At 45.7% G+C, this 288358-nt stretch overlaps 1 protein-coding gene across 1 annotated transcript; it reads right to left on the reverse strand.

The window, feature by feature from the left end:
- Nucleotides 1-28509: 28509 nt before the first annotated feature.
- Nucleotides 28510-225850, reverse strand: LOC147673689 (intelectin-1-like). Its single transcript, XM_086946404.1, has 7 exons — nt 225825-225850; nt 208940-209067; nt 125540-125787; nt 124212-124370; nt 82174-82294; nt 61170-61273; nt 28510-28933 (listed from the first exon to the last, which is right to left on the reverse strand). The coding sequence occupies exons 2-7, from the start codon at nt 209052-209054 to the stop codon at nt 28781-28783; spliced, it is 900 nt and encodes a 299-aa protein (XP_086802530.1). The 5' UTR covers nt 209055-209067; nt 225825-225850; the 3' UTR covers nt 28510-28780.
- Between the last annotated feature and the right edge of the window lie 62508 nt (nt 225851-288358).

A 288358-nucleotide genomic window follows, 5' to 3' on the forward strand; every position in this document is an offset into this window, starting at 1 on the left:
TTCCAGAAGAGAGGAACCACATTTACTCTGAAAGAAAAAGTTGAAGTATTATAATATTGTACAAAAGAGTAGGGTGGGGTACAATATAAGAGGAGGGATAATATTAGCCTCCGTGTCCTTAATAAAATTCAGATTTTCTGCCCAGCAGGCTGTGAACAATCTAAATTTTATGGCACGACACGGAGGCCATATTATGCAAGTTTAAAGTGCATTAAGAACATTATCAATCACATTATTGATTGGTCTGAAGTAACAAGCTTTAAACATAGTATCATTTGACCAATCTGCAGCTCTAAGGATATCTTGTAATCCTCCACCAAGACAGTAAGCTTTTGATGCAGAAGCACCTCTAATAGAATGGGCACCAAAAATTGAGACATCCACACCACTTTCATACATAACATTTTTTTTTTTTTTTGTAAAATTTTTTATTTTGAGAAAGACAAGAAAACAGGGAAGGCCACCGAGGTGCCGTACATTTCCCCACGCAGGGGGCTGAGTCCGAAGCTATAAAGCGTCAATATCTCAAGACGACATATGCACATCAAAACCAAAATCACGACTTCATAATCATACAGCCGCATAGTAACAGTTCGGTGAGGCTATCAACGGGCTTGAGCGTACTAAAGGCCAAGTAAGAAGCTTCCAGGCCCAATTCGCTATGTCCAAGTCGGCCAAGCCACAGTCCCTACTACATGCACCTCGGTGAACCATGAACCAGGAAAAGTAAACTATCCCCCCCCCCCCCCCCCTCCACCCCACCCTTCCCATGGTGGCGACTTCATTCATACCAACTCACATTCTATCATTCAACTAGACTTGAAACAGGTGTAGTGACCGTAAGGATGCAGGACATACAGCTGAAGGCAAACCCTTGGAGAGGTAGGTAACCAAAGGTCACCACTGATATTGAAAGTTCTTGAAATTGCCTAGTAAGATGTCCGCCATTCTTTCCAAGCTTAGAAGCTTCCACAGTCTCGCGTGCCACAAAGATATTGATGGTGCCTCTTTCTGCTTCCAGGCCGCGGCCAGCGTGGGCTTAGCAGCTCCTAGACAAAGCCACAGTATCTTCTTGTCTGCCCGGGTCTGATGTTCAAGGCCGGGTTCACGCAGGCCTAACAAGATAGAAGCCATGGAGTCCTCAACGGGATATCGGAGAATCTCCCTAATGTGTGAGAGGATTTCCTCCCAGTACGGCCGGATCGCTGGGCAGTCCCTCCAGATGTGGCGGAAGTCCCCGAGGGACCCACAGCCCCTCCAACATTTATCGGAGGTGGCCGGATAGATGCGGCGGAGCCTGGTCGGGCATAAATACCATTGCATAAGAGTCTTGAGATGGGCTTCCCGTAGATGTAGCGAATGGTTAAACGATGTCAGATCTCGCCACAGCGCCGACCACTCGGTATCAGAGATTTCTCTCCCTAGCATCTCCTCCCATTGCTCCATGTAGCGAGGCCGAGGCGACACTACCGATTTAAGCAGGAGCTGGTACAAGAAGGAGATGGCCCCCTTCATATCAGATGTCCGCAGAAGGAAGGCTTCGAATGGCGACGGAGGTCTCGTAGCTGCCTCTAGTACCCCCGGCGACGTGGCCCAATGAAGTAGTTGTGCGTGGCGATATCGGTCGGACAAGGGGACCCCGTAGTCCCTCACGCAATTAGCGAATGTGAGGGGATCTTGCCCGTGGAACAAATGAGTCAAGGCCCTGCAGCCTCCCTCCCTCCAGGCGTCAAAGGCCCCCTCTTGGCACGCCGGTGGGAAGGCCGGATTGAAGTGCAAGGGCGTGAACGGCGATGGGAATGTAGTCCAACGATCGTCCATGGCCAGGGTGTCCCACACCTTCAGAGTGGTACTCGTGGGGGTACTGATATAAGCGTTCAGAGGGCGGTCCTTCTTTGGTTTCCACGCCAAGTCCCAAACCGATCTGCCAGCCACGCTCCGGTCCATGTGCAGCCAATGTTTTTCTGACATTTGCTGCGACCACTCCACCAGGATTCTTAATTGCGCTGCTTTATAATAGAGCTGTAAGTCAGGAAGTCCCACTCCGCCCTCGGATTTTGGCCGACGCAGTACCGTAAAGGAGAATCGCGCCCGACCCCCCCTTGCCATACAAAGCGCAGTATCTGGGTCCTGAGACGCCGAAAATAATCGCTGTCCAAAGGAATGGGCAGGGCTTGAAATAAGTACAGGAATTTAGGGAGGAGGACCATTTTAACGGCATGGATTCTACCCAGCCAGGATAAAAATTTAGGTTTCCATCTGTCCAATTCCGCTCGGGTCTTTGCTAACACGGGCGGGAAGTTGGCTGAGAACAGCTTGCCCACTGTCGGAGTCAAGTGGACCCCCAAGTAGACAATTGAACCGTCGGCCCAGGCCAAAGGTGTCAGGGGCCGCACGCGCTCGATCGCAGCCTGCGAAAGAGTAAGATTTAAGATATATGATTTACTATAGTTAACTTTGAAGCCGGCTACCTCTTCATACTGCAGCAGGAGCTCTCTGATACAGGGCAGCGAGTGTTCCGGATCCGGTAAGGAAAATAGAATATCGTCCGCGAAAAGCGTGATTTTATGTTGCTCTCCTGTAAACGGGAGATCCCTTACTCCTTCATGCTCTCGCACCGCCACCGCTAGGGGCTCTATGCTCAGCGCGAATAGGAGGGGGGAAAGGGGGCATCCCTGCCTAGTGCCTCTGGAATGCGGGAAGAATGCGACATGTGGCCGTTTACCGCCACGCGGGATCTAGGATCGCTAAAGTTAGCCCTTACCATGTTGATAAACGTTTCCGAGAAGCCAAAGGCCGCCATCGTATGAAACAAGAAGTTCCAAACCACACGATCGAAAGCCTTTTCGGCGTCCAGCCCCACCAGAACCGCCGGAATGCGAAACCTGTCTGCTTTTTCAATCAGGTGCACCACCCTGCGTGTGTTATCCTGAGTCTGGCGCCCTTTGATAAATCCCGATTGGTCAGTATGAATAATCGGCGGCATTAAGTCTTGTAGCCTATGCGCCAGAATCGCCGAGTATAGTTTAGCGTCTATGTTAAGGAGCGGTATGGGGCAAAACGAGGCACACCGGGTGGGGTCCTTTCCTGGCTTCGGTAGGACCGTAATCACCGCCTCCGCCAGGGAGCCAGGTGAGGAGCCGGACTCGGCCATACCATTATAGAGGGATACCAAAAAATCACAGAGGTCGGTGGCGTACGTTTTGTAGAAAATGGCGGTGTAACCATCCGGCCCAGGGGCCTTGTGTAACTTAAGACTCTTAATGGTATCAAGCACCTCCTCCCTGGTTATCGGGGCCCCCAACAGCTCATTCCACTCTTTAGACACCTGGGGGATGGGCAGGCGCCGTAAATACTCCCTCTGAACCCCCGCGTCCAACCTGTCCCCCGTGTAGAGATCCGCATAAAAGTGGCCAAAAACGGCCGCTTTTGCTTCGTCCCGATGTTGTAACACCCCCGTCGCATCGCGAATCCCACCGATATATTCTCGTTCCCTCCTGTCTCGCAGCTGGCGCGCCAAGTGTCTGCCCACCTTGTTCCCACAGGAGTAGGATTGTCTTCCCAGCCGCAGCAGGGTGAGTTCGGCCCTGTTATTATAGTGGGCCCTCAATTTCCCCCGGACCGCTGTCAGGGGCCGGAGAGTCACTCTTGACGGGTTGAGCTTGTGAGGCTGTTCGAGTGTCAGCAACTCCGCCTCCAGGTCCTCCCGCTCCTTTCGCCTCAGCCTATTAAGGCGTGCATTGAGGCCCAGGCACGTGCCCCTGATGGACGCCTTAAAGGCGTCCCAAGTGTTGGTGACCGAGGTGTCTGATACGGGATTAAGCACAAAAAATTCCCTGATAGCCTCCCGTAACGCCTTATTAGAGGTATCGTCCCTCACTACCGAGGCCGGGAAGTACCATTTCCGTTGCCCGCCACCAGGTGGCGACCAGCGGAGGCTAAGCACCAGCAAGCTGTGGTCAGAGATCGAGAGCGGAAGAATGGTAGAATCGAGAACATCTCCTCTAAGAGCCTGGCTAAGGAAAATGTGATCCAGTCGGGAGTAAGAGTGGTGTACATGAGAGAAAAATGTGTAATCCCGGGAGGTAGGATGGGAAAAGCGCAAACCATCGACCAGCCCCAGCTCCCCTACCAACTGTTGCGAAGAGGCAGAGAGCATCCCCGTGTCAGCCCTATGGGTCCCAGAGCTATCCACTGTCTTATCCCACACCAAGTTAAAGTCCCCCAAAAGGAATAAATGACCTTCAGCAAAATCGCCCACCTTCTGCAACAAACTTTGTAGGAACTTGTTTTGGCCAGCGTTGGGGAGATACACTACCACAAAGGTACACAGCCGTCCCTGAACATGCCCCTTCAACATCAGCCAGCGGCCTTCCTTATCATTGCGCACGTCAACAGGCTGGAAGTGTAGCGCAGCGCGGAAGAGGAGTGCAACCCCCCTATGTTTCGTGGACGCAGAAGATCTATATATAAGGGGATACCCCCATGCCTAAGGCGCAGCTCGTCCTTGCGTGCTAAATGGGTCTCCTGGAGCCCCACCACATCCAACTGATGATCAGTCACATATTTCCATACTTTCTGTCGTTTCTGCGGCAAATTTAGGCCCTTAACGTTCCAAGTTCCTATACTAACAGGCATAATGGAGTAACAGATCAGGACGCTCTACAGCCACCTCATGACACCCCCATACCGACACGCATTCCACACTCACCCACACCCAATCCGGCCACATAAGCCAAAGAGCACCCGCGTCGCCACCATCGAACCCCCATGCAACCCCCCCCAAAACCCCCGCCCCCCCAAACACTCCCCCCAAACAAAAGGTCAATAGTAAAAAAAACAAGGCACTATAAACCAGCACATTTGACATTCCCTGCAGAGGATGGAACAGAAGAATCCTCCTGGGATGGGGCCGGGAGACCACATCAGGTGCCCCCAGGGACCACGAACTGGGGTGTCTTCTCCAAAAGTACATTCAAACCCACGGTACTCGAAGTCATGCGCCCCTCCGGCGCCTGCCTGCTATCGGCCAAAAGTTAGGCAGCCCCAGAGCTCTGTTGGGAGGACGCCAAAGTCACGAGGCCACAGCGGCCCCCCTCTCCTGGAGGCTAGTCGAGAGGTCAGGCCGTCTGGTATCCAAATCTGGGCCCACCCGTTGCCAAGAGGAGGAGCGCCTGCGCCTCCTGTGCGGAGAGCCATCCGCGACCTGCGAGGAAGGCACATCATTCAAGCCTAGGAGATCCTTCGCCACTTGGAGGGAGCGATTCTGCGCCAATCTATTCTCCCAATGAAATATAATGCGGAACGGATGACCCCAAGAGTAGGAGATGCCACGCTCCCGCAGGAAGGCAGTCACTGGGCGAAACTCCCGTCGTTTCTGGAGGGTCGTTGCCGCTAGGTCCTGGTACAGCTGTGGCCTGTGCTCCCTAAACTGCAGCGAGGTAATGGTTCGGGCCTTCCGCAGAATGCGTTCTTTCAATTGAAAGTCATGGATGCAAACCAAGATGTCCGGTGGTGGCCCCCCTCTCCTCGGCAGCCCAACTCTATGCACCCTGTCCATCCTGATTTCCTGGACGTCGTCGTCGCCTAGCACCTGCAGTAGAAGGGCCTGGACCTAGCCCCGGAGGTCCCCTGCCTCCCCGTCCCATGGTACCGCTCGAATGCGAATATTGTTCCGTCGAGAACGGTTCTCCAAATCTTCGGTATGGGACTGGAGGTCTAGGTTTTGTTCGGTGAGACGGATGATGTCTTGCTGCAGCTGATGCACGTCATTTGCAACACTCAGATCGTGGTCTTCCAAGGTGGCCACCCGCTCCCCGATACCATCCACATCCCTCCGGACCTCTCGGAGGTCTGATGCCAGTTGGGCACGCAATTCCGAAATGTCTTCCTTGATGGAGGCAAAGAGCTCCGTCATGAAGGCCTTAGTCGCAGGGGCCTCATCATCCGACTTCTTAGGCGACGCGCTGGCTCCGGGGGACGCCGGGTGTAGGGTAGTCTTCGACGCCCCATCCTTACCAGCCTTCCCTTTGTTGCGGGACGCATTCGACATTGCGGCACTTCCGGCAGGGCGCAGTGGCCCCCTCGCAGCCAGGGACGACTCCGGTACTCCAACTGTCCTCCACTCCTCCCCGTCACCAGGGCAGGCGCTCCACCCACGCCGCGTTATCCAAGCCAGCGCAGCCGCTCTCTTTGGGTGGACCCAGCTTCCACTCAGGCGTCCTCGGCACCCCGCTCCGCAACACAGCAAGACGAGGCTCAGGTGCAGTGCAGACGTAATGCAGGGCCGGAGATCACTGGCCCACGAAGTGTAAACGACCCCCTTCAGTCGGGGCTGTGCTCTGGTGCGGCCGCAGCAGACAGTAGGCGCCTGGCACTCCAGTCGCGCCTCACTTATGCGGTGCGGCAAGCAGGACCAGCCAGACCTCAGTTCAATGTCCAAGTCTCGGTGGCAACTCTTCAGCAAGGTTCCTCCCCTAACCAAGGCGCCCCGGGGTACCTCGGGCAGAGCCCGGGGAGGCAGAGTAGCGCAACCGGGCCTCACAGTGACCCCCTCCACTGGGCAATAACTTCCACACTATGGGCAGATCCCAGGTCTGCGGGCTCCGCCAGCTTAGGCTCCAGGGATCAGGGCCTTCCCGCCTCAGGCCCACTCCACGACCCCTCCTGCGGGATGTAGCTGTCCAATTCCGGGCCAGCCTGACCCCCAAGGCCAGAGAACCCGAGTCCGGATCGCCAGGGGCTCGAGGGGCCCTCCCAGAGGTCGGCCAGGTCAGCTGTGTCCCCCACCGGTGTCCGCTCCGCTTTGGATTACCTCCCAAGGGCAGAAATAGCCTGGAAAGCCCCGCTCGGCCCGCTCCTCTCGAGCGCGGAGATCGGGCCGGGGGGAGGGGAAGCCGCAAGCCCGCAGCACTCACCGGGCTCCGCCGCCTCGATTCGCAGCACCCCCTGCCGGTCCCGGCCCCCGATGTGACGCTGAGGCGTTGTGCTGCTCCGCCGGCTGGTCGTCCGCTCTACGCCGCCTCTCCGACCAGGGCTACGTCGCTCTGCCGCGGACCGGAAGTCCGGCGTCTCGCCCCACTGCAGGCCGGGGATTGCAGGGCCTCCGCTAGGCTGCAGGCCGCCGCCGCCGCCAACTCCACACTCGAGTCTCCGCGGCACCCACCGAGGCACCAGACCCGGCTTCTCGACTCCAGAAGTGCAGCGGGCCCAGGCAAGGAAAAGCAGGCCGCCAATGGTGCTAAGACAAGGCTAAACTCGGGCACGGCGCCGGAGGGACTCGAGAGAGCGTCCTACTCCGCCGCCATCTTGGCCACGCCCCCCATACATAACATTTTTAACCCATCTGGCTAAAGTTGGAGCAGAGACTACTTTATGAGGGGATCTATAAGAGATTAGTAATTGAGAATCGTTTAATCTTAAAACTTTGGTTCTTTTTTCATATTCTTTTAAACACTTAACTACACAAAGTCTATTATTTCCATTAAAATAGGGGTAAAAAATAGAAGAAGAAAGTGTTTTAGTTCTCTTTTTTAAGAAAAAGCAAACTCCTTCAGGTTGAAAGGCTCTATTTGAGATATCTAAAGCTTTAACGTCTGAGGTTCTTCTAAAAGAAACTAAGCATAGTAGAACAGTAAGTTTAAAAGAAATATGTTTAAGGGAAAGAGAAGAATTATCTCCCCACGAAGATAAGGTTCGGAGAACAAGGGTAACGTCCCACAGAGTAGTATACCTTGGACCAGGTGGGTTTAAAACCCTCATGCTTCTCATTATTTTCTTAGTTAAAAGGTTCTGTCCTATAGAAATTCCATTAATTAAAGAATGACCAGCTGATATTGCAGATCTGTAAACGTTTACGGTTCTATAAGATAGACCGGAGGTGAAAAGATCTGAAAGGTAATTAATAATATTAACTAAATCAGTTGAAATGGGATCAAAACATCGTTGAACGCACCAGCGAACCCATTTAGCCCATGCCAATCTATATGCTTTCCTTGTTCCTGATGCCCAGGATTCAGAAATGAGTCTGAAAGCATTAGACGAAAGCCCAGGGATACACCATTGTCGCTGGAAATCTTCCATGCCGTCAGAGGAAGAAGTCCCTGTTCTACTAGTGAATGGATATGACCCTCTAGATCCAGTAGGATTTCTTTGAAAGAGGGAATCAGGATGGGAAAATCTATGCTCATTTCCAGAATAATGGGAAACCAAGCTTGAGATCTTCAAAGAGGAGTTATTACTTCCATACTCTGTTTGTAACTTCGAGCATGAAGGAGAACTTGAGGAAGCATTGCAAAAGGAGGGAAAGCATAAGGTGCTAGTCCTCTCCAATCTTGAAGGAAGGCATCTACACTCAGGGCTTGAGGATCCGGCCTCCAACTGAAGAAGTTTTTCAGATGGGTATTCATACGGTCCGCAAACAGATCTGTTTTTAAGGGACCCCATATGGACTGAATTGTTAGGAATATTTGTCTGTTCAGTTTCCAATTGCTGGAGTCTCGGAAATTTCTCAAGTGCCAGTCCGCTACTTCATTGTTCAGTCCGGGAATGTGTTCTGTCACAACAGAAATATCTTTGTTCAAGCAAAAGTTCCACAGGCTCTTCGCTATGTCTGTTAAGTCTTTCGAATGAGGACCCCCCAATTTCGAGAAGTATCGAACTGCTGACACATTGTCCATGCGAAGGGTTACGCAACATTTCATTGAATTCTGAGTAAAAGAACAAATTGCAAATGAACCTGCTAGTAGTTCCAAGCAATTGATGTGTAACAACTTCTCTTGAGGAGTCCAACGACCCCCGGTAGTCATGTTTCCACATCTGGCTCCCCATCCTTCCAAACTCGCATCTGACTCTATTATAAGATCTGGTTCTTCCCCAAAAATGACTTTGCCATTCCATGCCTCCAGATTCTTTAACCACCAGATGAGTTCTGTTTTCGATTCTTGATCTAGAGAGATTAGTTGAGAATAGGATTGGTTCAGTCTCAAGTAATGTGTCTTGAGTCTTTGTAGTGCCCGGTAATGAAGCGGGACTGGGAAGATGGCTTGAATTGTTGAAAAAAGAAGGCCTAATAATTTGGCTAGAAATCTCAGGGGAAACTCTTTTAATTTCAGGACTTTTCTGATTTCCTTCCTTACTTTTCTCACTTTGTCGCGTGGTAGGCGAAGTTCTGCCTTTACAGTGTCTACTAGAAAACCCAAGAATTGAGTTTGTTGGGACGGGACTGTGAAAGACTTTTTTAAGTTTATCACAAAGCCTAAGTGTTGTGATAGGTTGATTGTAAGGTTTGTATGAAGAACAACAGTCTTCTTCGACTGACCCATTGTGAGTATGTCGTCGAGATATATTATCAGTCTTACTCCCTTTTCTCTCAGCCACGAGGCAACGGGACGAAGAACCTTGGTGAAACACCATGGGGAGGAAGACAGACCGAAGGGGAGGCTTGAAAATTGATATAAATGGCCTTGCCATGTGAATTGGAGAAACTTTTGGTGGTGTATCCAGATTGGTATTGTTAGATAAGCGTCTTTCAGGTCTAGTCTTGTCAACCAGTCTCCTTTCCTTAAGATGTCTCGTAGGACGTGAATTCCCTCTATTTTGAAATGTTGATAAACTACCCATTGATTTAACTCTTTCAGATTTATGACATGCCTTTGTTCCTTGTTTTTCTTTTCCACAAGCAATATATTGCTCAAGAAACCCGTCTGAGTAGTCTCTATAATTGCACTTTTTAAAAAAAGTTCTTGAACCTCTTGAGACACTAGAGCTTTGTCCTTTCCAGAGAAAACTATTTCTCGTGGGGGTTTGGGTTGATAAGGAGTAGTTATAAAATCTATTTTGTAACCTCTGACAGTATTAAGAACCCAAGGGTCTTTTGTTATTAGATTCCAGTTCCCAGCGAATTGGTGTAGTCTCCCCCCTACTTTTGGAGGGATATCTAAAGGGTCTGACAAAGTTCTTACCTGAAGAAAATGAACGTTGTCTTTGTTCTCCCCTAAAGTTGCATCCGCGTTTCTTTGTCTCTGTGGGTTGAATTGACTGAAGTTTGAGTTATTATTGTATCTTCCTCCTCCACGGGTGATAAAGGGTCTTGTGTTTGAATTTCCACGGCCGGGGAAATGACCCCGCATTCTCCCGGCCCGTGTAAAAACACGTTCTTGAAAGACTTTCTTGATGTCTTTCTGTGATTTTTGAATTGAGCTGAAGGCTCCAACATATCTGGCCATGTCTTTAATGAATTTGTCTCCGAAAAGGAAGCCTTGTGTATTTTCCCCTCCATTACCTTTTGCCAATTCAATTAATTTTGGATCTATTTTAAAGAGGATCCCTTTTTTCCTTTCAATAGACAATGCAGTGTTGGCGTTACCAATTAAACAAATGGCCCTCTGAACCTATTCTCTGAATTCCTTGGGGTCTACTTGGCGATCTTCCAGGTAGGCAGATTCCGCCATTTCAAAAATGTTGGTAATAGGACCCACCGTATCAAGGAGGCGATCTTGGCAAGATCTCAAGCCCTTGTCAATGCCTTTTTTTGGATCTCTAGAGGTCTTTGAAATAAAGGCTACTACTTTTGGTTCAGGGGTTGCCACAATTTTATTTGGCTATGAGGGCATTCGGAGCGTAATCTAGCTCTTACCTCTTGTGGGATCTCCCTTTTAAGCCAGAATGTAAGATAGTCTCCCACATGTTGGGAGGGAGTCCAGTCTGAAGATAATGGATGTTTGATTAACCACATGGCTGCTGGGCGTTTCCCCCCCCTGTGCTGGAAAATGCCATTTTAGTGGCACCATGACGAGCTCAGCTCGTCATCAGCACACGACACCCGTGGGTGATGACGAGCTGAGCTCGTCATCAGCATCGAAAGGGTTAAGAGGGGATCAAACATAGGGTTACCCAAAGGGTCCAAGAGACCCATGTTATTATCTTGAGCCTTTAGTGCTGATTGTGAGCTCCCCGTTCCCCTTTCTTGCGCCTCTTCCTCATCGGTATTGAATTCAGAAGAACAGGAGAGATCTATTTCTGGTTCTGAATTGTCACTGGTGTCAATATCAATCGGGGGCTCTGGGCCTTCTTTTTGCCCAAATGGGGTGTCCGGGACACCATTCATGTCACCACCCCGAGGGTGTGAGGGGAGGGAGGAGGATTTTGATCTTTGAGGGTCTTTTCCTTTACTTCCTCCAAATCTCCGCTTTTTTGGAGCCTTTGTTGCTCCCTCTTGTTGGTTACTAGTGGAAGGGCGTGGGGATGTTAAAGACTCTAGTTTTTTATTGATGGTTTCATCAATGGTTCCAATTACCTTTTCATGGGCTTTATTAATGAGTCTTTCTAGATGTCCCTCGATGTTTGGTAGAGGTTCAGACATCTTGTATCTATTATAGGTTAATTCGTTTTAACTAATTATTTAATTATTTCAAATATTAATTACAAAATTAAATTTAGTAATACTGTTGAGAATTGGATCGAAACGCTGTATTTCCGCCGATGAATTTTACACACTAAGTGTTATAACTGTCATTTGCTCGCAGGGTACGTGTCCCAATTTAATAAAATGTCCATCTAATGTTAACGATTGAGGCATTCCCAATCATCCAAAATGGCCGGCACGCACGTTACGACGTGAGTCGGCCGATGCTAAGGTGCATTCCTTTAATCCGTCCCCCTCGGTTGTTGTTGTCGGAGGGGGCGGTTGAGCACAAATACGGAGTCGAGGTACGGGAAGCGACCAGGGTAGAGAGTAGGATATTATGAGCGGGACTCGCAGCTTCAAGGTAGGAGTGAGTGCGCAAAAGAGTGTGACAAAACGGAGGTAATTTAATCTCGCGCCGCGAGCATTTCAAAAGTAAAGCATACGGGGCAAGTTAATCTCGCGCCGTGAGCATTCAAAGTAAGACATACCTAATTTATACCTAATCCGGCCCGAAATCAGACCGGAGGTGGTAAACGTTGTATTAAGGAGGGCGCTTTTGTTTAATAGATCGATTAGAGTGAAAAGGAATACATTTTCTTAACATTTGTATGAAAAAACATTACTAAGGAGTAGTTATTAAATGAAATAAACGGTTCTTACAATGAAATATAGTCTACGCCCATAAGATATAATATAATAATCATAAATAGATCTTAATAAAGCAAAGATATGCAAGATCAGATAATGGATGTTAGAGAGAGATACTTATTTTTCTGAGCAGCAACAACAAAGAAGGATGAGAGATAGTCTACAAGGAACTTTATACTTCTTTAGAATGTTCATTGAAGTTCCATGTTCTTCAATTGTTGCTACTGAGCTGTAGTAATAAAGGAGATTTGCATAATATGGCCTCCGTGTCGTGCCATAAAATCACTAAGAAACCCACCGTAGGGAGTAAATCGCAAGGTTGTGGGAAAGAAGGTGGCTTAGTGTCCAAATCAATAAAGGACTTTGTGGGGAAGCACTTTAAGAGGGCACTTACACCGGGAAAAGGCCAAGCCCAAGAAAGCAATAAGGAGCCACAAAGTGCAGAGGAGGTCGCAGAGATTGCGTATTCCTACCTTACTCAGAGTAACTTAAGCCTCAGTGACCCTCCTATGCAACCAAGACTTTCATCTTCTCTTCGGATATTTTCCTCGGTAGGGGGTGAGGATAAGGTATCATTAGAGAATGGGTCCAAAGATGTGGGGGCCTACACTAACCTGTCAAACTCTGCCTCAAGAACTACGTTTGACAGAAGTATGGATCATGCAGGAAACCAAAGTCCCAAGCTTATAGACTCATTAAATGAAATACTACGGAATGGTACGCTGGGCTTGGACATCACAACATCATCTTCTGCCTCTATGCTGGACATTATTCTGATGCTACAGAAAATGCTGCAAGGGCTGTTAGAAGTCTCAGTGCTAAATACTACCCTGTTAAAAAAACATGAGATACAATTTAAAAGAATAATAGAAGAATTACAGGGGATAAGGGGGCAGATGCCAACAATGGTTAGACCTGTACAAGATACTACAATAGAAGGCCATGTTGAAAGGAATACAGGAACCACAGTGGAGGGTGGGTCCCAGCATGAGGTATATATCTCCAAATGGCCGATGCTGGTAATGAGGCGGGGAGAGTTCCCTGGCCAAAAAATCAACATCTTAGGTATCCCCATAAAAGGCCATCTTGTATATATGAAGAAGGCCTTTATAAAAGAGAAGGGCAAGGAATTGAAGATTAGAGTACAAACCCAAGATGATGGAATGCTGCAAAATAATAAAAGGGGAAGAAGGCATATAGAGAGGCAACCCGTCTCTGGAGGAGGGGAAGCCATTGTAGAAGGAAAAATAACATCAGTAAACCACACCCGTAAATCTTGCAGGGAGGTAAAGTGTTTAAAAAACAATAGAAAGGAGTCAAGAGAGAAAGAACCATCTAGAAGTTTAGCAGTTGTAGGAAGTAGAGGGAGCATACTACCTAGAAAAAACGAATGGCAGGGAAGAGATGATTGGGACGGAAAAAACCCAGCTAAGAGCAATAAGAACAAATTGTGGACAGCCGCGGCTGGCAGTGGGAGTACCTGCAGGGCGGTGACGTGGGGAGGGGGAGGGGCAGGGGGGGTTTGTAATGTATGGATTACGGAGCTTCCCAGGTAAGTAAACATGTAAATGAATAAAACAAATTTTGTTGAGTGCACTGCATCCCCAAATGTGATGCAGTGCACGCAACAAAATTCATTTTATTTATTTAAATGTTTACTTACCTGTAAAACTCTGTTATCCATACATTACTACCCCCACCTGCCCCTCCCCCTCCCCACGTCACTGCCCTGCAGGTAGTCCCACTGCTGGCCGTGGCTGATTGTGGATATACTTTACACCTATTGTCCAAGAGTCTGGGAGGAAAAAAAAAAGGAAGATAGTACCTCTAAATCGTTCTCAACTCTTATTCTCCTTTGCAAAATGTCCAAGTTTAAAAGAAATTGGTACAAAGGATTTGAGACAGGTAGCGTTTAGTATTAACAACCAAGGTGCAGAATACACAAAGGTCCAACTTTACTGAGGACTTGTTAAGGCTTCTATCCAGAAAGCAGGGAAGGAGATACTAAAAGAGGGTATAAGGACAATTTCTGAAGTAGAAATTGAGGATGGGAAACAGTGAGAAGTAGGGTTCCTGAGATTCCATGCAGGTTTGGGGGAACGACAGGTGAAGCTGGTAGCAGGGGGGCGAGGGGAGAAGGCAAACATTACCATAGCAGTAGAGAATTTGGAGGCCTATAAAAATTGTGGCAGTTGGGGTCTGGATAATAGTACCCTAAGTTTATGCTCATGGGGACTGAATGAGTCAGGGTGTCTCAGTGAAATTGATTAGGACACAGAGTTGCTGCATAGCCTGAGATTATTTTCATGGAATATAAACGGGATGTGAGGTCAAATAAAGGTGGATAGTTTAATCCACGTGGCAAAGTATGTTGATATCATCTGCTTGCAACAGACATGGCTATGCGGTAACACCCCAGTAGTCGAAGGGTTTGTTCAATTTCACAAACCAGCTAGGAAGGTGAAAAAATGTGGATGCCCTTCGGGTGGGATTATGACTTACCTCAACCAGGCTAGTGGAAGAGGTTAAGTTAATTAGCTCACTGTGTAAATGGTTGTTGGTTTGTAAGGCATCTTACCCAGGTATTGAAGGAAATGGTGATCATTTGATTCTTATACATGTATATATCCAATGGGGTTCCCAAAAAGAATATGATACAGAGATGGGGCTCTTCAAAAAGGATATAACTAAACTAAATGAAATGTATTGGAAAGATACAATGGTGATAATGGGTGACTTTAATCATAAATTAAACTATGGAAAATTAGATCACTGGTTTGATGAAATCCTGAGCTCCTATAATATAGGGTCAGGAGAATTTCCCACGTGTTTATCCACTAAGCAGGATGAAGCATTAGGGAAGTTTCTGGGTTCTATGGGATTAATATGCCTTAACGGTAGGATGGACACAGATTAGCCAGCTACACAGACTTTTAGAGTACAATCAACAGTGCCCAATAGATTATATTTTTATTCAGGCCTGGAACTATGGAATGGTAAAGAAGTTCCGGGTAATTAAACGCAGGGACAGTGATCATAACACTCGGTATTGTGAGTATTTAATGGGGCCAATAAGTCCTTGTGAAAGAGTGATTGCCCAAAATATGGAATACCCAAAGCGCTTGACCACAAAATTGACGGAAGAATATGTTGAGAAATTGGTAAGCTTTCAACAAAATGTAAAGATGGATAGCGTAGAAGGCCACCAGGTAACTTGGTACGTGGATAAAATAGCTCAGGCACTGCAATGTCTTAGAGTGCGCCTAAAAGTTAAGAAACAGGTTAAGGTAAAGCCTCAGCATAACATTGGAAGGCCCAGGTGGTTTAACCTAGCATGTCAGAATTTAAAAAAAGCCATTCGGAAAATAGAGCAACAACAGAGGATATGTTACAATTATGGGAATCTAGAGATCCTGCTTAAACCGAAGAAAGAATATAAAACATTAGTGAGGAAGCAAAAAGGGATTTTTAAAGAAAATTTTTGGGCAAACCTACAAGAGACATTAGAAAATAAAAATATAAAAGGATTCTGGAGGTTGATAAAGGCTACTGCAGGGAGGACCTCGGAAAATATGAGTTGTGTTGTGGAAGAAGCGGCATGGGTAAATTATTTAGGTGACTTTTATATAAAGCCAGTAGGATCCCGGTAATAAGTAAGGAAAAAATAAATTGGACAACATGTGTAGAAGTGCTAAAGCCAGCTTTTAAGGTAGAGAAAGTTAAAGAAACAATTAAGAAGCTGAACTTATCGCGTGCAGCAGGCCCCGACAATCTTCCCGCCATTCTAATTAAAACTCATATAGATTGGTGAGCTGGTTTCTTATCTCATATGTTTGTTGCCATCTTATATACAGGTTGTATCCCTAAGTCTTGGAGAGGGGCCATAATTAGACCCTTACATAAAAAGGGAGAAAGGAAGGTTCCAAGGAACTATAGACTAATTAATTTATTAAACATCGGGGAAAAGGTATTCTCAAGAATAATCCTTGGGAGATAAAATGGAGTGGGTAAAGCAGCAGTCGATAGTCCCAATTGAGCAGGGAGGTTTTAAGGACAGACATTTCACCGTTGATCACTGCTTTGTTCTGTGGGCTGTGGCGCGGAAGTTCATGGAGCAGCAGGGCAAGATATACTGCTGCTTTGTGGACTTTCGCGCAGCCTTTGATCTGGTGGATAGGGAGTGTTTGTGGGAGGCCTTGAGAAATTATGAGGTCCCTGCAGATCTTTTGCTGGTAATTCAGGAGTTGCATAGCCAAAATTGGGGCAGGTGATTAAAGATACTACTGGTGGCCTAACACATGCAATAGCTATAAATAACGGATTGAGGCAAAGCTGTGTCCTGGCTCTGCTCCTTTTTGCAATATTCCTTGCACATTTGCCCCTTATTTTGGGGTCTGCCAGAGGCATATGCCCATAGGTAAATGGAATAATATGAAAAAGCAATGGTTCCAGTGGAGTGATGAGACTATTTTCTGGATACAGGAAATGCTTAATAGCAAATATAATCCAAGGGTAATGAGCACTGACAGAAAATAGTCTTACCCTTGGATTATATTTGCTATTAAGCATTTCCTGTATCCAGAAAATAGTCTCATCACTCCACTGGAACCATTGTTTTTTCATATTAATCCTTTACCCTGGTTCCGTAGTGAGTAGGGTCCCCTTGTTTCTTCCTTTCGCACAAAGGTAAATGGAAGGCATTTGTCCTGTTTGTTGTATGCCGACGATTTAGTCATACTGGACCAAACCGAAGTGGGTCTACAAAGGAAGCTGAATAAATTCAGTGAATGTTGTACGGCAAAACGACTTACAGTAAACATGGACAAAACAAAAATATTATGTTTTGGGAAGTTTAATTGGTACCTGGGTCAAACAAAACTAGACACTGTAATCAATATAAATACCTCGGGATATGGTTTACAAATTCTTTGAAGTGGGGTATGCACCTAGAGGCGCAGAAAGTAAAAGCACACATAGCGGTATGTGGGCTGAAAAGATTTAATCATACCTATGGTGATATGTCCCATGAACCTCTATTGACGGCCTATAAAGCAATGATCCCTCCGCAACTCCAATATGGTTCAGAAATCTATGTATTGATGGTAAAATTTCATGTGATAAAGATGAAGGGAAATGCTTAAAATCTTTACTTTCTCTCCCTAGCTCTGAAATGATCCAGGCAATTAGACTGGAACTCGGCCTGGAACATTCAGGTGCAACTAAATTTACTTAGATTTTGGAACCGTTTGGGTCTTGGGGAGGTCACAAAGGTGTCTCAGTGGTGCATGAAAGAGATTCAATCAAGTGAGCGAAAGTGGACTAAAGCCACAAGACGCAATCTTAAGACCATTTGTGATTACCTGAAGGTAGAAATAGATCCCAAGACATTGCAAATCGATGTAACAAAGAGTGCACTTAGAATGCAGGGTAAAGAATTGTCACGAGCAGCCGACAGAAAGTATTTGAGTATGAAAGACTCTGTAAAATTTATGAGAAACAGCTGGGAGAAAGACCTAAGCTATCCCTACTTAGATACATTACCGAATCGTTGGTTAAGAATGGATGTACTAAGGATTAGAATCGGTATCAATCCGCCCGTAATAAATAGTGCAATAAAATCTGGCCTAATTCAACAAGATGGCAAATGCATGTGTAATCTAGGGATGAAATGTAGTATTTTACATATTTTATTGGACTGTCGGAAATTTTTATATTTATGTAAATTAATACTTCGTCCAATTTTTTTAAAGTATGATGTATGGGCGCGTTCACAAGCATGGGAGCTTCTCGCTGATATGAAACATTTAGATATTGCGATAGCCATTGGGAAATGTATGCAGGGTGTCTAGAGGTTCCCTGGTCCAATAGAGGCTTAAGAGAAGCAAGGCGCCTTGTAATTTTAAATGAAATCAGTGCTTTTAAATTTGGTAGGAATTTAGTTTTAAGGTTATTAGTGTTCTTATTGCTTAGGAAAATGACTTTGTAATGTGTAGACTTCTTTTAAATGATAATGTATGTGCTGTGGTTTAAAGACCAGGTGGTTTAAATAAACTTTATTTTTGACTTGATATGCATGCCACAATCCCGACCCCGTAAGTAGCCCTTGGACTGGGCAATCTTGAGGTAATTTTTTTCATAAAGTGCACACAAGGAGTATCCACTATATGTCAATGAAATGAGTTATAGATGTGTTCCATATGTCGGCGGACTACCTAAAACTCCTTCCCATCTTGTGTGAGTTGCCTTGTCAGGCTGGCAAACAGAAGAAAGTGTCCTACACAAACTGCAACGATTCAGAAAAGGGGGTGGTGATGAACAGAGTGTCTGAATTAAGCAGACCACTCTTACCCAGTCCAAAGATCAGGGCTTGATCCATCACCGTTATTTAGCTCACTGCACCATCCCAGCTCAGAACCTGGCTATATGCAAATTAGTCTGTCCCTGGCCCAGTGCATCATGGGAACAGGGCAGACCAAACTACCAAGCCAATTCTTCACCAGAAAGGAGACAAGCTTCCGGGGATCGGTTTCTGGCATTTCAGCCGTCGTCGGCCCGGCATACTTGAATCCTGATGGTGCAGTGAGCAAGGGACTCATGTCTGAGTATACCCTGCCACACCTATAGTGGCCAAAAACGATTCAGAAAAGGGGGTGGTGATGAACAGAGTGTCTGAATTAAGCAGACCACTCTTACCCGATCCAAAGATCAGGGCTTGATCCATCACCGTTATTTAGCTCACTGCACCATCCCAGCTCAGAACCTGGCTATATGCAAATTAGTCTGTCCCTGGCCCTGTGCATCATGGGAACAGGGCAGACCAAACTACCAAGCCAATTCTTCACCAGAAAGGAGACAAGCTTCCGGGGACCGATTTGTGGCATTTCAGCCGTCGTCGGCCCGGCTTGCTTGAATCCTGATGGTGCAGTGAGCAAGGGACTCATGTCTGAGTATACCCTGCCACACCTATAGTGGCCAAAAACGATTCAGAAAATGGGGTGGTGATGAACAGAGTGTCTGAATTAAGCAGACCACTCTTACCCAGTCCAAAGATCAGGGCTTGATCCATCACCATTATTTAGCTCACTGCACCATCCCAGCTCAGAACCTGGCTATATGCAAATTAGTCTGTCCCTGGCCCAGTGCATCATGGGAACAGGGCAGACCAAACTACCAAGCCAATTCTTCACCAGAAAGGAGACAAGCTTCCGGGGACCGGTTTCTGGCATTTCAGCCGTCGTCGGCCCGGCTTGCTTGAATCACCACTCATTTTGTCCACCATAAGCGTGGAAGGGTATACTCAGATGTGAGTCCCTTGCTCATTGCACCATCAGGATTCAAGCAAGCCGGGCCGACGACGGCTGAAATGCCAGAAACCGGTCCCCGGAAGCTTGTTTCCTTCCCAGTATAAGAATTGGCTTGGTAGTTTGGTTTGCCCTGTTCCCATCATGCACTGGGACAGGAACAGACTAATTTGCATGTAGCCAGGTTCTGAGCTGGGATGGTGCAGTGAGCTAAAAAACAGTGATGGATCAAGCCCTGATCTTTGGACTGGGTAAGAGTGGTCTGCTTAATTCAGACACTCTGTTCATCACCACCCCCTTTTCTGAATCTACACAAACTGCAAGGCGGGCACTGGTTCCCACAAAAGTAGGAAGGATATCCCCTTCCCAAATATCACCAATTAAAACACATCCTAATTACCCAAGCAGCGTCCATAGGTTCTCGGGTATCCATTTCCAAACTTTCTCAGTCTACACTGTTATCAGTGGACCACAAACTGTAATTTCATCAGTACCAGTTTGGGCACCAGTCCATTATGTGGGGGCAATAGAAGTACTAATTGGATCCCTCTGGCATCTGGGTATGGAACTAGTACCTGAGTTCCATACTACTCTGGCAGCCTCTCAAAAGACATTCTCTTCATATGATTTCAGGACACCACTTAGGAAGATCCTGCATGGGGAACACCGGTTATTTGCATTCCATATCTACCCAAGTCCACCACTTTCACAAGGTAGTTTCAACACATGTGAATTAATCCTGGGACCAGATCCTGCCCGGACTGCAACTATTTTGTTCTTGATATATGCGAAATAAACAAAACATTCCCTGAAAATTAAAGAAGTAGGAAGGCAGCATTGCTATTTTACCAATGCTCCTCTACCTATAGTGAGAAGGGGAGGTTTGGCCAAATGAACAAGTTTCTTATCTTTGGTAATTCTCCTTCTGGTGGATACTTTAACTGCAGTTTTCTCACCTTAAAATATCCCCAGGTGTCCGACTGGATCCGGAGATTTTTTTTGAATCAGTGCTCCTGCATGCCACTAGTTGGTGTCAGGCGGCTCCTCGCTTACTTCATAATGCCCCAGAAGCTGCACATGAGCACCAATGCTGCGTGCAGATGTTCGTTTCTTGATTATTTCCTTTCCACACCCTCAGATCCTGAACATGAACAGTCGTTGGTAACTTCTAATCACTAAATTAGCACGTTTTTCGATGTGACAAAGAACGACATCACAGAACGGGGAAGTTAGAGGCCAATGAGGAACCTACAGATAGAGTATTTACCATAAAGTGCAGTACCCAAAGTAAGTAACTTGTTCTTCTGATGGATGCTTCTAATCGAAGATTCCCCATCTCAGAATAGATACCCAGCAGTACCTCCTCAAGGTGGAGGGTCTGTGGAGTGGGTACAGAACAGAGTGGTTGAAATGTCCTTCCTGCTTTACCAGGCTGTCAAGGCATCTGTGCTTCCTGCACGTGTGCATGATGCCCACATTGCCACATGGCAAATAGCAAGGAAATGCACCCCTGTGCAAACTCAGTGGTAGTGCATTTGGCACTGGTGAAATGGGTCCTTAACTTTCGGTGGCTGCTTCTTTGTCAGTATGTAGCATATCCCAGTACAGACAACTATCCGCCTCACCAGGGCCCTCTTCAGCACAACCTTCCCTTTCTTTGCTCCCGAGAGCACCACAAAGAGCTGATCATCCACTTGATTCTCCTTAATAAGATCCATGTAAAAACATAAAGCCCTTTTGGATTCCAATCAAAACTCTTTTGATGGGTGAGTGGACACTGGTAGAGTGATGGATTGTCCAATGGGGAAGGGAGTCATGACTTTTGGTAAGAAGACCACCCGGGCCCTCGGCACCACGTTGTCCAGAAAGCACTTGGTGAAGAGCATTTGCACTGACAGCGCCTGCAGTTCATTCATGCAATGAATTAATATAATCACAATGAGTAAAACAGTCTTCTAGGTCAGGAGACACAGTGAGCAGCTATTCAGAAGCTCATAAAAGCCTACACATGAGGAATGTCAAGGCCAAATTAAATTGTGTGCCATCACAAATGGTTTGGGAGGAAATACATGCATCAAACCTTTAATAAAGCCCATCACAGCTGCCGATTTGAACAAGGACAGTTGGTCAGGCAAACGCAGAAGAACCAAACGAGCTATCCAGTAACATTGAGCGGTCCCCAGCTGAAAGGCATTGTCAGAGTAAGTATAAAACAAACAAAAGACTGCCAACAGCTCCGCTTGGTTCGGTCAGTATTTCAGTCACTACACCAGGGTACAAACCTGTCCCAGCATTCAGCTTAGATGGATTTCGTGGAGGGGAGTCTGTCTGTAGGACTGACACCTACATCCAAAATCGAAATAAGTCAACTGCTGCCGCTCATTCTCCATGAATGGAAGTATAAGACATGCATGTTCAGAAGGAGGACTCTGCACTTCTGCTGGTCAGGAGGTTCTTTTGTAGTGGTAGCGTGATCGGAGGACAAATGCACACGGTACCAAGTACCACATTGGCCCTATCCAGAGCCCCAAGATGAATTTGGCATGGTTGTTCTTGATCTTCTTCCCAACTCTGGGCAGGAGAGGTAGTGGCAGGAAGACTTTCAGGAGTCCCTAGTTCAATTAAAGCCAGATGGTGTCTTCTAAATAGTGTTCTAGCAGAAGTTGGCTAACCCTGTGTGTTTTAGACTGTGGCAATCCGATCTAGCCAGACTTCCACCCATTTCTGATCTGACAGACCAGAAATATGCTCTGGGTCTCCAGGTGCCTCCAGTGGTGCTTGTTTCAGTACCACACATAGGAGTGGTATTGTAAATGAGAACCTGTACCAGCCTCCCCTCAATGGATGGCAAGGAGGCTTTCAGAGACAGATGATTGGCCTGTTGCTCCAGTCAGATGACATGGAATCACCCATCTACTGGAGACAAGGTCTCTGATCTCTACCTCCCACAGGTGAGGCCAAGGTCTCTGATCTCTACCTTCCACAGGTGACCTCCCCACCCCCTGACCCATTAGTGATGTGTTTGTCACCACTGAGTTGGGAAGGAGATGGCCTTCTGCAGGACAAGTGCAATCCGTCAGCCCCCACTGCAGATTTTGAGCCATTTGCTCTAAGACCAGGATGGTGTTGGAAAGGTGTCCTCAATACTGGGACCACTTGTATTTGCATGAAGCTAAGGGCCCAAGAAATCTCACAGTTGCCCTCGCCTGGTTCCAGGATCGAGCCAGAAACATTGGGATCATGCCCAAATGTTCTGGACTCGCTTCTGAGGAGAAAAGGCCTTACTTCCACCATGTCCAGAATTTCCCCAATGAATGGAAGCTTGTGTGAGGGAATCCCGTATACATTTGCCTCATTTATTGTGAAAACCTATGAATTCTCAGAAGGATTGATAAGAAGTGAGCTATGGTTCACCTTGCTGGTCGCAGCCTATACAATATGGCTTTCTGGAGTCGGGTGATTGGTGATGGGTGAGAAAATCCAGGTCACGGGCTCTGGTTTATGACATTTATGATGTCACTGTTCACAAGCGGGCAAGAACATGGGTTCTGACCAGGTAGATAGTTATCTTTGATGGCATCATTAAATGGGAGCAAGGGCTCATTTCTCGCTTACCCATGTGGTAGGATTTCTGAGGATTCTCTACGAACCACCATTACAAGCTAGGTTTCTTCTTCCATTAATGGCCAATGTGGCGACTCAAGGTCTATTTCAGTAGAGTTATCGAGCCCACTGAAATTTAGTAAATCAAGGCATAAAACTTCATCAGTGTAATGAGGGGGAGTAAGCCACCCCCCTCCAAATCATCCTCAATATCAGCAAGATAACAGGTCGCACTTTACACAGTACAACTTCATTGTGATCAAACCAATGTCAGTTCATGGGTATCAGCACTAGATCATCTACCAAGGCCAGGGTGGAAGTCTTTTCCAAGGTCGAACTAGACCCAGTAATGGGGACTGGGGTGACAAATGACACCCGGGAGAGACACTGTCTCCTCTTTGCAGTGTAAACAACAGCGAGAGAAACTTGAGATGCATTAGGACTAACTAAGGGATCAGATTCATGGTTTGTGAACTTGATTATGTGCGACTAGCACCTTGACACCCTTCTCCCTTCTCCTTGGAGTCAGAGTGGCAGGATTGGGTAAAGTCCTCTTCACTGTTTTATGCATCCGTTTGGACTTAGACTTAAGGGAGGACTTTGAGCGGGAAGCGGAATGAATTCGGGAATGGTCCCATGATCAGGACAGAGACAGTGCTAACAATTTATTGAGAGCTCTACACCAGACCAGACCTTCTTCTTATGCTCAGTCACTTACAATTTCGCCTCCTTGTTTTGAATCACCTTCTGGTACCTATAGGTGCATTTATCATGCAACTTGGATGTGTGTCCGGAGCCCAGGCTCCTTAAGCGCACCTTGTACAGGTCTCTGACTGACACCTACTTTCTATAGTCACATTACGACTTGAATTCTGTCATTTATGGTGGGGACATTATTCTGTAGAAACTGTGGAAAAGTTTTTGAGTTGTCGGAAAACTATTAAAGTTGGGTATAGAACTCCAAATGTGTATTGGAAGGCGTGAAAAGAAAGGAACTGATGTCAGCATGCAAAGGAGGCAGTTATATGCAGCTCTGCTGTGCCACTTTCAGGGTGTTATGGAGTCAGCTGCACCACAACAACTAGTGACAGCACTGCTACAAACAATCTTTGAATCCAGTCCGCTGTCTGTGGAATAATCTAAGGTGAGGAATCTACCATCAGAAGTACCCTTCAGAAATGATTGATTCACATATGCTAAACATTACGAGGCATATTATCAAGGGCTGGCGATAACATTATCGCCGCTTTAGCGTCCGTTTTCGGGTGAAAAACGGCGATAATATTATCGCTTGATTACCAAGGACACGCTAGCGCGTGTTTCCTTGCCTTAGCGCCCACTGCCAGCATGCCTTGCATCGCATTGTTAATGAGATGCAAAGGAGGCGTGCCTGACAAAACTCCATGGGAAAATATCGCTAACCCAGCTTGACGATATTATCAATGAGGGGTAGCGATATTTGTAATCGCGTGAACTATGCCTTAACGCAGGAATTTAACGTCTGTTAAATTCCTGACTAAGGCATACCTAACATGGGAGGTGGATTGTGGGGCTAAGGCCACAGGGCCTTATCATCAAGTTATCGCCGTTTTCCATGAAACATCGCTGGAAAACCAGTGATGTTCCATGGAAAACCCCGCTATCGCTGGAATATTTATCGCCATAGTGCTAAGCGTTGATAAGATAATACAGCGCTCGCTTGGCGATATATTCCAGCGATAGCCGGCGATAATTTGAAGCGCGCTAAGCGCGCTCAGCAATAATTATCGCTGGGGCTTGATAATATGACCCTAGATGTCCACATTGAAAGTTGTGTAAGACTCCCTATCATGCGGAAGTCTAATTAGCAAATCTTAATGATTTCTATTTGCTATTGCAATTACAGGTTTGAAAATGACACACATCCATTTGTGCCAATGTTCCCACATGGAATATATGGAAATTTGACCAATTAGTGCAGAGAGTAGATAGGGCTCCATATCCATCCATGAGGTCCAAAATATCCCAATATACTGTCAGTTTACATTAAGATTGAATGTGTCATGTCTGCAGCTTTTATTCTTCACTATTTTATCAACAGCCTGACAACACTAGCCTGGAGTTCAACCACTAGAGCAGTGAAAACCGCTACTTTGGTGGGGATCACACTTGAATATTAATTTTTCAACTATCACCCAGTTTTTTCATAGGCTTCAGGTCTGTAGTAAAGTAATTTGTGCAAATTATTATGAAAAATTTAAAATATGTTATGAATTTTGGTAGGGATAAGGCCTAACTGGGTGTGTTTTTTAAATTATTATCTCACGGGAGCTCCACTGGAGTTTTCATGTCTACGATCATTGACGGTGGTCAACAGAATTGAAAATACTCCTGTTCTTTCTCCAGTTTGAGGACTATAATACCTGGCTTACTTCAAGAGATTCATTCAAATGTATCAACATTTATCAACAAGTAATCTTGAATAATGTAATGTAATGTATGTATACTTGTAAAGCGCACTGTTACCTCGTTACGTGGCGTCCTGGCGCTGTATACCGCTGGGGAACCCGTCCTGGCTTTCCCTGTGAGAGGGCACCCCCAAGGTGAAGCCAGGCATCCCCGGCGCTGCTAGGGCCGTTGTGGAGATTAAGCAAGCTATTGCCCAGAGTTGCAGAGTGGGACCCATGGTTAGCGTAGGCACCTAGGCGAGCATTATCGAGTCCGCGGACATTGACCCAAGACCATGCCGCGTTGGAAATTGAACCCTGGTCCCGGGCCGACCTCTGCTTCAGGGTCTGCCGCTTCTAACCTGTGAGCCACACTTCTCAACAATACTGATGCTAACCCTCAACTAGGAACCCTTTCATAATGGGAACTTTCCGAGAGTTCTTTTTCCCCAAATAGTAAAGCAATCGCTCTTTGATTAAGCAGCTGTTTAATGTTACTCTATGCTCTAGCGCTGGTTGCTGGGCACTCCTAGTTATGCCCTACCCATGTAAGCATGAAGTACTGCTAAGTTAGGAGTCTCACAAGATAGATACATATTTTGCAAATTCAATATAATCGTCAATGGTGTTCATTAGGAGGCTCTTGTGTTTGAGTAACAGAGAATGAGCTGATTCTGAAGGTTCCTCTCGAATACCCAATCTAACATTCCACCGGATCGGTCATCCTCCCCTTGTAGTTTCTGCCTGACAGACACAAAAAAGAACTGGTCAAGGCATATGTGCGTTTCACCACGTCTATGCTTGCTGGCAACCACATTGCAATGCGGTCCTTGTATACTTACACTTTCAAGTTCTAATTCAACAATTTTCTTCACTCCTTCCTCAATGTCAGCCTTCAAATTTCCACCCCATATGCGTTTCCAGTACATTCACCTCTCACAACCACTTTCATCGCTTCATATTCAATCAATTTGGCCGATGCACACAGATAACCAACCAATCATGGGGGAAATTCTCCATTCATAACTCTATAGAGGGTTTGTGGTCCTTCCTGGCTGTAAATGTTGAGAAGCACCAACTAATGCGTTTGTCATTATTTGCCAAAATTAACATTTACCATTCTGGAACTACTCAGAAACTTGCTCCTGGAAAAGACCTTTCCAGGGTTGGATTGGAAATGGAGCAGCCTAAACATTCAGGAGAATCCACAAAATGGTTACACGAGGGGAAATAGTAAGTCCCACTAGCATAGAGAAACAATATAAAATATTTTTAACTACAAGCTCACTTTTGTACTGCATTTGCACATGATGAAATGTACACCCGATACATTTTTGTATGTAGAAACAGGAAATAGATGCATATTAGAATACTTAATGAATATGCAGTTATTGCAAATTTCGTGGCGTATTCCTGAAATTCTTTAGAGTAGTAACTGCTCTCAAAAGACATGCGGAATCCTAAGCTGTAAAGTACTAGTTTTTCCCAGTCTAGGTTTTGCGAGTTGCTCCTTTATATGCAGTTTTGCATGACTGGTTCAAAATGTGGACCAAATAGGTTGCTAAATGCTTATTTAAAATTGCAGCACGGAAACCAGATTCAACATGGTTTTGGTTTGAATAAACCTATTTCGGTAATTATTTGTTTTCAGGTAGAACCCACCAGACACCGCAAGTTATTTGGTGGAAAAAGATCTATTGTAAACTTACAGTGGGCTCAGAGCCCGCCCACTGCTTACAGTTGGTTGGCTCAATTGTCACTCCAGTTTGCTTGCTTGCTTATTCAAAGGGTTGCCTTCCTGTTCAGGAGGAAGGCAACAGACATTTAGAATGTTGAATGATGTCACAGAATGTGGGGTGACTCATGTGAGCCAGTTGACTCCTGGCTGAGCTGAAGGAAGCTGCTCCTGGTGGGGTCTTCATACCAACCTTCTTCCTGGCCTATCTACTACCTACTCATCACCTCTGTAACTAATCATCCAATAAACTACATCTTGGAACTACTACCTGTATTCATGTGCAGTTCTTACTTTCAACACCTTCCTGTTCAGGTGTCCCCCGCAAGGCATTCCCCCCCTTACAATCCCTTTGTCCGACTTGTATCCTTCCAATGCTCACATTTAGGGAGCTGCATTTTACTTTTTCATTCAACCCTCCATGGAGTGCGTGTGTTTGCTGACTCTCTCCCCCTTGTGCTGCTTCACTGTGCTGGGTTGTGTCTGAAAAGCAGATTTTAAGGGTTGTTTGTATTTTATCTCCTGCATTCCACATATTGCCGTAAAGCACAAAATTGGACATAGAAAGGTGTTCATGGCTCTGGGGCAAGCGCCATCTTCTGCACTCTCTCAGCTGGTATCCTGGAGGCCAATAAATATGCTTCCTGGGCTTGTGCAAATGGCTGAATCCAGTGGCAAGTAAATTAGGGGCATATTATCAAGAACCTCGTTAAAATTATCGCCGTTCTGGTGGCAGGAAACTGCTGCTAAAACTGCGATAATGGGCTTGCTAATATGCGTTATAGAATTCCAATAGAAGCCCAGGTTAGATGCCCTGCGCATCTAACCTGGGCTTCTATTGGAATTCTATAACGCATATTAGGAAGCCCATTATCGCTGTTTTAGCGGCAGTTTCCTGCCGCCAGAACAGTGATGATTTTAACGAAGTTCTTGCTAATATGCCCCTTAGTCCTTTGAAAGTGATTCCGTTAGCGTTCTGACCCCCCCCCCCATTCTTTTTTTCTATTCCAATTAGAGTTTCCTGAGTGAAACGTTTTTGAGATATCTTAAAAGATATGTGTTTGCTTTTATGTCAGTATTTTGACATGTTTTTTCTTTTCCTTTTTGTAAGTATTGTTGTGCATACAGACATTGTCAAAGCCAACTGCTCGGCTCGGCACTCTAATTATAAAGGCGAAACCTACTGCCATTGCCTTTGCTTGCTAATTATGTTTTGACCTGGCCACTTAACAGTTTTTTTCTTTCTGCCTGACTGAGTGAAAAATTAAAGTGACATTTGAAAATACTAAAACTTTCATACTGTCCCAGCAATTCATATGAAGCCAACTAAATGTAAACATGGGTAAAATGTATTGAGATAATCAATAAGATGAACATCATCAATTTTAATTGATATTTTTATTTTTGTATGATTAAAAAAAATAAAATTGTATTTTTATATTTTGAGAAATATAGTATATGAATCAAGTGTTCAATTTTCTCTAGGTTATTGTATACATCAAAAGTACCTTTGTACCGAACAGGGCTTTTCCCAAATTTTCAGAGTCGTACTACAAAGGAAATTGGTGGAAATTGTTAAGCAAGAGTAAGCAATATTTGGTTCTTGGATCAAGTAAAAATCAATAATGTAGGTTCCTGTTTTCCATTGTGAAGATCATTATTAGCGGTACAAAATCAGCACTGCGGCCTCTGTGATTTGTTTAGATGCACTCCATCCTGAACGAGTTCCATAACCGTCCCAGTCATAAGCGGCAAAGTCTCCACACTGCCTGGGAGCACCTTCAGGGAAGTACCCTCCTCCTCCGATGCAATGCTGAAAGTAAGCAGTGATAGATGATGCATTACAAGCTATGTCTATTGACTGAAAAAACATCAAAGCCTTTGGCCATTCATGGACAGCTTATTCGAACTAGGTGTAAACTAGCGTATTCAAAGTTATCAATGTTAGAAATTAGGTTATTGGTTGACTAGGGTATGAGCCCAAGTAAGGCCGTAACCACAGTCCTAGTCAGGGTAAGTGTAAGACAACCCTAAATTAACCTTTGCTCACTCTCAGGTAGCTTGGCATAGAGCAGTCAGGCTTAACTTTGAGGCAATGTGTAAAGTATTTGTGCGTGCACAAATATAGTGTACGATTGCACTCTCTTAGTAAATATTGTAGGTCTAATTGTAATTTATTTCTTTAATTTATGGGTGCCAGAGGGTATCACCCGCTCATCGTGAGGTGTGGATATGATCAAAACAAAACGTATTGAAACTATTATTTAGTTGAAAGATTTATAATTATTAACGCATCTTAGAGTGCCGGAGGGGTTCGTTTTTTTTCCTGCTGGATTACGCTTTTCTAAGACCAAAGTATTTGTGCAACACTTTAAATAGTAAAACAGTAACAAACACCACACACAAAGATTCCACACCAGTTTAAAAGAAAGAGCTTAATTTAGTAAATAAAACAAGACCAAAATTACAAAAATCCAATAGGTAGAACTTAGGACATGAATTTTTAAATAATTGGTTCTAAAATAGCACTTTGCATCAATAAGCATCTGTTTGGGATATCTGGTCGTGCGGGACCGGGGCAAAGTCATAAGATCAGGCTGACTGGGATGCAGTGTGGGCCAGATTCAGGGACCCACTTAGGTCAGCAGAAAAAAAGTACCTTGAACCTGGTTTCGTCAACGTCACGGAAGATGAAGGGTGCAGCCGAGGCAATGTGTTGGTTACAATCCTACAACAGCAGATGTGTTGGTTCTTTTCACACAAAGTTCGCAATTCATCGGTTCTGAGGGCGATGCTCTAGTCCTGAATGTGATGTGTCGGTTCAGCTCCTGTAGCCGAGAATGCTTCTATACCGAGGGTGATGCACCGGTTCTGAAGGCAATATGCCAGGTTTGCTCTAAGCAATGACGATGATGCACCGATTCGATCCACGCAAAGACGATGTTTCGCCGGTTCTGATACCCCGCAACGTGTGAAGGTGTGCCGGTTCCCATGTGGATGTGTGGGTTGTCTGAAGAAGCACCTTAGGCCTCACTTCTAAGGGCCCAGGACAGGAGTGGCACCACTTGGCAGATCAGACTCACAGGTGGCAGAGTCTAGGTGCACATGCAGGTAAGTTGTAAGTCTTTCATGTCCTTGAGACTTCAAATCAGGAGGCAAGCCAGTAAACCTTTGGAGTCACTTTGGGTTCAAGTGATGCAGGTCCAGTCCTTCTCACCCACACAGGATCTTAGTAGGCAGGAGGGCAGCACAGCAAGGCAGAAGTCCAGCAGAGCAGCAATCCAGCCGAGTGGCAATCCTTTAGCAGCACAACAGTTCTTCTTCCTAGTACAGTCTTCACAAGTGCAGAAATATCCTGATGTCATGGTGTCAGAGGTCCAGCACTTATACCCAGTTGTGCCTTTGAAAAGGGAGAGACTTCAGAGAAAGGTCTTTGAAGTGCACAGAGGTCCTCCCTTCCTGCCCTGGATCCAGACTCACTACAGGGGGGCATGCAGGCCTTTGTATGGGGATAGGCCACAGTCAATTTCAGTGTAAGTGTGAGGCTGTGCCCAGCTCCTCATTCCCATCTCCAAGGAACGCCCATCAGATCACACCTAAGTTCCCTTTGTGTGTGGCTGTCCAGAGAGAATACACAAAGCCCTGCTGTCATCCAACCCAGGCTGAACAGAGACAGACAGCAGGCAGAATATGACCAAAGAAAGAAAAGGCCAACTTCCTAAAAAGTAGCATTTTTAGAATTCCTATTTAAAATCCGGCTTCACCATAGACTGTGATCTTTATTGTGATTCCAGAGACACCAGCCATGGGATCTCATCTCTTCCCAATTTGGAAATCACACTTATAAAATGTAATTAAGTAATCCCAATGTTATCGTTTTGGAGAGATATGCCTTGCAATAGTGAAAAACAAATTTTGTAGTTTCTCACTACCAGGGATGTAAAACATAAAAGTACATGTCCTGCTTTTTAGATACATTGCACCCTGCCCTCTGGGTTATCCATGGTCTACCATAGGGATGACTTGTATGTATTAAAAAGGATGGTTTAGGCTTGGCAAGAGGTTTATCTTGCCAGGTCAAAATGGCAGTGAAATCAGCACAGCTGCAAAGGCAAACCTTGTGCCATGGTTAGAAGGCTACTTAACTTGGTGTCACAATGAGTGCTCAAGCCCACTAGTAGGATTTAATGTAAAGGCCCTGGGCACCTGGAGTGTACTTTACTCTGGAATTAAATATACCAATTGAGTATGTGCAATGATACCATGTTTAGGGAGAGAGCACCTGCACTTTAGCACTGGTTAACAGTGGTAAAGTGCTTCGAGTTCTAAGGACAGCAAAAACGAGGTCAGCAAACCATAGTAGGAGGAAAGCAAAACGATTGGGGTGAGCCTGCAGAGAGGGCTATTTTCCAACATTCATGTTGAACGTTTCGAAAGGCACCTGAAATAAGGTAAATTACTAGTTTTAAACTTGAGAAAGGCATATGTAAACATAAATGGAATCTTACCCAAAATGAGTTGCTGCACCCAGGTATCTTGATGTCAGTCCATTATGCTACCTCTACTAAAATAGTGGTGCCAGCTGTTGCCTAAGTGTCCAAGAGAGATGTCAACATTGTCTCCTCTAGAAAGGATTTGATACCTTACTATTAGTCCATTGTGTTACTCCTTACTAGCTCTGTCCGTCTAGTCTTAATGTGTATCAATGTGCTCCGTAGTAATATACTGTTTTTATTTTAATTTTTTTACATTAAATTTGTACTTTATTACACCTTCAAATTGTGCACACAGCCTTCATCGCCTACAACCCGGAGGCCGGTGGCAGCCGTAGTTCACACCCAGGTCATTAAGTAGAGGTCACACACATAGCCACGACGCCAACCACCCGAAGGCCTGTTGGCGCAACAGTAGGAGAGGAAGAAATGTGAGACAATAACGGGTTATTAAAGCAATTGATGACTGACCACAATATAACAAAACAAAATCTGACCAGCAGCGTTGGTGATGTCACTCCATATCGCAGTTCTGTGTGCACAGGAAATACAGTCTGTATATACATAATAAGCCAACCACCTGATGACCGGAGGATAAAGCCCCCCTGGTAGGGGGAGATGAGAAGGTGTAGTAAACCACTAAAAACCCACCCAAGAACAAGACCCCCACCCTGCAAACTAGCCAGACTACCTATACCCGTGACCACTCGCACACCCCCACCCATTACCACGTCTACGGTCGAATTCAGGACCCATAGCTACTGACTCAAGGGCCCAATGGAACGGAGCAAAGTACTAGAGGGACTATGCGATCCACCACCCAGAACAGCCGTCATAAGTATCCACCCAGCACACTGCACAGACAAGACGTAGGCGGGATCCCCCCACCCACCTTCGGGAAGGGAACATTCAACCATCATTCTCATCAGAGTCAACCATCGATACCCCACCTTCCTGCAGCTCATCCAACACCTCCCCCTCAGAATCCGACTCACTGCCCCCTTACGCGCTCTGGAATTCCTTAAATAACCCCCAGAAGTTCTTTGGGCGACTTTTCGGGGGAAGCAGTTCACTGTACACCTCCGACTGCGTACAACAGTAAAGCAAATCGGCCTCCCAGCGCTTCTTAGTAGGAACTGGCCCCCTCATCCAGCACAACGCAACCAAACGCTTGGCCGCCAGCAACGCTGCGTCAGCAAGCCGCCTCAATGCCACCGGCAGCGGTTTAGAGAAACCCAGCAATGCCAGCGCCGGGCAGGGTAAAACCTCTGCGCCCAGGAAAGAGCTAAGTTCCGCGAAGACCTCTCCCCAAAACTTATGGATGCTAGGACAAGTCCAGGCCATATGGAGAAAATCAGCCACAGGGAAATGGCAGCGCTCACACTCCGCTGAATCCCGCAGCCCATACCTATGTAGCCTATCCGGCGTGTAATATACCCGCTGCAGGTACTTAAAGTGAATTAGGCGGTGCCTACTGTTGAGTGAAATTTTCCGAGTGTTAGCGCAGCAATAACGCCACATCTTGTCTGTGATCGGGGATTGAAGGTCAGTCTGCCAGGCCAAACGGGCCCTGGAGGGGGGGCACCGCCGATGCCCATCACCAAGTTTCTTAAGGGCAGTGATCAACTTACGGGAAGAGGGGGCTCAGGCATTTCCTGCGGTTCCGCCAGCTCCGGGCCCAATGAAACCAGTGCCGCTCTACGAACCCTGTGGTACTGGAAGCTATGTAATAGCGTCGCCCCAGGGCAGGACTGGAGGGCCTGCTGCGACGTCTTCATAGTGCCATTTAGGAAGAGATCTCCCATCTTGTCGATGCCCAACTCCCGCAACGCTTTCAGGACGCCTTTCTCCTTCAGCGGGGCTAACCATGCTGCCCACTCCACTCGCAGTAAGGGCGAGTACAACAGTGCACTCTCGCGAGAGCGAACCATTGCATGCCAAGCGTGACTTGTGGCAGCAATCGAATCCAAGTTACCGACCCTCCGATTGGCTGGATAGCAGATCGTGGCCGGGAAAGGGATGGGTTCCGCAAAGAGGTGTTCCAATTTCACATGCGGGATGCCAGGATCCCCGTGAATCCATGTATGAAGATGTGCCCCCTGTGCTATCCTGTAGTACCGTTCCAGGTCCGGAGCCCCCAGACCACCTTGCTCATAAGGAAGAAGGAGCGTTTGCCATTGAACCCTTGGCTGTTTACCCCCCCATGTGAGTCGGATTAGCGTTTGGGTAAGCTGCCGAAAAAAGGCCTTAGAGAGGACCACATGTATATTTGTGAAGAGAAAGAGGAATCTGGGGAGCACCACCATTTTCATGAGCGCTATCCTACCCATAAGGGACAACGGGAGCCTGCACCACACCTCCACATCATCCACCAGTTTGGAATAGGCAACCCCGTAATTTTCCCTTATCAGGACCTCAGGGTCAGTGTGAACGCGGATCCCTAAATAATGTATGGAGTCCGTGGTCCATTGCAATGGGTACTCCGAGTCGAATGGGAGCGTTACCGGAGTCAAAGGTAGTGCCACCAATTTATTCCAATTGACTCGAAGGCCCGACAAGGCCCCGAACCTCACTACTTCCCGTAATACCGCCGAGAGATTCACTTCCGGGTCCCGGACATACAGCAGAGTGTCATCCGCGTAAGTCGAGATACCAATCTGGTACGATGGGAAGTTGATGCCCTCGAACCTGTGGTATTCTCTTATAGCGCAGGCCAGGGGTTCCGCCACCATGGCGTACAGCAGCGGGGAGAGGGGACAGCCCTGCCGAGTGCCCCTACTGATCTCGATCGGGGCAGTGACCAAATTCCCTATCTTTAGACGCGCAGTGGGTTTGTAGTACAGTGCCCCCAGCATCTGCAGAAATGTTTCTCCGAGCCCATACTTACGAAGGACTCTGAGCATGACAGAGTCAAAGGCGTTCTCCATGTCCAGGAAAATGGCCACAGCCTTATTTTCCTGCCGGACATGCTGAATAGTGCCCAACACCGTGCGGATGTTATAAGTTAGGTTACGCGTCGGGACAAACCCATTTGCTCCGGGGCGACCAAGTCCGGGACCAGCAGAGCCAAGCGTGTCGCCAGCACCTTCGCATATAGTTTCGCGTCAACGTTGATCAACATTAGCGGCCTGTAAGAGCCACATTCGTTGGGGGGTTTGCCCGGCTTCGGGATGGTTATGAGCAGCGCCTCCCTCATAGATTTCGTCATGCTGCCTTGCTGACAGATATCGTCAAAAAGGAGCATCAGGTACGGGACCAGTTTATCCTGAAAGGCCTTGTAAAAAGCCACCGTGAGGCCATCCGACCCAGGAGCGCTACCCGACCTCATGCCCTCAAGCGCCTCCGTTATTTCCTCTTTCTGGATCGGAGCCATTAGGAACTCTCTTTGCCAGTCGGCCAAGAAGGGCATTTGTATGTAACTCAAGTAGTCGTCGAATTCCGCCTCAAGGTTGCTAGATTTCGACGAGTACAGTGCCGTATAATAAGTATGGAATTCCGCCAGGACATCCTTCTCCTCCGTCACCACGCCACCAGTAGCCGTCACCAATTCCTCGATCACTAAAGGCGGTCTGCTGTTGCGCATCAGTTTGGCAAGTAGAGAGCCGGGGCGGTCTCGTTCCCCATACGCACGCGCTGTGGCGTATTTACCCATATGTTTTATTTCCCTGTCCGCTTCCTCATGGAATTCCTCCAACAGGGGTTTAAGTTTGTCCGTGACTTCAGCAGAACCCGTATCTCCGGCCTGCCGTTCCAGATCAGCTAGCTGCGTTTCAAGCAGTTTCAGCCGTTGCCTAATAGCCTTGAGCACCCCCGAGTGTTTAGCCATCGACATCCCTCTGATATATACTTTAAATGCATCCCAGAGCACCTGGACACTATCTACCGACCCCACATTTGTCGAGAAAAACACCTCTATGCCCTCAGCTAATTCCCCTCTGAAGGCGTCATCTAGGAGGGAATATGGGGGGAATCTCCAGGTAAACGGGGGAATCCTCCAAGCCGGGGCAACCAGGAGCAAAAGCAGAGGCGAATGATCAGACAGTGTGCGAGGTAACACAGTGCACCCCTTCACCGAGTCAAGCAAGGACCGGGAAACAAACCAATAATCAATCCTCGTATGGAGGTTATGGTAGGCTGAGTAGTGGGTGAACCCGCCCTGCCCTGAGTGCCTATGGCGCTATACATCCAGCAGGTCAAGCTTCACTAATTCCGTCAACAGGAGCAGTGCCGAGGCAGCCGGGGACCTGGGGGGACCCGCCGACCTGTCTAAGTCTGGGTTCAAAACTAAATTGAAGTCCCCCCCCCCCACATCATCCTAGAGCCCACATACAGCCTACAGCTATCTGCCAGCGAGGCAAAGAAAACAGGAGAATCATAGTTGGGGCCATACACATTCACAAGCAGAAGATCGTGTCCTTTCCCCACACAACGAGCAATAGCATACCGACCCTCCGGATCTACCGCTACCTGCTGAAGCGCCAACTGAGATTTAGGGTTAGCCCAGGTGATCACCCCCCTCGCATGCGTGGTGAACCCTGCAGCGACACGTGTAGTCCCAAGACCCCTCGTCTGTAACATAGGACTGAACAAAGGCAGGTGGGTTTCCTGCAGTAAGGCGATATCAATCTGATGTCTCTGCAAGTAGGCCAGACCCTTCCTGAGTTTGCGAAAGTCATTGAGCCCTCTCACATTCCATGATAGTAATCTCAGAGTGCCTGGGCCGCATTCCGACCCTAGTGATTCAACATTCGCCAGTGTAAGACAGAGAACTGATCAGAGTAGAGCAGAAGGTACAGTGGACACACCTCAGTAGTTGGCTTAAACAGACCCCCCCCAACAGTCCCCGAACTTCCCACAATACATACGCAGCAATAGAAGAACAGTACCAACGTCTACCCACCCACAGCCGACCAACCCCAACCCGGTCAGACAGAGCACGTCTCTACCCGCCCTGAACCCCCCCCACACAACACACTACAAACCCAAAGACCCTCAAGAGAGTCAGGAGCCGAAAGCGTAGAGGCAGAGGTTCCCAGCCAGACAGCAATGCAATTAAGCAAGAACCAGATACTTCAGTGGCCCCCCACCCAACCCCTAAGTGTCATTCGGCACCTCCCCCCAGCCCCAGCAAATGCAGAGTGACAAATAGCAAGCCCCCAGACATAGGGCAGCACCCCCCAAAAACGAGAGTCAAGCAGTCAACCATAGTAAAATCATATCTCTGCCGCAGGACCCAAGCAGCAAGAACCACTCCCCACAAAGTCAAATAAGTAGGTTCATAGGACCTGCCGTTGTAGCGCGACATGCACTGGAGACCTAGGCAAGCCGAGTATAGGGACGTAGGGCGGATCACCCCTGGCCGTCCATAGAGGCAGCTTCCTCCTCATCTTCACGTTGACCCCTTGGGCTGTTGCGTTGTTCCTTGGCCCATTCCTCGAGAGACTTTTTCAGGTCCCCCGGGTCCGTGAAAAAATACGAGTGCCCCTGCTTATTGATCCTGAGTCTCGCCGGGTACAACATGGCGTAGTCCAACCCCAAGTCTCTCATCTGTTTTTTGTATGGGGCAAAGCGCTTTCTTTCCTCCTGCACTCTCGCCGTGAAGTCAGGGTAAAGGGAGATGTTCATGCCCTCAAATTGTAGCTCTCCTTTCTCCCTTGCCAGCCGAAGTGCCAAGTCGCGGTCCCTGTAGTGTAGGAGTTTTGCGATGATCGGCCGCGGTGGAAGGCCAGGTTGCGGCTTCGGTCCCAGAGTGCGATGGGCCCTTTCGACGATAAACATAGGGGAGAAGACGTCCTCCCCTAGCAGCGTGCGGAGTAACTTCTCGACAAACAACTCCATCTTGCCAGTATTGGTGGACTCCGCCACTCCCGTGATGCGGACGTTGGAGCGCCGCGAACATGCTTCTAGGTCCTCCGTCTTGTCTTGTATGACTTGGAGCAGGCGGCTAAACTGCTTTCGATCTTTATCCCATTCCGTCTGGGCCTCCTCCGCCTCCGTCAGCCGTCGCTCCGCCATATCCAGCCGCTCAGCATGTTTGTCCACCCTCTCAGACATGCGGTCCATCCTGAAGGAGAGAGCGTTGCCATACTATCTTGTAAGCCCTTCTCCATAGTGCAGAGCATTTCGCGGATGTCCGCACACAGTGAGCTATCAGGAGTTGCAGGCTGCTTTGAGGTCTCCGGAGGCGCCCCTTCAGCGCCCTTCGGTTTCCGCTGGTCGAACGATAGTTTCGGCTGGTTCCTATCTCCTTTTCCCATAGTGTCGCTTCTGGGTCGAAGGCAAGGCAGCCCAGTCAGTGCCGGCGTGGCGTAATGGGGGCGCCTGGGGAGCGAACTCCGTCGGGCAGGTTGTTGCGTAGTAGAAAATGAAGCCAAAATGGCGGCTGCAGGCAGCCAATTCCGGGCGGGCCCAGTGGTTAACGAAGCCCGCCACCAGGTGCGCACAGCTGTGCGGATCACACTGACGCCAAGGGAATAGTACCAACACACTCCAGCACACTTCCCGGCCACTGTGCCCCGTCTGCCCCCGAGGCGTCCCAGCCGGAGATGTCCTCCGCCAAATGTCTTCGGGAGGATATAGCTCCCGCCGCAGAGGTCCCGGGCCTCGCCGGCGCGCTTCCAAGCCACAGCTGTTGGGCCACAGTTTTCGCACCTCCGTTAGCAGTGCGACCACGTCCACTCTCCAAAGCACTGGCGAAAGTCACTCAGCAGAAACCACAGGATAGTCGCCGATCCGGCAGACCGAGTCCACACCAGCACCTCACGCCGCACGTAGCGTGACGCAGGCGGGGCAGCCCCTCAGGATAGTCGGTGGATTGCGGCCTGGTCCGCCACTCCGACCTATGCCAGCCAGCGGAGCGAAACCATGACCGATTTCGACCGGGGAAGGTGCTCCCACTAGCACCGGGGGCAGTTGAAGCGATACCCACAAATTCCAGGGCCAGCCAGGTGCCAAAAGGATAGTTTTGTCGAATATTAAAGGGGCTCAGGCGAGGAGCTCAGCGCTCACACGTCTTTCATGGACGCCGGCAAGCTCCGCCCCCCCGTTTTTATTTTAATTTAATTGTGTAGCTTGAGTGCAGAGCTGCAATCTAATAAGTACTTGCATACAATCTATGAAAAATAAAAATGACAGGAACATTTTCGCTGTACATGTGAGTGAGATTTAAATAATAGAAAGCAACTTATTAAGCATTTTATTGACGTCAATGATTGTTACAAGACTTTAGCCCAAGAATACGCATGGAAGCACATAAAACTGGCGGTTCAAGTAATGGGAAGATTTTCTATCTCCTTGACAACAACGCCTGAAATTGGTTAAGCCATGTTCAGCCCAAGGCATTGATCATAGCAAGCAGCAAAGACAGCAAGCCCAATCTCCAACCGGGACATCTGCATAACATGTGCTTCAAATTTCTAGCTCCAAGACGGCTTTCATTGTCAAAACAATGACTAGCAAAACCAAACGTTCTCACCTATGCAAGAGCTATTGACTTTGCCAATGTCTCTTAGCCCTTTTATGCAGTAGCATGGCTGCTGTTCAGCATGACTTAAAGTTAATTGTGTGGCGTAGAGGAGAGTGGTGTTGAGTGGCATAGGTTGGAGTGGTGTAGAGTTGAGTGGCATAGAGTAGAGTTGGGTAGAGTGGTGCGGCATGACAAAGAGGAGAAGCTTAGAGCGGCGTGCAGTAGAATAGAGTTTAGTGGTGTAGAGAAGCATGCAGGGGAGTGAAGTTAAGTGGCATGGAGGGCAGTGGATTGGCAAAGAGTGGTGTAGAGGAGAGCGGCATGGTGTAGAGTGTCACAGAATGGTGCAGAGTAGAGTGACGTACTGTGCCGGAGACTAGTATTGTGTTTAGTACAGTGGCACATAGTGGAGGGAAGCAGAATAGAGGGGCGTAGAGTAAAGTGGCATAGAGCAGTGCAGCATACAGTGGAGTGGCATAGATATGCATGGAGTTGAGTGGCATAGAGTGGAGTGAAATAGATTAGAGTGCTGTAGAGTAGTTCTTTTTTGGTTGAACAAAGTTTAAACAAGGAACTGAACTTAAAATCATCGTAAAGGTTTGACACATAAAGTGGATGAATGGATGAGCGGCAAACTGCGGTAAGCTTCATGAATGTGTACTGTAAATGTGTTCTTAGTGTTGCATTTATACATTATAATGGCTTAATCCAACATATTTAGGATGTATATATTTTTTTAGTTGTAATAGTCAGACAAAATATGCAGGCATAGGTAAACAATGTCCAAAAATGTGTTTAAAAAGAAAACGAATGAAAAGCAGCACAAGGACTGCTTTCTGAAGAGTGTACTCCAATTACAGCACAATCAGCAGATGGACACTATTCAAGAGGAAGCAATCTGTGTTTGGTCCAATCGCCACAGAAAGAAAAGGATCTGATGCCTAGCACAGGTTAGCCACGGAGGAGGCGGCAAAGAAGAGTGGCAATGAAGTCAAAGAATGGTAAGCAATAGGTGAGATCCAAGCCCTTTAATGTAAACAATAACATTTGCAAGCAAGAGCGCATGCAGCTGTGCTCTGTTGCAGGAGAGACCTAAAAACAAAAAGCAGACATCCATGGATCCAAAATATTCAAATCTGATTGAATGACAGAGGTTTTTCTCATATTGTCCACTTTGGGTCTGTGAATCCAAAGAGGGGTCTGTGGAACCAAAGCTGATCAGCTGGCAACAATGGGATAAAAATGTCATGGCTGCCGTTCCACGACTCGGAGACTCAGTGTTAGAAATGTGGGTCTCTAGTTGGCAGGCTTGTACCCGGCCCAAGTAGGGACCCTTCAATCTAGTCAGGATAAGGGAATACTTCGAAAGTAACCCCTGCTCATGCCCTTGGTAGCTTGGCATGAGCAGTCAGGCTTATCTCAGAGGCAATGTGTAAAGCATTTGCACATAACACACAGAAATATAGTGAAAACACTACAAAAGAACATCACACCAGTTTTAGAAAAATAAGTAATATTTATCTGTGTAAAACAAGACAAAAAGCTGTCATCTACACAGACGTGGATTCCATAGACAAGCACAGAATGGGTAAGGAGGAAAATGCCCGCTTTTTAAAAAAGCATTTTCAAACACACAATTTAAAAAACCATCTTCACTAACATATGTATTGTTTGGTTGTGAGTTCAGATATCCCAAGTTCCAACTTTCTATCATCTTCCTATGAGAATCAGCACTTGAAAGATGTTTCAAGGCTGACATCATGTTCAATAGTGAAAAACGGAATGCACAGTATTTCACTTTCAGGACATGTAAAAACACACCACTACATGTCCTAGCTTTTGAATACACGGCACCCTGTCCATGCGGCTGCCTTGGGCCTACCTTAGGGGTGATTTATATGTAACAAAAGGGATGGGTTAGGCCTGGCAAGCGGGTGCACTTGCCAGTTTAAAACTGCACAGGCAGACACTGCAGTGGCAGGTCTGAGACACATTTGAAAGGCTGCTTGTGTGGGTGGTGCAATCAGTGCTTCTGGCCCACCAGTATCATTTAATTTACAGGCCCTGGGCACGCACACTGCATTTTATTAGGGACCTACCAGTAAATCAGATATGCCAATTTTGGAGAATCAATCATAACACAATTTACAGTAGGAACACTTGCACTTTAGCACTGAATAGCATTGAAAAAGTGCACTGAGACACTAAACCAGCAAAAATGAAGTTTAGTCTTCCATCAAAAACAGGAGGTTTTGACAGCAGAAAGACAGGGAAACTCTCCAAAAGATGCCAGGTTTAAGACATGTCCTATCCAGCTGAAAAAAGGGAGAACTACCCACTTGCCTGGGAGTTCTCTTCACTAAGGTGTAAGAACCTGGACAGACCATCAGAGCTGGCGTGTTCTGTGCCAGGGCGGTTTTCCACTGTAAAATCCATTCCCTGTAGGGAGATGGATCACCTCAACAGTTTTGGGTTCTCACCCCTATTCTGCATTAATCATCTGAGGGGCATGTGGTCTGTCTAAACTCAGAAGCAAGTCCAAAACAAGTAGGGTCTTAACTTCGTCAGTGCCCAGACCACAGCAAAGCTTCTCACTCAATTGCACTCCACTTCTGTTCCCTGGGGAGTAGTCTCCTACTAAGAAAGACTGCAGGCCTAGGCGCTCTTTGTCCAGTTGTGAGAGCACTGCTTCCACACCATGGTCTGAAGCATCTGTCTGCATTACAAATTATTTGGAGAAGTCGGGTGGCTTGAACACAAGTGTTGTGCACATGGCTGCCTTAAGGTTTCAAAAGCGGTCTGACAGGCATCAGTCCAGATCACTTTCCTTGGCTGCTTCCGGGAAGTTAGCTCAGTCAAGGGAGCAACAATGGTGCCATAGCCTTGACAAATCTATAATAACCAGTGAGACCTAAAAAGGCTCTCACCTCTGTCTGGATCTTGGGGGGCTCCCAATATAGGATGGTGTAAATCTTAGGTTGTAGGTGCACCACCTGGCCGCTTACTACCTGGTGCCCTAAGTACACCACAGACCGCTGTCCTATCTGGCACTTACTGGCCTTGATAGTGAGGCCCGCCTTATGCAGAGCCTTCAACACTTCCCAGAGGTGGTGTAAGTAATCTTTCCAGCTGGAACTGAGCACTGCAAGGTTATCCCGGTAGACAGCACTGATATCCTTCAGTCCAGCCAACACCTGATTGACCAACCTCTGGAAGGTGGCAGGGGCCTTCTTCAACCCAAAAGGCATCACCTGGGACTGGTAGTGCCCTTCTGTTGTTGAGAATGCAGACCTCTCCTTTGCCCCATCAGTCAAGGCAATCTGCCAGGCCCAAGACCTTAAATCCAACGCACTGAGGAATGTGGCAGCTCCCAACTGCTCTATGAGCTCATCAGCGCTGTGGCTGGGGTGTGCGTCAGTCCTGGTGACGGCGTTGAGCCCACTGAAAGTCCTGTCAGTCAATCTGTAAATGTTGTGCTTTACAGGAGGAATGTCACCCCTGTCCACATCATGGGTACACTAGTGGATGACACCTGGGGTCAGGGTTAGCAGCGTGGCAAACTGCTCCAACAGCTGTCAACAGCTACACTGCTGCTCCGGGGTCAGTGTAGGGGAGAGGTTCACACCTTCCACTGACCTGTCTTGCTCCTTGACAGGCAGGAGGACAGGGAGAGGTTATCTCTCCTCTTCCACCCCATCATCTGTTGCCAAGAGCATACTTGCTTCAGACCTCTCAAAGTGAGGTTTGAGGCAGTTCACATGGAGGACCCTCAAAGGATTCCTTGGAGTCTGCAAGTTCACCAGATAGGTGACATCACTCTTGCTCTCCACTACCTCAAAAGGCCCATACCACTTATCCTGAAGAGCACAAGGCTCACACTTTCTAGACAGTTTTTGGAGGAATCTGGCTCTGTATATACTTGTGAAATTAGTAAATAATTATAATCAATCAGGTTCTGTATTCAGATGAAAGGATCAGGATCTGTTTATTAGCCTCATCCACCAACAGCCAAGCAATAACTGACATATCAGAATCACATAGTATTCTAAGAATGGTATGACAAGAGAAATCTACATTCCGTGAGGAATCAAGTACTATTGAGCAAGGCAATACATTACACATCTCCCTCTTATACAATAACAATAAAAACAATGACGGAAATGAGGAAAAAAGGTAAATATGGTAAGGATACACTTTAAAGTGAAAACAAAAGGATCAAACATAATCTTTCATATAAGCAGGTGCCCTTCGTAATCTCTGACTTCTCATGCGAGGAGAAACAGTATTGTTGAGACGGGACAAAGGGAGTCTGGATGAAAGAGAGGATTCACAAGCATTATCAGAACCATCTTGAGAAACATTTCTCGATCTAACCACAACAACTCTACTTTTATTACAGATCCGACCATCTTGTGTCTTTATGGCATTATCAAACACTTTGATAACAGGTCTGACATTTGTATACTTAGACCATGAACGTCTCCCAACAGGTGCCTTTATTTTTACGAAATCACCTACGTTGATTTTCTGAAAACGAACACATTTTTTTTTGTCAAAGTAAGCCTTTCTACATGCTTGCTTCTCTAACTCCCTCTCTCTCCATACACCAATGTGATTGTCAACAAACCCTTTGTTTAGATTCATCCAACCAGGACACAACATTGTGTTGGGTGCTCTTCCTTTGAATAACTCAAAGGGAGATTTTCCAGTGGTAGAGTGAGGGGAGCTCCGGTAGGCCTCAATCCTTTCTCTAAGAGCATCTTTCCAATTTAAACCAGTGACTCTGGCAAGTTGGATACATTCTTTTAGTGTTTTATTAACTCTCTCCACTGCCCCATTAGTTTCTGGGTGATACAAAGAGGACAGCTTGTGTGAAATGCCACATTTAGTGAGCTAGGCATCAAATTGCGCAGAACAAAACTGGGGGCCATTGTCTGACAAAATACTATTTGGAAAACTTTCTCTCATAAATATTTCAGATAAAAACTTAATAATAGACCCTGAAGTTATCTCACTGACAGCACACACTTCAATCCAACGGGAATATAGGTCGACCAAAACTATTAAATAAGGGGTGTCAGAAACACCAGATAGAGGACCCAAGATGTCGATGGCTAATTCATCCCAAGGGTGATTAGGTAAGGCTCTACAAACCATTGGCATCTGTCTAGTTTTCAGAATTTTGTCACTTGCACAACATTCTACACACTCTCTTACCATCCGTTCTGTCTCCAAATCCATGCCAGGCCACCAAAACTGGGAGCGCAACATTTCCTTAGTTTTTACTATACCCTGATGCCCAGAGTGTGCATGTAACAACAATCTTTTCCTTAAAGTATTGGGAGGGATTAGTCTCAAACCTCGTGTCAGAAGATCATCTGTCAATGATAATTCATGTGAAACCAATGACCATGGTTTGTCTAAACGCTTATTATCCCTCATCAAAGATATTACCTTACATAGCTCTTCATCTTTATGTAATTCTTCTTTCCACTCATCTTTCCCAACAACACCCTCAGTGACCTCACAAACATCAAGAAAATCATCCTCCTCTATATTTACCTCATCATTGCACGGATCATTTCCTTTGACAAGCCTTGAAAAACAATCTGCTGCCTTATTTGATACGCCAGGCAAATATTGCACCTCAAAATCAAACTCCTGTAAGGATATTATCCATCTTCTAATGCTAGAAGAAATTTTACAGTCAACTGACCACTCAAACATCACATTTTTAGCGGTGAGCCTCCTCATATTCTTGGTCTTGTCCGCAAAATGTAGAATGAATTTGCCATAAAACTCAACCATTCCAAGAAATGATAACAACTCATCTTTATTTGCCGGCTCAACCATGTTATCGATTGATGTAACCAACTCGGACTTAGGAAAGACACCTTGACTTCTAATACAGTGACCAAGATAGTTCACTTCCTCCAAACCAAACTTGCACTTTTCTTTCTTAAGAGACAACCCAGAATCTGACAACCTCTTCAACACCTCACACACACGTTCATTATGTTCTTGCATGTTGGCACCATAAATTAGTAAATCATCTTGATAGCATTTTACTCCAGAGAGACCTTTTAATATGTGAGTCATAATTCGTTGAAATACAGAGGCTGCTGATATTAATCCGAATGGCATCCTTTTAAATTTAAAGGTTCCCATAGGAGTAATGAAAGCAGTCAGATCTTGGCATGCGGGATCTAACTCCACTTGGTGGTATGCGGAAGCTAGGTCTAAAGTGGTAAAGTACTTCGCTCCCTCTAATGTCCCTATGATCTCATCAATGTTGGGTAACGGAAATCTGTCTACGATTACTTCCTTATTCAATGCCCTCAAATCAATACATAGACGAATTTCGCCAGTAGGCTTCTTAGTAACCCTGGGCGGAGTGGGGCTTCGCGGAGCTACGCGAAGTGGGCGAGAAACTACGCCCACCTCCGCACTCCGCGTAGATCCACTCCGCAAACACCACTGGCCGCCAGCCCCGCCTCCCTCCCGCCCTCCCTAAATACTTTAAATTAAAGGAGTCAAATAATTTAAAATGCACTTACCTTGCCCGCCGCGTCCCCGGGGCTCGCTATCTTCCGTCTTCTTTACTAATGCGCATGCGCGGGCGGCCGCGCATGCGCATTTCTCACGAGAAAATGCACATGCGCGGCCGCCCGCGCATGCGCATTAGTAAAGAAGACGGAAGACGGAAGATAGCGAGCCCCGGGGACGCGGCGGGCAGCGGCGGGCAAGGTAAGTGCATTTTAAATTATTTGATTCTTTTATTTAAAGTATTTAGGGAGGGCGGGAGGGAGGCGGGTGGCGGCCAGCTACGCTCCGTCTGCGGAGCGTGCGTAGTGCCGCCTGGCTACGCCCGCTCCGCAAAATGCGGAGTAGGCGGCACTACGCACACTCCGTGCACGGAGCGTAGCGGGCCGCCCACCCCTACTTCTTAGCAATAACAATTGGAGCTAACCATTCTGTAGCTTCTACTGGTTCTATAGTGTCATTATCAATTAATTTTTCTATCTCTTTCTGCACTTGTTCCTGTTCAGCTAAGGGAATCCTCCTTACTTTTGCTACAATAGGTATCGCATTCTTTTTTAATCTTATGCAGTGTTTATAATCCTTTAAACGTCCTAACTTTTCTTTAAACACATTTGGAAACTTTCCTGAAAACATTTCTGACAAATTCTCTACTTGTTGTATTTGCACCTGAGGTGTGGCATTAGGATCAAGTGTTACTCCTAAATCTCGCTGATCTCTCCAGCTAATCAGGGCATCACCAAAGTTAGTCACATAAATTTTACCTGGAATGATGCGACTACCCAATTCAAGAGTGGCTGTGAAATATCCATATATTTTAATAGGCTTTTCACCATAACCTAAGGGTATTATGTCACTTTTGAAAAGTTTGACATTATCTCCAAAGGTTTTGCGTAATAATCCTTGGTCAATCATGGTGATCTGAGAACATGAATCAAATTTAAACTCAATCATGGCATGATGGACTTTTACCAAATGTGAGGTATGTTCTAAAGGACCACCATTCACTTGGAAAGTCACAGTCTTAACCTGCGGTTGAGACCATTTCTTATATACATTATCTCTCTTACCAGTTCTAGTCCTACAACATTTAGAGAAATGACCTCTTCTACCACAGTTGTTACATATTGACTTCAAAGCTGGGCAATTTGGTGAATTAGCTAAATGCCCATTATTTCCACACCTAAAACATGAAAATTTATTAGAAGGATTAAAGTTAGTATTGGAATTATTCGTTCCATTTTCATTTTTCTCTCCAGATGATTTTTCTTCTTTCTTGACCTGGCACACAACTTCTTCTACTTTAGTTTCCCTTTTTTTTTCCGGTTCATCCATTTTTTGTTTTTCTTCTTTCAACTCATCAACACATTTTGTCATGTGCTCATCCTGTTTCGCTATCACAAGAACTTCATCTAGTTGTGGTTCATCTTTTAGCCAAAGTTCCTTCCGAATACTGTCATGAGCGCACTTCAACACAAATTGATCTCTTATTCTCTCATCTAAAGTCTGTCCAAATTTGCAAGATGAGGCCAACTTCCTTAGTGCAGACACATATTCCTCAACTGATTCATCTTTCTTTTGTCCCCTTAATCCGAAATGATATCTTTCCATTATCGTGCTCAGTCTAGGAAGATAGTGTCGGTCTAATTGTTCAATTACTATTTCGTATTCGTTTAAATTCCTTTGTTCTGCCGCAGTGAGATCAGGTAAATGTTCTAATACGTCTTGGCCTTCTCCTCCTAGACAATGTAAGAGCAATGAATGTTTCCTTTCTGCACTTAAATTTGTGCCGCATACTCTTGCATAATTAGCAAAGATCTTTTTCCATTTCTGCCATTTTACGTTTGGCTCACCTGGGCTTGTTAAGAAGAAAGCAGGTTGTGTTACATTCTGCATTTTTCCTTTTTGTCAAAATAAGCACAAAATTGAACTTTTCTTTTTTTTAAAAAAAAATAATTCTTTCTAATATGTTATTCTAGCAATTCTTAAAAAAAATTGCTACTATCAGTGTTATTTATACAAAAAATTTTTTTTGAAGAGAAGAACTTCCTTTTAACTAAGATTTCCTTTTTTTTTAATGATGTCACAATTCATGGGTCTATTAGAAGTGCTTATAGTATTCTTCTTATAAAGAATCTTCTCCTTGTATAAATTCCCTTGTGCTCCACAATGCTCTCTTTCTTCTTATTGTGAACAACGTTCTTTTTTGGATTCTTTTGCACTTGACAATGCTTACTTTGTACAAATTTTACTGTAATGTTCCTATCTTGGAACGATCAGACGTCACAAAGCACCAGACTCGACAATGCTCATTCGCGCGTTCTGCGCGTTCCAATGCTTTGAAAGAGAGGCTGAGTTATTTTCATAACGAGGCTAAGCTTTCTCTTGTTGACACGCAATGTTCGCGTCATTGAAACATGTATCCATTTTTCTTTACTCTCAGCGCGAGAAAGCGAGCGCGAGAGAAATACGAGCGCGAGAGAAATACGCTGTGTTTTAAATACACAAGCGCGTATAATTAATTAGTTTTCTCGCTTCATTTAATTTAAGTCCCTTCTTTTTTTTTAAACAACCTCCGCTTACTCCTCACCGCATCAGTTTCTCTTCAAGCGATGATCTGCTTATTCCGCCGCTGGGAAGACTACGCTTCCTTAATTGACAGTGCAGCCGCTGGAGAGGTGTCAGGGACGGCCGGGTGTTGAGGAAATGAGGTAGGATCGTTACTATACCAAAGTAAGGTATACTGCGCACAGAGTACAATGGAAACCCAAAGGTAAGCAGAGGTAAAAGTAGATAATACCTTACTCTCTATTTGTGGTAGTGTGGGCGAGCAGTAAGGCAGAGGGTAGTGTTAAGCATGTATTGTGCACACTCAGGCAAGAAATAATTTCATACACTCAAAGACTGAACTCTGACCAATTTATTTTGTATAAAAATATTATTTAGTTTTTATTTTATTTCTAGAACCAAGCCAGGCCTGGTGCAGGTAAGTGAAATAATACCTTGCGGAAACAATACAGTTAAATGCAGTTGTATGTACTTGGTTTGCATACAGGTAGGTCAATTATTCAGGAATTGTTGAAATTACTTTTCAGTTACTTTGTAGTTACTGTATGATTACTTTCTGGATTAGTCTTCACTTTACTTTTTCTTCTCAGTGTGATATGCCTGGATATCACACTGGAACATTTCCTAAATATAAGGTAATTAAATCAGTACACATTTTCTTAAGGTTTCATAAAATTTTCCAACTCCACACTTAGATTCTTTTTTCACAGGAAAGCAGTCAATGCAATCCTATGAAAGGAAATGAAGTTATCTGTTTACAGGGAAGCACTTAGTTTTAGGAGTTGGTCTTCTGGGGTTAGAGGAAGGGTTCCCCCAGGGTCAAGGATGCACTCCAAGAGCACCTTCAGCTGCACTAGGGTGGCCGGGTGCAGAGTGCTGAGGCCCAATGTTATCCAAAGGGGGTCTCCGGTTGGTGGCTGCTCACAAGCAGGCTACAAGGTTGAGGGAGCAAAGCTCCTGGACTTAAGCTCAGGGCAAAAGGGGGTTCAAATTAGCACCCAAGGTGCACCCACAGCGGCCCTACGGTGGCGGGGTGCAGGGTGCTGTTTTGGCGTTGGGTGAGTTATTACTTGCAATGGGGATTCTCTGGTTTGAACAAACACTGCAGGCTCGGATGTGAAGATCTTCTGGAGGCGACCACTGGTTGGAGAGGTAAATTGGGATGTAGTGGGATGCCGGGACACCGTAGGTGGGGCCACCCAAGGCCATGGGGCATCGGGTGCAGAGGTGTCTTTTGATGCCAGATTTTTCTTACCGGCTCTGGTCGCGGTCAGGGGGATCCTCCAGAAATGGGCTGCATGCGTCATCGGGAGACTTGGGGCAGGTCAGTGATCACCAGATCCCAGGTCAGGATCACCGGGGAGACCTCCTAGTGGTGTTGGCCCACTTGGGCCATAAGCGTCGGGTGCAGAGTGGTGCAGACTCGACGATTTGGCAAGAGCCAGAGTCTGTTGGTTAGCAAATCCAGTGCTCACGGGAGACCAAGTCTGGTTGGGGAAGGCAGGGCAGGCCCTCCGGGTTCTGGGTTGCTGCAGGCTGCAGGACACACTTGGATTCTGCTGGAGCAGGTGGAGGTCGGGACAGGCTGGTGGGAGGTAAGGTTTGAGGTTGCCCCTAAATATTAGATTTAGGGGCGTTTCAGGTATGTACAGGTTTGGACCAATTGGTCCCTTCCTTGGGGTGGGTACACCCCGTATTATGCCACCCTCCATTGGGAGGGGGGCATTAGACTCTCTCTGGTTGGCTGTGTCCCCCATCTATAGGATGGCGGGCTGAGAGTTGTTCTTCATCTCACCTCCCCCACTTCAGGGGTGGAGTTGTCAAGGTGGGCACACCTCTCTTCCTGTCTTAGTTTTTCACGTCGATTCTCCTGTCCAAAGTGGGGGTCAGAACCGGTGGGGGCCAGTTGCTGGGAGCAGGAAAAGGCTGAGGTCAGCTCACAAATGTGGCAAGCTTTTGAAGCTTCCCCTTGGTGGACCCTGCCCATCCTAGTGGAGGAGGCTTGGCACGTAAGCCCTGGATGTGCTTTGTTTCAGGACCCCAAGAGCGGGAGGCTCTCGACCCAGGGGCCCAGTGGGGGTGGCAGCTGGCGAGCAGCCAGTCAGCCAGGACACTAGAGTTAGGTGGTTTTTCATGGGGCATCTCTAAGATGCCCTCCAAGTGCCTTTTTTTATTAAATCCCACACTAGTATCAGTGTGGGTTTAATGTGCTGAAAAATTTGATAGCAAACTTCCCAGATTTCAGTAAAGCCATTATGATACTGTGGAGTTTTTTATGACAAACTCCCTCACCATATACTCTTTATGGCTTTACTGCACTTGCAATGCCCAAGAATAGACGTAAATTACAAAAAACAATTTGATGGACAGAATGTAGATCAATGTCTTACATTCACCCCAGTACAATGATCTTGGCCTAAATCCATCGTTTTTTGCACTCCACACCACCCTGGGTCAGATAATGGCTTTATGCAAATCAGCTCTGACCCTGTGCCCCATGGGAACAGTCCAGTCCGAACTACAACAGCCATATCTTTCCCAGACCGGAATCAAGCATCCGAGGACCGGACCGGTTTCGCGGTAACACCTCTCATCAGCCCGGCTAGCTTGACTCCAGTGGTGTGGAGGCTCTGGGACCCACGTCTGAGCTACCCCAGTACACTCAGGGAGGAAATTACAAAAAACAATTTGATGGACAGAATGTGGATCAAAGGTGTTACCTCGAAACCGGTCCGGTCCTCGGATGCTTGATTCCGGTCTGGGAAAGATATGGCTGTGTAGTTCGGACTGGACTGTTCCCATGGGGCACAGGGTCAGAGCTGATTTGCATAAAGCCAGTATCTAACCCAGGGTGGTGTGGAGTGCAAAAAACGATGGATTTAGGCCCAGATCATTGTACTGGGGTGAATGTAAGACATTGATCTACATTCTGTCCATCAAATTGTTTTTTGTAATTTTTTCCCTCAGTGTACTGGGGTAGCCCAGCCGTGGGTCCCAGAGCCTCCACACCACAGGAGTCAAGCTAGCCGGGCTGATGAGAGGTGTTACCTCGAAACTGGTCCGGTCCTCGGATGCTTGATTCCGGTATCGGAAAGATATTGCTGTGTAGTTTGGACTGGACTGTTCCCATGGGGCACAGGGTCAGAGCTGATTTGCATTAAGCCAGTATCTAACCCAGGGTGGTGTGGAGTGCAAAAAACGATGGATTTAGGCCAAGATCATTGTACTGGGGTGAATGTAAGACATTGATCTACATTCTGTCCATCAAATTGTTTTTTGTAATTTTCTCCCTCAGTGTACTGGGGTAGCCCAGCCATGGGTCCCAGAGCCTCCACACCACAGGAGTCAAGCTAGCCGGGCTGATGAGAGGTGTTACCTCGAAACCGGTCCGGTCCTCGGATGCTTGATTCCGGTCTGGGAAAGATATGGCTGTGTAGTTCGGACTGTACTGTTCCCATGGGGCACAGGGTCAGAGCTGATTTGCATAAAGCCAGTTTCTAACCCAGGGTGGTGTGGAGTGCAAAAAACGATGGATTTAGGCCCAGATCATTGTACTGGGGTGAATGTAAGACATTGATCTACATTCTGTCCATCAAATTGTTTTTTGTAATTTTTTCCCTCAGTGTACTGGGGTAGCCCAGCCGTGGGTCCCAGAGCCTCCACACCACAGGAGTCAAGCTAGCCGGGCTGATGAGAGGTGTTACCTCGAAACTGGTCCGGTCCTCGGATGCTTGATTCCGGTCTGGGAAAGATATGGCTGTGTAGTTCGGACTGGACTGTTCCCATGGGGCACAGGGTCAGAGCTGATTTGCATAAAGCCAGTATCTAACCCAGGGTGGTGTGGAGTGCAAAAAACGATGGATTTAGGCCCAGATCATTGTACTGGGGTGAATGTAAGACATTGATCTACATTCTGTCCATCAAATTGTTTTTTGCAAGAATAGACGTAGGCACTGTAGGGGTATGGGGCTCCTGACCATGTACCCTCACAATGATATAGTGCACACTGCTAAAGGGGTGGCTTACCTATACCAGAGGCAGTGGCTGTTGGCATGGCATACAAGAATGTGTGCCCTGTAGACTCTTCTCTTTTCTCTGCACCAAAACACGAAGCCTGCAATGGCAGTGTGCATGTGTTAGGGTACAGGCCCTTTAAAGGTGGCACATATGTGCTGCAGTCCTCAGAGGCCTTCCCTGGACACAGGGCCCTTGGTACCAATGGTACCTTTTACAAGAGACTTACATGTGGCCAGGGAGGTGCCAATTAGGGAGTACAAAGTATAGTTTCAGGGAAAGAACATAGGCCTCGGGCACCTGGTTGGCAGGAACCCAGGGCACACTCAGTCGAAGAGCATCAACATCAAGCAAAAAGTGTGGGGGGGGGGGGGGCAACCACGCAAAAAGGGGCACTTTGCCTAGAGAGTCTTCATTGTCTAAGTGGGAGACCCTGGAAAGTCTATCTGCATTGGCATGGGCAGTCCCAGGTCTATGTTCCACTGTAAAGTCTATTCCCTGTAGGGAGATAGACAACCTCAAATGTTTGGGGTTTTCTCCTTTCATTTGCATTAGCCATTTGAGGGGTCTGTGGTCAGTTTGAACTGTAAAGGGAGTACCAAACAAGTATGGTCTCAACTTTTTCAGGGACCAAACCACAGCAAAGGCCTACCTATCAATCTTACTCCAATGGTGCTCCTTGGGGAGTAACTTACTGCTTATAAAAGCAACAGGCTGCTCTTGGCCATCATAATTGGTCTGATATAGGACCGCCCCTAACCCTAGCTCAGAGGCATCAGTCTGCACAATGAACTGCTTGGTGTAGTCTGGATGTTTGAGAATTGGTGCTGAGCACATTACCTCTTTCAGTGTGTCAAAAGACTATTGGCAGCTAACTGTCCAGTTGACCTTTTTGGGCATTTTCTTGGAGGTGAGTTCTGTGAGGGATGTTATAATGGATCCATACCCCTACACAAACCTCCTATAGTAATCAGTCAAGCCAAGGAATGCCCTGACTTGGGTCTGGGTTATAGGAGCCTCCCAGCCCAGAATAACCTGGGTCTTGGGCTGTAGAGATTGCACTTGGCCTTCACTGGCATAGTGGCCCAAGTATACAACTGTGCCCCTCACTATCTGGCATGTGGATGCCTTTATAGTTAGGCCTGCAGTTCGCAGGGCTTTTAACACCTTCTCCAGGTAGATTGTGTGATCTTGCCAAGTGGAGCTAAAGCAGCAATCTCATCAAGATATACTGCACTAAAGGCCTCCAATTCAGTAAGGACTTGGTTCCCCAACCTTTAGAAGGTGGCAGGGGCATTCTTTAAACTAAAGGGCATAACAGTAAACTGATAATGCCCATCAGGTGTGGAGAATGCTGTTTTTTCTTTGGCTCCTGGGGCCATGCCAATCTGCCAGTACCCTGTAGTTAAGTCAAAGGTACTAAGGAATTTAGATGCACCCAGTTTATTTATCAACTCATCAGCCCTGGGTATGAGGTGGGCATCTGTCTTGGAGACAGAGTTGAGACCTCTGTAGTCCACACAAATCTCAATTTCTCTCTTTCCACCCTGTGGATGTGGTTTGGGGATCAAGACCACTGGGCTGGACCAGGGGGTCTCAGAGGGTTTAATAACCCCTAACTCCAGCATCTTGCTGACCTCAGTTTTGATGCTCTCCTTAACTTGATCAGACCGTCAATAGATTTTGTTTTTGACAGGGACACTGTCACCAGTGTCCACATCACGGGTACACCAGTTTGTCTGGCCAAGGGTCAAGGAGAAGAGCTTAGCATACTGCTGTAAGACTTGCTTACTGTCATCCTGCTGTTGAGTAGTAAGGGTGTCTGAATAGACAACTCCATCCACTAATCCATCTTGGGGGCTGTAAGAGAAGACGTCAGGGAGAGGTTCACTCTCTGTCTCCTGATCCGCACCAGTAACCATCAACATGTTTGTGTCAGACTTGTCATGGAAAAGCTTTTAAGCGGTTCACATGTATCGCCCTTTTGGGTGTCCTGCTTGTGGCCAGGTCCACCAAGAAGGTGACCTCATGTTTCTTCTCTATGATGGGGTAAGGGCCCCTCCATTTGTCCTGGAGGGCCCTTGGGGTCACAGGCTCCAAAACCCACACCTTTTGCACTGGTTACAATTCCACCAGTGCAGCTTTTTGGTCATACCAGTGTTTGTGGAGCTCCTGGCTGGCCTCAAGATTTTTGGAAGCTTTTTCCATGTACTCTGACATTCTGGTCCTTAGGCCTAGTACATAGTCCACAATATCCTGTTTGAGTTCTTGGTGAGGCTTCTCCCAACCCTCTTTAGCAAGACAGAGTGGTCCCCTAACAGAGTGGCCAAACAGAAGTTCAAAGGGGGAAAACCCTAATCCCTTCTGATTCACCTTCCTGTAGGCGAAAAGCAAGCATGGCAAGAGGACATCTCCTTTTGAGTTTTTCAGGGAGCCTCATGATCATGCCCTTCAATGGCTTGTTAAACCTTTCATCAAGACCATTGGTTTGAGGATGATAGGATGTAGTAAACTTGTACTGCACTCCACACTAATTCCACATGTGTTTGAGGTATGCAGACATGAAGTTTGACCCCCTGTCTGGCACCACCTCCTTAGGAAACCATACCCTGGTGAAGACACTAATGAGGGCCTTGGTTACTGTAGGAGCCATAGTAGTCCTAAAGGGAATTGCTTCAGAATACCTGGTGGCATGATACACTACCACCAGTATAAACTGGTTTCCTGAGGCTGTGAGAGGTTCAAGTGGACCCACTATGTCCACACCTACACTATGAGAGGGAACCCCAACTGCTGGTAGTGCAATTAAGGGGGGCTTTGGGAGTCCACCTGTTTTGCCACTGGCTTGACAGGTATTATAAGAGACAGTGGTCCCTACAAAATAGTTTAGAACAGCGGTACACAGTACCACAGTTCTGTGTTCATATTCTCCCAACCCAGTGCGATTCTCCCAATGGAGATGTAATACATTTATTAAATACACAGTAATTGGAAAAAAGCAAAAGCATCTGCGAAATTGCATGGTTAAAAGGTTGGAAGTCAACAGATTTCCAGACCTCAATCATTTATATGCATGGTGACTTTGTCAGTAAATACATAGTCAATCAGTCACAGTAGAAAAAACATCTTATGCTCCACCGAGATTCAAATGAGCCAGTTTAGAGTCAAGATGCAAAAGTCGACAAAGTTTCAATACCCGCTAGAGTTGGTGGATTATCATCAGGACACAAGAGTTTATGTCTGAGTGATAGCCTGTACGAGGAGTAAAAGTGAGACGGAAGGAGAAAGAAGGAAGAAAAAAGAAAACAGGGTTATGGCGGTTCCGAATAGGGCCGTTGGATCAAGCCACCAGTGTGTGGTGCATATATATCTGTGGCATAGGTGAAGTGTCAAAGAACTAGGTGCCAATGTACTCTGGCTTGACAGGTGACACAGGAGCTCACAAACTCCTTTACTTTCTAGGACCACCGGGCCAGTAGAATTGTTTGACAAACCGTTCCCAAGTTTTGCCGAGATGCCCAGCTAGGGGGATGTCATGAGCCAATGTGAGTAAAAACTCTCTGTAAATTTGAGGCACTACCACTCCTAGTCGCTCCAGGGCTGGGATCTCTGGCCTCAGTATACAGGAGCCCTTCCTTCCAATAGACTCTGTGGATCCCACTAACATCTTCTTTTTCCTGTGTAGCAGCTTGGTGCCTCAGGCCTTTAAGAGTTGGACAGGTCTGCTGTCCAAGGCACAGCTCATCCCTAGTGGGCCCCCCTGGGCCTAAGACCTCAACCTGGTAAGGGTCAAGTTCAATGGGGCTGGCAACTCCACTCCCTGAGGAGAGGGATCCTGAATCTTTTGCTGACAAGAACCTGGTTCCCCAGTCTTCTTACCTTTTCTCTTGGAAGGTCGGGCCATTCTTTCAGGCTCCAATACTTATTTTTCACCCTGTTTTCAGCTCTGGGCTCTAGTCTTGACACGCACAATCTCATGGATGTACAGCATTTCTGCATGGGTTTCTAATTCTACCACAGCCCACGCTGAGGTCTCGAGGTCATTTCCAACCAGACAGGCAGCAGTACCTGTTTCGGGCCTGTAAACCCCCCCAGTCTAATGTTACCATAGCCATGGCATGGTTAGTAGTAGCACTGTCAGCGTGGGTGACTAGATATGACTTTCGAATCAAGGGTTGGTCTGGGGAAACCAGTGTGTCTCTAACCATGGTGGCACTAGCACCTGTATCCCTCTGGGCTTCTGTTCTAGTCCCATTTATCCAAGGGTATTGCAAATACTTCTTTGTGTTGGGTGGTCACACAGCTAAAGAGGCAAACTCAACTTCACCCTCATTGACTAAAACTGCTTCAGTGAGAACCTTGATTTGCTCTGGGCACACTGTTGATCCCATGATGAGAGTTTGGATACACCAGTACTCACTGGAGGAGGAATAGGGGGCTTCTTGCTAGGACAAGTAGCATTTTCAGTTAAGAGTCCCAACTTCTTACAGTTGAAACATCAGACCTTCTGGGGATCAAAGTTCTTCCCTTTGTACCTACCATTGGACCGGGAAGAGTTTTGGGACCCACCTTCCTGAGCAGGTTTTAGAGACCTGTTAAAGACTCTTGTATTTTGTCTTTGAGGTTCTCACCCTCTTTCCCCTGGGAAGGGTTTTGTAACCCCTTTCTTTCGTTCCCCCCAGTGGCTGTTTTTGTTACCTTAGTCTTGACCCAGCCTTCTTTCCCAGTTCTTGGGGAGAAAGTAGACCTGAGTCTACCAGATGTTGATGCAACTTCTCATTAGTGCAATTATTCAAAATATGTTCTTTCATAACAAAGATTGTAAAGTCCAGTGCAATCATGCAGATTATTTCCAGTTAACCATCCATCTAATGTCTTAACAGAGTAGTCTACGAAGTCAATCCAGGACTAGTTTTGGGTTTTGCGAGTCTCCCAGAATCTAATTCTATATTCCTCAGTTGTGAGCCCAAAGCTCTCAATAAGAGAGTTCTTCATGGGGTCATAAGACCCAGCATCTGCCCCTGTAAGGGTCAGGAGTCTGTCCCTGCAGTTACCAGTGAACATTACCCAAAGGAATGCCCCCAGTTTGACTTCTTCACTTTCCTCATTTCACAGGCCCTCTCAAAGGCTGTTAACCATTTGGTGATGTCATCACCTTCATCAAATTCGGGGACAATCCCTTTGGGGATTTTAAGGATCATAAGATTGCTTTCTGTCCTTACTATTTAAGTTGCTGCCGTCATTGATGGGTGCTAGGCCCTTCTCTGTTCTCTCTTTTTCTAGGGCCAGGAGTCTGGTCTCTAGGTCTAATCTTTTGGCCAACCTTACTAAAAGTTTGGTCTCCTCATTGAGGTTGACTTCAATGAACTCAGAAGCCCCTGACCCACCTGTGTGGGATCTAGGTGCTGTGAGTTGTATTCTTGGAGTCAGGGGCACAGGGACCCTGTTCTCCCTAGGTAGTGAGGGGCGTTGAAAGTTATCCTCATCCCCTCCATCCTTTTCCCCATCTGAGAGGTGTTCACCTTGCTCAGAGAGGTGGTCCTTAGCATACACTGCCAACACCTCCTGGAGCCTTTGTTTGGAGGGTGGTAATAGCAATGTTTTTAAGTTTACATAGAGACCTTAACTCCCTAAATTCTAAGTGGAGATAAGGTGTGAGGTCGAGCTCCTCAACCATGTTTCCTATGTTATTGGTTATATTTTCACTAATAGCTGGGTTCTTGTTAAGAGGCATTCTAAAAAAGAATCTAAACCCTCTTACCCCTAACTTTGGTGAGTTTTTCTTTTTCTGAAATTCTAAAGGGACTTAATCAAGGCCCTAACAAGACGTTTGGGAACTTGAAAAAAAATTGCCAATCCAAAAAAATCTGAATTCTAAAGACAGTTTATGAGTTCTGACGTGTGATCAGGTGTTGACCAAGTCAGTCGAACAAATGCAAAGTTGTAGACCCCACTGCTGATCCTCCAAAGTAGGAAGCTGGTTTTGAATATACTATACCAAAGTAAGGTATAGTATGCACAATGTCTAGTGGAAACCCAAAGGTAGGCCGAGGTCAAAGAAGATACTACCTTACTCTCTATTTGTAGTACCGTGGGCGAGCAGTTAATCTTTATTAGAGGGTAGTGTTAAGCATTTAATTTACACACTCAGGCAAGAAATGATTTCACACACTCAAAGACTGAACTCTGACCAATTTGTTTTGTATAACAATATTATTTAGTTGTATTTTATTTGCTGTTTTGGCGTTGTGTGCCCTGTTACTTTCAAAAGGGATTCTCCGGTTTGAAAGAACACTGAAGGCTCGGGCACGAAGATCTTCTAGAGGGGATCACTAGTCAGAGAGGTAAGTTGGGGTGTCGTGGGATGCCGGGAGACCATCAGTGGGGCCACCCAAGGCCGTGGGTCATCAGGTGCAGGGGTGTCTTTTGGCATCTGATTTTTCTTACCGGTCCGTTCCCGGTCAGGGGTATCCTCCAGAAAGGGGCTGTAGGCATTGTCGAAAGACTAGAGGCATGTCAGGGATCACCAAATCCCAGGTCAGGATCACTGGGGAGACTTCCTCGTGGTGTTGGGCCACTCAAACTCGGGCCGTGGCTCCCGGGTGCAGAGTGGCGTAGACTAACTGACATCAACATCAATGGACCAGTACTGCGGTGTGGAATGGGGCAATGCTTCGTGTACCTTACGAGCGGTGTCCAAAGGCCACGGTGCAGGCAGCAGCTTCAATGTTGGCGTGTTGCAGCGTTGTTATTGATACCAGGGCGGCAGTGTGAAGCGAGGCAATGCAAAGTGCGTTGCCCACAGGTCATGATGCAAGCAGCAGCTCGGTAACAGTGTCCGGCAGTGATGTTGGGGAGATCAGGGTTGCAGTGCGAAACGGGGTGATGCTCTCTGCAGTGCCTTTAGGTCACGGAGCTCGCAGCTGCTTTGTTGATGGTGTTGTAGTGGTTTTTCTTCTGTTGCTGCACAAAACACACAGTTCCCTGTGGTGTTGGCAGACAAACCTTAAGTCTTTGATGTTCCTGAGACTTCCAACAGTAGGCAAGCTTGACTTAAAGCCCTTGGAGAAAATCAGGCAATAAATTGCAGAAAGTTCAGAACAGTTCTTTCACTGCCCAAGACTGGAGCAGCAACTGCAGGCCAACCCAACAAATCAACTAACAGCAAAGGACAGTATTCCTATTGTAAGCTCGCCCAGCTCTTCTTCTTGGCAGGTCCCTTAGTCCAAAAGAGTTTTGAAGATGTGTGGTCTGAGCCCCAATATTTCTACCAGTTCTGGTTTTTGAAGTTGGCAAACTTCAAAGAAAGCCCTTGTTGTGCACAACATCCAGTTCTGTCATGCTCTTCCCTACTCTGCCCCCAGACATTTTCCAGGGGGGTGGAGACTTCTTTGTAAGAGGATAGACTCATGTGGGAGTGACAACCTCTCCTACTACTCTTAGCCCAGGAAGTCCATCAGCCTTGTGATGGGTCATCAGGATATGTGAGGCACACCTGAGCTCCCTTGGTGCGACTGTCTAGACTAGTGTATGCAGAAGGCCCCAGCTATCAGCTACGCAGACGTGGATTCCACAGGCAGGCACAGAATGGTTAAGCAGGGATATGCCCACTTTCTAAAAGTGGCATTTTTCAAACACACAATTTAAAAACCATATTCACTAAAAGATGTGTTTTTAAATGATAAGTTCAGAGATCCAAACTCCAACTTCCTATCATCTTCCTAAGGGAATCTGCACTAGAAATATGTTTCAAGGTAGACTCCATGTCAACCTATGGAAGAGATAGCCTTTCAATAATGAACAATGAAATGCACAGTATTTCACTATTAGGACATGTAAAAACACACCACTACATGACCTACCTTTTAAATACACCGCAGCCTGCCCATGGGGAGGCCTTGGCCTACCTTCGGGGGGACGTATATGTGACAAAAGGGAGGGTTTAGGCCTGGCAAGTGGGTGCACTTGCCAGTTCGACATGGCAGTTAAAATCTGCATGTGCAGACACTGCAGTGGCAGGTCTGAGACACATTTGAAAGGCTACTTGTGTGGGTGGCACAATCAGTGCGGCAGGCCCATTAGTAGCAGTTGATAAATAGGCCCTGGCCACATGCAGTGCACTCTACTGGGGACTTACCAGTAAATGAAATATGCCAATCATGGAGAACCAATCATAACACAATTTATAGTAGGAGCACTTGCACTTTAGCACTGAATTCAGTGAAAAAGTATGCAGAGCCACGAAAACCAGAAAAGACGAAGCCCACCCTCCCATCAAAAACAGAAGGTCAGAAAGCAAAAAGACTGGGGAAACATGCAATAAGATCTAACACACGGTTTTACAGTCCTGAACAAATAATGAAATGAGCCTGAGAGGAAACGGGTGACATGCCTGACACGCTTGCACAACAAATGCATTTATGACCTCATACTATTTAAACCAATAATCAATGACACCTAAAAGTACAACATATTTAACTTGTGCCAATAATAATACCAAATTCATAGCCATCTTTTTTACAGTGATAATGTTGATATGATACATAATCTCACCTTTAGTGTCAATTGTAATTGTTTCTGTCAAATCAAGGGTGAAGTCAAGAGCATTGCCTTTGGTCTGCAAAAGATTGTTCTAGTCTATTGTGTGAGGTAATGGTTTTGATCCTAAACATATCTTGCAAATTTCTGTGTTTTTTAGTTTTCATTGCCACACACAACTCCGTTTTAACTAGTAAATTCCTGAGTTTTTTTTCAAATCCTACATTTTGGTGTTATAGTCAAAGCTGACCAAAACCTTACTTTAACTATTGTGTTTTTTCAATGAAAAATCACATCTCAAAACACCACTTTTTTTTTTTGGAAGGATGATTCAGCATGACATAGGTCTAGCTTATCAACCAGGGACTCTTACTCCACCTCTTATTTCGTTCTGAGTAAATGCTTTAAATCTCTGGATTACCACAACTCACATGTTCAGGATTGCAGCCGGTGACCTTCATCCCAGGGCAGAAGGCAAGTGCAGCTCTCTCATTGTTTATCACTCGGAACTGGACATACCCTGCAGTAAATTCATCTGCAGGAGAAAAGACGTGAGGGTAAAAGATTAGACTTTCTAAAAGGAGTTCATTTAGGAGCATAATTCAGATTGAACAAAAGTAAACAAGACATAGCGTTATCTTTGTCACATCTAGAATCGTGCATAGACATGTAATATGGCGCGTGCACTGTCATAGATGCGTCTACACTACTGCATACAATGAGTTTTATGTATTTTACATAGAAGTGGATACAATACTTTAGAAGTGTATGAAGAAATTGTGAATAACAAGATCATTGATGAATTTCCTGCTGTTCCCGGTCATGCCCCGCCTTGCTTCCTGTTTGCCTCCTCCATTTATAAATAAACTAGAGAGCTGCTGTATCTTTGGTGTACACACCAGCACTGCTCCACATTAGGGCCCAAGCTCTCCATCTTCTGTTTCACAAAACTGAAAGGGGGCTTTGTTGTGCGGTCCCAAAGTTTGCCATTGTTTGTCTGTATCCAGTTGCAGCAGGGGACAGGACTTCAAAAAAATCCTTATAGCCTCTTCAATGAGCCAAAAGGACAAGGGCCATATTTTGATGTCGGTTGGAAAACCTCTGACCAGTGGTCGGAGGAGGCTTTCTGATCGACAATTTCGATATCACTTTTGACTGCTGCATTACAATGCCGGTGGTTGAAAGTGAAAGTGGTCGGTCATTCCGGTTGGATTCCGACCCGTTGGCCAGTCGGAGGCCCCACCGTAATCCCTGAGGAAGGCGTTTCCGCCGTCGGGATTACGATGTCGGTTTCCGACAGGTTTTCCATGTTGGGCTTTCTGAAATCGAAAGCTTGTCAGAAAGCGACTTTGGGGGTCCCTAGTAGGGCCCCCATTCCTTCATGGCCTCTGGCTGTGGGCTTAGGGAGCGCCTATGATGCCCTCCTGTTTATCCCTGCATTATGTGACAGGCACCTTGAGGTGCCTGTCACGCGTTGCAGGGATTAACAGAATCTCCCATTTCTCCATGGGAGGTTCTGCTACGGCCGGTATATGGCAGCAGAACAAGCTCCCATGGAGAAATGGAAATATGCAACCGCACCATGGGGCTGATTACGAAGTCGGCTCCATTTACGGCCGCAACGTAATCGGCCCCTTTCTGCAGTCGCATTGTAATGGCAGTGTCGGAACTGCCGACCGAGATTAGTAGGTCCTGGGACTGCGGCGACATCTGCCCAACATCATAATCAGGCCCTAAATATCAGGACAGACATGGACAGCCTTGGGGAGCGCCAAGGTAGGGTCCTGAGTTGGCTCTCAAACACAAAGCAGAAGCAATACCATCAAAGGATGTAAGTCAAGCAACAAATGTCATGAAAAAATATGATAAAGACAATAAATAATGAAAACAACCTATTTTTCATAATTTCTTAAAGTTTAAATTAGGTACATGCAATTATATCCCTTGAAGGAGTGGTATTTATTTAAAGTACTATTTAGTTTTTAACTTGAAACGTTCAGAAGTACCTTTGTGCCCTGACGATCTTGCCAAGTGTTACCCAAAATGTGTCATTTTCTCATTGTCTTTATGTAGCCTACAATGTTATTAAATATCAAGAAGGATTATTTTATATCAACCATATATAAGTGACGTTTTGTAGAGCAAATATTCTGAAATGAATTACTTCAATGTGCTCTCTACCTTTATGGTTAAGGGAAATGATACGTAGTGAATTGAAACGATGAGCCAAAGATCACGCAATTTGGTCAAGTGGGAAGTAACTGGGATTTGAATCAAGGTTTGCATTTTGCGCAGTTCAGAGACTGTCGGTTACATCCTTCTCTCTTATTTTTAACACCAAAGTTCATATATATGGAAAGACATAAGATGTATTGGGGTGCTTATCTGTTTCCAAAGACACTGAAGATAAAACATAGGGGCATATTTTCAAGGGGGTTTATCTCTGCTTTTTTGGCTTTAAAATCCAAGAAAGCAGAGATAAAATTATCTCCCTATTACCTAGCTGTCGCTAACACCAGTTAGCGACAGCTAGTAGGAGATAGCGACCATCTTGGGCCCCACTTTGCATGTCAGTGATATTTATCACTAATGACATGCAAAGTGGGCGTGCCAAGATGTTAGCGACTGAAAACAGTCGCTAACATCGCTATCTCCTATTACCAACTTTTGGAGATATTCGCGCTAAGCACGAATATCTCCAAAAGCTAACACCTGCCCTGAGCAGTTCTTAGCCATGTTATCCAATGGGAGGTGGATAACATGGCTAAGAGCATTAGCTCGGTAATGCATGAATATCGCTGACTTTTCAGCGATATTCATGCATTGCGGCGATTTTTATCACATTTGCGATAAACCTTGGTAATACCAAGGTTTATTTGCGGTAAAAATCGCCGCAGCTCAGCGGTAAATTTTTGTCTCTAACCAAGCAATAGCGATAATTATCGCTATTGGTTGGTAATATGCCCCATAGTAACAGAATATGTCTGGCTAAAATCATGCTGCACTTCGCAAGGTCACCCTGAATATCGAACCCACAACATCAGTATTACAGAATATCGAAGACGAAATATATGAAAAATATATATTTACAGATAAATATGGCAAGAATTTCTGGACCTAACTCCGCATATATGTACTTATGCGGTACATATATTTTCATGATACATATATGTAGATTTAGGAATGGTAACCATATCTTTTCCTACACGTACTTACCTTTCAATATTTTGTCTCAATATTGTGTAGGTGAAATTCTTTTAGCTCAATATTGTTAGTGTCAATATTCAGTAGGACAACCTTCCTGAAGAATTGTAACCTGCAAGCTTCATGGGTGCTTCAAGACGCCTACGTTTGCAGCCATTAAGGTGCAGACTCCTTCACCATAATCATCCTTTTTCTCAAAAATATTATCTCCTATCTTCCCTCACTCTGTGGCTCACCTGGCTTGAAAAACAGAGCAATCTTTGGAGAACTTCAACGCCTCAATTACCACATTTAATATTTAACAAAATAAAGAAGTCTTACAGCTCATTCAAAGTTAGCTCCTTAATTTAAAGCGCTTTCAGGACACAAGCAATTTGCCTCGTGGTTTCTGAAGATAGTCTGCAATTGTTTACTCTTCAGTTCCCACTTCATATTGGTGCGGGTAGGTTGCAGCGGCTGCTACTATTTTTAAACAGCAAACATTCTTTGCTACTTTTATCCTTTGTTTTTTTTTGTTTTTTATTGTGAGCCTTGCGGTGCCACTACTTATCTGTTCCCTGTTTCATTAGTCTAGCCAATTGCATATTGCACTATACTTTTAGGCTAATATTCCTGTATTCCATCATTTCCGCTGTTACTTTAGACACGGTGGGATTACTTATGGGGAGGCTTCTTGGGAGATCAGTAGCCTGGTTCCCACCCTGGTCCGCCGTGGCTTGTGCCGATTGTGCAGAAGGCACGTTCCTCTGGTCTCCGATTCTCCCTCACTTCCGGGGCAGACAGGAACTTCCGGGAGGTGCTTGGGCTAGTTTTCTCACTGCACCGCCTATTTAGCCGGATGCCAGAGCGGCTGTGCAGCGGGTGCGCCAAAGGCAAGCCTGTCTGTGCCCGTCCGCGCATGGACCACACCCAGCACCAGTACACCTGCGCGGTTTCATCTTAAAGCAAGATCCATTATTAAATACTCCCTGGAGGAACTACGTATCCTAAATAAGGCTGATGTAAACTCCTCTGCCTTCTAATAGACCTGCAAAGTAAGCCTAAGCAGTGCCATCATTGTAAAATGCACCGTAGCTTCACTAAAGTCAAGGTTACAGTCCCCCAGCACAAAAAATCACAACAAGCAACCACAAAGTTATTCCAGCGCATGCTAATCAACACACGGTCCCTACCAAAACATAACACTGATTTTGCAGAATGGTGGGCTCATTTAAACTTGACCTGGCATTTGTTACAAAAAAAAAGCGGGCGGGTGAATCCACCGACCCTGACCTTACCTTAGCAATTCCAGCAGGATGTACTATCATTAGAGCTGACAGAGCAAACAAGCGAGGGGAGGACTAGCAATTATCTTTAGAGACAATCTACAAGTTGCAGGAACCTAGCTGGAAGTTCCCCAGACTGCCAAATACTATCCTTTCAGATCTTGCTTAGTAAAAATTAGACACTAAAGAGCCTTCTGTTATATAGGCCAACTAGGGTAAGAACCTCCTTTGTGAATACCATTAGGCCTTTTATAGAATCCAGTAAAGATGCGTCTGATTTTACAATATTTTTATCCTCATTTTGCGCATGTGTGTATAAGGAGTATGACGGGAGACCGTGACTTCCAAGATTGTGCCTTCACTCTCTCAGCTTTGCTGTCCCGGCATCGGAGAGTTTCCATTTCTCGGTTGGCTCAGTCTTAGGTCTCCTGCATCCTTTACCATAATCAATAATTCTTTGTAAAAGGGGGAGAGCTAGCCTTCCTGGCCACTCGGCGGGAATGATTTCCGTCTCAATTATTGTCACCGCTTTAATCATTGGATTTGTTTATTCGAGTCCCTGAATTACCTTACGTAGTATGTACATGATAATTTTCCCAGATTTCCCAGAAATTGGATTTTTTAGTGGGCTTTCCTTTCCTATCTATTTTATGTGTTTTTATTATAGAATTCAGCCAATCCCCAGGTACTGGTGGAACTGGTTTGACCCAATTTAAGCATATCTCCCTTCTTGCAAGTAGTATCAATACAAACAGCAGATTTTCCTGTTTTTTTGTTAAATTATCCTTACTTATATCAATCTTGGTATCAATCCCGAAAATAATAAGAGTTTTACTTACTTCTAGATGTTTTCCCATTACTCAGCTTATCGTCTTACCGACTTCCTGCCAAAAGGAGTGAAGGAGGGGGTAGCCTTGGAACATATATAGGTCGTTCGCCCTTTCCAGCCCGCATTTGGGGCAAGACTTTATGCTGGCACCCTTGAATTTTGACATTCTTTTGGGGGTCCAGTATGCCCTGTGTATTGTAAATAAGTGGTTTCTCTTCAAGTAGGCTGGTTTGATGGTCGACCAGCATTTTTCTAGTGACCTCTGCCATAGGTTCTGAAGGTCCAGGTCAGTTATGTCTTTCCTCCAGACTGATTCTGGAATCAGGAAGTTCCCTTCTCCTGCAGCGATTAGAGCCCAATACCATCTTGATATTTTCATCTTTATTGGGGTGGTCTTCATCATTTTGTTCTCAAGGCCCACTCTTCCCGTTCTTTTATCCGTGAGTGTGCTGGCCCAGCTTGTGAGTTGGTAATATTTAAATTTAGACACCGATGAGTTAGTAGTTTCTACTAGGTGATCCCATGGTTCTATTGAATTCTCTGTCATCAGCTGGCCCCATTCGTTGAAACCTGCTGCTTTTAGTGGCAATGCCAGGGAGTCTTTTAGGCATTCTGCCGTGCCCGGGGAATCCCACATGGGAGCCATAGAACTGTAGTAAGGAATGTTCAGTGTACTTCTGACTTGATACCACAATTTTGCTGCGTTGGTTAGGATCTTTAGTTTTATTTATTTTTTAAATTTTGGGTGTCCGAATTTAAATAAAAAATTGTCTGTTTTGTTTGTCAATGTTTGAAGAAATTCAGGATAAAGCTCTTATTTTTTTAATAGGGGTCTCGCGTTTTTAAACTGGAAAGCCCTGTAGTATTCGACAAGGTCCGGGCTGGCTATTCCCCCTTGTTCTTTTTTCCTCCTTATTTTGTTCCAGGTGATTCTTGTGCCTTTAGATGCCCATATGAAACTCGAGATTTCTCCCTGGATCTTCTTCAAAGTGTCTCTCTTAAATTCCAAGGGAATGACATTAAAGAGGTAAATAAATTTGAGTAGTAAGGACATTTTTATCATGTTAGATCTTTCCAGGAAGTGGTAACCCATCCCATACTTTAAGGAGTTTTTTGGTCTCAAGAGAAATCCTATTGAGGTTTAACTGGGGCTCTTTTTCTAGATCCTTGACCAAAGTTATCCCCTAAGTATTTTATTTTATCTTTAGAGTATGGGGTATTCTGGTGTACGTTACAGAGCTCATAGCTTCAGTTTTAGCTTGATTAGTCAAGTACCCAGACACCTTGCCAAAGTTCGAAATTGTCTTATCTATTGCTGCAGAGGAGTTTTGGAAGTTATCGGAAAGATCATTAGTTCATCCGCGTATAAAGCCACCTTTTTAGTCCATTCGCGGTATTCAAAGGGGGTTATTGATCCTTGATTCCTAAGCGAACTTGCAAGTGGCTCGATATAGAGATTGAATAATAGCGGTGACAAGGGGCACCCTTGCCTCGTTCCTCTTTGTATTTCAATATTATTGGTGAGGCCCCCGTTGACTAGAATCTTAGCTCTTGGTTTTTTATAAGTCTCAGACACCAAATGACTAAAACATTGCCCTAGGTTGTATTTGGTAATGACTTTATTTAGAAAAGACCAGTTGACTCTGTCAAATGCTTTAGCAGCATCAAAAATAATTATGATCAGGGGAATATTTTCGCAGGTCGCTAAATCTAGTGCAGCAAAGAGCTCATGGGTTATATCGTATATTTGTCTTCCTTGTATGAAACCCTTTTGGTCCGGGTGGATCAGCTTTGGCATTACACAGGATAGTCTCCTTGCTATGATCTGCATAAAGATTTATGCGACATTCCAGGAGTCTGGGATTTTACCCTGTTCCTTGTAGATTGTGTTTAGTAGCCTTGTTTTCGGCAGGACAAAAATTTCTCTCAGGGCGGAATAAAGCTTGTTTGGTAGGGCATCAGGACCGGCAGCTTTCCCTCTTCTCAGACCCTTTAATATCGTCTTTACTTCTTTAATCGGGATTTCAGCATTCAGCCCCTGTTTTTCCTCTTCCGATAGTTTGGGGAGTGATAGGGGGTCTAGGTATTTACCAATTTGTTCTTCTGGTGAGTCTTCCTTATATAGGTTGGAGAAGAAATTTTCGAATTCTTGCATGATTACAGAGTCTTCAGAGGTTAAACCGATTTGATTGTTCTGCTGTATGCTAGCTATTTTATTTCTGGTTTGGTCAGTCTTTGTTTTCCATGCCAGCAGTTTTCCGCATCCCTCACCATACTCATGGTTGGATAGTTTGCTGCCTTCCCACTTCATTTTCACTCTATTTTCTAGGAAGTCTGCCAGTTTTTCTTTTAGCTCCCGCCTTTCCTTTTCCAATGTATATTTGTTACCTGCGTCGTTCTCCGAAATTATCTGTGCGTCATTTAAGTTTATGTTTTTTTCCATGTCTCCAATCTCTTGTTTAGCGAGTTTGGATCTGTGGGCTCCCATGCTAATTAGTTTTCCCCTGATAACTGCCTTATATGTATCCCATGTGATTTGGTCTGACATGCCTACCCTATTGTCCTCAAAGAAGTTGGCTGTGGTTGTCCCTAGCTCTTCCAATAGCTTAGGTTCTAGTAGTATAGTACGATCAACTGTCCACCTAGGTTGTGTTTTATTTATTGTAGTTTGTAGGGTGTGTTGTACTGCCGAATAATCAGACAAATGTGCTGGTAGATGATCTATAACTTTAACGTTGCTATGCAGATCTTTGCTTATCAAGAAATAATCAATTCTGGATCTGTGACCTAGTTTTTTATTATGAAGAGTGAAAGGATTCCGTTTGTTCCCTTTCTCCTTCCACATATCTGTCAAGCCTAGGTCTTTTTTGTAGTTGCCTAGCCATTCTCTCATTTTGGGTAAATTAGCTTGTCTTCCTGGAGGGGATCTGTCCAATTTAGGATCCAAAATAATGTTATAGTCGCCCCCCAGTATTATCGGTGCAGTTGTTGATATTAGTTCTGTGTATAGCCTTTGGAGGGGGTTTGGGTCGTCGGTGTTTGGTCCATATCCTGCTATGGAAAGTATATTGTCATGTATTCTTACTTTGGCTAAAGCCCATCTGCCTTTGCTATCTACTACCTTGTATTCAATTTTCGCTTTAAGTGATTTTTTGAAAAGTATTGCAATGCCTTTGATATTGCAGTCTTGATTAGTACATACATAGGCGTCCACCCAGCTAAGGTTTTTCACTATTTGTTCCCATTCTGCCGTCAGGAGGTGTGTTTCTTGTAGTATGATTACTTCATTATCCACTTCCTTTAGGTATTCAAGTATTCTTCTCCGTCTGCTAGCTGTTCTATGTACATTGACGTTCCATGAGAGGATTTTGAATTCTTTAGACGTTGTCATCATGCTTTTTTTTTTTTTTAGGTTACTTAAGCTTATTTCATATTTACAGGCCCCGTGAACTCCTTCTACTTTAAATGCTGAGGACATTTTTTCTATTTTTTTCCCTAGTTTGCTCTCCACCTGTGATGTCTTTTTAGTTTGTATGTGTATTTTTTTGTGACGTTCAATGTTGCCCACCCCGAGGAAGCCTCCTTTCTTCTTTTTGGGCGGTATTATTTACCCTTTTTGAGCTCCATGTTCGCCTTATATACATATTTTCACCTTTCTTAACTTACTGTCACAGTCCGCAGCTGCTCCTTCATTTGTTCTAAGAAAGTTTCTACCTCGCTGGGCTCCCTGATATTATACATTTTGTTTCTCCACATGATCCTCAGCGCAGCAGGGAATTTCATCTGAACTGTGGCTCCGAGGGACTTCAGCTCTTGCATAAATTGCCCTAGCTCCCACTGACTGCCTTGGGTGGCTTTAGACATGTCAGAGCAAATCCTAAAGGACCAATTGTCTTTATTTAGGGAGCCAAGCTTCAGACCCTCGCTAAGAGTCTTTCTTTCAGTGTATATGTTTTGAAGTTTATTAAGATCTTTCTTGGGGTCCTTCTCTCTTTGCTTTTCCCAAAGGGGTCTCGGTGTACCCTCTGTATGTCGTCAGCCAGGTTTGCCTCTTTGGTCCAGGGTAAGTGTTCTTCAAGGAGTGAGTTGGTAAATTTCTTAATGTCAGACCCTTCCAGGTTCTCTGGTACGTTTAAAATCCTCAGGTTGTTTTTTCTCGCTTGATTTTCTAGCGAATCAAGTTTTTCCTTTATACTTCTCTCGGAGTCTCTTAGCTTTCTGATCTCTTTCTGGTTGGTGTCCACCTTTTTGCTGAGAGTCTCCACCACCGACTCAACTGCTGACACTCTTTCGCCCAGTGAATTCAGCTTTTGATCCAGGGTCTCACATACCTCCTGAACCTTGGCTTGATTGTTCTCTGACACTGTAAACTTTTCTCTCATTTCCCCCAGCACTTTCTCCATGAAGTTTTCCTGGAGTTTTTCCATCTGTTCCAGGATGGAATTAGGATGAGGAAGTCCTGGGTTGTCTGACTGGGGCTCATTTATGGCTGTCAGTAAGGGGCCTTCTGGTGCCTCCATTTGTGGACCTGTGTGGGTAGTATTCTCTCTGCTCATTCTCTGAATGTCTTTACTTGGTTCTTCCGTGCACAGCAGCACTCTTGAGAGGAGACTACACTCTGGGGTACAGGTTATGTCTCATGGTGCTGGGGAGTTACCCCTCGCTTGTTTCAGTTGCTGAACTTTAAGAAGGATCTCAGTGAGGGGGTAATTTTTTTTTTGTTCTGTTTGGACTCCTCCTTTTTCAGATCTAGGTTTAGACTGGCTGTCTCGATTGGCGGTGCCTCTCGGTTTTCTTTTTGTGCTCCTTGGCAGGACCACTTGTTTGGTGGGGGGGGAAACTTTGCCTAGGGAACTGCCTGTTCCTAAAGCAGTAGCTAGATCTTGTCCCGATCCCCTCTTCAGGCTCTATTCTGAATTGGGGATGCCCCTTTTCTCCAGTCTTTGCGCTCGTTTGTGGGATTTGTATTACTGAGACCGCCGCCCCGCACACTCAGCGCCCCAGCACCCTCAGCACCCTCTCCTCCTTCCTTTCTTTGTGAATTCCCCTGATTACCCCCCTGCTCCCCGCAATCAGGTTGAGTGTAGTAGCTCCCTGTCCTCTCTTCTCTCCTCGTACCTTGCTCATGGAGTTGTAGAGAGTCCTCCGGTGGTCTGTTCGCTGTACCTGCAGCCAGTTCTTTGGCTCTGTCCCTCATCCCTCTGCCTTCCTGCACAGGCCCTTCACAGGTTTGTTTTTTTCGGCGGATTTATCAGCTTGCTTTCCTCCTGTTTGGTTGTCTCGGGTACTGTTAGGGTGTTTGCCTTCCCTTCCTGCTGCCTCGACTCCGCGAGTGTTACTGGCTCCGGCAGCACTGCCTTTCCTGCCCCGGAATCGGTAGCGTTCTCGCTGCTCTGGCGAGTCGGAGCCTCCCCTGCTGGTGCCGCTCTTGCCCCGGAAGAGGAAGCAGACTCTCCCGAGCGCTCTTCGGCACTCCCTGTGAGCACCGGACGCTGCCGCCCAGAACCCAGGGAAGACAATGGGAACGCCGCTGCTGATTACTTGCGGGTAGAAGTCCCGCATCCCCGGAGGTCGCTCCGTCGAAATCTGTGAGTTTTCCGACCCTCGCGAACCTTCATGGAGCCCAAGTCAGAGGTAGGCTTTCTATTGCCTGAGTTTGCTGCTACTTCATAGCGGCTGCAATAAATCTGTGTAAATGCTCTTCGTTTGGAACTGCGGCGAGCATGGAGCTCCCGACCGGATCTACTAGCCGGCCGCCATCTTCCTCTACGACCGCTGTGTCGATTTTACAATATTAGGAGACTTCAATCATCACTTAGAAAAACAGGTGAATCATGAAACAGTCTCACTAGTCAATACGATGACTAGTTTTTCCCTGACACAGATCCTCAAGCACTATATTCATGTCCCAGGGCACACCCTAGATGTTATCTTTCTGTCAAACCCATCTTTTAAGGTCTCAGAAGTGTTACCCATTCCATGGTCAGGACCACAAGGCCATAATGTTTACACTAAATACGAATCAGCATATTTCAAGGTCTTCAAACCTACCAGTCTCAGTTCATTGCCGGGACTGGGCTACTATCAACCCCCCCTGCTCTACAAGTGTCCCCAGTCCAAACAAAGCCAGATCTCGCCACCAACACTAACACTGCTGTTCATAGCCTTTCCACTTGGATCAAAACAGCAGTAGATCATTTAACCCCAATGAGGAGCTTCCTCTCCAGAAGAAATCCATCAGAACCATGGTTCTCTGACACACTAAGAGTACAAAAACAAACCTGTCGAAGGGCTGAAAGACTGTGGAGAGCAAGCTACAACCCAATAGAAAAAACTAAGTATGCACAATCTTTGGCGGACTATAAGAAACTGATATTGGAAGAAAAAAGTAAATACTTTTCATCAAAAATCTTTCAGGCAAGAAATTCTAGCAAGGAGTTCTTTTCAACAGTTAAAAGATTAGCTAAATTACCTGAGCCACCTAGGAGGGAGAGCAGTGCTGAATTCTCCAACATACCGGGACAGTCGTTCAGGGACAAAGTTGAGAGTGTGTATAAATCCTTAGGGACAGCGTTGATTTCATCCCTCAGAACACTACAGCATGCACGTATTCTATTTTTTTCCAATTCGCCTCTCTCCTTTCCCCCCGCCTTCATTAGAACAAATCATTCCCCTGTCCTCCCAAAGTACTGCACCTGATTTATGAAATATTAAGTGAACAATTAGGTGTAGTATTCAATGGGATAATTCAAGTCAGGCATTTTCCTAGATGTCTGAAAAGAGCATCAATCCTTCCACTCTTAAAAAAACAGAATTTCGACCCTGCTGATCCTAGCAGCTATCAACCATCTCCAGACTACCATTTCTGGCTAAGGTGCTGGAGAAAATACTAATGCATTTATTTCCCCCAGGGACCTCCTAGATCCCTCAAAGTACGGGTTCTGGGAGGGACAATGAACTGAGACAGATCTAGTTATGGCTATAGAAGAACTAGGAGCAATACTGGACACGGGGGTCAAAGCCGCCTTGGTTTTGTTAGATCTATCGGCGGCTTTCAACACTTTGAAACATGAAATATTAGCCAGCAGGGTTTTTGAGTTGGGGATCAGAGATACCGCCCTTATGCTGCTGACATCTTTTCTTGCCAATAGGACCTTTTCAGTAGAATCCAGAGCCTTCTCCTACGAGCCTTTTAAACTTCCTTGTGGTGTGCCACAGGGCTCGTCCCTGAGCCCCACACTCTTTATCATCAGGCAGTTTAGTTTCTCAGTGGTCTCTTATGCTGACGACACCCAGGTAGTGGTGTCCATCTCAAGCAATATTGAGGAGATAGCTGACCGTTTCAACAGCTGCATGACGCAGGTAAACCTGTGGATGCGGGCCAACTACCTAAAACTGAACGGTGGAAAGACGGAGATTCTGCTATTGGGCTCTGATTCTTCCTTTTGGTAACCTAGATGGTGGCCTTCCAGTCTTAGCAACTGCCCAGCCCTAGTGCTTAAGGTCAAAAATCTAGGATTCATCTTTGACGATAAGCTGACATTCAACAATCAGATCAATACCCTCTCCTCAACCATTTGGTTCATCCCAAAAATGATCAGGAAAATCCGCCCTTTCATCCCACCTGACGCCCTAAAAACACTGGTTACAGTATTTGCCTTGTCCAGGTTGGACTACGGCAACACCCTGTACATGGGGATCCACTCTCCGCATCTACAAAGGTTGCAGCTTCTTCAAAACGCGGCAGCCAGATTAGTATTGGATACCTTTAGGTTCCAGCTAGTCTCCCACGGTTTAACAGCCCTTCACTGTCTCCCACTGGACAAGAGGATTACGTTTAAATCCCTATGCCTAGCTTTCAAAGCACAAAATGGCACTGGTCCTCAATTCCTGAGGACTCATTTGAAATGGTATGCGCCATCCAGAAGTCTAAGATCCTCACATAGCAAACTTCTTCAAACACCCAGGTTCCAGAAAGCACGCTGTGGTGGAAGAAGCTTTTTATTACGGACAATCAAGACATGGAACCTACTCCCGGTCGCCATAAAGAGCAGCCCTACGCTTCTATCCTTTAGAAAGGCGCTAAAAACTTGGCTCATTTCCAATTAACATGATATGTACACCATATAGGCAACCTTACTCGACCCACCTGTCTGTAGCGTCAAGACGCCGCTGGGCATTCTTGCGCTTTATAAATGTATAAATCAAATCAAATCATAATCTGGTAGAGGAGTTATCATCCTCTGTATCCCTGCTACTCCAAAATCTGGGTGGATTATTCCCCCAGAATCCCACAGTTCATATGCCTATGCAAAAGAATGTGCCTGGTTCCTATAACTAAACCTGTTAGAGAAAAGGGGAGGAGCTGTATTCTGCCAGCAATAGCTTCTTTATTAGGGACCAGTGTCAATACAGCAGTCTTCATTTACACTATTCATGAGTGACATTTTGTCCTGAAAGGCTTTGCAACATAAAACTTGCCATAATGGCATATTCCTCCATACTGTTCACCTGAAAATGTCAGCATTAAAATGCATTTAATTTATTCAGAGTTTTCTAGAATATTGTACCTGGTATAAATTTGCTGCATAGCACATCAGCCAATTTCTACAGTTCAATTTTCACTGTACAGTATTGGTAAGTCTAAATGAAAATCTATATGTATGCAAGTAATAATACAATGTCACAGTTGAAACAGTGCAGCTCATAACATCTAATGGAGAGAAGGAGGTAAGCTACCCCACATCCTCCTCAGCAAATACAACTTACACAAATCGGTGTGACAGCTCATGGGGGAATACTTGATGCTGTATTCCTACTCCAGGTTAGATGGATGTCCAAGCTGGATACTCACAGAATCACTGTGCAAGAGTGAAGGGAAGGGGAGCTTGTCATTATGGAAGAGGAAGCCTCACAAACACAGCTGTGTCATGCTTAGTCATCAGCAATCTCTCCCCACCCTGGTGGGACAGTGCCACCAGAGCGGACTTGACCTCCTGTTAGACTCAGCGCCAAGGGAAATTCTAGATAAAAGACTACTGGATAGAAGCAGGATCCAGATTCTGAATAAAAAATACCTTACAGTTCCCCAGCAGGCAGCCTTTATTAAATGAAGACCACAAGTAAGGTTAAAAAACACAAGTGGGAAGATAGCCGAGGAACAATGTCTCACACCATCTCAAAAGCTAGACCAAAATGTTTCTGCCCTCATTAAAGATCCCTAACAGGACTGGGGCATTCCTCAGGGCCAAGGATCCCTAACTGTCTCCTCATGGCCGCTATGCCTAAGAAGTGAGACAGCAAAAAAAAGGAAACTGGTTTCTGCTTCCATCTAGTAGTCTTTTGTCTAAGTATTACCTCCTGCGTTGAGTCTAAGGAGGTCAGGTTTGCTCTGGTGGCATGTATTCAACTTTGAAATCATCTATCCTGGAGTAGGAATACAGCATTAGGTATTCCCCCTTGAGCTGCTGCATCTATTTGTGTTAGGTATAGTTGAAACGATAACCATCATTAATAATTATTTAAAAACAAACACAGTTTAGTACACTCAGAAGAGACTGAACGAGAGCTCCAAAAACACGACTGAACACTGTGGGCCCGATTCACACAGGGCCGCCGCACTCGTGGCGGAGACCCCAAAGTCGTGGTGGGGGCCTGCACTTGTGGGGGGTCCTCTGCATTGCAGTTTCTTATTGCGGAGGTCCTGCCACAAGAGCGAGAACCCCGCCACGACGACTGGCCCTCCTCCACGAGAGCGAGCACCCCGCCACGACGAATGGTCCTCTGCAGCGAGCACCCCGCCACGACGACTGGTCCTCTGCCGCGAACACCCTGCCACAACGACTGGTCCTCTGCCGAAAGCACCCCGCCACGACGATTGGTCCTCCCCCACAAGTGCAGAGGTCCTTCGTGAATCTGTCCCATCATGTTTTTGATACACAAACGTTTTTGGGGTAGTAGTGAAACCCTAAGAGGAATGATAGGAACCTGTAGAGCAGTCAGAATTTTTAAAAAGTGTAATGTTCTGTAGGGAAGAGCGCAGTACTTATAAAACGTTTTTCTGACTTTTTAGGCGTGAACGACAGGGACCCTCCATCTTTTTTAACAACAGGTCACCTGTAAAGGCTGACGCCTGCTATCCTGCATATAACAGATGACACTCTTTTTACCATGTCTGCTAGTTATCTAGATATTGTAAAATGACTGCCATCTGCAAAATGCAGGATAAAAGACTATATATATGCAACTTTATAGATAGTCTTTTTATGTCTAGATCAATGTAAACATGTTAGAAACATTAATCTCTTCATACAGCGAAAGACTAGTCCATTATTGTGCTATGTCATTTTAGAGATAGTAAATACACTAGTCTGCTATACACAGGTTATCGGGCCACATTTTTGATAAGAGAAAAGGATGAAATTACCGCACCCAAAAGGCTAGTAAGGTACCTGTTTTCTAAATAAATGAAAAAATCATTGCCACTCAACATCGCAGTTTATTTTGTAATCCTCGATGCCCTAATTAGATTTGTCCCTTCCCTAAAGGAATTTGAAATACACCAAATGGGTCGAATTTGGTGTAGGTTGGTCCATCTCTTTTTGTACCACAAGTTTGTGTTGGTATTAGGAACTCTCCATAGAAGCGTGAATCCTACCAGGTTCCTGAATTTTTGGGAGAAGAATTGTAGAGGGGTAAATATGGGGCTTGCTTGTAGAGTCGGTGAGTGCAACGTGTTTCACCTCTATTTCTGACTGGCATAGCTTTTTTTATTGCTTTTGGGTGTCCATGAGAGGAAGAGGTTCAGATCTTGTCAATTTTCAGTGTTAATTTTCAGTTTATAAATCGATAAAAATCTAATTCAATGGCACACATACCTTTCTATTGAATGACCATTCCTTGGCTCACTTGTTATCTTTCTGTTGAAAGATCATTTTTGGCTCACTTGCATTACAATTATTTTTCTTGTTTTCTCTATTAAAATGAAGAATACTTTAATAGAATTTTCGGATATGTTGGATTAAAAATAATGAATTCAAAATGCATTTTTACAGGTCACTTTGAAATGAATGCACTGATGTTGATACCTAAAAAACAAACATTTCCTGCGTATTTCTGCTACTTAATACCTGATTCCTTATATTCTGTAATGCATGTCAAATAGCCAGACTGAAACTGCATACACCATGCATAACTTGCAGGTCTCATACCGTGATAATTGTCGTAGCTATCCCTGCACTTGCCTACTCTTAAAAACTGCAAAAAAATGTTTAGCACCAAGATTCCCAAACCTCTCTTAAAAAAATTAATTTTGCAATTTTCCTTCCAACATTTCTTATAAGGCGCAAATCGATCATCTCGCCTAGGTTAGCCCAATTTTGTTAAGCCAGTACCGTGATTAGGTCCACAAGGAGTCACCCTGCGCTTGCAAGCTATCAAAACACCTTGTCAACATAGTAGTTGGCACCTCTTTGGCAGCTCACAACATTTGTTCCAGCTTTACTTCACCATAGCTATTGACTGTTGGGGTAGTGGTGGAACTGGGATGGCAAAATGTTTGTTACTTACTGGTAAACATCCTTTACAACGCAACCATTACATCGCACTACACTTACAACGCAGTCATTACATCACAACATCCTTTACAACGCATGTCACTACAACACAGGCATTACAACGCACGACACTACATCACATGACACTACATCGCATGTCAATACAACGTAGGCATTACAACGCATACCATTACAACGCATAGTACCCCTACAATATCCAAAACCTACCTTACTGTTGCACCCCCTGGAGGTAGAATAGTCATTTTTACCCCTACACTATCCAACACTTACCCTACTGTTGCACCCCCTGGAGTTAGAATAGTAATTTTTACCCCTACACTATCCAACACTTACCCTACTGTTGCACCCCCTGGAGCTAGAATAGTAATTTTTACCCCTATACTATCCAATACTTACCTGAAATGCAATGTAATGGTATGCGTTGTAAAGGTATAATACAATGTAATGGAATGCGTCGAAAAGGTAGTTTTTAAAAATGCGATGTAGTGTCATGCGATGTAATGGAGTGCGTTGTAAAGGATGTTGCGATGTAAAAACTGCGTTGTAAAGGCATGCATTGTAAATGTATGCATTGTAATGTCTTACATTCTTACTTGCTTGAAACTAAGTCAATGTTTCCTTAACTTCTATACCTTGGAGACCTCGTACAGATGCAGTCAAATGAAAGTGACAGAGCTTTCTCGGCTGCTATATTATTTAGCCACCCAAGGTACAATCAAAAGAAAGAAGCATTCATAATGATGTAATCTAAGTGTTGGGCAATGCTTTGGCACCCACACTAATGTCAAAATGACGCTGCCCGTGTTCTACCGGAGCAGGCCTTAGGTCATTTTCCAAAAATTCAAGTAGAAGTCCAAGCCCTAGGCTCTATTGTTTTATGTTATATTTAAGGATTTTTTGTTTTGTTTAAATCTTTTTATTGACATGTGTAGGTTGCCCAGATGACAGCAAAGGTGTCCTACCCTTAAACCAGGATGGAGTCCAGGAAAGGCATCAGGCGATTGGTGGTTACAAGTGCACCATAATAGAGCTCTAAACATGCCAAAAAGAAACAGGACAATTTCCTTCTGCCTTTCACCCAACAATCTCCCCCAAACTATGCGAACCACAAATTGCAGAATATACCTCCCTCCCCCTTCACAGTGGTTCACTTCCAGAGTGCGGTTCATATCTGCTCAGTCAATCCCTGTATGTCCCAGTACCATCTCTCCCAATTAAGGCTTATTTATAGTGCACTATGGGGTAAATGCTGACTGCCTCCCTTATGAAAAAGTCCAGCTGCTCTTCATTGTGGGGGAAAAGATCAATTGAGCAGGACCCTACTGGGTGCTATTCATATTGTCTATGGCACCACTGGGTGGATGTTGCCTCCGACTTCTTCCAGTTATGGGCCATCATGAGTTTTGCAGCACCCACACACTGGAGTCTTAGGTGCCGTTTGTGGTTCATCATTGCTTTCATGGTGATGTGTTTGAGGCTTAGGCGGATCACCTCCGGTGTGGAAGAGAGCTGGTATGTCAAGACCTTATGTAGAAATTAGGAGGCTTCCTCCCATAAGGGGTGAATCACTGGGCAGTCCCACCAAATATGAAGCGCATCCCCAGGGTGCAACAGATCCACCAACAACAGGGAGAAGTGTTGTGGTAGATACGCTGTAGTCTGTGAGGTGTGTAGCGCCAACCATACCAGGCCATAAAATGAATTTCTCTCCCCAATGAAAAACATGGAAGACATGTCTAAATCTGTTCCACAGTTTAGAAGTGGCTTGTATGCCTAGGGCTTGCTCCCATCCTGGGTTGTGTCTCCAGGTCTACAGTATATCCTGCCTAATAAGGAGTTTGTATAAAGTGGAGATTGTACCACAGGTGCCTATGAGCTCTGAAAAGAATGATTCAAATGTTATTTTGTCTCCATTTACTCCAGTGTGGATGCAGTGATGTGTCACCCAGTGACAGATCTGAGATTATCAGAGCCTCTCAGATTCTGGGAGCGCAGTCGTGGTTTTGCACTGGGAGCAAGATTTAGAGACATAATATTTGTAGGTATCTGAAATCATCTGGAAGCCCCCCTTCCAGCAGTTGTGAAAGACTCATCCCTCCAGGGCAGGGGAGGAGGCAAGATTGTAATGCGTGGGAGTATAAGGGGATGGCCATTGTACTTGTCTCTTTGATTCAACATATCCCATGTCTTGAGAAATGTGGCTACTGGGTTGCTGAGGTGTGCATTGGACAGCCTACTGACTCTATTCAACCATACTAGTCCCAAATTGGGTCTTCGCACTATTGCGTTGTCCATTCCCTGCCAATTCTTTTCTGATTCCAGCCTAGTCCACTCCACAATGACATGCAGCTGGGGGACCACATAGTAGTGCGGCATGCTAGGGGTGATGGTTTCCTTTTTCCTGATGTCATTTTCTGGGAATTTCTTTATATAAGGAGATCAGACTGCCTTGCCTTTTGTCACAACGACTTGTCAGTCCTGTTGAGGGTTCTACGCATCCAACTATTTTCCTGTGTCCTGGTTCCTATCCTGCTATTCTGCTCGTTTCCTTCTGCTCCTGTTTCTGCCCCCACCAGTATTCTAGTTACCTTCTCCAGTGATTACCATCCTCTGGAGATTGTTTGCCAAATTAGCTGTTTCCTCCAAACAGGGCCTTTTCTAGAAGGGGCTATACGCTTGGGTAACTCCAGCGCCGGCAGCATCATAGCTACCGGAAGTGGTTGTCCATACCTCTGGCAGACAAAGACTGCGAAGACCTGGGGAGTCCGCTCTCATTGTACTCAAGGGTCCTTAGCCAGGTGTGGTTAGTCTGAGCCTGACAATTACGCCACTTACTTAGGGCAGTGTTTTTAACTTCAGTCCTATAAGCCGCCGTATTGAACAATGACCAGGTGAACTAAATACTGGTCACAAAAAACTGGATGCAATATAGAGCTAGTATTTTGGCGACCGGTACCATATTTTCATTATAGTCCTGCTTTTGGTCTATATGTGTAATTGCATTTGATCGCATAGAATTGTTTTTACTTAACTTGTTGGTTGACGTTCACCTCTGGCCCTGGGAGTCCAAGCACTGCCAGGCAGTTGCTGCTTGAAGTCACAGGAGGAGGATCCTCAGGATGCAGGTTATTGCTCTTAACTTGAATAAACCTTTTTAAAGAGACATTGGGGAATTGGATATCTACTTTACACAGCGCCATATTGAACACAGGACAGATAAGCTAAATACCGGTCACAAAAAACTGGCCGCAATTTGCAACCGGTATTTTTGTGACCAGTACCGAATTTTACAAACTAACCTATATAATAATCGGTCGGTTCATAAAATTCCGATTCAGAGGGGATTGGATTATGACTAGGGTTCCCGGTTTTATGGTATTTATTTTTTGGCCATTTCTGTCTGTATTTATCCATTTTTACTGTTTGGGTATTTTACCTGTATTTATCCATATTTTGTGTTTTGCGTGTAAATTAAGGTCTAAAACTGTAGATTTCCATATCTATTTAACTGATAGACGCATACCTCTTACTTTGATGTCTGTTGTGTTTTAGCTATTTAAGTTGCCAAATATTACATAACAATACATCCATCGGTAAATACTAGCATTATACCATAAATTTCTTATTTAAAGAAATGTCATCCTGTTTTTTAATTAACCATGCTGTTCATCTGCTCACCTGCTGGCCTATAATTCATGAAAGGGTCACTTAAAAGAAGCAAGATTTTTTGTATTTATCCACTTTTAAAAATAAATACAGACAGAAAACACATTGTTTTCTGTCTGTATTTATCAGTAAAAATCCATAAAAAAGGAAAACAGGGAGCCTTAATTATGACCCCCTTCATGAATAATATTGAGGTAGGTCCCAAATTGTGATTCACCTCAACTGATGACAGGGATGGTGGGCTTCTTGGGTCAGCAGACTACATGTCTGTCGTCACCTTTAATTTAAATGAAAGAAACTTTTTTTTCAAATGCAACCCGTTTTCCTTAAAAGAAGCTCACTGCATTTAAAATAGAAATACTTTTTTTTTTATAGTTTGTTCGAGAGTTGGCTGAGGTCCCCTGGAACCCCTGCCTATTCTCAAACTATTTTATTTACATTCACAAATGGGTAGAGGTACCAAAGGGATCCCTCCACTTTTGGTGACTAAACATTCACACATCAAAAACCGATTTGCTATTTGGGAGGGAGGCCTACAGCACACCCTTCCAAATACTGAATCAGTGTGGAGTCCCAAACCCACTTAAGAAATTGAGAAAAGTTTACTGAGCCCTAAAATAGGTTAACCGCACGGTAAAACAACGTTTGTGGGTGCAAACAGAGATTCAGACTGTTTGTGACTGTAGGACATCTGGGTCCAAGTTCTACGTGCCAGCCTTCCCAGTTGGATCATGTTTAATTTGATCCATTTCTAATTAACTGCGGTGTACAAGCTTTGTTCAAGAATTGATACGTGGTACAGAGGGTGATCACAGATGGTTGCATCATAATTTTGCCAAACGAGTGAAAGTTCCAGACTATGCTATATATTACAATAAATAAATAAAATTCTTACTGTTCCCATTTGGTGAGTGATAATTTTGGACCGCCGCCGCATTTCCTCTGTCGAAAGTAACTGGCTGACTTGGGCCATTATTGGTTAGGCAGGTACCAATGCCATATGTGACTGGAAAAGTCTGGAAAAAAAGAGGAAGTTGTGCAATGAGAACAGGAAGTTTAGCCTTTACAGTGCGATTCTTTGAGTAAGTCTGCGAATGAGCAACTACATCTGTAAAGTGCCTTCTGGAATGATGTACACTGTGCACCAAGGTTGAGGTGCTGTTTTCAAAGTTTATCGCCAAATACTTACACTGTTAAATCTGAGTATTGCATGAAACACTGTAGAACCGCCCACGGGTAACACAAGGAAACATGGTGTTTATTCTTCATAAAATTATCCCTGGCAGCTGGAGGGTAGTTCCTCCATCATATTTTTATTGATTTTCATCACCGCTGTCTAAACACAATTGACATCTTGTCACAGTTTTCCTTCTTCAGAACATGAATGACCAAAGTTAAGGCCCACTCCTTAACCAAGTGAACTTTAGGAAGACATATACATTTCCATTAAGCTGGCCAGGCAGCCAGTCTGACCTGATTATTGTTGTGTCCATTCAGAGGTATGCCACAGTTTAGTGAGGGTTGTGCAAGGGGAGGGACGGAATGGGGGGGACACGCGGTGGCAGTAGATATATCCCTCTTATTAGATGCCCCTTTTGGCTCTCTGCTAACAAACCCGAGTCACCTATTTATTCCTTTCAATCTCTGTCTCCATGAATCCTGCCCTAGATAGAACTTTCCAATGAATCATAAAAACGCGACTTTATCTTCACTTTTAACACCTTATACCTTTCTATACTTTCTCCCTAATAGGTTCCTACCTAACCCTGGATTAATACATTCTAACCAACCCTTTCCCAGTCACTGACACACTAATTTACATAAATTGAGAAAGACCAAAACTCCTAAAAACCTATAATATTGAAGCTGTTGGTGACCGCAAGCTGGGAATAATACAAGTCCTGTTTCACACACTTTTCTGTACTTTTCACCATTACCTGCTCACCAGCACCGTCTGATCTCTACTCATCTACCCTCACACACAATACTAACGCCATCAACACTTCAGGCGATGTTGCTTCTTTCTTCACTTTATCAAACTGTCCTATTGAGCACCACTCCCTGTCCTCATGCCTGCTCCTGTTTCCTTATCGCTCCCCTCTTCCCGCTCTCTTTCTTTCTATCCTTTTGAGCTTTAATCTCCACCCTCATGCAGTCAGTGCATGCCACCGCTTTGTTTTCCTAATGCCTGAGACCCCCATTGAACCAATCATGAATCATGGACATTTACACAACAACACTCCAAAAAAGCAGTTGGAAACCTTCAATTTGTTAGATGTACATTAGCCACATATTTCTCTCCAACTACTGCTCAGTCAGCAGCGATAGACCCAGACAAGATACCTATCAAAGTCTTACAAAAAACGCTGATGTCTGGGGAAAATTCTTAGCCCCTCTTTTCGAATATTGCTGGAAAAATGGAGAATTTCCAGATTCTTGGCGAGGGAGTGTGGTGGTTTCCCTTTTAAAAAAAGGCGTAAGAACGAATCCCGCAAACTATAGACAAATAGCTCTCCTCGACTCCTCCAGCAAGATCTTTGCTGCTTGTGTTTTGGAACACTTAAAAGACAGGGCTTTTTCTAGAAAAGTTATTCCCATGTATCAGGCTGGGTTTCGCCCAAAGCATTCTACTCTGGACAACATTGCTGTGCCCCAAACAGTGCTTGATAAGTTTGTGAAGTTAAATGACCACATTTTATATTGTGCTTTTATTGATTTTTCGACGGCGTTCAATAGTGTAGATAGAGTGACTCTATGGAGAAAATTGGCTGAAATGGGGATTCCCAAAGATCTTTTAACAATAATAATCTCCCTTCATATGTCAACATGTTGCAGAGTCCAAATGGGGGGAGAAAAAGGCCTAACCAAACCCATCCCTTTGCGGAATGGGCTAAAACAGGGATTCTTATTAGCTACCCTATTATTTTCCATCTATATTAGCGATCTCCCAGGGCGTCTCACTCAAAGTAAGAATTTCCCTCCAAAATTAGCTCAAGTCGATATACCTTGTTTAATGTATGCAGATGATATTGTTATACTTGACCAGACCCCGATAGGTTTACAAAGATCTTTGAATGAATTAAATCTGTATGCAATCGAAAATTTCCTGGCGCCAAATATTAACAAAACGAAAAAAATTCCTTTCAGTGGCAGAACGAAGCCCTTACCTTATATCTGGTCTTTAGGAGATGAACCAATAGAGACTGTGTATGTGTAGTTGGGTTGTATTTTTACTTTTAATCTGTTAGATACAGCTCACCTCTGCCACCTGTACTGGAAGGCAGATTCCCACATTGGGGCTTTACAGAGATTGTACATCTCCACGGGAAATAGACACTTTACACCAATGCTGGAAGTCTACGGTATGAAAATCCCTCCGATTTTATCGTATGCCATGGAATATTCACAAATTAAAACATGGCAATCTATAAAAGTAAAGGAAGGGACAATACTCAGAAAATTGATAAAAGTGGCTCAGTCGGTACCAGTTCAAGCCCTACGTCTTGAGCTATCGGTAACAGGCATCTCAACCAGAGTAATTTCAAATATTATTAGGTGGGCGTACAATTTATTACATGCAGCCCCAGACACCTTAAGACATTTGCTCAAATTGGAAACTTTCAGAGAGGAAGCGACTGGGTATACTTTTAATAGGAATATGGCGAAAGCCTTTGAGGTCTCTCAATGCACGGTCACACTTTTACAGCAGTGGTCCCCAGCACACCTGAAATTGTTTTTAAAACATTTGGCCCCTAGAATCAGCTTTGAATCTGATAAAGAACACTGCAGTCAATTGAAGAACTATAAACGGTTTGCAGAACAAATAGAATTTAAAACCTATGCTCCCTATTTGCGATTTTAATTAAAGCATGGAGTAAGGCTTTGTATTCTACTCTTACACTTGGATATACTCCCATTAGACACTTTTTTAGCTAATTGGGATGGTACTAATAATCCCAAAGGTTTATGCGAATTATACAAAGGTGGCCAACAAGATTTTCTACATGTTTTATTAATATGTCCTAAAGTGAAGATAGTTGCGACTCATCAAGGTTATATAACCCCAATTCAATTAAAGTATAACGCAGTCTCTGCCCAAGACCTAATCAAATTGTATAATTCTCCCGTTAATGAATTTGTCTGTCATAATCTGTTTAAGTTTTAAAAAGCTTTTTGCAGCTGTTTTAAGTTATAAGCACAAAACCAAAGATTTCACCATATCTAATCCTATCGAATGCTGTGTGAGTAGGTGGTAGAATATTGCTACTGTACCAACTTGTAGTGAGCCTAAAAAGCAAAAGTCTTTTATCTAATCATTTTTATGAGTATCTAAAATTATTTCAATTCTGTATTTGTTGATCTCAGTTGAGGTCTGGATCAAATTTTTTTTTTTACTGTTTTACTGTTTATTGCTCAGTCTACTATCTTGTCATATTCTACAAAATTTTAGAGAGGCTTATTAGCAAGTCTTCCTTCTATCTCTCCACAAACAATCTCTATTATCCCTTGCAGTGAGGCTTAAGAATCCACTCACGAAGATTGATCTCATCCAATCATCCTGGACCTCTCCACAATTCTTACGCATTTGGTCACAAAATCTTTCTATCAGCCATGCCCTTCCATTGTGTCTGTGGCTCAGTATTCACCTTGTTTACTTCTTGCATGTCAAACTTCTTTATATTGTTTTGACTATCACCTTTTCGCGAATGATACCTGCAAGAAACTGGATTATTAAATATGGAGATCAAGGTATGGATGCTCGCAAGGTTAGTAATCCAGGGACTCATGTACAAATTTCTCTTGCAATCCAAAATCCTCTGTGTTAGAAATGGGTTTTCTGGTTGGCTAGGGTTTGCATCTAAACCAGGCAGAATCCATCCACCACTCTAGTCAGGATAAGGGGAATATGCGTCTAAAATAACACCTGCTCACCCCCTTGGTAGCTTGGCATGAGCATGCAGTCAGGCTTATCTAAGAGGCAATGTGTAAAGCATTTGCACATAACACACAGTAATACAGCAAAAACACTTCAAAAGGACACCACACCAGTTTTAGAAAAATTTCCAATATTTATCTGTGTAAAACAAGACCCTAACAATAAAAATTCAACATACAGTAATCCACAATCCCAATAGACCAAAAATAGACTTTGTATACAGTTCCTTGAAGTCGATATCTCCGTCCGGAGCTATCACAGCGTCGTGAGCAAACAAATCCAAACAGTTATGGCTGACTGCTGCGTCGCAGGCCAGCTACGGTGTTTGGAAAACCCACAAAAAATAGTACCTTTTAAATTTGCAGGGCGTCGGCGACCTCTCTTTGAGCTCTGAAGAGCCAGTGCGCGATTCAATTCCGAAGGTCGGTGCAGGAGTCGTCGAGCCCTTGAAGTCACATGTGTTGCATATTGAACTCTGTGAGTTTGACTCCAGGAGCGCTGGCAACATGGCTGTGGTAGGAAGTTCAGCGGTGCGGCATGCACTACCCTCAGGTTGCGGTGCAGGCAGAGGCTCGGTGACGGTCGTACAGCCGCATCAGTGAGACCAGGGCTGTGGTGCGAAGTGATGCAGTGCTCGTCGTAGTGCTGACAGGTCGCGGTGCAAGCAGCATTGTCGTCATTGCTGAAGCGTTGTTATCGGTAGACCCAAGGCTGCGGTGCAAGATGGGGCAATGCATTGTGCAGGGCCCACAGGTCGAGGTGCAGGCAGCGTTGCCATTTGATGATCTGGAGCTGATGGCGCCGGTGGGCCATGGCTGCGTGTGTGGGGTGGGGCAGTGCGTTGAGTATCGTATGAGTGGTGCCCTTGAACCATGGTGCAAGTTGCGGCGTCAATGTCAGCTTGGAGCGTTCTCATCAGTGAGACCAGGGCTGCGGTGCGTATCAGGATGGTGTTTCCTGTTCTCCATGAGCGGTATCCGTAGGTCACAGTGCTGGCACTGGCATCGGTGACGGTGTTGCGGTGTCATCTGGGATATCAAGACAGCGGTGTGAAGTGAGGCGGTGCCAAGTGCGGTACCCACAGGTCACGGTGCAAGCAGCGGCTCGGTGGCGGCGTAGGACGTCGTCGCCAGTAAGACCAGGTTGCTAAGTGCTGCGCTGCCCTCTATGGTGCCTTTAGGTCACGGAGCCGGCAGCGGTGTCGTTGATGGCGTCGGGTTACCTTTTTCCTTTGTGGCAGCTGAAACATCCAGTTCCAGAAGTCAGGTCCAGAAGATGTTGAAGTCTTTGATTTCCCTGAGATTTCAAACAGGCGGCAAGCTCTTCATCAAGTCCTTGTAGGTACTTTGAATGCAGAAAGAACAGTCTAGTCCTTTCCTGGCCCAAGACAGAAGCAGCATCTGCAGGCCAACCCAGTAAAGCAGACAGTAAAGGGGCAGTACTCCTCCTGGCAAATCTTGGAGCTCTTCATCCTGGCAGGTTCCTTAGTCTAGCAATAATCTACAGTTCTGGGGTCTCGGCCACAATATTTATAACACATTTTCCTTTGTTATCTTGTGGCAAAAGTCTCTCAGCTCAGTCCAAACCAGTTCTGTCCTCTCTGATCCAGCTTCCTGGCAGGAGGAGGAGACAGCATTGTGCAAGGGAGACAGGGCCTATTCAGGTACAAGGAAAATCTCCTACTATTCTAAATACAGCCCAGGTCTATTCAGCCTAGCTCTGAGTCACCCAGGAAAGGCAGGCTACACCAAAACCGCGCCCAGTGGCTATCTGCAGTGAATGCACATCCTCAGCTCCTGTCACTCCAAAACCAGACAGTTAATACACAAACTAGCAGAGGCACATAGGATGGCTAAGCAAGAACATGCCCACTTTCTAAAAGTGTATTTTCAAACACACAATATAAAAATCATCTTTACTAAAAGATGCATTTTTAAATCCTGAGTTCAGGCATACTAAACTCCGCTTCCCTATCTGTCCCATTAGGAAGTTATACTTGTAAGATGTTACACAGTAGCTCCCATTCTATCCTATGGGACAGATAGCCTTTCAATAGTGAAAAACTAAATACACTGTATTTCACTATCAGGACTATCACAAACACCAGTACATGTCCTATCTTTCACATACAATGCACCCTGCCCATAGAAGTAACTTGGGCCTACCTTAAGTGTGGCTCACATGTAATAAAAGGACAGTTAGGGCCTGGCAACTAAGGGGCCGATTATGATGGCGGACGGACCCGAGTCCGTCCGCCACCATAGAGTAGGAGGGACCATCCGCAGGGGCAGCGGCGGTCCCTCCATGCAGATTAGGATGTGACCGCCAGGGTGGCGGTCACATCCTCTATTTTTAACATTGCGGCGGGTGCAGCTTCAAGCTGCACCCGCCGCAATGTTAAAAATGCATGCATGGCATTTGCGTGCACAAAGCGGCAGGCACAGCGCGGTGCCTGCCGCTTTGTGCACGCAAATGCAGGGGGGTACCATAGGTACCCCCCATGTGCACCCCCCAACCCCCCTTCACCCAGGGGGCCCGCAACGGGCCCCCGAAGTGAAGGACCGTATGCTTTTCCACGGCGGAAAAGCCGCTGTGGAAAAGCATAACTTCTACTCCATCGTAATATGGCTGGCGGTGTCTGATAGACACCGCCAGCCATGTTAATGCTTTTCCGCCGCGGTCGGAAGGCGACCGCGGCGGAAAAGCGGCGGACAGAATCAAAGACCCACCAGCCATCCTAATTTGGTGGTGGGTCTTGCAAGCATCCGCGGCGGATTTCCCGCATCCTCCGGTCCGGCGGTGGCTTCCGCCGGCCCGGAGGATGCGGGAAATCCGCGATCCTAACGACCCCCTAAGTGTGTGCAATTGCCAGGTCGACATGGCAGTAAAAACTGCGCACAGACACTGCAGTGGCAGGTCTGAGAACCCTTTGAAACGATGCTTGTGTGGGTGGCACAATCGGTACCGCAGGCCCACAAGCAGCATTTGATTTACAGGCCCTGGGCACTGAACTAGGGACTTAGTAGTAAATCATATCAGCGAATCGTAGAAACACCAATCTATAAACACAATTTACATGGAGAGCATATGCACTTTAGCACTGAATAGCAGTGGTAAGTGCCCAGAGTCCTAAAACCAACGATAACAGGCTCAAAAACAGGAGGCCAAAAAGCAAAAAGTCTGGGGATCAACCTGCTGAAAAAGTCAGGTCTAACACGCTGGTTCACAAAATCACACAGGTTTGCAAATGCAAAAAGTATTTTTACAATGTGCAAATGTCCTTTTATGGGTTAGGAAAGCCTTTTCCTCTCAAAGGGCTTCTGCAACCTTCTCCTAATCACAAATGGGAGTGGTCCTGAAAGGGACGTCACCTTCCTAATTTCAAATCACAAATGCAAGCTTCAGTGGTTTGCATTCCCACATCATTGCACATTTACTGACCCGCCCAAGTTGGAAAGGTAAGTGATTTGCTAACGGTACACTGTCCCCCTGGACAGCGTTCCCATTAGGAATTATTGCTAGGTGTCGTAAGTGGAGCAGGCAGTGGTTCAGAGATCAACTTCCCGCTACCGTCATGTCTTCCAAAAGAGTTTTTTTATAAAAGTTGCACCTGCCCCTTTAATGGACACAGGATGCTTGTAAAAACACAACTCCTGATTGGGAACCTTAGGGATGGGGGTCTCCTATTCCTTGCAGATCTCCATCCCTGCATTAACATTAGATGACAGGGGGTCATAAATTTTGCCCTGTCTAATAAATATTCTTTAGGCAAGTTGTTTTGCCACCCTTGTGAATGAAAAGTGTGCAAAGAGACCTATTAGTAGTTTGGTCACATTGAAAATTGTGCCCTTATTTGCAAATCAGTTGGTGTGCAAATAGCACATCAATGTTTTGGAATGGTTTCAGTGAGGAATCCTGAGCTTACCCCTGGTAGCTTTGGCTTTAAGCTAGCCCCTAGGGAAGATTGTGTAGAGTACTGCTTGAAGGAGCGAAGAGCAAGGACATTATACAATATCTTGAACTGTGGTTGGCCCGGAGGACCGGTCTAATTTTTAGATGCTGGAAAGAGCACACCGAGTGCACTCGTGACCCCAGGTGCCCGGGTCGCCCTCCCCGTACAAAGATAGAGACAGATTCTCCAGAGGGCGTGCTCAGAGGGCCCATTTGTTATCAACAACAATAACGTCTCTATATTCCCGGATTACACGGTGGAAGTACAGCAGAGGCGGGCCTCCTATATAGAGGTCAAGAAAGCTCACGGAGCGGACGGCCTACAATACTTCTTAATATTCCCTGCACATCTCTGAATCATCCTAGAAGAAAAGACATATTTTTGTGATGAACCCAAAGATGCTTGGGAATGGTTGGAGGCACACGGAGCTGGTGGACATCTCCCGTGGCTGGCGTTTCACCCAAGGGGCGGGGATGGAGAGTGAGGAAGCGTACCTGGCAGAAACCCAGTGGGGGAACTCCATAGAAGCCTAACACATCCCACACCAAACAGGAGAGTGCTGTGGCCATCGAGGTGGCAGCAGACATCGTGAGAACACAGAGGAACTCTTCAGAAACCAGCACCCCTTCTGCTAAGGGGTCTGGTGGACTTGATTCAGATTCCTTACAAGGGGACAGTTTAACCTTGCCATATGTAACACCGAGGACAGAGGACAATCTCCTCTGAACTGGCTTTTAATGAAGATGTCGAGGTGTGTTTGAGGGGTATGTGCTAATGTTCTGGATGGTGTACCGCCCCTGGACGCCAACCGTAAACTGGGCCGGTGCGGCCAGAGATGAGTCGTGGTCTTTGGACCGTGGCCTAACCCCCTTCCGGATAGGTCTCAACCCTGGACTGGTGGGGACTTTCCGATAAAGATGTTGGTGCGTAAGCAGTTTGGGCAGCTGGAAGTTGCTGGGCTGCTCTTGGGAAGGGGAGTTCATTTATGGGATTATTTGTTTGCTGGTTTTAGTTCTGTTTGCAGGGATGGCTCCACTACTTTTGAATGAGGGATGCGGGCCGGGGTGGGGGGGGGGTCGGGGGGGAAATGGGGGCTGGGAGGGTTCAAGACCTGCCCATACTTGGCAACCACACATTGTACATTGAATTTTCTGCCCTGGTATGTCAGGGGGATGGGCTCGGCTGCTAAAGGCCACACTATACACAGATATCTACTGAGACGAGGTGCAGGTCGCTATGCTACAAGAGACACATCTTATACAAAGCGAGGTTGACAAGCTGCGTCATAGGTGAAGGGTACAGTTATTTGCTACCTCTTACTCAGCATATGCCAGAGGAACATTGATACGGATTAGAGCTAGAGTCCCGTTTGAACCCCTCCATAGATAAAGAGGGCTGTTATGTCTTGTTGGGCAGCAGAATGCTGGGCCACTAGATCACACTGGGTCTATGCCCCTAATGAAGATCAGATTGCCTTTTACAAACACTTTATGCTCCAATGGCTTCCCTCGCGCCTGAGAACAACTTCCTTGGTGGTGATTTTTAACTGTATGATGGCTTGACTCCGAGCTCGGTTTTAAAATTCAAGCCAGAAAGGTTGTTGCCTCTTGCTTTGGCCTTCTAAGAATGCTGCACAAAGTGCTTACTCTGTTACCCCCTCAGGTCAGAAAGCATGTAGTCCAAGGACTTATTTTATCCCGCTTGGACTACGGAAATGCATTGTACCTTGGTGCCCCTAACCTGGTGCTGGACAAACTTCAAACCGTGCAGAACTGTGCTGCTAGGATTCTTATGGGAATTCATAGCCGCCAAACAGCAAGGCCAGCCTTACAGGTTCTCCACTGGCTTCCAGTTCTGGAAAGAGTCCAGTTCAAGGCCCTGTGTATTACTCACAGGCTGATAGGAGGGAAAGGACCTGCTATTATTTCATCCTTGGTCCAGCCGTACCGAGCTAATAGAGCCCTTCGCTCTAATGACCTTTATCTGGCCTATGTCCCCAGAATCAAGAGGGCTCGGAGCGGCGGCCACTTTTTTTTTTTACTACGCCGCCAATCTGTGGAATTCACTCCCTCTGCAGCTACGAAAGGAACCCAACCATATGACTTTCCACAAGATGCTCTTTTCCCCAAATGATCTCGCCTCAGCTTCATCCAACTTTGCCCACAGCGCTGGGATGCCCTCGGGTAGCCACGCGCTTTATAAATATCATTTACATTTCATTTAATTTCATTTCACCCTGGACCGCTCCCACCCCCGTTACCTGGGCTTCCTGCCCACCGCATTGTGGCGGGCTCCCATACCTGGTTTGAGACGGGGTCCTTCATTCTCTCCCCTCAGGTAATGGGACAGGCTCTTTCCTAAGGGGATTCTTGGCATCATACCCATATACATGCTAGGTACCCTTAGATACACTTAGGTAGGGTTAGCATATTAGGAGTACTCCTATATACTTATGTGTATCGATATGCATGCATACATTCACTGTTTTAGCACCATGGTAGTGTTCTACCTTTTATTTGCTCTGTTGGGGCTTGTAATCTTATACATATGTGTCTTTCTAATGATTGCCGCAGCAAATACATTTTACACTAGAATGATGCTGGTTCAATAAAGACTTATTGGAAATGTGCCCATCATTTGTTCTGTGTAACTCTCTGAGAATAAGTAAACGTGAGTGACTGAGCAAAAAGTACTGCACTGTTTCCACGATCCCTGAGGGGTTCGCGAGTTGCCATGTTCAGTGGTTGCCAGAAAATGATTCGCTCCTTGTTAAGGGTCTTGGGCTTATAGTTGCAAGGTGAGCTAGCTGGTCTATAGGCTAACATATACTGCGGGTTGTCTGGAATCAGTTTAGACACCAAGCCCTTAGTTTATGTTATCCAAACAAAACGCAGATCCTGTAGATTTGTAGGAACAACGCAACAGCAGAGTTGTTCCGACAGAGTCGAGCGGGATTGACTATTGGAGGTCGAAAACATATAATCTTTTTATATGCCGATGATCTACTGCTTTACTTGACAGATGCCATGACGGGATCCTCCAGGGCGTTTGACCTCCTGTCTGAATTTGGAAGCCATTCAGTACTGAAAGTCAATAAAAGCAAAAGATATTTGTTCCCCATATTCCTGGGATCCCTATTGGCCACAGGAGCTCCCTGTAGACCTTAACTGGGCTCCGTTCACGTTCCGATATCTGGGAATACAGATATTTCACTCCTTTTAGGACTTGTGGGACTGTAACCTTGGGAAGGCACTCCGATCCCTCTGTTCCAGCGTTCCCGTCTGGTTCTCCTTACGATTACAAATAATGGCCCTAATTTCTCAGTCCAAAATGGTCATGTTGCCATGTTTGCTCTATTTTTTAATTAATCTGCCTGTGACAGTGCCGACCGGTTGGTTCTGCCAGCTTGATTTGCGGCAGCTGATATGGGATGGGGGTAGGCAGAGGGTGTCCCTAGACACATTGCAGCACCCAATGACAGAAGGCGGACTGGGAGCGCTGAACTTCGAACTGTATTTTCTGGCCTCTCAGTTGCAGTGGATTATGCAGTAACTGGAGGGGCTCAGTCAGGAGTTGGGTCCAGCGGGTTCATCTGCATATATGGGGGTGCTGCTGGCTAGACTGCTTAACCCGGCTGTTGAAATTTCGCACTCGCCATTATTACTGACAACGGCATTATACTGCTTGAAGCTCTCTGTAGCCAAAACGGTGGCGACTCTCCTGTATGCTCCAGAGCTGCCACTGGTGGGTCTTCCACAGTGTGCCCCCTGACCCTTTTTCCAGCTGGGCAACTGATGGCTTAGACCTAGGTAGAGTTAGTGACTGTTAGAGATTGCTACTTGCCATTCTAGGAAGTACTCAAGAGTCTCTTAGGAATTGAAAGCAAGATGGCGACAGCTTAGAGCTTCACGGCGTCCTTCCCCCGAGTTCCACACGGATTGTTAAAGAATAAGCCTGGAGGGTCTCGAGGTTTGCCGCTTACCTGCTGCAGTCTCGAGGGGAGCTTTGCGCTCTTAGACGGTGCCGGTTTGCCGATTCTGGATGCGGTGCTGTTCGTGCGCCCGCACCAGGTGTACGCTATCTCACCAGCGTAGGAGTTGCGGAACTCCGCAGTAACGGCTGGGAGACACAGCGGACTGTTGAAAGAGATCTGCGGAATTACACAGCGGACTGTTGGAGAAAGGGGTAGGGCCAGCACAAGACAAAGTGGCTGCTAGAGCTCTATTGCCCAAGGAATGGGCTGTACTTTTGCGTTTTTCTCTTCTCCTGTGGGGTGGCTTGGTCTCTACTGCGGGTTGTGATCTAGCTGAAAAAGCACGAAGGGCATTTGGCAGGATTTGGTCGCTCATCTCCACTAAAATGGCCCCCAAAAATGCCAGATTAATGAAGGAGCAGAAAGAGGCAGCTGCATTTAATGCTGCCCAACATAGGCAAGAGCATTCACCTGCAACAGTGGACACTAGTTTGGGCAAACCTCAGGAGAGCTGGACACAGAAAAAGCACAGGACACTGGGACAGTTAAACGGAGACTGCTGCAGGAGAAAAACCAGGCAGTCAGCAAAAAAGGTAGCATCTCCAAAGCTCCGGATGAAACAGTTGTGGCTCACGAAGCAACTAAATCGGTTTCTACGTCCTCACCACCTCAGCTGGCTATAACCGCATTCTTTAAAGCCAGGGAAGGATTGGCAAATGTGGAGTTGGAGGGGAGAGCGAATTGGCTAACCTATTATCTAAAGGGGATGCAGCCACTATTGTTGGCTTAGAAAGTACTCTTCAAAGCAATGAGGAGACCCAGGTTTTGCAGGAGACACAAGGATTGCGGTTGGCCTATGAAATAATCCAGACATATCCTGTGTTGTCAGTGCTGTAGAGCAATCACAAATACAGGCCACAAAGTCGGCTGCCTTGCCTCCAACTAATGAGCGGTCTATCTCTTCACCTGAGGCCGAGGCATTATGCTCACTGTCAGCTCAGGGAAGTGACAAGGACATAGATAAGCCACCTCTTAAAGAGAATACTTCAGGAGTTATTTTGGATAGGCCAGACCAATTTTTTTCTCTGACAGAAGACTCTCATTCAGGCACTTCGGACTCCAACTTGGAATACACGGATTCTGAGGCAATGGTACTACCTCTATGTCAAGTACAGTGGAAGCCCCGTTACAGCTCGGAGGCAACTTAAAAAATCTCGGAGGACCTCTAAAGTCTTAAAGGGGCCTAAAGAAACATTGCTCCCCCTTCAGGATCGGCTACAGTCTTCGCGGATCCCTCCTTGTCGGAACATCTCGGCTGTTCTGCCCCAAAGGAAAAATCACTGGCAAGTCTTATCTTGGAGACCATTAAAGAGCATCGCGCAGAAACCAGAGCCGATGGGAAAAAGACAAGACAAGGCACAAATAAACTGGAGGGAGCAATTTGGAAAGTAAGTTGTACATGTGGAGATATTTGCGAAAGGCTGGATGCTATGGAAGTTAGAACAGTGGCAGTTGAGAAGGATCTGGAGGTGGTGAAGGAGCAGACAAAGACTTATGAAGCCCAACTATCTGATGTCATGTGGAAACTGGAGGACATAGAGAACCGTCAACGCAGAAATAATTTAAGAGTTTTGGGAATCAAGGAAGGCATAGAAGGAGATGATATTCGGGGCTTTATGCTTCGTTTTTTTGGGAATCTTTTCTGGAGCTTAATAACTGGGACTGGGAGCGAGAAATCCAGAGGGTTCATAGATTCCCCTTTGTTTGCCAGAAGGTGTCAAAAAGAGATACTAGTCAGCTCAGGGCTATTTTGGTATTTTTTGGCAACTTCGCACTTAGGCAGTCCATTTTTGAAAAGGCTCGTCCCGAGGCTAGAAGGCAGTTTAAGGATGTTTCCTTCTTTGTACGCCCTGACTTCTGCCATATAACTGTGGAGCGGAGGTGGTGTCTGCGGCAATTAATTAAACCGTTTCAGGACGCAGGGTTTGAGGCATACCTACTGGCTCCAGCAAGGCTTAAAACGGTTGTTAAAGGGACTGTCAGATTTTTTCTTTTGAAATTCTAGCCAAGGAGTATCTTGACCAAGCTTATGGGGAGAAACGAAAAAAATTAAAAATGATTGTGAATAGCCTTGGCCTCATGTAGGGTTTCCCCAGGCTTTTTCTCTTTAGTTTTTTAGTTTTTTTTCTTTTCCGTGTGGGGGGGAAGGGGGCGTCGCAGTGCTATGTGTTTTCTCTATCACTCAGACCTGGGAGGTCTGTTAGCTTTCATGGGATGGGGGGCGGGGGGAGGGAGTAGGGGTGGGTGGGACGAGGGGGGCTTGATGGTTTTGTTGGTTTCAGAGACGAGAACAATCTACAGTTGAATTAAGCTATATTTTCTAGTTTGATTTTTCGCTTGTGTAAAATGTTAGGTGCACCAGAATAAGTATTTAGGGCTTTCTTGGAAACTCGATATGCATTGCAGATTGCGATGCCCAAAAGTTTTTCTGTAATTTTGCTGGGATTCTTTGTAGTGATGTTTTTTAAGGAATATTGGTTAATATTCGCATTGCCACTATAAATATCTGCAGCCTTAATAATGGGAATAAAAGAAGAAGGGTACAAGAAGACCTTAAAGTTCTACGGTCAGATCTGGTGTGTCTGCAAGAGATGCATATAGCTGGTAAAGACTATAAAATACTCAATAGTATAGGGTTTAAGCTGATTGCACATACGACTCAGGACTTTAGGACTAAGGGAGTTGCAGTTTTGTCTAGGTATAAAAATATTATCTGTGACAGAAAGATTTTTGAGAAGTACGAAAGGTGGATAATTATGGAGATTGAATCCGGGGCTGGGGCATTCACATTATGCTCAGTAAATGCTCGCGTTTTAAATGATCCCTCAGTATTGACTCATTTATCTATTGAGCTACCCTCTTGGCCCCCTCCTTATTTGGTGTGTGGGGATTTAAATGTGAATGGATCCAGGGGGGCAGTTGGGGTAGTAAGCACAGCCCAGAAGCCTCAAGTGTGTAGGGCACTGAAGGATTTATTAAGAGATGTTGGTTTGAGTGATGCATGCCTACCTTGAGGGGCACTGACCCGGGATGTATGTTTTATTCGGCTCCCCACCAAAAATGTGCTAGGCTAGATTATTTTCTTGTCTCACTGCCTCTTCTGAAGGAGGCTCGAATAAAATTATTTCCTAGGGTAATGCCGGACCACAACCCAGTAGTGTATGAATTTTCTTTAGCGGGGGCAATTAGGTCACAGAAAAAATTGACTTTTGAGAGAGCACTTCTTCTGGACTCGGAATACGTAAACTATATGAGAGGGTGGATCTGTGAATTCTTCAGGTTTAATAAAGATACTGCATCCCCAGGAATGGTATGTGATGCCTTCAAAGCTTCAGTTAGAGGAGAGACCCTGAGATTTAGCCTTTATAAACAAAATAAAAGTGCAGATTAAATTAAATATTATTATCAGAAACTGGCTTGCTTGGAGATTGAATTAATTTCTGTTGTGAACAATGGTATGGATTGTTCTATAACCTCAGATTCAATTATGGTGAGTAAAGCTGCCCTAAATAATTTTTATGTAGACAAATTGGCCGGCAAGTACCTCGCTAGTAGACAACAGTGCTATGAATATAGCGAGATAGTAGGTCGACTGTTGGCAGTCAGGTCTAGACAACAGACTGCGGAGGGGCATATAAAACAAATTAGGAATATGCAGGGGGACATACTGTCTGATGCCACCGAGATCAGAGAAGCCTTTAAAGAATATTATGGGGTACTCTATACTGCGGCAGCCTCACGCGCCGAAGATGATATTACTTTTGAGTCTGACTTTCCACCTAATGCGAGGCTATCACAGGAGGAGGTTTTTCTTTGGTCACCGAAATTTCTCAAGTAGAGCTTCAGAGGGCATTGTTCGACCTTCCCTCTGGTAAGGCCACTGGACAGACACTATACCATTTGAGTTTTATAAAGTTTTTCTTTTTTAAGTCAAGTCAAAAAGTAAAGTTTATTTAGACCGTAGATCTATAAACCATATAAAACATACACTGTGTTTATTTTAAAATGACATAAATTCTTTAAAAAAGAAACAGCCTCTTATTCCATTATAGCTCATAAATTTATAGAGGCCCTCCTAATTTGTTAATAATACGTCCAACCAGGAGAATTGATACACTCGGGATAGACTATTTGATCCAATATACTAAAATCTTATTTTTAAAAACAGTAATTAATAAGTTTAAAATCTCAATTCTTCTTACTCAGTCTATCCATTTAGATCCCTCTTCCACAAACAACCTTTTAACAGCCTGAACAAACTTTGCCACAGCTATTGTAATATCAAGGTAATGCATGTCCGTAAGGAGCTCAATTGCTTGCACACGAGACCTGGTACCATATTTTAAGAAAACCGGTCCTAAAAACATTTTTCGTTGATCCAGCAATTTTTGACAGTCCATTAAATATGTAAGCAATTACATTTCATACCAATACTGCATGTGCATCTACCATCTGGATACATCATTTCTCTTTTCAATCTATCATTTGGACCAAACAGGATTGATACCGATTCTTACCCTTAGTAATTCCATTCTACGCCATGGGTTTGGTAAAAAGTCTAAATAAGGGTACCACTTCTCTCTCCTCCAGCTATTTCTCATAAATCGCACAGACTCTTTATTTTTCAAATACTCCATGTCCTTCAGTTTAGATAATTCCTTCCCTAAGGCTTTAAGTTCACTTTTCGATTCATCGATTTGCAGGGACTGTGGATCAATAGTCGCCTTTAACTTATCACAAATGGTGTATATTAACTTTCTTGCTACTTTCGCCCACTTTAATTCACTCATCTGGATCTCCTTCATACACCGTTGTGCCACTTTTGATTCTTCACCTGTTCCCAGCCTTTTCCAGAATCTAATTAGGCTCACTTGCACCTGGACATTCCTAGCTCTTGTCTAATTGCCTGTATCATTGAAGAGCTAGGCAATGACAACAATGCCTTTAGACATTTCCCTTCCTCGCTGTCCCAGGAAGCTTTCCCCCCTAGGCATAAGATCTCCGAACCATACTGCAGTTGTGGGGGTATCATTGCATTATAAGACTTCAGCAATGGTCTATGGGACACGGAGCCATAACTGCGATTAACATTTTTCAACTCGCAAATTGCAGTTAAGGCTTTAACTTTCTGGGCTTCCAGGTGCGTGCCCCATTTTTGAGATTTGTCAAACCATATTCCGAGATATTTATACTCGTTGACCATCTCTAATTTCGTTTGCCCCAAGATCCAATTGAACTTTTGGTTTCTCTTACCAAAACACAGAATTTTTGTTTTGTCCATATTCACTGTGAGACGTTTGGTTGCGCAGTAAGAACTGAACGCATTCAGCTTCCTTTGCAGACCCAATTCTGTCTGGTCCAAAATCACCAGATCGTCTGCGTACAGAGGCAAGACAACTGCTTTCCATTTACTTTTGGGCTTGCACTTCTGTCAGTCATCAGAAAAGAAGGTACGTCTGAAAGATTGAAAAAAGCATCGGTGCTAATATGCAACCCTGTCTCAGGCCATTATTGATCGCTATCTCCGGAGTCAAACCCCCTTCGTATCTTTAATAACCTGAGCCCAGTTCTGACTATGCAACTCCCGAATTACCGCCAGGAGTTCCTCCGGGATGTTGTAGCTTCTTAGCGTCTCCCAGAGACACTCCCTGTCGACTAAATCAAAGGCTGCTCGAAAATCCCCAAAACAGCAATATAATCTTCCTTGCTTCTCCATGGATTTCCGTGCTACCGCGCATAACGCAAATCAGTGGTCTATTGTTGAATGCCCCCCCTTAAAACCACCTTGTTCTGCTGTCACTATTGAATGTTGCTCCACCCAGTCTTTCAATCTGCCAAGAATTATTTTAGAAAACACTTTCACTCCAATATCGAGTAGATTGATTAATCTATAGTTCTTAGGGTCCCGCCTGTCGCCTTTCTTATGGATGGGCATGATCACAGCCCCTCTCCAGGATTTTGGGATAATTCCTGAGTCCAGGACCGCTAAGAACATCCGGGAGAAAAATCGTGCCCACCAATCTAGCTGTGTTTTTATTATAACAGCTGGTAGGTTATCAGGCCCTGCAGCTCGGGTTAAATTTAGCTTCTCAATAGTTTCCTTCACTATTTCTGGGGAGAAAGCTGGTTTTTATTCTTTTGCTACCCTTCCTCTGAAGGCTCTTTCCATACTCATTACAGGCACATAGGTTGCCTTATACAGTTGGCCTAAGTAATCCTCCCAGGAAGCCTCTTCAACTACACAGCTCATGGTTCCTGGGGTTCGCCCCGAGGCATCCTGAATCAACTTCCAGAAACCTTTAACATTTTTTCTTTCTATTGTTTCCAGAAGATTCTTCCAGCATTTTTCTTTAAAAATTCTCTTCTTAGACCTTACTAATATTTTATATTCTTTCCTTAGTTTAAGTAATTTATTAAGGCCCTTCTGCTCGTACCTTGAACGCAAGGATCTTTCAACACTCCTTATTATCCGTTTTTTTTCTCTACACACGGAGTCGAACCAACTTCCTTGCTTTCTTCGACTGAACTGACTATTTTTATTGCTCTTTTCCTTCTTACCTAAATCAGCTCTGAGGCATTGCACAACCTGATTAATTTTAACCTCAAACCAGGAAACCTTATGATCCCTAGCTTCCTCCATGGTTACATTCTGTTGGAAACTAGCTATAAAGTTGTTCTCAAGGAGGTTGTCCAAAATATTTTGGATCTGTTTAAAGAAGTCAGGGTTGGGGCTAGCCCTCTGGCCTCATTATTTTTTAAAGAAAGGGAAGGACTCTTTGAATATGGGGTCTTATAGACCAATAACATTGCTAAATAGTGATGTGAAATTATATTCAAAGATTTTTGCATCACGTTTGAATAAGGTTATGCAGCTCTTAGTGTCAGCATGGCTTTATCCAGGGTAGGGAGACGGATGATCGCATTAGGTGGCTCATTTCACTATTCGACGCAGCATATGTTTTAAGGAAACCCATGGCGGCTGCCTTTTTAGACGCCGAAAAGGTTTTTGACCGCGTGTCATGGAGCTATCTGTGGAGATACCTGGAAATCAATGGCTTAGTCTCAGGGTTTATTAAAGCTATGTAGGTTCTGTATAATAAACCTACAGCACGGTTAAAGATCATGGGAGGTGAGCAAGAGCCTTTTGTGATCGCTAGAGGTAGAAGACAGGGCGTCTATCTTCCCCCCTGTTATTTGCGATATATATAGATCCCTTTCTGAGGCGTCTCGAGGCTTCAGTGAACATCTCCCCGCTTAGTTTACACGGTAGAGACACAAAATTATTGGCATATGCCGATGACGTGGCCATCATTACCTCTGAGTTGGGGAGTGCCTTGATTGAAGTTGCGACACTGGCAGAGCAGTTTGGGTCATTTTCTGGTTATCGTCTTAATAAGGAGAAAAAACTCAGCTTCTAGCTAATACGCATATCTCTGCTGTAGACAGTAGGATTGTGGAAGAGGCCATATATTTGGGTATACGAGTAAGAGCTAATGTCGAGAAAATTATAGAGGCAAACCTTACCCCTATAATCAGCAAAATTAAGAGCGATATGTGCCACTGGGACAATCTAAAGCTGTCGATAATTGGCAGATGTAATCTGATTAAGATGGCGATTCTGCCCAAACTGTTGTATATTTTTTGTACAATCCCTTTGGAAATCCATAATGCATGGTTTAGGCAGAATGAAAGGGAGATAGACAGATTTATATGGTCTTATAATCGGACATGCAGATCAAATATATTTTTATCTCTTCCTAGGGGAAGGGGCAGCCTTGGTTTACCTAATTTTAAATGATATTACTTAGCAGCATACCTAAAATATTATCGGCCTTTATTTGGCATCACGGAAAATGGGGATACCAACTCCAATTATGTGCCCTCTATATTTGAAAATCTGATTGGCTTACGTGCTAATGGTTGTTTGTTGAAAATGTATGAGCCCAATTATTTTAAAAAGACCCGTTTTAAGACTCTTATAGCAGCATATCAAAACTGGGCTTGGATCAGAAAGAAAATAGGGCTTGGTAGATTTAGTAGATATACCCCATTAATAGATAATAATCAGATACTGGCGACATTGGCAGATGAATATTTTCAGAGATGGGGGAATGCAGGGGTTTTTAGGATAGGCGACCTATTGGTTGGGGAACATATTGCCTCTTGTGACATAATCATGGCTAGATTTAACATTAATCGCCGGGACTTTTTTAAGTTCTTACAGATAAGGAATTTTCTTCTCAAGAAAGCGGGTGGGACATCGGGGTTTTCAGTGATTCCACTGCTGGAAGTCCTTATTGGTATATCTGGCCCGTCAATCTTATCGGTGTATAGTATATTGCTTGAGGGGGTAAATGACGATATTGAAAAGCACTCGGTGAAATGGCAGGCCAGGTTGGACATTGTAGACTCGTGTTTTCATAAATCAATAGAAATGGCGAATGCGGTGCTTTGCACGGAGAGTCTACGGGCCCAACATTTTAAGACTCTTTACGATCTATATATTACTCCGGCAAAAATCGTTAAATGGGGTGGTACTGAAGGTGTCCACTGCTTTAAGTGTAATAGCCACAGGGTGGATTCGACCCACACCTTTTCTACCTGTTCTAACTTGAATATATTAAGAGACGAGGTCTCAGGGTTTTTGCAGTTTGTTTTAAAAAGAGAAGTTCAGCTGACTCCTCAGCTTATGTTATTAGGCGTAACCGCACAAGAAGACTCTGGCAAGGAGTTGGTATTTATAGCTATGTCTATGCTTAGATTATGTATCGCCTCAGCTTGGCTAGATCCCCCATCTCCAACCTTTGGTCAATGGAAAGCCCGACTTTTACATATCTAAAGGGCTAAAGATATGGAGCCCGCTTAAAGACTGGGTGGAAGGATTAAGCTAGGGGGGGGGTATAAGCCTTGAACGTAGGATGAATTTAATAATAATTGTCGATGCTTTCTAAACCCCCTATTTGTGTATTGCACGTGTCTGTCGTTATCTGTCTTCTGCCCAGCTGGAAATATTTTCATTTTCTTATTGTTTTATTATTTCTGTAAAATTATTGGCACTATGACAAAGAAAAAACTTGCTTTTGTTAATTTTGATGTAATTTGTTTAGTGGTATTCTTCTGTATGTTTGTTCGTATAAGAAACAAAAAATAAAAGAAGTAAAAAAATATATATATATTGTTACTTGCCAAACGCCTTAATTCCCTTTGGGGACCTGGTATCTAGTACTGGTCTACCGGCAGGTCCGTTTCTTACTTACAAAGCTTTGATCTGCACCTTCCAAGGCCTCTGGAGTGGGGGCAGGGAGGAACCCACCATGCATACAGTATTGAACATGTTACTTTCTCTAGGCATGGCAAGATATATAATGAGGTGGTTTTGAGAATCGCTATTGGAGATGACCCTGAAGCCACTGACGAAATTGCATCAGAAGTTGGGTGGGATTTTGGGTAGGGACATCCCAGACTCAGACTGGAATAAAATCCTGGCGTACCCAAAGGTCTCAAGAAACACAAGAGTGAAATCCACACAATTTAATTATTTACACATGACATACATGACACCCCATAGGTTGCAAGTAGCTTATGGTGGTGACTTACGTGGCTGCCCTTGGTGCCACCACTTGAATGCAGATTTATACATATGACATGGGAATGCGCAGTGTTCCGGCCCTACTGGGACAGAGTCATGACCACCCTGGTAAATACTCTGGGACGCACGCTTGACATGAGCATTGAGGTGTGCCTGTTGGGGCTTTACCCATGCCCCCCTCAAGCGGAAAGTTGGAACCAAATTAATTGATTTGGCTTTGGCACTAACCAAGAGACAGACAGCCAGAGCTTGGACATCCAATACCGGACCCAATGTAGGGTCCTGGGTGAAAGAGGTGACACACTGGGCTGGGGCAGAGGAGAGGGATTTCCTTAGAGAGGAGTCTCGGAGCTGAGAAGGTGTCCCATTGCTGGACTTTGGAAGGAGGACCTTGATGTTTTGGAACACCCGGAGAGGGAACTGACGAGCGACCTGAAGGATGAGGGAGAAATTGGTGTGGAAGGGGATAGAAGGCCTCAAAAGTAACAGCAGGAGGTTGATGAAACCTGATTTGGTTCCTCTATCTCAAAAATGCACTCCTTAAGAACATAGCGCCATCTTGGAAGTAGTACAAGATGACAGAGAGTGGAATCCCTGCTTGAGCCTTGCATTCTCCCCAGTGGTGCAAGGATAAGAACTTCTGGTACTTAAAGAATGCAGAAACTTTGGGGACCATTGGGTCCCCCCCCCCCCCTTCCCCCTGACCGGTCCCAACCCACACATTTTTAGATCATTACTACACTGGGCTCCCTGCACAGGATTTATTAGGTTCACACAGTTGAGAAGTTGGTTACAGGCTACCCCTCAGATATACGCTAATCCTCAGGCTAGATCTTCTATATTAGAGAAATAATGCAACCTAATTGACCTACCGTATCTGTACACACCCTCAACTATAATTATTCCAAGCTGGGCGCGAAAGATAGTACAACTGATTAAATTGTTTATAATGAAGGATAACCCTGTATCGTCAAGCATTGTTAAATCAATACTAATGCTAGAGATTTCTTATTTGTCAGTTATGGATTTGTTGGTGATATAAGTGATGTTACAGATGTATTAACCTAACTGTTTTAAACAAGGGTCTAGTGGTCTGGGGCAAATAGAGCCCCTTCATGATTATTTTTTATGGATGACATTTTTTTGAATATTAAGAGCATCAGTTTTGCAGTAATGACCATGAACATCAAAATGTGTACACATAGGGAATACTTTGTGTTTCCTGTAGGCGCATCTTTCAGTAAGTTTACCCTGTATCAAATGGCCTTATCAAAAATATGCTGCACACTTAAATGTTCTTGTGCCTTTTAGAAACTGTTTCAGTACCTTCTTGTTAATAACATTCTCATCTACTATCTTGAAAAAAGCTTTACATTAATTCCAGACAGGCTTTCTAGTCCTTTGCTTACTCAACAAATGGATTTACTTCAAAGACAGAACAAAATTATTTTAAGCATTATCTCCCCTGTCCTGCAATACTGCAAATACATCTGTGTTAAAGAAGCCTTTCACAGAATACAGCTAAAGTGACAGCAGTCACTAGCTCGCAAATCACCTCAGCAGTTCTTCAAAAACATGACTGGCAAGAGGCACTCATAAAAAAACAATAGCTCCTCCACAGAAGTAATTCACATTTATGTAGAATGGATAACCTTGCTCCCCCTTCAATAAATATGCCATCACATGTTCTTTTAATTGTTAATGTCATTTATCTCCTCAGCAGGGCTTGGAAAACTGACTGGAGCAAGGTGCACAGGCTTATAAAAAGAAACATGTTACCTCTCTTCTTACATGTCAGCTAAAAGGCTGGAAAGCAATCGTTTCTTCAGGGTAACGGATGCCACAAATTAACTTATTATCTCATTCTGTTTTGTGTAGTCACAAATCATCCTAATGTTACCTTTTTTCAAAGGTCCTCTTCATCCCATCCAGGGCTTCGGTTGGCGTCAGCCATCTTGGGTTCCCAAGCCACACCAGCCCTTAAATTTACCCTGAGCTGATCATGAATATAATTATGTTCCTATGAATGGGATTTAGAGAATGGAGGTTGCCTGCTGCCATAAAAGTACACTTTTCTCCTTTATCGTCTGGTTTGATTTTTTAAGGAGCTCTGTTGGTGAACGTACAAGGTTTCTGCCTCACCTGCCCCCTGAAGGTTATACATGGCCAGTTGAACGTAGACATTTGCCACAAATGTTCTTTGATAGAAGAGGACTAATGGTGCACAAGCCCTCTGCAGAATGAAACTATGCTCCACACTGGTTGGATGACTTTTAATCTGTAAAAATGTAATTGATTATGACAGACATTAGGTTGCTCAACAACTGCTTTGACCTGGACATATGAGCTGGAGTCCTACTCCAAGTCGAGGAAACCCTCACTAGCATCAAATAGACCTGCACAGACCCTGATCATGTGCTGAATGCTGAGCTGAGGGCTGCATCTTTTCTGTTAGCTGAGAACAAGATTCAGGTCCCTGTTGAAACTCTGCTGCCCCGCACTACTGATGCTGTCACCTTACCTGTGTGACGGCCCCAAACAGGTGCAGGGACACAGCGCGCAGAAGGCCTTAACTCCCTCATCACCATCAGCCTTATAAATCCACATTTACAAGTGCCGGTGAACTGAATGGTGCCTGGTAAGCCTACTCCCTCTCCTTGAGCAATTCTTTTTTATTGTTTATTGATCCCATGGCCATGCTTTTCCAAGCAGAGATCTAGCCCCGAGTGGCCTGCATATTACACAGATTATTGAGAGCCTGCATGGCCCATCTGTGTGCCTTTTGTGGGTGTACGTCCACACGCTCTGTAGCTCATACTGAGATATGCCCGCTTCATCATTGAGGTTTGTCCCCGGAGTGTAGGGGTATGATCCTCTAAAGCTTCCAAGTTGCTGGCCACCCACATTTGTGGGGTGGGGACTGACTACCACTCACGCTCAACTTGGAGATAAATGTATCTTCCAGGACACACTACTTAACTTTTCCAAATCACTACACTTTTCCCTTGCAGAGCTATCTGATTGCTATTTATTTCATGTTAGTGGTTTCAGCATATTTTGTCTTTGTGGTCCCCGCTACTCTTTTCCTTGTATGTAGCAGATTTACCTGAATGCTTTTACTCCCTTAGAAGGAGATGCCCCGAAGATAGGCGCCCATCCTTTTGCATGTCTTATGTATGTAGATGATATTGCAATTATGGATATAACCCCGATAGGCTGAATAAAAAGTTGAAAGAAAATTCGAAGACTGGGGGCGTGGCCAACTGCCGAACATGGCGGCAGCTTAACTCGGGAGCTCCGCAAGGCAATCCGGCCCGCACAATAATCCGCATGCACATCCGTCTACTAACCTGCCTGAAGGGGTGAAATCGGCTCCGGGAATCGAGCGGCACACAACGAGCCGCCCCCAGCGCAAATCCGACGCCGGGAAGTGCTCCATCCGTCGACAGTGAGACGAGGCCTACGACAACTCGGCAGCACCGGCCCAGAGTTCGGGGGCAGGCCGACCGGAAGCGCGCCTTGCCCGGCCGGGAGAAGTCAGCCTCGGCCGGCATCCGCTCCTCCTCGATTGGCGCCAAGTTCCACCACGGCGCTCACTTAACGCTGCACCCGGGAGCACCCTTGAGCCAAGACTCCAGTGATATCAAGGGCGGGAGAGGCCCCGCACAACGTCGAAGCAGTCCCGGATCTACGCTACCGGGCGGACGCCCCGACAAATACGGCAAGACAGGGCGAGGGACGCCTGGGTCGACACAGTCCCCCCACAGCACTGAACATTACTCCGAACCGCCGTTGGGCAGAAGGGCTGAATTCATCGTAGTGGCGCCAGTCTCCGGCTGCCCATTGCAGCCCTAGAAAGCGGCGGCGCGACCCACGTGGAGAGGAGAAACAGTACGATATCCGAGAGATGCGCACGCCGCCATCAGCACCACGAAAACCCTTCTGCTGAATCCAACGGCAGCCACAGTAAGGCTACACTACAGGCCGGGATCGACCTGGGCCCTGCGGTTCCTGCTCCTTTTACCGGCTGCCTCGACGGCAAACACCAAGGGGAAGGCCTACACGGACACTGTCAACCCAAGCAAACCAACATGACGGGCAAAAACACGAGGAGCATGACAGCGACGCAAGCAAAGCTTGATAAGTTTGCCTATGCCCAGAATAGCCACTCACAGGGACCTGGACGGCACTCCGCCGGTGCCTCCTCTGACACCAATGGCACTGGAAAAGTCACACTGGAAGCCATAATGAGAACTCTCACAGACGTCCAAGCGACGGTAGGCACCATCTCCACTGAGGTGAACTTGCTACGAGCGGATTTTAAGAAAATGTCGGAGAGAGTGTCGCAAGTGGAGGTGGTCACGAAATCCCTCATTGAAGACACTTCTGACCTTCAGGTGGCGATGGAGCGACTAGAAAGGACCACTAAACAACTACAGGAAAAACTGGACGACCAGGAAGGACGCTCGAGAAGAAATAACGTCCGTATCCTAGGCCTTCCGGAATCGGAGGGAAAGGGGGCCATGGACCTGTACATCGAAGACCTCATTAAGACCAAACTACAACCTAAAGGCCTGTCAGCCTTCTTCTCCATTGAGAGGGCTCATCGAGTCCCGGGGGGTACGCCCCAACCAGGGGCCACGCCGCGACCGGTGCTGGCCAGACTCTTCAACTATAGGGACAGGGACGCCATTTTGCAGGCGGCCAGGGTGGCGCCGCCGGTAAAAATCCTGAACTCCACGCTAGCGTTCTTCCCAGACTACACGGCCGAGGTGGCCAGGCGTCGAAAATCCTTCAATGAAATCAAAAAGACGCTGAGAGACAGGGAACTGCCCTATTCAATGCTCTTCCCCGCCAAACTGCGGATTGTGGCCGAGGGAAGGACATGGTTCTTCGACAATCCTGAGGTGGCACGAGAGTGGCTGGATGGCTGGAGACCGGCGGGCAAGCCTCAACGCCCGCGCAAGGACCGCCAGGATCGCCGTAATGAGAAGACGCCGGAACACCGTGCGGCCAGCCCGGCCACTGAGCAGGGCGCAGCCGGGGGCCTGGACTCCGATCTCGAGAGGGACCCGTTTGATTCAGGTCAGCCTAGCAGGGGATGAATGGCTACACTGGAAGCACCAAGAACTGAACACTGCCCTTGGGACCTTGGGCCGATGGAACTGAGTAGGGCGGGTTCTGGCCGGAGCCTGTAGGGGACTCACCAACCCCACAAGCAAGTAAGACTAGACAGGGGGGGGAGAAAAGCACTCTGCCAAGTTGGGGATGCGGGCGGGAATTCGTCCGTGGTGCAGGGGAGCAGGGAGGGGGTGGAGGGATGGGAGTTACGAGGTTCAGGTTAAAGTTAAGTTTTATGGTCATCATTATTGCAATCTCACAAGGCACGGGAACACTGCTCACTATGGGCGGCGTGCGCCGCCTCCGCACTCTGGCGTCCTTCTCCTACTGAACATGGAGAACACGGTTCATACACTCAAATGGCACAACATGATCGAGCTACACCCACAATGGGTACCCCTGTAACGACGTTGGTGCCCCCACTGAAGCTCCTTACGTGGAATGTCAGAGGGTTGGGAGACAAAATTAAACGAGGTCTGGTGCTGCAAGCTGTTAAACGTAATCGGTCAGACCTGGTGCTACTGCAAGAAACACATTTGGCGGGGACCACCTGTAAGGCTCTAAACAGGCGTGGGTACACCATGGCAGTACACTCCGAGTTTACCTCGGGTTCCAGGGGCACCGGGATACTCCTTAGAAACAACTCCCCCTTCCTGGTCACTGGCCACAAGACAGATGATCAGGGACGGTTCGCAGCACTCTCAGGCCAGTGGGAGGGGAGAGCCTTGAATGTGATATCTGTATACATCCCCCCAGCACTGCATGCTACAGCCTTGCCGGCGCTTAGCCGATTCCTTATTGACCTCCCTGAGGGGGACGTGATCCTGGGGGGAGATTTCAATGCCATCACGGACCCCCTGCTGGACACCTTTCCCCAGCGAGCTCGCCAGAGAGGGTCTGCCACACTTCCGGGATTTTTATCTGCTATGGGCCTCACAGACATCTGGCGCCACCTGAACCCTACAGCGCAGCAATACACACACTACTCTGCACCCCACAACACCCTCTCCCGTATTGACTACTTCTTCTTTCTAGGGGTTGGACTGAGCTCTGTGGATAGTATTGATATCCTACCACGAGGAATTTCTGATCACTCCCCGGTCTCCCTTCACATTTCTACCTAGGATTGTAAGCGGGGTAGGCTGTACCCGATCTATCCCAATTATCTGCAGGTCCCTACCATTAGGAAAAAGCTCAAGTTAACCACCACACACTATTTTACTGAGAACACTGGGTTGGTCACCTCGCCCTCAATTCTGTGGGAGGCCTATAAGACGGTCCTCAGAGGGGCGTCCATATCGGCCATTACTGGGCATAAAAGGGAGTCTAGGGCTACACTGGCCAATTTGGAATTAGCATTACACACAGCGAACACTGCGCATATGGCAAACCCCACTCCTGAGACGCTACATGAACTGCAGCTCCGTCAGCAGCAACACCAGGCACACCTCACTGTGATCACCAAAGGACACCTCGCGAGCACGGCGCACAGAATCTATGATGTGGGCGATAAGGCGGGGAAGATGCTGGCGTGGCTGGACAAACGGGGTGGCAGTAACAAGGGGATACACGGGCTCTACGATGCGACCGGCGTGCTGCAAACTCACCCGGAGCAAATAATCCAGACTCTAGCTCGCCACTTCCAGGGGATCTACACACCGACACGACCAGTCACTGAGCGAGAGGCCACAGAATCACTTAGTCACATCCCTGTCCCCGTACTCACACCTGAAGCACAGCAGGAACTCGATGCAGACCTGACAGAGGGAGAGGTCCAGTTGGCGATACAGGCACTGCAGTCAGGCAAAGCCCTAGGCCCAAACGGAATTCCTGTGGAATGGTATAAGGCGATGGACTCTGTCCTGGCCAAGCCCCTCCTAGACATGTATAACGACAGCGTACAAAAGGCGCTGCTCCCACTCGATCAACGCACGGCCACCATTGTGGCCATCCCCAAACCATCTAAGCCACCAACAGATAGTGCCTCATACCGACCCATCTCACTGCTCAACGCAGAGGCAAAGGTCCTGGCGAAGCTCCTGGCCAGTCGCCTAACCAAGCATCTGAGTACCCTAATACACCCTGACCAATCGGGCTTTATGCCACATAGAAGCACAGCGCTTAATCTACGGAGGGTACATGGGGTATTGGCGAGGGCGCATCTTCTTAAGGAGCAGGCAGTGATACTTTCCTTAGATGCTAAAATGGCATTTGATTTGGTAGAGTGGGAATACCTTTTTGCTGTCCTAACCCGCATGGGCTTCGGGCCCCATTATATGGCATGGGTGCGACTGCTCTACGCCCAGCCGATGGCACAGGTGGTGGCGAACGGACGCATATCCTCGACCTTTCCACTAGGGAGGGGAACAAGACAGGGGTGCCCGCTGTCGCCCCTGTTATTTGCGATAGTACTGGAGCCACTGGCAATCCTGCTAAAGTCGACGCCGTTGTTTCGGGGAATCACTTGGAGCGACGGGTGGGAGGACAAGGTCTCCCTGTACGCCGACGACATGTTAGTATACATGACCGGCCCAACTGAAGGGGTCCCCGCCCTACTGGCGATCTGCGATGAACACGGCAGGGCCTCAGGATATACCCTGAACTGGGCCAAGTCCATACTCTATGTCCTTACTGGCCCGGCTCCAGTGTTGCCGGCTAACTGTCCTCTCACAGTGCCCGCTCCTCCTTTAAGTACTTAGGTATTTATGTGACGAAGGACGTTAAACAGTTTTATATCGAAAACCTGCAGCCGCCTCTGCAAAGATTGCGTGCTGATGTCCAATACTGGGCGACGCTGCCGCTGACCCTCCTAGGGCGTGCGGCGCTCTACAAAATGATGGCTCTCCCGAGATTTCTGTATGTGCTAGAAAACTCCCCCTATGCGGTTAGCCCGCAGTATTTTAGACGAGTAGCAGCCTTGGTCTCCAGCCTGTTGTGGAGTAATGGTCCGGCGCGAATAGCGCAGGCAAAACTGGTGAAGAGCTGGTACGAGGGGGGTATTGCATTACCCAATCTCCAACTATATTACTGGGCGTCACAGCTTAAAGTTATTAATCATTGGATTCACGTCTCAAGAGACGACCCCGCATATGAGGCAGACTGGTCGCAACTGGGGACTGATGGCATGCTTTCGGTACTGTACAACTACCCGCAGGTAAAGACCCTGCTAGGCCCGACATTCCACACAGCGACAATCTGGCATACGGCACAATCACGCGTAGGGTGGAAGGGTAAAATCACCAGGCTGACACCACTATGGGACACTAAAACACTGGGTAACCTACGGACCTGTAAAGGATTTGCGAGGTGGGACGACATAGGGATCTCGGTAGTTGGGGACCTCTGGGACAAGGGCACGGTTATTCCCTTCCAGCACCTCCAGCAACAATACGGCCTGGGGCCCACTGAAACGTACCGCTATGTACAAATCCGGCATGCACTACTACGAGCGATCCCACCAGACACCGCACTCCCAGAATCATCGCCCCTTGAGGATAGGCTGCTCACCGAATTCATGGAGCAAAAAGCGACCTCACTCACGTACAAAAAATTAATTAACAACATGCCAGATCCCACACACAAACTTAAGGAGAAATGGGTGGACGAACTGGGCGACATGGATGAAACGGAGTGGAATGAGGCATTGGCCTCGCCGAGGGAAGTGGGCATATCAGCCAGATTCCGCCTGGTACAGCTCAAGGTGCTACACCGCACCTACTACACTCGCACATTACTCCACAAAATACAGAGGGCGCCACACCCATACTGCCTCAGGGGATGCGGGGAGGAAGGGACTCTCCTACACACGTTATGGGAATGTCCACAAATCAGGGAACTATGGCGTCAGATTATGCGCACAGTCTCTCAGGCCATCAATGTGTCTGTACTGCCGGAACCTCGTAAATGCCTGCTGAACATTTGGGACCCTACGGACTTGAACAGGTATGGACAACTGTGGGTCACCCTAGCAGTGACAGTGGCCAAACGAGACATTGCACAGAGGTGGGGCGCTCCAGAATTGCCGACGGTGGCAGGGTGGATGAGAAATATGGACCTTCTCATGGTTAAGGAGAGAGCAGTGTATGTATTAAGAGCCTGCCCCCGCAAATGGAACCGGGTGTGGATGCCATGGAACGCATATAGGGGTGACCCATGTGAAGCATTGCCGGAGGGTGAGGACTCAGACTCGGAGGAAGAAGAGGACTAGTGGCTATAGAGGTGCTAACATGAACGGGGGCGGGGCCGGGAGGCGGAGGGCGTGCACCGCCACTCCAAGCGGAATGCTGAATATGTAAGCCTGTGGGATAGTATATATGAACGTACACAGATTTTGGTAACATGATGACCGTTGTTTGGTTTTTTAGATTTGTTTTCTTTATTCTTATGAGTCCCCGCTCATGCTATGTAAGGGGGAAGTCAGCCTACTGACTTGAAACAGTATGGGCGGGATGGGTGTAAAGAAGAAGGGGTGACACTGGGCCTTATGATACATATGTCTGTTTATTCACTTTTCACCTGCTGGGCCTTGCGTGAACATGATAACTGTTACTACACTCTATGTTAAATCCTTTCCCCGCCCGGGGATCATATTATTGCTATGTTGATGCAATTGCAAAATGTCGTAATGAATATCTCTTCTGAACTCCTGACAATAAAGAATTTTCAACAAAAAAAAATTCGAAGACTGGCGCACAGCCTGGATATCCTTCAAACGAAATGCTTTTATGTTCGTCTTACAAATTAAGGGTGCTATAAGAGGAACGCCTCTTGCCTTGGACGTCAATTCAAACGTGAGTTTATGTGCTACTAATGGAACATTAGTTTCATCCCCTTACGCACACCCGTGTCTCCTTGGTACAGTTCCAGGGATTCCTCTTGAAAAAGTAAATCACTCTTAATAAAGTTTTTTAATTGTTCATTCTTTATTTGGTTTCTCTTTCCATCATTGAATATTCATGAAATTATTTCCATTTCATCATCTCTATGTGTCATCATTGCTTCATTTCCTATGCATTTCGGGCATGTAGCCCTTCATCAGGGAGCATCGCTATAAAATCAGGAAAAATATATCCCTAAACATCTTATAAACATAATTTCATAGTCGTTCATGGTAAGTTGTTCATGCTTAGTGATAGTGACCCCAGTGAGTGTGTGTAACAAAAACTAGTGTGCCAAGTGCATAGTAGTGCGAATTAGAGTCGCCTGTGTAGAGAAAAAAGAAAAGAGTAACTGATCCGTTCCTCACTTACATGCCTATGTGGAGAGTCCTCCACTGCACTCAAAAAACGAATGAGTAGCGTATCCACAATGTATGAAGATGTAAACTGTTAAACGGTGGCGTCCCATAAAGACGGACACTCTACAGGAAATGCCGTCGGATTTTCCATCGCGTTCTGGGTGCTGTGTTATTTGTCCTGCTGGTGCTCGGGCAGCATTGTCGGCTGCCTCCTTGTTCTGCCCTCTGTTGGTGGGCTCCTGGCCAGGAGTCCGTTCAGAGGACGGCCTTGAGATTCTTTCGATCAGCAGTTTCGGGTGATGTTGTTCTCGTCTCTCTCTCCCGTTGGTGAGTCCTATGTGGTACTCGTGCGGGAGAAGGAGTCTCCTTGGTATACATTTCCGATCAGCATTGTCGGCCGAATCAGATTCGCCTCCCCGTTGGTGAGTACTCAGGGTGTGCTCGTGCGGGGCACGGTTCTTATTTTTTCGAATGGCATTGTCGGCCGATTTACTCTCTTGTATTGCCCCCCGTTGGTGAGTGCCTGTATCGCGCTCGTGCGGGGGACGATTATTCATGGCATTAGCTCTTATTCATAGAGTTATCTCTGCCGGTAATTCTTCCTGCTTTCTTTCAATGAAGGCGCGGAACTCGAACAGTATTGAACGACAAGAACTAGCTCATGGTAACCCTGTTTATGATTTTACTTCACAGGTGTGATACATAATTGACTTCAATTCCGGAGTACTCTTACTTTATTTCTGTACAAACTTAGCTTTCCTCAGTATTGCTCAAGGAGCAAATCTTCCTCTTATTGACAGCTGAGGCCTTGGCACTATGCTTACATAATAGTGTCCATTTAGATTCAGTGTGTACAGACAAAGGCTATGTAATGCAGGTTTCTTACACCTATAGGGGTATAGAGCATGACCATAATAGATATTGCTAGACTGATGTATACCTGTGGTTGTGTTTCTGTCTTCCCTCTATAGTCAGAGTTTACTTGGGATCATAGCATTGATTGCAACAGGGCTCAAGCACAGTTGTCTGCTTTGTTTTGGTTTATTTACAGGTACTGCAATAGTATATGATTTATCATTGTAGAAAGTGTCTTGCTAGAGTACTTGGAACTTATTGGTTGTTCCTTGTTGTTTCAGGTCTCCCTCCTTGCTGTCCCCTTCGCTTCCTTCCCTCACTTGATCCTGCCACTGACCTGTGCCATTACGGCTAGTAGGCTAGGCTAGATCAAGAGGTGGACTTGTCTGGCATCACACCGATCCTGAGGACTGATGACGTAACAAAAAAATCTGATCCACGATATACGGTCCTCCCGGTCAAGGTGTGTGCAGAATGGCCACTCTTGATGATGTACTGGCTGCACTTTTCACAGTACAAGTAGAGTTAGCAGCATCCAGACAGGAAACAGCTGATCTGCAGGCTAGGTTGGACGGCTTCCAGAGTAACCCTTTTAGTGAATGAATGAATACGCATTTCTATAGCGCATGGCTACCCTAGGGCCTTGCAGTGCATTTATGACACCTAGACATTCTTCGCTACTCATGGAAAGAGAAAGGTTTTCAGCAGTTTCCTGAAGAGGAGATAATTAGGTTCAAGACGGACAGGGTCGGGGAGCCGGTTCCATAATTTTGCCGCATGAAGAGAAAAACGTTGGCCACCCATACGTACCTGTTGAATCCTAGGAACTGTCAGATCAGAAGTTTTTTGTTGTTGGATCGGAGTGTCCGAGAAACCTGATATAGTTGCAGCATCGGCGGGATCACCGAAGGTCCGTTGCCGGTGATTTACTTATGCACGGTACACATGGCCTTAAACCAAATTCTTTGCTGCACTGGAAGCCAGTGCAACTGACAAAGTGCTGACTTAGCAGAAGTGCGCTTTGGTACATTCATTAAAAGTCGAGCAGCACAGTTCTGGACAACCTGTAAGATCTTAGTAGTCCCCTGCGGTGCACCCAGGTAGACCGCATTGGCATAGTCTAGCCGCAATAAAATAAGGGCTTGCACCAGCAGACGTCTAACATCAAAGGGAAGGAGTGGCAGGATCTTCCTCATCAATCTGATCAGGCGACAACAGGTAGCAGCCGCTTTGCGCGATTGTACAGAGAAACTAAGATTAGAGTCCAACCATACACCCAGACTTTTAATTTGCTTCTTTGGTAAGCGGGGGCGTCAGCCGCTACCCCTCCTAGTGCAGATGTGGTGGAGATGCCGGTGTCTATACCCTTGGCCACCCCTGAAAGGTACCATGGGGATTCCAGCACTGTACAGGTGTTTTTGACACAGGTCAATTTTCATGCAAATAAAAGTCCTTCCCCACTAACCAGGGGAGGGTGGGCTTTCTAATATCATACTTGGCTGGGGATGCAGCTCAGTGGGTGGTTGCGTTAGTCAACCGAGATGATCCTCTCCTCCACGATTGGGAAGCACTTCAGGCTGAGTTTTTAAGGGTGTTCGATAGACGGGCAGATTCCTATACAGCTGATAGGGAATTGTTACAGCTCCGCCAGGGGAACAGGGAACTGCTAGTATATTTGAATTCTTTTCGGCGTTCGGTGGCTGAAACTAAACAGGCGCCCTGTTTCATCAAGGACTACGAGGAGAATTAAAGGATATCATAGCCCAAATTGATCCCCAACCCACTACCTGCGAAGATCTGATTAATCTGGTGCTGCGTCTTGATGATAGACTGAATGAGCGTAAGGGGGATCATAAGAGAAAGGATAAGGGCCTCCTTTCTTATGCATACCAGAAGACCTCTGACTCACCTCACTCATCAGGGTCTGAACCCATGGATGTAGGAGCAATTAGGACAGCCTTGACTGGGGCTGAAAAAGAATCCCGCCGTAAACAGGGCCTCTGTCTTTACCTCGGTAAAAAGGGACACTACGTAAGAGAGTGTCCTGTGAAACCAAAGACCAATCGTTTTCGCAGCAACAAAATCTTGTCGACTTCTTTGAACAAGGAATTGGAAAACTAGAGGACTCTAAGAACAGCGAAGGGGCTTCTGGGAGTCTATTGTATATCCCTTCTTTATTGAACACCAACAACTAGGAACACAGTCATCTATTCATAGATGTGTTGTTGTTGATTCACACCAAATGGATCCCTATGGTTGCTGTGGTCGATTCAGGGGCTACCGGTGTGTTTATGGATTTCGAGGAATCCAAGCAGTTGGGTACACACCTGAAGACGTGTATGCGGTCGATGGGAGGAAACTAGTCACGGGGCCGATAGGATATAATACAGAGGAGGTCCAAGTATTGTATGACCACTGGCATCAAGAAACCATCTTGTTTACCATCATACGAGCGCCACAGTACGGAATCATCTTGGGGTTGCCATGGCTACAACAACATAACCCGGAAATCAATTGGGCCACCCGGACAGTGGTGATGAACTCACCCTTTTGCATGGAACGATGCTCTTTAAGCATACAGCACCCGACTGTGTATATGGATGGGGGTATAAGAGTGGCCACTGCGGCCCAAAAGATGGTGCACCTGCTCTCGCCTTAAAAAGGGTTTGAGGATGTGTTCAATGACATACAGGCCGAAGAACTCCCTCCCCATAGGCAGTATGACTGCCAGATTGACCTGGTTCCGGGGGCTGCGGTTCCTAGTGGGAGGCTTTATGCCTTGACTGAACCTGAAAATCTCCATTTACGAGAATATCTGGACAAGCTCCTAAAGAATGGGTTCATTCTTCCCTCCAAGTCGCCTGCTGCCTCGCCGCTTTTATTTATTCCAAAGGCCAATGGCAAGTTAAGGGCATGTGTGGACTTCAGGGCATTGAATGCCATTACAGTTAAAAACAGGTACCCCTTGTCACTTATCAGTGTTTTGTTGGAACAAGTGAAAAAAGCAAAGATACACACAAAGCTTGATCTAAAGGGCGCATATCACTTGGTACGCATGAGGAGCGCGGGCTGAATGGAAGACCGATTTTAAGACCCGATTCGGCCTGTTTGAGTATTTGGTGATGCCGTTTGGGCTATGTAACGCCCCTGCGGCGTTCCAATACTTTCTCAATGATGTTTTACGCGAGATCCTGGATCACTACATGATTGTGTATATCGATGATATACTCATCTATCCTGAAACTGAGGAAGCACACACGCAACAGGTAACCTCCGTGCTCCGGATCCTGCAGAGGAACCATTTATTCTGCAAATTAAGTAAATGCGACTTTTACGTAACATCTGCCGAGTTCCTGGGAGTCATGTTGAGTCCTTTTGGTCAGGAAATGGCTGAAAGAAAGATCACTACTATCAAGTATTGGCCGCCTCCTCAGAGTGTTCGTGACTTTCAATGCTTTATCGTCTTTGCCAATTTTTACAGGCGCTTCATTGATCAGTTTTCTAAATTAGTGGCTCCCATCACACAGTTGTTGAGTAAGTCCCAGAAGTTCGAGTGGAACCCTGATGCTCAGGAGGCCTTTTTGGCTTTGAAGGCTGCCTTTGTGACCACACAGGTCTTGTCTCACCAGGATCCAGAGAAACCCTACATCGTAGAAGCGATGCTTCTGATGTGGCCTTAGGAGACATCCTGTCACATAGACATCCCACCACAGGACAACTACATCTGGTGGCTTTTATGTCTAAGAAACTGAACAAAGCGGAAAGGAATTATCATATAGCTGAGAAGGAACTGCTGGCGATAAAGGAGGCATTTACGGAATGGAGGCATTTTTTGATGGGGGCCAGACATATGGTCACTGTTTACATGGACCACAGGAATCTGCAGTTCATGACGGCAGCAAGGCATCTCACACCCCGTCAGCTCAGGTGGATGCTTTTCTTTTCCGGCTTCCATTTTATCATCACTTACCGGCCAGGGGTGGAAAACAGGAAAGCTGATGCCCTTACCCGTCAGTCCTCTACAAAGGATCCTGTTTTCTCACCCACAAGTGCTATAATTCACCCTTCCAGGGTATTGGGGGGGATACAGCCTGATGCCTTCCTCCATGGCATCTTGAAAGGAGTCAACACCTTTAAATGGAAAACTTGGCTGCACAGCCACCATGAATGGCGATTGAAAGATGGCTTTCCCATGAACAACCGCCAGTTCAGCGACGGCTCGTGGAGGGAGTTACGGTGGGGCAGGAGGGTGGGGAGGGGGAGGGGCAGCGCGGAGGTTGCTAAAAACCGGCATATGGATAATTGCAGGTAAGTAAACAATTTAATTAATAAAACGAATTTCGTAGTGCGCCTTGCATCGCAAAATGCAATGCAGTGCGAGCTACGAAATTCGTTTTATTAATTAAATTGTTTACTTACCTGCAATTATCCATATGCCGGATTTTAGCAACATCCGCCCTGCCCCTCCCCCTCCCCGCCCTCCTGCCCCACCGTAACTCCCTCCACGAGCCGTCGCTGCGCCAGTTGTTGATGCCCATGTTGCGTCTCTGTAAACAGGTGTTTTGGTGGTGTCATTAGTCTCCCTGTGCTGGACACCTTGGAGTTGAAAAAACGATTGACTTTATCAACTGGCAATTTTGGTGGCCTTCCTTGAGAGTGGACGTGAAGGAGTGGGTGTCTCAATGTGATATCTGTGCCGCGATGAAATCGGATCATCGCAAACTACAGGGGCTGTTACGCCCTCTTCCAACCCCTTCCTTGCAGTGGGAGAACATTTCATTGGGTTTCATCTTAGGATTGCTGATGGATCAAGGGTGCACCACAATCCTTGTTGTTATAGACTATCTCACCAAGATGGGGCATTTTATTGCCTGTGAACAAGTGCCCACTGCCGGTCAACTGGCTAAACTGTTACTGACTCATGTGGGACGTTTACATGGGCTACCTAACATTATCATTTCCGATAGGGGCTCGCAATTCACTGCACAGTTCTGGAAGAAATGGTGTTCCTCGTTACGTGTGTCAACAGCTCTTTCAACCAGTTTCCATCCGCAGACAGACGGACAAACGGAACGTCTCAATCAAACATTAAAGCAGTGCCTGAGATCTTATGTGGACCATAGTTGGGAGGAGTGGGTGGACCTTCTGTGGTTGGTGGAATTAGCCGACAACAATGCTACACACGGCTCCACGTGAGCTTTAATACAACTACGGTCGTCATCCACGTTTTCTTCCTTTTCTTCATCCGGTGACTGACGCTCAACTACCTGAGGTGTCCAGGAGAGTGGCACACATTAAGGAAACCTTACTACTTGTGCAAGACAATCTGAGCAAAGCGAAGAACGCCTATAAAGCCACAGCGGATAAGCATAGACGTCCAGGACGGCTGTACCGCAAGGGGGATTCCGTCTGGTTGTCTACAAGGAATATACGCTTCCAAAATCACAGTGTATTCAACCCCAGATATATCGGACCCTATCGGATTGTGCAATGCCTTAGTCCTGTTTCCATGCGTTTGAAGCTGCCATTCCACTTGCGTATCCATCCTGTATTCCACGTGTCCTTGCTGAAACCCTCCGTTTCCTTGGTAAAAAGACTACCTCCTCCTCTTCTGGTCAATGACATTTTGGAATACGAGGTGAGGGGTATATGTGACTCCAAGTGGCGTGGCCGCAAGCTGTGGTATCTGGTGGCGTGGAAGGGGTATGACCCAGAGGAGAACTCTTGGGAACCCGCTGCGGGGATCCACGCACCGGGCTTGGTGTCTTCTTTCCATAAGCGGTGCCCCTTCAAGCCTGGCCCTGTGTTGCACCCTCGGTGAGTGGAGGGATGTACTGTTACTTGTTCAGTTGTGCGCAACATGTGGCCACCAGCACCCTCGTTCTGGAAAAAATCAGCTTCTACCCTTTGCCTGAAACTACGTTTCCCATGACTACTTGCACCAGTTGTGTGCAACGGCGTCCCATAAAGACGGTCACTCTACAGGAAACGCTGTTGGATTTTCCATCGCGTTCTGGGTGCTGTGTTATTCGTCCTGCTGGTGCTCAGGCGGCATTGTCGGCCGCCTCCTTGTTCTGCCCTCTGTTGGTGGGCTCCTGGCCAGGAGTCCGTGCAGAGGACGGCCTTGAGATTCTTTCGATCTGCAGTTTCGGACAATGTTGTTCTCGTCTCTCTCTCCCGTTGGTGAGTCCTATGTGGTACTCGTGCGGGAGAAGGAGTCTCCTTGGTATACATTTCCGATCAGCATTGTCGGCCGAATCAGATTTGGCCCCCCGTTGGTGAGTACTCAGGGTGTGCTCATGCGGGGGACGGTTCTTATTTTTTCGATCGGCATTGTCGGCCGATTTACTCTCTTGTATTGCCCCCCGTTGGTGAGTGCCTGTATCGCGCTCGTGCGGGGGACGATTATTTATCGGCATTAGCTCTTATTCATGGAGTTATCTCTGCCGGTAATTCTTCCTGCTTCCTTTCAATGAAGGGGCAGAACTCGAACAGTATTGAACGACGAGAACTAACTCATGGCAACCCTGTTTATGATTTTACTTCACGGGTGTTATACATAATTGACTTCAATTTCGGAGTACTCTTACTTTATTTCTGTACAAACTTACCTTTCCTCAGTATTGCTCAAGGAGCAAATCTTCCCCTTATTGACAGCTGAGGCCTTGGCTCTATGCTTACATAATAGTGTCCATTTGGATTCAGCGTGTACAGACAAAGGGTATGTTATGCAGGTATCTTACGCCTATAGGGGTATAGAGCATGACCATAATAGATATTGCTAGACTGATGTATACCTGTGGTTGTGTTTCTGTCTACCCTCTACAGTCAGAGTTTACTTGGGATCATAGCATTGATTGCAACAGGGCTCAAGCACAGTTGTCTGCTTTGTTTTGGTTTATTTACATGTACTGCATTAGTATATGATTTATCATTGTAGAAACTGTCTTGCTAGAGTACTTGGTACTTATTGGTTGTTCCTTGTTGTTTCAGGTCTCCTTCCTTGCTATCCCCTTCCCTTCCTTCCCTCACTTGATCGTGCCACTGACCTGTGCCATTACGGCTAGTAGGCTTGGCTAGATCAAGAGGTGGACTTTTCTGGCATCACACCAATCCTGAGGACTGAAGACGTAACACACATATCAATATACCATTTGTGAACAAGTTATTACATAAACCAACTATAAATAATTTGACCACGTATCTGCCGATTGATAGGACTGTAGGCCCCTTATTACAGATATTCACACCCCTTCAATATACAACACTGCTCCTCCCTCCCAATCCTCCACTTTAATTCAACATAGCTGTCTTTTTTCCACTTCACCCCATACAGCCTAGCATCCAGTAAAATATTCAAAAGTATGTCCCCCCGGGTAAAGTGTATGATAATAGGCGGAAGTAGGCACATCGAATGAAGTAGACTTTGCCCTATGATTTGGCTAAAGTGCAATCGTGAGGCCTGGGACATGAATGGAGTCAGTGGTAGACCACATTGATTGAGCTGCCTTGACACGAGGCTTATCAAAGGTACAGAATAGGAGAGTTGAGTCAGATATTGTTTTTTTCTTCAAATGCCGTCTTGTAGATTATATAGAAGGGCCTAGAAAGTTATTGACACCAGCTGGGTATCCACAGATTTCAACAGATGACGTTGGATGGGTGACTCATGGAAGACCATGCATATGAGCAGCCCCATTATTTAGGCAAATCTGGGTGCACATTTTGTTTTTGGGGACAAAAGCAAGTCTTATTAAGGGTATCAATGTCATGGAGCCCTGCGTCAGGAAGAGATGTGATTCCAAGAAGGGCAGAAAAAGCCCCATCTGTAGAATGTGGGTCCTGTGCTCTCCATGCCGCTGGAGTCAAGCTATCCTGGCTGATGAGGGCTGAAAGCCCGAAACCGGTCCTAGGATGCTTGTTTCCAGTCCAGGGAGGACCTGGCCTGGCAGTTCGGGCTGGGCTTTTCCCATTGGGCGCAAGGTCAAGACTGATTTGCATATGGCTGGGTCCAAAGTGGAATGGCATGGTGAGCAAAAAAACTATGGATTTAGGCCCAGATCTCTGTACTGGGGTGAATGTATGACTTTGGTCTACATTCTGTCCCTCAATTGTTCTTTTTGCATTTGTCACCCTGAGTGGGATGAGTATGCCCAGATGTGGGTCCCGTGCTCTCCATGCCACTGGAGTCAGACTATCCTGGCTGATGAGGGCTGAAAGCCCGAAACCGGTCCTAGGATGCTTGTTTCCAGTCCAGGGAGGACCTGGCCTGGCAGTTTGGGCTGGACTGTTCCCATTGGGCGCAGGGTCAAGACTGATTTGCATATGGCTGGGTCCAAACTGGAATGCATGGTGAGCAAAAAAACGAGGGATTTAGGCCCAGATCTCTGTATTGGGGTGAATGTATCACATTTTTTTGCATTCTGTCCATCAATTGTTCTTTTTGCATTTGTCACCCCGAGTGGGACGGGTATGCCCAGACATGGGGCCCTTGCTCTCCATGCCACTGGAGTCAAGCTATCCTGGCTGATGAGGGCTGAAAGCACGAAACCGGTCCTAGGATGCTTGTTTCCAGTCCAGGGAGGACCAGGCCTGGCAGTTCGTGCTGGACTGTTCCCATTGGATGCAGGGTCAAGACTGATTTGCATATGGCTGGGTCCAAACTTGAATGGCAAGGTGAGCAAACAAATATGGATTTAGGCCCAGATCTCTGTACTGGGATGAATGTATGACATTGTTCTGCATTCTGTCGATATATTGTTCTTTTTCCATCTGGAGAAGGCGCTTCTATTGTTGGCCCCAAAGACAAAAATTACTTTTAATTGCATTATTTTTTGGTGAACCTGGTCAGGTGGGGTAGAGTTGCTTAAATCATAACTTTGGGGATATGGCAGTCCTGGTACATGTGTTTCAAGGCTGCATGAAGGACCTGTAGATCCTAGTTGAAGAAGTAGAGGGTCACTATGAGAAGGAAGAGTTGATTTGCCTATGGGGTGAGGAGATACTTGAATTGAATAATTGATCAATTTGCATATGAGTCGTAGTAATTTGTCCAGCAAGTTGGACTGAGCATGTGTAAAAATGATGTTATCAAGCCTCGATAATAGATCAACTGGTTGTCAAACTTTGCAGCATTTCTATGTTGGTAATGAACCCTATTCAATGAAAAGCACCAGGAAAGTCATGTATAAACCATAATCTCTTACATTACCTGATAAAGTGAGAACAGGCTATTTCCATAACTATTAAGGAAGCCATTGGTTGTGCGATATCTCAGTAAAGCATTGTTTTTCCAGTCTTTCATTGGTGTGCCATTTGGCACGTGCCACGCTGCCAGGTCCCTTGCTTTGATATCATAGTAGCCAGGATTCTGTCAACAAGGAACACAGACATCATACTAGATATAGTTAAACTTTATCAATTGATTACTTCTGCAAGAAAGCATTCAATGGATATCCGAGCATACAATATGAATATATATGAATGTATCTATGCCCAGGTGCTACGCTTGAGGACATTTTTAAGATGGAGTCCTGTACCCCAAACCACATTTGTCTTGTGCAAACTACTAATTAGTGTTCTCATCTAGATTGTAATCATTTCTATGCAAACAAATGCTGCATATGTCTCCCTTCAGTGTGTTCGCTTCACTACCTCCCCCCAGATTGGAACTTCTGTAAATTAAATTTACTGGTCTGCATGACTTTTGTTCGCAGGCATGAAAAAGGCAATGCATAAAAACCTCATACAACAATTTTTGTCTTAAAAGCCATTTATTTCCAAAATTCTAGGCTTGGATTTATCTAGACTTTGAAAAAGAGGAATGACTTCTAAAATGTTATGCTTGGCATTTTACGACTTTTGCACCAAACAAGTTAATTGAATGTATGGGTGTCACCTATTTTTCACCAGACTAATTCCAACCTTTTGTGCTTCAGTGAAGTTGGATGCCATGTCCCTTGAATCCCTAGCCTTTCTGTTTTATCTTATTGGAGATGTTTGTATAGCAGGGACCTGGCCACAAACCAAGCAGAGCACATCACATAAAACAGGCACAATACAGATATATACAAGAGATTTGATTAGATTGATGAGGGGATGGAGAGAAAAAACAAATAGACATTAAGAAACATTCTGAACAGATACATCTTTAAGCCTTGTTAGAGGGGTAGCAATTTAGGGTTAAAGTGTTAGATTATTTGTCTAAGATCATCTGCAGGATGGTAATAGGTTAGCTTTGTGATACATAGACCATGAATAGAACTTTGAGCTAAAGAAAATGGTGCCCCATTTACTCTTAAGTTGAGTACACCATTTGCCAATATGTGTTGAGTACCTGTGGTACCCATTGCTCTATGGGCAAGTAAGTAGGAGCTTCCGGTATATTAAGGATTGCTGTATTTTAGGTAACATTCTCGACCTAAAACTGTATTATGAAATTGCAAAGGGACATGTGGTGTCCCACTGGTAGTCCCACCAGCCTGAAATAATCAGTGTCTAATTCCTGTTTTGGATATTGAAAGTTAGTGCGCATTTTACCTTGTAGTCATCACTTGTAGCTCCAATTGCAGATCCAAATATGTTGTAGTTTGCCCAGTTGTTGTCTCCACTAGGCTGATTTATGCTGTTTCCTTGCTGACTGGACCAGCGGTCTCCTGTAGTGCATTTCCCATACATGTTATTTTCATGGACGCTGGCTACCAAGGTCCAGCCACCTCCGTTGGTGTTCATGTCACAGTAGGTCTGATAGGATTCACCATATTCAGTGACAAGGGTGTATATTCCATCTGGAAAGCATTAAGAAAATACTTAGAAATTGCTTTTAAATTTTACACATTTCGCTATTATATAATCCAGAAGTGTGTGTGTGTGCGTGCGTGTGTGTGTGTGTGTATATATATATATATATATATATATATCTTTTCTTTTTCTTTTTTTAGGGACGGCCTGAATGAATCTTTTTTGACTGAATGGGAGCACCAACATATATATTGATTAGAAATTGAACGGAACATTATAAAAACTTGTTATATAATGATCAGCACGTATGAACGAAATTATCAGCCCACTTGGGCTTGACTGTTTACCCTAGCCTAATCTGCTTGTATAGAGTAATTTTTGCCTCAAACCTGTATACAAGCCCACATGGGCAATGAACTGAGTTGGTTTTTTGAACATTAGCAGAGACCTCGTTATGTTGCACAGGTGCTGTATATATAACCTTTCCACTTGGAAGTAATCAAGCATTGATTCTTATTGTGCTAGGGAGATTGATTTTGTTGCCCACAGGGGCAGTGATCATTATCAAATGTGCAAATCTGTGTAAAAACCATATTATTTCCGTTCAGGACACTGCTTCCTTAATGTATGGGAAATCCCAAGTCCTTCATTTATGTTGGTGACTAAATTCGGCTTTCACGCAGGATTGATAATGGCTCAAATAATGTAAAATGCATTGTTAAATATTACAAATGCATTATATTGCTCCCGTGATTTAATTTAATTTTGTATTATAATTACACCGTTCCTTTTTGTTATCCTATTCGCGTCTGTGAACGCGACAGTATTTTCTTTCTGTTTACTCATGTGGTACACCATGTGATCCAGACTATATTATGTTTTCACCTATCACCTTTTCACTCACTCGTGACCAAGGGGAGGAGCCCCGAAACGCGTCGGAGAGACATTGTTTTTGTTTGCCACTGCTGAATAAACGAACACGCTATCCTGAGTCCATACTTCGCACTGTCCTTTCACCTCAAGGACGAGAGTGTGACTTTCTGGAATATATATATATATATATATATATATATATATATATATATATATATATATATATATATATATATATATATATATATATATATATATATATATATATATATATATATATACACATACATATATATATATATTTATATATATTCAGTGCAAAAACCTCAGCTTTCAGGGACATTATAGTTAGTAATTAACATAAAAAATTGTTTTTTTAAATTAACCGAAAAAACCACAGGTGTCAGGGACGTTATAGTTAGGAATTAGCATTAAAAAAAACCTTAGATACTTACTGAAACAAGCATCAAAAATGCAATAGGTCTCGCCATCGTTTAAGTTAAAGAAATTATATTTGTAATAAGGTGGCTTTTTAGCTTTGCTTTAATTAGTGTTTTTCAAACTTTCATGTACATAACATGCATATGTATGCATATATGTATAAATATATGTATGCATGCATTTATATTTGTACTTATATAGATATGCAGATGTACATAAAAATATGTATGTATAAATAAATATATAAATATATATATATTTACACACATACATATATATAACTGTGTGTGCGTGTAGAGAGAGGTAGAGATAGATAGAGGTAGAAAGGTAGAGAGGTATAGGTAGAGAGGTAGAGTAGAGTGTAGGGTGTAAGGAGTAGTGTGTAGGGAGTAGAGTGTAGGGTGTATAGTAGGGAGTAGAGTGTAGGGTGTAGAGTGTGTAGTAGGGAGTAGAGTGTAGGGTGTAGAGTGTAGGGTGTAGAGTGTGGTATGGAGGAGAGTGTAGAGTGTGTAGTAGGGAGTAGTAGAGTGTAGCGTGTGTAGTAGGGAGCAGAGTGTGTAGTAGGGAGTAGTGTGTAGTAGGGAGTATGGTGTGCAGTAGGGAGTAGAGTATAGAGTGTATGGTGTGTAGTAGGGAGTAGAATCTGTGGTAGGAAGTAGAGTGTGCAGTAGGGAGTAGAGTGTAGGGAGTAGAGTGTGTTGTAGGGAGTAAAGTGTGTAGTAGGGAGTAGAGTGTGTAGTAGGGAGTAGAGTGTAGAGTGTGTAGTAGGGAGTAGAGTGTAGCGTGTGTAGTAGGGTGTAGAGTGTGTAGTAAAGAGTAGTGTGTAGTAGGGAGTAGAGTGTGCAGTACAGAGTACAGTGTAGAGTGTATTGTGTATAGTAGGGAGTAGAATTTGTAGTAGGGCGTAGAGTGTGGAGTAGAGTTTAGAGTGTGTAGTAGAGTGTAGAGTGTGTTGTAGGGAGTAGAGTGTGTAGTAGGGAGTAGAGTGTGTAGTAGGGAGTAGAGTGTAGGGAGTAGATTGTGTTGTAGGGAGTAGGGAGTAGAGTGTGTAGTAGGGAGTAGAGTGTGTAGTAGGGAGTAAAGTGTAGAGTGTGTAGTAGGGAGTAGAGTGTAGAGTGTGTAATAGGGAGTAGAGTGTGTAGTAGGGAGTAGAGTGTGTAGTAGAGTGTAGAGTGTGTAGTAGGGAGTAGATTGTGTAGTAGGGTGTAGAGTGTGTAGTAGGGTGTAGAGTGTGTTGTAGAGTGTGTAGTAGGGAGTAGAGTATGTAGTAGGGAGTAAAGTGTAGAGTGTGTAGTAGGGTGTAGAGTGTGTAGTAGGGAGTAGAATGTAGTAGGGAGTATAGTGTGTAGTAGGGAGTAGAGTGTAGTGTGTGTAGTAGGGAGTAGAGTGTAGAGTGTGTAGTAGGGAGTAGAATGTAGAGTGTGTAGTAGGAAGTAGAGTGTAGGGAGTATAGTGTGTAGTAGGGAGTAGAGTGTAGAGTATAGTGTGTGTAGTAGGGAGTAGAGAGTGTATTGTGTAGTAGGGAGTAGAGAGTGTAGAGTGTGTAGTAGGGAGTAGAGTGTAGAGGGTGTAGTAGGGAGTAGAGTGTGTAGTAGGGAGTAGAGTGTGTAGAAGGGAATAGAGTGTAGTAGCGAGTCGTAGGGAGTAGAGTGTACAGTGTGTAGTAGGGAGTAGAGTCTAGAGTGTGTAATAGGGAGTAGAGTGTGTAGTAGGGAGTAGAGTGTGTAGTAGGGAATAGAGTGTGTAGTAGGGAATAGAGTGTAGTAGGGAGTAGAGTATAGAGTATGTAGAAGGGAGTAGAGTGTGTAGTGGGGAGTAGAGTGTGTAGTAGGGAGTAGAGTGGGTAGTAGTGAGTAGAGTGTAGAGTGTGTAGTAGGGAGTAGAGTGTAGAGTGTGTAGTAGGGGGTAGAGTGTGTACTAGGGAGTAGATTGTGTAGTAGGGAGTAGAGTGTGTAGTAGGGAGTAGAGTGTTTAGTAGGGAGTAGAGTGTAGAGTGTGTATTAGGGAGTAGAGTGTGTAGTAGGGAATAGAGTGTAGAGTAGGGAGTAGAGTGTAGAGTGTGTAGTAGGGAGTAGATAATGTAGTAGGGAGTAGAGTGTGTAGTAGGGAGTAGAGTGTGTAGTAGGGAGTAGAGTGTAGGGAGTAGAGTGTGGTGTAGGGAGTAGGGAGTAGAGTGTGTAGTAGGGAGTAGACTCAGTGGTAGGGAGTAGAGTGTGTAGTAGGGAGTAGAGTGTGTAGTAGGGAGTAGAGTGTGTAGTAGAGTGTAGAGTGTGTAGTAGAGTGTAGAGTGTAGTAGGGAGTAGAGTGTGTAGTAAGGAATAGAGTGTATCGTAGGGAGTAGAGTGTAGTAGGGTATAGAGTGTGTAGTAGGGAGTAGAGTGTGTAGTAGGGAATAGAGTGTAGAGCAGGGAGTAGAGTGTAGAGTGTGCAGATGGGAGTAGATAGTGTAGTAGGGAGTAGAGTGTGTAGTAGGGAGTAGAGTGTGTAGTAGGGTGTAGAGTGTGTAGTAGGGAGTAGAGTGTGTAGTAGGGAGTAGAGTGTAGGGAGTAGAGTGTGTTGTAGGGAGTAGGGAGTAGAGTGTGTAGTAGGGAGTAGAGTGTAGAGTGTGTAGTAGGGAGTAGAGTGTGTAGTAGGGAATAGAGTGTAGAGTAGGGAGTAGAGTGTAGAGTGTGTAGTAGGGAGTAGATAGTATAGTAGGGAGTAGAGTGTAGAGTGTGTAGTAGGGAATAGAGTGTGTAGTAGGGAGTAAAGTGGGTAGTAGGGAGTAGAGTGTACAGTGTGTAGTGGGGAGTAGAGTGTAGAGTGTGTAGTAGGGGGTGGATTGTGTACTAGGGAGTAGAGTTTGTAGTAGGGAGTAGAGTGTGTAGTAGGGATTAGAGTGTGTAGTAGGGAGTAGAGTGTGTAGTAGGCAGTAGAGTGTAGAGTTTGTAGTAGGGAGTAGGGAGTGTAGTAGGGAGTAGAGTGTAGTGTGTGTAGTAGGGAGTAGAGTGTGCAGTAGGGAATAGAGTGTAGAGTAGGAAGTAGAGTGTAGAGTGTGTAGTAGGGAGTAGATATTTTAGTAGGGAGTAGAGTGTGTAGTAGGGAGTAGAGTGTGTTGTAGGGAGTAGGGATTCGAGTGTGTAGTAGGGAGTAGAGTGTAGAGTGTGTAGTAGGGAGTAGAGTGTGTAGTAGAGTGTAGAGTGTGTAGTAGGGAGTAGAGTGTGTATTAGGGAATAGAGTGTAGTAGGGAGTAGAGTGTAGAGTGTGTAGTAGGGAACAGAGTGTAGAGTGTGGAGTGTGTAGTAGGGAGTAGAGTGTGTAGTAAGGAGTAGAGAGTGTAGTAGGGAGTAGAGTGTGTAGTATGGAGTAGAGAGTGTAGTAGGGAGTAGAGTGTGTAGTATGGAGTAGAGTGTGTAGTAGGGAGTAGAGTGTAGAGTGTGTAGTAGGGAGTAGAGTGCATAGTAGGGAGTAGAGTTTAGAGTGTGTAGTAGGGAATAGAGTGTGTAGTAGGGAGTAGAGTGTGCATGCTGCACTCCGATTGGTCCCTGGCCACGCATTACTGCTCACCCGGCGTCAACATTTCCTCTCCCAGCGCATCCATCACTGGGAGTTTTCCTTTGCTGCGCCTCGCTCCGTGTTCTCTCCTGTTTCACTCTCCAGTCTCTTGCGCTCTCTCTCACAGAGTACAGCATCCCTCACCACCTCCACCTGCTCCGCATTTCAGCTGCATCCTCCTTTTACCCTCCGCCTGCCCACCCACACCTGTTTCTAAAGGCAGCCTAAACTACCTACGACGGGGTCAGGAGTCAGCAACCAGCCCCCACACGTGTGCGAAGCACCAGCGATTCACTGCACTGGTCTAGATTGATAAGGAGTGCGCTACATTTAGACAATGAAATCACTGTGTATCTCTCTTTCCTGTTCAGCGTAGTCCTCACCGCCCCCTCCCCAACCCCGACTAGCCCGGATCTCCTGCCCACCTCACCACACAGGCACCAGTTGTGGCTCTCCACATTCTCCTGTGTTTCAGCAGTGCGCACCTTCTAGAAACCTTGATGCTCCCCCCACCCACACACAAAGACACACACACGCACATTCATTCAGTCAGTTTGCCCTTCTTTTTCTTTCGTTTTCTGACATTGCTGGCTCCTTGCCCCCATTAACACACACACGTACAAGCTGTGTGCCCATCTCGTGAACTCAGCAGTGTGGCCCACTTAGACTTTCCTGGACTTCTTGACATCAGGGCCCATGGCCCTCACAACTTATGGCAGTGTGCCATCCTTTAGTGGTGTTTGACTCCCTTGCTCCTGGCCCAGAGTTCTTGTCTCACACATGAGTTCTGGGGGCAGTGGGTGGGAGGGGAGGGTTTGGTGCCCCTTTAGTCTTTGAGACTCCTAGTCTGAGAAATGGAAACACTGTGCAAAGTTCCTATCGAGATATAGGAGCTTCTTCAACAGCACTGGCCCAGCCCCTCGGAGCTATCTGCGAGGTCTTCTCAGTTCCATCAGGTCATGGTTGGGTGATGGGTTTTGGCCGGATACAATGGGTATTTTGCTATTTATGTATTTTACGTCCATGTGGTTTGCAAGCCTATTAACATATGCATGTGTTCACCTCATGCCAAAAAGTGGAATAAAATACGTAATTAATCACGTTTTAGCGATGGCGAGTGATGCAATAGATGACGGAGGGTCACCATAAAAGCATAGACAGTGCTCCTGTCACGGGCACTGTACAGCGATGAAGTCTGCAGTGCTGTAATGAGGTTCAGTGTGCAGCGCTACGCAGAGGGCTGGTTTGTGTAATCCCATGAGAAGCTCGTTCTTTGCAGCGCTGGAATGGGAGGGACTCATTTCACTGCTGCCGGAAAAGGTCACTGTACTGTACAGTACCAAGTGCAGTCATGATTCCCAGTCTGCATTCCTGCAATGAGGGTCAATATGCAGTGCTGTAGATGAGGCCGCAGTGTGCAGTGCTCTAATGCCATGAGGAAAGAGGTGCACAATGTTCACTTTTCGTAAGTCAACAGTGAGTTTGGCAGCACTAATGTAGTGATTATGGCACCTGGTGCAGCGTTGTTCAGTTTTGTCACAATAGCCATTCTGTGCAGTGCTGTTGTGGTATATTGGTATACTGCTGTGTGGATGGACACTGTGCAGCCCTGCAGTGAGGGTCCTGCTCTAGAGTCCTGCAGTGAGGTCTCCCCAGTGCAGAACAATGAAATCACTTCTTTGGGGACAGTAAAGTGCGGTTACACAGCCAGGCTAAGTAACTTTTCTCTTTTACAAATAGTCCACTTGGATGGGCTCGCCTGACTTCCTCTCGTAGCAAAAGATTTGTTATCTTTATGGGGCCATGTGTTTGGCCCCATAAAGATAACAAACCTTTTACGGCAGGAGGAAGTCAGTCGAGCCCGCACAAGTGGACCGTCTGTAAAAGAGAAAAGTGTAAGTCATAAATATCTCTTTCCCAATGGCTGGCCACCGTTTAGCATAAACGGTGACGCCGGCCAATGGGAAAGACGGGTGGGGCTTAAAGCCCGCTAGTGAAAGCTCCTTAAGACCATAAGATCTCGCCAGTGAGACTGCGCATGCACAGCCTACGCAGGCTTGACCTAAAAAAAAACATGTTTCAGGGATTTTATAGCTAGGCTGACATTTCACTCTTATAAACCGGAGAAATTCAGCTGTTAAAATTAGCTGAGCTAACTATAACTCACTAATCCACAATGCACTGCTGCTGATGTCACATATTACATCACTCATGACATGGTCAGGGACATCACTGATGACATCTAAAATGACATCACTGATGATATCATCCACTTAATATCAGATTCACCTCCTCACACCCTAATATAACCTTTGATGCACCCACTATAAAATACAGACTACCGTTCTCAAAACCATAGATACACCAATACCAGTTAGTACATACCCACTCACTGTCATAGATCTAGACACACATTCACTCACTAACCTATACAGTCACCCATACACACAGTCAGTCATCAATACAGCCACTGATATATGCACTCATACATCCAAACAGACAATCACATACCACCATTCACCCCTAGAGTTACTCAAACACCTTGTCAGTAACCCAAATAATCAATCACACTGCCATTTACTCACCTATACACACACCACCTCACTTATTCCTACAGATTCTAATGCATACTTGCTCTCTTATGCAATCACTGACACAAGCACATACTCATCCATACAGCCACTCTCACATTCACTCACTGTCACATTTAGTCACTTATATACTCCAACACTCACATATACTGCCTTTCACATATGTAGTTACTCACACATATACCACCGAGATATCCATTCACTCACCAACACAGCCATACGCACACTCACTCACCCATACAGCCCCTAGCAGACATACTCATTAACCCATACACCTAGTGAATCACCCACTCACAGATGGTGTGTCTATGGTTGCAAATGGTAGTCTATTTTAGAGTGGGTATATTAAAGGTTTTATTAGGGTGTGAGGAGGTGCATCAGATTATCACGTGGATGATATCATCAGTGATGTCATTTGAGATGCCATCAGTGATGTCATCAGTGATGTCCCTGACCATGCCATGAATGATGTAATATGTGACGTCATCAGCAGTACATTGCGGGGCATGAGTTATAGTTAGCTCAACTAACTATAACGGACGAATTTCTCTGGTTTTGTACAAGTGAAATGTCCAACTAACTATAACGTCCCTAAAACCTATATTATTTTCTGTGAATTTCTATGTTTTTTTAAAGGCTAATTTCTAACTATAACGGCCCTGAAACCTATGTTTTTTTCAGTGAATTTTAAAGGTTTTTTTAATGTATTTTCTAACTAGAACCTCCCTGAAACCTATGGTTTTTTCAGTGAATTTCTAAGGTTTTTTAATACTAATTTCTAACTATGCAGACAGAGGTAGGACATGGGAAGAAAGAGGAAGAAAGGCATATAAAGAAACAATAGAAATGCAGAAAGAGGCAACAGAAGTCCAGATAGAAGAAAAGTGCAGAAAGAAGTAAGAGATATGCAGAAAGAACCAACAGAGGTGCAGAAAGAGGCCTTGTTTCAAAGTTATCCTATGCCCCAAACTTTTTACTGACTGCTATTGGTGGTAACTGAGTTTGACTAACCAGGCCCGGAGCCAGTGCTGGGCTAAAAGACACTTAGAATACAGTAAAAACGCCTAGATACACTAGGGTACACTTTGGGTTGTGTATCCCTGTGATATCATGACCGCCCCTGTAAGGCCCTAGTACATAAAAGTACCTCTAACTCAGAGATACAGAAAGAGGCAAAAGAGGTGCAGAAACAGGCAGGAAAGGTGCAGAAACAGGGAACAGGAGTGCAGAAAGAAGAAAGTAAGGTGTGAAAAAAGTAAGAGCAATGCAGAAATAACCAACAGAGATGCACAAAGAGGCAAGAGGGGTGCAGAAAAAGGTAGGAGGGGTACACAAAGAGGCAAGAGTGTTACAGAAAGAGGCAGGAGGGGTGCTGAAAGACAGAAGAGCAGTGCAGAAAGAACCAAAAGAGGTGCTGAAAAAGGCAACAGAGGTGGTACAGAAGGAGGCATGAGAGGTGCAGAAAGAAGTAAGAGGAGTGCAGAAAGAAGCAACAGTTGTGTAAAGAGTCACAAGGGGTGGAGAAAGAAGGAAGAGGAGTGCAGAAAGAAGCAACAGAGATGCTGAAAGAGGTACGAAGGGTGCAGAACGAGGCAAGAAAAGTACAGAAAGAAGCAAAAGAGGTAAGGAAAGAGGCAAGAGTGGTAGAGAAAGAGGGAGGAGAGGTATAGAAAGTGGCCAGAGAGGTATAGAAAGAGGCCAGAGAGTTGCACAAATAGGGAAGAGGGGTGCAGAAAGAGGCAGGAAGGGTGCAGAAAGAATTAACAGAGGTGGCGAAAGAGGCAAGAGAATTGCAAACAGAAGCAAGTGAAGTGCAGAAAGAGGCATCAGAGATGCAAAAAGATATGAGAGGTGCAGAAACAGGGAACAGTGGTGCAGAAAGAAGAAAGTGAGGTGTGAAAAAAAGTAAGAGCAATGCAGAAATAACCAACAGAGATGCACAAAGAGGCAAGAGAGGTGCAGAACAAGGTAGGAGGGGTACACAAAGAGGCAAGAGTGTTACAGAAAGAGGCAGGTGGGGTGCTGAAAGACAGAAGAGCAGTGCAGAAAGAACCAACAGAGGTGCCGAAAGAGGTAACAGAGGTGGTGCAGAAGGAGGCACAAGAGGTGCAGAAAGAAGTAAGAGGAGTGCAGAAAGAAGCAACAGTTGTGTAAAGAGTCACAAGGGGTGCAAAAAGAAGGAAGAGAAGTGCAGAAAGAAGCAACAGAGATGCTGAAAGAGGTACGAAGGGTGCCAAAAGAGGCAAGAAAAGTACAGAAAGAAGCAAAAGAGGTAAGGAAAGAGGCAAGAGTGGTAGAGAAAGAGGGAGGAGAGGTATAGAAAGTGGCCAGAGAGGCATAGAAAGAGGCCAGAGAGTTGCACAAATATGGAAGACGGGTGCAGAAAGAGGCAGGAGGGGTGCAGAAAGAATTAACAGAGGTGGCGAAAGAGGCAAGAGAATTGCAAAAAGAAGCAAGTGAAGTGCAGAAAGAGGCAACAGAGATGCAAAAAGATATAAGAGAGGTACAGAAACAAGCAAGGAAAGTGCAGAAAGAGCTAAGAGAATTGCTGAAAGAAGCAACAGAAGTGCATAAAGAGGCAAGTGAGGTGCAGATAGAAGCAAGAGCAGTGTAGAATAAACCAACAGAGGTGCAAAAAGGCAAAAAGGGGTGCAGAAAGAGATAGGAGAGGTGCACAAAGAGGCAAGAGTGTTATGAAAGAGGCAGGAGGGGTGCTGAAAGAAGCAAGAACAGTCAGAAAGCACCTACAGAGGTGCTGAAAGTGGCAACAGAGGTACAGAAGGAGGCATGAGAGGTTAAGAAAGAAGAAGAGGAATACAGAATGAAGCAACAGGTGTTTAAAGAGTCATGAGGGGTACAGAAAAAAGGAAGAGAAGTGCAGAAAGAGGCAACAGAGGTGCAGAAACAAGCAAGAGAGGTGCAGAAACAAGCAAGAGAAGTGCAGAAAGAGCTAAGAAAATTACTGAAAGAAGCAAAATAGGTTTAGAAAGAAGCAAGAGAAGTGCAGAAAGAGACAAGTGGGGTGCATAAAGAAGCAAGAGCAGTGCAGAAAGAACAAACTAAGGTACAAAAAGAGGCAAGAGGCGTGCAGAAAGAGGTAGTAAAGGTATACAAAGAGGCAAGAAAGATACAGAAAGAGGCAGGAGGGGTGCAACAAGAAGGAAGAGAAGTGTAGAAAGAGGCAAGAGAATTGCTGAAAGAAGCAACAGAGGTATAGAAAGAAGCAAGAGAAGTGCAAAAAGAGACAATTGAGGTGCAGAAAGAAGCAAGAGCCGTGCAGAAAGAAGCAACAGAGGTGCAAAAACAAAAAGAGGGTGCAGAAAAAAGTAGGAGGGGTGCACAAAGAAACAAGAGTATTACAGAAAAAGGCAGGAGAGGTGCCAAAAGAAGGAATGCAATACAGAAAGAACCAACAGGGGTGCTGAAAGAAGCAACAGAGGTGCAGAAGGATGCACGAGAGGTGCAGATAGAAGGAAGATAAGTACGGAAAGAAGCAACAGGTGCTTAAGGAGTCATGCGGGGTACAGAAAGAAGGAAGAAAAGTGCAGAAAGAAGCAAGTCTGCTGCAGAAAGAGGGAAGAGATGTGTAGAAAGTGGCAAGAGAGTTGCACAAAAAGGGAAGAGGGGTGCAGAAAGAGGCAGGAGGGGTGCTGAAAGAACTAACAGAGATGGTGAAAGAGGCAAGAGAGATGCAGAAAGAAGCAAGTAAAGTGAAGAAAGAGGAAACAGAGGTGCAGAATGACGCAAGAGAGGTACAGAAACAAGCAAGGGAAGTGCAGAAAGAACTAAGAGAATTGCTGAAAGAAAGAACAGAGGTTTAGAAAGAAGCAAGAGAAGTACAGAAAAAGGCAAGAGCAGTGCAGAAAGAAGCAAAAGAGGGGCAAAAAGAGGCCAGAGGGGTACAGAAAGAGGCAGGAGAGGTGCACAAAGAGGCAAGAAAGGTACAGAAAGAGGCTGGAGGGGTGCAGAAAGAAGGAAGAGAAGTGCCGAAAGAGGCAAGAGAATTGCTGAAAGAAGCAACAGAGGTGTAGAAAACAGCAAGAGAAGTGCAGAAAGATGCAAGTGGGGTGCAGAAAGAAGCAAAAGCAGTGAAGAAAGAAGCAACAGAGGTGCTGAAAGAGGCACAAACGGTATAGAAAGAGCAAGAGAAGTGCAGAAAGGTAACAGAGGTACAGAAAGAGGCAAGAGATGTGCAGAAACGGGCAAGAAAGGTGCAAAAAGAGGGAACAGTGGTGTAGAAAGAGGCAAGAGAGGTACAGAAAGAGAAAAGAGGGGTGTAGAAAGAGGGAAAGGACCTGCAGAAAAAAGCAACAGAGGTGCTGAAAGAGGCAAGTAAGGTGCAGAAAGAGGCAAGTAAGGTGCAGAAAGAGGCAAGAGATCTGCAGAAAAAAGTAAGAGAGGTGCAGAAAGTGGCAATAGAAGTGCAGAAAGAAGAAACAGAATTGCAGAAAGAAGCAAGAGCAGTGCAGAAGGAACCAAGAGAAGTGCAGAAATAAGCAACAGAGGTGAAAAAAGAGGCACAAGGGGGGCAGAATAAAGGAAGAGAAGTGCAGAAAGAAGCAGCAGAGGTACAGAAAGAGGCAAGAGTGCTGAAGAAAGAGGGACAATAGGTATAGAATGAGGCAAGAGAGTTGCACGAATAGAGACGAGGGGTGTAGAAAGAAACAACAGAGGTGCAGAAAGAGGTAAGAGGGGTGCTGAAAGAAGCAAGTGAAGTGCAGAAAGAGGCAACAGAGGTGCAGAAAGACACAAGAGAGATGCAGAAAGAAGCAACAGAAGTGTGGAAAGAGGCAAGAGAATTGCTGAAAGAAACAAAAGAGGTTTAGAATGAAGCAAGAGAAGTGCAGAAAGAGGCAAGTGAAGTGCAGAAAGAAGGCAGAGCAGTACACAAAGTACCAACAGAGGTGCATAAAGAGGCAAGAGGGTGCAGAAAGAGGCAGGAGAGGTGCACAAAGAGGCAAGAGAGGTATAGAAAGAGGCAGGAGGAGTGCAGAAAGAAGGAAGAGAAGTGCCGAAAGAGGCAAGAGAATTGCTGAAAGAAGCAATAGAGTTGTAGAAAACAGCAAGAGAAGTGCAGACAGAGGCAAGTGGGGTACAGAAAGAAGCAAAAGCAGTGAAGAAAGAAGCAACAGAGGTGCTGAAAGAGGCGCAAACGGTATAGAAAGAGCAAGAGAAGTGCAGAAAGGTAACAGAGGTACAGAAAGAGGCAAGAGATGTGCAGAAACGGGCAAGAAAGGTGCAAAAAGAGGGAACAGTGGTGTAGAAAGAGGCAAGAGAGGTACAGAAAGAGAAAAGAGGGGTGTAGAAAGAGGGAAAGGACCTACAGAAAAAAGCAACAGAGGTGCTGAAAGAGGCAAGTAAGGTGCAGAAAGAGGCAAGTAAGGTGCAGAAAGAGGCAAGAGATCTACAGAAAAAAGTAAGAGAGGTGCAGAAAGTGGCAATAGAAGTGCAGAAAGAAGAAACAGAATTGCAGAAAGAAGCAAGAGCAGTGCAGAAGGAACCAAGAGAAGTGCAGAAATAAGCAACTGAGGTTCCGTGACAATTTGAACCCGTGTTTTCAAGTTTGTCGGAAATACATAATATTAGTATCGGCGAACCGCAAATGATCCATTTAGCATATCCTAGCGTTTTCGCTACGATACGAGCAAGAGCACTCTTGTTATGAACACATTTCTGATCTACCCATGGCATCCATCTTAGATCATGGCCGCCATTTTGTGTTTCCTTGCCCTCACATATGCAATAGCCTCTGATCACTTCATTCACTCCACTTTGATTAAGGACACGTAGCCTTAGCCGGAGATTCACCTCTTACATGACACGTACACCTTAAACCAGATCACGCTGAAGCTGCATGACTCGACAAAGGCTGCCTCCTCTGCCCGAGGCCAGCCCACCTGAACTGGTTTTCCTGTCCATTGTCCTGATCATGATTAGGCGGCCGAAGCCGGTAGCCTTGCCCATTTACAACCCACAAACATCTCTTATCCCGCTTTCCTATCTTCTGCACCTGGCTCTGCTCCTTTCCTTCTGGGCCTTTATTAGGGGGAGGTAACAAACTTTACGATGAGGCGGTCCGGCTCTTGAATACAATATTGACAAGGGATTGTGATGGACTAGTGGGAACCCCTCTTCGTGATGTTTGGCATCAGATATTATCGACAGTTCCTGTGTAACGCCAAATATTTATTGTTTAAGACACAAAGGTTTGGGAATGTACTGACATGTGAAATATTTGCCTGAAGCACAATTTTTGGTATATAAGGAGCAACCCACAATGTACAAATCGAACAGTCTCCTAGATTCTGCCCGTGTGTAGATTCTGTGATTTCTGTGTCCCTGCAGTAATAAACCTTTGGTCTTTGACGCCACCTTCGAGAAGCCCGTGTTTCTGTTCATTTGCGCACCAAGGCAGGTGGAACTCCGGGGTCTTTGGGTGTTGTTCCCTGACACCTCTGGACGGAACCAAAAAGTCCAGAACTCCAATTGGCGCCCAACGTGGGGCGACGTCATTCGGTACCGGTCCAAAAGCCTGAAGAGTTCGAGAAGCTTCGTGTGAAGATTCCTGAGGGAGGCGCCCCACTTCATCGATCCCGGCATATCGCAAAAAGTGGCCCTGAAGTTCTCTTCCACGAGGATTCCCGTTCAGGACGGCTGCAGTGGGCCGTTGCCTTGACCGTCGCCCTGTCTTGGACCCGAGGTGCAGCTTTAGTACAGCAAAACGTGACGGGTTTCTCCTTGGTGACGTCTTCAGTGCCTCAGTTAAGTATTTAGTGATAGCTAGCTGGTTACTTTGTGAGGATTGTTAAAAAAATCCTTGATCGGTTCTTGGTTTGGTTTGGTTTCGTAAGATTATCACTAGTTGTTCTGGTTACGATAATCTATTTGGTTCAGTTTGGGTATCGATACATTAGTTTGGTTTTGGTAGGCCTAAGTTCTTGGTTCAAGTGCACATATTTGTTTCGTGTTTTGTTTGTTTTGTGTTCCAGACTGAAAATGGTAAGTCGGAAAATGTTGTCTTGTTTTAGTTGCAACAGTGACTCACGATTGGAGGATTCATGTTTGGTTCCTCCGATTGGGACTCCCCTTTATGACCTATATTGCAAATTTGGAGTGGGTCCTATATCCTATAACGAGGTGTGGGTCCGTTATTGTAAGAAAGACGGTGTCCTTAGTTGGCCACTGCATGGTAGTTTTGAGCCCGAGATCCTTGATAATTTAGAAGCGAAACTGTTTAGTAAGAAAGCCCGGCCGGCAATGTTTGATTCTTTCCGTTACTGGCGAAAAGAATCTAAACAGAGAGAAATGAAAAGGTTGAAGAAAGAACAAAAAGAGCAAGAAGGGTTAACTCTGGAACAAGCAACTAAACAATTGCAAGATAATGAGTGCGAAAAGGCTATAGACGTAGCAATTAGAGAGCATAATTTAGCGATTGACAAGTGCTACCCTGCCTTGCCATCGAAAACAGCTAAGATATTGGAGGATCCCGAAAACGATCCTCTGTTGTCTTATCTGTTACGTTCACCTCCACCGTACGCACAAGGTGCTGCGGCTCAACTTATACCGAATATTCAATTGCCGGTTGCTGGACAACCTGGTGTTCTTGTTCCTCAGAATCTAGTTCCTGTACCTCCTGTGGTTAATGTGAATGTTCCTACGGCTCCTCCTCTTCCTGGGTTGCCGACTTCTATACCTGTGTCTGTCTCGCTTACACCTACTACTTCACAAACTATTTTCATCGATACTCCTACTGCTTCGCAATCTGTTCCTACCTCTACTGTGTTCTCTACGTCTGCGAGTATGTTAACTCCACTTTCTGTACGTCGAAAAATAACTGATTCTGTTGCTAATATTCTGTCTCCTTTATATAAATCCTTAATTAAGACGCCTACTTCTGATTCAGTTCAGAGACGTAGTCAGCTACCAAGTACTGAAGAACGGGGAGTTTTAGATTCCACGGCTCTCAGATGGATTACGAAAGTTAGAAGATATAATACGAGAGATGTATTAGATACATTTATGCAGTGGAAGGAACCAACGCAACGATACGTCTTCGATGAGATGTGCTCGTTGCTACGTGAGGAAATAGAGGAAGATGATGTCGAATCAGACTTGGAAGATTTAATTAAGGTGCAAAAAGAGTTTGCTGCAGGAATGATAGTGGGTGATAAAATACAGGAAGCGATGGAACTTATTTTGAGTTTTAGGAATGATCCATCTCTTCGTTCGCCGAGAGATTTAGAAAAAGGTAGAATGAAGCTAAGTCGCCAATATCCTATGAGGGAGGTTCCTCCAATTTGGCGTGAAGCTGTGCAAGCTGATCAAAACGCTGGTATTGTAGCTGCTCCAGCACAGTTCCAACGAGTGTGGATACACATTCCATGGAAGCGAGCAGAAGTACTAGCAGTGAAACAGGCCTTACCAGATCCGCGTAAGAATCCGGCTGGATATTACAAGGAATTGACACAGACAGTTGAAGCTTGTATAATGAATTTGGCAGACATTGACATGCTATTTGGCAATGTAGTTCCACAACCAGTGTGGGCTAAAATTCGTAGAGAAGATCATCAAGCAGCCTTAGGTGGTGATTGGGCAGCTATCACTGCAGCAGATGGTCAGCAAACGGGTGGTGCAAAACCCGAACCCCTAATTGCTAATCTTCCAGGTAGAATAATTGATTTAATGAAGACTCTGATGCCCGCATTGCGTGTTAATTGGGATAAATTATCCGCATGCAAGCAAAAGAAAGACGAAAGTGTCTCCGACTTCTTCACGAGGTTCGAAGAGACTTTTGTAGACCATAGTGGTCAGGATATGAGCACTGAAGGAGGACAGAGATTGTTTGTCGATAAATTTGTGCATAATTTGTTACCTGAATTATGCAATAAATTAAAGGATTCAGAAAGTGCGTGGGCTGTATCTACGACTGCACAAATACTTGCGACTGCACAATACTACGAAAATAGGGATAAAGAGGAAAAGGAGAAATCAGAGAAAAAAACGAAAGATTTAAAGACTAAAGTTCTTTTACAGCAGGCGTACCCGCCTCGCACGAATCAGACTAATATGCAACAGAATTCGTATCAAAGGACAGATTATAGTTCAACCAGGCCTCAATATCAGTGGAATCAGTGTGCGTACTGTAAGAAAGAGGGTCACTACAAGAATGAATGTCCGATTCTAGCGCAAAATAATGCAGCAGCAGCTCAGAGAGGTCGTGGTGGTTATGCGCAGAATTCTAGAGGTCGAGGGCGAGGTGCTATGCCTCCGCAAACGAATGATCGTCCCTCTAATCATTTTGATCAACAAAACGTACAGTCAGCTCAACAGAATAGATCTCAGCAATATCTTGTTGAGGATTATTGTGAAGTTGATGAGGGATTCCAGCAAAATGGGTACTAGGACAGCCATGGACAGAGAGAGGGAGTAGTATCAGTTCCAGTGGATCAGAGTGGGCCTTATGTCGCAGTAGCAACATCAGGTGTAGTCGAACCGTTTCTGTTGGATACTGGTGCCGCAAAAAGTTCTATAATTCATGCGAAACTCCCTGGCGCACCTTTGTCTGGCTCAACAAATGTTTCCGTAGGTTTTTCAGGCGCCCCTGTTTACAACCCGATATCTAATCCTTTGTCTATTTCTGTTGGACCATGTCAATTGAAAGCACCCTTGATTTTGACGACAGGTTGTAATGAAAATCTGCTTGGTTTAGATTTGTTAAAACGACTATATGCGACATTGTACTGTTCTCCGGAAGGAGTACAGCTTACTTTGGGTAAAAGACTCACTTCTCCGATGTACTTGTCAATGGACGCACTCCCGCCGGAGCTGCGCTCACTCCCTGATTCTCTTTGGGCGACTGGTCCTAATGATGTAGGCCTTTTGGAAATACCACCGTATGTAGTAACTTTGAAAGCAAATGTAAAATTTCCTAGAATTCCTCAATATAAAATATCAAGTGAAGGAGAACGTGCACTTTTATTGATTGTGCAAGATTTGATTAAGAAAGGTGTGGTTGAAGAAACTCGAGGAAATGTTTGTAATAGTCCTGTATTGCCAATTCTGAAACGAACTGATCCTACGAAGCCTCCAGTATATAGGTTTGTCATAGATCTTAGAGAGGTTAATAAGATTGTGGTTCCACAGTTTCCTGTGGTTCCAGACATTACTGCCTTGTTAACATTGATTCCTGCTACAGCCAATTGGTTCTCAGTCATCGACTTGAAGAATGCCTTTTTCAGCATTCCGATAGCCGAGGAAAGCAGGGATATTTTTGGCTTCTGTCTAGGAGGTCGAAGCTTCAGATTTAAACGCGCTCCGCAAGGCTACTGTGAGAGTCCATCTATTTACAGTCAAGCATTAAAAAGTCAGCTAGATTCTTTTGTCCTTCCTCCAGGTTCGGCCCTAGTACAGTACGTAGATGATCTTTTAGTGGCTGCCGATGACAAGGAAACTTGCAAAGCAGCTACAGTTTCGTTATTACATCATTTGTCTGATTTGAATCACAAAGTATCACCTTCCAAGATGCAATACTGCTGCCAAGAAGTGACCTACCTAGGTCATCTCTTGTCAAAGGAGGGAAGGAAGTTGACCCCAGAAAGAATAAAAGCAATTACGCAAATGAGTGTTCCACGCACACAGAGAGAAGTACGTGCCTTTTTAGGTATTACCTCCTACTGTAGGCAGTGGATTCCAAATTTTTCTCTTTTAGCAAAACCATTGGTAGCTTTGACTGGGAAAAATGTTCCGAGTCCGGTGCCATGGTCTGATGAATGTCAAGAGAGCTTTACCGAATTACGAAAAGCCTTGTGTTCAGCTCCTGTATTGGGTACACCTGATTACAGTAAACCATTCACGCTCTACGTTCACGAGAGAGAAGGTTGCGCGTTGAGTGTCCTGACACAGAAGTTTGGTGATAAACAACGCCCCTGTGCGTATTTCTCATCAACATTAGATCCGGTAGCTAGAGCGTTACCCAGTTGTTTGAGGGCTACAGCGGCAGCTGCGGCTTCCATTCGGCAATCTGCTGGTTTGGTGATGAACAACATGCTAGTGGTCATGGTTCCTCATGCAGTGGATACACTCATGAACCGAACGAAGACACAACACCTTACTAGTGCGAGATTATCTGGTTACGAACTGACACTACTAGCGAGTCATATTCAGATCAAAAGATGTAATGTATTGAATCCAGCAACACTGTTGCCGACTGATCAAGAGTCGAGTGATTCTGAGCCACATGACTGCTATTTTAAAACGGAGGAAGAGACAAAAGGACGAATTGACCTTAAAGATACTCCGTTACCCGATCCGGATGGTACGCTATATGTGGACGGGTCATGTTTTAAATTGGAGAATGGTGATGTGACTGCTGCTTATGCGGTGACAACTTTGAAGACGATTGTGGAGACTGCAAGAGTGAGTCAGAATTCTGCCCAAGCTGCAGAATTAATAGCTCTAACGAGAGCATGTGTTTTAGCTGAGGGAAAGAGAGTGAATGTGTTCACAGATAGTCAGTACGCATTTGGCGTGGCCCATAGTTTTGGCCGGTTGTGGAGAGAAAGAGGTTTCATTACGTCCCATGGGACTAAGATTCAACATGGTCAACTAGTTAACGACTTGTTGGAATCTTTAACCTTGCCGACTGAAGTTGCGATTGTGAAGTGCAGTGCTCATAAAGCAATCACGGATGATGTTGGACGTGGGAATGCTTTTGCTGATGAAATTGCTAAACAGACAGCTAGAGATGTGATGAGTAGAATGTATGTTGCAGCGTCTGCAAGATGGATCGCTGAGTCTGGGATGTGTGAAGATACAATGGAAAGTGTGAAAGTGATTCAGAGAGAAGCGACTGAGGAAGAGAAACGTGTATGGAGAGAAAGTACGGGCAAGTTGGACTCGAATGGATGTTGGATTGATTTGACAGAGCAACAGCGTTGGATGTTGCCGGATGCGTATGTGCTTGCAGTAGTGACAATGGCGCACGGAGTAGCGCATATAAGTTCTAAAGGTATCTGTAAAATATTGGCTCCGGTCTGGAAGAATGATAGGATCAGTAAGTGTGCAGAGAGAGTGGTGAAAAATTGTATGGTGTGCTTGATGCATAACCCTGGTAAGGGAACTCCAACTCCAGCTGGTCATTTCGCTCCTCCTTCCTGTCCCTTTGAAGTAATTCAGTTAGATTTCATTCACATGGAACGCTGTAATAACTTGAAATACGTCCTGGTGGTGGTTTGTGCTTTTTCCAGGTGGATAGAAGCATACCCACTGAAGGACAATACCGCCTTATCAACTGCCAAAATTCTTCTCAAAGAATATTTCCCTAGATTTGGAATGCCACGGATTGTATGGTCAGATAACGGAAGTGAGTTTGTAGGGAAAGTTATGCAGAGTGTATGTGCAGGCCTAGGTTTGAAACAAAAATTTCATAGTGCGAACCATCCCCAGTCAGCTGGTCTAGTGGAGGGTTATAATGGCACCCTCAAGCTGAAGATAGCCAAAATACAAGCATCCACAGGTTTGGCTTGGCCAGACGCACTTCCTTTGGCCTTGTTATCGACGAGAGCAACAGTGCATTCTAGAATAGGGCTTTCTCCATACGAGATTGTGTTTGGCCGCCCGGCAAATGTCTGGGGTGTGCCAAGGCCTAAACAATTTTGCTCCATTGAATATCCTATGTTGATAGACTACCTTTACGACTTGACTGCTAAATTGAGTCTTATTCATCAACAGGTTTTTGATGCACTACCAAAGCCTCCGGAGAGTCCAGGGCATCAACTGAAACCGGGTGACTTCATTGTGGTCCGGAACTTCGCGAGGACAAAGAATCTTCAGCCTCGCTACATCGGCCCCTTCCAGGTCCTGCTGGCAACGAGGACAGCTGTACGTGTTGCTGGCCGGAAGAACTGGATTCACGCTTCTCACGTAAAGCGTGTTCCATTGCCGCTGCCTTTTGACGACTGGGTGAAGAAGGGAATTGGTGCCTCCGAATTTGAAATCACCCCGAAATTTATCCCTTTCAGTGATGCCGATTTGATTACTGACACTTTGAAACCTGACTCTCCTCCTGAGAAAACTCTTTCGAACATTGAACATTTGTCTTCAGCATCAGAAGAAACTTTGTTACCTGCGAACTTAAACTCTGCAACAGCTGCTAGTGATACACTATTTTCCGATCAGACAGTACCAGCGAAGAAGAGATACAACCTTAGAAGCCATAAAAAGGACTAATAAAGCAGGCAACTGCATATTGTAATTTTGATATACTGAACTTTTGCTTTTCAGCCAGGAAGTTTGCTATTGTTTATTGTTTTGAAAAATTGCCTTGCCGTCTGGGTAGCCGTAGGGTCGTGGCTGTGTGCCTAGTTTGAATTTGCAGGGGTCTGACACAAGGTCGATCTTTCTGTTGGTTTTGGGAACTCCCAGGGCTGACAGAGGCATTTTCATCTACGTACACATCATCAGTGGTCGCGAGCGGATTGTAGAAGATGGAGCTTCCTGCGCTGCAACGAGAAAATGTGATTTCTATTCGCAGAAACAAACTGTACAAAATTCTTCGTAGCAAATGCTTTTTGATGCAATGTGCCGTTACATTTTTGATTATTTTAGCAACATTGGTGGGTGGAATAGTCTTTAGTATAAAAATGATTTTTGTGCCAGTTACTACAGTACCTCCCCTTGATCCTGTTACTTCTACTGTTTCTTCTATACACTCTTTTCACTCGTTTCCTGAACATGAGCAAGCACGACGTACAGAGTTCATTAACAACACTTTTGTACAGCTCTTGCACCAACACCAACTGGTAGTTAACACTACAGACTGCTGGGTGTGTGGCTTGATACCCCACACTATGGATAAAGGTATTCCCTATCTGGTTTTGCCTTTCAGCTACAATGGATCATTTCAGGCCCTTCAAACCATCTTTGCTTATGCCCTTGAGACCTATCCTCCACGTCCACCACGTTCCACTAAATATAACTCTGCCAACAAAGCTCTAGTCCAGGGAATTATTGACATGATCAAGGATGTCAATAATACTCCATCATACCCTAGAGACGAACTACGAGTGTATTTGAGTTGGAATACTTCAGAGTATCGCCTTAGTTTAGGAGAAAGTAAGCGTAAAAGCTCAACTCCAATCTGGGTCGTACCTCACCGAGGTCAGGTCTGTTTGCAAGGTAATGGGAGAAATCCGAGAGCTCAGCTAGGGAGGAGTGAGTGCGTTGAGACTTATGTGTTTCCGGCTAACTTTTCCCCTGCCTTCCTCACTGCTAGGGGTACCTATTTCATTTGTCAAGACCGAGCTTATACATGGTTGCCTGCTGACTTTTCAGGTTCATGCTATATTGCTCGATTGTTGCCTCCAACATACACTGCTTCATCTGATTACCACAGAACCAGAGTAGCGAGAGGTGTCTTCAGCAAAGAAGATACTGCTGGTCAGGAAGCTGGAGACTTCTTCAAAGGCTTTCTTCCGTTTTGGGGGCCTATGGCCAATAGTAGAAACATACGTCAGCTAACACGGGTAGTTGAATCTACTATTACCGAAACTGCTGGTGCTCTTAGCAATCTAACAGCTGAGCTTCAGGCGGATAGACTCATGACGTTGCAAAACCGTATGGTTTTAGACGTTATCCTTGCAGACCGAGGTGGGGTATGCAGAATGATCCAATCGAGCTGCTGTGTCTTTATTCCTAATAATGCTCCAACAGTCTATGAGGCGATCTCTAAGCTACACAAGATTTCCGACTCTATACATGTAGACAAGGGAAACTGGTCCTTTATGGAGTGGGTTTGGACTCTGATCTCAGCGTGGGGATGGAAGGTTCTAATGGTCATTGGTGTCATATTAGTATTCCTCTTCTCATGCTGCCTGATTATCCAGTGTGGTCCAGCCCTGTGTGGCCTTTGTGCTGCAACCTGTTTTAGGAAACCACCTGCGTTTGGAGAAAAGGCACGAGAAAGGATGATGATACAACAACATGTCACTGACCTGATGAGTATAGAACTAGACTCTGATATAGACTGAGTAATTGCCTATGTAAGGGCAAAAGGAGGGTCTGAGGTTCCGTGACAATTTGAACCCGTGTTTTCAAGTTTGTCGGAAATACATAATATTAGTATCGGCGAACCGCAAATGATCCATTTAGCATATCCTAGCGTTTTCGCTACGATACGAGCAAGAGCACTCTTGTTATGAACACATTTCTGATCTACCCATGGCATCCATCTTAGATCATGGCCGCCATTTTGTGTTTCCTTGCCCTCACATATGCAATAGCCTCTGATCACTTCATTCACTCCACTTTGATTAAGGACACGTAGCCTTAGCCGGAGATTCACCTCTTACATGACACGTACACCTTAAACCAGATCACGCTGAAGCTGCATGACTCGACAAAGGCTGCCTCCTCTGCCCGAGGCCAGCCCACCTGAACTGGTTTTCCTGTCCATTGTCCTGATCATGATTAGGCGGCCGAAGCCGGTAGCCTTGCCCATTTACAACCCACAAACATCTCTTATCCCGCTTTCCTATCTTCTGCACCTGGCTCTGCTCCTTTCCTTCTGGGCCTTTATTAGGGGGAGGTAACGAACTTTACGATGAGGCGGTCCGGCTCTTGAATACAATATTGACAAGGGATTGTGATGGACTAGTGGGAACCCCTCTTCGTGATGTTTGGCATCAGATATTATCGACAGTTCCTGTGTAACGCCAAATATTTATTGTTTAAGACACAAAGGTTTGGGAATGTACTGACATGTGAAATATTTGCCTGAAGCACAATTTTTGGTATATAAGGAGCAACCCACAATGTACAAATCGAACAGTCTCCTAGATTCTGCCCGTGTGTAGATTCTGTGATTTCTGTGTCCCTGCAGTAATAAACCTTTGGTCTTTGACGCCACCTTCGAGAAGCCCGTGTTTCTGTTCATTTGCGCACCAAGGCAGGTGGAACTCCGGGGTCTTTGGGTGTTGTTCCCTGACACCTCTGGACGGAACCAAAAAGTCCAGAACTCCACAACAGAGGTGAAAAAGGAGGCACAAGGGGGGGCAGAATAAAGGAAGAGAAGTGCAGAAAGAAGCAGCAGAGGTACAGAAAGAGGCAAGAGTGCTGAAGAAAGAGGGACAATAGGTATAGAATGAGGTAAGAGAGTTGCACGAATAGAGACGAGGGGTGTAGAAAGAAACAACAGTGGTGCCGAAAGAGGTAAGAGGGGTGCTGAAAGAAGCAAGTGAAGTGCAGAAAGAGGCAACAGAGGTGCAGAAAGACACAAGAGAGATGCAGAAAGAAGCAACAGAAGTGTGGAAAGAGGCAAGAGAATTGCTAAAAGAAACAACAGAGGTTTATAAAGAAGCAAGAGAAGTGCAGAAAGAGGCAAGTGAAGTGCAGAAAGAAGGCAGAGCAGTGCACAAAGTACCAACAGAGGTGCAGAAAGAGGCAAGAGGGTGCAGAAAGAGGCAGGAGAGGTGCACAAAGAGGCAAGAGAGGTATAGAAAGAGGCAGGAGGAGTGCAGAAAGAAGGAAGAGAAGTGCCGAAAGAGGCAAGAGAATTGCTGAAAGAAGCAATAGAGGTGTAGAAAACAGCAAGAGAAGTGCAGAAAGAGGCAAGTGGGGTGCAGAAAGAAGCAAACGCAGTGCAGAAAGAAGCAACAGAGGTGATGAAAGAGGCGCAAACGGTATAGAAAGAGCAAGAGAAGTGCAGAAAAGTAACAGAGGTACAGAAAGAGGCAAGAGATGTGCAGAAACCGGCAAGAAAGGTGCAGAAAGAGGGAACAGGGGTGTAGAAAGAGGCAAGAGAGGTACAGAAAGAGAAAAGAGGGGTGTAGAAAGAGGGAAAGGACCTGCAGAAAAAAGCAACAGAGGTGCTGAAAGAGGCAAGTAAGGTGCAGAAAGAGGCAAGAGATCTGCAGAAAAAAGTGAGGGAGGTACAGAAAGTGGCAATAGAAGTGCCGAAAGAAGAAACAGAATTGCAGAAAGAAGCAAGAGCAGTGCAGAAGGAACCAAGAGCATTGCAGAAAGAAGCAACAGAGGTGAAAAAGGAGGCACAAGGGGGGCAGAATAAAGGAAGAGAAGTGCAGAAAGAAGCAACAGAGGTACAGAAAGAGGCAAGAGTGCTGAAGAAAGACGGACAAGAGGTATAGAAAGAGGCAAGAGAGTTGCACGAATAGAGACGAGGGGTGTAGAAAGAAACAACATAGGTGCCGAAAAAGGTAAAAGGGGTGCTGAAAGAAGCAAGTGAAGTACAGAAAGAGGCAACAGAGGTGCAGAAAGACACAAGAGAGATGCAGAAAGAAGCAACAGAAGTGTGGAAAGAGGCAAGTGAGGTGCAGAAAGAAGCCAGAGCAGTGCACAAAGTACCAACAGAGGTGCATAAAGAGGCAAGAGGGGTGCAGAAAGAGACAGGAGAGGTGCACAAAGAGGCAAGAGAGGTACAGAAAGAGGCAGGAGGAGTGCAGAAAGAAGGAAGAGAAGTGCCGTAAGAGGCAAGAGAATTGCTGAAAGAAGCAACAGAGGTGTAGAAAACAGCAAGAGAAGTGCAGAAAGAAGCAAAAGCAGTACAGAAAGAAGCAACAGAGGTGATGAAAGAGGCGCAAACGGTATAGAAAGAGCAAGAGAAGTGCAGAAATGTAACAGAGGTACAGAAAGAGGCAAGAGATGTGCAGAAACGGGCACGAAAGGTGCAGAAAGAGGGAACAGGGGTGTAGAAAGAGGCAAGAGAGGTACAGAAAGAGAAAAGAGGGGTGTAGAAAGAGGGAAAGGACCTGCAGAAAAAAGCAACAGAGGTGCTGAAAGAGGCAAGTAAGGTGCAGAAAGAGGCAAGAGATCTGCAGAAAAAAGTAGGAGAGGTGCAGAAAGTGGCAATAGAAGTGCAGAAAGAAGAAACAGAATTGCAGAAAGAAGCAAGAGCAGTACAGAAGGAAACAAGAGAAGTGCAGAAAGAAGCAGCAGAGGTGGAAAAGGAGGCACAAGGGGGGCAGAATAAAGGAAGAGAAGTGCATAAAGAAGCAACAGAGGTACAAAAAGATGCAAGAGTGCTGAAGAAAGAGGGACAAGAGGTATAGAAAGAGGCAAGAGAGTTGCACGAATAGAGACGAGGGGTGTAGAAAGAAACAACAGAGGTGCCGAAAGAGGTAAGAGGGGTGCTGATAGAAGCAAGTGAAGTGCAGAAAGGGGCAACAGAGGTGCAGAAAGAAGCCAGAGTAGTGCACAAAGTACCAACAGAGATGCATAAAGAGGCAAGAGGGGTGCAGAAAGAGGTAAGAGAGGTACACAAAGAGGCAAGAGAGGTCACAGAAAGAGGCAGGAGGGGTGCAAAAAGAAGGAACAGATGTACAGAAAGAGGCAAGAGAATTGCTGAAAGAAGCAACAGAGGTGCAGAAGGAGGCATGAGAGGTGCAGATAGAAGGAAGATGAGTGCGGAAAGGAGCAACAGATGTACAGAAAGAAGCAAGTCTGCTGCAGAAAGAGGGAGGAGAGGTGTAGAAAGAGGCAAGAGAGTTACACAAATAGGGAAGAAGGGTGCAGAAAGAGGCAGGAGGGGTGCAAAATGAATTAACAGAGATGGCGAAAGAGGCAAGAGAGGTGCAGAAAGAGCTAGGAGAATTGCTGAAAGAAGCAAAAGAGGTTTAGAAAAAAGCAAGAAAAGTTCAGAAAGAGGGTAGTGAGGTGCATAAACAAGAAAGAGCAGTGCAGAAAGAAGAGACAGAGGGGCAAAAAGAGGCAAGAGGGGTGCTGAAAGAGGCAGGAGAGGTGCACAAAGAGACAAAAGAGAGGTACAAAAAGAGGCCGGAGGGGTGCAGAAATACGGAAGAAAAGTGCAGAAAGAGGCAAGAGAATTGCTGAAAGAAGAAACAGAGGTGTAGAAAGAAATAAGAGAAGTACAGAAAGAGGCAAATGAGGTTCAGAAAGAAGCAAGAGAAGAGCAGAAAGAACCAACAGAGGTGCTGAAGGAGGCGCAAAGTATACAGAAAGAGTAAGAGAAGTGCAGAAAGGAAACAGGTACAGAAAGAGGCTAGATATGTGCAGAAAAGGTGCAGAAACAGGGAACAGGGTGTAGAAAGAGGCAAGAGAGGTGTAGAAAGAGAAAAGAGGGGTGTAGAAAGGGGCATGGGATCTGCAGAAAAGAGCAACAGAGGTGCTAAAAGACGCAAGTAAGGTGCAGAAAGAGGCAATAGAAGTGCAGAAAGAAGCAATAGAGGTGCAGAAAGAAGCAAGAGCAATGCAGAAAGAACCAAGAGGATTGCAGAAAGAAGCAACAGAGGTGCAAAGGGAGGCACATGGGGTGCAGAAAGCAGGAAGAGAAGTGCAGAAAGAAGCAACAGAGGTGCTGAAAGAGGCACAAAGGGTGCAGAAAGAGGCAAGAAAAGTGCAGAAAAAAGCAACAGAGATACAGAAAGAGGCAAGAGTGCTGCAGAAACCCTGCTCATCTTACTTTGTGGGGCGACTTGTTGTGCTTTGTGGTCCCGCTGCCTGGGACATCGCGGACATCGCTGTTGCTGCCTGCAGTCCTCCCGCCGCCGCACACCATCACAGCGGCCGCAGTGAGGAGGACTACAACACCCTGGGGGCATTGCGGCAGGAGCCGCCATCGTCATTTCCCGCCACCGGAGGCGCTTGAAATTGCGTGCACTCCCGGTGGAGCGGGTGTAACCCTGCTCATCTTACTTTGTGGGGCGACTTGTTGTGCTTTGTGGTCCCGCTGCCTGGGACATCGCGGACATCGCTGTTGCTGCCTGCAGTCCTCCCGCCGCCGCACACCATCACAGCGGCCACAGTGAGGAGGACTACAACACCCTGGGTGCATTGCGGCAGGAGCCGCCATCGTCATTTCCCACCACCGGAGGCGCTTGAAATTGCGCGCACTCCCCGCGTCGCGGGAACGCGCGCGGGACACGCCGGGCTAAGCCCGGGCAAAGGGCGGGCCGTCTGTGGCCGTCCGGGGACGTACAAGGACGGGACTGGCCATCCTATTAAAATCTGCGTCCACAACTCAAAACTACAGTGGAATTTTGTGAGAAAGGACCTCAATAGAAAATAATTAAACACAGTAAGTGCTCAACATAGATACCGCGAGTAAGGCGAAGGGTGATAGAGGAACATTCCGAAGTTCCTATAGCAACAACAAAACTAATCTTTGGAGAAACCAGCTTCATTAAAACTCCATCAGGCCGACAATTGTAAAAGGAAATGGGATTTAAAAAACTACGATCACGCACAATATTTATGAAACGAATGGGCACAGAGGATGCAGTACGGAAATCCTCAGATAAAGCAATAAAACATGGCCGCATAACTCGGACCCCGGCAATTAGTAAATATTTTTCTGCCCTAACATCTAAAGGGGAATTAGATATGAATATACCGGAAACAGAAAATAGTCTTAATCCACCGACAAGCAAAGGGGCAGTAACATGTACCTCAATGAAACCTCAACTAATTCAAAACTTGAGCAATCTGGACCCTGACCTAAATAACAAACTTAATAACTCCTCACAAGACCTACAATCCCTGGACCACGAGGCGATTCATCTAAAATCTTCAACCCCTATAAAAAGCTTTGGGAGCTCATACCAATCTGAGGAACTATGTGCAAACAAATCAAAGATAACAGAAAATAAATCAGAACTCAAGTTAACCGACAGTCTTCTAAAAAAAACATCCGAACAAGCTCTTACACTTGATTCTTCTTTGGACCCTTTTACACTTAAAAACAATAATTTTGTTAACACAGCTACACCAATGTCAAAGGCCCTTTTTTCACTACAAGAAATATTGGTATCGGTCCTTTCCTTTTTAGGAAATATTTTAGAAAACTCTGACCAAACTTTGGATGTCCAAATCGGTATACTAAAGTTCCTACTGGAAGAAAAAAGGAAAAAAGATCCCTCTGAAGTAGAGAAAAATCAACTGATACCTAACACCAAGCGACTGCAAAAAAATAACTCAAACAATCATAACAATGAACAGGAGCAAACAAAACGTGATTTTGGTACTCAGACATCAGAAACACTAAAACAAAAAAAAGAAAAGTTGGAAACCCAAAATGAATCAATAATATACTCTTTAAAAAAATTATTTAAAGAAAAACCTCAAAAAAATGTAAAACAATACCCAATTTTCTCAAAACCGATCAAAACGGATATACACAAAAATGATCCTGTTCAAGATGCCCAGGAAACCTGCATTAACAACATATCAGAAACTGTAAAAGGAGGAATAACCAACAAAAAAATTGAAACTGAACAAGTAGGAGGAAAAAGAAGGAGGAAAAAACCTTTAAGAAGGATCCACAAAAAGAAAACCCACAAGCTAAAATTCCAAAAACCTATCACTACTCATAAACCCCAAGAGGAACAAGTAGATGAAATCATAAAGCCTCAAACTATAGAAAAAGTGGAAACCAGTTACAGAAATATTGAAGAGAAAATGCAACCATTGGACCCAAGAGCAGAAGAATACCTTCCATTCAGGCTCTCCGCAAAAACAGGATATAGAAATATAGGTGCAAGTGAAGACGATGACAAGTACCGACAAAATGGTGAAGTGTCACACTCCAAAATATTACAATTCGAAGAACTTTTTCCAACTGATACAGTCCCACTTAATAGAGGAAGGATAATCAATCTTCTACACCACATAAGGCCTTTGCAATCATTGACCAGTAATGAAATATATTTAGTGATTTTTCCCAAAAAAGATAATATCAAAATAGTGATGGTAACATTCTGGTCATCTGTTCTTCCAGGGATCATACTCAATGAAAAGGAGACACTTCATAAACATGGATATGACGTAATTGAAAGATTGGAACCAAAGGAAAACAAAATCCCTAAATGGTACAACGATCAAATACGATTAATTTCTAACTCACAATCCAAAAATCTTCTTAGAAACTCTGATGTAACAGAAGAACTAGGATTTATGTACTCAGGAGCTAAATATCCAGGGAAAGATACCCTAAAAATTCAGGTGGACAATGGTGAAAGGGCAGTATGGTACCATGATTCAAAAGAAATGGAAAACAACAATAGCACAAAGTCCTGGTCTTGGGTCTCGGAGACTTTGAATAGCAATAAAGCCTCTACTTGCCTACGACAACCTGTTTAACAACGGATTAAAAATCACATCGTGGAACATGGCTGGAAAAACTAAGAATAAAATGTCTGAAGCCACGAGTAACCAGCCAGATATCCTGATCCTGCAAGAAACCTGGGCGACTGAACCCTTCTCCCATAAAGGCTACTATGTTTATGATACTCCAGCAAAAGCCACCAACCGGGGTCACGCAAAAGGTGGTTTGGCCATTCTACTGAGGGAAGAATACTTGTGGGCCCAGGAAATTGTTGAGACCAAACTAGATAACTTACAGTGCATTAAGGTTTCCTTAAAAATACATAATACAGCACCACAAAAGGCAATCCTGCTCTTTAATGTATATGCCCCTCCTGGCAAAAAACAAGATACCACATTTGCTGATATTATGGAAACTATTATGCAGATAATAGAAGATCAACTCCATTTGTCATACATAATTGTGGGCGATCTTAATGGCAAAATCTCTAACTCTGAAATCAGTAAGTGGGTAAAATTATACAAAGAAGACTCACTGGAAATTACAACTCCACATTTCCCTAAAGGTATACAAACTGACAAAAGAGGTAAACTGCTACTATCAGTATTGCCTAATCTAAATGGGGTAATCTTGAATGGCAATATGGAAGGAGACATTCCGGCATCTTACACTAGACGGGGTAATGGAACCTTTTCTATTATAGACTACATCATTTGCGGTATGAATTTGCTGGAAACAGTTACGTATTTGCACTCTAAGTTTACTCTAGCGAGTGATCATGCACTGATGTATCTAACTACCGACTGGATGCCTAACCCCTCACCTGCCAGTCATATCATCTTCCATAGAAGTACTATTATGATAAAAAGTGAACAGAGATGCATTTTCTGGAGCTCATCAACTCTGGACAAAATCTCTACACTGATTGAACATACTCAACTCCTAGCGAAAACATATTCGGATGATCCAATAGTACATTTTGAATACATTATTAAGGAACTTAAAAACTTTTTACTAAACAAGCTACAACAGGTCACAGCAGGAATTAACAAGAGGAAAAATAAAAATAAAAACAATATCCAAAACTCTATAACTAAGAAAAAGCTTAATAAACGTATACGTGCCCAATACGTGAACTTTTCTCCGTCTATCAAGAAAGAAATTAATAAACTAAAAAATCAATTGAGAAGAGAGAAACAAAGCAACAAAAAAGCAATGCAAGATCGTAATTGGGTCGATATCCAAATAGCTGCAAAGAAATACAACCAGCGTAAATATTGGTCCCTAATCGCCAAAATAACAGGAACAAAAAAGAAACTCCAAACCATACCGGTCCCACCGAATGATTGGGAAATTTACTTAACTGATCTTTATAAAGCAAATCCGACTAAACTAGATGAAAAAAGCGCGGACAACATCAAGGAAAAAGATAATCCACCAATAATCAAAACCACAGCAATATCAGTAGAAATGAACATCCGAAAAGCAAGAAACACAGGTGCCTCTGGCCCTGATCAAATACCTATCAAGGTCTTGCAAGCAGACCCAAAGGAGTGGAGTCAGATGCTATCACCCCTCTTTAACCACATCTTCAACACCAGACAAGTACCAAAATCATGGCAGGGGAGTATCATCATCCCCATACATAAAAAGGGGAGTAAGATCATAGCAGGGAACTACCGCCAAATAGCACTTATGGATGCTGTAGGAAAAATCTTTGCCGCAGAGGTACTAGAACGATTGAAAGACTGGGCTTTTTCGTTGGGTCTAATACCTATGTTCCAAGCAGGTTTAAGACCTAAACATTCGGTTACAGACAACATTGCGATTATCCAGACCATTCTAGACAAATATGTAACTCGGAAAACTCAGGTTGTATACGCAGCATTTATTGACTACTCTACCGCGTTCGACCGCGTTGATCGACCAACACTATGGAACAAACTAAGGAAACTTGGAATTCCAGAACAATTGCTGCAAACCATAGTAAATCTCCATACCAATACTTGGTGTCAAGTACAAATGGGGGGGGGGAGGCTTAACGAAAACAATTAAAACAGCTAACGGACTAAAACAAGGGTGCCTCCTAGCCCCGATACTATTCTCCTTATATCTAAGCGACTTGCCATATCAGTTACAACAGGGCTCAAGTTTGCCTCCTAAAATCGCCAAACAAAGCATACATGCATTGCTTTATGCTGATGATATAGTGATGCTAGACCTCACTCCCTTCAGATTACAAAAACTACTGGATATCTTGTACAAATACTCAAAAGAATTTTTTTTAATCCCCAATATAAAGAAAACAAAAGTTGTAGCCTTTTCGGGGAGGAAACAAAGTGCTAAATACAGCTGGAGGCTTGGAGGAGAAAAGATAGAAGAAGTTGACGAATATCCCTACCGTGGCAGGATTCTCTCAAAGAACTTAACAAATACAAAACAGATAAAAAATTTAAAAAGGAAATCCGAATTACATGCCAAGGCTCTCTCAAGACTCTATAGTGCTACTGGGAACAGGCATTTTTCCTCACTGTTAAAAATATACAGAGTAAAGATCCCCCCTGTTCTATCCTACGCGATGGAGTATATTCCTATAAAGCAGTGGGTCTACATGGATCGCAAAGAAGGAAAAATCCTAAAAAGAATCATGAAGGTCTCAGACTCCGTACCTGTTCAAGCACTGAGATTAGAATTGTCTATCACAAGTTCTTATGCTACAGCCGTGGCTAACGTAATTAGGTGGGCCTACAATCTCCTTCATGCAAAAGAGGGTACATTGAGATCCCTACTGAAAAATGAGACTTTTGATTTAGAAGCCACTAAGCAAACTTTTCTTGAGAATACGACTGTCGTATTCCAAATGGCAAAAATTAGTCCGGACATTTTGCTCACCTGGTCAGCAGCGCAAATGAAACTTTTCTTAAAATGTTTTACCCCAAAATTGAGCTATGAACTAGACTTCGCACATTGTAACAAATTATCTACCTACAAACCCTTCGTAGAATCACTGGAATATAAATACATCCAGCCATATATCGGGTTTTCTTTGACGCATGGTGCAAGGAGGGCGATTACAATATTACGATTAGGCATCCTACCTGTATTAACTTACTCAGCAAGATGGCTACCAGGAGGATCGCCAATATGTACATTTTGTGAAGGGGGTGACCAGAACATTGAGCACTTATTATTTGTATGTCCTAGTTTCAACGTAACCATGGCACGTGCAAGATACCTTGATCCTATTTACCGCACCTGCAGAATTACAACGGTGAGAGAATTATTAGCATTGTGTAAACAGCCACCGAATGAATTCGTATGCTATAATTTTTATAAATGTTTAAAATCTTTTTTACCTTTATATTGATTAATGATGAAATCTTTTTATTGATTGTGTAAAATGTAATATTTGTGGTCCTCTGTCGAGTACCAATACAAATAAAAATCTTTTTGACTTTTGACTTTGAGTGCTGCAGAAAGATGGAAGAGAGGTATAGAAATAAGGAAGAGTTCCACGAATAGGGTAGAGGGGAGAAGTGTGGCTCAATGGTTAGAGCGGCAGACCCTGATGCAGAGGTCTTGCAGAGGTCTTGCCCGGGACCAGGGTTCAATTCCCCGCCTCAGCGAGTCTTGGGCTCAAAAATCCACGGACCTGATCATTCTCGCCTCGGTGCCTATTCCAATCATGGAGCCCCACTCTGCAACTCTGGGCAATAGCTTGCTTAACCTCCACAACGGCCCCCACAACGCTAAGGATGCCTGGCCTACACCTTGGGGGTGCCCAGGAGTGGACGCCTCACAGGGAAAGCCAGGATGGGTTCCACAGCGGTATTCGTACAAGTGCCTTGAGACCCTTGAGGGTGAGTAGTGCGCTATACAAGTATCAATTTACATTACATTACATTACAGAAAGAGGCAGGAGGGGTGAAGAAAGAATTAACAGAGATGGCAAAAGAGACAAGAGAGGTACAGAAAGAAGCAAGTGAAGTGCAGAAAGAGGCAACAGAGGTGTAGAAAGACGCAAGAGAGGTGCAGCAAGAAGGAAGAGAAGTGCAGAAAGAACTAAGAGAAATGCTGAAAGAAGGAACAGAGGTTTAGAACAAAGCAAGAGAAGTACAGAAAGAGGCAAGTGAGGTGCATAAAGAAGTAAGAGCAGTGCAGAAAGAAGCAACTGAGGTGCAAAAAGAGGCAGGAGGGGCACAGAAAGAATTAACATAGATGGCAAAAGGGGCAGGAAGGGAGCGGAAAGAAACAAGTAAAGTGCAGAAAGAGGCACCAGAGGTGCAGAAAGACGCAAGAGAAGTGCAGAAAGAGCTAAGAGAATTTCTGAAAAAAACAACAGAGGTTTAGAAAGAAGCAAGAAATTGCAGAAAGAGGGAAGTGAGGTACATAAAGAGGCCAGAGGGGTGCAGAAAGAAGGAAGAGAAGTGCCGAAAGAGGCAAGAGAATTGCTGAAAGAAGCAACAGTGGTGTAGAAAGAAGCAAGAAAAGTGCAGAAAGAGGCACGTGAGGTGCTGAAAGAGATGCAAACGGTACAGAAAGAGCAAGAGAAGTGCAGAAAGGTAACAAAGGTACAGAAAGAGGCAAGAGGTGTGCAGAAACAGGCAAGAAAGGTGCAGAAACAGAGAACAAGGGTGTTGAAAGAGGCAAGAGAGGTGCAGCAAGAGAAAAGAGGGGTGTAGAAAAGGGGAAGGGATCTGCAGAAAAAAGCAAAAGAGGTGCTGAAAGACGCAAGTAAGGTGCAGAAATAGGTAAGAGATCTGCAGAAAAAAGCAAGAGAGGTGCAGAAAGTGGCAATAGAAGTGCAGAAAGGAGCAACAGAGGTGCAGAAAGAAGCAAGAGCAGTGCAGAGGGAACCAAGAGAAGTCCAAAAAGAAGCAACAGAGGTAAAAAGGAGGCACAAGGGGGGCAGAAAGAAGGAAGAAAAGTGCAGAAAGAAGCAACATAGTGCTGAAAGAGGCACAAAGGGTGCAGAAAGAGGCAAGAGAAGTGCAGAAAGAAGCAACAGCGGTACAGAAAGAGGCAAGATGGCTGAATAAAGAGGGACGAGAGGTATAGAAAGAGGCAAGAGAGTTGCACGAATTGGGAAGAGGTGTGTAGAAAGAGGCAGAAGGGGTGCAGAAAGAAGCAACAGAGTTGCCAAAAGAGGTAAGAGGGGTGCAGAAAGAAACAAGTGATGTGCAGAAAGAGGCAACAGAGGTGCGGGAAGACACAAGAGAGGTGCAGAAAGAAGCAAGAGAAGTGTGGACAGAGGCAAGAGAATTGCTGAAAGAAACAATAGAGGTTTAGAAAGAGGTAGGAGGGGTGCACAAAGAGGCAAGAGGGGTGCAGAAAGAGGTAAGAGGGGTGCACAAAGAGGTAAAAGAGATACAGAAAGAGAGGCAGGAGGGGTACAAAAAGAAGGAATAGAAGTGCAGAAAGAGGAAAGAGAACTGCTGAAAGAAGCAACAGAGGTGTAGAAGGAAGCAAGAGAAGTGCAGAAAGAGGCAATTGAGGTGCAGAAAGAAACAAGAGCATTGCAGAAAGAACCAACAGAGGTGCTGAAAGAGGCAACAGAGGTGCAGAAGGAGGCACAAGAGGTGTAGACAAAAGGAAGAGGAGTGCATAAAGAAGCAAGAGAGGTGATGAAAGAGTTGCGAGGGGTGAAGAAAGAAGGAAGAGCAGTGCAGATGAGGCAGAGGGATGGAGAAAGAGGTGGGAGAGGTGCACAAAGAGGCAAGAGAGGTACAGAAAGAGGTGAGGTAGGAGGGGTGCAAAAAGTAGAAAGACAAGTGCAAAAGGAACCAACAGAGGTGCTGAAAGAGGCAACAGAGGCGCAGAAGGAGACACTAAAGGTGCAGAAAGAAGGAAGAGAGGTGCAGAAATAAGCAACAGAGGTGCTGAAAGAGTTACGAGGGGTGCAGAAAGAAGGAAGAGAAGTGTAGAAAGAAGCAACAGAGATAGAGAAAGAGGCAAGAGGGGTGCAGTAAGAGGTAGGAGAGGTGCACAAAGAGGCAAGAAATGAAAAGAAAGAGGCAGGAGGGATGCAAAAAGAAGAAAGAGAAGTGCAGAAAGAGGCAAGAGAATAGCTGAAAGAAGCAACAGAGGTGTAGAAAGAAGCAAGAGAAATGCGGAAAGAGACAAGTGAGATGCAGAAAGAAGCAGGAGTAGTGCTGAAAGAAGCAACAGAGGTGCAAAAAGAGTCAAGAGGGGTGCAGAAAAAAGTTGGAGGGGTGCACAAAGAAGGAAGAGTGTTACAGAAAAAGGCAGGAGAGGTGGAGAAAGAAGGAAGAGCAGTGCAGAAAGAACCAACAGAGCTGCTTAAAGAATCATGAGGGGTGCGGAAAGAAGGAAGAAAAGTGCAGAAAGTAGCAACAGAGGTACAGAAAGAGGTAAGTCTGCTGCAAAAAGAGGGAAGAGAGGTGTAGAAAGAGGCAAGAGTTGCACAAATAGGGAAGAGGAGTGCAGAAAGAGGCAGGAGGGGTGCAAAAAGAATTAACAGAGATGGCGAAAGAGGCAAGAGAGGTGCAGAAAGAAGCAAGTGAAGTGCAGAAAGAGCCAGCAGAGGTGCAGAAAGACACAAGAGAAGTGCAGAAAGAAGCAAGTGAGGTGCAGAAAGAAGCAAGAACAGTGCAGATAGAACCAACAGAGGCACTGAAAGAGGCAAGTGAGGTACAGAAAGAGGCGAGAGATGTGCAGAAAAAAGCAACAGAGGTGCTAAAAGACGCAAGTAAGGTGCAGAAAGAGGCAAGAGATCTGCAGAAAAAAGTAAAAGTGGTGCAGAAAAAGGCAATAGAAGTGCAGAAAGAAGCAATATAGGTGCAGAAAGAAGGAAGAGCAGTGCAGAAAGAACCAAGAGGAGTGCAGAAAGAAGCAACAGAGGTGCAAAAGGAGGCAACTTAGGTGTAGAAAGCAGGAAGAGAAGTGCAGAAAGAAGCAACAGAGGTTCTGAAAGAGGCACAAAGGATGCAGAAAGAGGCAGGCGAAGTGCAGAAAAAACAACAGAGGTACAGAAAGAGGCAAGAGTGCTGCAGAAAGAGGGAGGAAAGGTATAGAAGAGGGAAGAGAGTTGCACAAATAGGGAAGAGGGGTGCAGAAAGAGGCAGGAGGGGTAAAGAAAGAATTAACAGGGATGGCAAAAGAGGCAAGAGAGGTACAGAAAGAAGCAAGTGAAGTGCAGAAAGAGGCAACGGAGGTGCAGAAAGACGCAAGAGAGTTGCAGAAAGAACTATGAGAATTGCTGAAAGAAGCAACAGAGGTTTAGAACAAAGCAAAAGTAGTGCAGGAAGAGGCAAGTGAGGTGTAGAAAGGAGCTAGAGCAGTACGGAAAGAACCAACAGAGGTGCAAAAAGAGGTAAGGGGTGCACAAAGAGGTAGGAGAGGTGCACAAAGAGGCAGGAGGGGTGCAGAAAGAAGGAAAAGAAGTGCAGAAAAAGGCAAGAGAATTGCTGACAGAAGCATCAGAGAAGTAGAAAGAAGCAAGAGAAGTGCAGAAAGAGCAAGATCAGTGCAGAAAGAACCAACTGAGGTGCTGAAAGAGGCGCGAAGGGTGCAGAGAGAGCAAGAGTAGTGCAGAAAGAGGTAACAGAGGTACAGAAAGAGGCAAGAGATGTGCAGAAAAAGGCAGGAACGGTGCAGAAACAGGGAACAGCGGGGTGCAGAAAGAGGCAAGAGAGGTACAGAAAGAGAAAAGAGGGGTACAGAAAGTTGCAATAGATCTGCCGAAAAAAAACAACAGAGGTGCTGAAAGACGCAAGTGAGGTGCAGAAAGAAGCAAGAGAGGTGCAGAAAGAAGCATTAGAAGTGCAGAAAGGAGCAACAGAGGTGCAGAAAGAGGCAAGAACAGTGCAGAAAGAACCAATAGAAGTGCAGAAAGAAGCAACAGAGATACAGGAAGAGGCAGGAGGGGTGCAGAAAGGAAGAAACGTGCAGAAAGAGGCAAGAGAATTTCTGAAAGAAGCAACAGAGGTGTAGAAAGAAGCAAGAGAAGTGCAGAAAGAAGCAAGTGAGGTGCATAAAGAAGCAAGAACAGTGCAGATAGAACCAACAGAGGCACTTTAAGAGGCAAGTGAGGTACAGAAAGAGGCGAGAGATGTGCAGAAAAAAGCAACAGAGTTGCTAAAAGACGCAAGTAAGGTGCAGAAAGAGGCAAGAGATCTGCAGAAAAAAGTGAAAGTGGTGCAGAAAAAGGCACTAGAAGTGCAGAAAGAAGCAATATAGGTGCAGAAAGAAGGAAGAGCAGTGCAGAAAGAACCAAGAGGAGTGCAGAAAGAAGCAACAGAGGTGCAAAAGGAGGTAACTTAGGTGTAGAAAGCAGGAAGAGAAGTGCAGAAAGAAGCAACAGAGGTTCTGAAAGCGGCACAAAGGATGCAGAAAGAGGCAGGAGAAGTGCAGAAAAAACAACAGAGGTACAGAAAGAGGCAAGAGTGCTGCAGAAGGAGGAAGGAGAGGTATACAAGAGGGAAGAGAGTTGCACGAATAGGGAAGAGGGGTGCAGAAAGAGGCAGGGGGGCAAAGAAAGAATTAACAGAGATGGCAAAAGAGGCAAGAGAGGTACAGAAAGAAGCAAGTGAAGTGCAGAAAGAGGCAACGGAGGTACAGAAAGACGCAAGAGAGTTGCAGAAAGAACTATGAGAATTGCTAAAAGAAGCAACAGAGGTTTAGAACAAAGCAAAAGTAGTGCAGGAAGAGGCAAGTGAGGTGTAGAAAGGAGCTAGAGAAGTACAGAAAGAACCAACAGAGGTGCAAAAAGAGGTAAGGGGGTGCACAAAGAGGTAGGAGAGGTGCACAAAGAGGCAGGAGGGGTGCAAAAAGAAGGAAAAGAAGTGCAGAAAAAGGCAAGAGAATTGCTGACAGAAGCATCAGAGAAGTAGAAAGAAGCAAGAGAAGTGCAGAAAGAGCAAGATCAGTGCAGAAAGAACCAACAGAGGTGCTGAAAGAGGCGCAAAGGGTGCAGAGAGAGCAAGAGTAGTGCAGAAAGAGGTAACAGAGGTACAGAAAGAGGCAAGAGATGTGCAGAAACAGGCAGGACCGGTGCAGAAACAGGGAACAGGGGTGCAGAAAGAGGCAAGAGAGGTACAGAAAGAGAAAAGAGGGGTACAGAAAGGTGCAGGAGATCTGCATAAAAAAGCAACAGAGGTGCTGAAAGATGTTATGTTATGTTATGTTATGTTAAAATGCGTTTATATAGCGCTCAGCTACTCTAAAAGAGTGTCCCGGCGCTTTCCACATACAGCTACAGTGTATAACAACATAACAAGAAAAACAGGAGCCCCAAAAGAAACAGAGAAGAAAATCCACCTAAACAGAAGAATTAAAAAGCCAAGTCTTCAAATTCTTTCTGAAGCAAATTGGGAGTACTGCGAAGTACCAGTGGGAGCGAGTTCCACAGCTGGGAGGCCTTGAGGCTGAAAGAGCGCCCCCCAATCCGAGCCTTCCTCACGCGTGGAACCACAGCCGTGAAAAGGGATTCCGAACGCAGTGAGCGGGCAGGGCGATAGAAAGCCAATCTCTTCTGCAGATATCCTGCGCCTGAGCCAAACAGAGCTTTATGCACCAGCGTCAAGGATTTGAACATAATCCGCTTTCGGATCGGGAGCCAATGCAGCGTCTGCAGAAGACCAGAAGCCCGTGTGCGTCTATGCAGACCAAAGATTGCGCGCGCTGCAGAGTTCTGTGTCACCTGCAGACGCTGGACCAAGTAGTCTGGAAGACCCAGGAAAAGGGCATTGGCATAGTCTAGCCTGGATCCGATAAGCGCCTGCACCGTAATCCGTCTATGCTCCGCAGATAGTAGTGGTAGAAACTTGCGGAGCATTTTCAGAATACCGAAACAGGTGCCGGCCAGGCCAAGAACATGCGATCTGAGAGAAAGCTTGTTGTCAAGCTTAACGCCAAGATTTTTGGCCACCAAGGAAGATTGTGCCGGAGGACACATGGCGGCCGGCCACCACTGCCGCCACTCGGGATCGATGACACAGCCGAAGAATAGCACCTCCGACTTACTGGAGTTGGCCTTTAGACTTTTCCGCTAGAACCAGCCAAAGACCATATCCAGACAGTCCCGTATTCTCTCCCCATCAAATGGCTGGTCTTTAGCACATGTGAAAAGGAGTTGCGTGTCGTCGGCATAGGACACGATCTGGGCTCCGTAAGCCTCCACCGCAGCCGCCAGGGGGGACATAAAGATGTTGAACAATGTCGGGCTCAACACAGACCCCTGTGGAACCCCAACTCCCAATGGCGGCATCTCGGCGGAGCTCTGGGAAACCCAGACCGTCTGGCGGCGACCCTCCAGAAAAGATGAAAACCATCTGGACACCGTCCCCCTTAGGCCGATGTCATGAAGCCTAGCGAGGAGCGCCTCATGGGGGACGGTGTCGAAGGCCGCCGACAGGTCCAACATGACTAGCATGGCCTTGCCACCCACATCCAAGGTCTCCCTGATGATCTCAGATACCTCCACCAACGCCGTTTCCGTACTGAAGTTCGGACGGAACCCGGATTGGGATGGATGGAGCAGATTGTTAGATTCTAAAAAGCTCGACAAGACACCATGAACATGTTTCTCGGTGATCTTAGCCAGGGCCGGGAGCAGTGAAATTGGCCTATAATTGGCCAAGACCTCGGCATCAAGACCAGGCTTTTTCAGGAGGGGGATCACCATCGCCCTTTTCCAGGTGCGAGGGACACTCCCCTCCCTCAAGGAGGCATTGAGGATCGGGTTGACCATAGGATTCACCACTGCCGCCATCCCAGCCAAAAATTTGGCAGGGCAGGGGTCAAGCGGGGAGCCAGATTTGAGACTGGCCAGCAGAGCCCGGGACATATCACTGGAGACAGGTGGAAAGTCAGCCAGTACTGCCGTAGGCAGGGACGATGTTAGTGAGGTGCAAAAAGAGGCAATAGATCTGCCAAAAAAAACAACAGAGGTGCTGAAAGACGCAAGTGAGGTGCAGAAAGAAGCAAGAGAGGTGCAGAAAGAAGCATTAGAAGTGCAGAAAGGAGCAACAGAGGTGCAGAAAGAGGCAAGAGCAGTGCAGAAAGAACCAAGAGAAGTGCAGAAAGAAGCAACAGATATACAGGAAGAGGCAGGAGGGGTGCAGAAAGAAAGAAAAGTGCAGAAAGAGGCAAGAGAATTGCTGAAAGAAGCAACAGAGGTGTAGAAAGAAGCAAGAGAAGTGCAGAAAGAAGCAAGTGAGGTGCATAAAGAAGCAAGAACAGTGCAGATAGAACCAACAGAGGCACTGAAAGAGGCAAGTGAGGTACAGCAAGAGGCGAGAGATGTGCAGAAAAAAGCAACAGAGGTGGTTAAAGAGGCAAGGGAGGTGCAGAAAGAAACAAGAGAGGTGCAGAAAGAAGTGCAGAAAGAAGTAACACAGGTGCAGAAATAGGAAAAAGGGTGCGGAAAGACATAAGAGAGGTACAGAAAGAAGCAAATTAGGTGCAGAAAGAGGCAACATACGTTCTGAAAGTGGGAAGAAAGGTGCAGAAAGTAGAAGAGATTTGCAGAAAGAGGCAAGCGAAGTGTAGAAAAAGAAATAAATATGTAGAAAGAAGCAACAGAAATGTAAAAAGAAGGGGGCGTGGCCAGCAGCCGGCGATGGCGGCAGCTTAGGAGGAGAGCTCCGTGACTGAAGCTGCTCCCAGAGAAATCCGACCATTTATCCTTCAATAAAATTTCCCAGGCGGGAAGGCAACGAAGCCCAGGACCGGGCGGCAGAGATCCAGACCAGCGGGACTTCAATCCGAGGTCGGGAAGAGCAGTTTTGACCGTACCCCATGTGGGCCTGTGTGACACATCCGGCTCGGGGAGCAGATTGCGCTGCTGACCTGGCAGGAAGCGGACTGTCCCGGGCAGAGAGACACCGGAAGTGCCCGGCCGCGGCCAGCGACGGCGGAGAGGCAACCGGAGCATCCAGGTATCGCCACCGGACTTCGGGAGCCCGGAGTGCGTGCCCGAGCGCCCGTCCGAGGTGAGGAGGAGAACGACCCGGAGAGCCTGCAGGGACGGATATAGGCGCTCAGTGCGGCGACATCGGGACTGGTGACCGCCATCTTGAGTCACATTAAAGCCCTGCTTCAGCCGCTGCAGACCCGGCGCGGCAGACAGAGCATTGGGACAGGCGGCGGAAGAACTCGCGCGGCCAAATTGACCGCAGTGTAGCTCCTGGGCCCCTCCGCTGACCAAGGGCGCATTGCGAGGCGGGGAGCCCGGGCGGGCAATAGAACTGCTTGCGCCTCCTCCCAGTGCGGACTCCGAGAGCAGAAGTGCGTCCACGCGGGACACTCACCTTGAATCCGGACAGATTCACCTGACGGTGTCACGGGCCCCGCAATAACAGCAGGGGTACCAGGCGGGAGATCCGGCGGCCACAGGACAAGGGCGACACACGAGGGATTGGAGGGGAGCAGCGGACGCTCTTCCAGGGGGAAAATAGACTATCGACTGCCCCACGAAGGGGTCTGAGTCACAGCTGGCAACTTCACCCCACCGTCCCCATTGGAAATTGCAAGAGCACCACCAGACTACGGGGACCCTGTAATACCTGCTGTCGTCGCTGGCCGCGGGGGCCACAAACAACTCTCAGGGGCCACACCTAACCTCTGACCGCAGCGTGGGCCCTTGGACTGTGTCCGGTAGCTGTCTGGGGAAGGTACGATTGGGTCGGCCCCAGAGGAACCAGGTGTAAACACGAGCGAAAAGTTAGACCGGCTCAGGAGACTGAGACACTGACTACATTCACCCTTGGCGTGACCCGCAGCCAAGATGGCCGGCAAGGGGCCGAAAAACGTGGCGGCGCAGTCGCGCCTGGACAGGTTTGCATACGAAAAGCCCGGCTCTCCCTCACCGGACGCCAAATCACAACCGGGCAAGACTGCCGAAGCAGCCGGTGGCAAGAAGGCGACCATAGATGACGTCATGCGGGCCCTCACGCAGGTGCAAGCCACGGTGGGGTCGATCTCAGCCGAAATCACACTTATAAGGGCGGACTTTCATAAGATGACGGAGAAGGTGAACAATATGGAGGTGGTGACCAAATCCCTGGTTGAAGACATGTCGGAGCTGCAGATTAGTATGGAACGCATCTCAAAGGAAAATAAGGAACTGCGTGACAAGCTCGATGACCAGGAAGGGCGCTCGAGGCGGAACAACATCCATATAATAGGTGTGCCGGAATCGGAAGACACGAGGGCGATGGACCTATACGTGGAGAACCTAATCAAGCAGACCCTAAAGCCCAAAGGACTCTCCGCCTTCTTCACAGTGGAAAGGGCGCACCGGGTCCCGGGGGGACGCCATAAGACGGGCGCTAACCCCAGACCGATTGTAGCGAGACTCTTCAATTTCAGGGATCGGGACGCCATCCTACAGGCGGAAAGGAACTCACCCCCTATTAAGATCCAGAACGCTACACTGGCCTTCTTTCCGGACTACACAGCCGAGGTTGCACGGAGGAGGAGAACCTTTTTCGAAGTCAAAAAGGAACTGAGAGCCAGGGAAATCCCGTATTCAATGCTTTTTCCGGCCAAGCTTCGGGTCGTGGCAGACAACAAAACTTGGTTTTTTGATTCCCCAGAGGTGGTGCAGGAATGGCTGGAGGGGTGGAGGACGGCGGGCCTCCCTCGTCGCTCCAACAGGCAGAACAAACACCGTAATGCTGGATCCCGACAGGGCTCACAGGCCAACGACGAGGATGCGGAGGTACATTCCCCTTTGACTGAACTTCAAGAGGAGAGCGCCGATGGGGAACAGTGAGTCACTGCTAATGTCTGGCTGAATTGATGACAACGACGACTGGCGATGCCGCCTTGGACACTGGGCTGAGGGGCCTCCGCGGCCGAGGAAGGGGGCCGCTGACTACGGAGAGTCCTTCACCCCAGCGAGCAAGTACTATGTTTTGGGTTGAGGTCAGGCACTCTGCTGAGTTGGAGGGGCGGGCAGTTTTGAGTCCGTTGAGCAGGGGGGCAGGGAGAGGGGGAGTTGGGGGTAGGATGTGGTTTTGGTTTTTAGTTTGTACACAGGGTCCAGAAAGATACCATGGGGCACACAAGCGTAGAATGGTAGTGTCGCGGCACAGCACACAGGCTCACTTCACAGGCTGCCTAGTCCTCCACGCGCACAAATTATCCTACCGCTCATCCAAGCATGATGGGGGGGGGCACTAATATGGGGCAAGCATCCCCGTTAAGCCTCATGTCCTGGAACGTGAGGGGTCTGGGAGACAAAATTAAACGTGGGCTGGACCTACAGAGTATAAAAAGGTTGAATCCCGCACTGGTCCTACTACAGGAAACGCACCTCACTGGCACAGCCACACGGGCCCTAGATAGGAAAGGCTACAGCATGGTTGTCCACTCTGAGTTTACTAAAGGGTCCCGGGGTACAGGGATATTAATGCATCGCTCGTCCAGGTTCATAACCCGATAAGTTAGCATTGACACTCAGGGGCGCTTTGCGGCGATACATGGGCAGTGGGAGGGAAAGCCGCTCAATGTGGTCTCGGTGTATATCCCGCCGGCACTGCACACCATAGCTCTCCCAGAACTGGGAAAATTTTTGTTAGACCTTCCAGAAGGGGATCTCATCGTGGGAGGTGATTTCAATGCAGTGGCACACAACTCCCTAGACCGTCACCCAGTGCGTACACAAACACCAGGGCCCTCCAGATTGCATGACTTCATGGAAGCACAGGGTTTAATAGATATATGGAGGCGTTTCCACCCAGAAGACCGGCAATACACATACTATTCGGCAGTTCACGACAGCCTATCACGGATTGACTATTTCCTTACGTTGGGGGGGGGCCTCCTCAATTTCACGGACTCTCAGATCAGACCGCGAGGGGTCTCCGATCACTCCCCGCTGACACTGACTTTGTCCAGTCAGGAACGAACCCATAGACACGTCTACCCTATCTACCCGGGATACCTCAGGGAACCGGGTATAGCCAGGGCCTTGAAGAGAGGTACGCGATCTTACCTCACCGAAAATGCAGGTTCGGTGGCGTCACATACAACCCTGTGGGAGGCCTACAAGACGGTTCTTCGCGGGCAGGCAATCTCAGTTATCACGCAGCACAAGCGCACACAGCGTCAGGAATTGGTAGATCTAGAGGAACAACTTGACAAGGCAACACAGGACCACGAGAGGAACCCGACTGGGGTTACCCAACACACGCTCCGACTGTGCCAGCAGCGTCATACCGACCTTGTACGCCGCAGGATAATGGACAGTATGACAGCAACAACGAGTAGGGTGTATGACATAGGAGATAAAGCAGGGAAGCTCCTGGCGTGGTTGGAGAAGACACGGGGAGGGCAGAGGGCCATACTGCAACTGAAAGACCCCACTGGTGAGATACATACCAGTCCGGCGCGAATAGTAGAACTCCTGGCAGACCATTTTCACTCCGTATACTCCCCTGAGTTCGAGGTCACGCGGGAGATGGCGGAAGGCTCTCTCATAGGAGTGCCTACCCGCACTCTCCCACAAGACAAACGGGACGAGCTTGACTCCGACCTGACGGCCGAAGAAATACAGATGGCTATAGCAGCGTTACACCCAGGGAGAGCGCTGGGCCCCAATGGAGTGCCGATAGAATGGTACAAACTCATGTCCGAAACGCTGTCCACACCATTGCTCCATATGTTCAGGGAGTGCCAGGAGCGGGGCGATTGCCTCCTGATCAGCGCATGGCCACAATCATCGCAATACCAAAGCCCGGCAAACCCCCTGAGGAGTGCGGATCATACCGCCCGATCTCCCTCCTCAACGCCGAGAGTAAAATTTTGGCAAAACTATTGGCCACCAGACTGCTGCCCCATCTGGCGCACCTGATACATCCGGACCAGTCGGGCTTTATGCCACACCGGAGTACGGCGCTGAATTTGCGACGGCTGCACGGGGTGCTAGCACGAGCCCCACAGTTGGAGGAGCCGGCAGCGGTGCTGTCATTGGATGCCAAAATGGCGTTTGACATGGTGGAGTGGTGCTATCTCTTTGTGGTCCTGGAACACATGGGTATTGGCTCGAAATTCATATCGTGGGTCAGGTTACTGTACACCGAACCCGTGGCGAGGGTGACTGCAAATGGACATATCTCGAGGGAGCTTCCGCTGGCAAGGGGCACGAGACAAGGGTGCCCGCTCTCACCGCTGTTATTCGCCTTAGTGCTGGAACCCCTGGCCATGATTATCAGAACCACCCAGCTGCTGAAAGGCATACAGTGGGGAGGTGGATGGGAGGATAGGATTTCCCTGTATGCCGACGACATGCTCGTCTACCTCACGGACCTCACGAACGGTATCCCGGTCTTACTGGCACTGTGTGAGAGGCACGGTGCAGCTTCAGGCTATAAACTTAACTGGTCCAAGTCCATAATCTATATGGTGCAGGGCGACCCTCCGGTCCTACCTACGGATTGCCAATTGCTCGTAGTACCCATCTCCTTTAAGTACCTAGGGATTCAAATTACAAGGGAACATACAACCTTTCTAGACCTGAACCTTAAGCCCCAGCTGGACAGGCTGAAGGCAGACGTGCGCCACTGGAAGAATCTCCCCTTGACACTTCTAGGTAGGGCGGCGCTCTTTAAAATGATGGCGCTGCCTCGCTTCCTATATGTCCTGGAAAACACGCCGGCGATGGTCCCCATATCATTCTTCCGCCACGTGTCGGCGCAATTGTCAGGCCTCCTGTGGGGAGGCAAACCGGCTAGGGTAGCGCAGTTGAAATTAACTAGAGACTGGTACAGCGGGGGGATAGCCCTCCCCAACCTTGAATTGTACTATTGGGCAGCTCACCTTAAGGTGATCAACCAGTGGATCCATAGTGCACAGGATGACCCGGCTTACATGGCAGATAGACGCCAACTGGGCACGACCACGATCCTGGCCCCACTCTACAACAAAGGAATGGTGAGGAAGCTGGAAGGACCTACCAAACACACTGTATCTATATGGCATAAAGCTCAGAGGCGGCTTGCATGGGAGGGAGTGATCACTAAACTCACACCACTATGGGATGCCAAGGCCCTCGGTAACTTGCGCAGTTCTAAAGGGTTTGACCAATGGGATAACATCGGAATCTCCACGGTGGGCGATCTATGGACGAGAGAGGGCGTGCTCTCCTTTGCGACCCTGAGGGAGCAGTATGACCTTGGGGTGACTGAAACATACAGATACGTACAAATTAGGCACGCACTCATGTCTGTTTTGGAGCCGGGTGTGACAGTTCCGGAGTCGGCTCCGTTAGAGGACCGACTGCTTACGGACTATATGGAGGCAAGTGCAACCTCCCTCACTTACCGCAAACTACTGAACAACCTACCGGATCCACTGGGGAAGCTGAAGGAATATTGGGAGGACGAGATAGGGGACCTGGATGAGACGGACTGGAATGCAGCTCTGGCATCGCCCAGGGAGGCAGGTATATCCACCCGATTCAGATTGGTCCAATTTAAAGTACTACATAGGGTTTACTACACCCGCACAACACTATATAAAATACACAGGGCAGAACACCCATATTGCCTGAGGAATTGTGGGGAGGAGGGTACACTGTTCCACACTGTGTGGACCTGTCCTAATATACAAGAATACTGGAGGCGTGTAACACGCACGATAAGCCAGACCCTACAGAACCCGTTCACGCCTGACCCTAGGGTTTGCCTATTGAATGTGTGGGGCCCAACAGACATGTCACTGCATGCGAAACGATGGGTGATCATTGGTGTGATGCTGGCAAAGCGGGATATCGCAAAATATTGGGGGGCACTGGAGACACCGACACTGGCGCAGTGGTGCAGGAACATGGACATGCTTATGGTGACAGAGAGGGCGGTGTACCAACAGCGGCTTAATCCACGCAAATGGAACAAAATTTGGGCACCCTGGAACACTTACAGAGGGGACATTTGTGAGCCTCTGCCTGAAGAGGAAGATGGGGACAGCTCAGGAGAAGACGAGGATATGGAGTAGTGGGAGGGAGCGAGGAGTAGGTATCAGAAGCAGCGCACGACACGAGGCCCTGGGAACTGTGAGTGCAGGCGAACTTGTTTTTATCAGTGACTGCGTAAAATGCAGTTGGATGCTTCTAGACACGCCAATTGTTATAATGGATTTCTGACACGGATCGTGTACTTTGACCCTTGAAGTAGCAAGTTTAAAGTTGGGGGGGTAAAATTTAAAAAGTTGCTCTATTGATTGAAGGCAGCTGAATGTTGACGCTGCACTGAAGAATGATTCACCGTTACTGTGTACCATGTGATAGCAACAATAAAAACAAATTAAAAAAAAAAAAAGAAATGTAAAAAGAAGCAAGAGAGGCGCAGAAGGAAGCAAGAGTGGCTTGCACACCATTAGTACCAATTTAACACCCACATTTAGCGATAAGTAACAGGTGACCATTCTAGGTTCGCAATGGCCCTTCCACCACGCTGTAAAACGTGTTGCTGCATTTTTGGTAATGTTTGAGCCCTTTGAGCTAAAAACAAGGCTTTTTTGTTCAAATCTTCAGTTTTGTGATCAGAGTTTAAATTATGTAGCTAATGCTGAAAATGTATAACTGTGCGAAAGTCAATGCAGCCAAACAGTCATGTAATTCCAGTGGCCCTGCTCATACCTCTGACTAGGTCCACAAGTACTCTTCAGTGATTCCTTCTCTTTTTTTCTCACTGGGTTCAGAAATGATCTTCTATGGAAATGAGGAAGCCTAAACCTGAGGTTACCACTCCACAACACAGACTACCATACCACATAATTACTCTCCATAACACATAATCCCACTCTACATAATTCCCATACACTAAATACCACATGCTTTCTATCCACATAATTTCACTGCACAACATATCACATAATTGCACTACACACAACGTACATCCACTCCACTAAAAAAAAACATTAGTAAAAAATGTTTACATTTACAATACCAATAGCTCAAACTCTCACAAATGTGAAATGTATTACATTGCAAACACTTCTTTAAATAGTAGTCGTGCTTGCAGAGTGGTGGAGAAAGGGTGCTGGGCCTCCGACCAGCGCTCAGGAATTCTGCTGCGTAGGATTTACAGGAGGTACCAGAAGGGCTTCTTGGCCCCCAAAGTCCCTCAGGAGTAAAGTGGACTTCATCCCCCATCCCATAGTCTGCAGGGAGGCGCGTTTGCAGAGTAGTGGAGAATGAGGGCATGGCCTCCGAAGACGTCTTAGCAATCCTACTGTGTGGAACTTATTGGAGGTAAAAAGAGGGGTACTTGGCCCACAAGGAAATCCTTGGGGGCCAACTACCCCTCCTATTACCTCCAGTAAGTACCACACAGCGGGATTGCTAAGTTCTCATAACAGGCCATGCCCCCTTTGCCCACGACTCTGCAAATACCCTCCCTGGCATGATCTTGGATGGGGATTGAAGTCCCCTTTGCTGCTGGGGGTCCTTTAGGGACCAACTAGCCTGCCTCTTACCTCCTGTAAGCCCCACACAGTGGTATTGCTGAGAGATGGCCACAGGCCACGCCCCTTCTCCACCACTCTGCAAACACACCACTGGCACGTTTTGAGTTGGGGGATTAAGTCTCCTTGAATACTGAGGGTCCCTGGGGGCCCACTAGCCCGCCAGGTACCTCCAGTAAACACCACACAGCTGGATTGCAGAGAGATGGTCTGAGGCCACGCCCCCTTTTTATACCACTCTGCAAATGCGCCTCTTGGTGCACTGCTGCTCGGCGGATGAAGTCCACTTTAGTCCTGAGGTCCTCAGGACACAAGAGGACCTCATCGCCCCACCAGCAGTGCGCCAAGAGGCGCATTTACAGAGTGGAATAAAAGGGTGCTTGGCCTCGGACCACCTCTCAGCAATCCCACTGCATGGGGCTTACTTGGAGATACCTGGTGGGCTAGTTGGCCCCTAAGAACCCTTAAGGATCTAGGGGACTTAACCCCCCCAACACACAACGTGCCAGGAGACGTGTTTGCAGTGTGGTACAGGGAGGGGGCGGGCCTCCGAAGGAATGCAGTTTTTCCCATTTTTGGTGGTTAGAAGGGGAGCTATGTGGCCCCCCTTCTCTCAATATTTTCTGGGCCCTAGGGAACCCATCCACCAGGGCCTGCTACTATTCATTTAAAAAAAAGAAAAGAAAAACTAAAGGGGCTGCATGGCCCCCCTCCAGAGGCCTTTTACGGCCCGTGGACCCCATCCCCCAGGGGATTGCCTAGTTTTTTTATTTTAAATAAAAAAAAGTTGCTGGATGGGGCCGCAAGGTCCCCCTTCCCTGGGTCACTATTGGCCCCGGGTACCCCATCCCCCGGGGCCTGGCAAGCTTTTCTAATTTTTATTTTTTATTTTGGATGGGGCTGCGTGGTCCCCCTCCTGAGGCCAATTATGGACTCGGGAACCCCGTCCCCCGGGGCCTAGCCTTACATTGGTAAAAGCAATCTGCTTTGCTTTGTGGAAGCAACAGCAGATTTCCTGCTCTTGCTTCCATGAAGCAAAGCAGAGTTTACAATGACAGGGCGGGAGCCGTGCTCCCGCCCTGTCATTGTAGACTGCAATTTACCGGGGGTGGGCCCCCTGGGACATTGCCGGAGCGGGCCCTTAGGGGTGGTGGTCCCCAGGCCAATAGAGGGCTCCAGGAGGGGGGCCCCAAAACAGTGAGGTCCATGGTTTTGAGCAGCTCGGTGGCAGCAAGACCCAAAACAACATAACCGGTTGCAAATAGAGGGGGTCCCCAGTGAAGAACTCTCAAATTTCCCTGGTCCATGACTTAACAAAACGAATGGAAAAGAAATAAGTATAGTTGGAAAACAAAGAAGATTTATTTAGCATAAATTTCTCCAAAAACCAGCCACCTGATTCTAACTGAGCAATGTTTTGCAAACGTTCGCTGTCCACAAATGTGGGACACTTTTTTGTGGCGCTTGTGCCCTTCATTGGTCCCAATCTACCCCTACACTGGACATCTGGTGGGAGAGGGTGGGTGAATGTAGTAGAGGATGGATGCTGGTTGGTGTGCTGGCAGTGTTCAGTGCTATAGGAGGGGGTCTGATGTATGCTGGGATGGGGCCAGGCTACCATTGCAGTCCAGTCTTCTGCAAAATTACCGGCCAGATTTTTCAGTCAGTAAAATTGGGGTGTGTGTGTTCTGGATCTCCTGAGATCCAGGGGAAGGAACAGCGGGCCTCTTGTATTCGAGTGGCGAGGAACTCCATAAGGGACACGGCTCCACTAACTCATAATCATGGCCCAATTCGCTGACAAGGGGCCTTATTTCGACAATATGAAGAGAACGCGAAATACACAGAATGCGTTACCCTCTCAAAATGCATAGATTAATTCAGTTTAAGGAGGCAGACAACATAATTTACCATCATAAATAGAAACTCCGCTAAGTTTGATAGGGTGGCAGTCTTTAATAAATAATTTGGCCTTGCCAATGTCACAGCCCAGGCTTCCTGGCTAGGATAGAGGATAGGCTAAATTCAAACATTGACATCGCTTTTGTTGTATTACTGTTTTCTCATTTCTTCAATTCATGTCTTTCTCTACTTCACAGTTTGTATTTATTTAATTTATATGTATTCACAAAGGACTACTTGTGGAGAAATGTGGCTCATTGGTTAGAGGAGGCATACCCTGAAGCAGAGGTCAGACCCGGGACCAGGGTTCAATTCCCGACACGGCAGGGTCTTGAGCCCAATTGTCCACGGACTCGATAATTCTCGCTTCGGTGCCCACTCTAATCATGGGTTCACACTCTGCAACTCTGGGCATTAAGCTTGCTTAATCTCCACAACGCACCCCCGCGGCGGGATGCCTGGCTTTCACCTTGGGGATGCCCAGTACGGGGTATCTCACAGGGAAAAGCAAGTATGGGTTCCCAATGCAAGCGCCGAGATGCCCTAGGGTAAGTCAAGCGCTATATAAGAACACACATACATACAACACCAGAATTGCTAATAAAAAAGTCTAGCTGCTTAGTTTATAAAATAATAAGTACAGACACTCAGAGTTGCCGATTATCAAGGCTGCCTAGTCTTGATTCCACCTCATGCCTTTGTCTTCCCCCATCCTACCTGTCCTGTCTCTTAACTTCCCTCTTGCAGGTTCCTTTTCATCCCTTTCTTCCCCACTTACCACTGTTATCCTAAATATCTCCCCTTCTTCTTGATCCCTTTTCTGCCATTCTCACACTTGCACTGGGCAAAGTTTGATTATGAAAAATAAGTTCTGATCCCCAAACATAAGTGCTGGTGCCCACCACCTGCAGCTATCAACACATATGAAGCAGTGGAGAAATAGCTCATGTGGTAATTGGTGTAAAGGATTTGCGTCAATGATGCAAAAAGCAAGGACGTAAAAAGAGATTGGAGAAAGATGCAAACAGAGGACCACAAAAAGGTTGGGTGGTTTAATGATGAATGGACTATTCATGAGTCGGGGTGTGAAAACATGGATCATCCAAGTGAGTAATGTAATATCAGTAACTCGTTTATGCCATTCTTGGTTGGGTAATAAATATCATGCAACAAAGCAATTTCTAGTGTCTGATAAATGCATTTGCTTATTGAGTTTATCTATATTCATCCATTGTCTGCTCCTTTGAGACCAAAGTGTCCATTAAGCAACATGCCTAAGAGTTTGCAGTGAGAATTGATAATGTTTCCATGAACGAGGAGAGCTCTGGCGCGTTGAATATTGGGTTTGGATTACCAATGTCACATCTTAAGCCAGGCTGTAGCTGAGTGCCGAAGAAGAAGGACATATTAGACCTAAGGGCCTAATTTACTTAAGCATCAATTTGGTAAAAGTGATCCCAAATTTGTTGACAACTTTTACTGAATCAATTCTGATTCTGCGAATCCACCTATATACTAATAGATCAATTTGTAAAATCAACATTTGTAGTGGGTCGCAATCCATCCTATGTCTTTAATATGCATGAGATAGGTCGCAATTTACAACTTCTATGATTGGCTGGAATTACAGATATGGTGGCCTGCTAGGGTCAACACACCACCATGTCTCTGTTATGTTATGTTATGTAAATGTATTACACGCTCGGCTACTCGTGAGTGTCCCAGTGCAGAACCATAGGGAATGGTATAGGGCTTCACATGAACAGATAGGTCTTCAGTTTTTTCTTGAATACACTTAGGTCCTAGATGGTACGCAGGACCAGAGGAAGCGCATTCCAGGCAACTGCTGCTTTGACTGAAAAGGAGCTACCCACTATCCTCTGACGCTTAAAACCAGGGACCTGGGCCAAGAATAGAGACGAGGAATGCAAAGAACGCGTAGGAACATAGGAAAAGACGCACTTCTGCAGATAGAGAGGGCCATGGCCGTGGAGCACGCGGTGGGCCATGACCAATGTCTTAGATTTCACCCTGGCAGCCAAGGGCAGCCAGTGATACAGTCTCAGCTGAAGATGAACACTGTCCCTGGATGACAGACCCGATAATAATCTGCCGCGGTATTCTGCACCACCTGTAGCCTCTTTAGCCGGTAGCCAGGCATACCAGCAAAAAGGGCATTCGCGTAGTCCAGCCGGGTCAAGATCAATGCGCAGGTAATCGTTTGCCTTGCCGCCGGAGGCAAAAGGGGAAAAAACATTTAAAAGATTTCAGTAACAGCCACCGGCCAGCTTCTTGATGTGGTCAGCAAAAGAAAAGTCTTCGTCGAACTAGACCCCAATATTTTTTGCTGGCTGCCCAGTGGAGGTAGGACGTGGGAACTCAGGGGGCCAGAGCTGTTCTCTGAAATTCGCAGGGAATTAACCAGAAAGTAACATCTCTGCTTTCCCCTCATTGCACTTGAGCTGTGCCTCTGCCATCCACTAACATGACAGGCAATGTTGGGCCCAGAGTACCGAATCTTCCCCCTTAGCCTAGGTGAAAAGCAGCTGGGTGTTGTCCGCATTGGCCAACACCTTAGACCCAATCGCCTCTGCTAAGCAGATGTTAAATAAGAGGGTACTAAGGGAAGAACCCTGCGGGACACCCGTTGTAACTGACTGAGAAGCAGAGGAACAAGGAGGAATCCATATCTGCTCTGACCGCTCCTCCAAGAAAGAGCGGAGCCAGCCCCACACAGCACCCGATAACCCAATACTGGCCTAGCGTGACCGAAGCAAAGAGTGTGGGACCATATCGAACGTGGCTGAGAGGTATAGCAGAATAAGAGCCGCCCTCCCGCCTGCGTCCAAACAGTCCCATATAGCCTCTGAGACCTCGACCAGCACTGTTTCTGTGCTGTGTGACTGCCGGAACCCGGATTGCCCTGTGTGAAGCAGTCCCTCCTTTTCCACATAATCGGTAAGCTGTTTATTAACCGCCTTCTCACAGACCTTTGCCAGAGCAGGGAGAAGGGAGATGGGCCGATAGTTCACTGGAGAGCGAGGGTCAAGTGACTGCTTTTTCAAGGGAGGCAAGATCTTGGCCTTCTTCCAAGCCTCGAGGACCACCGCTTTCTGGACGGAGAGATTGGTAATGGCATTCACTTCCTCGTTAACAACCTCAGCTGACATTGCCAACGTCCTCGCAGGGCAAGGGTCTGAGGGTGAACCTGTTTTAAAACCTTTAAGCAGTTTCAAACAATCCAAAGAATCGACAGGCTTGAATTCTGACAGTAAGTGTCCCCCATCAGCCAATGGACACTGCGGGGCAGCCTCCAAGTGGATGCTGCAAGGTGAAAAGGTAGATTGAATGGCCAAGATCTTATCTCTAAAAAAAGACAGAGAACGTATTACACCAGAAGGGTGAAGATGGCATCACTCATAGATTTCTCTGGAGTTATTATTGGCAGATTCAATACGGGCTGAATAGAATTGCCCTTTAGCCAGCTTGATTGCGGCATAGTATACCTTCTGCTTATCCCTAAGCTCGCTCTTAGCAGCTGAACAATAGCCACTCCTCCTCCATGCCCGTTCCAGAGTTTTACAATCATGCTTCAGATCTTTGAGAGACGAGTTGAACCAAGGATTAGATGGCGAATCTCTAGCCCGTCTAGACGAGCGAGGGAGAGCTACCCTGGCAACTGTAGTAGAGATCCAACTAGAGAACCATGCAACCTGGTCCTTGAGCTCTCCAACCAACCTGGGTCTGGAAGCAGCCAGGACAGACTTGAACTCTACGGGATCAATCCTGCCTGAAACTGAATTATAACTCCGGAGAGCCAAAGGCTCCGCCTTGGACACCTCCCAAGAAAAATACGTTATACCATGGTCCGACCAGGTGACTGGGCAACGCTCATCTACCGGAATTGGAAAATTAGTACAGATAGGATCAAGAACATGCCCAGCTTGATGAGTGGGGAAGCTAACCTGCTGCTCAAGTAGAGCCATTTGTAATCCATCAAGCAGGTCTTGTGTGTCCTTACTACCAGTCTGGTCAAAATGTATTTTCAGGTCTCCTTGGACCATATAGTGGGCAAATCTGACCGCTTTAGTAGCGACTGCATCCCCCCAGGCCAGGAGAAACGAACCACTGGGCCCGGGGGCCTATAAATCAACGAGCCACCCAAAGCAAAATGTGCTGAGAGCCGAATGCTGAAGTCAATGGCTTCGCAGCCGCCCCAAGAAATGGCCTCTTCCATACGGAGAACCCACTTAATCTTATAAACAATTGCGACTCCGCCACCCCGCCCCACCGGACGATCATCTCAGGAGATTTTGTAACCCGGCGGTATTGCCAGAGTGACAATCGGGTCAGAAGAAGGATCGAGCCAGGTTTCAGTCAGAAACAATAGTTCCAAAACGTGGTCCTCTAAAAGCTCGAAAACGTCAGCATAATGTTTCGTAAACGAGCGCACATTAATCAAAGCGGCCTGGATTAAGAGGGCCTGTGACCGTTGCTCAGGTAGTATGCCAGACTCAGCTGAGGTACCCAAATTCGGTGAGAGCCTAAGCCCACATGCATAACAAGCATGTTTAGGTGCCTCAGCTAAATTTCTGCGTTCAGCATGACAGTGATAAATAGGGTCTAAGGCCCGTAAGGCATCCGCTGTGTATCTCCTACCTGACCCTAAAGGCTCCAGGGCAGCGTGGCTGGCGCTGGCCGCTTCCGGGACACTGACGCGCGCAGACGGGCTTGCCTTAGGCACGCCTTCGGTACGCCTCGGGTGCGCACGCTGCGCGCGTCCGCTGCACGCCCGTGCCACACGCATTAAAATAGTGCTTGGTGCGAGAGGAACTAGACTGCCAACTCTCCAAGATGATGGTTCCTCGTGGCACCAGAGGGAAAGGCAGGAAGAACACTCGGCAGGTAAACTCAAGTGCAAATGAGAAAAATGATATTTTATAGTGCAAGTATGTGGCAGACAGGTTAAAAAATAAACATGCAACTTTTTTAAATATCAGAGCATCAAACAGCAGCAAGAGGCAAGTGCGAGGCACAACTACCCCCTATTGCGCTCATCTCCGACTGACGCATGTTTAAAATAACCCCGGTGCAAGAGGAACTAGATCGGCAACTCTCCAAGATGGCGGTTTCTCGTGGCACCAGGGGTAAAGGCAGGAAAAACGTTCGGCAGGTAAACTCAAGTACAAATGAGCTAAATTATATTTTATAGTGCAAGTATGTGGCAGACAAGGGTAAAAAATAAACATCCAATTTTTTAAAATATCAGAGCATCAAAAAGCAGCATGAGGCAAGTGCGAGGCACAACTACCCCTTATAGCGCTCACCTCCGACTGACGCGTGTTTAAAATAACCTGGGTGCGAGAGGAACTAGACCGCCAACTCTCCAAGATGATGGTTCATCGTGGCACCAGGGGGAAAGGCAGGAAGAACGCTCAGCAGGTAAACTCAAGTGCAAATGAGTAAAATTATATTTTATAGTGCAAGTATGTGGCAGACAGGTTAAAAAATAAACATCCAATTTTTTAAAATATCAGAGCATCAAACAGCATCACGAGGCAATTGCAAGGTACAAATACTCCCTATAGCACTCACCTCCGATTGACGCACGTTTAAAATAACCCCGGGTGCGAGAGGAACTAGACAGCCAACTCCCCAAGATGGCGGTTCCTCGTGGCACCAAGGGGAAAGGCAGGAAGAACGCTCGGCTGGTAAACTCAAGTGCAAATGAGCAGAATTATATTTTATAGTGCAAGTATGTGGCATACAGGTTAAAAAATAAACATCCATTTTTAAAAAAAATATCAGAGCATCAAACAGCAGCATGCGGCAAGTGGGAGGCACAACTACCCCTATAGTGCTCACCTCCGACTGACGCGTCTCTGATTACTTTTCAATCAAGCAATCATTTGTTTTCTACATGCAACTCGTTTTGAAGGGATGCCATCAACACTTCCCTTCCAAACACCAATTCAGTATGTCTAGATAAATCTATTGCCAACATAGGTCTTAAAACAAGCCTTGTTGGCACAGATCCAGCTCATCTAAATAGTTGCCTAAGTACAAACTTAAATGCACTTCCAAAATTTCCTTTGGCAAATCCCTGTTTAGATATCATAAGTAGCATTTTAGTTAATCCCTCAATGACAACCATTGTCTCCTGGAATGTGGCCGGCCTAAAGTCTAAAATAGCATTACCTGATTTGAATGAGTTCATGGACAAATACAAAATATGTTTGTTTCAAGAGACATGGTGCGCCGACCCTATCTTTAAACCTCGGTATTTAAATTTCCATATCCCAGGGAAACAAAGTCCATTTGGGAGACCCTCTGGTGGGCAAAGAATCTGGCTTAAAGCCTTTTTAAACTGAAAAATCGGACAGCTAGCGGTTGACAACCATGATATTCTAGACAGCCATGTAGAAAACAACAACAAGCCTAACATTGCAAATTACAACATTTACACTAGAGGGGTCAATGGTGGATTGGTGTCCAAAACGTTGCAAATCCTGCAAGACAACTTGGAACTGAATCTGTCGCAATCCCATTGCATCTTTGCAGGGGACTTTAACACTACTTTTTAGCCCCTGGATGAAGATGAACATGGCCTATAATCTGAGAAGGATGGCAAATGTGTCACCCCCCAACAAGGCTTAGTCCCCATAAAAAGGTAGACACAAGCGGCTTTACAGCTGAAGGCTTTATCCCTCAAACTAGGGCTTAGGGTTACTAACAGACGGATCAAGTCAGATCCTTCATGGGCCTTTGCGTTTAATAAACCCAACCAAATGAGCCACATTGATTACATAGTGGTCGACCTGAGGCTGTGCCTGCACGTTAGTGATATGTTACTGAGAGGATGGAGAATGACCACCAGCCTTTGTGCTTTAGCTTGCTAGTAATTTGTAGCAAGTATCTACCCGACCCCGTCTTGATTCATATTTCTGGCAACATTAAACTAACTAATGATATGCAGCACCTTAAATGGCCCCAAGTTGTTGCCCACCCAAACATCTTGCCTGCAATCAGCTCTGATCTGCAAATTATCATTCCCAAGCTAAATTACTGTCCCAATGGGGAAGTTAATGCACTTGAAATGGGGGATCTTCCCAACAAAAATTATTTGATCTTATTCTATCATATTTTTTGGTCCATTTTCCCCACCCCTTGAGGCACTCGCACAAACCCAGCCCTTGGTTTAACAAGGACTGTAGAGAATCAAGAAGACGTTTGCCACTGGTCATTAAAACTATGGACGTTGCCACATCCGTTACTCTAAGAAGGCCTTTCAGCTAAGTTTAACTAAAGCCAAGAGGGACTCGGATGATAATAGGTGGCAGGGTCTACTGGAGGCTTGTTCTGCAAAGGACACTACAAAATCTTGGTCTTTGGTTGCATGGGTTAAGAATGCTCCTACGTCCCAACCAGTAAACCATATACCGCCTTAAGTCTGGTTTGAATATTTCATGGATTTATATGCTGACTATTCCAGTGTCCCTGACATTGAGCTTCCTTCATTAACTGATCCCTTTAGTCATGCTGCACCATTGTTCAAGCTATGTGATATAAATGCCTCCCTCAATGCCATCACAAGCGGGACGGTAACTGGACCCGATGGCGTACCTGGGCATATTTTTATCTATGATAGGAAAACTGGTCAAAATGCATACTGTTTCTCTCTAATGCCACTGCAAAGGGAGCCCCAATCCCAAATTCATGGAAAGGAGCTGAAGTAACTCCAATCCATAAAAAAGATTATTAAAATCTGCCTAAAAATTATAGACCTATTAGTGTAATAGATTGCATTCAAAAGGTTTTCTGTCATCCAGTTCTGAAAGGAAATCAGGACTGGATTGATAACAATCTACTCACAGCCTTTCAAGCTGGTTTCCATAGAAAAATGGTCACAGTAGACCAGGTCTTTTGTTTTTTGCTTCTGCACTGGAAGATCTGTCTTATTGCAGAGGCCACTTGGGTGTTGCCTTTGTCAATCCTGAATCTGCCTTTGGTCTGGTTTCTCACCAAAAGCTATGGCTCGTACTCAAGGACATGACATTACCCCCTGACATTTGGACATTAGTCATCTGATTGCACGATGGTGATTATGCTAAAATTCTCTGAGGCCCACATGGACAGCTCAGTGACTGGATTCCTATAGGCATTGGAGCCCAGCAGGGCTGTGTCCTAGCCCCTACATTGTTCTTCCTTTATCCCAATGACATCATGCACTTTCTATCCCAGCATTCCTCTGATGCACCTAGCCTAGCCTAGCTAGTGTAAAAACGCCCCCTTTACTCTTTGCTGATGACACCTTGCTGATCTCCAAACTCCCAGCGTACTCCAACACTTGCTGAGACGCTTTTGACAAATTTTTCCCAAAGCTGCGGTTTGGAGATCAACACAGCAAAGACTACAATTATAACATTCAACCATCATAAGTCCTACTAGGAGGAGCTGGTTTTAGGGGGTGAGACTTTAGAAAAGGTGGAATCATTTGATTACTTAGGGATTAAGATGACTGCCGCAATGACATGGAAGCCCAATGTAGCTAAAATTCAAACACAGAGAAATAGTGGGTGCCATTCTCAAGGAACATTGTGTCACTTTCACTAAACCTATAGCACCAGCCTTGCAGATTTACAAAACGAAGGCAGTGGGAGCTGCCCTAGATGACTTGGAAGTTTGCGGCTTTCATAAGATCCAGAAGTTGACTAGATCAGAGAACAAGTTCCTAAGTTCCAGAAGGTGATAAAGTGGATAGGTTTAATAAAATCCCTTGGCTCTCAAATGTCAAAATACAGCATACTTTGATAGGCATAATGGACCTATGGGAGTCCCCGCACTGCGCCCCTATTCCCTCCAAGGAGTTGGTAAAAACACAATATTGTCTATGGTCAACGTGGAATGACACCCAGATTGCTTCAGGCGCTCACTATCCAGGGAGTTTATTGACTTCAAGTGCATTCGCACTTACGAGCGATACTGGGACATTATAACTACTATATCACACAAAAAGAAAAGGGATAATAAAATTGCATGAAGGTAGGTGGCGTTGAGGGAGAGACGGATTACGAGTGACAGCTGACCTCGCAAGCAAGAGTGCTAATAGGGAGCTGTCCTCACTCCCCCGCCATTTCGAGCTTAAGAATTTAATAAACTTGGTTCCTCTCCAAGAGTGAGGGCCTCTACTAAAGGTGATATCCTCTTTACCTCTGGATTTGTCAGAGGGAGGGTGAGCACCCAGGGATCACAGTGGTGAGAGTCCTGAGGAAAGTCGGGGTATTCGTTTTTTTGCTGGCTGAGACATGTCGACACTTATGCAGAGTGGAGGGATTGGCGTCTCATTATAAGCTCCCCAACCTAGCATCCACAATAATTTTTTTATTCTGGACAGGGTACCTAATATTAAAATTACAATAAAGACTCCCTGATACCAGATCTCACCTGTGATCTTACACTTTACATTTTGTGTTGTATTGTCTTCCCCTCCCTATTGCTCCACCTCCAGCGTGGGCTGACGCGGAGGTGTGTTAGCAGCCCTATGATGAAGCATGACACAGCTTGCTGTGTGTGAGGTCAGTTTTATAATATTGGGTGCATTCCTGCACACTCACCTACCTTCATGCAATTTTATTATCCCTCTTCTTTTTGTGAGATCTAATTGTTGAGCGGGAGGTCGAAGAGGGATTGTTTTCCTCTCACCCCTCTGTATCTTGCGTGTTTTACATTATAACTACTCCCATGGACAGGATGCTTTATTTTCAGTTTTAGAACGGCACTTTACCATTAAAAGCTTTCACTTGTGAACGGGCACTTACACTGCACAGTCTACATCTTCTTTATCCCCTGTGAGTAATACTGCAAAAGTCTCTGTCTCGTATTTGCCAGCTCGGCCTATGTTTATGCAGACAGTTGGGCATACATAACCATAGCACTGCACTTAGAATTTAAGACTCCGTTTGCTTGCTCAGTTGCAAAATTCTTGGGGCCTCATTTATGAAAAGTGACGCATCGCTGCGAGAAGACAGCGATGCGTCACTTTTCATTGCGACCTCCTTGCGACCCCAATGATGCGTCATATTCACAATATGACGCATCATTGCGCAAGGAATTACAGATACATCAATATTTCTGACGTATCTGTAAGCGCAAAAGTGACGCATTGCTGGAGTGTGTCACAAAAGTGACGCAACTCCAGCAATGCGTCCTTTCACATGGGGAAAGCCCCATGTGAAAGGGCTTGCGTCAGTCTTACGCCTGCTGTGAGGCAGGCGCAAGATTTTGACGCAACAGCGTCCTAAAAGTGACGCAGTGAAATCTCATAGATTTCACTGCGTCACTATTACGAGGCTTTTTGCGGGGGAACGCCCCCTCTGCATACATTATACCTGACGCAGGTATAATGTAGCGCAGGGGTTTACAAAGTGACGCATCTGCTTAGATGCGTCACTTTGTAAATAGTGCGCAACAGGAGGCATGTTTTACGGCACCGATGCGTCACAAAAAGTGACGCACCGACGGCGTAAAAGTGACGCACGGCCTCATAAATGAGGCCCTTGGATCGCATGTGGTTTCTAAGACGTAAGACTATGCTACCCCAGTAAGCAGTGTGGGCAGTTGAATGCAGGAGCTCTGACTTTGTTTCCAATGTATTTAATGACACAATTTCAATAACCCTTCCCTTTTTAGGTCTCACGCGAGACATTTTGCAGGTGAAAAACAGGGAATCTAAGCTGACCTAGGTATCACACACGCTTGTGCGTATGCATTTCCTTTTCAGCTACCCCATTGGCCTTAGTGTGCGTCTTTTAATGAAAGACTGCACGCTATTGACCAAAGGCAGGCGCATTGCTCCTCCAACGGCCTATTGGTGTCTATTACGCGCACCAAGGGCACGGGCACGATAATTGACACCACATGTCGTGCTCTGGTGCGCAGGTCTTTTCCGGAAAGTAGCTTCACAGACATCAATGTCCTTGTTTATCTGGATATTTGTGGATGCCCATACCGAAGATGTCCCCACTGATGCCAGGCCTTCAAATTCAAAAACAACAAGTGATGGACTGAATGTGGATCAATGTCACACACTCCCCCAGTCAAAAGATCTGGGCCCAAATCCATCGTTTTTTTGCACTCCACACCACCCTGGGTTAGACAATGGCGATATGCAAATCAGCTCTGACCCTGTTGCCCCATGGGAACAGTCCAGTCCGAACTACAAAAGCCATGTCCTTCCCAGAACGGAATCAAGCATCCGAGGACCGGACCGGTTTCGAGGTAACACCTCTCATCAGCCCGGCTAGCTTGACTCCAGTGGTGTGGAGTGCCTGGGACCCACGTCTGGGCATCCCCAGCGCACTTAGGGCGGCAATTGCAAAAACAACAAGTGATGGACTGAATGTGGATCAATGTCACACACTCCCCCAGTCAAAAGATCTGGGCCCAAATCCATCGTTTTTTTGCACTCCACACCACCCTGGGTTAGACAATGGCGATATGCAAATCAGCTCTGACCCTGTTGCCCCATGGGAACAGTCCAGTCCGAACTACAAAAGCCATGTCCTTCCCAGAACGGAATCAAGCATCCGAGGACCGGACCGGTTTCGAGGTAACACCTCTCATCAGCCCGGCTAGCTTGACTCCAGTGGTGTGGAGTGCCTGGGACCCACGTCTGGGCATCCCCAGCGCACTTAGGGCGGCAATTGCAAAAACAACAAGTGATGGACTGAATGTGGATCAATGTCACACACTCCCCCAGTCAAAAGATCTGGGCCCAAATCCATCGTTTTTTTGCACTCCACACCACCCTGGGTTAGACAATGGCGATATGCAAATCAGCTCTGACCCTGTTGCCCCATGGGAACAGTCCAGTCCGAACTACAAAAGCCATGTCCTTCCCAGAACGGAATCAAGCATCCGAGGACCGGACCGGTTTCGAGGTAACACCTCTCATCAGCCCGGCTAGCTTGACTCCAGTGGTGTGGAGTGCCTGGGACCCACGTCTGGGCATCCCCAGCGCACTTAGGGCGGCAATTGCAAAAACAACAAGTGATGGACTGAATGTGGATCAATGTCACACACTCCCCCAGTCAAAAGATCTGGGCCCAAATCCATCGTTTTTTTGCACTCCACACCACCCTGGGTTAGACAATGGCGATATGCAAATCAGCTCTGACCCTGTTGCCCCATGGGAACAGTCCAGTCCGAACTACAAAAGCCATGTCCTTCCCAGAACGGAATCAAGCATCCGAGGACCGGACCGGTTTCGAGGTAACACCTCTCATCAGCCCGGCTAGCTTGACTCCAGTGGTGTGGAGTGCCTGGGACCCACGTCTGGGCATCCCCAGCGCACTTAGGGCGGCAATTGCAAAAACAACAAGTGATGGACTGAATGTGGATCAATGTCACACACTCCCCCAGTCAAAAGATCTGGGCCCAAATCCATCGTTTTTTTGCACTCCACACCACCCTGGGTTAGACAATGGCGATATGCAAATCAGCTCTGACCCTGTTGCCCCATGGGAACAGTCCAGTCCGAACTACAAAAGCCATGTCCTTCCCAGAACGGAATCAAGCATCCGAGGACCGGACCGGTTTCGAGGTAACACCTCTCATCAGCCCGGCTAGCTTGACTCCAGTGGTGTGGAGTGCCTGGGACCCACGTCTGGGCATCCCCAGCGCACTTAGGGCGGCAATTGCAAAAACAACAAGTGATGGACTGAATGTGGATCAATGTCACACACTCCCCCAGTCAAAAGATCTGGGCCCAAATCCATCGTTTTTTTGCACTCCACACCACCCTGGGTTAGACAATGGCGATATGCAAATCAGCTCTGACCCTGTTGCCCCATGGGAACAGTCCAGTCCGAACTACAAAAGCCATGTCCTTCCCAGAACGGAATCAAGCATCCGAGGACCGGACCGGTTTCGAGGTAACACCTCTCATCAGCCCGGCTAGCTTGACTCCAGTGGTGTGGAGTGCCTGGGACCCACGTCTGGGCATCCCCAGCGCACTTAGGGCGGCAATTGCAAAAACAACAAGTGATGGACTGAATGTGGATCAATGTCACACACTCCCCCAGTCAAAAGATCTGGGCCCAAATCCATCGTTTTTTTGCACTCCACACCACCCTGGGTTAGACAATGGCGATATGCAAATCAGCTCTGACCCTGTTGCCCCATGGGAACAGTCCAGTCTGAACTACAAAAGCCATGTCCTTCCCAGAACGGAATCAAGCATCCGAGGACCGGACCGGTTTCGAGGTAACACCTCTCATCAGCCCGGCTAGCTTGACTCCAGTGGTGTGGAGTGCCTGGGACCCACGTCTGGGCATCCCCAGCGCACTTGGGGCGGCAATTGCAAAAACAACAAGTGATGGACTGAATGTGGATCAATGTCACACACTCCCCCAGTCAAAAGATCTGGGCCCAAATCCATCGTTTTTTTGCACTCCACACCACCCTGGGTTAGACAATGGCGATATGCAAATCAGCTCTGACCCTGTTGCCCCATGGGAACAGTCCAGTCCGAACTACAAAAGCCATGTCCTTCCCAGAACGGAATCAAGCATCCGAGGACCGGACCGGTTTCGAGGTAACACCTCTCATCAGCCCGGCTAGCTTGACTCCAGTGGTGTGGAGTGCCTGGGACCCACGTCTGGGCATCCCCAGCGCACTTGGGGCGGCAATTGCAAAAACAACAAGTGATGGACTGAATGTGGATCAATGTCACACACTCCCCCAGTCAAAAGATCTGGGCCCAAATCCATCGTTTTTTTGCACTCCACACCACCCTGGGTTAGACAATGGCGATATGCAAATCAGCTCTGACCCTGTTGCCCCATGGGAACAGTCCAGTCCGAACTACAAAAGCCATGTCCTTCCCAGAACGGAATCAAGCATCCGAGGACCGGACCGGTTTCGAGGTAACACCTTTCATCAGCCCGGCTAGCTTGACTCCAGTGGTGTGGAGTGCCTGGGACCCACGTCTGGGCATCCCCAGCGCACTTAGGGCGGCAATTGCAAAAACAACAAGTGATGGACTGAATGTGGATCAATGTCACACACTCCCCCAGTCAAAAGATCTGGGCCCAAATCCATCGTTTTTTTGCACTCCACACCACCCTGGGTTAGACAATGGCGATATGCAAATCAGCTCTGACCCTGTTGCCCCATGGGAACAGTCCAGTCCGAACTACAAAAGCCATGTCCTTCCCAGAACGGAATCAAGCATCCGAGGACCGGACCGGTTTCGAGGTAACACCTCTCATCAGCCCGGCTAGCTTGACTCCAGTGGTGTGGAGTGCCTGGGACCCACGTCTGGGCATCCCCAGCGCACTTAGGGCGGCAATTGCAAAAACAACAAGTGATGGACTGAATGTGGATCAATGTCACACACTCCCCCAGTCAAAAGGTCTGGGCCCAAATCCATCGTTTTTTTGCACTCCACACCACCCTGGGTTAGACAATGGCGATATGCAAATCAGCTCTGACCCTGTTGCCCCATGGGAACAGTCCAGTCCGAACTACAAAAGCCATGTCCTTCCCAGAACGGAATCAAGCATCCGAGGACCGGACCGGTTTCGAGGTAACACCTCTCATCAGCCCGGCTAGCTTGACTCCAGTGGTGTGGAGTGCCTGGGACCCACGTCTGGGCATCCCCAGCGCACTTAGGGCGGCAATTGCAAAAACAACAAGTGATGGACTGAATGTGGATCAATGTCACACACTCCCCCAGTCAAAAGATCTGGGCCCAAATCCATCGTTTTTTTGCACTCCACACCACCCTGGGTTAGACAATGGCGATATGCAAATCAGCTCTGACCCTGTTGCCCCATGGGAACAGTCCAGTCCGAACTACAAAAGCCATGTCCTTCCCAGAACGGAATCAAGCATCCGAGGACCGGACCGGTTTCGAGGTAACACCTCTCATCAGCCCGGCTAGCTTGACTCCAGTGGTGTGGAGTGCCTGGGACCCACGTCTGGGCATCCCCAGTGCACTTAGGGCGGCAATTGCAAAAACAACAAGTGATGGACTGAATGTGGATCAATGTCACACACTCCCCCAGTCAAAAGATCTGGGCCCAAATCCATCGTTTTTTTGCACTCCACACCACCCTGGGTTAGACAATGGCGATATGCAAATCAGCTCTGACCCTGTTGCCCCATGGGAACAGTCCAGTCCGAACTACAAAAGCCATGTCCTTCCCAGAACGGAATCAAGCATCCGAGGACCGGACCGGTTTCGAGGTAACACCTCTCATCAGCCCGGCTAGCTTGACTCCAGTGGTGTGGAGTGCCTGGGACCCACGTCTGGGCATCCCCAGCGCACTTAGGGCGGCAATTGCAAAAAAAACAACAAGTGATGGACTGAATGTGGATCAATGTCACACACTCCCCCAATCAAAAGATCTGGGCCCAAATCCATCGTTTTTTTGCACTCCACACCACCCTGGGTTAGACAATGGCGATATGCAAATCAGCTCTGACCCTGTTGCCCCATGGGAACAGTCCAGTCCGAACTACAAAAGCCATGTCCTTCCCAGAACGGAATCAAGCATCCGAGGACCGGACCGGTTTCGAGGTAACACCTCTCATCAGCCCGGCTAGCTTGACTCCAGTGGTGTGGAGTGCCTGGGACCCACGTCTGGGCATCCCCAGCGCACTTAGGGCGGCAATTGCAAAAACAACAAGTGATGGACTGAATGTGGATCAATGTCACACACTCCCCCAGTCAAAAGATCTGGGCCCAAATCCATCGTTTTTTTGCACTCCACACCACCCTGGGTTAGACAATGGCGATATGCAAATCAGCTCTGACCCTGTTGCCCCATGGGAACAGTCCAGTCCGAACTACAAAAGCCATGTCCTTCCCAGAACGGAATCAAGCATCCGAGGACCGGACCGGTTTCGAGGTAACACCTCTCATCAGCCCGGCTAGCTTGACTAGCTGGAATGCCAGAAACCGGTCCTCGGAAGCTTGTTTCCGGTCCAGGGAAGACATGGCTTGGCAGTTCGGGCTGCACTGTTCCCATGAGGCCCAGGGTCAGACTGATTTGCATATAGCCATGTCTGAACTGGGGTGGCAGAGTGGGCTAAAGAACGTTGATGGATTAAACCCAGATCTCTTGACTGGGTGTGAGTGTCTGATTGATTCAGAGGCTCCGTCCATCACCAACCCCTTTTGTACCGCTTTTGGCCGCCATAAGTGTGGCAGGGTATACTCAGACGTGAGTCCCTTGCTCACTTTGCCACTGGATTCAAGCAAGCCGGGCTGAAGAAGGCTGGAATGCCAGAAACCGGTCCTCGGAAGCTTGTTTCCGGTCCAGGGAAGACATGGCTTGGCAGTTCGGGCTGCACTGTTCCCATGAGGCACAGGGTCAGACTGATTTGCATATAGCCATGTCTGAACTGGGGTGGCAGAGTGGGCAAAAGAACGGTGATGGATTAAACCCAGATCTCTTGACTGGGTGTGAGTGTCTGATTGATTCAGAGGCTCCGTCCATCACCAACCCCTTTTGAAAGGCCTTCAAATTCGGCAGGGCCATGGTGGTGGGGTGGTGGCGGGTTTACTATTATGTGAAATTTTGAAAGGTTGATTTGTTTTGATTTTTACTTTAATTATTGCACAAACCACTTATTCCATAAATCTTATGTACTCGCCCGAACGTTGATCATTAGTCGCCGGGTGCCCACTTCTTTATTCACGTTTACGAGAACGATTACGGGCATTTACACCTATGTCCACGCGGAACAACTGAAAATCCCGAACCTGCCACAAAATACTGAAGTCCGGTGTTCCTGTCCTTTGCTGCAGCCTCTTACATTCAAACCCCTGGAGATTGTATCGATCCTTCTGTGAACTCCAAAGCTCCTTTTCGCATTTTTGCTTAATGTCTTCCCACCACCAAACACTGCCCCCCCCCACCTATATAAACTACTGATATGTTTCCCACCATATTACCAGCGCCCATTTGCTGCTCCTTCGAGCTCCTGAACTATGCTTCAGCTCCCACCCTCTCTCTCGGAAACTTACTGCACGAGCAAGTGTGCCACTTTGCACGATGTGCAGTTTTTCTGAAGGCATACATGCGCATTGCCTGTAAACTTGCAAATCTGTTGCAACAATTAGTCATAATTTAGGTTAAACCTTAACCAGTGCTTTAAATGGAAAAAATAAGTGCAGGTACTCACCAAATTGAGATGTGTACTAGGGAGGGGGGCTATGGGCAGTGTAATGGGATCCAGCCAGGGGCACACATTTAATGTGATTGAGATTTAATTGGTGTGCAGATGTGCATAATTATACAAAAGCCTTTCTAGTATATATTTGATTATTGCATTTCCCTTATACGTACAAAAAGGTACATTTATTATTAAAATGGGCTTCTCATGGTGCAACACCTAGATCACATATGACTTGCACAAGATATTTTCCTTAACATTTTTTGAAAAGGTTTAACTATGGTTAACCCTCTTATTTCATTGCCACTTAGCAGACATCACCCTGGCCTCAAAGCTCCTTACCTGATGTAAAGTCTGATTTCCTCTTTCTAGAGTCGGGAAAGCTGCTGAAAGGTCGAGTGAGGATGCCTGGCTCTGGCTCAGTTCCAGGTCCTCTTGCACCCTCAAGCCAAAAATGAACTGAACTGTGATAGTCATCTAAAGGCTGAATTGCACAATGTGAAAGCAGAAATTCTGGGATCAACACCAGCCTCCCCACTTGACAAAATTGTTTGATCGCAGACAATTATTTTATCTTGCCAATCTCCTTTTTCTTCATTAGCACATATGATGGTATATTCGAATGCTCAAGTTCAAGCTGTGTGCAGTACAAACACATCTTGTACAGTATAATGTCGCTTCATTCATGAAAAGAAAATAGCCCATAAATGACACACCTGAGAAGTGCCTTTCTTCCTATATCACTAATGGCATTGTCCTCATGGTGGGAGCACAAACTCCTCTCAGTGCTGTGATATAAGCTTATGCATGAAGGTGGAATGCTTCCACATGTAAAAAATACACTTTTATTCACTGGGAATGTTTTCAGGGCTCGACTTCTGTATGAGCTTTTAAGGCCAGGCCAGACTTCCTTGTGCGGCTCTGACTGGGCTCTTCTTGTTAATTTGTTCGTTCACCCACCTCTACCCCTCCCAGAGTCCCTCCACTAACCCAGGAGAAAATGGCCTGTACAAAACAAAATACAATTGTGTTGAAACACTGCGGAGAGAGCGGATCTGCACTGAAGAGATAGTGGCTTTGCACTTGCTACAAGCGCACCCTTTCACGTGCGCTTCAAGTGCAGTGTGTGATAATACAGGGCTTGTCGGGCTTGCAACTATACATGTGCTATGCTGGACACTGCAGACAACACTCAATCATGTAAGAACGCGCACAGGGTCACAGAAGCATTCATGCACGCAGACAGGGCATTCTGTACATGCGTTTTAGAAATGCTTACATTCGCTGCTGCCCCACATTACTAAACCTTGACTCCCGCTGGCTGTGCACAGCATCACTATCACCACTTTCCTTCTCAGTTTGGATCCAAACATTTGCTGCCCTATTCTGCTATGCCAGCAGGAAGTCTTCTCTTCGATTTCCTGAGAGTCACAAGATATGCCTGTTAGCCTGCCCCGCTCTCACACCTACAGTGCTATGGACTCCACAGTGCCTGAGTACACACTGCAGATAGCTGCAAAGGTTTCAGATTGCTTATGTTTGACATTTTCATAATTTCTGTGTAAATATGAGTGACATTTAACAACTATGAGTGACACTTTCTCACAGGCAAAATCAAGCAGTAAAGACTTGGGAAACCTATAAATTTCAGAAATTACACCCATTTGAGCAACAAGAAATTCTAAGAAGGTCTTTAAACTGCTGCAGAGCACCAGAAATGAAAGGGCACTTTGGCACCAGACTGTACCAAACTGGATGTAAGAGGCCTTACCTACACACATGATCCCAGCTGCCTACTAATACAGTTTCATAATTATTCACACTTGCTTTTAATCTGCTGCTGCCTGGTGTTCTGGAGGGCACCAGAATATTCTGCATGTGGAAGCCTCTTGCACTAAACTCTCGAACCAAAGCTAAGGAGAGTCCTGATTAAATGCACCCCCAGCAGTGTGAGCATCCAGTGCTGTGCTGTCAACGAAGTGAGGGCAGAGCGAAGGCTCTGATTAAGTTAACCCCCAGGGAACAAGGCTGAAGGGCGGCGTCTGTCCCTTTAATAAGGCACATCTGTGACCTCGAAACACGAACAAGCCCTCATCCGAGGAAATGCCTGCCGGACTGGGAACTGAAAGCAGCCCTGGCAAATTTTGCAAGACCAGCCCCCGTCCGGCGCGTAGCAGACCAGCCCCCGTCCAGTGCGTAGCGAGCGAGCGCAGCCCGACGGCCACTAGGGGGGTTTGGGGGGGTTCTCCCCCCCCAGAAAATTTTGAAAAACGACAGACCAAAATGGTGAATTTTACAGCATATTTTTCATTACATATTCAAATTGTATCAACTTTCAAAGCACAGTAAACAGTAGATGATGACCTTAAAGAACATCAGGTTACCCACCCAGTCATATGTATTCATAGGCATTCTTTCAGAGAGCACCAAAAATAGACACAAGTAGTGAATCTGAGAGAACAAAGTAAAAGGGAGACCAACCCCCACATGGTGTTTAGGGAGCAAGCGCTGTGAGCAACGACCAGGGGGAGCTTCAACCCCCCCAAGTCTCTATCAAGTGATTCTTCTTGGGGGCAGTGCTGTAACACATTGGGTGTGGTCCTAGATTCCGTAGATAGGTCAGCCTCTTGTATTCCTCACCAGAAGCACAAGTATGGAACACTCTCAGACTCCTTTACAATCCACCAGGGCACTAGACAGGGCAGTCCTCCATCACTCCTCTTCACATTAGCGATTGAACCCCATGTCCGACTCATGTGCTGCGATTCTCAGCTGCATGAGTGGCACTGGAGCACAGACAAATGAAACAGATTCTCACTATACACAGATGATGTACTACCCTACATCCAGAACCCCCATGTAACAGCCCATGTAACAGCCCCCTGGATACTGCTGCTCCTGTCGCTAAACGAGGTACCTTCAGGTCTCCACACCAACTGGGCCAAATCTCCTCTAGTTCCTTTCTCATGGAGTTTGTATGCGAGTGCGTGGCAAGTTTCGAATCCCATCCAACTGCTTAGTTTTAAATACTTAGGTACCCATATAGCTGTGCTTCCAGAGCTTACTTAGTCTCTTACTATAACCCCCATGAAGGCCTGTATGGAACTGGATTTCCAGAACTGGAAATTGCTCCCCCTACATTTCCTAGGCAAAGTGGAATAGTAAAAAATTATGATCCTCCCTGCTTTCTCTATATTCTTCAAAATGATCCATTGGAAATTCCCACAGGGTGGTTCCATACTCTCACTTTCCAAATCTGATCCTTCAGATGAGCAGAAAGGCCCACCCACATAGCGCTCAACAAGTTCTCTCAACAGCCATACAATAGTGGCATAGGTATGGCAGACATATGTCCTTCCCAACTTCTAGTAATCAACGACAGGCTCACAGGCAGCAGGGGAGACCCGGCATATAGACTAGATCTGCCTAATTTAGGATTAGACAATGTTCTACGTGTACTGTCCGGGGGGTCCACTTCCCCAGTAGCTTCCAAAACCCACCAGGCTGGTGGTCAATGCGTGTCGTGCAGGATGAGGGATGGAAGAAGAAACTTACACAAACCCCACTCTGGATGCAGCATTGGCTAAACCAAGTTTCACAATAAGAAGGTGTTGCCAAATGGGATAAAACAGGGAATATTGGCGGGAGATCAGACATGAAATCCTTTCAGGAGCCCCATTCTCTAGTTTACTCTACTCAAGTCCATAAATACCTAAAAGTAAGACACACACTATCCAGCTTAACCCCTTGAGGCCAGGCTCCTGCAAGACACAACTGGGGACAAGGGGGGAGGGGGGGGGGGGTAGATCTCTCAAATCTACATAACACTCATTCCGCCACTGCATTTGACTCTCATAAAGAAAATTCGAAATTCTGAGTCAGTACCCTTGAGGAGGCAAGCTAGAGACGCCCATATGGCCCCTCGTATCCTAGCCATTCTAGCTCACCTGAGGCTGATCCAACTTTACTATCTACACATTAACTATCTCACACCCGTGCAGCTACGCAAGAACTAGCAAATTACACACATCTAACTTTCGCCGGTGCTCCTTCCCAGAGTCAGAGTTCTTCCACACAGTTTGGACATTCTCCTTAAAAAAAATACTGGAAACAAATAAGCGATAATGATAGAGGTCTTGGAGAAACCCATGGAGCGAACCCTGAAGGTGGCGTTGGTGGGCATTTTGAACGATTTGGGTCTCTCCTGATGCAAGTCCATTTACAGAGCCAGGGGATGCTTGCGGAAACATGATAAAATATTGGGACGATGGTGGGACTACTCGGGTATTCTAAACAGTCACTGATTCTGGGGTGGTTGGGGGGGGACTGCACATTTCACTACAGTCGGGGCAGGTGGTGGGGGAAAAAACCCAAAGAAAAAAGGTCTAAGGTTAAGGAGGGATGCCATGGTGTATTTTCAAATCAATAAGCTTGGTTATGAAAAGAGAAATACAACCAATGACTACAACGCAACCATGATATAGCTCTAGAACAATTGCATCTGAGAGAAATTTCAAATGACCCTTTTAATTATATGATTGTGTTGAAGTAAAACATTATTTTGGGATCCCCTAAATAAAATATGTGAAATAAGAATATTGCTGGAGACGTGCTTTTGAAATTCATTTGTTATCGGATGCTTGCTGCATCTGTTAATACCTTTTAAAATTAAGTGTGTATCGCTTGGAAAATAGAGGGCTGAACATAGCCTTAAATGCAAAGCTTTTTATTTGCCTGGCAGGCAAATAATGCAGCATGTCGTGTGTTTGCTAAAATTAGTGCTACTCCACTCAAAAGTGTTTGTACAGCATTCAATGTCCTAAATTTGGGCCCTACAGTAACTTATCCCACACAATAACATAGCTGCACAACAGTATTTTCCTATGGTGGATTTCAATATGGCACTTAAGGGCAAGCAAATGTGGTGGCCATCATTAAAGTGAACCAGATAAGCATTTGTGTACTGCGGAATAGTGCGGGAAAAACAGGTAAGGAATGGGCCACCCACCATGCTGCACATTAACCTAAATATGAAAGAAAACAAAGACCACCTATGATGAAGTTTAACTATAAACTCAACCGGAGGGGGCGGGGGTCTCTGGTTCTTCCCCTTACTTTTGTGAGCCTCACCTACTTTGAGAAGCACAGCTGGTAGCGCTGGACTCAGAAGAGTGGCACTTGCCAGTCACTGCTGCACCTTTACAACTCAGCTCCTACTTTCCACAGCAGCACATCCCTTTTTGAACATGTGTGGCCAGAGGGCGGTCTGACAGTGCTTCAGCTGATTCATACTCCATGTAATTATTCAAGATATAAGGAATGCTGCCGCCCCATCCCCATTGTATTTCTCTGCTAAGGCTCAATTTGATTGGACCAGAAAGGTCAGATCTGTAGACCCTGGCCCTGGAGCACGCGACTATACTACGCAACACACGAGAGCTGCGGCTGAACATGTCTTTATTCTCCAACATTAATTCACACAGTGCACATTACTCATACTTTCCAGAACCACACCCTAACACCACCCCCACATATCACGCGACCCTTATAGTGCCAACAGGTTTCTGCCTACTCTACTGGCCAAACACAGTCCAAGGCATTTGTCAGAGCGGGATTGCTTTGCTAATACTTCCCCATCTTTAAACATTAAATCAGGAATGCACTGAAACATTATTAGGCATACAGAGAATACTTGCCCAATTAGAGGTACCCAGGGGGGTGCTCTTACAAGTCCCATGCGGAGTGGAGGAAGGCTGGCTCTGTAATCACACTTTTCTTTAAGTGTTCCTAACCATCCATATACCTACTGAGGTCCGCTTGTACCCGGCTCTTGTTTTAAGAAATACGTAAACAAGGGAGTATTGACACAGCAATCCTGCCCGAATTATTGACTCGGCTGAGCCAGTAGAGTAGACAGGAGCATAGGACCATTAAATCCCAATTGGCCTTTAACATAATTTATTTTAATTTTTACCACCCACCCTGCTAATAAAGGGAAATGTTAGGAGTGGAAGAGGTATTTTTAACGTTAGCTCGCCAAACTATTCATATTAAAAGAGCTCCCTGGAATACAATCAAGCTTACTGACGTTTAGGAGTCGGGGGAACCTGATGAGGAAGCATTTCACTACTAGAGTGAGTGAGGGTTGAAAATAAGAATGGATTATGTTTAGATAAACGCTGGGCAGTGAAGATGCTTTAAGGTCTTTCTTCCACCAACAGAGAGACCGTCTTTATGCTTCGTCCTCCTACAACAGCTGTGCCCACTCTGCCCATGACATTCAATCCAGTGACGAGGTGCCCCTTGAGCCTCGCAACCAGTGATATTTCAAGGACAAGCCACTGCACATCTTCCCCTCTATAAAATTAAGAAAATACCTTCCAAGGAAAAGATTCCCAAGGACAGGTTATTATGCAAACAAAAGCAACAAAAATAATAGTTCCGTAAAAACATGAAACCACAAATCACTAAAACAATGAATTTCTAAACACTTGTAAAATCCTTATAAGATGTCAGCGGTAACTAATAAGGGTAAGAATTACAAAAGCGTTTACAGCTCCATGTCCAACAAACTGTTTGAACCCCAAATCATAGTCCATAAAATAGTAGGTGCTTTCTTTGGACGGAGACTGACGCCCATCTCCAGCAGTCTCCTCACTCCTTTTTACAGCTGAATTGAGATAGAGGTCACATTGAACTCTACCGTCACACCTAGCCAGTCTGGACATACTCCAAACACTTCCATCACACAGAATAACTGCATTTTTCTTTACACAAACAATTCGCTTAGGACCGCAATAATCAGATTTCCATTTTGGGTGCCCATCCTGGCCTTTTCACAAAAACATAGTCCCCCGCATGGCATTCTCTGACACACACCCCCTTCACATCAAAACGCTGCTTTTATTTAAATTGATGTCCCTCCACCTCACTTGAATCAACCATGTTCATCCTCTCTTCACATTTCAATCAAACAGGATTAAGCTTAAAGCCCCCAAAAGCCTGCCCCTTTAACATTAGAACTGAGACAATTTGGTCACAATGTTAGATGTATTGCGGTGTGCCCACTGAGCCGAGTCCTCTCCAGTGCCTTCGCTCGTGACTCGAAGTGCCGGCCCTGCAGCCAGGCACTGCCCCCCTCATGCACACCCACGGCCGGCATCGTGTCCGGAGCCTGCCTCTGCGTGAGAAAGAGCCGAGCAAGAGGAAAGTGAATTAACTCTTGCATCGCTGCAGGCCCCCAAGCATAGAGCTGAGGAGGGGCTGACACAGGAGACTGCACATAGATAGGCACCGAGGGCCTTTGTTTCTGTAAGGCAACGCGGCCTGTCTATGCTCGGTCTGGGAGAACCCTTCACCTCCCCACGGATGTGTGGTGATTTGGGGTTCACTGCGGCACCTCAACCCCCTATGGAAGGCAGCCAAGAACTGCCCTTTTAATGACACCAACTGCCCCGTATTGCCACTGCTGCTCACGTAAGACAACCACAAGAGCCAAACATTAGTGACACGTTTGAAAGCACCCTTTCCAGACAGCCCACTTCACGAAGAGGCCACACACACATCCATCCACACGCGCACACACACGTTCATCGACACAAGAAGCCTGAACTCCAGCCACTTCGAATCACTGTTTGTTCTAAGTCGAGTCTCCCCTCAATATGAATCGCACGTCCAGACGCTGACTCCTTGCTGGCTGGGCCTAGCTAGTAAGTGTCACGTAGGGGCTGCCTAGGCCGTGGTAGGCCCGTTCGACACTATTGCGCAGGGGCAGGCGTGCGCAGAGCTGAAATGACGGGGCTGACACTAGGTGCACTGTCGGAAGAGACGACCCGACCCCGGACGACTAGTTGGCTCACCATCCATACCATGCAACCAGGCCTGCATGCAACAAACAACAAGTCCTGTGTCTCTGTCCTGTCCACCTCCGTCGTCCACTGCCACCAGCCACCAGGGCCTGCCTGGTCAAGTTTAAGTTAGCGCTGGAGATTGGAGAAGCAAGCTGCATGCTTCTTTACATTCTCGGGTGGCTGCGCTGGGCGGGCAGAAATTAAAACTGCGTCAAAGCGTCATGATCATTGATCATCGTCGTCACTCACCTCACTCAGGCGGCGCCGGCACCCGTCGGACGGTCAGTGAGGTCACGGTCGGACGGTGGGTGACACAGGGGGGTCAGGCTAGGCCTAGGCGGCGCCGGGCTAGTAGCCAGCAGGCCACTAGAATAAAATTAATTTAAGGGCCTGGCGGGACGTGTGCGCACCGACTGGCTGCAGGCTGCTCGCTCCTCTCGTCAGTCACGCGCACTAAATTGCCAATGCGCATGCGGGAGGAGGAGAAATTACACCATCCGCACCCTAGTGAGGCGCGCCGCACGCAGACGCGGCAGAGGAGGGAGGGGGCAGGCATAATTCTGCGCGCTGCGCACAGGCACCTCCCCCCTCCTCCTCTATTCTGTATTTGTTTATCCTGGTTACTACTACTAGGCGGCTAAGTAAAACGGTTACCGACTTTGTTACTGAGTGCGGGGGGGGTGGCGGGCGGGGGGGGGCGTTTTCGTGCAGGCCTGCTGCCTGCAATGCAAATTATACGCGAGTGCGTGCCGGGCTGCCGGCCGGCCCTGCCGATTTCAACAAAGCCTGTGTGACCACACGCTGTGCCACCGCGGGGGCAAAACCGACCCCCAGACACAAAACCGGCCCCCTTTTCGGAAAAACCGGCCCCCAAAACCCTCCAGCCGACCGGGGGATTGCCCGGTGCCCGGAAGCGCCAGTCCGGGGCTGCCAGGAACATTTGTCTGACGTGAGCTCAACAAAAAACTGCAGCTTCATGTGTAGTGAACAAACAATATCTGCAATAACACTGTTCTCTGCTCAGTGCTCGGAGCCCGAGGCCCGCGGTGCATCAAATATACCACGGAAAAACAATTAATATACATGTAACCTTTTCTCCAAGAGGACAAATGTGGCAATAATGAACTTCGAAAATAGCAAATAAAGTAAAGGAGTTGAAATGTCTTTGAAGCATCTGGATAACTCCATGTGGAACATAAATGTGAATACAATCAAAAGGACTGGAATAAAAGTCAGCACAGAAGGGGAGAACCATGCCTTTATCTCAGGATGCAGATGCTCTTAGTGGAAGAGGTCTGCCTGGTGCAGGTTCCTCCCCCCACCACCACTGCACCCCGTCACGAGCCCGACGAGTAGGGTGACCAACCGTCCGTAAATTTCACGGACAGTCCGTAATTTTGGCCGTCTGTCTGTTGTCCGTGAAGGATTCTTTAAACGGACGCCATTTGTCCATAATTTTAACCGGGCACGGTCGCACATCCCAAAAGCCGGCACAGCTTCCACTCACCTCCCTTCTTGACTTGACATGACGCATTCAGGGCTGTTTGAATCTGAATAGATGCCCCTGCTCTTGAAGCTGCAGCCCCCACCCCTCACACCTCCAGCCCTTGACGAGCTGTTAAGAGGTGCTTGAAGGTGACCAAGAGGAAGGGGCTGCAGCTTCAGGAGCAGGGGCATCTATTCAGATACAAACTGCCCTGCATGAGTCATGTCTCTGCAACTTGTATGAGACATTCCCTTTCTGCCCAGGGCCCCAAACATCCTACAACCGGTCTGGATTACACCGAGGCAGCACGTGGTTCTCATCACAGCACAGAGCTTAATTACTGTCACTAAATTGTAAACAAACTTCGATTCTTCACACATGCAGTCTTTAATGTAATAAAATAAAGAAATGGCACAGTCGCACCCACACTGATTAACAAAGTAAGGAGGACAATCAGTTAAATCAGTTCTCTTTTAACTGCTGTACATCACAGTGGGGGCTGGGAAAAGTAACATTTTGGAAAGAGAGACTGACTTCTCATTGTCTTGTCCAGGAGGGGTGAGGAGCCCTACCCCACCCTGGAAGAGACCAAGATGATACTAGGATACCGCATGCCCACCCCTGTGCCCACCCTGGTGGATCCTGGTCCCCCTCCTTCCCACCCCCCTCCCCCCAGTGATGGCTCCTGTCCCTCCCCCTACCCCCCACCTGTGGTGGATCCTGTCTCTGCTCTGGGTGGCTTCTGTCCCAGTCCAGGAATGGCTTCTGCATTAAAAAGGCTCAGCTCAAAATTAATATGAAAAGGTGGGCGAGTGAGTAAGTGAAGGAATGGGTGGATGGCTGGATGAATTAGTGAAAGGGTGCATGGATGAATGAAAGATTGAATAGATGGATACTAAAAGAGGATGGATGGATTGATAAATGAGAGGTGGAAGGATGGAAGGGAGAAAAGGTAAATAGCTGGATGTATGGGTGGAAGGGTAGTTGGGTGGGTAAAAGGGTGGATGGATGAGTGAAAGGATGGATGAGTGAAAAGGTGGATGAGTGAGTGAGTGGGTGGGTGGATGGATGAGGGAAATGATGGATGGATTGATGAATTGATAAGTGCAAGGGTGAATGGATGGACAGATGAGTGAAAGGGTGGATGTAAGGATGGATGAGTGAGTGAAAGGGAGGGTAGATGGACAAAAGGATGAATAGATGAGTGAAGGAGTAAAAGGATAAATGGATGAGAGAAAGGATGGATGAGTGATAGGGTCAATGGATGGATTCATGAGTGGATGAGTAGATGGATGAGTAGATGGATGGGTGGATGGATGGATGGAAGGAAGGATTGCTAAGTGAAAGGGACGATGGAGAGAGAAAGGGAGGATGGTGGATAACTGAAAGGGTGGATGAGTGACTGGGTGGATGGATGAGTAAGAGAAAGGATGGCTGGATGGGTGAAAGGGTAAATGGCTGGATGGATGAGCGAATGGATGGATGGATGGATGGGTAGAAGAGTGGATGAATGAGTGTACAGATGGCTAGGGTGAAAAGGTGGATGGATGGATAAAGGATGGATGAAGGGATGGATGAGTGAAAGGATAGATGGAAGGATACATGATGGATAGGTTTGCAAATGGTTGCATATGTTTGGATATGGCTGGGCTTACTTATATACTATTGCGCGGCCTCTGATGTGTCTGTAAAACTTATCCAATTGTCCTGAAGTTTTGTACTGAATTTTGACCTCCTGTCCTGAATTTGTGTCCTGAATTTTGACCCTTTGTCCTGAATTTTTACACTCACCGTCCTGAATTTGCACCAATGCCAGTTGGTCACCCTACCGACTAGGCCTGGTGAAGGGCTGATGCCCGGGGGTCAGGTACACTGCATTCAGTTACAACAGGGAACAGAAAGCTAAGCAGTGAGCGCTGTAACATGTTCAGTTACCACAATGATGATTGCACTTTCATTTTGGTGCCTGTGCCTAACTTCTGTCCCAGTCTGACTCTGGTCAGAGCAGACAGAGAGTCTCAGGCTGTGTCAGTAATCGCAGTGTGTGTCCGCCCCTCCCAACCTTCCTGCCAGCTCCCTGGCTCTGAATGAATACCTACTGGCGGCCGCTTAATTAGCACACTGTGGGGGGTAGATTAGCACTCGATCAGAGTGCTTCACGAACACGGACCCACTTATTGTCAGCTGTGTTGGTCTTTTTTTTGTAAATGGCAATTTTACGGAGCTTGGTTTACATTCCCATGAGTACCGGTACTCCCTTTGGACAAAGAGAGGTTCCGGTACTCAAGCGCCAAAAATATAGAAGTGACGGTACTCAGTACCGGTGAGTACCGGCCCACTTAAAGCACTGAAAATTGAAAAAACAAACATTTATTTAAAGCGAGACGGGGTTGGTACGGATAGTGGCTGCCGAAGGAACGCAGGGGTACACCAATCCTACTCTAACGTTTACTTATCTGGCTCTCCACCACTCCAAATCGCTTGTGTTATCTCTGTGAAGACAGATTAGACAGTTGAGCGAAATCACATTTAAAATGTCATTACAGGCAATGCCTGCAAAGAACAAATACTGTTGCAACAGAGATGTCAGTTATAAAGTTAATGTTCCAGTGATATGTAATGTAACCAGTAATGCCCCCCATGACATTGATGATATCTCATCATGGATTTGCATCTCATGAATCAGAGATATTCCCACATTAATCAAAAATAAAAATAGCCTATTATACACAGTTCCCTCACACACTAAGCTTGACTTTATAAAACTTAATGACAGCAATAGCAAGGTTGGAGTAAATGAGAATGTTGGTGTCGGACTGCAGTTGTCTAGTATCTATGATCAAGACAGAAAAGACTATGGGTAAAATGTACAAAGTATTTTTGTGGTCATAAACGGCTGGTCGGGCCAATACACAAAATGCAAAATGCAATTCAGTAACACGTTACTTAATCGCAATTTGTGTTTACGATTTGGTATTTGGAAGGGGCGTGTTTAGGGCATTGCTTCCACATACCAAATCTGAATAAGATGTATAAATGTTTTATGACTAAATTATGGTTGCAAAACATTCATATTTTACTTATTCCTTGACGGAACACCTTCCTCCTTAAGAATAAAAAATAAATATTTTTTTTAAGCAGGCAGTGGTGCAATGGGCAACCGTCTACTCTTAAAAAATTAAACCGCAAAGTTAAATTTTTCTTTTTAAATGCATCCTATTTTCCTTTAAGGGAAACAGGCTACATATAAAACAAGCATTGAAAATGCAATAGGTCGTGCCTTTGATTAAGTTAAAGCCATTTGCTTTGCTAATGGTATTGTATAGCAAAGCAAATGGCTTTAACTTAATGAAAGGCGAGACCTATTGCATTTTCAATGCTTGTTATGTTAATGTTGACAGAAGTGACGGATTGCATTGCCCTGGACACGCACGCACCTGCAGGCACACACACACACACACAGATGCATTCACATACACAGGCAAACATACACAGATGCACACACTCGCACAGGCACGCACACACACAGATGCAGACACATACGCGCACACACAGATGCACACACACAGATGCGCACACACAGATGTGCGTACACACACACACAGGCAAACAATCACATCAAGGTGCCTGTAATAATGTCACCGTGCTCTGCCAAGGACTACGTCATTTACCCAGTGCTTTAAACGGGTCGGTACCCTCCGGTACGAGTACCGGCACTTTTTTATTCTGAGAGGGAAAGCACCAGCACTTCTCAAGAGAAATGCTATACTTTTGATTGGAGAGTACCGGCACTTCCCAGAAACAAACTGGTACTCTGGAATAGAGTACCTGCACTTCTATTTTTCCATTTCAAGCACTTCATTTACCTAATCAGAACCCCATGTTGAGGCAAGGCCTGACCACACCAGCAGTCATTTCAATCTGATAACGACAAATGTGATTCACACATAAAATTCATTTTTATGTTCATGTTGACAGAAGTGAAGGATTACATTGCCCTGGACACGCACGCACGCACACACACAGATGCATTCATATACACAGGCAAACGCACACAGGCATGCACACATTCACACACACATACACACACACAGATGGAGACACATACGCAACCTTGCCTTTGCAGCGTTGTGCATTGTTGCCCTTGTGCAATATGGTCTCTGTTACTGTTCGCGTGATAGCAGAGTTCAATTAGCTGACATTTCAACAGTTTCCTATTATGTCCTATTTGTTTACATGTGTGGGGGAGCCGACGAGCTGCTGTTTACTGGACTCAGCCGCAAATGCCATGAACTGGAATCTATTTCGGAGTCAATATAAATCTATAATCCTTGGCGTGAAAGAGGCCGCAATGAGCTTTCTCCGCTCGCAGCCTCTTATTTGTTATTTATTGGGGTGCAGTTTACTGCCTGGGAGATACTGACACACCACTGTTTATCGATCGAGGCCCAGAAAAGTCAAAGTTCAATAGAACAGGCAGCTCTTTGGCAGAGCACGTCTCACTGTTATGATTGCCAGCAAAAAAAATGAGGAAAACTGTACCATGCGATGCGGTGACACTACTCGCAGGCCCCTAATTTTTCAAAGCAATAGTGCAAGCGGTCTCGCTAGACCGAGAAGATGACATATTTACATGAGCAGAGAACATTATCCACCTCATCTAAATTAATGCTGAAGGAAAAAGAGAGCTTAACTAGGCAGAGGTCAGTGCTTGGCAAATAGATCATTTTGCAATCACATATCTTAACGAGTTCAGGAAGGGAGAGAAGAGGCGAGTGGAAGGCAGGGGAATACATTCAAGGGACCAGCGAGGAAACACTGCACAGATCGCCACGCGAAGAAATGGTGAAAATGTGAAAGAGCCGGTAGAGATGCAATGAACATGCTCATTGTGCATGAATAATTGGCCTTTTCATAAGTTGTCTGGGTGAAAAGCTAATGAAACACACCGACATGAACCAATCATTTAACCTGCGCGGAGATAAAAAGGGGGGCGTGAGTCTTCGTGACAGAATATATTTTTTACCTGCCGTCCAATCTGCTTGGCATCGACGTGTTGTGCCAAAAAATCCCTTGTAAAATATTGGAGCAACATTTCGGAGCGGGTTGTGCTTTGCTGTATTAAATAGCTACTCCCAGAACCCTAAAGGAAGGCACCACAGTAAAAAACAAGCGCTTGCCATTGCCTTGTCCTCCCCGTGACCCCGTGCACTTCTGAGCTCCGTGCCTGCTTCACAGCTGTTGTGAAGAATTTTCTTATCTGCTTGTTAATTAACAAGCAGATGAGAAAAGTCTTCACGACAGCCGTGAATCAGGTGAGCCAGTCCAACAAAAAGCCAAAGGGAGTCAACGAAAAACCCTCCTTTCCAATGGGAAGCCAGCGTTTACCATAAACGCTGACGCTACCCAATGGAAATGAGGGGTTGGGCTTGAGTTCCCTTCTCCAAACTGACTTGTTCACTATTAGCCTTGAGGCGAGGAGCGCATGTGCGCTCCAATGCCAGCAGAGACCTAAAAAAAAGAATGATTTATTAAAAAGCAATCACAGACATAGTGGTCTGCTGCCCTCAGCAGGCCACCATCTTTGTGATGGCTGCAATTCCTAATGGGTCGCAAATTGTGACCTACCTCATTAATATGCATGAGGGGGGTCTATTTGTGACCCTCTAGGAATCGCTAATGAAACTCAAAAAAGTTTCATACATTAGGAATACCGATTTCCTAATTGTGATTCAGAGATAATCGCAATTAGGAAATCAGTATTCCTAATGTTAGTATACCTTGCCTCTAGTGAGTGTTAATAAAGGAGAACTCCCATAACTAGAGTCTACTCACCTTTTGTGCTTCTTTCCTTTTGCTTTATCTCTAGGCAACTGCGGTAGTTCTTTTCATTTGACTGTGTGCTCCAAGAAATGGAAATCAGGACCAACAACAAAACACAGACCTTCATTTTGCAGCTTTTCCTGTTGGGAATCAAAAAGGACACAATTGGCAAAACCAAAAATGCTAAAACTGCTAATACAAGATAGATCACGGTTGCATGAATGTCATACTTTATAATACATAAAATATAATGTGCTTTGTTTTGCATTGCTGTACTTTTACAACAGTATATACATATATCCATATATATCTTTATTTACTGAAAAAACTAAAGATTACTGAAACGTTATAGTTACAAAACTAAATTCAGCAGTTATGGTTACGTGAGCTAAATATAACTTGAGGCCCCACAATGCGCTGCTTATGACCTCTCATATTACATCACTTATGACATGGTCAGTGACATCACTGATGGATTTCAAATGACATCACTGATGGTATCTCAAATGGCATCACTGATGACATCATCCAGTGATTGTGAGGTTTTTAAAAAAGTTTTTGGGCCAGATGTACAACCCTAAATTGCATGCTCAAAAGGGTTTGCCTCCCAGGGCCATGTACAATTCCTAAATAGCGAGTCGCAATTTATTTGAGACTCGCTATTTAGGAATTGCGAGTCGCAATTAGGAAGGGTCTTTCCCTTCCTAATTGCGTCCGCAAATCAATGTATGAATTTATTTATTTATTTATTAATTGAGTGACCACAATTGTAGTCGCAAAACACTTGCAAATTTCCACCCTCTTCAAGGATGGTAATGCAGTCGCTTTCCACTTTGTGACTGTCTCTAAAAATATTTGATAAGGGCAGGCAGTGGTCCCAGGGACCACTACCTTCCCTTAAAAAATTAAACGAAAACGTTTCATTTTTTTAAAAAATGCATCCTGTTTTCCTTTAATGAAAACGGGCTGCATTTAAAAAAAAACTGCTTTATTTAAAAGCAGTCCCAGACATGGTGTTCTGCTGAGCCCAGCAGGTCACCATATCTGGGAGGGCCTGTCATTCCCATTGCAAGAGGCTCCTTAATAATAATGAGCCTCGCAATTTGCAACCCCATTGGGAATCGCAAACGGTGTTAAACACACTGTTGTACATGGCAAATTGCACCTCGCAAATAGCGACTCGCAAATGAGTCGCAATTTGCCAGGCAAAATTTTGCTGGTCGTACATCTGGCCCTTTGTGAGTTAAACGTATATAGTAAGGTACCACAAAAGTTAAATATTTATACAATGTGTACTACTAAAGATTGATTCCTTTTTTAACATCATTTATGTGAGTCTCTGTGTATCCATGTGTGAGTGGGTGTCTGAGTGACTGTACAGGTGTGTGAGTGGCTGTATGAGTATATACGTGGGTGTCTGAGTAGCTGTGCGAATGCCTTAGTGGCTTTGTGAGTGGCTGTATTGTGAGTGACTGGATGTGTCAGTTGCTATTTTGGTGGGTGACCGAGTGGCTGTATAGGTGGATTAGTGGGTAATTGAGTGACTGGGTGAGTGAATGAGTGTCTGAATGGCTTATCAGTGAGTGACTGGTTGTGTAAATGGCTGTGTGAGTGAGTAAGTGGCTGTTTGAGTGGCTGTTTGGCTAAGTGAGTTGGTGTGAGTGACTGTATGGAAGAGTAAGTGGGATTGGCTGTACAGGTGAATGAGTGGCTGTGTGAGTAGTTGCATGGATGTGTAAATGGGTAATCAATTGGTCATGTTAGTTATATAAAATCAATTTCTGAGACTGCATACCCCATAATTTTACAATTATTTTTTGAAATGATAATTACGCTGTAATTTTTTATGTGCTTTTATGATTCTTCTAAGAAATTGAATAACTCTTTATTTGATTGATCGGTCATATTAGTGTGTGAGTCGTATGGTTGAGTGAGTAGCTCTGTTGAGAGGCTGTACCAATGAGTAGGCGGGTGTGTGAATAGCTGTATAGGTGAAAAACTGGATGTGTCAGTAGCTGTATGGGTGAGTGTGGGGCTGTGTGAGTCTCTGTATGGGTGAATGAATTGTTGTATGATCAGGCTCTGTGAGTGAGTGGGTGTCTGAGTAGCTCTATGGATGAGTGAATGGTTGTGCGAGTACTTGTATTGTTCTGTGAATGGGTGTGTGAGTCTGTGGGTATGTGAGTGGGTGTATAAGAGGTTGTATAGGGGTGTGAGTGCTTCTGTGGATGATTTTATCAGTGATATTATTTGAGATGTCACCAGTGATGCCACTGACCATGTCATGAGGGATGTAATATGTGAGGCTATAAGAAGTGGGGCTGTGTGAGTCTCTGTATGGGTGAATGAATGGCTGTATGATCAGGCTCGTTGAGTGAGTGGGTGTCTGAGTAGTTCTATGGATGAGTGAATGGTTGTGTGAGTACTTGTATTGTTCTCTGTAACCTTTGTTTTTTTAGTGACTTTCTGAGCTTAAATAAATTCTATTTCCTAACTATAATGTCCCTGTAACCTTTGGTTTTTCTAGGCCTAGGCGTAAAATTCCACTCTTCTCATGGAGTTTACAGAATTCTGCAGTTCTGTGGAGAATGAGGGGCTACCAATAAACTCTGCACTCCACAACTGAGCATATTTTCTTTCCGTTTGCGTGCTCGACAAGCCATTTTGCATGCTTGAAGAGTTCAACAAGACTTGGTGGGTGCTTGCCAGCAGCCGGGCAATCCTCAGCAGCCAAGGGGAGGGAGTTCATCCTCAACCAATAGTGTGCCAGGAGGCCCCTTTGCAGAGTGGTTGAGAAAGGGGGTAAGGCCTCTTATGAGGTCTCAGCAAACCAGCTGTGGAGGACTTAGTTGTCACATTAATAGGGGTTCTTGGCCCCCAACAACCCTCAGAAGCCAGGTGTTGTTCATCCCCCAAGCAGTGGTACACCAGGAGGCCCCTGAGCAAAGTAGTTGAGAAATGGGGCCGGCCCAATACGTCTCAGCTTTCTGGTTGTGAGGGACTTACGTATCACAACAATAGGGACAACCCTCAGCAGCCAAAGGGAGCTCATCCACCATTACTTTTGCACAACGTAAAAGGGTTCATGCATGATGCAGGGCTCTCATAAAGATTTATCCAGGGAAGTATCAAATCTGTACACCTCCCGAGGTGAGGCACAACGAGGAGAAATATAATAAATGAGGCCTTTTATGGAAGTTTGGCATAGGGCAGCTGTTGCGCTGCTCTATGCCAAAATGAAAGTACCAGAATGCACCCTATTTAATCAATATGGTGTGTTCCTGTCCATTCTGCCTGCGCTGGCACTATTTTGGCATCCTAGCGGCAATGTAGGCACCCTTGCATCAGGCAGTATTGTTCTTGTGCAGTATTGGCCACCTTCCTGCACAAGAACAATCCTGCGAGGTGTTTTTCTCTTTCTATGTGTGTTGCAGAATGCAGCACACATGGAACGAGAAAAAAATTTGGAAAAGTAAATATATTTCTCCTCATTATGCCTCACCATGGGAGTCGTACGGATTTGACGCTTCCCCAGGGTTACATCACTTTGCAAATCTCGGGCAGCATCAAATTCCATGGGTGATGCGGTGAAAAATCCACTGTGACACCCATGGAACGGCTCCAGGGCGCAGAGTAAGGTAATGCAGCAATCTGTGCTGTATAGCTTTAGTCATGATTTATGAGGCTACTCACCTAGGGTGGCTTTGCGTGGCTTCGTAAATCTTAATAATTATGAGAGCCCTGCGTCATGCATGTACCACTTTATGTGGGGCAAAAGTGGCACAGGGCTCTCATAAATAAGCCCCTATGTGTATTAATGTCTGTGTTTTTATTAGGAGTAGATGTGCATTACAGAAGCTGTCTGTCTCCATTCTTAATGTTTCTCAGAACAGCATCTTTGGCCCATATCACTCATTCAAATTTTGATCTATATTAACCATCCAACAGAATTTAGACCTACCTGCCATCCCTACAAACCATAGCTGCATGTATGTGCATAACGATCAAAGATATGCCCTAATATTCCGATAGCTAGCATTAGCTGCAGCTAAATTAGTTTGTTAAGGTAAAGTGTATGAATTAAAAAAATATTCTATTCATCTCTAAAGGCTTTGCTGCCGTTCAGCTTTTGAAGACCTGTATGTCATTTTGTCTTTTGTACTGATAAGTATAGTGCTGACAGCCTTGCTTATGAATTACCTTAGGCGCATAGAAATAGCCATGTTTTCACAACCTGCATCTAAATTAAACAAAAAACGTACTTCCATAATAACATATTAATTACCAATTAAAGAAATATTATCAATAAAAAACAAATTAAAACTCATATAAATTCATTAACTTCCTACACTTTACTCTTATAATCCCCACAACCCTCAGCTAAATTTAAATTGTAAAAATTATTCACACAATTAAAAGTTATTTATAATTAAAAAAACTAATAGTATTTAACAACTAATTAAAAACTAAGTAAATTGTATTTACTCCCCACCATTTACCCCTATAAAAGGAAAACCCTTCACAAAAAATAAACAATTACCCTAAATAAATATCAAGTAATTAATAAATATTAATTATCAACTAATTATTAATTAATTAAACATAAATTACTTCTCACCTTTTACCACTATAAAACTCACAACCCACACCTTGTTAAATCTCACGGCGGAGGCTAGGCGCGAACCCTGCCTTGAGACACGATCTAAACTATAAAGACTACATTTCCCATGTTTCCAGGGTCTGTGCGCGCGACGCCCGTGTGATGACGTCACACGCGCAGAGAACATTACCGGCGAGGAAACAGAAGCGCCCGCCGTTGATTCTGGTTCCGATGCTGATTGCGGTAAGATCGAGAGTTTCCAGCGTATCCTTTTGAGAGTGTACTCAGAGCCGGCTGGTGAGTGCATTAGAAGCTTTCTGCTTCTGTCTAGGGGTGGCGTCGGCTGGCGCCTCCCATATCAGTGGAGTTCTCGGCTGAGGCTCTAGCGTTTCACTGGCTAGTGAGACGCCGGTTTCCAGGCAGCTTGTACAGTGTTTGCTGTTGTGTGGATTTTTGAGGGAACACTGTTTCTGCGAACTGCCATTCTTTGCTCTGGGTTCAACCTGATTTCAGAAGTCCAGGGCTATTGTTCTTTCTTCCATCCCCCGTGCATTTGCCTTGTTCATAGGGGGTAAAACGGACTTACCTGCATAGAGACCTTGTTTCCTCAAAGGTGCCAATATTCTGTGGTTTAACAGACAAACGGAAGACATTGTTGGTTTTGCTTTGCTTGTGAGTCTCTATCGCTTCAGGATCCAGGACATTTATAGTACTCCGTGTGTACAGCATTGTGTGTTGTCAGGTGAAGTAACCAGGCAATGCAAATTCGGGAGTGAAGACAATAACTGTTGTCTCCTTTTCTTCCTTTCTGACAACAGGGGCTTATGAGCTTCGCCTGGCAGGCTAACTTCCATACTGACCCCTGTTGAAGCCCCAATTTACATTTACGTTGGTATGTAGTAATAGGGTTGTGTGTAATGTACTATGAATCTTGCTGAGTGAAGATACTGACCATAGGGTTCTTGTATTCTAGAATTATCATCCTGTTCAACCTTTTTGATTGCCAGGCAAAGCCTTCCACTTATTCCTACCAGGTATAACTCATTCATTTCACACGAGGGTGGGGTTACAGGTTTCTACTAAGTGCATTGCCTATATAGTCTGTGCTAGTCTCATGGTGCCTTGTTCTCGTTTCAGCTTCCCTTCCCCGCTGTTCCCTCCCTTACCTTCCTGATTATCCCTCGCTCGATCATTCCTGTGCGTCTGTTCTCATTCAGACCCAGGGGCTGTCGAGAGGTGGACCCTATAGAGCATCGTGAGATCCTGAGGACCATTGGACGTGACAGAATCAACGGCCCAAGACTTTCAGTCCTCCCGATTTCACGATACAATGTCCACAATGGATGATATATTAGCAGCCCTGGCGCTGGTCCAAACAGAGTTGCAAGCATCTAGAACAGAGACTGCTGCACTGCAGGCTCAAGTGGATAGGTTGAGTCGTAACCCTTTCAGTGCTGGTACTCAGCAGGCCTCCTCTGTCGTAGTGGAAGTTCCCGCCCCGATCCCCCTAGCCCCTCCAGAACGTTTCCATGGGGACAGTGGCAAAGTGCAGGTGTTTCTTACACAGGTGTTACTGCATTTTTCCTGCAAGCCCAAGGTATTCAATACCAATCACTCCAGAGTAGCTTATCTCATCTCGTATTTAGCAGGGGATGCTGCACAATGGGCAGTACCATTAGTGAAAAGGGATGATCCTTTGTTAAGGGACTGGGAGGCTTTTAGGGCCGATTTTGAAAAAACTTTCAATCGCAGGTCAGCTACATTAACAGCAGACAGGGAGTTGCTAGGACTGAAACAGGGGAATAGAGATTTGATAACCTATCTCAACGATTTTAGAAGGCTTATCGCGGAAACGGATTGGCCGGAAGAAAAAAGACATGCCATTTTCTATAATGGCCTCACCGAGGAAATGAAGGATGTACTTGCCCAGATTGATCCTCAGCCCAGTACCTGTGAAGACATGATCAGCCTAGTCCTGAGATTAGATCATCGTCTGAGTGATCGTAAGGGTGACAATCGTAGAAAGGATCGGTTACCCCCAAGATACGAGAATCCCAGGGGGTCGGAGGGAGCAAGCCAGTCTACACCTGAACCCATGGAAATAGGAGCCGTGAGGTCTCCATTAACCACGGAGGAAAGGGAATATAGAAGGAAGAAAGGCTTATGTCTGTATTGCGGTAGGAAGGGACACTTCATTCGGGAATGCCCTAACAGAAACAAAACAAGAACAGTTTACAAAAAGGTGTCGGTGGTGGCTAGCTGAAATAGCCTATAACAGTGCAGTACATGGTTCCACCAAGACAGCTCCGTTTTACTGCACCTATGGTTTCCATCCTAATTTCTTGCCATTTCACCATCCTGCACCAAACACCACTGTCCCTGAGGTACAAGAAAGACTACAGAGTATTCATAAGTCATGGCAGCATGTCAAAAGACAGCTAAAGCAGACCAAAGCGAGGTACAAGGCCTATGAGGACAAGCACAGACAAGCAGGGCCCATATACAAGTTGGGTGATTACGTCTGGTTGTCCACCAAAAACATACGCTTTAAGCGTTATAGTGTGTTCAATCCCAAATATATAGGCCCGTACAAGATCATCAAGCTCATTAATCCTGTGGTGGTTAAATTGGCTCTGCCATCCTCCTTACGCATTCATCCTGCCTTTCATGTGTCTTTGGTGAAACCCACGAGAATGCACAGAAAACTGGTGCCTGCTGAGATTGCCGTGAATAACGAAGAAGACTATGAGGTGAGAGGGATTGTGGACTCTAAGATATACCGCACCAGATTGTGGTATTTGGTGGCTTGGAAGGGTTACGGTAATGAAGAGAATTCTTGGGAACCTGCATCCAATGTCCATGCACCCAGGTTTGTGAGGATGTTCCATCAACGCTGCCCGGCCAAACCTTGTCTCTGTCAGTGTTCTTCGGGAGAGGGATGTACTGTTAAATCTCACGGCGGAGGCTAGGCGCGAACCCTGCCTTGAGACACGATCTAAACTATAAAGACTACATTTCCCATGTTTCCAGGGTCTGTGCGCGCGACGCCCGTGTGATGACGTCACACGCGCAGAGAACATTACCGGCGAGGAAACAGAAGCGCCCGCCGTTGATTCTGGTTCCGATGCTGATTGCGGTAAGATCGAGAGTTTCCAGCGTATCCTTTTGAGAGTGTACTCAGAGCCGGCTGGTGAGTGCATTAGAAGCTTTCTGCTTCTGTCTAGGGGTGGCGTCGGCTGGCGCCTCCCATATCAGTGGAGTTCTCGGCTGAGGCTCTAGCGTTTCACTGGCTAGTGAGACGCCGGTTTCCAGGCAGCTTGTACAGTGTTTGCTGTTGTGTGGATTTTTGAGGGAACACTGTTTCTGCGAACTGCCATTCTTTGCTCTGGGTTCAACCTGATTTCAGAAGTCCAGGGCTATTGTTCTTTCTTCCATCCCCCGTGCATTTGCCTTGTTCATAGGGGGTAAAACGGACTTACCTGCATAGAGACCTTGTTTCCTCAAAGGTGCCAATATTCTGTGGTTTAACAGACAAACGGAAGACATTGTTGGTTTTGCTTTGCTTGTGAGTCTCTATCGCTTCAGGATCCAGGACATTTATAGTACTCCGTGTGTACAGCATTGTGTGTTGTCAGGTGAAGTAACCAGGCAATGCAAATTCGGGAGTGAAGACAATAACTGTTGTCTCCTTTTCTTCCTTTCTGACAACAGGGGCTTATGAGCTTCGCCTGGCAGGCTAACTTCCATACTGACCCCTGTTGAAGCCCCAATTTACATTTACGTTGGTATGTAGTAATAGGGTTGTGTGTAATGTACTATGAATCTTGCTGAGTGAAGATACTGACCATAGGGTTCTTGTATTCTAGAATTATCATCCTGTTCAACCTTTTTGATTGCCAGGCAAAGCCTTCCACTTATTCCTACCAGGTATAACTCATTCATTTCACACGAGGGTGGGGTTACAGGTTTCTACTAAGTGCATTGCCTATATAGTCTGTGCTAGTCTCATGGTGCCTTGTTCTCGTTTCAGCTTCCCTTCCCCGCTGTTCCCTCCCTTACCTTCCTGATTATCCCTCGCTCGATCATTCCTGTGCGTCTGTTCTCATTCAGACCCAGGGGCTGTCGAGAGGTGGACCCTATAGAGCATCGTGAGATCCTGAGGACCATTGGACGTGACACACCTAAACTTATTTACACAATTTCCATAGACATTGCTTCCCACCCTTTACCTCTATAACCCCACACCCCCACCTAAAATTAAATACACAATTTCCATAACTAATTTACTATCAATTAAATAATATAAATTAACAACTAATTATTAACTAATTAAACATACATTACTTCCCACCATTTACCCCTTAAAACCCAACAACCCACACCTAAAATTAAATACCCAATTTTCATCATTAAATTGTAATCAATTAATTAATATAAATTAACAAGTAATTGATAATTAAGTACAAATAAATTACTCTCCACAATTAACACTATTAAATCTCAATTGAATAAATATTAATAAATAAAAAAGAGTCATTAATTTATTATAATTAAATTACTTCCCACCCTATTCCTCTATAAACCCACAACCTGCTACAGAATTAAAAAACCCAAAATAAAATTAAAATATAATTGATAACTCCTAAAAATTTAACGCATATATTAAAAAACATAAACAATACTTATACAAAACAATATACATCACATGCATTCAAAATATAAACTAAAATACATAGCACCAATAAAAAATCGATATGTTAAAATACTATATTTTTGCAAACGATATTAATGACTTCTATATTTTTTAAAACAATATTTATTACTTTAAATTTAATATTCTTGACCACGATATTCTTACTGTCGATATTTCGGTGTCACAATATTTCCAACTCGATATTTGTGTAAGTCGACATTTCCAGATCGATGTTCTGTCTGAATACTATTTGCAAGGTATTTTGGGTAACCGAGTCTGGTGAGAGCAACACAAGTTACCCCACCCTGGATTCCCCTGGATGTCTAGTTTATAAAGTTGTAGAGGTTTGCTAGGCTTCCCTAGGTACTGCCTGAGCTAGGGTCCAAAATACACAGCTAGGCACATTGCTAAAAAAGGGTCCGTTTTTATTTGAAAAATCTAATATGCCCACATTGCATTTTGGGCCATTTCCTGTTGCGGGCAATAGGCATACCCACACAAGTGAGGTACTATTTTTATCAGGAGGCTTGGTTGAATGCTGGGTAGGTTGAAGTTCCCACAGATTCCAGAACTTTCCATCACAGAAATGTGAGGAAAATGTGGTTATTTTGACAAAGTTTGGGGTTTGCAAGGGATTCTGGGTAACAGAACCTGGTGAGAGTCACACACGCCCCCGATCCTGGATTTACCTTGGTGTCTACTTTTGAAAAATGTACAGATTTGCCAGGTTTCCCTAGGGGGAAAGAACCGTTACACCGCATTTATTACAATGCATGCTTTTATCCTGCATGCCATTGCAATGAAAATGGCTTGCTTTAGGAGGTAGAGGGTGTTGGATTTAACTCCAGCACCTTCCCTACTGTTGCACAGACTGGAGTTGGAATAGTAAATTATACTATTCCAACATCCAGCACACCCCCGACAGCAAGTTGGGGTAAAAGATTGCGTTGCAACAGCATGCGGGGTAAAAGCATGCGTTGTAACATCATACAACATTCCATAGGTGCTGGCTGAGAGACGGTCCCAAATCCACAGCTATGCACAATGCAAAAAAGGGTCAGTTTTCACTGGAAAATTGTGATGTGCAGAAGTTGCGTTTTGGGCCCTTTCCTGCCACAGGCAATAGGCCTCCCCACACAAGTGAAAAACCAATTTTTATTTGGAGACTTGGGAAATGCTGGGTGGGTGGAAGTTTGTGGCTCCTTGCAGATTCCATAACTTTCCATCTCAGAAATGTGTGGAAAATGTGTTTTTTTTGCCAAAGTTTGAGCTTTGCAAAGGATTCTGGGTAACAGAACCTGGTGTGAGCCGCCCGTCGCCCCATCCTGGATTCACCTGGGTGTCTAATTTTCAAAAATTTACAGGTTTGCTAGGTTTCCATAGGTGTCAGCTGATCTAGGGTCCAAAATTCAGAGCTAGGCACATTGAGAAGAAATGGTCTTTTTTCCCACGTTGCGTTTTGGTGCCTTTTCTTGTCACCGGCACTAAGTCTACCCACACAAGTGAGGTACCATTGTTATCGGGAGACTTGAGGGAATGAGGGGTGGGTGGAAATTTGTGGCTTCCTACAGATTCCAGAACTTTCCATAACAGAAATGTGAGAACATTTGTTTTTTTACAAGGTTTGAGGTTTGCAAGGGATTCTGGGTAACAGAACCTGGTGAGAGCCACACAAGTCACCCCCATCCTGGATTCCCCTATGTGTCTATTTTTTAAAAATGTACCAGTTTGCTAGGTTTCCCTAGGTGCCAGCTGAGCTAGCATCCAAAATCCACAGGTAGGCACATTGTAAAAAGAGGGTCAGTTTTCACTGGAAAAATGTGATTTGCCCAAATTGTGCTTTCGGCCGTCTCCTGTAGCAGGCACTAGGCTTACCCACACAAGTGAGGTACCATTTTTATCGGGGGATTTCGGGAAACACAGAATGGTAGAACAAGTGTTATTACCAATTGACTTTCTATGCATTTCTGCCTTGTAAATGTAAGAAAATGTGTAAAAAAAAAGTAATTTTGAAAAATGTCCTCTAATTCGCATGCTAGTACGGCTACCCACAATTTCAGAGATGTGCAAATAAACACTGTTTCTAAACTCTATATTTTGTTCCTATTTAGGAAACACATGGTTGCCTTGATACCTATGTTTCACTATTTATATTGTACCAAATGAATTGCTATATACCCGGTACACAATGAAAACCATTGCAAGGTGCTGCTTAGTTATTAACTCTGGGTAACTCAGGTTCTTGTTGAACCTACAAGTCCTATATATCCCTGCAACTGGAAGGGTCAGACATAACTGTATACTGCTTTAAAAAAATATGCCATACTTAGAAGAAGTTACAGGTAAAAACGTTGGCACAATTGGCTGTTTTTTTCAACTCAATTTCAATATTATTGTTATTTCAACTGTTAGTTTCTATAGGAAAACTTTGAAGGATCTACACAAATGACCCCTTGCTAAAATCTAAATTTTGTCTACTTTGTTTTAAATAAATAGCTCTCTGAGAATCATTATTGCTTTCACACACATTTCTACTACTAATTGGAAGGAGATTAACAGCATCAAAAATAGGAAAAATAGGCTATGTCCCAGTAAAATGTCAAAACTGTGCAAAAAATGTTGATTTTCTGACAAAAGTGTGACTTCTTTGTTAACAACATTTGCAGGGAAAAAACAGATGTTTTCTTCTGCAGCAGTTTTTTCAATTTTTCCCCCAAAACCCAAAATGTAGCTGTATTTTAGCAAATCTTTCTGTCCCCTCAGGTAAATCCACAAACCCTGGGTACCTTTAGACTCCTCAGGATGTTAGAAGAAAAGTACGCACATTTTGCATTAATACCTTATGTGGGAAAAATTTTACGAAGGGCCTAAGCGCAAACTACCTCAAATAACCAAAAGAAGGCTTAGCACTGAGGGGTGGGGTGGGGGAGGTCTAGCAGTGAAGAGGTTAAAGTGTGTGGCCAACGGAAGGAATTTAATACTGATGTAATCATGGTAGCCTGTTTAACCTTAAAATTAATTATCTGATTTTAAACCCTTTTATTATTGTGTTTATTATCATCCTGTGAGTATTCATTCTCTTGTCATTTTTGGCACTTCCACTGTACTTGAGTGTATCATTGCTGGACATGGGACACCCCAACAATTGGACGACTGAAACTTTTTCTTTTGTGATCTGTTGGTGACCCGCCTATGCTCAGATTTTTGTTGCATTTGTACGTTACTACCTGTGAGGTTTTTATTTCTGTTTTTGCACTGGTCCGTCCTTAAATGTTATATAGGGCCATATGTATGAAGCTCAAATGGGTTCGCAAACTTCGAAATTCGCAGAATTTCGGCGTTTGCGAACTCATTTTTACTAAATGGTATGTATAATAGGATTTTGGTGCAAAATAAGGAATTGCTAAATTTGCGATTCTTTACTTTGCGATTGCATTTAAGGAGTCGCAAATTTTGCGATTCCTTAAATGCAATGTATTAAGCAAACCAAAATTGAAAATTGACCTTAAGGAATCACAAATTACCACCAACTTCAAGTTGGTGGTAATTTGCAAATTCCTTGAAAAATGCTTTTTTTTTTCATTTTTCAAAGTGCGCTGTGAAGCACATACATGCCCTTAGGGCATGTATGTGCACCACATGTGCACCCATGCTAATTTCAGTAGTGCAACAGGGTGTCCTTTGGACACCCCTGCACCCTTGAAATTATTCTCAATTTGCGATTCTCAAATTGCGAATCGCAAATTGAGAATAACTTTCCTTTCATTCCTATGGGCCTCCTGGCCCATAGAAATGAATGGAAAAGTATTCCATAATTGCGATTCGCAATTTGCTAATCGCAATTATGGAATTTTAAGAAATTGCAAATAGCGATGTCTTAAAAATCGCTATTTGAGATTCGCAAATGGGTACCTTCATAATATATGGCCCATAGTGTCTTCTATTTTGTGCTGTACTTTTATGGTTACCCCTGATCACCGAAGTAAAGTTTGATTTAAGTGAGTGAACTTCTACCTAAGGATGCACAATTATTCCTCAGCACCCTGGTACAGTCTGCACTGGTTACCAGTGAAATCCCGAATTCAGTTTAATGTCTTGGTCATAATTTTTGAATGGTCCTCATAATTGTTAGAAAAGATGGATGCATCTGTCACACAGAGATTTATTCAAGCTAGAGATCAGGAGTTAATTATTAACCTTAAACCTCAAATCCATGGATGGCAGAGCTTAGCATTTCTAATCACTTTTCTGTGGAATAAACTTCATAGAACACATCAGACAGATCATTACGCTGTTTGATGTGAGGCACGTGTTAGGAGACCCTATGGCTGCAAAATATTTAGACTCAGAAGAAGCTTTTGATAGTGTCTCCTGGCAGTTTCTGTGGGCCTCTATGCAATGGAAAGGGAACAGGAGAACAGTTCATTGGTGCAGTAAAAGCCCTGTATAAGGAACCCGAGGCTAGAGTATGTATAAATGGGGAATTGACGGGGGCATTGAAAATAATGAGAGGTACACGACAAGGGTGTCCCTGTTCACTGTTATTGTTTGCAATGTACATAGACCCTTTTTTTAATCATTTACAGTTGTCAGCAGTTATTCCCCCACTATTTGACTTGGAGGAAGCAGACAAGGTGTTGGCGTATGCCGGCAATGTCGTGCTAGTTATTCCATATCCTGAGATGGCGATGCGAGCAATTGAAAAGGATGCCCAGAGATTTGGCATTGTTCCCAGATATGCCCTGAATAGGAACACAATACAAATAGTTACCAATGAGTTCACACTGATGAGAGATAGCAGAGTAGTTAAAAAAACACATGTTTGGGTGTTGTGAGAACTGCAGAAATTGATGAGGTAGTAAAGGAAAATGTAGAACTGTGTGCCTCAGAAATGAAAAAAGTGCTAAAAAGATGGATAATCTACATCTCACATTGTTTAGTAGAGTGAACATAGTCAAGATGATATTCTTTCCTAAAGTTTTATACTTATTAAAAGCAATCCCCCTGGTTTAAAATACTTAAAAGCATATTTGCACATTTCCTATGGGTGTATTCAGGACCTAGAAGACCAATTAAATATGTATCCCTACCCAGAGAGCGTGGTGGCTTGGCTCCACCGAACCTCAAATTATACTGGTGGGTAACCGACAATAAACTATATATAGAACTTTTGAAAGCGTGCCCTGGGATGGGAATAGTCAGTGATACTTCCCCTTATGAAAAAATGAATGGCCACGATGTAAGAGGGTGCCTTTGGCGTCAAATTGATTTTGGGCACTATAAAAGGGTGCGCTTTAAGACACTGCTTATAGCTTTTAAAGTATGGTCCTCTGTACGACGCTTCATAGGACTTGGGTCATTAAATTACTATATGCCCTTTTTACAAAACAAAGATCTTTCTGGTATTTTTAATTATTGTTATTTTGATTAATGGATAAAGGCAGGTGTAACCCAGGTAGGCTGCCTTTTCCTTAGGTGGTTTAATGTCATTTGAAGACCTGAGAGCGAAATTTGAGTTATCCTATAGAGAATTTTTCAAATATCTACAGGTAAGACAATTTTTGCAAAGGAAGGGAGGAAGGAAGGAGAATTTTGAGAGCTGTGAATTAGTTGATAGATTAAGGCAGCCTGATGTTCCTAGGATCGGACTGTTACATGAGTTGATGAATGATCACATGAAAGACGGACAATCTAGGAAAATGCTCATCTAAGTGCCAAGGGACGCTAGGCATTACAGATGTAGATTTTCAAGACACCTTTTTAAACACCTAATCAATTTTAATGCCAGCCAACCTCCAAGCGCAGTTCTATAAAACATGCTTTGGGCTATACTACACCCCGTATCGGATTGCCAAATGGGGGTAGGGGAAAGGGGTATTCTGACCGCTGTGTGCGGTTTATAAGGCAGATTTAATGCATATGTTTGCCACCTGCAATGAGCTTGGTCCGCTTAGAAGAGAAATAGAGGTATTCTTACAAGAGAAGCTGCTGCTACAAGTGAATGTAACCCCCCGCCCCCGGTAATAATGCTTGGTATAACTAATCGGGGAAAAAAGGAAGAAGGGGCTTTTATTTGTATTGCAATGGCAGTATACGGAATTTGTATAGCCTCAGGTTGGCGGGATGCTACCCCTCCAGTATTTCACCAATGGCTATATCGCCTGCTGGGTACGTATAATCTTGAAAAAGCTATATATAAACAATGGGGGTATCAGGCTAAAAAGAAAGGGGCTGAAATGTGGCAGTATTTTGCCAACTGGAGGGATCATCTGGATGGGTAACTTATGCATACCGCAAGAACAGCCCTATCGTTTGTATGGTAGCATTGAGACACGTTTTGATAGCATCTGAAATTTTAGAGATTCCACGTTTGCACTTTAAAAACTTTGCACTTTATTAACGGGCTGCTAAATGAAACATAACTATGTATGCACATGCACTTTATGGATAGCTGGTGACTGAGGTATTATAAGATGGGTCTTTAAGGCCATTAGCGTTGATTGCACTTTTACAATTTGGAGTTGCTGCTATAAAATGCTCCTAAAGCTAATTGAATCATGAATTGAAATTCATTTAAAAGATTTGGTATTGGATAAAGAAAAGGTATTTTATATTGTATGTATACTCCATGATACTGTACTACTAAGAAATCAGAAATGTATTTAAAAAAACTCACATGAAAGCTGGTTGGACAAACAGCGGGGAAAGTGGGGGGGTGTGGGCACGGAAAAAAAAGAACTTAAAAGGAATAAACTTCCAACTTCCAAAAGGAATTCGGCGCCTATTGAACCCTATAGGCAAATATTCTAAAGGAGCTATGTCTTTCGAATCGCATTAGGCATTTATGACAGATTAGCACTGCAACCTTCTCACAGTAGTCTCTTTCAAGCATAGAACCTTCACTTCTCCTTGTGCCCAGCCACTGGCTTCTTCTCTGGCCCCGCTCCATATACTCTTGAGTTGCTTTTCCATGTCTACTCAGGCTGTCCATTCCTGTGTATGACAATGCAACTCTCCTTGCAGGTACACAAAGCAAAACCAAAGGGGATAATGGACAGGGTGTTGAACAATCAGGGCCGACTGGGAACCACAACCGGCCCAGCCAAAGTGCTCGGCCAGCCCCCCTCCCCACTCTGGGTGGGGGAGGGGGGGGGGCCAGGGGGGGGGGTTGAAGGTGCCGCCGAGCTCTTTGCCGGGCCAGTTTTCGGCCGATTTTGCAGCTATGCTGCAAAAACGGCCCTGTAACAAAAACGGCTCCCAGGGGCCCAAAACTGGCACCCACCCGTGCGGCGCACCGGGGGATTGCCCGGTACCCGCTATGGCCAGTCCGGCCCTGTGAACAATGCAAGCACTCACCCCCAGTCAACTGATCTGGGTTTAATCCATCATCATTCTTCAGCTCACTCCGCCACCCCAGGTACGCCAGTCTGCTTGTGACCTATTTAAACATTAATTTCCCAAAAACCGACTTAACTGCCTTACACTAAATAATTGCAGAGACTACGTAGTTAAAGGGAATCGCTACTTCCTTTCCTGTATACACTGGTCACACAGCAGCAATGGGTCTCTTCCAGGCGATGGGTGTGAGGCAGGCCAGTGCTTACCTTGGACATGCAGTCTCTCTTCTCAGCAGTGTGGCAGTGAATCACCACTGACAAGGGAACAGTCTTAAGTAGGGCCAGGAAATGGGCAGGAGAGGGCCAAGACAATAAGGACATCACTCAACACTGACAGACCAGTCATCAGGAGTTTGTCTGTGACGCAAATTCAGTTTCAAAGAAAAGTGCTCCACAGTTCATTGACCAAATTTACTGAAGGAGGGCACACGTACTTTTCAATTAAAAATGGTGTATTTTACACTTACTAGGCTATTGCTGCTCAATTTATGATTGTGAAGAATGGGAAGAATGAGCTTTGCTAATAAAGTCTATTCCATAGTTTTAGCTTTTCAGTCTGTGTTCTACTTTATTCTATTCTCTTTCCTATCTTTTGTTTTTCTGTTCCCTTTACATTCAATAAATGGTAGTGTAAAGTTGTAAATAGGACCTCATCACATTGTTTAATCACTTTGAGAGAGGTTACAAGTGTACTGGTGTTTGGTGGGTCTATGCCAGAGGACTGAAAACTCTGGGCCTCCTTTACAAGCCGCTGGTGTGACATTTTTATTTAGTGTACCAGCGGCACAATGGGCTTGCCCATATTTACAAGGCCACGTATAGGCGCCCTGCGTGACTTTTCTTGTCCTTTTACGCATTACTCTGCATGAAAGGGGCGCTCCATGGGTGTTGCTGTGGGTGTTCACAGGCAACATACATGGAATCTGACACATTCCCAAATTGACAAGATTTTGTAAAGCTGGGAATGCGTCAGAATCCTAAGCTTCCCATGGGAGCGGTAGGAGTGGCACAACTAGGAGAAATACTTGAATTCCTCCTTGTTTGTTCCTCTTTCTATGTGTGCTGCATTCTGCCATCAATTATTGTTTTTGTGCAGGGAGGTGTTCTTTCCTGCATAAAATAATCCTCCCGCATCCCAGACACCCTTGCAACATGACACAAGGGTCACTGACCTCGTGCATGGCAGCAAATTGGGTGCCTGTATAGGGGAAAGCACACAGATACGTCGTATTGTTGGTAATAGGTCACATCCCTGTGCTTTTAAAAGGACGCAGCTCAGCGCAGCAACATGGCTTGTGGCACCGTACCGCACTGCATAATTTTGTGGTAAAGGAGGCCCCCTGAAGCCAGCAGGCATTCCGCAACAAAGTATGGTAATTGTGAGTTTTCTCGCAGAATAGGGAATAACCACATACACTCAGAGATTTTTTGTACTTTTTTGTGTGGTTTCCCACAAGTCCAGGGAGAAAACTACTGACATTTTGTGCCTGCTCTAAGCAGGTGGAAAGTGTCAGTGTGATGCCAGTAGTTTTAGAGAAACTGGGTGGAGGGGCCTGGCAAGTCATGGCAGGCTTGATTGAGGCTAGCCGGGGGAGTATTATTCCCTTCCCCTGAGCTGCTTAGACAGAAGTCAAACTGTACTCCTGCATGAGGCTTCAGCAATCTTTGTGCCTGGGCTAGGAATTATTGGGTATGGCCCCAATAGTTCCTGCCCTGGAGACTAGGAATAGCAGGTTCTTTCATTCCACCCGAAGTTATCAATCCAGGTGAAATTCCACCACTTGTAATCAGGTCCTACGTATCAGGTTCACAAGGCGTTTGCTAAGCTGGACTGTACACCATAAAAGATCAATGGCCATCTTCATGTTCGAGTCTCTTTTTAGGTCTCGTGCCTAGCGTTGCAGTGCACAACTTTGCTCCCGCAGTGAGAGACTTCTTGTAGGGGGTTTCAAAACTGACCTAGGAATCGCACACGCTCATGTGTGTGCTTTTCCTTTTGGCCCCTGCTATTGGCCCTTGTGTGCGTCTTTTTAACAAAGACAGCACGCAAGTGGCCAAAGCCAGGCGCATTGCTCCGCCCACGGCCTATTGGTGTTGGTTACCCGCAGGCCCGTCATCTGTTTTGCATTATCGTGCCCGATAATGCAAAACAGATGTATCTCGGTGGCGAGCGCGCACCTCTTGCGTGCATGTTCTGCTTACAAAGGCTGCACGACGTGCGCAGCCGGTACAGAGGCTTTGTTAATGGTGGAACGTGTTTATTTTTTGCATTGCGCTTTCACTCAAACTGAAAACGCGATGCAAAAAATAAACTCAGACCCGCTTTTACCTCCTGTTCCGCTTGTTGTTTGTTTAAAGTTGAATCTGAAAACACAAAGTAAACCAACTATATGCCTTTTTAAAACTAAGTATCAATACATATATTCTAAAGTAAAAAACTGAGATTTTTTAGGAGAATATCACAGACTTAATTTATTCTGCCGTGATAATTTACACCTGTAAATGTGCGTAATGGCCGAGCAAGGGAGGCGTGTGCTCTTGGTTACATTTCTGGCACCGGGCCTTCACTGAATGTGGTTCCCAGACATAGAGCGGACACACAAGTGGGTGCTCCACTGACACGTGGCCGTGAGAATGACCCCTCTGCGAGCTCCCAATGGGAACACAAGCATCTCAAAATCTATGTGATCGGTTTGTGCGGCTGTCTATGCCTCTCGTTCACGGCATTCTTGAAGCCCTTGTACTGCTCCGCATTTAGACTTAAAAGTTGGTAATGCGCGTGGTACAGAGTTGATATCTCTATAGAGATCTGTGTGTTTCTATTTATGATGCTTTAACATCAAGGAACACATACACAACTGGGCTTTGTTCAATATCAAACAGATTGACATATTTTTGTTATTGGGATGTTTGCACATTTAGCTGGTAAACTGCATCTGTGCAATCATCGAACGCTTTCATTTTGCGTGTTTTACGGTGACCCCGGGTTACTTGGCTGTGACTGTGAAGGTGTACTGGGAGTCATATAAGCAAAGTATTTTGTATATAGATTTTTTGATTGACAGTGAATATAACTATTGATTAGAAACACTGAGCGGGTTTTTGATCAGCCACTCAAGATGGCTCTCTCTCATATCTAAATATGTGTTGAGATTACAGGTCCATTAATTGTTGTATGGCCCATAATTATTTTCAGAGCGGGACCTCAAACTACCCTAGCTGGCTCAGAGTGAGGTGAAGTCCACCCTTTGGGCCACAATGGTAAGTACTGATTTTACCATTGTTTTGATATAGATTCAGTGTGTTATGAAGTAAAACTGCAATAGATGTATTATATTTTTGTAACTATTCCTCTTGCAGATGTCGTAATACATCATGTCGCCAAGGAAGATTTGAATATGGTTACATCACAGTCAGAACTGTATGTACTTCAATTTTCAAAATTAGCAGTGACAATATTGTAGTATGGTAAGGTCTTGAAGAAAGCCAAGGAATGATACCTTTAATGGCTGAAACATGTTGACCAAAGGAGACAGTGATTTATTTCTAACTGTCCCTCTTTTCACTTGCTTCACAAGTTTTTATTAAAACGACACAGTAAAGTGAGTATTGAAAAAGTTCCTATAATCTCACTGTTGTTTATTGCTTTTTATAACATACACATTTTCTTCACTCGTTTATATCATTTTTTTTGCACTGCACACTATTAGAAAAAGGATATCCCTTTTCATTGTTTCCTTGTGAGAATTACACTAAAGGAGACAACTGTTTCTTTTTGTTCCCCCATTAAAAGCCAAGGGTGGACAGAAGACGGTTGTTTTGGAATCCCAGATGAATACACTGGGCACGTGAATGTGCAAATGATGGGATACCAATGACCCTAAAGTTGTTTAACCCCTTCCATGCTCATGACGAGCTCAGCTCGTCATGAGGCACAGTTGAGCTGTGCTGATGACGAGCTGAGCTCGTCATGACACCAGCAAAATGGCAATTTCCAGCACAGGGGAAAAATAACCACAGCAGCGATGTGGTTAATGTTTCTCACTTAGTGAATGAGCCGAGCGGGAGGGGCGGGTTCCAGTCAGCACAGCTCCTGATCTCATTGAGTGAATGAGCCGAGCGGGAGGGGCGGGTTCCAGTCAGCACAGCTCCTGATCTCATTGAGTGAATGAGCCGAGCGGGAGGGGCGGGTTCCAATCAGCACAGCTCCTCCTCGTCAGTGAGTTAATAAGCCGAGCGGAAGGTGCGGGTTCCAGTCAGCACAGCTCCTGTTCTCAATGAATAAATGAGCTGAGCGTGAGGGGCTTGTTCCAGTCAGCACAGCTCCTCCTCTCAGTGAGTCAATGAGCCGTGCAGGAGAGGGGCGGGTTCCAGTCAGCACAGCCTCTTCTCTCAGTGAGTGAATGAGCCGAGCGGGAGGGGCAGGTTCCAGTCAGCACAGCTCCTGCTCTCAGTGAGGGAATGAGCTGTGCAGAACAGGGCGGGTTCCAGTCAGCCCAGCTCCGTCCCTCCCATGAGTGAATGGCTGTACTGCCTTCACTAATCCTGATTTATAGGTACTCAGTGTTTTGGGTCTGTGCCCAGCTCTGCCCCCAGAGCAGGCAGTCATTGCACATTCAGGCGATGCGGCGAGCAGTCAGATCTCATTTAGATTTGCAGCCGCCCTCTTCTCCGTCACAATCTGAGTCCTCAGGCGCCTGCTGTAATCCACCCACGTGACTCGCTGCCACACGACCTCCGATTTCACACAGAAAACACCTTGCGGCGCCCGCGTGGCCAGGCTATGGGACTCCGATGCATGATTGGTGTTTACTCTTCAACGGGCCCTGGACCGGGACTCTGGTGCCGCTGCACCAGCTGCAGACTTGACAGCCGCAATGCTGGGTCAAGTTCTATAGTGGGAAAATAATCTAATGAGGTTAACATTTTATTATGGCTTGTGTTGTCGGTTACTTTAGTTGGCCTTTGTGTGAACCGGTAGATTAGCCCTTCTTTTTTTCAAAAACAAATTTCTCCCAAAATGTGATCCACAGATAACTGCCTGTTTCGGTTTCCACGCACCTAGTTAATCGTCACCGCGGCATGACGCCATAAGTCAGACCCTCCAGTTTATCGCGATTTTGCGATTCACGAAAAAATCGCGAAATCGGCAGATTACCGTGATGGCCGCGATAATAACCATATTGGCCGCGATATTTACAAAAAAGTGTCTCTACCTGGAGACAGCAAAACAAACAATGCCTTTTATTGGCTGTGCGCCCCCCCCCCCCCCACTCGTGTGTGTCAGCAGCTTCCCGGGGCACACACAGTTTTTGAGCTGCCAGAGTCGCACCCGAGTACTTCATAGGTCATTAAAAGACCTTTCACTTGTTAATGAGGCTTTGTTTTTCACACCCCTGCCTGTTATCCTCGGCTCTGGCAGGTGTCAGGGGCTTGCGGTGGTTTTGGGGTTGGTGTGTGTCATGTTATGTTATGTTATTATATTTATTAAGCGCAACAGCTGCCCCAGCAAAGGGGCGTCCAGGCGCTGCCAAATCATGAAACAGACGAGGAGGCCATCCAGAGAATTTAAGGAAGGAGACTATGGTGATGGAAATAGAAAGGTTTTAATGGCCTTCCGGAATTGCAGCATATTCTCAATGCCACGGATGTAATTTGGCAGAGAGTTCCATAATTTACCTGCCAGCACCCGGAAGGAGCGGCCACCCATGCGGCATAGTTTAAAACGCGGCACCTTCGCCAAATGTTGCCCCAGCGAGCGCAAACTGCGTTGCGGGACATACCTGGTCAGCAAAGGGCGTAGTAAGGCCGGGCTCTCAGTTTTAAGAAGCTTGAAGGCCATCACCAGGGCTTTAAACTGGATCCGAGATGAAATCGGTAACCAGTGAAGTTTTTTCATTGTGGCTCTCACCGAGCACCAACGAGGAAGCCCTATCAGTGTTCTCGCGGCCATATTTTGAACTCTTTGTAATCGTAGGATCTCGGTTTTATTAGCACCCAAAAGCAACACGCTGGCATAATCCAAGCGTGAGGATATCAAGGCTTGTATGATGATTTGCCTCACGGTCGGTTCAAAATATTTAAGGATGGGCTTGAGGCCTCTCAACAGACCCACGGAAGTAGCTGCCACTCTCTTAGTATGGGTCTGGAAGGTAAGTGAAGAGTCCATCCAGACTCCCAGATTCTTAACAAGGGTCGTTGGTATTGGCATTTCACCCAACGATGCTGGCCACCAGTGCTCATTCCAGAGGGCAGTGTTCTTCCCTGCCAGTAAGACCTCCGTTTTACTGGCATTCAGCTGCAAGTAGTTATCCGTCATCCATTGGGCAACAGATGTCATTCCATCTCTGAACCTGGTGGCCGAGTCAGATGGCCCTTCGGATAAGGTGATGACCAGCTGGGTATCGTCTGCATACGATACCAGCGTAAGGCCCCACTTTTTTGCTACATCGGCCAGGGGTTGCACATAAAGATTGAAAAGTGATGGATTAAGTGCAGAGCCCTGCGGGACCCCCTGACCGATGTGGTGGGATTTAGAGATGAATGGTGGGGCTGAGACCCGAAAAGATCTCTCCTCAAGGAATGATCGGAACCACTCTAAGGCAGCTCCCGTGATCCCTATCGCTTTCAGTCGAAACAAAAGGATGTCATGGGATACCGTGTCGAAGGCAGCACTGAGGTCTAATAAAATCAGCGCTGCACTTCGACCGGCGTCAAGGATCATCCTAAGGTGTTCAGCAGTAGCAAGTAGGGCAGACTCGGTGCTGTGACCCGGCCTGAACCCGTTTTGAGACGGATCCAGGATATCGTTGTTATTCAGATATTGGGACAGCACTTCACTCACATGGGCTTCCGCGATCTTTGCGGCCCACGGAAGGAGAGATATGGGCCTGTAGTTTGCTGACATAGAAGGATCTAAAGATGGCTTTTTGAGAATGGGAGAGACCCAAGCTTGTTTCCAGGCTCTAGGTACTCTAGCAGAGGAAAAAGATAAATGAATGATATCACCAAGCGGCTGTTGGAAGTGCGCCAATGATTCTAGGAATTGTGCTGGCCTCATAGGATCTGCCGGAGAGCCAGATTTCACCTTCCTACAAAGTTTACCTAGCTCCGCCTCCGAAATTTTGGGTATGGCCTCCAAGATGGGACCATCCACCTTAACTTCACCAGGGGTTTGAGGGCTTAAAACGTGCTGTGGGAAGGACTTGTAAATCTTTTGCACTTTTTCAATGAAGAAGTTGGCTAATTCCTCACAGTGCTGTATTGAAGATATTTTAGATGCCGTACTTCTAGGGTTTTTTAATTCTTGCAAGATTTTGAAGATGCATTTAGTGGGGTTAGGACTGGATTGTATTTCCTCCGCATAGAATAAGGCCCGAGCAGAACAGATTGCTTTATGATATATCTTCAACTTTGCCAAATAGATGGCTTTGTCCCCCTCCTTGTAGTCTTTCATCCAGGACCGTTCAGCTCTCTTACAGTCTTTCCTCAAGGCTCTTAGAGCATCATTGTACCATGGGTTTGAAGTGGATCGACGTCCCTTTGTATATTCCATAGGTATGCAGGCGTCCAAGCCTTTGGTAATCCATTCACAAAAGGCAGTATATGCCGTATCCGGATCTGGCATATTTTCCAGGGAGCTCTCCAAGGAATTTATGGAAGTCCGGTAGTTTAAGCCTATGCCAGGGTCTTTTCAGGACCCTCTTCGCTTCCTCCACCCTAAACGGTGCTGTGATCTCTACGTTGGCTTTTATCAGAAAGTGATCAGTCCAGCCCATGGGTTTTGGGATAGCTAAAGACAGTTCTGGGATATTAGAAAAAACGAGGTCGAGGGTATGACCGGCTAGGTGCATAGCCCCACTCACCAGCGAGTTCAGTTCTAGTGCCGCTAGGTCTGCCACCAAAGTGTGGATAGTTGGGTCCTGAGCTAGATCAAAGTGCAGGTTCAGGTCTCCAAGGATTGTAAAGTTGGCAGACCTCGTCACCAGCCAGTTAGCAGTGTCTAGCAAGGCTTCAATGAACTTAGCGGCAGGCCCTGGTGGACGGTAAATATAGAGACCAGAGAGTGTGGAGAGAGGAGCTGGATTGGGACGGTCGCGCTGGGGGGGAGGGGCCACGGGGGCAGCAGCGGCGGGGAAAGGTAAAGGGAAGAAAGAAGGGATAAAGAAAAAAGGGAAAATAGCAGAAATAAGGCACAAAAGAGCAGAGATGCAGAAAAGGGCAGAAAGGTGAAAGATGGAAAGGGTAGAAAAACGAGTGAAAACGAGTGAAGGAGCAGAGGGAGAGAAAGCCATATGCCCTAGTGCACTGCTCTGCCATTAACCTGAATGGCAGCATTGTTCCAGAGGAGGGTGTGAAGGTTTAGCCGTGTGTGACAATGCTCTCGTCCGGGGTTCAGGGTCCAGGGGGGACTCTAAGGGATATAGGTCTGCTCTGCGATCCCCCTTGTAAGGGCTCTGGGGGCTGTGGCTGGGGTTGCAATGTGACTGCTGTTTGCATCTGTGTTCGCAGGGCTTTGGAAGGACATGATAAACTTTGTATGTGTTCGGGTGCTCACAGGTTGCTGTAGTTTTCCCTACGGAAGGTCTCTAATTCTAGCTGTGTCCAGTATTTCACTAGGACCATTCATTGTGGGTTGGTGGGTCCTCTTGGCGCTTTCCTGGTAGTTGCTATGCTTCTCTTCGCCGTAGCGATGGCTAGACTGATTAAGGGGCATATCATCTAGGGGCATGATAAAATTATCGCTGCTTTAGCGTCCGTTTTTGGGAAAAAAGCAGCGATCATTTTATCGCTTTATTACCAAGGCGCGCTAGCGCGTGTTTCCATGCCTTAGCGCCAGTCTTCCTTCCGCCTCGCCTCGCATAGCTAATGAGATGCAAGGTAGGCGTGTCACATTAAACTGCATTTTAAAATATTGCTGACGGGCCTTCGCGATACTTACAAGGCTGTCCCGGGCACGCGTAGCGATTAAAAACAGCACGCTAAGCGCGGTTATCGCCGGTGTCTAACGTCTGCAAAATTTCAGACTTGCCTATCTGTATAATGGGAGGTGGATTATAAGGCTAAGTCCACATCTCCCTATCAACAAGGATTTCCCTATCGCTGCAGTTTTATCGCTGGATTTCCAGCAATATTACTGCAGTTCATCGCTTTTGCCGGATTTTTTATTGCCTCAATGATACGCGTTGTTAATAACGCGTTAACTGGGCGATAGTTTCCAGCGATAGATGGCAATACATAAATAAGCACGCTTTGCGATATTTATCGCTGTCTATTGATAATATGCCCCTAAATTCTTATCCCTCTTTCCCTTCTTAGGGTAGGCACTGCTTTAAATGGGAAATTGGAAGTGTTGATACTCCCTAATTAGACTGGGTGGGCAATTAGGGGCGTAGCTGGGGGCGCGGCTGTGAGCCAGGCATTTAACAATAGCCACATTTTTTTGGCGTGGATCAGAGGCTAGTGAACTTTGAACCATTCGAACAAACATTGTATAGCACAATGTTAAAGATGCAGAACTGCCGAGAGGGTGTAGTCTCGATAGTTGTAAACTGTCACCATGAGATGCATATTCCAATTCTCCTGCTTCTGGATTTGGGTGTGAGAGGGAGTAAGTGCCTGCTTGTCTCTTCCAGCTCTACCAGTACATGTTGACATGTGCACATACGGATACATTCAAGAAGTTTCAAGTCCACATTTGAAGCGACTGTAACAGGGCGGGTCCTAGGCCCCCATGCACTCTTAGTAATGACACGGACACTGTACATAGTTGGTAGAACTGGCCCAGGGCACGTGCACCCGACCCCTTTTATTCTCAGGGTCACATGTCCTGTGAAGCCTGTGGTGGATGGATGTGGCGTGGGGTGTAAGCCAGCCCTCGGAGATTGGCTGATACAGCAAAGAACTAGAACAGTGACCAGCAGGTCACTACATCCCTCCCAAACTTTATTCAAATTGGAACAAATGTCTAACCTATGGGAGAGAGTAAAACCATAACAGAAACTTCCACTGAGTCTCTTCAACTGCTTGCAGAACAAGACAATGGTACAACTTCAGCTGGGATCACCAGTTCTGCTTGGCACAGTTCAGGTGTGCCCTGCGGGTCCGTCCCTCCTGTGACTAAATATGTGGTAGTTGACACTAATGTCTCTATATGTGCAGTTCTCTCGGACAAGTGGATGGATAATGAATCTGGTAGATGTTACACTTCCACAACTTAGTCCTGGCTGTTGTTTCTTTGCAACAGCAGCATAGCATCTTGCTACAGAATGGTGGAGTAGTTACAAACATCCCTCTCTCACCAGGATGCCCCTCACAGGTATTCCTCTTTCACGGGATGTCCCTGAGGTCCACCTCGCTAGGCTTCCATGGGACTGGGTGTCCCTCACTGTGTCACTCCAATGCCACCCTCTAGGTTCATGGAATTAGCGCTCCGAGTCCCACCTTCAAGTCCGTCGCTCCACCAAGAGGATAGTTGTTTCTTAATAGGATTACTCCTGCCTTCTAGAATTTGGATGCACCAACTTTCACAGAATGGTCTGGGAACACGAGATATTTACCTCCTGGGAACCTGCAGAAGAGCGGCTGTAGACCCATCTCTCGTTGCGGGACCCACTCTCACCGGAATCCCTCTAGGCCTTTGCCCCTTGGATCTCCATGGTCTGGTGCGGGGTGGTCAGGTCCTTTTCTTCAGGACGTCCGAGCAGTCTCACCATCCAGTCCCCCGTTCGACCCCAAAGGTGAATGTCACAAATGGTCCAGCTTGCTCACCTCTGTAGGCACCAGGTTTGCTTGGCGTTGCGAAGGTTTCTGTACAGCTAGCTTCTCATGGTGTCACTGATGTTACCAATGTGCTGTGCTTCTTTCCAGATGTTCTTGAACTTAGCCATCCTCATTCTTGGAGTGTGCGAGCTGTCTAATCACACACTCCTTTCTTCTTATCTCTTCTTCTTTAAACTTCTGCGGTGGATTCATGCCACGCAATTTCCTCTTTCTTGTTCTTTCACTTTGCGACGCGGTCTAGTCCCATCAGGCCTTGCATTTTTTCTCCGACCAGGCCTCTCCATGTGACGTGCACACGGGTCACCCTGGTCATGTCCTACCCCTAGGACAATGCATTCTCTTCTTTCGGTGACTAGACCTGTCGTCGCAACCTTATTCCTTTCACTACTTCTCGTAGGCCTTCATACCTTGACTTCTGGTCAATCTTGTCAGACCTCTCCTCGGTCATCTTCACTGACCTCCCTTTGGTCATTTTCTCCTACTTTTCTCAAGTCACCGCTTTTCTGACCTCTTCTCAGGTCACTGCTTCTCTGACCTCTTCTCAGGTCACTGCTTCTCTCACCTTTGGCAGGTCGTTCTCTCCCTGACCTCCGGCAGGTCATCCTCGCCGACCTCTTGCAGGTCATCTTTGCTGACCTCTTACAGGTCATGTTCGCTGACCTCTTGCAGGTCATCTTTTCTGACCTCTTGCAGGTCATGTTCTGTCTCCGACCTCGCTGGCCATCTCCTCTGACTTCTCGCTCTCGGGCTCTGGCCTGTACAGTCAGTGTCTGGGGTATGACCGTCAGCGCGCTTCTACCCTTGGGCTCTCTTTTCTAACTTGCATACTCACTCCGTCCACTTGCAGGCGGTGTCCTTTCGCCACTGGGCACGCATGCTATGCACTTTCTCTGGTCCTTCGGGGACTTCCTGCCTGGGGCTGTTGCCCCTTCCACACTTACCATCCAGGTGCACTGTCCACTGATGTCATCACTCCTGCAGTGTCCATCCATGGCGTCGCTGCCACTCACACTATCCCTGGCAGCCTGTCTTCTTGAGATTCCCTTGTGGACTCACTTGCGGATTACTGCTGTGATCCCTCCTCACCCTCAGCCAAACCTGAGACTTGGGAGGGGGGGTCTGCCACTCCAGTTAAGGCAATTGTCCGTCTTCCCCCATCTGCTTTCATCAGCAGCAGTGGCCCCAGAGCTGTTGTGCTTGCCCCTTACACTCTTTGCAATAGTTAGTTTCTTTAGCTGGTGCAGTACGGCTGAATGGCCACAAGATGGCAGTGCCTCTTTATTTCAGAACCCTGGCATCTTCCCAACGCTGCGGCCATCATGTTTTCGTTCCTGGGACCAATGCACCAGCTCGTCAGACCCCGAGTTGCTGCTCTTGTCTCTACCGGTGAGGGGCTGCAGACGGCCACAGGCGCCTCATGCTATGGCAGCAGTTCCCAAACTGTGCGCCTCAGCTCCCTGGTGCGCCGTGAAAACTAGCCAGGGGTGCCACAAACAGATGAGCACACAGTTTGGGAATCAGTAATATAGTATGTTGCACTTAAATGCATCAAAGTTCAACACTGCTCCGTGTGATCAAGCCTGCAGTGGTTGCCCGGGGCCATAAGAGGGCAGTGCAACCTCACTTTCAAGGTGTCTTGTATCAGGACAACAGGGAGACGAGGATATTTCAATGCATTTGCTTTCGTCCTGGTGGTAAAAAGTGCTTGTCTGCATTCCAGGAGTTCCATTGAGTCAGACTGCCCCCAGATCCGGTCCTGCACTGATTTCCTGCTGAGTTCTCAGCAAGCAGCAAAGGCGGGTGACTGTCTCTTCATGATGGCGTACCGTCTCTCTCTTTTTCCTGTTCTACTCGAGGGTCCTTTCCCAGAATTGCAGCTCAACCCAGACTCTACTAAGGTCTTTCAAAATGTTAAAGCCGCTGCTGAGGCCTTAGGGCAAGAGATAGGTGGTAAGATAAAGTATCTCTTTGCAAAGAGGCACATTTATTATTTATGCACTTATTCAGAAAAAGGTGGTTTGGAGGTGGGGAGCAAGGGATATGATGTTTATTATTACAAATATTTACAATTTAGGGAGCTTAGAAACACAGATGTTTGTCCACAGTTTCATGGTTTTTGACCTGATCGAAACCAGAGCTAACATCCAGGTCTCTAAATTCCAAGGCTGCTTTAGGATTTATTTTTAGGTGAAAAAAATCTTCTTATTCGCTTTAGAAAATAATTTTCAGTTATTCACTTGTCTGAGAACACTAAGTCCATCCAATCAGTCCTTGACACAGCATGGAGCTCTGTAGTGGCCAGAATAGGATTACATCTATGATATATAATACCTTCATCACCTTCATCCCAATTATTTTCAGGGAAAAACATGAAAGTACTTCAGAGAATGGGCTTACATTCACCACCCGCCAAAAAAAGGTAACATAATGGGGAGCCGCGGCCATCAGTCAATAGGTAAAGGGAGTCGCAGTTTGGAAAAGTTTGGGAACCACTGTGCTATGGCTTTAACGTTTGCGGGGACCTAACTGTTTTCCTCCAGCTCCTCCCGGTCCTTCCTGCATGTGTTTTGGGTTCAGGCAGAGCCTCTCTCAACCACTAGACGGTGCTGCCATCACACCTTCCACTCGGCCTGCAGGCTCTCCTCATGCTGCCTCCCGCACTACTTTCTCGCTTTGCCGTTCTCGTGGGGCCAGAGACCTAAGATGCTGCTCCGCTCGTCTGCCTCACTGTCTTCTGTAGCGGCCTCACCCACTCACTTCCAGCACATTGTCCTCCAGGTAAGGCCGCAACGCGGCGCTCTTCTATATTTCCCTATACGCACAGCAGCCTTCTTGCTTTTCTGTCCTTTTCAGTGAAGGCTGCATCAAATGTTCAGTGGCATGATCGGCCTCAGCAGCTTTATTCATGCTGCTGGCGTCACCTCTCACCTGTGCAGGGGCATCCAGTCATTCGCTTCAGGTGCGGACCTATCCACAGGCTCCACCAGGCTCTGCTGGCCACATCGCCCTCACTTGCATGCACTGCCTTACGCACAACATGCAGCCTGCTGCCTTCCTTTTCACCGCAGTGCGCTCTAGTTTGTGAGTACTTCTCTGGTCATGCTGTCGCCAGGGCCGGCCTTAGGCATGTGCAAGCTGTGCACCTGCACAGGGCCGCCAAACCCCAGGGGCCACCACGCCAATATATATCCTTAAAATATTAATCCTCTGAGGATGGATACATATTTGTGTGGTGGTCCCTGGCAGGGATTTGGCGGCCTCCGGCTCTGTTCCACTTCCAAACACCCTGACCCTCCCCTCATCACTGGCCTCCGCGCTCCGCAACGCCTGGACCCCCTCTTCCGGGGCCCCCTACCTATGCTCCCTGCCCAGGGCCACCATGAGCCTAGAGCCGCCCCTGCTGCCGCCTTCCTGACGATTCGGCGTTCTATGTACTTGCGGCCTCTGGGTGATCTACAGCACTTCCTTCTTGGTGGTGACGAGGCTGCATGCTCACTCTCGCTTGGCACAGAGAAGAGGCCGATATACTGTGGGTGTTACAGCCGGTAATGACTACTTCACTGGTGGGGGGTTTATGTGTAGACTCCCTGCCTCGCAATCACTACGCTCACTGTCACACTCCAGCTCAGACATGCAGCTTCTCCCCCCGCTGCACTCTGCTTACAGACCTTTATGGTACCGGGTGGGTCCACTGCACTGCAGCCTTCTGGGCCATCTCTTGTCCCTCATGGGATAGTCAGATGGCCCAGGTTCCTTCACCTACCGCACCCGGACTCCCCTCACACCCAAAATTAGGCAGGGTTTTTTGGTGCATGGGCGGCTCCCGCTCTGCTTCCTCTTTGGTTGGGGCCTCAGTAGAGGTCATTCCACTGGCTCCTTTTCTTACCACGCGGTCTCTGCGCGCTTGTGTGCAGCATTCGTGTGACTTGCGGGCACTTCAGGCGCAGGGTGGGCTCCCGATCACCTCCTTCTCCACACGCGCTTTTCACAGTCTCTGTGGCCAAATGGACTGGAATGCCGAATACAAGGGGGTGCCCTCGACACAGGCTAATGCTCCCCCCCTCAACCCCTATCGAGGCACCTGCACACGTTGGCCCAGCCCGCTCGTCGCCAATGTAACAATGCTGGCCCCTAGACCCCCATGCACAATTAGTAATGACACAGGCACTGTACTTAGGTGGTAAACTTTCCCAGGGCACGGAAGCCCTGCCCCTTTTATTCTCAGGGTCACATGTCCTGTGATGCCTGTGGTGGATGGGTGTGGGGTGGAGTTTAAGCTAGCCCTCGGGGAGTGGCTGGTACAGAAAGCAACTAGAACAGTGACCAGCAGGTCACTACAGTTACCTACAATGTATTTGTTGTTATCCATGTGGCTGCGGTCCCGTTATGAGTCCTGTGCCTCAGCTCACTACCTCCTTACTCAGCCAGGTCACCAAAACTCAACTTCCAACACGTACATTAGGAGACATGACAAGCATCAGCTTCTACGTCATTGAGTGCAGGGCCTAATTTTTAGCAGTTTGACATTGCATGAATTTGGCCCGTGGGCATTAGAGTGCTTTAAATGACAATCAGAACATTAGCATTAAAGCTTACTTTTTTAAGCACCATTGGTTAAGTGAGTTTCCCAGAATCACAGGATAATGAGCCGACGTCGGGATTTGAACCTGGTTTGCCAGTTCCACTGTAGACAGCTCTGGCCATGTTCTCATTCTTGTTGCGATGCCAATTAGAACCTAAAACTGCAAGAGCAACCCAGTGCAGCAATACTCTACCCGTTTCCTGCCGGAGCGGCACATAAAAAGACTCCAACTGAAAGGGTCATTTTCAGTCGTTTTTGCTTGCACGTACTCGTACTTCAAGGCCTGATCCCTGCTGCCCCTGGGAGTACCAGTACTCTCTTTGCCCGAAAAGAAGTTCCGGTACTCAGGGGAGAAAACTGAGAAGTGCTGGCACTCAGTACCGGTGAGCAGTGCTTAATTTGCAAAAATAGACATGCCAGAACCCTCTCCAGGAGGCTACTTCCACTTGCACTGCCCATTACTGCTTTCAGCACTGCCAATAACAGGAACATAACTACTAACTACCACAAACCTACAAGTGTGACAATTCTGACTCTTCCAGACCCCCAAAGCTGTAAGAACTGTTTTTCTGCTCTTCTCTAAATGAGATAAGGAGCACCACCTTGCAGCAGACTGTCATACGTGCCAATATTGGTAACTAAGTGCCGGTGTTGAGCACTGAAAACCACCCGCTCAAATGAAGCACTCCCGGTGAGCATTGGCCCATTTAAAGCACACGTCTGACCTGGGTGGGGGAATTGTCCCAGGAGGCAGCTCATCAAGTTAGCGTGACTGGTAGTTTCTTCGAGGTGAGATGCTACTGCTACCCAGAAGGTCTTTACTATGTAGCAGGATCAGACCATATGAGGAATGCCTGCGTGGGCATGTTGAAATGGCATGATGGTGAATTCGTCCTGTTGTTTTCGGGGTGATATAAGCTCTGTATAAGAAATGGAATAGTAAGCGAGTCTCGGATTTCTAGAGACTTGGGTTGGGCATTCCAGTGTAGAAGTCCAATCCTTGTCAGTAATGCCCTGCTCTGCATCCCAGGACCACTAGTCCCTCAGTGATTGGAGGTATCCATGAAGGTCCTTATATATGGCCCTATACAGGAGGGGAACTGCTTTTTGCTCAGTTCCCAATGTGAATAGCATATTCAGAGTTGAGATATTGACAGGTTCAGAAATGACTATTGGGTCCCAAACTCCACGTATTGTGCCAACAAGTTTCCTATATGCTCGGAAGAGACCAGGGGTCCCATATGTGTTCATTATCTCCTTGCATGACATTAGGGGGCCATTGTCATAAAGGTCCCCTGTGGTTGCTATCCCTTAGTTTCCTCTCCACACCAAGTTTGAGCTGTTTGTCCAATCTGCACCAAATTGAGCTAACTCATAGTTGCCCTCCCAAAAAATTGTTCACAAAGTTTGACACAGGATTTTTAAGGAGGGTAAAGTTATTAAAGGTACCATATTCAGATTTCTTATGATTTGAGTTGGCAGCATTTATTACAGCGGTTTGACTGCACCTCTTTAATAGATATATTAAATTAAGCAATTATGTAGAAAGAGTATGAAATGATGTAGTTCAGAATTTAGAAGTTTAGACAACAACCTTTGTGTTGTTCAAAAACTCATATCTTTAACAATTGGGTTTTGTATACATTTCATGAGTAGATTGCTGATTAACCCCTCCCATGCTCATGACGGAGCCGCTCCGTCATGAGCATCGGCTGAGCTGTGCTCATGACGGAGCGGTTCCGTCATGGCCCTGCCGCCGCGCCTGCGCGGCGCTGATTTCGCGCCTGCGCGGCGCGTTCTATTGAGTGGGCGAGGCCATGACAGAACCGCTCCGTCACGAGCACAGCTCAACCGCGGCTCGTGACGGAGCGGCTCCGTCACGAGCATGCGAGCGCTGCTCGGCCCCCCTAGCGCTGCGGACGAATTGCCGCCGCAGCGAAGGGGTTAAATAATGGGAAATATTCAAGCTCAGTCGAATTGTGCAATTCTGTGGGCTGGTGTTTATCACACAATAATGGATTTATTTCCATTGACATATAATATGTGGAATACTTTTCAGATGCAACACAAACATGTTAGTTCTAGCTCACATTTTTCAAAAGAATACTGCCAGAGAATATGTCATGTCACAAATCACAGCATAATTTGCCTTTTAGTTTTATCTCCTTTGGGGCCTCCAGGCCTCAATAATGGTTGGGAAGCAGGGCTCCACACCCTTTCCCCTAATTATAAATATTAGCCCCAGGGATAGGACCCCAGGGCCTCCATAAGGCTGGGTGAGAGGGGCCACACGCCCCTAATCCAAATCCAAAATAAATACGCCTACCCTCTGAGCCTAGGCCCACCCCAGGCCCCTGGGGTGGGGGGGCTCCTATTTAATATGTGCAGGAACCATGTGTTTTTTTAATCTCTGTGCCGTGGATCATCCTTGGATCTGTGGTGCAGGAAAAATAAATAAAGTTCTTGTCCCCAGTGGGGGCCCCTATGGGAACCCTCCACCAGGCCAGGGGGCAGGGTATTCTTGCACAGCCCTATCTACTGTTTTTTTGTTTTGTTTACAAGACAGGGGGCTGAATCCTTGTGTTATTAAATGACTGCCACCATGTCTTTGTTGATGTTAATCAGGTTTTATCTTGAGATCTGTCAGCCCTGCAGATCCTCCGTGATGTGAAATATACATACATTTTAAGCTTTAATTACTCAAAAACGAATAAACGAATTCACACCAAATGTCAAAAAGCACGCTTTGTGGAGCAAGAACAAGATTTTTGCCAAATTTGGTGCAATGCTATTCAGCTGCTTTTTGCGACATCGCTGTTCATTTTTACTTTGGAAATCTGCATGGAGAAAATGCATTTTAGATCCTCTGTTTATCTCGGTCCCCAGTTGACAGATCTCCCAGAAACTCTCCAGGAAGGAGCAGAGGTGGATGAGACTTAGGTTTGGAAAGTTTTGAGAGCATTTTTGAAATGGTGCCAAATTTATTAGCAATCTTGAAAATCCCTTTCTTTTGGAAATGTGGTCCTAACTATAACTATCCACTGTGTGTATACCCCGGGGAGGGCAATCTAAGTTGTTTTTTGGGGGCAGGAGGGCATGTAGCTCCCCTTTCCAAGCCTCAGTGAGGCATAGGGGACTATTTTACCCCGGGCCAATGTAATAATGAAGGGAGGGGGTTGCACGACCCCCCTCCCTGAGCTGCAAAATGTCCTGGGGACCCCACCCCCCGGGGCCAGCTCAAGCACTCTGGCTCAAGTAGCCCACTTCTGGGACAGAGTAGTTCCCCGCCCCCACTGATGCGGGCAGGCAAAAATATGTTTTCTCCCATCAAACATGCTGGTTAATTCATCAAAAGCAGGAGATGACCACGTGGCCCCCCACCACAAGCCTTAACCCCTTGGGCGCGGCCGCGATTCTGCGCCTGTGCTGCGCTTTTAAAGAGTGGGCGGGTAAATGACGGCCCCCAGCCGTCATCAGCACACGCCCACCATAGTGCATGACGGACGGGGGCCGTCATCAGCATAGAAGGGGTTAAAAGGCCTTGGGGACTCCATTCCCCGGGCCGTAAATAACTGAAAAGGGAGGGGGGGTCAAATGCCCCTGAGCCTCAAATGGCCCCAGAGAACACCACACCATGGGGCTGGCCCAAGTACTCTGTACCGCGAAGCCCACCAGGACAGAGTTGTTTTCCTGCCCCCACTGACACAGGCAGGGAAGCATATGTTTGCTTCCATCTGGTGGGAGCATTTTTAAATCCCCCACTAGGCGGGAGCAAACATACCTTCCCTGCCTGCAGCAGTGCGGGTGTTGGGATCCCAGTTACCCGAAGGCCTTGTAGAGCATGAGGTTGACTGCTTGCAGGAGGCTGGATGCAAGGCCTGGCGGAGGCTGGGCTCTGTGGCCAACCCTCGCTGTGCACGCTTGAAGGCGGTGTACTGCATGGGCCGGCTGCCTGCAGGTGTTTGGACGCAGAACCTGGAAAACAAATATTTTTTTAATATGTTTTGATAATGATTAAAAGTGATTTATAGAATGAATTACAAATAATTTGGTTGAATTCAATAATATTTAATATTGATAAAAAAAATGTATTCAAAATTGGGCATTACTTTTTTTGTAATTAAATATGTAATATTTTTATAAATTGTTTTTTGTTTGTTTGTAATTTTCTTTATACTTCCCCATAAGGAGACCCCACAAACGGGGTGGAGATCTCCGCATTGAAAAATATGGAGAAAAATAAAAAGGTTTGTTGACATCTCACAATGGTATATCACCGAGAGTGAATAATTACTTTTTGGAGGCATTTCCTTGCACCAACCTAAATCAACCAGGTTGGTGCCAGTTTGTCTGCAGTCACATCACCCACAGTCTTTCTTGGACCCAATATCACATCAAACGCCAGGATTAGTGAGTACCCTACATTACTTAATGGGAAAGATAGCCTAAGGACTATATTCCACAAGCCTGCTATGCAAACCCAGTATGAGAAAGGCCTTGCTGAGAAGAGATTTTGCCGTGGGACGCCTGACTAGTCCTTTCCACACCCATCGAGGTCTTGTGTCTTGTGGAGGCCGCGACCTGAATGTCACCCAGAGGTGGATTAGCAGGGGGAGATGGACACTCAAAACAGATGAGGAAGACAAAGCAGAGTCGATCAATTGAGCCTTAAGCCTGGGTCATAAGACTGAGTGGGACACCGCTGGTGTGAGCCGCTGGTGCAGCCTGCCGCTGCAAGCTATGAGCCTCTACAAGCCTTAAGCCATCGCCACCGAAGCGGTGAGAGGGCAAGTGAGCGGCAAGCAGAGTGAAGAAGGTGAGGTAGGAGCAAAAGGCTCGACAGCATCCCAGCGCATCCATGAACGGAGGCCCCGCATGTTAGGCTGGTTAAGTGTTGTGACTCAGGGGTTCCCTTGAACAGCATGGCAATGCGGGGAACGGGATTTTGATATCAATTTATGAGTATGATAAATTTAATAAAGAATCCCATTCGTCTGTTTTGGACCGCTTTTATCTGTCATTGAGGAAAGGACCACCCCAGCATTGGTTAGACAAACCCCATTAACCGACGCCACTCTGAAGAACCACTTACAACTGATGAAGTTTTAAGAGTTTATATAAAGATTAATTTGAAATGCGATACAATCCACTCAGGATAATTCTCAAAGTATACAATACAAAATCAATTAAAATCTCAGTGCTTCAAGCTTCGGTGTGAAGTGGTTTCTTCTGCGTCATCTGCAGTAAGACAAAAACAATCATCAAGTTAATCTGTCCCTACTCTATGCTATGTGACAACCCTACTTCGCAAGTTCTTCCCTAAAAAGGTGTCAGCAGTTTGTCTCCCTAAGAAGTCAAACTCTTTTTAGCCTCTAAAGGAAATCTTAAGTTTCAGAAGCAGTACCCTATCTGCCTACCCATCTGCTCTTTAAGGGTCCTCGGCCTACTGCTCCCTTGCGCTATGATGTCTCAGCGCATCTGCTCAAGGCATCTACCCTCGCCCTTGCTCTGAGCAATTCGCCCTTCTCTGATTGCCCTCTCCTGCTTGCCAATTGCTACCTCCTCCCCGGGGTGCTGTCCCTAAAATACACAATCAACGTGTGAGTGGAACGCCCCTTGACGCCCACCACGGACTTCCCCCGATGATGTCAACTTCCTGCTTCTTCCATTGGTCCACTCTTCACGTCGTCCGTTAAGTTGACCCTTCTCCTTTGGATGTCATCTTCATCATTTCATCGTTGACATTTATTGATTCTTTCAGATCATGTAACATAGAACCTTAGACAAGGCCTTAACTCCATATCTCTTAACTTGACCCTGCTAGGTCCTGTGAATGGTCTTGTCAAAACATAGTCTACATTCAGAGTGTCTTTCCTCACGTTCGAGCAATAAGCTCCGTCCGACATTGTCACCTTAAATCTAACAAGTGCTAGACTTCTCGGCTCTCATGTCCACATCAAGCTATTTACGACCTTCACAAGACCACTAAATTTCATTTCATGTGACTATGCTCCTTTGAGCTCTTGGTCAGTCAGGTTAGAAACACAAATGACCTAAACTCTTCCAACATTCTTACAAAAACCTTTACACAGCATAACCTTTGGCCTACTTTCATATATTCGTACTTTAACAAAAAGCCCTAGTTATACTTAAACATTCTACATCAAATATATGAAATATATTGAATACGACTACATAGAACATAACTTATGCATTTTCCTTGATTACATCTTTATGTAAGTTCTCTTATACATTTATCCACGTTTACGTCCTTCCACGTTATTTTCTCTCCGCTTCTCTCAATGTAAAGTTACACTTTTAAAGTTACACACGTACACGAATTCTCCTGTGCACGCTCTACATTTCATAAGCATTTATACACATTTCTATACCATTGCCCTTCATGTATACGGGGTTTCTAAACTTAATGCATTTTAACGTGTGAATACATTTACATTTCCTATAACAGGTTATCACATTCATTGGCCCTTATGCTGCAGTTGCCAACTTTTCATTACGATATGCATTTCATTCCTACGTTTATAACATATAAGTCTAAATATGGCTACTATATACTTTTCGTTCAAATTGCGCTCTCTCAGTTCCCCCCTTTGATGACTTTTAGGAGTCATCACTAAAGGCAATTTGAATACATAGTTTATACTGAACTAGTTACATCAGTTCCTCTTTTTATCGATTCAAGTGTTCTCAAACTCTTATACTGTTGATCTTGTAAAACAGCTAGTCTCCTTTCTTGGTCTCTCATCGATCTTTGTAACTTGTTCGACCTATACCATTTATACAATTTTACTAATCCTAATAATATAATTATACAAATTACTACTATTAATACAGGCTTTAAAATGTACCAGACTATACTTTTGCCTATATTAGCAAACCAACTTCCAACCTTGCCTACTCCAGTTCCTACTTTTTCCCAAACATTTATTTTTGATAAATCTTCAATTTCTTGATGAATCTGTGTGATGTTCTGTATGACTTTCTCAAGTGGTTTTGAATTATCAGGAATATAAGTACAACATTCCTGAACCTTCAAAGCCTTACAAACTCCGCCTTCCTTTGCTAATATTACATCTAACGCAAGTCTGTTCTGTAATACCATTGCTCTAATCGACTGCATCTCACCTTCTACTAACATTAAAGATCTTGCAGTGCTGGCAGACAATCTATCCACGACAGTCGCTAACCTTCTAATCTTAACGTCGTTAAGAATCAAACCTAACAATGGAAACATCGCTCCAAATACATCCCCTACTACTTCTGCATCTCCTACTTCCCTTTTCGTTCTCCTCGAAGCCTTTCCTTCTATTATCGCCAAATCCTTTGCATGATATATTTTGGGGAAGACAATTGCCAAGTAACACGAACCATACCAATTATCTGGAAGTTTTACGTAGGCATTTCTCCCACATACAAAATATACATTCGGAATAGCTTGCATCCCTTTCATAAAATCCTTTGTGTAGTACTCTAACCTAAAAGAGTGCTCACAACTAACTTCACCTACAAATTCACTCTCATAATACGTTTTGCTTCGAGTTAAACATAACTTTCCTTTCTGCGTTCTATCCAATGCTATTGGACCATTACTACCTTTCTTTTTATGTGCCTTCTCTTCTTCCGTCCAGTCTATTTTCCATTGTCCTGACATTTTTAGAATCTTCTGCCGTCTGCATCGATCATCTACTTGTGCTATAAACCTTTTCTCTACTTCTGATACTTTGCAAGTCAGATTATTTCTACGTGCATATGATGTATCTAGCGTATCCCAAGGAAGAAAGAATTTAGCTAGTCTATCCTCCTTTTTGTAATAGTCCCACTTATTCATTTGCTTATAATTCGGAACTTCAGGCAGTACCGAATCATAATTTGAAAAGTAGTACTCAAATCCTTCTCTACCATAAAATATACTAAGCAGTAAACTACATGTGATCCCATAAGTCAATGGGAGATGGTGATACCTAATGCCTTCGTCTACAGAAGCCGGCAATTGCATACAAACGTAGCAATCTTTGGCCTCCATGGCATCGATATATTCATACAATAACTTTGCATATGCATTTGACCTAAAGTTTCCCTGTGACTCGTCTATGTGTAATCTACGAGCTTCATCTGCAAGTAACGCTTTTTCACGTACAACATTGCTCTCCTCCTTCTTTCCCACAAGAGCAGGTTTCAAAGTCGTTACAATTTTTACATTCGCTATTCTTTTATCATTTTCATGGCCTGTCATGTAAGATATCGTTACTATTATGATTATGAGAAATATCACTATTGCTATAAGTGTACCTACTATACATCTAGCTTTTCTGTTTAGGTTGCCGTTCTCCATGTTATCAAAACAGCGTCCCTCGTTCTCCAGCGAAAGTTCTCTTTCCAGTCTTTGGTTACTTGTTTGCGTTCACAGTCTTTAAAGTGCTTTTTATCAACAGGTATCTTTTTCACCACAATGTCTTTTCTCTTCTTAGCAGCAGACAACCCTAGCCCTTCTCCGTCCTCTAAATGTAATCCCTAATTTTATTCTTCTTTCCACTCGGCGCTAGGTTATCTTCTTCTTTACAACATACGTACAAAAAGTCTTTTATGCATCAACAATTATTGTCGGACCTGCAGCTTTCACAACAATAATTAACAGTTCAAAACGAATAACTTTTTCTTCTGCTTCCGTCATTTGCTGACCAACTGTTGGAAATTGTAGTCTTTTTAACACCAAATCTTGAATTTTACTCAAACGTGGGGGTCGGGGAAGTGTGAAAGTCAGTAACCCCTCAGTCTCAAGCCCAGGCGCCAACATCCATATCTCCACTGTCACGACTGGATCGAGAGTGGTTACCTTCACACTCTTCACTCTCCCAGATTTCTGTCCCCAATACATCTGCTAGATAAGTCCACTCTGGGGTGGCGTACCTTCTGCAGGGCACACGTACCCTTCTTGATCTTCGTGGACTCTCAGTTCCTGAATCTGTCGTTTCTTCCTCCTGATCCGACTCTTCAGCGATCGGGACAAGAGTTCTTTCTTGCTTTCCTTCTGAATTTGGCCTTTTTCTTCTTTCCGGCCAAACGGCTTTGTCGTTTCCCGTCTTTCTGCTCCTTGTTCCAGGACCCGTCTCTTGGTCACTCTCAGTTTGTTCAGTTTCCGATTCAGTCTCCCAGTTACTGTCTTCTCCTGAGACGGCTTCGGTCTCGCTAGTGTCCTGACCTTCGTCGTCCTGTTCCAACACAGTTTCAGCTTCTTCGATCACCTCCACAGCTTGGCTTTCCCCCTCTATGGCTTCTCCGCTTCCCGCCGGATTCTCATCCGAGAGAGGAGCTGTGTCTTCTGGAGGTGTTTGCACTCTTCGGGTGTGTGAAGCATGTATCCAGTTTGGCAGCCCTCCACACTTCACTGCAGTATTCGTTACAAGTATGACTTGAAACGGTCCTCGCCAACGCACGTCTAAGCAGTTCTTCCTGACGTGTTTCTTCACCAGGACCCAGTCTCCTGGACTCAGGTCATGGCACAAATCTTGTATTGACGGAACCTCTGCAGCCTGGACCTGGAGGGACACAGAATTTACGGCATCAGATAGTCCCTTGCAGTAGTCCAAAATCAAATCGTCTGTGATGTTCACTAGCGCTGCAGTTGGAACCGATGGCAACCTCATAGCTCTCCCCATTAGCACTTCATGTGGAGAGAGGCCTGTTCTTCTATCAGGTGTGCTACGTATGCTCATGAGAACTACTGGAAGTGCGTCTGGCCAACTCAGGGATGTCGATGAACAAACTTTAGCCAGTCTGGACTTGATAGTACTGTTAATTTGCTCTACGATCCCTGAAGCTTCCGGTCGATAGCTGCAGTGTAACTTCTGATCAATATTCAAAGCTGAACATAGCATCTTCACCACTTCGCTATTAAAATGAGTTCCTCTGTCCGATTCCAAAGAGGATGGCACCCCAAACCTCGGTATCAACTCTCTAAGTAACAATTTTGCTACTGTAAGTGTATCGCATCTACGTGTAGGGTAAGCCTCGACCCATCTAGAAAATATGCAAACAATCACTAGCACGTATCTAAGTCTGTTGCATGGAGGCATTTCTATGAAGTCAATCTGCATCCTATTGAAAGGCCCCCCAGACCTTCCTATGTGACTCAAGGTAACTGGTGTTCTCTTACCCACATTTAGTTGCTGACAGATCGTACATCGCTGACACACTGCTTCTGCCGCTACTCTAAATTTAGGGTTAAACCACGTTTGTCTGAATACTCTCACCATAGCATCTCTTCCTATGTGAGCTGATCCATGCAATTTTCTTGCCATTGGACTAATGAGTTCATTTGGTAATACTGCCCTTCCGTCGGCAGACACCCAAAAATTCATTTCACTTTTCTCGCACCCAGCTGTTCCCCAGCCCTTTTTCTCCTCATCTGGTGCATTTTCCTGTACTGCTCTCAATTCGTCCCATGTATCTACGGTATCTAATAACATGGTCAATTCAGTCATTTCCTGGATTCCCCCCACTTTTGCATCAGTGTGAGAATATCCCTGCTCTGCGCAGTAACGCGCTACCTCATCGGCATATTTATTTCCTAATGATACAAAATCCGTATTCTTCGTATGAGCTACACATTTGACCACAGCTATGGCCATTGGTTTTTGCAAAGCCTCTAACAAAAGCTTCACGAATTCTCCATTCCTAATCGGAGAACCCGAGGAGGTCATGTAACCTCTTTGAGACCACAACTGCCCGTAATCATGAACTACGCCAAATCCATACTGACTATCGGTGTATATAGTGACTCGAAGTCTGTCGCCTGCTAGGCAAGCACGAGTCAAAGCCACAATTTCAGCTACCTGTGCGGAGTGTACTCCTTCCAGGCAAGCGGCTTCTATAACTCTGGTAATCGTGCATACTGCATAAGCTGCTCTCAGCTGACCGACATCGTTTCTTACGCATGAACCATCAACGAAGAAAATTTCGTCTGGGTCTGTCAATGGCTCATCTACGATATCAGGTCTCGGTTTGGTACATAGTTCAGTCACATCGAGGCAGTCATGTTCTGTACAGTTTTCATCTTCCACTTCGTTCGGAAGTGGCATCAAGGTTGCAGGATTCAAGACAGAGCATCTTTTTAGGGTCACATTCTCGGCAGCCAATATGACCTGCTCGTAGCGTGTGAGCCTGCTATTCGTCAGATGCTGAGTCTTCGTCCTTGTCATTAACAGTTCTACAGAATGTGGTACATACACTTCTAACGGATGACCCATGACTACGCTCTCAGATCGTTCAATGCTGACACCCGTTGCAGCTACGGATTTGAGACATCCGGGCAACGCTGCGGCTACTGGATCTAATGTAGCCGAAAAGTACGCCACTGGCCTGCGCGCATCTCCATGGACCTGTGCTAGTACCGCTAAAGCGCATCCCTCTCTCTCGCAGCAGTAAAGCAAAAAAGGTTTAGTGTAATCTGGCATCCCTAAAGCCGGGGCACGACATAAGTCCTCCCTCAGCTGCAAAAATGCCATCAAACAATCTTTGTCCCATGGTACCGGATCACTTACTCCTTTGTGCGTCAGTTGTAATAAAGGTTTGGCCTTCAGTGAAAAGTTTGCTATCCACTGTCGACAATAACCAACCATGCCTAAAAACATCCTGACCTCTCTTTGTGTTGTAGGCGCGTTCATTTTCATAATCGCCTCAATTCTGTCTGGAGACACCTTCCGCTTTCCCTTCTCAATCCTGTGGCCCAAGTATTGCACCTCAGTCTTACAATATTGCAACTTACTTGGAGACACCTTGTGTCCGTTCTCGGCCAAGTGATTTAACAAGGTGATGGTGTCTTCTCTGCAAGCTTCCTCAGTTTCTGACGCAACAAGGAGGTCGTCTATGTACTGGACCAGAACTGAATTCTTGGGCAGTACTAGACTCTCAAGATTTCTCTTTAAAAGCTGGTTAAAAATCGATGGGCTTTCTGTATACCCCTGAGGGATACGACACCATGTTAAAACGCGATCTTCCAGCTTAAAAGCGAAAAGATACTGGCTCTCTTCGTCTAACGGTATCGAAAAGAAAGCCTGACACAAATCTATCACTGTGAACCATTCAGCTTGGAACGGTATCTGAAACAATATCACTGATGGATTCGGTACCACTGGACAACACGAGACAACAATGTTATTAATCTTTCGAAGATCCTGTACTATTCTGTATTTTCCACTAGGTTTCTGCAAACCCATGATCGGGGAGTTACATGGACTTCCCACGATCTCCTTCAGTATTCCCTGCTTAATCATGGATTCGATCACGGGCTTTATTCCTGCGATCGTCTCCGGTGTCAACTTGTATTGTGGTGTTCTTGGATACTCAGCATTGAGTCTTACCAAGATTTTTACCGGTTCTACTCCTTTGATCAATCCTATTTCTTCCCCAGTAAAATCCCACACCTCGGCTGACACTTTCTCCCTCAAGTCCTGTGGGAGCTCCTCCACTGTTAAGGTAGGATAAAGTTCCACGCATTCCCTTGAGTTTACAACTTTAAAATCAGCGTCCTCATCATTGGTCTGCACTTCTACTCCTTCTGGTGTGCAATGTATCGTGCAATTCAGTTTGCACAGCAAATCTCTCCCTAATAAGCACACGGGACTAGAATCGCAGATCACGAACTGATGTTCGTCACTGTAATTCCCTATCCTCACCGACACTGGTTCGGTCAAGGGATTTGTCATCCTTTTGTTCGCAACTCCTACCACCTGTACCGTTTCTCCTGACATTGGCAGACCCGGGACTACCGCAGATCTCAACGTAGATCGAGTGGCCCCTGTATCCACCAAAAAGGTTGTAGGACATCCCGCTATTTCAGCCTCTACGTATGGTCCTCTCTGATCTACTTCCAAGGCGGCTCCTAGAGTACAGTCTTCGTCCCTACTAGCCCGCTGCCCTGTAAGAGGATCAACGTAGTAACATTCCTCTCCCCCTACAAACAATGGCATCTGTCTGTAGGTTTTTCCTCCGTTCGTGATGCGAGGTGGTTGAGGAAACGGGGCTCGAGGAGTCTGAGTCCCCCCTTTGACAAACTTGCCCTTCGGGACTGTGGCTCCCTTAACCACGTTGTTCTGAACCTCTTCCTCCTCCTGCTCTAATTCCCCTGTCTCAACGTTGTAAGGACACTCGCGTCGCCAGTGTCCCACCTCGTTACACTGATGGCATCTTGTCTTCTTTTTCAGCGTCTCGATATCCATTCTCGGTCTCAGTCTTTCTTCCTCGTCTCTGCTCTGATTATTCTGTTTCTTTGCCTGCGTCCCTGTTCCCTGCTGTCGCTGTTTATCCTTTCCAGCAGCTTGCATTTGCACTAACATTAGCTTTTCTTTAAGCTTCTTCGCCTTCGAGTCTATCTCGTCACTACAATACCTTGCATACCTCAGAATCTCGTCTAAAGGTTTGTTCTGCCAACAGATCAGATGCTGTTGGATCATTAGGCATATTTCTGGTCTTAATCCTAAGACAAACTTTGAAACAAACTGTCCTATGTCCTTGGGATCCATCACATCTAACCCGCTGTATTGCTTGAATGCTTTCAGCAACCTCTCGTAAAACTCATGCACTGTCTCTTTCGGCTCTTGGGTAGTCCGATCTATCTTTACCCAGTCTATGTCTTGCACCGGCACTTTCTCTTTTAGCCACGTTATTACCCTCTCGTACTTTTCCATGACCCTATGAGATGGACCATTCGTCCTGGCTTCTCTCGTTGGCTCACAAGTGGGCCAATCAACACTAAGCTTGCACGCTGTCCATAAGTCTCCGGGTACTACGATGTCGAACAGAGTGTTCAAATCGACCCACAGTACCTTTGAGATCTTCACGAATCTTTCTACCTGCTTATACCATTCGACAGGATTATCTCTAAGCTTTGGGAAGGAATTGGTGAATGCCGCCAAATCCCCCCTAGTCCAGGGTACATGGACGTAGCTTCCATTCGCGACCTCTCGCAAAGGGAAGGCTTCCATTCGCATCAAATCTGTGTCCTGGGAACCCTCAAGTACACTCCGTCTAACGGAGCCCTTTCTGGACCATCTTTCCTCCCATCTATCTAGATCTCTCCATATTCTGATACTTACGATCAATTCCCTTATGTGTACTTTCAGCGCGATCGTTCTGCGATCATCCAAATCCTGATCTGTGCAAGTTAGCCTGTGGTTACTCTGTAAAGCCTTAGTTCGTGACAGGTCTACCATGTACCTGTTTGCTAAATTAGATAAGTTCTCATGAACTGACCTCGCTCTTCGAGTAATATCTTTGGATAGGAACAATATCTCAGCTGGTGTATATGAGTTTAATCTCTCTAGTGGTACTGTACCATCAATCAATTCATCCAGATCTGCCTTCAAACTCATCACATCAAGCCGTTTCGCTTTTATTTCAGCTTTCAGCATCTCAGTTCTATGTTCTTCTCTCATATCCCTCTCACCTCCACTATGCGCCCTACGCCTGAGCACAGGTGAGTTATGAGGAGCTCTGCTTCCTTCTCTTCGTTCCCACCCTTCGAGATCCCAAGCCTTTCCATCTCCACGTGGGGTATGGTGGAATAACGCTCCGTCCCCCAACCCTACATTCCGATTTCTAAGCTCGGTTTCTCCAGATGTGAGATAGGATCCACCGTTCGATTCTAACCCATTATAACTTGTTTTTTGTCTGGTGTCACTTAATAGACGATAGGGTCCGTCACGGCCCTCCATGTTCCCGTGATCTCTTTCGTGATCACCGGAAGAATGGCGAGACGTTTCGCGACTTCCTATGTTTTCGTGACTCTGACCACTATCTCCGGATGTATGTCGAGATGCTTCGCGACTCTCCATATTTCCGTGACTCCAATGTCTTGCATTCTCACCTGGGGCATGGTGTGTGCACCTGAAGGTATTCCTATACTCCTGTGTCCTATGCTCCCCTTCACTAAAGGTGACACGAGGCACTTCGCCACACCCTGCACTTCTGTCTTCGCACATTTGCCTATTGCTGCTCTCAGTAGGATAGGTATCTCTTCTGCTCTCTTGGCTTCTTCCCTCCCACTCGGCGCTGCTTTCGCCAGCTCCACAATGAGAGAGAATCCTGTTATCCTGTTCTCTCCACTCGGATCCTGTTTCTAAACTTTTATTCCGAGCTTCTTCGGCAGCGTCCCATTCACTCAGGTACTCCCTTAGTTCCTTATAGGTTTTCGGTTTAGGACCCCTCAAATCCATTGACCCTCTTCGACCTCGCTGTTCTACTCTGGGACCCGTTGCGGAATCAAATGGGGTACTCCGACTTATTGGTGCTCGTATCTGCCTGTGGGAATTCATTGTGGCATTCCTATTGTCCTCTTCTGCTCTTTCATTATCCCACCGTGCCTGTTCATCCTGCTGGACCCCTTCCGGGTTATAGATTGACACAATAGGACCTATGGTGACCGGAACCTGTAAAGCGTCCGGCATCTGGTATGACCTAGCGCATTGCGTCTCTGGCACGTTCTGGACCACAAGCCTTCCCACTACTCTCTGTTCCGGACTAGTTTGGGGTATCTCTACGGTCTTAGTAGCGTCCCACTCTGATACCGGGATCGACTTATACTCTCCCCACCTAGTTCCGTCTACTTGCGGTAATATGGGACTCGCAAGTTCCCCACTGTATGGAGGTGGTCTGTCTGTCAATAGCCTCTCTAGCAGTTCCTCCTCTGTCTCGCTTTCCTCATCTTCCTGTTCTGGAGGTTTCTTTTCTCCCGTAGCCTCTATCATAGTGAACAATTTGTCCGCTTCTATCTTTTGCACCCTCCATTTCTTGGCTTCATCGTCCCATTTAGCATCCTGCATTGCCTTTACCGATCTTCTCACCCTTTCTTGTCGCCTCTTTACGCCCCTTTCGTGTGCTGTTCTAAACCACACACCAAGAGCTTCAAATTGTGTTGGCCTCGGTAGAGGTCTCATTGAAAGCATCGTCGCCTTCAGTTGGTTCAACACTTCTAATTTAAACGTTCCGAATCTTGGAAACGCCAGCTCTTTTTGCCCTTCTGTTAGCCTATGCCACTCAGAAATCCACAGTATTGAATGTAAGCCTACATTTACTGCCATATGATATGCTGGTGTGCCTTCTGGTGGAGCTTCTTCTCCGGCATATAAATTTCTCCTTTTCTTTTTAAAGATTTTCCCTAAACCCTTAAAACACTTCATTTTGATCTTACTTATTTGCCCTTAATAACAACCACCAATCCCTGTGCGACTCTCGCTAATCAGCCTATCCCAGCACGGTTCTACGCTGACGTCACTTGTATCCTCTTCAGCAGCTTCCCTCGTTTCTTAACTCGTCTCACGATTTCGCATGCGTTTTCATTCATACATTGAAAAATGACTACTTCCGTCCAAGCGATCACTTTTCTCTGACTGTACGGCCACAGTCTAACTGTAATTGCTACCTCAACTGGCACAGCGTCTTTCCTCTTACGGTCGGACACTTGCCTCAACTGATAGGTTACTTACGCACAGTAGACGTACGACCAGCGTCCGCTACTCATTCACTCACACATACGCTCCCCCTATCATCGGTCTGTCGGGAAATCAATGGTACCTCATGACCCCCTTTCAATGGTAGACAAATTACTCTAGGTGTTCGATACACCCGAACCACTTAAGTCCTCTGGACATAAGATTTCATCCAGTTGCGCGCGCTCACAACCTTCCCTCAATCACACTACAGGCATTCAACTCCGCTTGACATTACAACACAGGAACAACATAAAACACCGCAATCTTACAACGCATGACCCTTATACTCACTCTCGACCGATTCTGCTGCTTTTCTCTCGACGCACCGTCAGCACCGTCTTCGGCTGCGATTCTTCTTCTGGTCGACGATGACTAGGGACCTTGGGGTAAACTAACCTGGCCTAGGTCGTCTTCCTCAAGAAGATAACCATCCTCTGCTACCAACTGCGGGGAACGGGATTTTGATATCAATTTATGAGTATGATAAATTTAATAAAGAATCCCATTCGTCTGTTTTGGACCGCTTTTATCTGTCATTGAGGAAAGGACCACCCCAGCATTGGTTAGACAAACCCCATTAACCGACGCCACTCTGAAGAACCACTTACAACTGATGAAGTTTTAAGAGTTTATATAAAGATTAATTTGAAATGCGATACAATCCACTCAGGATAATTCTCAAAGTATACAATACAAAATCAATTAAAATCTCAGTGCTTCAAGCTTCGGTGTGAAGTGGTTTCTTCTGCGTCATCTGCAGTAAGACAAAAACAATCATCAAGTTAATCTGTCCCTACTCTATGCTATGTGACAACCCTACTTCGCAAGTTCTTCCCTAAAAAGGTGTCAGCAGTTTGTCTCCCTAAGAAGTCAAACTCTTTTTAGCCTCTAAAGGAAATCTTAAGTTTCAGAAGCAGTACCCTATCTGCCTACCCATCTGCTCTTTAAGGGTCCTCGGCCTACTGCTCCCTTGCGCTATGATGTCTCAGCGCATCTGCTCAAGGCATCTACCCTCGCCCTTGCTCTGAGCAATTCGCCCTTCTCTGATTGCCCTCTCCTGCTTGCCAATTGCTACCTCCTCCCCGGGGTGCTGTCCCTAAAATACACAATCAACGTGTGAGTGGAACGCCCCTTGACGCCCACCACGGACTTCCCCCGATGATGTCAACTTCCTGCTTCTTCCATTGGTCCACTCTTCACGTCGTCCGTTAAGTTGACCCTTCTCCTTTGGATGTCATCTTCATCATTTCATCGTTGACATTTATTGATTCTTTCAGATCATGTAACATAGAACCTTAGACAAGGCCTTAACTCCATATCTCTTAACTTGACCCTGCTAGGTCCTGTGAATGGTCTTGTCAAAACATAGTCTACATTCAGAGTGTCTTTCCTCACGTTCGAGCAATAAGCTCCGTCCGACATTGTCACCTTAAATCTAACAAGTGCTAGACTTCTCGGCTCTCATGTCCACATCAAGCTATTTACGACCTTCACAAGACCACTAAATTTCATTTCATGTGACTATGCTCCTTTGAGCTCTTGGTCAGTCAGGTTAGAAACACAAATGACCTAAACTCTTCCAACATTCTTACAAAAACCTTTACACAGCATAACCTTTGGCCTACTTTCATATATTCGTACTTTAACAAAAAGCCCTAGTTATACTTAAACATTCTACATCAAATATATGAAATATATTGAATACGACTACATAGAACATAACTTATGCATTTTCCTTGATTACATCTTTATGTAAGTTCTCTTATACATTTATCCACGTTTACGTCCTTCCACGTTATTTTCTCTCCGCTTCTCTCAATGTAAAGTTACACTTTTAAAGTTACACACGTACACGAATTCTCCTGTGCACGCTCTACATTTCATAAGCATTTATACACATTTCTATACCATTGCCCTTCATGTATACGGGGTTTCTAAACTTAATGCATTTTAACGTGTGAATACATTTACATTTCCTATAACAGGTTATCACATTCATTGGCCCTTATGCTGCAGTTGCCAACTTTTCATTACGATATGCATTTCATTCCTACGTTTATAACATATAAGTCTAAATATGGCTACTATATACTTTTCGTTCAAATTGCGCTCTCTCAGCAACAAGGGAGGGTTGCCATGATGTGCAGAGGGGTAGAGTCTGACCATACGCGAAGCGGACTGTTTAGAGAACAGTGCAGCTTGTTCTGCAAGATTTTCCTCGCTTTTCTGCTTGCATGAGCTCTGAGGCTGCAGTTGCCACTCCCCCCCACCCCCCCCCACCTTGGAGGAGCAGTCAGAGGAGCAGTCATATGCCACAGACCATCAAGACAGAGGGTCAATCCCCACATGTGCTGCCAGCTGGTGTACTTAGATGGCTGGGTTAGGACCAAGGAAACCGAGTGTAGTAGCCAGAAGAGTTTGAGACACAAAAGGGAGCACACAGAGGCATCAACAACAAGGAATAGTAGCAAGTAACCGCGAGGAACGGGCAGCAGCAACAGATGCCACTCCTCATTGCTTACAGCTGTTTGTTGGCCTGCAGAAGGTGCGGTTGGAATAGACTGTTTATGAAGATCACGGGGTCAAGGTCCAGGAGGACCAGCTTCAACAGTACAGTACAATACACTACAGTCCACCACAGCACTTTGCCCCATGTCCCTATGCCTCCATCAACATCAACACCACCATCTACTCCAACTATGGAACAGTTGAGGTTGTGAAGTGGAGGATGCATAGGAGGTGGAGGCTGGCAGAGGGAAAACAGAGTAGTATAGAGCATGGGAAGGGCAAACCCCGGCCACAAGAGGGCTGAATGTGGGGTGAGCAAATAAGGAAGTGTACTATACAACATAATGGCACACTGAAGCTAAAGCACTAAAATTAGTGCCAAGACAAGCAAGCTGGTCCATGAATGCCTTCTGTAGCTCAAACAGCTCAACAGCTCTATACTAATCCAATTCCCCAATAGTGAACACGAGGTCAGGGAGAACCAGAGCAAACCCAAAATTAAGCCTAACTAAAAAGAAAAGACAGCAGGTAGACACAAACCTGAGTATGAGGACATAGAGTAGTGCACGCAGCCAAACACAGATACAACTTCTCTGCTGCTGCAAATTGTAGAACTGTAGAGCCCTACTAAAACACTCCTCTGAACTTAACATATTCTTAGAGGACGAACAACCGGATGTATTATTTTTAACTGTAACTTGGCTTCATAAGGAGTCTGAACCTGGTGCAAAACCTCCCCCTTGCTCTAATATCCAGTGAAAAGACGGAGGTGGAGGTATTGCTATCATTTTTTTAAACTCCTTCAATTGTCGTGTCAAGCCTAATCTTATCCCTGATTGCGAAAGTCTATCCTTCTCTATTTTACTCTCTGCCATTCATACTTTCTCAGGGATCTTAATCTACCGCTGCCTGGGTGTCTGTGGACTGTTTCTTAATTCTCTTCCTGAAATAACAGCTACTTTAGCACGCTCTTCCCCTAATATCACCCCTTTGGGGAACTTCAACCTGCATTTTGACGACCCAAAAATACAGATGCCTCGAATCTTTCCCAAGACCTATTAGTCATTCAGCTTTTACAAGAAGTGAAAGGCCCCACACATAGGAAAGGCCATATTTGAGACCTTGTTTTTTCCAACAACAATGAGCTGTCGGTGGGTGACCCTCTTCCCTTGACTTGGTCGGATCATTTTTTAACCCTACTTCCCTGAATTCACTACCTCAACCCACCACTACTGACACCATTAATAGGAGAGACCGCCCAGGGTCCAAACTTTCTGTAAAATCCTGGATCACAGCTCTTGGAAATTCTAAGCCTAAGTTAGAGCCCAGCCCTATCTTAAGACGTAGTCAAAGAATCTAAGAGAATTCTTGATCAGGGAGGAGCAGTAGCTATCATCCTCCTGGATCTAAGTGCTGCCTTCGCTATGGTCAATTTTGATAGTATTTTAATAAACTTAGACTTAGTAGCATCAGAGTTTGAGGTGGTGCTATCACCTGGCTCAGGTCCTATTAAATGGTAGAACGTTCCTGGTTTTTGCAGGAGACTCCGCATCCAGGAGCCTATCGCTCAACTGTGGAATGCCCCAGGGCTTGTCCTTGAGCCCCACACTATTTATTGTGCACATGAGACAGCCCTCAAATATTATTTTACCATACAGGATCAAAATAGTCACATATGCTGAGAATAAGCAGTTGGTGGTCGCCCTTAACCACCATCAGAACACTCCATCCAACCTGGAAGCCTGCTTAGAGAAAGTGGCATCATGGATGGATCACTCCTATCTTAGATTCAACGGAGGAAAAACAGAGGTAATGCTCTTGGGCAAATCACTGAATATGGATCTTAATCATGCTTGGCCAATTTGTCTTGGCCCTGGCCGACTCCCAATACCAAAATTAAAAGCGTAGGTGTTTGGTTGGAAAAGTCCTTCAAATTTGACCACCAAGTAGTGATGCTGGCAGGAGCCTGCTATGGCATTCTCAGACTGCTGCAGAAAGTCTTACCCCTCCTTCCCATGAGAGCAAGAAGAATAATGTTCAAGGCCTTGGTTCTTTCTAGTTTGGAGTACCGGAACTCCCTTTATCTGGGAGCCTCTAATTCAACGATAAGGAAGTTCCAAGTCATTCAGAACTGTGCAGCTCGGTTGCTGCTTAGCACCCCTAAAACTCGGTTGGCGAAAACGGTTTGAAGATTTTACATTGACTTCCGATTTCGGATAGAATACAATTTAAACCTCTTCTGTATAGCCCACAAGATCTTATGGGGATATCGCCCTTTAATCAATGGCTCACTCATCACTTTCTACCACCCCACGAAATGCCTTTGCTTGGCTAATCCAAATGTAGCCATAATCCCCAAAACTAAAAGGGTGGGATGTGGAGGCAAGTCCTTCTCATACAATGTACCTAGACTCTGGAACATTCTTCCTTTACATCTTTGTTCTGAGTCTGGCAATCTACCTTTTTGAAAGCTCCTCAAAACATGGTTGTTCCAAAATGCCTCTCTATAAACCATCTTGCTCTTCCCTGTCCTGTTGCTAGCGCTGGGATGCCTCAGGGTAGCTATGCGCTCAATAAATGCTTTTTTAAATGAAATTGAATTAAATATTCAAAATGAATCAAAATTTGTACAAAACCCCAGCTCTATATGGATAAGGACCTTTCCTTTTCATTACTGTTCAAAAGGCAGACAAAAGAGCAGGTCTTTAAGCATGGGCGAATTTTGCGAATCTGGCGTTCGCGAATTTGCATATTTGCGAACTCGCAATCCGCAAAATCTGTGAATTCTCGCGAATTCTCGGGTTTTTTTTTGTGTTCGCAAGGGTTTCTGCCAGTTCGCGAGGGTTTTGTACCAGTTCGCAATTGCGAACTTACTTGTCGGCTCGCAACGGTCGCGACTATGTTGTTTCTACGTCTGGTTCATTCATCAAAGGTTCACAGCACCCTCTGTTTCACCACTGCCACCCTGTTTCACCCATGCCACCCTCTGGTACATCAATGCCACCCTCTGGTTCATCACTGTAGATTATGGGGGGGGAAAAGCAAGCACACCTGCCCTGCTTCAACTGACATGAATTAATTTGGGGTTGATTTATTAATGTGTCACTGTTTTAAAATTCCAGTCCGGCACCTGCTTCCTTATCTGTAATTTGCTTTCTGTTGCAGTGCAATTTTTTTTCCAGGACCTTTGTGGCCTACTTGTAGCTATTCTATGAGCCTGCTGTGAGGGTCAGAGCAGGGTCATAGAATTGTTGCAACTAGCAACTGAACTCTGGAGGGGCCCCAGTCAGGAAGCACTACAGGGAATGGTTACTAATGATGAGTTTAAACTTTTGCACCTGCTGAGTGCTTTCAGTTTTGCAAAACTCGTTTTTCTGCAGAACAGCAACTGTAATGCCCCAAACAAACATAGGCAACTGAACTCTGGAGGGGCCCCTCAGGAAGTACTACAGGGAATAGTTACTAATGATCAGTGAACTTTTGCACCTGCTGAGTGCTTTCAGTTTTGAAAAACTCGTTTTTCTGCAGAACAGCAACTGTAATGCCCCAAACAAACTTACTTGTGAAAGTTGATTTCTAAGCCAAAAGTGATCCAAAGAAAGTCAAAAGGCCTCAAATCCAAAAAAGTGCAGGCAAATGTCAACCTGAGGAGTTATTCTGATAAAAATCATCATTTTCAGAAGGTCTATGCTGCTTGCTAGTGGATTTCTTGTGCAGAATTGCAAATTTTGTAATTTCGCGAGTGCGAGATTGTTGCTGCCCGCAGCACCTACATGTTCGCAATTGCGAACTCTCGCGATGCGTCACCAAACTCCTGCGGGATCCCGCAGCAAGATCCAAAATGGCGCAGCACTCGCAAAATATCAAGAAAAACAACTCGGCAAACGCTGAATGATGGTAAGTGAACGCCGCACGCCGCAATATGGTATCACCAAGAAAAAAATCCGCTGTGTGCGAATTTGCGGATTTTCGGTGAATTCGCGAGAGTTTGCGGATTGCGAATTTACCGAAAATCCGCAAAATCCGCAAGCGGAACGGATTTTCCATCCATGCTTACAGGTCTCCCACCACCTATGAACCCAATTCTAGGTGAGACTGGTGAAGAGGCAGGAGAGAGCAGGTAGGGAGACCTGGCAGAGTCAGGAACAGGAATGTGCAGATAAGCTACTCCACAAAACAACCACTGTGATCAGAAGACACAGATAGAATACAACCACATGGGACCCACACTACTAGCACAGGACAGGCAAACAGTATTGCAGACACATGGGCAATTCTACTAAAATGTTTTCAATGAATGGTGGATGCCCTTAACTATCAATCAAATAATTTGGCCTGCAAGTAGTCCGGCTAAACATGCTGGTAGTATTTGTATCAGGGAAAGATCGTTAATTGAGTGAACTGAGTAACATGGTCAAAAGAGTGCAGGGCAGTTTGGCAACTCAGAAAGTGAATTGTCTGTGCGCACCAATAATTGACAAACTAAATAGCCTGCCGGCAGTTCTAAATACAATGGTTACAGACATGCCCAGGCCGTGCAAGGCCTGTGGGAAGGAGTGCTTGATAGAACTTGATGCTGATGTACAGAGGGATTCACAGCCAGAGTAGGCCATTAAAGGATCAGAAGGGCGATCTCTCCAAACTGAACCAGGGTCTTTCAAGGTGCACAAATAATTAACAAAGATGACTGAAACTCTGACATTAACAAACTATCAGGGCCTGGCCAAGGAAATAAATTGTGCCAAGCTTACAGTATATTAAAGCAGATATTCATCACTGTGCAACTCAAAGTTAAAGTAGTTTCAATTTAACAATGTCAAATATAGCACAGGATAATTCAGGATTAACCCCATTACAGGAGACCCATGCCATGGGTTTGATAAAAAGTCAGTGAAAGAGACAAATGCCAGCTTGACATAAGAAATCAAATCACATAGTGAAAAAACCCCTGGCATTGAAAATGTCCCCAATATCCGAAATAGCAGGGAGGTCGGAAATGGATAGAAATAAAGAAAAATGAAGAAATACAGCAACCTTGACCGAAAAATGAAAAGACGCTCATCGAACATCAGGAGCGGTCCACACAAAGAGATCAAGTCACCCCACCAACGACAACATGGCTGACTCCCAATAACAACTAGATTGGATAAGACAAATGGATTAGAGGAATCTGCCAATGGAAGGGGATGTAGATATATGGGACCCAGAGTCCAGGAATCAACTGAAAAAGACCTTTCCACCACCGAACGTCAAGAAGGGCAGTCGCATGACAACAAGCATGAAGCTTCTGAGCATAATGAACAGTCAAACAGTGCAGGCACTGAAGACAATGGACAGCTAAACAGTGCACACTCACTTGGGCACTGGTGGAGTTGCAAGAGGCATGGTCAGAAAGGCAGACCCCGTTAGCCCAGGAATACCTTTAGGTGGACCCCACTCCATTGTAAACTGTGGAATCAAAGGGAATATCAATAAACATATCTTCGAGCCATAGGGAATCAATAGAGTTTCAGCCACCGTAAGGAGACAAACAGTGCTGTGCTACCCCAGTAACATGGGACTCAGCAAGGGTGGCTACAGAGAACCTGGCAGAAGTGAAAAAACTCAAACAATGGAGTATAAAACACACCCAGTATTAGGTACCAGGTTACCATTTGGAAGACTGGTCAGCACCCGAAGGGAAATCTCACGTCCCTAAAGGAGGACGGTCAACACCATACTGTGTAATGCAGTGGGGAAAACAATTACAGCAAAGATTCCAACACATCAAGAGGTTTACAACATCTCGCAATAATAACAGTGAAAATAAGTTGGACTGGGGATGTCTACCAGCAGTGCTACAAGTAAAGCCCCAAATTTGAAACAAAGTTGTAGAGCAAAGCGCCTCCAAAAACACACAAACTCAGTCCATAATCTGATCATTGTTGGCCAATCAAACAAATGCACAATACCGATCAATATATTGTATTGTATTGTAATTGCATTTATATAGCGCTTACTACCCCTGACGAGGCGTTGAAGCTTTTTCGGCGAGTAGCACGCTACTCCGGGACCCATAGAGGTTTAGTGTTGAATTAGTATAGTGAAACATGCAAGTACATTTTAAGCGGTGGATAGGTTAGTCAGTTATGTGGATTTGGAATGATAGCAGAAGGACAGAGGAGGAAAAAAGGTTTGTATTTATATAGCGCTTGTTACCCCTGATGGGGTGTTGAAGCACGCTACTCCGGAAGCCCATAAAGGATTAGTGGTGAATTAGTATGGTGAAATATGAAAGTAATTTCAGTGGTAGATATTAGTCAGTTATTTGGAGTGAGAAGGATAGCGGAGGGATAAAAGGGAAAGAAAGGTTTGCATTCATATAGCACTTGTTACCCCTGATGGGTGTTGAAGCTCTTTTCTGGCGAGTAGCACGCTACTCTGGAACCCATAAAGGATTAGTGTTGAAAATTAATATAATGAAATATGAAGTAATTTGAGTAGTGGATATGTTATTTAGTTATTTGGGTAGAGAAGGGTAGGTGGCGGGATAGAAGAGGGAAAGAGGTTTGTGTATATATATATATATCACGCTTGCTACCTCTGATGGGGTTTTGAAGCGCGAGTAGCATGCTACTCTGGAACCCATCAGGATTATTGTTGAATTAGTATAGTGAAACATGAAAGTAATTTTAGTGGTGGATATGTTAGTCAGTTATTTGGATTGAGAAGGGTTGGGGAGGGGTAGAAAAGGGAAAAAGCTTTGCATTTATATAGCGCTTGCAACCCTGATGGGGTGTTGAGATGCTTTATTGGCGAGTAGCACGCTACTCTTGAACCCATAAAGGATGATTGGTGAATTAGTATAGTGGAATATGGAATTTGAGAAGTGAACATGTTAGTCTGTTATTTTGATTGAAAAGGATAGTGGAGGGCTAAACGAGTGAAGGACTTTTTTTGATGCCATAGCAGTAGGAGGAGGCTTTTGGATGAGTAAAAAGGAGTTTTGGAGGGGAGGAGTCAGAGGGAAGAGTTTAGAAAGGTTTGTTTTAGGGGATCGGTATAGTAAAAGAGGTGTCAGATGATGCAAGGAGGGGTAGAGTAGGAGAGAGTCTAGAAAGGGTTATTTTGGGGATCATAGTCGTGGTATGGGGTTTGGGATAAATGGGAGAGTGAATGTAGAGGATATATTGGTAGAGTATAGGCTGAGAAATAGGGAAGTGCATTGGAAATGCTAAATTAGAAGATGGTGATAAATATATAGATCCATAAGTACATTGAAAGTATATAGATACATAAAGGAGGTAAGTATATGTAGATTAAAGATATTGATAGAGGCACAGGATGAGAAATAGGGTAGTGCATAAGATATGCTTTTTCAGGAGAAAAGTAACAGACACACAGATCCAGGTACATAAGTCGCCTAGTGTTGTTTTATATTGGAAAGCAAGCAAGTGGTGGTCTGACCATGTGACTGGAGTTATAGTTTATACGGTAACTAGTTCAGTATTAGCAAAAATGACATCTAGGATATGTCCAGAGGTGTGTTGGGTTTGTGGACGATCTGATGCATGTTAATTGTGTCTAGGCCAGTGATTATTGTTTTTGGATGGGACATATTGGGTTCGTCAAACCAAATGTTGAGGTCAGCTAGAACGCATAGGTTAGAGTGTATTGTTATCAGGTTTGAAACTGTGTCCAGAAGTGCGTCTGGGAAAGTCGCCTTGCTAGGTTGAGGTCTGTAAAGGAGCAGGAAGTTACAGAAGGAAGACCGTGTAGGATTGCATTTTGCTAGACGAGCCTCACAATTCTTTATGGAGATGTTGTTAACTTTAGTGATATGTAATGTTTGCCTGAACACAACAGCTAGACCACCTCCTTTTTTGGCTATACGATTTTGGGTGATCGTTTGATAGCCTAGAATAACGGCTTCATGCAGGACTGGAGCCATTTCCTCTCCCAACCATGATTCAGTTATGAATAGTATGTCTGATTTTGCATCTGTGAGAAGGTCGTAGATGTGATTTTTGTTTTTAGAGAGGGATTGAGCATTTATTAGTAGACAGTTTAGAGAGTGGCCTTTGGTGATAGTGAGACTTTGTTTTGTAGAAGACTGATTAGTATTGTGTGGGTTTGTAGCAGGTGTTTTTTTAGTGCATGCATTAGCTGTATTAGGATGGCAATCGTGTAGCTGTTCTGTATCATGTTCCTCATCCAGCATGCTAAGAAGGCATTTTGATGGGTCTGTGTGTGTACGTGGTGGAGATGGTGTTTAAAAGTGACTTGGAGTGCTGTGTTGTTTTTGTGGTGTAACATTGTTGTGCCGTAGACATGCGGTAGCGAAGTTGTGAGGTGAGGCATATTGCTTATATTGTTTGCGTGTGTTTAGGGCGGAAGGTGTAGAAGTCATGGGTGGTGGTACAGCATGTGGGTCATGTAGTAAGGTTCTAAATTGTCCAATGGATGAGAGGCGGTTAGACAAGAGTTGCTGTGTTGCTGTATCTGTGTTAGGCGTAGTGGAAGAGAGAAAGCTTGGCATTAGAGTTTGTTCCTTTGTGTGGTTTGAAAGGTGGGTGTATGTTTGTATTTTGTGAGGGTAAGTATTATGAGGTGTTGCGCTTTGAAGATCCTGTTGTGCTGGTGTGTGTGATATGTTTTGTTTTTGAAGAGTAGTAAAAAGGGGTGCTGATGTATATGTTTCATGCAATGGATTTGGTTGTATAGTATTGTTTGTGAGAGGAGGTTGTACGGTAGAGGGGATGGTGATGTGTTTAAGAGTAAAATGTATGTTGTGTGTAGGAGGGAATGAAATAGAGGTAAGAGTGTTTGTCTTAGACTGGTTTGTTGCAAGAGTTAAAAAGTGTGGTGGGTGCAGTGTGTGTGTTGTGCAATAGTGTTATTATGGTAGAAGGGAGAGGAGGGTGTTTGTTGGACCAATGATGGAAGGATGATTATATGCTTGTTAGTGATAAAAGGTGGTCTGTTAGGTGTAATTAGAGCAGGGAGCGTGTGTCTGGATGGGATGTAGTTATGTATGGTGTTGATTGGCATTGTGTTAGTGATGAGTGGATTGGTTAGAGGTATAGGATAGAGTTGTGTACCGTTTGTAGGTAATGGTGGATATGTGTGGTAGTTGGGATACAGGGTGTATAGATGTGGTTTGATTGGGTTTGTATTGCATGCTGGTACATTAATCTGTGCATAGGGTTGTGGGTGGTGTACATTTGGTGTGAGTGTGTTGCTCTGTTTGTGGATGTGGATGGTGTGGGCTGGGTATTACTAAATGGGAAAATGGGCAGCATTTCTGGCCCTGGTCCTGATCAGTCTCAAACAGGCAACTGCCCTTGTCCTCTCTGCCCTTGACAGGCTCAAACAGGCAATTGCCCTTGTCCTCTCTTCTCAGGATTACAGAAGGGTCAGAGTCCCATAATCAATCCCTGCAATTTTGTCAGTTTCATATGATTTCCTGGTTAGTCAGAGCACACAATTTCCTGTACTGTCACATTACCTCCTCGTCTGTCTTCCTTGCCAATGTCATTACTATATGCGCAACAGCTCCTGTGCACAGAACCTTTCAAGCTAAATATTGCAGCACACAAGCTTTCAAATCTCTCCAAGACAGTAACTTCTTCTTCGGTAACATAACAAGCATTGGCATAGCCAATAGGTCTCGTCTTTGGGACCCTAAGGGAGGTTTGGTAACCAATGTTAGCACATCAATTCAAGCGAAATGTGAAATAAGTCCACTGAGGACCCTCGCATCTTGGTGGAATTAGGGTGAAATTGAAATCAGGAAGATGAAATAAGACCTACACTGATAAATGTATACATACATCCAAATCAGATCTCAAATGTAATTTAACAGAGGAGCTAATAAGACTGATAACCAGGCTTGATTGACCGTAGAATTTTAGGGGACTTCAATATGAACCTAATCCACAGCTCACAGTAAGATGAGCAACATCTAATCAAAGGCCAGAAATGGAATGTCCAACCACAGGAAACGTACCATGCAACCCGAGCTGAGAAAAAAGAGATGTATTTTCCCACAGAGGTAGCCTAGCTGGTTCTAAAAATATTGAATGAGATACGAAAAATAATAGGAACTATTGGCTAGGCTATATAACAATAATCAATATTGTATTTTCATTAAACATAATCCATATGTAGGAGAGAGAGACAGAGAGAGAAAAAGAAAATTCAATTTAACACATTATTTATGAAAACCAATTCAATACTTTATATTTTTATATTATACTGAAAAAGTTAATTGGTACACAAAGAGTGAATTGGCATACAATAAATGCTTAAAGGTTGCTCAGATAGGTGCATAAGGAAGTGCCGGTAGAAGTGCTCAAGTGACGTGAAAGAAGTAGAAAGGGTGAATCTGAAGATTATAGACAAAAACATTAAGAACAATGTAGCAGAACCGTGTTATTTCAGTAACTTCAGAATGCCTGTCCAGATAAGGGTCTTCGTATTGGACAAAATACCTCCATATAATAAAGAAGAGGCCAATTTTATCAAGGCACATCTGTCTTTAGGATGATGCGAAAAAAGATCCAGGCTGTTATGGTTATATTGTTGACGTTTCGACCCAGGTATATGATGTGGCAGTTAAGGACCTAGCAAGCGGGTCTTCATCAGGATGAAAATTAAGCAACCTACAAGTGAGCGGAGTGTATGTACAGTTAATCCGTGAAAATAAAGCCTGTGTTTTCTCTCTAAAACAAATGAAAGATGCACCACTCACCTTCAGTGGCGTTGGAAAAGCACACGCACTACTAATGCATAGGTGTACTGTCTCCTTATCTTAGTCTCCCGTGCATGCGGGTGAGCAAACCAAAATACTGCTGTAAGTTTGAAGATGGTACGTCCCTATGAGGCAAATAAATGTGCCTATTGATTAATTGAGGAAGGATAATGAATCTCCACTCACCCTTGTAGTGGTGAAAGAGGCAAGTAGAACCCATAGGAGAATAAATCAAAGATTAGGTTACTGGCTTAAGGGTACAAAGTCAGGTTGGAGGTGCCCCTTGTTTTATTGAAAACGTTGTCACTGAAAAAACAGAAGACAAAGGCCTGCAACAAAAAGGCTTGAAACCTCAAACATCAAAACATGGTATATGGGCCCAGATACAAAATTACACATGCAAAAGCTGATAAAGTTGTATCCAAAGCATGACGATTAGCAGAAAAAGAAGTAAAGAGACCATGGAGATACCTATGAAAGAACCTGCAAAATGAAGTTCTAAGGAAATACTTCCAAGAACAATGGCATAAATACAGGAAACTACTCGAGGAGGAGAGGAAACAGAGGGAAGCTATCTTCTGGGCAAAACTGCTTCAGTCTAACCGAATGGCCAACTCAAAAACATTTGGTTTGACAGTCAACCTTATGGGATAGCACCCTAACAGCATAAACAACTGAAACATCCCAGAAGACGGTGGGTTAAAGTCCTTAAATAAACATTTCAGTATGCATGGGCGCACTCAAGAACAAGATAATGGACAGAGAGAAAGGCAGCCAACAAGGGCAGGGGCATTCTGGCCTCAAATAGATCAGAATGTCATGGAACTCCTAAGCCCAGAGCAGGTGCGCAGCCGAAAAGATTGAGCAAAATCTTAAAAATCATCAAGGAAGGTCACACAGATATAGAACACCAGGGCCTAAAAAATTATTGCAAGCCATTTAAAAGACAATTTCTATGTTCTGGGCGGAGCAACTGGAATCAGTTTACAACTTTGTTCTACAAAGCAAAGTGATACCGGACTCGTGGACAGAGTCGGTGATCAATCCAATAGACGAAGGAGGAGAAAGGGCACTACCTGAGAACTACGGACTGGTTTCCTTGCTGGAAAATGAGGCCAAATATTTTGCCATGCTACCGCTGCAATACCTGTCAACTTGGGAAAACAAGCATGAGATAATACTGTTACATCAAATAGGCTTCAGCATAGGTGTAGGTACTTCCGTGAACCTCTTAATGCTCTCACTCCTTATGGACCAACTCCATATTTGTGTTTTGTAGACTTTAAAGCCGCATTTGATCACGTGAAGTGAGAGAAGCTGGGGACTAAACTACCTAGATAATACCCTAACTACTAAGAGATTTACAACTGCTGTAAACAAACACCTGAGCAAGGATCAAAATTGGAGACGAGACACGCTTATCAAGAGAAATAAATATGCCATCATGTGTGAAGCAGGGCTGCTGTCTGGCACCTAAACTATTCAATCTCTACACAGCAGCCTGACATCACAATTGAATAGGATTAACTCCCACTCTTCGAGATGAGGCACATGCTAGTTTCCAAGAGGCTTTATGCCAGTGATCTTATGCTACAAAGCTTAACCATAGTTGGCTGCGGTGACTGACAGATTCCTTCGACCTGTACTCACTTGAAAATGGATTGGAAAGAAAAGACGAAGGTGATGGCAGTGGGCAAGAAACAAAACAAGCACTGGCGTTGCCAATAGGTCTCGCAGTAGGAAAGTTGGAGCTATTGGTTTTGTAAATGATATTTTATATTTATATTGTAGTGTAGTTCCTAGTTTCCCACTAGGCCCTGCGCATTGGAATAACATAAACAGTAGTATCGACGTGGAACTGGCTATATTCCAGGCCTCCACTGACTATGCTAAACTTAATTGGGTTGTGTTACCAACTAGCTCAGAGGTCACTGGAAACTTTCTTCTCTGCATAGGAAGTGATCAGCTTCCTTGGCACAGACAAGAAGGGATTCAGCTTTCCAACAACCGTGCAACATGACAACTTTGCTCCTCAGATCAAGAGTCGATCTCTAGGGTCGTGTGAAACAATAGACATAGATTTCACTCAGTCAGTCTAGTGCAGTTTACTTTCACAGTATGTAGAGAATAGAGAGACGGGCGTGTATCAATAAAGGTTAACATTTATTGAACAGTCTTTCTTCTCATACAAGAGAAATGTATTGCCACAATTGCAATAACTGTTATTATAAAAAGTACGTACAGTAAGATAAGAATAGCGAAATAGAACTGTAAAAGCATTGATATGGTTTCTTAGCCATACAATGGTTTAAAAGTAATAAAACATTTATACAGTCATATATACATTAGGCTAACATACTCAACTGGTGCTTCTAACTAAGCCTACCCCAGTGTGCCTGACCTAGGCCTAACACGTGAGAAGGGGAGTAAGTAAGTAGCTTAAGTTAAGTTGGTTTTGCCAAGGTTTGTTTCAAGAATTCTCTTCTAAGGGTTTAGTCAACACCATACCTCTGAATAGAATGATGGAGGATTGGTATCTCCTTCAGGGGTCTCTCTCGATATCCCAGTCACCTGCGAGGGTGAACTGGAAGCGCCGGGACTGGATTTCTCTGCACGAGAAAGGCAGCGGCTTCTCTCAGCGCGTCTGGAGGAAGGAGGGGTGACAGCGTCCGCGGGCAGCTGGGCTGGATGTCTTCGCAGAGGACGGCTGCACGGCTCCTCAAGCGTACTGCACCATAGGTCGCGCTGTAGCGGCGATAATGGTAATCAGTAGCTTCACCACCACAGGATAGCAGGCTGCAGCGACAGAGTGCTAGTTGTTACCAACACGGGGTCATGCAGGCAGCTGGCATCAGCAACATGTTCGCTCATTGCTTAAGGCAACGTTGGTAATATTTATACCTGACAGGTGCCGGGTTTGACGCAAGTTTGCTGGACATAAGACGTCAATTAAAGATGTCACTAGGAAGTGGCAGCTATCAGTTGCTCATTAGAGTTCTATTACTAATCAAAACATAGCAAGCGGGGATTTCCAGGTTTGCTAAGTTTTTATCTTGTTGAAGAACTCGGAGTGTTATCTAGGAATATCAGATAGTGACTGCTGCTCTGTCATTGCACTAATTGGTCGCAAAGGAAGTAGCAGAGAGTCATGCTGGAATGTGGCTCTGTGGCTCTGCTCGTGTGAGGCCAGAGATGACTTTACAGAAAATCGTACTTGAACGGTTATGCCAATATAGGGAACAAAGGGCTTTATAGCCGAATAGGGGCATAAGGTCACAGTATCGATCAGGAACCTAGATAAGCACATGACACCCACTCCACGAATTCATGTCCATCAAAATTACTAAAACTAAGCAATTAGATGTATGTGTAACATAGCCCACCCCAAAATACATAAATGCATTCGAAATAGGCGTACTTGTAATACATGGAATTTAGGTACTGTACGTTTTTTAAAGCATAGTAATCAAAAAAGTATTGCATATGAAATCAATGAACGATTATGCATAAAGAATTACACATGAAGTATCTCTGACAGAAGAAATGCGAGATAAATCATCACATAAAAATGCATTGTAATAATATGTGTGCTAGAGGCTGGTGTTATGTTGTTATGTCTCTAGATGTGTTTTTAGAAATAGAAGTGTGAAGCTTCTGTTCTCTAAGAATAGTTTTTACGTTAAGCAAAGAATTGTTCGTGCCAAAAAGAGAGGGTCAATATTTTTAAAAAAAAATTGTCCAATTCAAAGAAAAATCAGTTTACCAAAGCTCCTGGCAGTTTTATGTTGATCAAAACTGAAGGCCGAATTCAGAGTTCATGGGAACGCTGTGTGTCGGAAAGCTTCTCAAAAGTTATTGTTTCTCTGTGGGTGAGAACATCGTATCAGACAGGCTCGCAAAGAATTGGTCTACAAAATCAGGTGATAGTTCAACCAAATTAGATAGCGCTGTAACTTGGCAGGTGTGAGAATGATTGCTGTCATCGAAGGCAGGACCAGCAATGCTCACAGAACGTTGTACCTGGATGATGTTGCTTTTGTCACTCGCTCCACTGTTACCACTTGGCTGTAGTACAGGAGTCTCCACGAATGCCGTCATCAGGATTGGTAGCCGCTGGGGACAACACAATGCGTGAGCCGTTATTGGACTTAGCAAAGTATCGACGTCCATTGGTACTGCTGATGGAAGTGAAAGACAGATGTCCAACACGCATTCCTCGCCGCAAAGCATACACCGTAGCACAGGTAAAATGCAATTTTGCCATATCGGTCTGAATGAAAGGAACCAGGTCATGTTTAGATCTCTCAGCCTGGCCAATCCGAGGACGTTAGTTATCCTGTCCCTGTAGCGCATTGCTAGGATTGTTTCTTCCATTCCCATGGGAGCTATGTCTGAGCCGAGGTTTGCCATAACGTAGCAGGAGGGTCAAAAATAGAATCCCTGCGATGAGTCCAAAAAATAGTGGAATACCACCAAAGATGGAGTGCACAAAATTAGGAAAGATTCCCAAAATTGCCTGGAAGGGTGTTAGCAGTCCCGTAAAGACTGTCTTAAATATGCCTGGGATGCTCGTGGCACTAGACATGTTAAGGAGTTGGTCGAGTATTTGTACGAAATGCACGGGGCAATTTGTTGATAAAAGGTCATGGACCTCAGTAGCCGTCCTTGCGACTAGAAGATCATACGTCTCTTTAGATGACGTTATAGGCACTGTTGTCTGTAAAAGCACAGACTTCATTTTGCTTAATGTATCAATTCGTATAGAATAGAGATTCAGACGAGGCCAGAGGGGAGTCACTGTGTCTGGAGGCCTGCTCGGAAACAATGCTTGCATACAACATTTGACCATGGACGTTACTTCTACTAGATAACTTAGTCCGGGCGCGAGGCCACAGCACCTGTGATCCGTTCTTAGAATGTAACTCCCGTTTGCGAGTTGCATAAAGAAGGGCTCTATCTGAGTTGCAGGTGTGACTAGCTGGTGGCATGAAAGGTTGTTTGAATTTCCATCACATGCTCCGTGTAAATTAATACCCTGACACAAAAGTATACCGCTTAGTGAGTGTTTACAGTTGTCACCACTAAGAAATACATTTTTGTCGCTGTCACTATAGCAAGAATGAGTGTATGGTAATTTCCATTCGGATTTAACATATCCCTTACCCAATTGTTCATATTGGCCAGCAGGTATGTATTCAAGGCACTTTTTAAAGCGGAAAGTTGTTATCGGAATTGTGATAATTCCGTGTATTATCCATTCAATGACAGGGCTCTCTGACATTGTCAATGATAATCTCTCGAGTTTCTCGATGCTCAAGATTGTATAGTCTGCTCCTTTCTGTGCCAAACTGATCTGTTTATCAGTAAGGTTAAAAATGGAAAATAATGACGTTGTGTTTATCAGACGCCAAGGCACATAGCCTGAACGAAGATTTTGCAGCGTCCAGCCTAATTCTATAATAGAGCGTAATTGAGATTGGCCATGTTGTAACATTAGCAAATCTCTGTCTATCACATCAAAGGCAGATGATACAATATTGTCCAAAGAATATATTCTGGAAGACAGAGTCATTAACCCATTGTCTACCACAGAAAGTGATTTTTCCAAATTAATACGATCAATTTCTCGTATCTTTTCAGCAGTTTCAATTTGCTTTACTTTCCAAGCCTCGTTGTAAGCTGCATAGATGCTGGTCGCTATGAAACGCTTTTGACGCTGTTTGCGTGGTCCAAGAATGAAATCGCGCAAATCAGCACCATCTTTTAATAAAGACAAGTGTTGCTTAATTTCAGCCAGTGTGGATGTAGTTAGCCATTCAAGGCAGAGTTTGCCTACACTGTATGTAGTTATAATTCCTGGATGTTGTCTCTGGGAATATCTTGAGTCTAATCTGGTCATTTTTAAACCCTGTGTTTTGTTCAGGAATCTATCTTGACAGCTATTTGTGTCGGTAGGCCAGATTAACCATTTTTTCCAATCAGGATGTGTTCTATTGAAATGTAAAATGTGTGACACGTCTAACTCATTATCTGCAGTTGCATTCTCAGCTATTGGCTTTGGTATAGACGGTGTTTTCATTTCTTTGTTTTTGGCTAGGCCAAGACAAGATGTTTGGTGTACAGTGTCATTTAAAAATAACATTTGTTCTGGTATCATGCAGGTTCTAAATAGTGCTTCAATGCCTTGCACCTGCCAATCTTTTGTACCCCAAATTGATTTCGTTTCAATATTATTTTTCCAATAATCAAAACCAAATGTCATCATTTTGTCATAAAATGCTTCTGAATATATCAATTTAGAATTTGTCAGCATTGTTTTCATTCCTGTTTTATCTAACAGTTTATAATAAAACGTTTCTGCATCACTGGTGTTAAACCCTGAAAAATATTTGAATTTCTCAAAAAATGCTTTAGAACTGCTTTTAGGTGGTGTAGAACAATGTTCCCATTGATTATACATAAAAACATTTCTAGGCTGTGCAGATTTATGCAAGTAATGATCCCCATAGTGGGTATAACAGAATAACTGCTCATAACTAGATGAACCTTGTAAATAATCATGATCTGTGAATCTAGCTGACATTACTAAATCAGACATCATGTCATTAATACTGTTAAAGTCCCAATTATCAGAGAATGTACTTGGTGTAACAAAGTCACTTAAGGAAACCTTTAGTTGATGAGGATACTTCAGGATTTCGACCGGACCATAGATCTCATAGTCTGTTTTCTCCCATACTACCCCACCAGGTATTGGAATTGCTGTGACATTTACTGTTGACAGTTCTCTTTTCTTCACGTGGGATGATCTGTGTGGTTTCAGGACTAGGTTGATGTTCTGACTTGCTGTGTCCATTCAATTGTAATGAACTTCCCTAAAATTAAAACTAAAATTAGGCAGAGTAGGAGTATGAATACCCCTGAGATAATCCAATGCTCAATCAACGGCGAATCCAGATAAAGTTCTTTGATTTGTTGAAGGAGTCCTGTTGTATTTTCTTTAGAAATCTTTTTTGTTTCTGGCATCACTTCGGGGTCGTTTAAATCTTCAGAGAAGTTGTCGAAGTTGATGAAATAACCAGAGGCAGTTCTGTCAATTGATGGGATTGTTCTTTCAATCTGTCTCTCGGTAGCACTTTCTGATGCCACATTATTGTAGACTGGTGTTGTTTCTTGACGAACTGTTTCAATCTGTGTTTCAAGAGGCACGAGTTCCATGGCATTATTGCATAGTCCTTCATTGTGCACTGCAGGCTGATCGAATGTGATTAGTCTTTCAGTTTGAACCTCTTGTATTGTTGCAAGTTTGGGTATTCTGTTGTTTCTTGGGAGTCCACTGGGCCTACTGTTGATTATAGGCCACATGCTTGTGGTTTTACCAGATCGATGGACACGACTCTGTTCTCCTTTTTACCAGCAAGGGGCGGTAGTACAACTGATCTTGTTCCGGTGACTGCTAAGACAGGTACTGCTTTTCTGTAAGAAGGCCCAAATTCCTTCTTAACCGCGATCTTTTCTCTGACTAGATCCCCAATCTTTGGAATCCAGACAGGCCTTGCTGGGGCTGTTGCGGGTGGTGCCTCGTCAGTGGTACTTGGCTGTTGCTTTAACTTTATGTTGCTTAATGATTTTCTTGTTTCATTCAGTTCCTGTAAAACAGCCAAACGGTCTTTTACTTCAAACTGCTTTGTTTCTTTTTGTACCACTGACATCTGACTATCGAGGTCCTGAACGCGCATTCTTATTCCGAACAATAGTTCGTATGGGCTGAAACCTTTTAGAGAATTTCTTGGCATGTTGTTAAGACTAGTCTGGACACTTATTAAATGTTTGACCCACCCAGCGCCTGAACCTAATACCTTCGCTGTTATAGATTGCTTTATGTCCCGGTTTTTTCTTTCTACCACACTTGTGCGATGGACAAGAATACCGCAACCCAATTCCCATGCTGGCCATGGCCTCCTTATAGGCTCGAGAGCTGAAAGCAGGACCATGGTCAGAATGGAACGTGGTAATTGCGTATGTGCCGATATAGACTCGCTAATCTTTTATAACAGTTCTAGCGTCAGCCGAGTGCTGGTGGCCTCATTATTTAAGTGCATTTCGTCTTAAACGTTGTACACTGGGACGCGCTTCTCTTCTTTGATTGCGCAGATAGACCGCCTTATGCTGTCTAGAAGGGATCCTGAAACTACACTGGCCTGTTCATTACTGCGATCTCTATTGCAGTCTTCACAATTTTGAGCAAAACATTGAATATCTATACTCATTCCTGGCCACCAGTACTCTGATTGCAATTCTTTCAGAGAGGCTTTGATTGTTTGGTGTTTCAGACCCAACCCCATGTGTGCTTCCAGTAGGAGGAAGCCCCTCCTGCTCCTGTTTGGAATTACTCTATCCCCCACTCCAGGGATTCGAGCAAAAGGAACGGAGTTTGCATCGATTATGTATGCATAATTGAGTGGATAGTTTACGGGTAGTGCTGCACAGTCGCCTTTTACGGTCGTTTTTACTGCTAGCATGGTTTCCCCGTCTATATACTTATCTGTACGCTTTTTTGTGGCTACGGAAGCCGGGTTAGTTGCTTCCGCGGTGGCTGTATTAGCCAATGAATTCCCTGCAACGTGAACGCCATCACGCTGAAGACTCTGTGCGTGAATCACGTGAGTCTTTTGTAGTTCTTTGTGTAAAAGAGCTACTTGTTCCCAAAGCAATTTATGCTTTATTGTGGCACCTGTGTCATCTTTGTAGTCGTTTTCGATCCAACTCTGCAGTTTATTGTTGTAAGAATTGACGCAAAAATGAGAATCGCACACGATAAGTGTGGGGAATTCGCGTTCTGCATTTTCGAGCGCCATCTTTAAAGATCTGATTTCAGTTCTCTGAACCGAACAGTTTCTTACAGATTCAGTTTTTGTTATTTTCGGTTTGATTTTACCGCACAGCCAACGACATTTAGTAATCGCACATGCTGCATCGTAGGATTTTCTCTCTACGTTGAAATGCTGTACAAAGCTATCTGTATAGATTATACATGCGTATTGTGGGAGAGGCAGGATTTCGATTGGCAGAGGATATTCTTCTTCATATTCTAAATCATTCAGTTCTTCGTATTGCGGGGCGAAATAGTATTTCACATCTTCCGCTGCTAGAGAATCTATGCACTGTATCCATTTTGGATCCAGTGACACTGTAGGCAGGTTTACTGGGCTGAATAGCGCCTCGAAGGCGGATTCCGCTGTAAGGATATTAATCCGTTTGCCGTGTGCTAGTTCTCTTTCATTTGCTAATGCGATTTGCACTGCGTTCACAGTTTTTTCTGTGCGACTGAATGTTTTTTCTGCTTGTGTGTACAAGTGAGATTTAATTGAAATTGGTACCTTTTCTCCCTCATTAGAGGTTAGGTATGTGAATCCGCATCTTCCTGGGATGACTCGGATTACAAGATCACGTGTGTTGTCACGTGTATCTAATTTTGTTTTTGCTAACATGTCTGTTTGCAGTGATCTCAAAATTTCTGTGTGTTTTTGAGTCCAATTGATTTGTTTTAAATCAGGTTTTATTAGTTCGTAGAGAGGTTTAACCCTCTCTGCGTAATTTAGGATGTAAGTTCTTCCGAAATTCAGAAAACCTAGTATGGATTGTAAATTCTTCAGCGTTTTTGGAGCTTGGAGTACAGCGCACTTCTCTAAGAAGTTGTCCGCTAGGCTTTTCCCTTCACTTGATAATTCGTACCCTAAAAACAGTACTGTCAGATGGGCGATTCGGGACTTTTTAAAGTTGAATTTGTAACCCTCTGCTGCGAACCCAAGTATAATGGTGTTCACCCTTTTCAAGTGAGTATCCAAGTCGTCGTCTGTGAGATAAATATCATCTACGTAAGATAATGCTTCATCATCATAGATTTGTAGTAACTCTGTTACCCTAGCTGAGAATAGTCCTGGGCTGTTCTTGAACCCCTGTGGGAGTCGACAGAATTTTTTCTGTGACCCAAATGCGGAGAAAGCGGTCAAGTATCTGCTTTCTGGTGCAATGTTTTGACAAAAGAAACCATTAGAAATGTCTAATGTCGTTTTGTATTTTTTCCTAACTATGTTATTCATTAGGGCTGCACTATGCGAGTTTTGTACTGCAAAAGTTTTGCAACATGTGTTAAGGTGTCTGTAGTCCAAAACTAGACGATATGAATTGTCTGGCTTGGAGACAGGAAACAAAGGATTGTTCATTTGAGAGGTGCATGTTTCAATCACCCCCTGGTACTCAAGTTGATCTAAGATCTCCTTGACCTGTTTTTTAGCTTCTTGCTTAATGGGATACTGCCGTTGGGCAGTTGGTTCACTTTTTAGTTGGATTTTGTGAGGCGTAGAAACCATCCTCCCATCCTACGTGATTTTTATACAATGCAGGTGCCTGGGCTACAGCCCATTTCCTTGCATATGTATATTTTTTGTGAATCGGTATGTGATTCGAGAAGGCAGGCATAATTACCTCTTCGCCACGAGGGCACTCCCTGACAAACTCCGGGGGCCAATCTTTTTCAGCTAACAGAATATCATAGCCATTTGAGAGCTTATCCTAAAACAGACCCTTAATTTTCCTAGTCTTATCACCCTCTATACGCAATGTTATTTCGTATATTTTATGGGGCTCGCTAAGCCTGGCGTCGGCAGTTTCAACCTGAATGTATTCATTCGTGTCCACTGTCTCCAGATGACTCATCAAGATCTTGCGCGCTATACTGATTTCTGCTGCACTGTCCAACATTGTCAATGCCCACTCCCCGTTTTTCAACTGTGTCCTCAGTATTCTCGGCATGGTTGATTACTCTAATACTGGCTACCTTCTTTTTAGGAAATTGAGATTTCTTATTTTGAGCAGGTTCCTTGTCTTTGGACTTGGTGTGCTCTCCTGGGTCTGACCGTCCTCTTCTTTCCGAATTCTGTGGAAGAGATCGAGAGGGACGTGTATCAATACTTTGATATCTATCAGGTCTTTTTATATTATCCCTATTTCTAAGGTTATATCTTTTCTCAGAGGGCTCCCGTTGGGGAGACTGGCGTTCTCGAGTCGGAGTTCTTTCCCTCCGTCGAGGAGACCTTCCTCTGGACTGGAAAACTTTTTCCTTGGGAGTGGACTGTTTATTTCCATCCCAGCTCTTTTTAGGAGTGTTTAAATTATTTTTAATAAATAATTTTTCTGGATTTTCGAGCAGTTGGGGCTTAACTGGTTTCCCACCCAAGCTGTCTCTACCTAATTCTTCATAGCATTTTTCTATGATTTTTGCAAGCTCAACAGGATCTTTTATATCTGTTTCCCTCAACTTCTGGCGAATCGCCACAGATGCTGCTTCTCCCTTTACATTGGCTAATAATATAGCCGTGACCTGTTTGAAATCTTTTAGTAATTTCATACCTAGATTTAAAGCTGGTTCTGGACCGAATTCATTTTGAATCTGTTTTAGCACGTCTGGTATTACCGCCATAGACGGAACACCGTGTGTTTTTGTGTAAATGGAAGCAAAGACTGTACCCCAAGTGTCGCAGTCCTCCACGTGTGGTGCGATTCCCATAGGAAGGCAGATGGTCAAGATTCTGTGTTTCTCAATAGGGGTAGTATCAGGAAATACTGCCTCTATTTGAGTGATTTTCTGGGCTAACCAGAAAGGAATTTGTTCCCGTTTTACGGGTGTTTTACCAAGACATGACTGTATGTTCTGTGGTGTAATTTTATTTGTGTTCCCCTGATGAGGGGTCAGCTGTGGTGTATTAACAGCTGGCTGGACTGTTGCAGTCCGCAGTACATATTGGACTAATTGCCTATGTATTTTTATTAATGTGTTTAGCTGTGCTAACAGCTCTTCTCTAGACATTTTTATAATGTCAGGATGTGGTGTGTAGCTGGCTAGAACCGGCCACGTGGCTCCTGGTCTACCTAGTGGACCGAGCCTAGTTATGTGATCATTGTGTTTTAGGGCGCCATTAAACCAGAGCAGGTGCTCTTGAAATTTAAGTGGAATTTCAACCTCCTCGAAAGGGGCGTACTCATCCGGAGGTTCCTCTATTTTGTAATAGTGAAACTCTTGTGTTATAGCGTTTACCGCTGGAAAGTTTATCCATGAATAGAATACCTCTGTCTGCCGATACTCGTGAGCCTCTATCACGAAAATTACTGTACCACCTTGAGGTGTCAGTCCATGTTCTATAAGTTTTAAAGTTATAGATCTTCTTAACTGGACCGGGATGATAATAGCATCCGGGTCTGTGTGTTCGGAATCCTGCTGAGTCGCATCTACTGCGGCCCCAGTGGTTCCATTATTTTCTCCTGGCATTGTAAAAATGCGAGGTTTGCAGAGTAGGTCTCCAAGGAGACAAAGATTAGATGCACAATATTTTGGAACACTGTATCCTTCAACGTTGAATAAACCAGAGCTTTACATAGGAATCTCTTCCTACTAAGGTCGGGCGGATTTTAACCTTTCACCCACTCCAGACGTCTATTGGAGTATTTAAGGGAGAAAGGGGTGTGAAATATGCACGACTGAGTTACTCTACAAGTCTTGCGTTAGTTTATCGCCTTACCAAACGTTAGGGCGCCATGTAGTGTAGTTCCTAGTTTCCCACTAGGCCCTGCGCATTGGAATAACATAAACAGTAGTATCGACGTGGAACTGGCTATATTCCAGGCCTCCACTGACTATGCTAAACTTAATTGGGTTGTGTTACCAACTAGCTCAGAGGTCACTGGAAACTTTCTTCTCTGCATAGGAAGTGATCAGCTTCCTTGGCACAGACAAGAAGGGATTCAGCTTTCCAACAACCGTGCAACATGACAACTTTGCTCCTCAGATCAAGAGTCGATCTCTAGGGTCGTGTGAAACAATAGACATAGATTTCACTCAGTCAGTCTAGTGCAGTTTACTTTCACAGTATGTAGAGAATAGAGAGACGGGCGTGTATCAATAAAGGTTAACATTTATTGAACAGTCTTTCTTCTCATACAAGAGAAATGTATTGCCACAATTGCAATAACTGTTATTATAAAAAGTACGTACAGTAAGATAAGAATAGCGAAATAGAACTGTAAAAGCATTGATATGGTTTCTTAGCCATACAATGGTTTAAAAGTAATAAAACATTTATACAGTCATATATACATTAGGCTAACATACTCAACTGGTGCTTCTAACTAAGCCTACCCCAGTGTGCCTGACCTAGGCCTAACACGTGAGAAGGGGAGTAAGTAAGTAGCTTAAGTTAAGTTGGTTTTGCCAAGGTTTGTTTCAAGAATTCTCTTCTAAGGGTTTAGTCAACACCATACCTCTGAATAGAATGATGGAGGATTGGTATCTCCTTCAGGGGTCTCTCTCGATATCCCAGTCACCTGCGAGGGTGAACTGGAAGCGCCGGGACTGGATTTCTCTGCACGAGAAAGGCAGCGGCTTCTCTCAGCGCGTCTGGAGGAAGGAGGGGTGACAGCGTCCGCGGGCAGCTGGGCTGGATGTCTTCGCAGAGGACGGCTGCACGGCTCCTCAAGCGTACTGCACCATAGGTCGCGCTGTAGCGGCGATAATGGTAATCAGTAGCTTCACCACCACAGGATAGCAGGCTGCAGCGACAGAGTGCTAGTTGTTACCAACACGGGGTCATGCAGGCAGCTGGCATCAGCAACATGTTCGCTCATTGCTTAAGGCAACGTTGGTAATATTTATACCTGACAGGTGCCGGGTTTGACGCAAGTTTGCTGGACATAAGACGTCAATTAAAGATGTCACTAGGAAGTGGCAGCTATCAGTTGCTCATTAGAGTTCTATTACTAATCAAAACATAGCAAGCGGGGATTTCCAGGTTTGCTAAGTTTTTATCTTGTTGAAGAACTCGGAGTGTTATCTAGGAATATCAGATAGTGACTGCTGCTCTGTCATTGCACTAATTGGTCGCAAAGGAAGTAGCAGAGAGTCATGCTGGAATGTGGCTCTGTGGCTCTGCTCGTGTGAGGCCAGAGATGACTTTACAGAAAATCGTACTTGAACGGTTATGCCAATATAGGGAACAAAGGGCTTTATAGCCGAATAGGGGCATAAGGTCACAGTATCGATCAGGAACCTAGATAAGCACATGACAATATATCGTTATTTGGCATTGTCAATAACAATATATAAATATAAAATGTCATTTACAAAACCAATAGCTCCAACTCTCCAAATGCGAAACCTATTGGCAACGCCAGTGCTTGTTTTTAAATTTCACGTTGGTTGTGGTAACGGGGTTGCCCAGTTGAAGGCGGTAGCCAAAACGCGTAGGCGTCCTGTGTGGGGTGTTGCGGCACATGGATTAATGTTTTCCCTATGTTTTCAGCTTGATCGGACAGGGCCCAAGCCCAGTAGAAGCACGCGGCACTTAGAAGCAAACAATGCTCAGTTCCTCCCTACTAGAACAAGTAGATAATAATGACAGCATAGGATGTGCCCCGCAGAAACGAAAATAAATGAATGTAAGGCAACATAGCATATTGTAATGTGGGACAATGCACTTTAAAATGCAGCAACAACAGTCAGAATGCCCATTTCCTTCCTTGCACTAGGACTAATTGAACCATTACCTACTGACTACACCACTGGTAGTTTTATTAAATCAATCAATCAATCAATCAATCACAGCATTTATATAGCGCACTACTCACCCGGAGGGTCTCAAGGCGCAAGGGGGGGGGGGGGGGGGGGGTCCGCTACTGCTCGAACAGCCAGGTCTTGAGCTGCTTCCTGAAGGCGAAGTGGTCCTGGGTCAGGCGGAGGTGGGTCGGGAGGGAGTTCCAAGTCTTGGCGGCCAGGTAGGAGAAGGACTTTCCTCCTGTGGTGGCTCTTCGGATCCGGGGGACGGCGGCGAGGGCGTGGTCGGTCGATCGAAGTTGGCGTGTGGGAGCGTAGAAGGTGAGGCGGCTGTTGAGGTATCCTGGGCCTTGGTTGTCTAGGGCCTTGTGTGCGTGGGTGAGGAGACGGAAGATGATTCTCTTGTTGACCGGGAGCCAGTGCAGATCTCTCAGGTGTCCGGAGATGTGGCTGCGACGGGGGATGTCCAGGATGAGTCGTGCTGAGGCGTTCTGGTTCCGCTGGAGTCTCTTCTGGAGTTTGGCGGTGGTTCCGGCGTAGAGAGAGTTGCCGTAGTCCAGACGGCTGGTGACGAGGGCCTGGGTGACCATCTTCCTGGTATCGGTGGGGATCCACCGGAAGATCTTGCGTAGCATGCGCAGGATGTTGAAGCATGACGAGGAGACGGCGTTGACTTGTCTGGTCATGGAGAGAGAGGAGTCCAGGATGAAGCCCAGGTTGCGTGCGTGGTCTGTTGGTTTGGGTGCGCTGCCCAGGGCGGAGGGCCACCAGGAGTCGTCCCAGGCGGAGGGTGAAGATCCCAGGATGAGGACTTCCGTCTTGTCCGAGTTCAGTTTCAGGCGGGTGCTCAGCATCCACTTGGCTACATCTGTCATCCCTTCGTGTAGGTTGGCTCTGGCGGTGGTGGGGTCGTTGGTGAGGGAGAGGATCAGCTGGGTGTCGTCGGCGTAGGAGATGATGTTGAGGTTGTGCTGGCGTGCGATGGCTGCGAGGGGGCTCATGTAAAGAAATTAAATTATTGTAAAACGGGGCTTATGAAGAGATGAAGGGCAACGGGGGTGGTAGTGAAGAAATTCACCGAGAAGGAGGTCATAGGAGGGTGGTGGGTGCACCGCGCGATTAAAAACTATCGCACAGGGCGCCATCAACGCTGAAGCTGGCTCTGACGGAAGTCTCTCTTGAAAATCGTGATCTAAAACTAATACTAAGTTCTGCTCCATCATGTATTAACGGTCTGACAAGGACTGACGGCACAGGAGTTTTGACGAGATATAAAAAGACATAAACAGCCTGGAAAAGCACAAATATTGCAAGCAACCTCACGTTTAAAAAAAACAACTCAGATTACGAGTTTATGACAGGAGAATTAGTCGGGACTATTTTTAAAGAATGACTTTCATGGGAAGAATCTTTGTTTCAAAAGCATGCTTCTATTCTTTGCCGTCGCGCTCTGGAGGAGGTCGAAAATCCTTTGTGCACGTGAGCTCAAGAACTGAGAGAGGATTTGCACCCCAGGAAAAGATGGCATACGTAGAGTCAGACTCGAAATAGAAACCTGTGTGTTTCAGTTTGAAACTAGGATGAGAATTTGCGCCTAAGGGAAACATGTCAATTGTCGCGTGGGAAAAATACGTGTTTGCATGTACGGTAAAACAGAAATAAAATGCAGACATATGGCCGCTGAGTTAAAATGTAGCAATTTGGCGACATATTGTGCTTCTATCTTTTGCTGTCGCGCTCTGGAGGAGGTCGAAAATCCTTTGTGCACGTGAGCTCGAGAACTGAGAGAGGATTTGCACCCCAGGAAAAGATGGCATAAGTAGAGTCAGACTCGAAATAAAAACCTGTGTGTTTCAGTTTGAAACTAGGATGAGAATTTGCACCTAAGGGAAACAAGTCAATTGTCGCGTGGGAAAAATGCGTGTTTGCATGTACGGTAAAACTGAAATAAAACGCTGAGCGTATGGCCGCTGAGTTAAAATGTAGCAATTTGGCGACATCTTGTTACAAGCAAATTCCTGTGTTGAATTACTAAAAAAACAAGAAGAGAACATCGAAAGAAGCAGACAGTCAGGAACAAGGAATATGACTGCAGTTTTGTATTAGGGTAGGAAAACAAGAGCGGCCGGGAAACTGAAAGTACGGCGGGCCAGCCATGAATAATTAGGGGAGGAGAAGCCGCAGAGCGCACGCTGGGAGAAGCCCTTTGATGTGGTGGCGGCCGTGAAAAAATGCGATTAGGAGGGAGGGAGGGAGGCTGATGCGCGTGCTTGTTTGGTCACGTGATTCACGTGAATTTGAAGAAAACCGCACAGAAAGAAGCCTTAGTTTGACGAGTATTTTGAGCACTTGAATTCTCTCCAGGCGAGACCTAAAAAATACTAAAATGGTTCTTGGGATGAACACAGATAGAATCAGTGAAGGAATGCAAGTACCAAGGAGTTTTGTTGGAATCATGGGGCCTTTTCCCACCTCAACTGCGCCAATTTAGAACAAAACGCCTGAGATTAATGGCAGCATTTCAGGTCCTGTACAAACCTCTGAAGGGGCCCTCTCTTCTCCCAGTGCTAAAAAGTATTTCTGCGAAATTGCTCACCACACTGACATATGCCATTGAGGGGGCTAGACACATCTTCTCTCTGCCTAAAAACCCATCCCTGGCAGAGATAAGACAGGAATTTGGCTTCAAAAACAATCCATAGCCTGTTGGCCAGGAAATATGCAACAGTGCAAGCAATTTCAAGCAAGAAGTTGCTTGGAACAATCACTGAGAAAACTAAAAATCAACCCCCTTTCAGATCTCTCATGCACATATCCGTCCTTTAAGAGAACAATATACAAATTAATGGCAACATAAACTTGCAAGAAGATGAGACCATGTTTTCAAAGTGACCTCAGGCCTAAATGCTAATATAGACTTATGAAACTCATCCTGGGAGGCAGGGTTCTCCTTCCATTTAAAACAAAAGTTCTTGCATTACATGTTTGGAAAAGTCCCCTCACATGATACATGATAATATGCCA

Source organism: Lissotriton vulgaris, chromosome 12 (genome assembly GCF_964263255.1).
Source record: "Lissotriton vulgaris chromosome 12, aLisVul1.2, whole genome shotgun sequence".
Lineage (NCBI taxonomy): Eukaryota > Metazoa > Chordata > Amphibia > Caudata > Salamandridae > Lissotriton > Lissotriton vulgaris.

What these genes read in the sequence shown, in the direction of transcription:
- LOC147673689 (XM_086946404.1), bottom strand. Translation starts at nt 209,054, where the DNA reads ATGAAGGTCTGTGTTTTGTTGTTGGTCCTGATTTCCATTTCTTGGAGC. An exon ending in CTACAAGTGATGACTACAAG is followed by an intron (nt 124,371 to 125,539) that starts GTAAAATGCGCA and finishes CCTTGTTGACAG; the next exon opens with AATCCTGGCTACTATGATAT. An exon ending in CCGGCTGCAATCCTGAACAT is followed by an intron (nt 28,934 to 61,169) that starts GTGAGTTGTGGT and finishes GCTTACTTTCAG; the next exon opens with CATTGCATCGGAGGAGGAGG.